Here is a 288,358-nt window from a genome sequence, read left to right as displayed (position 1 = left end):
TGGTGAGTGTTTAAATTGTGGCACATTCAGATAATGGAATATTATTCAATGCTAAAAAGGCATGAGCTACCAAGTTCTGAAAAGATATGGAGGGATCTTAAGTACATAATTCTAGGTGATAAAAGCCAACCTGAAAAGACTGTATCCTTTCAACTATATGACATTTCTGGAAAAGGCAAAACTATGAAGACAATAAAAAGAGTAACGTTTGTCCCGGTTTAGAGAGAAGGGGGAGATGAAGAGGCAGGGTACAGAGGGCACTTAGGGCAGAAAAGCTATTCTGTATAATATCATGGTGGAAACATGTCAGTATATATTCGTCAAAACCCATTGAATGTACAACACCAAGAGTGAACTCTGATGTAAATGGTGGACTTTGGGTGATAACAGTGTGGCAATGCAGTTCATTGATGGTAACAAAAGTGCCACTCTGGAGAGGGAAGTTGATGGTGGAGAAAGTCGTTTGTGACGGCAGAAGGTATATGGAGATTTTCTGTTCAGTTTTGTGGTAAACTGAAAACTGTTAAAAAAATAACGTTTATTAATTTAAAAATGGTTACAATGGTAAATTTGATGTTATATATATTTACAACAACAAAAAAGGTACATTAAACTGGACATTTTAGTTGTCAAATATTTTTATAAATTTGTTGGTAAATTATACCAACTTTTTTATAAATTTGTTGGTGTTAAAATAAATATCTTGGTAAATTAGAGACCCATGGGGACATGTCCTTGTTGCAAATGATGCCTTGGGATGATGACTACACTATACCCACACATATATCCACAGTGGAGTTGTGTACAGCAGTGAAAACTGAAATCAATTGAACAGCCCAATAATAAATTTAAACACTTGTGTCCAACTTTGACATCAAATTGGCCAATGAACACTATGAAACTTGAATTGTAAAAATGTAAGATTATATATTATTTTGGTGACATTTGCATCATTTATCTCATTTTCTTTAGTCTCAATCACTCCTTTGTATTACAGCCCTTCCCCTGTCCTCTGTCCCCAGCCCACCAACATTAGATTTTCAAAGTGGCCTGCCACATAAAGGTTTAAACAATGCCTTTAGGAGCACACTGATATCTCCTTTACATAAAATCAAGATGGTTTTACTTTTGTAAAAAGCAATTGATAGACTACGTTTTACAAATTCATCCTCCTACACCTTTGCTTAAAAAGATTTACTAAGTCTCGGGGTGCCTGGGTGGCTCAGTCAGTTGAGTGTCCGACTTTGGCCCAGGTCAGGATCTCGCAGTTGAATTCGAACCCCTTGTTGGGCTCTGTGCTGGCAGCTCAGAGCCTGGAGCTTGTTTCAGATTCTGTGTCTCCTCCTCTGTCTGCCCTTCCCCCACTCATGCATTGTCTTTCTCTGTCTCAAAAATAAATATTAAAAACAAACAAAAAAAAGATTTAATGAGTCCCTACTAGCTCTTCAATAAATTCTCAATAATCTAGTTCAATTCAAGCATTTATTTTTTTTCCCTTACAGACACCTAACACAAACTCTACTTGAGCAGATAATTGTCTTCATCAAAAATTCATCCATTCTAACACTTGGCTTATACTCAGGCTATATTACCCCTCTCTAGAAAACTCTTCCTTGTTCTTTACTTATCCAGATAAAATACAATCTCATTTAACAGGGTTGATAGCTATAGACTTGGGAGAATAACCTGGTGCTGTATTAACCACCTCACTACCAACGATAAGAGCTAGATGGATTGTAAGAGGTAACAATTGGAAGGCAAAGGAGCACAAATGGGCAGGATTTCAGGAGCAATAATCCAGAGAGAAAGGAAGCAAAGAAGATCTAGATGATCTCTTGGTACTCTGTCTGCCTGCCAAAACAAAGCAAAAAAAAAAAAAAAAGAAGAAAGAAAATCTAAAAAAATACAAAAGAAAATGAAAATGCTAACCCTCTTTAGATTCAGATAATAACACCTCAAGCTTCCATCATTTTTCATCCTCAGCCTCTGGTGTGAAACAACATTATGAGACAGGTAAAACAAACAAACAAACAAATAAACAAAAACACCAGGTGACCAAAAGCCAAGGGAAAAGTAAAAGACAGTATAAATAAACCACAGAGTGATACTGATGTTATTGGTTATTGTCCCTAATGAACATTTTACACCTAAACTGCACGTCAGCATCTGCTTCTGGAAACCCAATCTGTGTCAGTAGTGATAGAGCATGTGGGGTTCTTTTAGACGCAAGTAATAGAAAACCCAACTAAACATATCTTTAAAGTTTATTGTCTCATAAAACGAAAAGTTCCGAAGCAGGGCAGTTACAGAGTTGACTAACAAATGGCTCAGTGATATCCTCAAACTTCTATCTTTCCATGCCTTCTTCCTGAAGGCTCAGATCTTTTTTGTTCTCAGGTTTGTCCCCTCATGTTCAAAAGATGGATTTTATGAATCCAGATGGTACATTCTCACAACCGAGTCCGAAGACAGAGTGGTAGGTTCCTTTTGCAAGATGCTCTTTGTTTTGTTTCAATCGTAAAAGAAAGTCTTCCTCCAGGCCACCTATGGTCTAGATTAAGTGTCATTCTCACAGCTTATAAGTAGGCTGGAATAGCAATTTCTGGAATGTTCTGCTCCTATAGAAGAAGGCAACCTGCCAACAAGGATAAATTTGGGGGGAAAAAGTGGTTTAGAGTGTGTAACCATCAGTGTCTACCACAAAAGTGCCTGAATCCGATTCCATTAGTGTGGTATGGAAGAACTATCTCATTTCATCATTTCCTCTATGTCAAATTGCATTAGATTCTCAGTCCCCATACTTCTGCTCACGGGAGGAAATTCCATCATCATCTACCACCTGGGTTCCCTATGATGCAAAGGTTTGGTGATGTTATTTGCTGCCAAAGCATCAAGGAAAACCCTCAGCCATCATCCAACGTTGATTTCCATGGAAGCACCCGTTATTGCAATGCACCACAGAACTCTCGGGTCTGACGTTGGCACTGTTTCTGTGCCCCTCATTGCATAGCCATGTGAACTAATGGCAAGTTCAGGAATCTTGGTGTCATAGGTAGTTCCTCTCTTGACACACCATTCTTCCAAATGGTCCTCTTCAAAGCCTTGCCATTGTCCTGCTCTAGTGGTTGCAAGTGATGTGCTGGCCCCTGATCAATGCAAGGCCTGCCAGTCTCTAATCTCCTGCCATGTAAGGGAACCTCCCCCTCAAGTCACTCTCCCATCACCTCTGTCTTGTCTCTCCTCTTTTCTTTAAACAACTTGCATAATCTTTTTATTGAGTTTCAGCTTGGACTGTATACCCTGCAAGAATCCTTGAGACAAGGAGATATTTAGGGCCTGATTACTGCTCAAAGTTAGGAGAGAAGGACATGTAGAGATAAAAACACAAAAGAACAAAAACGTATCCCAATTCCCACCTTAGGGTTGCCAGAAGTAGCAAATTAAAATACAAGGAGTCGAGCTCAATTTGAATATCAGATACACAATGAACACTTTTTTGTTGTTGTTTGTTTTTTGTTTTAGTATAAATCTGCCCCATAAGTTTGGGACAAAACTAAATGTGCATCACACGTTTTATCTGGCAACTTTACACCTCCCCTTCCCCATAAAAAAGGTTATAACAGGTATAATTGTAAGTATTGCCTTGAGGTCTGAAAGAGAGGTTGCTTTTGAAAATATAGATCTCAAGACTTCCAATTAGAATATAGCTGCAGCTGTGTGAAAAGATGTAAACTCCAAGGGATAGGGTGTACAAAAAGGAAGAAAGATTCTGTATTGTCCTTGGTGTGTGGAGTAGAGCCAGACACAGAGATCTCAATAAATTTTGCTGCTGAAGTGATGGTCTCTTTTCTCCCCTGTTTTCATTATCTTTTTAGTAGATTATATCACACAAACATAAAATACCTTTTACAACTTCTTAAGAGTAGAAGAGCGATTTGTGTTTATATTATGCCTTTATGGTTATTGAAATTGCCCATGTATGTGACTTGGACATTTAAATTGGTAAACAATTCTCCTAAAGATAAATAATTAGAAAAAGGTTTTGAGAATCTAGTGTCTGTTTCCCTATACTCTGAAAGAATGCATGATATCAACAAAGCCTTAAACCTCAAACAATTTAGGGGCGCCTGGGTGGCACAGTTTGTTAAGGGTCCAACTCTTGATTTCAGCTCAGGTCATGATCTCAGGAGTTCGTGAGATGGAGCACTGCGTCAGGCTCTGTGCTGACACTTGGGAGCCTACTTGGGATTCTCTCTCTCCCTCTCTCTCTCTGCCCCTTCCCCCCAACCCCACTCACGCTCTTACTTGTGCATGCGCATGTTCACTTTCTCTCTCTCAAAATAAACATTAAATAAACCCCAAACCTCAAACAACTTAAAAATCTACACAATAGAGAAGCTGTTCAATGTTTTTCTTTTTTTATGTTTACTTATATAAGGGGGGGAAGGGCAGAGAGAGAGGGAAACACAGAATCCGAAGCAGGGTCTGAGATGTCAACACAGACCTCTATGTGGGGCTCGAACCAATGAACTGTGAGATCATGACCTGAGCCAAAGTCGGACGCTCAACCGACTGAGCCACCCAGGCGCCCCTGTTCAATGTTTTTTAACAGGCAACTTACATTTCTCATCCTCCACACGGGGTTCTTGGACAGATTCAGAGCTGTTGTCTGAAAATCAACATTAAATACTCCAACACCAGATTTTAGAAAGCCCAATTCTGATTGTACTGATCTGATAGTCTCTGCAATATAATCCATATAACTGACTTTCCCTCATGAAATAATCAAGAACACAGAGGACACCTACTATGTGGAGACTAAGGGAGGTCACTTTCAAGCACAGTTATGATAGGATCCACAGCTGTGGAGATTGAGCCCAGGTGGCCAGGAGATAGTATTGCTAGTGACAGGCCTCACAATCGCTGCCTTCAGCTGCCAAGAAAATGACAGCGTTCCCTGTAGCATTCACAAAATCTCCCCTCCCCCAACCGTGCTTAACCTCCTCCCCACACACAGGCTTTCATATTCAAATACAGGGCTTACAGGATTCAGTTATTTGGAATCACCTTAATGTGGCGGCATTTCCAGAAAATAAGAATACCTTATGTATAAATTGCCAGCAGAAATGATTTTGAAATGAAGCAAGAGGAAGTTTCCTTGGATCAGAAAGATGGTGCAGTAACTTCAGCGGTGATTATTATTCCATCTGTTGATGTGATTATGGAAATTCTGGCGGAGCCTGTGAAGTCTTGTGCACTCTGCTGTCCCTGCACTCTCTGAAGGATGGAGGGCTGCCAGCTATGCAAAGTGCTGGAAAGGGATGAAAGCAAACCACTGACCTTGAAGTGCTACTCAGGAGTGCTTAACCCTTTTGATATAGGTAGAGCGACTTTGTTTATGCATATTTACACAGCCTCGCAAAGCTCTTCAGATGTTCTTAACCAAGATTTTTTTTCTAAGCTGACCTCTGGTCTCCACTGCATGCCACCCAAAGAAGCTGATGAAGCTCTGAGGGGCTAAAATAAAAGGCAGCAGTAAGTTGGTTTGAAAAACAGGGCTATCACATGCACTTGGCAATGTGAACAGCTGAGGACAATGTGAGTTGACCAATGCTCATGTTACGTAGACAAAATCAAAAAACTAATTCTTGCCAAGAAAAACAACACTATAAAGGAATTGTCAGTCTTAAGCTCTTATGTATATTCTGTTGTTGGAAGTAACGATGGTCAAGGGATATAAGAAATGCTACTACTTAAAAAATTATTTTGTTTTGAGGCATTGATTCATTTTTAACAGAAAAGGCTAAGACTGAGGTTATCATTTTCTGACATCAAATTTGTCAAGAAGAGTAAAATAATGCAATGTCATGTGGTTTCTTCCAAATCTTGGGAAATTTTGGTACTGCAGGCATTCAGTCTCTATTTCTAAGATGTTCTTACCCAAATGGTTGAGCTCCCTGAAGGTATGTTTTTCCACCATCTGCATGTTTTTGTAAGGTAACTAATACTTTCTCTCTAAAAATAATACATTGGCAATTTCATATGCCTCATCAGAGCCCTGGCAGTATGCACTGTAATTTCTGTGATTCAGCTTCTCCTGTGAACCATAAGACCTGACTTGACGTTGTCAGAGAGGAAAGTGAGTCCTCTGTGCATCAACGTCTGTTGCAATACTTTTAAATATAAACTGACTCATTTCAGACTCTGAGAGACAACCTTTAGTAGATCCATTCATGCTATTGTCCATTGAAGCTATTTATTACTTGGGAATTTTCTCGTCCGCTACTAATTCAACCCCAGATCCCTAGGAGAGTAAGACTGAGGACAAACCATGGCAGTTGAAAACAAATTGTGGACACCAGGGTGCATTGTTAGAGATCCGAGGGGATCTGTTTAAGATAACACAAAACCATAATTGAAAGTTTTCAGTGTAGTATACTTGCTAGTTCCAAATGACATTAAGGCAAGTTCTATTTGATCTCTTTTAACCAAGCTATTACTTTGGTCATGTACTATGAGAACTCTAATCCTAATCTGCATTTCAGAAGTTAGAATGACTTCATTAATCCAGGTGCTAAATTAAGTCAGAGCAGGTTTAAAAAGAATTAGTCTAGAGGCAATAGACCTGCTATTTTAAACCAAAAGCAGGATAATGAATAAAATTCATAGCATTGCCACTAATATTTTTTAATGCCAGATGTGTTTTCCTATTAACTGGAATATTATCAGGATTTGGAAATGGGGGCAGTGTTGTTGAATCTTTAATGAATTTAGGAAGATGCTGTTGGCTAATTTTTAGGAAAGAAGTCTATAAAATTGCTTTCTCCTCCCTTCCTAAGTATGTGCTTTCACATAATGGAGAATGATACCTGTTGGGCCTGGGAGCCAGATGCAAGGAATCGGCTGACTGTTCATGGAACCACGAGCCAATGCAGTGGGGTGTTTAACCTCTCTGGATGGCCACAGGTTTTTCAGAATTCTTCCCCCTCTCCTTAGTTTTGTGTCTTGGAGCTCCTCAGACCTGTTTTCTATATAACCATAGTGAACTAGAACAGGGCCAGTCTTCTAAGAAGTACATTTGGAAGGGGCAGCCAGGTGGCTCAGTAGGTTAAGCAACCGTCGACTCAGGTCATGATCTAATGGTTTGTGAGCCTGAGCCCCGTGTCAGGCTCTGCACTGACAGTATGGAACTTGGATTCTCTCTCTCTGTCTCTCCCTCTCTGCTCCACTCAGCTCCTCCCCCACTCATACCCTCTCTCTCTCTCTCAAAAATAAATAAACATTAAAAAAAAGAAGTATGATTGACCTTATTTGAAGCACTCTTAATATCATTTTAACAAATATTTTTTTGAGGACTTACCCATGTTCTGCCACTATAATAGTTATTTGGAAACAGCTATAAAAAATAACAAACAAATAAACATTCCTGGTGGAAGAGAAAAGATAATAAATAAATAAATAAAACTTGTAGTTTGTAAGAAATAATCACTGCTGTAGGAAAAAATGGGCAGGATCAAGGAAGCTTGTGAGTGAAGGAAACAGTTGAACTTTTAAATAAGGTGTTTGTGAAAGGCTTTCTTGATTAAAGTAAATATTTTTTTATTTTTCTATTTTAGAGAGACAGCATGTATGCATAAGCTGGGGAGGGGCAGAGGGAGAGAGAGACAATTTAAGCAGCCTCTGAGCTCTGTGTGAAGCCAGATGAGGGGCACACTGTGAGCCAAGTCAAGGGTCCGATGCTTATCCAACTAAGCCACCTACGTGACCCTAAAGTAGGTATTTTTGGCCAGAGACCCGTAATAAAATGAGGGGGAGAACTTTGTGGATATCTGAGGGAAGAGCACTTCAGGCAGAAAAAAAAAAAAAAAAAGCAAATGCACATGTCCTGAGGCAGGCTTGGGTTACAACACGGTGGCTCCTGCTGTGGGAAACAAGTGAGCCAGAGGGAATGGGCGTGGTGACCAGAGAAGACCCCTGGGGGGAGAGAAGGTCTGATCAAGAGGGCCTTCTAGGATACTGTGCACGATTGGGATTTTACTCTGAGATGGGTAGTCACTGATATGGTCTGGCTAAAAATTTTAACAATATCACTTAGCTGCTACATCAAAAATAGATTAGAGGGACAATGGTGGGAACAAGAAGATCAATTAAAAATCTATGGTGATGGGGCGCCTGGGTGGCTTAGTCGGTTAAGCGTCCGACTTTTGCTTGGGTCATGATCTCGCGGTTCGTGGGTTCGAGCCCCGCGTCGGGCTCTGTGCTGACTGCCAGCTCAGAGCCTGGAGTCTGTTTCAGTCTGTGACTCCCTCTCTCTCTGACCCTCCCCTGCTCACGCTGTCTCTCTCTCTCTCCTAGAAATAAATAAAAATATTTAAAAAAAAAAATCTATGGTGATAAGAAAACTGGCAAGGCGATGACTGTCACTTGCACTGCCGTGATGTCAGTGCTGCTGGAATCTGCAGCCTGATTAGATATAGGATATGAGAGAAAGGGAAGTGTCAAAGATAACTTCAACTTCTGGTGCAAACAATGAGATAAATAGGAGTTTCGTTTATTGAGATGGGGAAGAAGGCTCTTGGACTCCTTGGAGTTTGTTCCTTGTCCTTGTCCCTAGATCTGCTGAAGTTCCTCCAGAGAGATGATCCCTTTCATTTCCTCCCCCCATTTCCCAACCATTGGGAGGTTTGAAAAACTTAAACTCTCTGGTAGTCACCTTGTACCTCAGAACATGGACAACCCAGTAAGTTTGGTATTTTATCAACATGATTATTTTCCAACATCTTATAAACAGAATAAAAGTACGTGTGCGTGTGTGTGTGTGTGTGTGTGTGTGTGTGTTGTAGTGGCTGCTTAAACATCTTAATGTCTTAAAATGTCTTAAAAGGACGATTCACCCGTCAGAATTTTACTTTGCCCCAAGCCGAAGGCATTTTGAGTGCTTGACTCACTTATGTGGATGACTTTTAACTACACTATTGTTTCCATCTTGAACGCTTGTTTATTTTCGGCCTCATGACAGATGAGCTCACCCAGATCTTAAAATGCAGAATTTAAGGTTGTGTCAGACTATAATTTTATGCTAACTTTGTTTATTCCCCTCTTCAATTACTAAAGTTACCACCCTAGACTCTGGAAAATAACCGGAGACGATGTTTGTTTGGTGGCAAATTAGAAGCTGACGTCCCAGCTCTCCCTGAGTGTGACTATGTGTATGCAATTTAATTATATTGAAACTGAGCATTATGGTGTCTAAACTAACTTTGCTTTATTCTCTGAGATTTACTTCATGTTTGGGAAAAGCAGGGGAAAGTGGTGAATCTCTTGTAAAGTGGAAAATTTGAAACCCGAGCTAGAGAGACAGAATGCACATCCATAATATTTACATAAAGCATAATCATTTCTTGTCTCCTAACTGGAGAGCTGAGAACAGAAGTGAGGGCTCGGGCTACTGCCCTTAATTGAGTTACAGGAGTGGATGTTCGAAGGCCTCTATCTGGGCAATGCAGTAAACCGTGATTATGACTGTGTCTGGGAAAACATTTTAAATGTAGAATATGGTAGCAGAGGACCAAGAACATCTACTTTATGGACTCTGCGGGTTTTATTTTCAGCATTGTAAATCTATAGTCCCTCGTAAACAGAACAAAGTGGTCAATTTTCATGGGGGCTGTGCCGGCACAGTGGTACCGAGGGTTTACTTTGGGAACAAAGTCATTAAAAATAACTATGTACAAAGAACGCAGTCATAAATAATGTGCCACAAAGAATCCGAAGGAATCCAAAGGCAGTAAATGATCTACGTCAGTGGATCAAAGAATCTGCTACGGTCTGTCTGGCTCTGCCTATGGTGAAGCCCCAAGTTGCTCCTCTGAACCCTCTTCTTTCTCTCCTTTCTTCCTTCTGTTCTCCGTTACTTCCCTCCCACTCCATGTTCCTCTTCCTCAGAACTGGCAGCTTGTCAGTCATTCAGGCAATCAGCTCAGACAGAGACAGAGAAAGGAAAACATACACAATTCCTGAGACCCCTTTGCCATTTTCCACCTGGGTCTCAAATTGTGAGGTAGCCTTTCTGTGATTTCTTTTCCTCCATCAATACTATTTTAAAATGTACTCTCTATCAAGATGAAAAAACAAATATTCAAGAAAAGAGGGAAACTGACATTGCTTGGAGTCAGAAATCCAAAGGCCATTTAAGACCTCTAGGATCTGGCTTATTTTTCAACTTATCTTCCTCTTTCGCAAATTTCATCTCTTCTAATTACTTGTGGCTTCCTCTTCGACCTCTCTCTTCCCTTCGTAGCAGCCTCCCAATGTTGCAGGAAATTATGCTGTCTCATTCATGTGTCATTCTCGGATACGTGGTGACCTCTTTTTACCACGTCCGTAAGCCCCTGCCTCTTCACACTTCCCAGAAGTGATTTACTCTGGATTCTCTGTGGCTCATGGTTTTCTCCCCCGTGAAGACTCACCTGCCTCCCTGTCCTTCCCAAACACGATTGATCTCTCCCTTCCTTGGGCCTCAACTACATGTTATCATGGCAAAGATGACATTTAACTGATCTTTAAAACCCACAGTTTTTCCCTTACTAAATAGGGTCCAAGAGAAAAGTTACCTTCTTCACTTTGTCTTCTAGTTCTTGTCACATGTTAGAGTCTTAAATAATCCCTGAATCAGCATGTATCTCCTCCACGAGGCACAGCCAGTTGCTTTCACAGAAATTGTTATGGAATCTTTACAACAATTCTATCATTATATATGTAATGTTTCTTTGTTTGCCTCTTCTGTTTATAATTTTTTTTCTAAATAAGAAATCAGAAGCACAGACAATGTAGCAGGTGAGAAGTCATGGGTCTCATTATTGATAGTGACAGGAGACAACTGTTATGTTCTCTCCCTTTCAATGGTTCTCTGATTTGATCTGAATCACTAGCATGTCTTGCTAAAACAGGTTGCTGGGCCATATCCTTAGAGCTTCTGATCCATCAGGTCTGGAGCAGGACCAGATAATTAGTATTCCCAACACGTTACCATGTGATGCTGATAGGCTGCTGGTCCTGGGACCATACTTGAAGGACCACTGCCTTGCATCCCCTGTACAGTATAATCTGTGAGCAACTGCACTCTGACTGGGACAGTGCATTGTGGAAACTTTGCAAGGAGTCCAAGAGTTTATTTGTGTATCAAGCATGTGAGCGAATTGAATAGTCCTAACATCCCATCCATTTATTTCCCTACCTACCTCCCTATCTACCTACCTACCTAACTAAATTTTCAAATGCAGATAGATTCTGTTCTGGTTACTAATCTGCAAACTCACTGAAGATGCCACTGATTTTGTGGGAGATTGTTCTCATGATGCGTTCTCTCCTTCTGCGGATATTGGAAGCACAATTGCTGTATGTGAAGAGAAGCATATTTAACATTATAGAGATTGTCATAAGGTTACAATAGGTTGGTAAATTATAGCTCAATTTCATGATGGATGACTATGCAGCCAATAAAAAAGTTGTGGGATTATATGTATTTATGGCCATGAAGAGATGGTAAATATCAGCTGTTGAGTGAACATAGTAAGTTACTAATGATATATATATTTTCACTGTATATTTTCATTGAATCTGGTTCAAAAAAATGCAATGAAACAGGAATAGCTCTTATGTTTGGCTCAAGCTTAGTAGATGATTCCTTCTTCTTTTCTCTTCCTTCCCCCATCCTTTCTTCTTTCTCTCTTCTTTATGTCTATACCTTCTTAATGTTCTAAATATCTATTATAAATTTAATAAATTTCTAAAACATTATCATTTATAAATAAATAAATTTTCTACAATAAATTTTGCTCACATAATAAATACAAACCCCAAAAGATCAGGAATACCCTTCCATAGTATAGTCTGCATGTAGACTGTGACTTCGTTTTAGCCTGGAACTCTCTAGAAAGACTCTGGCTTTGGGAACTCATATCCAGTACAGCTCTTCCCACCCACCTCTGTTCTTGTCTTCTTGAGGTCATCAGTTCTTGATAGCCCAAGTTCAGAAAGGCACACTTTTGTCCTGTAGGACACCACTTCTCTAGGTGGGGCAAGTCAAAAAGCACTGCTCCTCATTTTGTCCCAAAGAGAAACTCAGTCAACTCATTTCTTTTCAGAACAGAGAACAGGTTTGCTTCAAGAGCAAGAGGGTTTGTCAGTAGTCTCTGTACTATCGTTGGCATAATTAGATCCTCTTACATTAAGCAAGATAACAGAAGAGGGAGATTTTTAAAAAAATTTTTGTTAAATGTTTATTTATTCTTGAGAGACAGAGCACAAGAGGGGGAGGGCAGAGAAAAAGGGAGACATGAAATCCAAAGCAGGCTCCAGGCTCTGAGCTGTTAGTACAGAGCCTGATGTAGGACTCAAACTCACAAGCTGTGAGACCATGACCTGAGCAGAAATCAGAAGCTTAACTGACTGAACCACATGGGAGCCCTGGGAAATATTTTTTTAATGTTTATTATTTTTTTTTGAGAGAGAGAGAGAGAGAGAGAGAGAGAGAGAGCACAAGTAGGGGAGGGGCAGAGAATGGGGGTTAGAGGAGGGTGATTCAGAGGATCCAAAGCATGTTCTGTGTTGACAGCAGAGAGCCCAATGTGGGGCTCAAACTCTTGAACCAAGAGATTATGACCTAAGCGAAAGTCAAAAGTTCAGCTGACTCACCCACCCAGGGCCCCTAAAAGGGGCAAGTATTTCTGTTCTTGTGATTCATACACTAAGCAGAATTGCTAACACTCATGGAGGACTTGCTAGGCCCCAGGCACTGTAAAAAGATGATGTCATTAATGACATCACAATTCACCAGCTTCTCAAAAATGGCAGTGATATTCCCACTACACTACCTTTTAAATGCTCTTTCCTCTGCCTGGAATCTTCTCTCCCTCAATATTTGCAAGACTTGCTTTCTAGCTTCATTTGATTCAGATCTTCACTCAAATAAAACATTTCTGGAGCAGCATTCTCTGTCACCATACCTAGAAAAGCACCCTATTGTCTCTATCACCTTAGCTCACATTCATTTTCAATAGGTAGTGCCCCCAAAATAAGTACATGAATCTTATCTTCACCACAACTCTGTAAGGTGTGTACTGACATGATCCCTATTTTCAAGATTTAGAGAGAATTAAGTAAATTGCCCATTTGAGCCAAGTTGTCTGACATCTGAGTATGTTCTTAATCACCACCTATTGGAATGTTCTTTTATCAACTGGATGAAGTCTATTGTCTCCGTGTTAAAAACAGGCACTTGAAGGAGCAGAGATGGATAGATAGTAAAATATTGCTGATAATGAAATGCCCAGACACATGACAAATTACTAGGGGTCTGAGTATGAAAAATGATGTGTACTTTCAAGCTATCAGCAAGCAATTGAAAATACCTTCTTTTATGAGAGGGTCAAGATACTTTTGTTTTAAGATCTGTACTTACTGGCAAAAGTGATTGCAGTATGCGCAGAGAGAAATATTTCATTCTCCTCTATCTCTGACAGAAAGTGGAAAGAGGAAACACTGAAAACAGGAAAATATGTGTGATATCTATAGAACAGCAGATACGTAACTCACTGAGCAGCTGAAGAATTAAATCAGAGGTATGTTTTGGCACCCTTTGCAGGCTCTACTCGCTTCCGTTAGATTCCTTTTCTTTTTTGTCATGCATGTCTTGGATCTGATGCCTCTTTTCTGTCCCAGTGTCTGAGACTTACAGAACGTCACTGGCAAGGATCTTCCTAGTAATGACAGGACTCTCAAAGGAACCAAAGAATGGAGAATCCAGCATGGAACTAAGTCAGCTGCCCTAGAGTAGCCCTACACCTCGTCTGAACCAGTAATATTAGGGATATATTGGCCAACATGATATTTATAACATTTCTCTATTGTAAAACCTATGCTTTTTGGTAATCCATCAATAAAGCTGAGGCCTAAAATTCCTGTCCCCTTTCTTTCAGGGACCGTCTGGTCCACTCTGTCTCATTGCCAGAGCCAGATACCCACCCCAAGGAATTATCCTTTTGTAGTGTGTACTCATAACATCTGATTTCTATTCTTTTAGAGATTGTTTCTTAAAATAACCATAAAACATTTTCAAAAATTTTAGGAAGTTTTATAAGACAGGATAGCAAATAGGTAAAGTTCTTTTAAAACTTTGCATTTCGAAGTCTGTAGAGTAAATATCACTGGGTTCTGGGTGGGTGAGATAATTTGGAGGGGCTTCAGGTTTCCCACCAATTATATTGCCACTTGATACACTGGCCCAACACTGTTCTTAAGCTCCAACAGAAACAAAACCTATATTGTCTTCAAGAATTTAGGGCCACCCACTTTGCATATCCAAGTGCAAATTCAAATAGGACCTGAAGAAGGTTAAATCACATGCTGATGTCTGACCACAATCTAGACATGAACATCGAAGGAAGATTTATTTGCTTCTCCTGGCCAACTGCCTTTTTAGGTTTCTTTTTTTTCTGCACAGAGAGAAAATGAAATATATATATATATATATATCATAGATATAGAAGACAAACAAAGGAGAGCCAAATACCATACTAAGGATTATAGAAGAATAAATTGAAATAAAGAAAGATGACACAAATATATAAAGATATAATTTATTAAGACTTTCCTGAAATAAAAGACTATTTCAACCTATATGTTCAAGAAGGATGACAAATGCAAGAATCCAAGGGAATTGTTCCCATCTGTTCCCAAGGAATCTAACATTGAGCAAGATTTAGCCGATCAAGAAATGACTGAAGAAACCACAACAAAGAAATTTGTGTGGTCACTGGATCTATTTACCCATCGACTAAAGACAGAAACAAATGCTAAGATTATGAAATCAGATCAAAATGTAAATAATATAATCTGTGGTAATTCGAAAAGCAGCCAAAGTTAGAAAAGTAAATATTCTGATCTCTTCTGTAAGAAATCAAAGAGCAAAGATAGCTCTTTTTAACAACACAAAGGTTAATATAAACAGCAGAGAGAAACCCCCCATCCTATGTACCACCATTGGATTCCCAGAGTCTATAAAGTACATTCAAAGCTATGAAAGGAAAAAAAAACATCTAAAACAGTATAACAGAAAAAACTCAGTCATATTAATAATGTTAATCAGACTAAACTCACATAGCAGTACTTGAATGACAAAGCAAAATCGTATGCTAAAACAGAAGAGAGAAGTCATGCCTGGCCAATATTAACAAAAGGAAAGCAGAGTCGCCCGCCCAACATGAGACAAAATGTCACTACAAAAGTAAAAAAGAAAGATGTCTAAAAACTTCCTTCTTTTCCAGCTCTCATAGGCATTATACTCAGATCTTTTCAATAGAGAATTATAACAAATTATATACTAACAGAATAGATTAAATTATTCTAGTCAGTTAAAAAAGAATGGATGAGCTTAACATCAACATGCATATACACAGATTTGTTTATTTTTGCAAAATAGATTTCTATAATGCTACCCAAGAAACAATAACATTGAGGAAGAGAATTGCATAACAGGAGAAGGCTGTTGGAGTTGGGAGAATGCTTCATCACACATCTTTTACTAGGGATAGGAAATATAAATACACTTGAATACAATTAAAGTGGTTCACGGTGGTGGAACCATTTTGTCAAGGGGGGCCTTCACTAGATAAGACTAAAAGAAGTCATATCCTCATTCAAACCTCAAGAAACCACTGTAGGCTGGGCTTAACTGGCAGGACCAGCCCTGGCAAAAAAAGTGAGGGAGAGGAGGTGAGTGAGTGAGCCAAATCTCTGAGCACTACCCAGACTCCAGTAGGTGCAGACAACCTCAGTGATGGCCATGCTCAAAGCATCCAAATCATCAGGGCCAGATGGTTCCAGCAGAACCCCAGGTAATCAGCAATGTACCCAGAGGTGACACTACTAGTGTAGGTAGAGGTGAATTTGTCGTGAAGCTAATAGAACATCCCTCTCAGGGACTCTCCCTCGTCCAGGCTCCTGGAATTGTGGAGGAGTTGTTTGGAGTTTAGAATGTTCTATGAGAGGAGGGTAAGCCAGACGGCAGTGAAGGACGATTTCTATGAAGTATTTCTAGCAAATTGCCTAACATGAATCTTAAAAGAAAGGGGCCTGAATCTCCAAGGATTCTGCAACATGATATGACGTGTTTCTCCATTCTAAGCAAATACTCTCTTTCACACCTAATTATGTACCTGAAGCTTATGATTATGAATTTTTAAAAGTCTGAAATTATTCAAGATTTAGCTTTCACAAGAGCCTATTATGGCTCTTGCATATAGGTCTGCACTTCATGAGGCCACCGACCTAGCTTGGGGATCTTCTTAACCACGCATGACCAAAGCAGCCCTAGGAGCACAGAGCATGCCCAGGTGCAGTGAGGGGCATAGTGAGTCCAACTACTGTGGGCTCAGTGATTTCGTGCCCCTGGAACAGCAGCAGGCTTGTCTGTACACTGATGGTTTTGGGAGCAGCCATCACCTGGCCCCAGGGAAGGCTCCCGAGGGCTCTGAAATGAATTGGAATTGGAATTTATGATCTATCAGCAAGCAGCTAGGGCAGTAGGGACCCCTGAGGATTTTTGACATATCAGACTGGGCTTCCTCTGAGTTGACCAGTTGGGAGATTGAGTCTAGACACTCTGAAATATCAATTAAAGAATGACACCGAAATGTGGACTGGTGGGGGCTGCCCATGCTATTTACACTGAATTCTGCAATTCCATTAAGCATGGTGAATCAAATCAAGGTGCCCCTTTGATACCTTATAGCTTACCAAACATATGGAAGCAAAAAGGGGTTTAACTCGATTCCAAACATCCCAGAAACCACTTTTTCATACTAATTTCCTCACTTTTTTTTTTCGTACTCATTCATTTTCTTGAAATTCCTTCTATTTTTCCAACCAGGACCAACAGTCACTCTTCTATAATGATTATTCCAGTCCTCATCTACCCTTTACTCCAAGGATACAAAGAAGTGAACCACCATACTCTCATTTCACAGCTGCTATACAATAGCAGAAGGGTCCCGAACATGTAATTAATTCAGGCAAAGGAAAATTGAGTGAAGAAAGAAAATGAGGCACAATTCAAGTTCACTCACTGTTTCATGACAGTGTGCTCAAGTAAGACTATAATCATGGCAATGCTCCAATTATTGATTAGTTAATTATAAAGAAGATACATACCACTTCTACATGCAGTTAACCTTCAAAGAGGCTATATTTTAAAATAAGAAAACTTCAGCAAGATAAATATTTAGTAGGTTATTTTCATCAACTTATGGGAGGAGGGTAAGAGAAATAGAAAAAGTAATGCCAGTTCTAGTAGTTTTGAAACCCAGCTGTTGAAGACTTTGTGAAAAGGATTGTTTTCGCCAGTCTTTTTTTCTTTTTCACCCTCTGGCTCTCACCTCACAGCTGGAGAACTGACAATTCCATCAGATGTCGAGTTCCTGAGGAGGCAGCCAATCCCGCTCTGGCCACTCTGGAAGGGTCGATCTCATGTTACACCACATACAGCAAAAACCTCCGGGTCCTATCACTTCTTCCCCCTGTGTTAGGGAAACCAGTGCCAGAAGTGGATTCCTCAGTTTCCTGCCCTGCACAGGCCCCTGACAGACCCAGGAAGAGCCCAACAGTGTCTAACTAACTGGCTTTGTGTTATTGCCAAACTTGGATATTTCCTCACATTTCTCAAATAAATTCCTAAACAATCCTACACATTTATACAGTATTACTATTCGGAAGTTATAAATCTGAAAGAAACTTTTCTCAACTATCAATAATTAGAAATTGATGAATTTTAGTCATGGAAGATGCCCCACTAATTGATCTTCTTGTTTTTTTCTATACAAATGTCATTACAAAACCTTTGCCGTAGAAAGAGATAATCAAAATGTATGCAGACAAAAAAAGTAGGAAAATATTGTAGCAATGTGTTCACTTGTTAACTTTTAAGAATTATGCTAAGTTTCTAGATTTTGTGATGTCTATGGTATTGGACCTCTTTTAAAGTGTACAATTTATTATGATTTTTTTTCTCAGTCTAAATATTTACTTCTGAAAGCAACGTTGTAGTGGTATTTTTTTTCCTTAAAGAAACCTCCCCCAATTGCATATGCCTTAGATATCATATAACCTGAATCCATTTGATCAGGAGGGCTTTCAGTTGTATAAAATGGCGATTGGGAATGAGGGTTTTCTAATCAGACAGCCTTGACTCAAACTGTGCCCTTGAGGCTTTCTAACTACATGACTTTGGCATTGTTCCTCTAATTTTCCAAATCTCATTATCTGTTAAATTGGAAGAACATTAGTATCCACCTCATAGAATCAATAGGAGAATATAATACATGAGAGTGTGCATATGAAAGAAGTTGACGCAGTTCAACACACCCCTATGGATGTCTGAATAACTCAAATAAATTTCTTAAACTTAAATTTTTTTTTAATGTTTTATTTCTGAGAAAGATAGAGAGACAGCGTGAGCAGGGGAGGGTCAGAGAGAGAGGGAGACACAGAATCTGAAGCAGGCTTCAGGCTCTGAGCTGGCAGTCAGCACAGAGCCCAACACAGCGCTCGAACCCACAAACCAGGAGATCATGACCTGAGCCAAAGTCGGACGCTTAACCGACTGAGCCACCCAGGCGCCCCATAAATTTCTTAAACTTATAAAGCCCAAACAAAACTCTTGTTTTCCTTCAAAATAATGTCTTTCCTTGCCTTCCTCCCTAGTATTAACATTCATCCAGTTTTTTCAGACAAAATACCAAGGAGCTTCATACCATATATCTCATTCCATGTAAAGCCACCTCTGTTGACTTTACCTTCAGAAAATGAAGCCTCAAATGACAGTTTCTCACCTCTACTGCCCTAGTCAAAACCTTCTACTGCCCTAGTCCAAGCTATTTGTGTCTCTCTCTAACTAGTCCAATAGCTTGCAGCCTGCTTCCTGGTTTGATGCCCCACCCACCTAAGTCTATTCTCTTAGCCCCCATTGCTACTCCTGAGACATTTATTGGCTACCCTCTTCCTTTAGGAAGCTTTACTTGACTATCTATACTACGCTTAATCTCACTCCTACTAACCTGCTGTAAGTCCTTCACCTATAGATGTCTCAGTCACTTTCACCCTCTTTGGAGATACTGAATACGACTCAGAGTACACATCTTCAACTTGACTCCTGAAGACCCAGCTAGAACTTAGTTCTCTATTCCTTGGTCTTCTCCACTCATAACCTATACCTTACAAACCTCAAACAAAACCATTCTACTTCATGCTGACATTTTACTTTGGTCTCAGAATGAATCCGATCACCTAGAAACTAAAATATTTCCTAAATAATAAATTCTGAGATCCCCTTCAAGGACAAAATCAATTATATTTTCAGTCTCTCCCTCCTCCCACTATTCCTTCTCTTGAGCTCCATTGAGTCTTCTAATCTCTAGACTAGACCCCAGTCTCCCCATCCCCTCTGCACTTACTTTTCTTCCTATCCAGTCTATAGCCTGTGACACATCACAGCAATTTCTATTAAATGGGAGATCAATTATTTTAGACGGTGGTAATGTTAGGTCAACAAAACCATCTGCTTCCTTGTCCTTGATAGCTTAGCACTGTTGGAGGAAATCATAAATCATACTGATTGTGGCCACTACAAATACAGAGTTTCCTCAACTGAGAAATCCTTCTGGCAGCCTCTTACTGGCTACTTCTAGAATTCCCCACAATAATTATTACAAATTTTCATCATTTCTTCCAAACCACCATTACTCTTGCTTTCTTTAACTATCCAATAGTTAACTTTGTCTCCTTCACAAAGAAGGATTAAAGAATGGATATCTTTCATCCATCCCACAAACGGTTATTAAGAAACTACTGTTTTCTGGACACTATTGTTGACACTTAGCATATATCACCAGACAAGTCAGGCAGGACCTTATTCTCATCTTTAACTCTCCCCTACCTATCCAAAAGAAATCAGAAAAGACCCAACAAATATTTTGAAGTGCCTACTTCGTGCCAGGAATTTTTCTTGTTGAGAGAACTACAACAATGAAGACAGTAAATAAAATAGTCTTCCCTCATGGAGTTTTTATTTTAGTGAGGGGAGGACAGGGAAGGACCAATAAAAAAATACATAAATTTAAAAGTACCTATCTACATGTACATATAAGTTTATATATGTGTATATACACACACACCCACATGTGTATCTATATGGTCAGATGAGCAAGATAAAGGAGAAAGGAAGTGGTGGTAAGATATAGGATATAAAGTCAATAATATTACTCACTGACTTAAATAACTTTCGGAAATCACAAATAGCTTATAAAGAAGGGAAATGGGACAAGAAAACATCAGATTCTGTACCCATAAAGAGAGTTGACTTAACATAACAAGCAGCTGAAAATAGGAATGTCTACTGATTCATCTCTCTTCTCTTCTCTGCCCATTCTATGAGGCCAAGGTCGAATAACAACAGTAATGTTCAAAGGTTCTAGAACATAATTTGTTGTTAACAAATATTCCAAAAGTTTCAGGTTTACATAAACTCTATGATCCCTAAAGTTAGCATTGGTCTCACACACATTTCTAAAGCCTCCTCCACCTGGCCATCTGCACCTCCTTCTCCAGTTTTCTATGTTACCAAGCAAGAGAACACAGCCATCTGCCTTCAGCAAGTACACCCAGTTGCCTTACAGACAGATTTCTATGAATTTCAAACAAACAAACAAACAAAAAAAGAAGTGGAAAGCAATGGACTTAATATGTTTTTCCCAACACCCACCCATCAGTTTCTTTGTTAACTGTTCTGAGCATATGTTTATTAGGTACTGTGTTTTACTGCACTATTATTCCAACTAAAAAAGTGGATTTTTTCCTGTGATTGTATGTTTCTAAATTTAAAAAGCTGTTGTTTCTAGCAGAGATTTCTGTACATAATGGAAATATATAGTAGAATTATGTTGGTGCCTGGCTTCCTGAAAGCCTCTTAGTGCCTCAGTTTCCCTTTGAGGGATTACTCCCTCCCAACCCTGACCGTATGGTTTACGGTGGAGCTGACTCCAATCTCAGCTACCATAAACATGTGATGCAGAACTGGACAAATAGAAGCCATAGTAATTGTTTTGGGAAAATTGTGTGATACACCGACTCCAAAAGGGTTTGTGTGACTTTGAGTTTGCTGCTGGGAGAGATTGAACCGCTACTTCCAATCAGGTGATGATGAGGACTAAGTGCAGCTAGAACAATCCTACACTGCCAGTCTAATGTAAAACTCTACAACTGCTTTAGGGAATTTTTTGGTCTTTTAAAGAGTAAAACAGAACCGTGCAATCCAGACATTCTACTCCTAATAATTTATCCCAAATAAATGAAAACATATATCCTGACAAAGATGTGTACACTTTTTAAAAACTCACCAGAGCCCCCAAAATGGAAATAATCTAAATGAACATCAACAGGTGAACAGATAACCAAAATGAATATGACATATACATTCAGTGGGAAACTACTCAGCAAGAAAAAGAATAAACTACTGATAAATGTTAACACTGTGGATGAATCTCAAAGTCATTATGGTTTAGTGACAAAAAAAATGACAACAACAACAAACTAGACACAGAAGAGTATGTAGCATATGATTCCATTTATTTTAGAAAATAAAAACTAATCTTTAGTGACAAAAATCCTATCAGTGGTTGATACAGGGGTGCAGTGGGAAATAGCCACTTTAAGGGGCAAGAAGAATCTTGAGGGTTATAAAACTGCTTGTTCATTGACAGAGGTGGTGATTCACGGGGTATACAGCTGGTACTGTTCATCAGATTATATATTTTGGATAAATCCAAGTAAAATGCACCTTGATAAAGGTAACTTTAAGAGTAAAAACTGAACGGATAATAAAACCAATTTGAAATCGGTCTGCTTTTTATTACCGATACGCGCTAACAATTCTAAATGATCTTTTGCCGATCTACACGGTAAGCAATTTCTCCAGTTACGTTGCTTTCTATGTGAGAGTTAATTCTGAAAACTGCCAGTGCTGAGTTTGGATGATCCATTGTTTGTGGTACTACAGATTCTTACATTTAAGCGCTGCACTGAAATGAGGGCGATCCCAGTGATTATAGAGTGAAGGAACCAGAACTTTAATTACTTCGGTTCGTCATTCTATTTGCAAATTATTATCTGAAACTTACAGAGTTACTCTTTAGAAGCACTTACATATGTGTCAGTCTTCTATTTTTTTAATGCAATAATGTAATTTGAGACTATTAATTGCTGTTTTCTTTTTATATTATAGCATTGAATTGTTTCGTTTACATGTTTTCATATACAAAGTTCAATGAAAGAAAATTTTTATGTCTATGCTTCTTTTTTGGAATCATTACGAGTTATTTCATTTTGTGAATATTACTGAAAATAACTTTCTTTATAGCAGAGGGGTGTTTAAAAATGGTCCACTCCAGGTGCCCCATATATAGGGCCCATAAATAGGCCAGTGAATAGAATGATTATGTAAGTCTGGAAAGGTCAGCCGTAAATCAAAATATCGTTTTAAATAAAGATTCCAAATGTGGACAGAGAGTTTACTATAAAAGTAAAAGCCAGCCTTGGTACTAGATGTATTATTTCTACTTGTGCACAATTCATTCGTCTACCAAAAACATAAACTAGACTGGAATTTGTTGCTAGTTTCTAATTCATAGTGCCATAAAATTTCCATGGTTTCTATTGTTTAGCTTCTTTTTCATAAAATAAATAAATTGCAATTGACACTACCTGTCATCTTTTCTAGATTTAAAATTCTGATACACAAGTAGATACCATTATTTCCTTTTTAGCACTGACAAATTTGTAGTAAAAAAAAAAAAAGTAAAATGATCTAGGAAACAAAACTAAGAAAGGCAAATTCAGGTCTTATACCTCAAGCTCTACTGAATCACTACACAATTATTTAAATTTTTAAATATAATTTATTGTCAAGTTGGCTAACATACGGTGTATACAATATGCTCTTGGTTTTGAGGGTAGATTCCCATGATTCATCGCTTACATACAAAACCTAGTGCTCTTCCCAACAAGTGCCTTCCTGAATACCCATCACCCACTTTCCCTTCTACCCTCAGTTTGTTCTGTATAGTTAAGTAGCTCTTGTGGTTTAAATGTTTATTTTATTTTTGAGAGACAGAGAGAGCATGTGAGAGGGGAGGGGGCAGAAAGAGAGGGGGACAAAGGATCCTAAGTGGGCTCAAAGTCACAAACGTGAAATCATGACCTGAGCCGAAGTCAGAAGTTCAACCGACTGAGCCACCCAGGTACCTCAGAATCCCTACACAATTATTTAACCCATAGAATTATCTGATCCATTAAACATTTCCTACAAACTTAAAATGAAACAAATCTTGAGTTTTTGAAAACCTTTTTCCTGCAATCCAATAATAATAGATAGCATTTAATACGTACTTAACACATCTATCAGTATGCTAATTACTTTGCAAATATCACCTCACCTGTTTTAATAGAAGTCCAAAATATTAATGTCTTCATTTTTAAAGATGAGAAAAGTGAGGCATATTATTGGAAATAACAAATTCATCGTCACAATGCTAATGAGTAGAAGCAGAAAACTAAGTCTCCTGTCTATCTTACTTTCAAGTCCATGTTAACATCAATGCCGATAATTCTAGCAATAAATATTAAAGTATGTAGGTAATTTCCACTTCAATGTGACTTGTGTTTATAAACCCAAAAACTTCTCGGTAAGAGATTCAAAAGTTCAGAAATGGAAGTTATAACATGAAAAGAGGGTTTGGTGCTTGCTATGATTCCAGTCAAAATTTCCATCCTTCAACAAATATGCCTCTGAACTCAGAAGCAAGAATATTTATAATTTCTGTTACCGTTCTTTTTATCTCTGTCCAGGTAATCAGTATGTGACAGTAACTTACCTTGAAGAGTGTCATTATTTTCTAGGGTAAAGAACAGATCTGTCATGACCATCAATTCAGAATACCATCACTATGATAAAAAGAAACTAAACTATTCATCTACTCAGACCATTTTTTTAAAGAAAGAAAAAGACATTGAAGATAAGTTTTCTTGTTAATGCTAGCAGAGGCTGTGTGCTTCCAACTTGAATAATGTTCCTGAGTTATTTTGCAGGTAGATAAGGAGAAGGATGTGGAAGGCAGAAGACGAAGCTTCTGTGTTGAATTAATGTGGTTATGTAAAATCTATCTGTCACATTTAGGTAGTATTTTTTATGCATAAAATCCTTGAACTCAAAGTAATTTCACAGAAAAGAGATACGTGGATGGAATATTCACTTCAATGAGTTAAGCACATCTGAAGACCCTGTCTTCATGCAAGAGTGAATGAATACTCAACATCCATTGTTTTGAGGTACGCGATTAAAATTCCCTATGTTCTTCTTCTGTTCAATCAATTATGTATTATTTATTATAAAGATAAATATTTGTTTATTTAATATATATCCCCATATATCTGCCTTGTCTATTTTAGGTGTACACAAGTGCACCAACTTTTGTCCATCCACTGTTATCATGGTATAATTAATTACCTTTGTCCCTCCCATGTCCAAGAGCTCCCCAAAATAGGTGCTGTGCCCTATTCATTTTTCCATCTTCATCTTCTTAGCACAGCACCTTAGCAAATGTTGGGTGACTGAGGGCTTCTTTTGCTTCAGGTAGCGATCACTACTATATGCTAAGAGGCATTCAGACACTTCTTTAAAAAGAGCAAGGAAAAGAAAGACAAAAACAATAAGTTTAAAAGTCAGGTATTTAAGAATAGAGAAATAAAGAATGATCTAATCATCAGTAAATAAATACAAGTTTTAAAATCAAAAGATCAGATCTTTAAATGGCTTCACTACCATTTAAGGTATATATGTGTCCACCTCGTTTTCTTAAGGTCCTCACTACTCTACTCCCAAAATACACATGCTACATACAAAATATGATATTAGACTTTAAAACAATATGGATTCCCAAATCTATCCACGCACTTTAGTCAACAAATATTTATTGAATTTAATACGTTAACACTTTGTTAGCTGCTGGGGACATTACGGTGGCTCGGACGGAGAACATGTCTGCCCCGCAGAGGTCTAGCTTCCGGGAGAAGAGGGGCACCTGGGAAAGCTACTTACTGGTGACTACAAGGTGCCAGGAGGGCTACGGCGGGCAGGCCGAGGGACCAGGGGCATCACAGGGACGGCGCCACGCCGCCTTCTCGGAGGTCTGGCAGTCCCTGTTTACTGCAGCACCTCGATCCTCTCCAACTGCTATCCCATGGCCAGTAACTTCCACTTTCGTTCAAAGTCACCCATTTTGGCTCCAAATATTTTTCTGAAAGGGAAGGCACTGTTTTCACTCCTCGAATTTTTTTCAGGTTTAGCCAGCAACGGAAAGACTAGCCCATTTTGAACGTCAGATGGTCTAAACACTAAAATATTCTTTACATAAAGCATTTTAAAGCTAACCCTGAAACACTTTTAGTCCTAGTGAACTAAGGAAACCAGAAACAATACAGAAAAAAAAGTCCGCCAACATTCATACACAAAATCGGAGAGATTTTCAATTAGAATTGTTTGCAACATACACCTGGCCACCTTCTCTCTTAAATCTGATGATCTTTTCTTAAAACAGGCAGCAACAGGGAGCTCACCCTCGGAAAGGCTATCATTTCATTTTTGGATACCTCTAATCATTTCAAACATTTCATTTTACCACAGCAGGACATTGGGGGGTTCGGTGGGGGGGGGGGAAGCATGTTTAACTTCCTCTGAAACTACTAGGAAAACAAATCTCATTTATCCTTTACATGATAAACCTTACCTTACTTAAAGGCAGCTGTTCTTGCCCTGTAGAACTTTCTTTCCTTTGGATGAAACTTTCCAGTTCCTTTAACTACACCCCTTGTTACACGGTGCCCATGGTTTATTTAACACATACTTACTGAGCACCAATTTTGTTCTAGACCCACAACTAGGCACTGGAAATACAGAAAGGGGTAAAATACTCATTGATCTTTCCAATCTCTGTATGGATCTCTTTTGGGTGGACTTTAATCTGTTATTCCAGCAATGTCTTACTTAAAATATACTTTATGCAGTCATGTCCATAAATAGAAATGATGCTGAGATGGCATTATCTTCATAAAAAGTCATTTAATACTGTTGTCCATGCTTGGATTTATAATAATTCAACTCTTCCAGGACTTTTACATGAAGAAATGTTAAGCCACATATTCATTGTTAATACTTAATTTTTTTAAGTCTAAAGTTTTCTATTTTCTTTGTTAAACTTCGTGCTGTTTATTTGACCTATCAAAATTAAGTTGCATTTTATTCAGAAATACAATGTATTAGCTCCTCTCTGTAATCGTCTGCATTTAAAAAAATTTTTTTTGATTATTTATTTTTGAGAGAGAGGAGGGGAAGGTCAGAGAGAGAGGGGACAGAGGATCCCCAGAGGGCTCCACACCGACAGTGAGCCAGACATGGGGCTGGAACTCATGAGCCTTGAGATCATGACCTGAGCTGAAGTCGGACATCATGAAGCACACAGTCGCCCCTGCTTTTAAAATTTTTCTAAGTATGCTTCTGTCTTCATTTATGATGTAGACTTTGTAGAATGCCAATGGATATCCTAGGACTATATCTGCAGTTTAGTTTTGCACCCTAGATTGTAACTCATATGAACTATTACTCTCCACAAAGGAAGAGTCACATAATACAAAGTAGAAAATACCTGTTTGTATTAGATTCCCATTCTAGCATCTATGCTAAGTATGTTTTATGACCTTGGGCAATTTAATGACTTTCTTTTAGCCTCAATTTCCTTTCTGGTAAAAATCATGATACCTTTTGAATTCCTAGGAATACATGAGATGTGTGTATAAAAGTTCACTGGTGATCAAAGCTTCTTGAACTCAGGTCCTTATTTAATGTATTCATTGCTACACACTCAGAACCCACATGAATATGTACAGTTAACTGACAAAAAAGTAATTGCTGAATTAATGCATGGCATGTAGTAGATATCAATACATGTAGGCTTAACTTCTCTTTCCTTGCCTACCTTGAGCCTGATTTTTTTCTTGGCAATGTTTTACCCTGGACACTTTGAAGATCATTGTCTTTAATATAGAAAGTAGAAATAAAATAAACATTGACTTGTTCTCCTTTCTCCCTTTAAACATCACAGCATCAGAGCCAAGACTAATCCTTCCTTATAGTCTTTTTTTTTTTACCATTCAAAGCAGAAAAATAGACATTTTTTGTTTTCCACAGTATATTTCCCAAACCGTAGCTTATTCTGTGTGTTATTTTTGTAATGAATTTTCTGGTTAAAATACTTCTTTATATTCTTCCTTTGAAATGTGCTTCCCCTCCCCTCATTTGTGCATTCCTAATAACTCCCTCTAGAGCTATACTGATTTCTTTAGAAGTTACCTTCTTTTTCTTTTTTAGGGGATTATTTATGAGAGAATTATCAGAATTTATTTTCTTTGAGATTCCTGTCCTTTTTGAATTACTCTCTTCTTTTAAGTTGCTGAACAGAGACTTAGGTTCTCTTGAAAATATTTTGAAGCTGCTTTCCTAAAGGCCAGTGTGCACATCAGACCATACCTTGTATAGAATCTTCCTTTGATTTTTGCCAGTGTTTATACACCAAAAATCACCTCTTCATCTTTTACTTGCAATGATTTTCAAAGTAGCAATCTCTATAGTTGCTTCTATCACCTTCTAGAAAATGAATCTATTAGTGAGAAAAGTCAATAACGTATCAGGTTTTTTACTTTAAGTGGACTGAGGCTTCCAAAAGACATCTTTTGAAATAAGAGCTTCAATACACTTCCCTGTATCTTTTATATATTAGCTATATGCTTCTATCCCTGTTTTTTGGTGGCATTATCCAACTCAGTCAAATGGTCTAATATGTTAACTCCTACAACAGCAGTTGCTAGTGCTTTTCTCTTCTGTCTTTTGTTTTCACGCAAATTACTTCCAAATGCATACTACCACAATAACATCATCATTCCCCCTACAGAGGAATGCTATCATAACTTGGAAGAGACTTAGTTTTCAGCTCTGAGATTCTTATCCAAAAAAGTCAGCAGGAAGATACTGGGTCAGGCTGAAGTGACACTGACATAATATGATCCATCCAAAGTTTAGGGCTGGCCCTTGGGTGGGGATGGGATGAGCAGAGATTCACTTAATCATTTTCCTTTAGTAAGCCAAGTTTGAGTTCATCTGGTAGGGAAAAATACGGCAGCATTAGTTCAAACTGTAGGATGAAACTGGAAATCAGACAGACAGGCAGAAACTTCAGGCATAAGCAAAGACGGGAGAAGCAGGAACGAGTGTACCTTCTTATCCACAAAAGGTGCCACCTCTTCTAATCAGTTCAGTTCCATAGATAAAGATTTCTTCTCTGTTTTCATAGGGTAGCCAAGTGCTCCATCCGCCAGATCCTATTGGTACTTGTGAGACAATATATACCTCCTGCTGTAACTTGACAGTTACCATGTTAAATAGCTGTATCCTGATGAACAGGCAGCTCAAGAAACAAATGCTTCTCATGGTTCTTCTCTGTTATTTTATCCTGAAAATTAGTGGACATTCTTTCTTATATTGTTCTTCCCTACATTTTCATAACATATCTCACTATATTGTTTTATTAATGTATTACCTTTCTCTAACTTAAATTCAGCTTAAAACAATAATCAGCTCAGCAAGTTGTTAAGAATAAGTATACCTCATCTATTGAATGACATACAGAGTAGACTACTTGGAATAACAACCTCAGAAATCTCAGGGACTAAATACAATAAAATTTGTTCTCTTTTTTGTAGGCTAAATGTCGGTAGATAGAGGCCTCTGTTCCCCATGATCATTTAGGGACCTAGCTTACTTGGATTAATGGGCCTTACCAGTCCTTACAATCTTTAACTGGATCCTTAGCATCAGGTTGGTAGAATAGAGTATTCCACTTTTAATCACATTAACCTAGACATGTATGACTTTATTCATATTCTATTGGAGACAATTCATCACATGGTCTCCCATGAAAGGAGTTTATAATGTAATTTTAGAGGTGTGTCAAGAAAAATGAAAACTTGGGCATTAATAAAAAAGTAGGCAATATCTCCCACAGCAGAATTCCATCTTTCTATTACCATGAAGTACTATTTAGTGGTCAAATAGTTCTTTCCTTTCTAGTTATTTTTTTTCTTTGTTACTGTCCACATACTCCATTATGTGTTTTTCTTCCTTTCTCTTTCAAATATAAGGAATAAAATAAAATCTTTGTTCAGATATATTTTATTTCCCTACCCCAAACTTTGAAATTATTAAATATATTCCCGCTTTCTTGAAAGCTCTCATTTATATGCAACTTTGTGCATTAAGTAAAGCAAGGTGTGATTAATAGGTTTGAATGGTTTCATGTTTCTCTCCATCTTCTCCTTAAGATAGAAAAATAAAAACCATGTTAGATGGTTATGAAAATCATATTAGGTGGCTGCCTTTAAATGTTTGAGTAAAGGAATCACTACTTACCACTATAAATCTTTTCAATATCAAGATTAGTGCTGATAGCTCAAAGCTTGGAGCCTGCTTCAGATTCTGTGTCTCCGTCTCTCTCTGCCCCTCCCCAACTCATGCCCCCCTACCCCTGATCTTCCTCTCAAAAGTAAATAAATATTTAAAAAATTAGAAAAACAAATATGCCTTGGATGTAAATTCTAACTTATTTAAACTTAATTGTAATTGAAGCATTAAGACATGTTTTGCTTTCATCTACATTTTTATATCTAAAGGGAAAAGGCTAAAAACCTGTGGTCATCATCTCATAGTCAAATTTCAAAGTATTTTTAAAGGGCCTGACTTTATTTCTAATTAACTATTCTTTAGCATTTATATCACATGTCAAGTTTTGAAATCTTGGTTATATTATGAAATATGTATACAATAAATCATTTTAGTTATCTGAATACTAATTTTAAATAAGACAACTTTTTAACTTTTAAACACTATTGCTTTAATATATAGTACTATTAATATATAGTACTATTTATTTTATACTGACATTCATTTGTACAGTTTTTTGGAGTAAGTCTTCTGTGGGTGTTACTTAGATTTTTCCATAGTAAACTTCCTGTAGTCCAAAATGGTAGAATTTAAATAACTTACACGTGGAGACACAGGCACTAAATTTTTATAATCTTCCTTAACATTTCATTATTTCTACTCACCATTAATAAAGAAAGAAAACAAGCTGGTGAAATTTACACAATGATCTCCACCAGGAATTAAAGTTGACAGAAGAGAGAAGAAATGTGCAGCAAATGCCAAAATATTCTTGGGATCACACCTTCCCACACTGCCTAGTATGGTTGACCCAGGCCCAGAAGAATGAACTCTTTCTGATCAAAGGAAAAGGAGATGAGATTTACATCTGGGTAGATAGTGGTTAAATTTTCAGTCTTCTGGAAAATTAAAGCCTGACCCAAACATACACTTCTGTGTTGTTTCCTTTGAGACAGCCAAGACTATGAGATAATAATTCCAAGCATCTTGAATACCAAGAGATGCCAAGACTGATGCATTGTTTCCTCTTTCATGAGCGGGGCACAGGACGCTCAGCTCGTAAACACATTTAGGGAGCTTTATAAGACACAAAATCACTTACACAGCACTATGAGTCTCCATTTTTAATTCCCTTTCAAATTAATTTTATGACTTCTCAGGGAGTCTGTGCAATTCCCTACCCAGATCATGAAATTTTGATTAAACACTTAATGAGATTCTTTGCATAGATCTGTCTTATTTCCCAAGCTCCTTTATTCCACCATGTCTATTCAACTCAGTGGCCCATTTCTAAAATAAACTGTTAAGAGAAACTCATTATCCTTTTACAGTTTTACATCATACAGTCTTTTCAGTCTTGGCTTCCACAGGCACAGGTTTTTTAAAAATCTGTACCCATTGCTGAAAGCCTACTACGTGCCATCAATGTGCCAAGGGATAAATAATACAGGGATGAACAAAAATGGAGGTTTCTTCTCTCAAATAATTTGCAGTATATTTAGAAACTTCAAAAAAGGTATTTACAATATGAAGGTGAAACGAACACAAATCACCATGAAATACCTGGTGAACTAATACTTTTTGGCACATAATTTTTTTCAGCATGGTCTGTTTATAAATTCACTCAAAGAAATGTATTCTAGATTTATCAAGTCAGTGCAAAAAAAAAAAAAAAACAAACTCAATACATGGTCTAAGCCTTTTGAGCCTTCTACCAATAAATAAATATACAGGATAGCATATGAATCCATATATATAAAGTAACGTTTGTTTTATGTTGTTATTATGGTGATTATTAATGTGTCTGATATTCAATATTTCAAGCATATATCAAAGACTGTTACGTTAAAATAAGGTAAAATAATGTCAGAAAAAGAAATTAAAGCATCTATGATGTAAAAAGAATAGTGAAGGGGGGGCAACAAACTGCATGGGGCTAAGGGATTAGGCAAGGCTTCACGCGGGAGTCACATGTGTATGGAGATTCAAAGAACAGATATATACATAGATACATAGCTGGCTCACTAGCTAAGTAATTATATAGATAGATGATTAGGTGATTGATAGAAAATGGATGGCTAGTTAGAGAGGTAGAGAGAGAGAGAGAGAGAGAGAGAGAGATGTTTATTCCCAGGAAGAAATCTGAGAAAGAATACCCTAATCAGTAAGAGTAAATGAGTGAAAGTGTCATAGAAGCCATGGTAAATTTTGGGAAGGTGAAAATAATCAGTTTCTGCCAAACTTAGACAGCCATTATCATGAAAACAAGGAAGAGTGGAGAATGTGAACTTCTTTTTGTGAAAGCTGCAAATGACTTATAGATTTGGTTGAACTGGTTATCACTGTGATTTTTGAAGGAGAATGTGGCTGAAGTAGGTCAGTTACTCCTTTGCAAAGTACTTTACCACAAAGAAGGTGAGATCTAATGTTTTGAAAAAACAGGAATGGGTTCAAGAACTATTTTAAGTAGAAGAGAAAAAACTGGTGACTAATTAGATAGAAGGAATAAATAAGAAACAAAGAAGACTTTGGTGGGTGAAGGTGGTTGATTTATTGAATCAAAATAAGAAAAGAAAACCCATAGATTTTATGGACTAAATGAGAGAAAAAATAGAATTATTTATTTGTGAGGTCTATAACACATTTAAACAGGAATATCCAAAAAGATATTATAAATATGAATTTGAGCTCAAAAGATAGGTTGAGTTTAGGTGTAATGGTTATTTTGCTGTGATAACAGAGTTGCAGTTCAAATCAAATAGAAGCTAATAATAAATCATAAAGCATTTTTCACTAACCTCTGCTATGTTTACTGTTTTAGACCAAAGTTACTTTTGCTCACTCAAATTGTTTTAGTCATCTCATTCAAATAGNTATGTGAGGGCCCTTTTCTCCCTAGCTGCTTTCAAAATTCTCTCTTTGTCCTTGTATTTTGCCATCAAATAGCACAGTATTAGAAGCTAGAGTACCATCATTTGAATGTCAGACCTTTACATTTTCTCCATTTCTGTTTTCCCATTGATAAAATATTTATAGAAGTATTTGTTTTACTGGGCTATTGATATTTTCAAAAAAGTATAAAGTGGGGGAAAAAATACCTAACTAAAAATATGTTTGCAAGAGGTTCATTTTAAATTTAACATCCAGACATATGAAAATAAAAAGATGAAAAAGGATTACATTGTACAAATAGTAAACAAGCAAAAGCTGAAATGGCTATATTAATATTGGACAAATTAATTCAAGAGCATCATAAGTAAAGTTATGACGTAATGATAAAATGATCAATTCTTCAGTAACACGTTATAATCTTATGTACAGACAAAGGCTGACATAACAGAAAAGTATAGGTTAGTCCATAGTCATAAATAGACATGTTAATGCTCATTGTTATCAATTAATAAGAAAGTAAAAAATCTCAAATGATACAGAAGAGTTTATAACATTACCAACTATTTTGAACTTACTAACATTTGTAGAAAATTTCACTCAGAAACTGCAAAACACACATTATTTTCAGGTGGACATAGAATGCTCACTAAATTAAATCATATGCTGGGGCATAAAACAAATGTCAGTACATTTCAAAATAATGAAATCATTCAGAATATGCTCTCTAAACAATGCAAAATTAAACTAATATCCAGGAAAATATTACTAAAATTCAATAATAAGAGATATCTAATCTCAGCCTAGGTATTTTGAATTTAAACAACATACTTTTAAATAACCCAGTATCAAAGAAGATTTACAAAGGTTCTGAAAATATTAAACATTTCAGAATAATTAAATATAAAATACACTATACCAAAATATCTAAATATCAAAATACCTTAGAAACAAGAAAAGTTTAAAATCAGTATTATAAGTGTTCGCCGTAAGAAGTGACAAAATGAAGAGTAAATCAAACTAAAACAAAGGAGAAGAAGGAATAACAACAGAAATAATTAATAAAATGTAAAGAAGACAAACAATAGAGAAGATTAACAAAGAAGATAATTGTTTCTTTGAGAAAATCAATACACTTAAAAAGGACAGTTGAATGATTGGCTGAGAAGAGTGAAAAAAAGAAAACACAAAGAACTAATAGAAATAATGAAAAAGAAGTAAACTCTATAGGTCCTTCAGACATTAAATAGATAATAAAGAAATATTATGCAAATCTTAGGACAACAAATTTGACAACCTAGGAAAAATGAACAATTTTTTTAAAAACACAGGTTTTCCAGACAGAATTTAAAAAATAGAAAATGTGAATAGCTTTATGTATCTATTAAAGAGATTAAGCTTATTCTCAAGAATCTACTCATAAATAAAATTTCAGATTGAGATGATTTCACTGATGTTTCCTGCCAAATATTTAATAAAGAAATAGTACCAATCTTATAAAGACTATTTAAAAATATATAGAAGGAAAGACTATATCCAAACTTATTTTATGTGTTTCATACAAACACTTAGCTCTTTACCAAAACTTGACCAAGGCACCAGAAAATCTAGAATCCATTATCCCTCATGAACATAGTGACCAGAAATTTTTAATAGTAGCAAAAATAATTCAGTAATATATAAAGAGAATAATCCATAATGAATTAGTGAGTTAGTAGGATTCATGCCAGGGATGCAAACATGGTTTAACAGTAAAAAAAAAAAAAAAAAAAAAAAAAAAAGGTCAATATAATTCACCGTATTAATGAGAATAATGAAGAAAAATATATCTCCATAAATGCAGCAAAAACATTGGACTAAATTTAAAACATATTTATCAAACCTGGAATCAAAGGGAATTTCCACAATATAATATAGAATATCTACAAAAGATACCTCTGCACATCATATTTAGTGGTTAATTAATGAAAATTTCCCCCCTAAGATCTAGAAAAAAGGATGCTTTCCTTATCCATATTGGATTGGCAATTCTAACCAATGCAATAAGATAAAGAAACAATACCCACAAATTTTAAAAGGAAGAATTAAATCTCTCTTTATTCACAGGTGCCATAGTTACTTACATTGAAAATCTTGAGAAATCTAAAAATACAGGCTCATAGAACTCAAAAATAACTTCAACAAGGTTGTAGGATACAAAGTCAATATAGAAAAATCAACTGTATTTTTCTATGCTGGAGACAATAAATTGGAAAGGGAAATTTAAAAATCCCTTTAAAGTAGCATAAAAATAGGAAATACTTAGGATTGCACTTAACAAAAATTGTTAAACCACTGCACACTGAAAACTATATAGCATTCATGAGAAAAATTGAAGATCTGAAAAAAATGGAGAGATGAACCATGGTCATGGATTGGAAAACTAATTTTAAGATCAGTTGTCTCCATTGTTTTTAAGATGAAAACATCAGTCAGTATTCCAATAAGCTCTTTAAAAGTGTCTGCTCACCAAACCAATCATTAAGAAAAGGAAAAGATAAGACATAGAGTGAGAAAAAGAATATTTTTAGTACATATATCTGAGAAGATCTTCTGTCCTGAATATAAAGGTTGCTTACAAACTGATTTGTAAAAAGAAAATAAATAAAAATAAGAATAAAATAAAAAGCAATCCAGTGTAAAAATGAACAAAGAACTGTTAGAGGTGTCTATTGCTGAACCATGAGCCATGCCAAACTTAATAACTTAAGACAAAGACTATCATTTATTGGCTCACAAGTTTTCCATTTGAGCAAGGCTCAGTGAAATAGCATATATCTGCTTTATGTAGCAATAGCTCAGATGGCATGAAGACTGAGGGTAACTCCCTGCCTGGAGGTTGGAATCATCTAAGGCTTTGCTCATTGAAAAGTATGGAATTTGTTTCTAAATGGAGATTAGGTACCTAATCAGGGGCTTTGTCCATAACACATTGCACATGTCCTGTTCATGTGTCTGCTTGGCTTCCTCAGACCAGGGTGGTTGGGCTCCAAAAATACATATCCCAAGAGAAAGTGGAAGCTGTAGGTTATTAAGGTCTAGGCTCAGAAATTGGCACTGTTGAGCAAATGACATCTGTTCTCTATTATCAGGAGTAGAAATCTGAACACTTTTGCCCACTGCATCTTGGTATCAGAGTTGCCAAGAGAAACACAACACAATCGAGCACTCAAATAGAGAAGAGACAGAGCTTGCTTTAGTAGTGGTAGTAGTCTGTACCCATACCCAGTGGTCCCTCCTGCAGCCAACGCAGGGCAATAGCCTGCCCACACCCCTTTTGTGCTGCATCAGAAGGACCCTGTCTCCTCCCCCTTAGGGGACGGATAGAGCAGGGAGATTAACCAGGTGCTGTATGATACAATCAAGCAGAACAAAAGAGTACACACTGAGTCTGAAACAGGGAAACATCTTCCCACACAAAGTGACAAGTCCAGCACGGGCTGTTTGGACTCTTCATCTCTTTTTAAAGCCCCTTTTTATAAAGCTGCCATATTAGATTGATCTAACAGTCATTGAGCCTAGCCTCGGTGGAAGGAGCTATAGAAACTGTCACTAAATGAAAGAAGTATCAAAGAATTTGGAGACCACCTTTTAAAACTACCACAGCCCACCCTCTGCCCACAAATTACATACTTATATTCCTTTCACAATCAAAATACGTTCACCACCTTCAAAAAAAACCTTCAAATAGATCATCCATTGCCTCATCAGGTTCAATTACAAGTCCAGGACCTTGTCATCTAAATGAGATACTGGTGAATACAAGGCAAATATGTTTTAATTTCTTACATATGATTTTTTTCTATACGAAGACCTGTGAACAAAAGATACAAATGATCTGCCTTCCTCATATCCCACATGCATTGGTGAAAGAGCCAAAAAATAATGAGATAAATGCCATGGACACATCCAAAGGGAAGAAAACTGTGAGGCGCACAGCAGTCGCTGGTCAATAGCAATTTGGAAATCTAGCCAATTGTACGTTGCCACTTTCTTGATTAGGGCCAAGTACTCCACCCTGAAAATGTTTTTGTTTTGGCTTTTGGTTTTCCTATTTAAAAGATTCTATGACGCATCACTTTCAATCTTCCTGAGATTTTAACAATGGATCTTAAAGCACTACCCAGGGTTGGAACTTCGCTCTGAAATGCTTTCTTACTGTCATGATGTTTTGCCATCTGGAGGGGCTGGGAATGAAGAGCAGTTTTATTCGGAAATCCAGAAGTTCTGGGTCCTTTATATTTAATAATTTATTCTTTAATTTATTTCTCTCCTCTTACATTTTATCATAGACAACAAGAATACATAAGATGAATCTTTCAATATTCTGCCTACACATCTCTAACTGTATGAGGGGTCAGTGCACTGTGCCCTATGAGATGGCATCTATTCTCGTAGATAAAGTTTTATTGTAACATAGTCATGCATACTTATGGGTGTATTTTCTATAGTCCTTTTCACACAACAATGGCAGTGTTCAGTAGTTGTGATAGAGATCATGTAGCTTGAAAGACTAAAATACTTAAGATCTGGATCTTTAGGGAAAAGTCTGCTGGCCCCTGATAAACTGATCATGGAGTTCATTTGGTAAATGTGGCAAATTTCCTATTTTCCATGTCACTTTAGATGCCAGCATTACCTCATATCTCGCCAGCACATTACAAGGGTACTCTTTCTTTTAGGTTCCAATAATGTTTTCTTCATATTACTTTACAACATCACCAATAGCATCCTATAGTCTCTTAAGCTTCTGCTTTAGGTCCTTTGCTTTTCTTACACCATTCAACCACAAAGCCAATGTCAAATGCTTTAGTTTTTGTTGTGTTAGCAACTAAAATCTATCTTAATGCCATATACCAAGCCATCCTACAGCTAAGAGGCTCAGTACAACAACCATTTATATCACTCATGAATCTAATAATCTGAATAAAGCAGACCATTTGTGTCTCTTCCACTTAGTACTGGCTAAGGCAGTTCAAATGGGGCTAGAGGATCCCCTTCCAAGATGGTGCACACACATGATGCAAGCTGATGTTGGCTATCCGTTCCTATTCACATGGGTTTATCCACAAAGTGACTTGGGTTTTCAAACTACATGATGGCTGGCTTCCAAGAAGGCATATCCCTGGAGATATAAAAACCTTTCACAATCTAGCCTCTGAAGTCATATAGCAACACTTCTGCCATACTTTAGCAGCCAACGTAGTCACTGAGCTTCACCCATTTTTAAGATGAAGTGACATATATCTCACTACCTGATGGCAGGAATATCATGAGTGGATTATATGATAAACATGTGTTAGGGGAGATATTGTTGTGGCTATTTTTGTTATTATCATTTTGGGCGGGAAAAAACATCTGTCACAGGCTTCAATGGATCCTTCACAAAAGAGGATAGATGAGGGATAAACACACATACACACACACACACACATGTTCAGAATCAGTTGTCTACAGGGAAGTGCCTATTAAAACCACAGTGAGACACCATTTCACAGCCACAACCACTTCACATGGCTAAATTTAAAAGACCGATAACACCACTCAATGCTGGCAAGGATGTGAAGTGAATTTCACATATTGCTGGGCTGTCCCCTGGTGAAGACATAATGTGCTGTAACAACTCTGGACAAGTGGCAGTCTCTTAGAAAATTAATAAGAATGTCATACCTAGATATTTACTCAAGAGAAATAAAACATTGCTCACAAATGCCTGGTATAATTATTTTTATAGATGTTTTATTCAGAATACAAAAAAAAAAAAAACTAGAAACAAATGCCCATCAGTAGGAGACTGGATAAACAAATGTGGTATATTCATGCAAAGAATTGTACTTACTAGTGGAATCTGACAAACTATATGTGCAAAACTGTAAGGGAACTCTCCAAAGTATTCTGTTAAGGGAAAGGATCCAGACACACCCCAAGTACATAAGGTTTTTATGTGTGTGTTAGTAGTTGCCTATGTGGATGAGAATTATTTAGGTGTAATGAGCATGTTGTATATCCTGACCAGAAGGGTAATTGCCTGGGTTATACACGTGTCAAAAGTTATCATGGATTTTATTGCATATAAATCTTACCTCATTAAAATAGCTTTAAAAGTCATTGAGTTTACATGTGATTTGTGCATTTTTAAATATTTATGTTATGTTACAGTAAAAACACTGTAAAATTTTTTAGATAGAGCTACAAGAATTTTTTAAACTAATTATGGGCAAGATATCTGTCCTGCTTATGATCTTTGATCACCTGTGCCTTCTCTTTTTTTTTTTTTAATGTTTTATTTATTTCTAGGAGAGAGAGAGAGACAGCGGGAACAGGGGAGGGTCAGAGAGAGAGGGAGTCACAGACTGAAACAGGCTCCAGGCTTCGAGCTGGCAGTCAGCACAGAGCCCGATGCGGGGCTCGAACCCACGAACCGCGAGATCATGACCTAAGCGAAAGTCGGACGCTTAACCGACTAAGCCACCCAGGCGCCCCCTGTGCCTTCTCTTTAAGAGTTATCGGGATACCCTTGAGTTATTCTTGGCAGTTTTATATCATTTTAACTTACTTTTGAATTCCTGGTTTCTGTGTTGTACTGAATTCTAAACTTTCATTTTTCATCATCAACTATATCCCTAGACACTGACATCCCAGTAACATTTTTCAAATGCCCAGGAATTCTGTCAAACTGCAGCTTCTGACTCAGGAGGTCTGGAGTAGGATCTGAGAGTCTGTGCTTCTAAAGCTCCCGGGTGATGTTGTGGCGGCTAGTCCAAGAACTGCCTTTGGAGTTCCAAAGCTCTGGCACACACTGGTGTGGCTTTCTTCTCTGACTCTCACTGCCCTGTGCTGTTTCAGGCACAAATCGTCCTCAGTTTCTGGTACCTTGAATACAAACTATAACACCACCCATCCATCAGACCACTTCCTATGTCTGCCCAGCCCCAGGTCCAACATAAGGGCATTATTTCACAATTATCCACATGGAAAGGATCTCATTCATTTAGGGAACAAGCTTTTCCACTTCTGTTAATTTTCCAAATAATGGAGATTTACTCTAATCTATATTTAATATTATTTTTGTGCACCTAACTCTTTGTAAGACTCATTACACTTCCCTGAAGTCTTAAACAGAGAATACTAAAAATGATGGAATCTTTCATTATTAACTCAGGGATATTATTAGTCAGTGATGCAGTGATATCCTCTGGAACCATTGAGATCTGCTTATCCCTACCTAAGGAGGTACCAGATTGCAAATCTTTCTGCACTCTTATGTGCTTTTGGAAATAGCTCTTGTTTTCCTAATTCCCTGACAGACTCTCAGCCGTTTGTTCTTATTATCAGACTTCAGCTTGCCTGGCTCGAGCAGGCATCCTTCCTTCTTCTAATTGCTGTTTTGATTCATAAAAATTTAAAATGAATAACCAGGAAATGATATGATTCATTGGTTTAAAATAAAAGTAAAAAGACTCTGAATGTGAACATAAACTTCTTCCTGTAGGAAAATGCAGGAGCTTTAGTGTCTGACTTTTAGCAGTTTGATATCTTAGAAGCTAATTCTGTGTGTGTGTGTGTGTGTGTGTGTGTGTGTGTGTGTGTGTGTGTCAGGGGAGTTATTATAGGCTGTGTTCTATAACAATGCTTGTTCGTGTTTGGCTTACAGACAACATACAATAGAATCAGCTGGGGTGCTTACTAAACGTTAAGATTCAAGGTCACAGCCTTAGAGTCCCTTACACATTACATCCTGAGTTGGATTCAGGGGTGTGCATTTAGCAAACACCTCAGGGGCTTCCTATGCCCAGCAAATTTGAATCACCACCTCTTTCTGAGGAAGTGCCATTAATCAGTTGAAGATCATGGTAGCTTCTTTTAATTCCCATTACAATGTCTCTTTGTCTCCTGTCTTCTCCATTCCAGTTAGGTCTCACTCTGCATACTGCACGAGAACACTTGTTTGTCACCATTAGGAAGCTTCTTATCACTTCATGACTCCATCTTTTCCATTTCTTAGGAGTGGAAAATTAGATGGGAATGTGCTAACTTACATATCAGAACTCCAAGCCTGGTCTGTGACCCTTCAAACTGAAACACTTACAGGATAGAGCATCTGAGCTGCAAATTCACAAATCTGCCAACAAATACAAGTTTTTCCTAGATGAAAAAAAAAAACAAAAACAGATGGACAACCTAAGGTTTGAACTTCAGCACCTTGCAGACATAGAATTTGTTTTCTTTATTCAAAAATTTTATCGCATGTCTATTAATAACTCCCATCTGAATTTTAACAAACCCCTTAAAAGTGATTCATCTTTAATTCCCACCTATCTAAAGATTCATGAAACATCAAGTGTCTACAATTTTGTATAAAGGGGGAAACAAGCGAGAAAAGACATTTCTGAAACAAATTCTGGTGGAGGAAAGGCTCCCTCCCTACTAGTCCCTATTCCTATACCAAGCAATTTACTCGTATAGAAAAAAACCACACATCGGTGTTCACCACACTCGTCTTCGTGTCTTTTATGCCTAGATATCTTAGTACACTTTACTAAGTGCCTGATTCTCCCACTCTCTACAACAATTCATTAAACAAATATTTATTAAGCATCTATGAGCCAAACAAGACGTTAGCTGTTAGGAAGACAGTAGTGAAAAAGCAGATGAAAAGCTCTGCTCTTGAGACTTTTACATTGTAGTGAGAAAGACAGACAATATGCAGGACAAAAAAAAATTTAAGTGTATAAGGTGATGGGTGACTGTAAGTAGTAAGAAGAAAAATAGCAAACAAAGGATGGAGATCAGAAATGTTAGCAAGGCAGTTGAGATCTTAGTGTAATCAGGAGGTTTTCTATGTAATTTTGAGCAAACCCTAAAAGATACTAGCCACTTGGTTGTCTAGACAAAGAGAATCCCAAGTAGCAGGAGTAGGTGGAAAGGTCATGAGCACTGGGATCATGATGTGGTTTCATGGAAGGCTGGAGCTGAGTGAACAAGGGAAGAAGAGGAAGAGCTCAGAGAAGAAACAGGTAGGGATACAGTTGAATGATGTTGCACCTTATATGTCTTAATAAAAGTTATGTGACTCTTTCCCTGAGTCAGATGCATAGTTATCGGTGGGTCTGAGCCGAGTGTATGATCTTACTTGAGTTTAAATGTTTATTTATTTATTTTGAGAGAGGAGAAGGGGAGGGGCAGAGGGAATCCCAACAAGGCGCCATGCTCAGCGTGGAGCCCAACCTCACGAACCATGAGGTCATGACTTGAGCCGAAATCAATGAGTTTGCTGCTTAACCGACCCAGCCACCCTGACGAGTTTAACAGGATCGCTCTGTGGCTGTGTTGATACTAGACTGGAGAGAGATGAGGGTAGAGGCAGTATGAGTGAGTTAGAGGTTATTGCAATTGTCTAGGCTACAGATGAAATGATGTCTAATTTTCCATACTCTTGTGAAAATTCCCAACATACCCTTTTCTACTCACTTTTAAGTGTGGCACAGTCCACTGGGAAATTTGGAGCAATCTGATGGGAATTCCTTCACCTTCCCACCACAAACATCTGCATATCTGCATTGTGCAGGACCTCTCTTCCTTTCTTCTAATCACAGTGGAGGAAATAATCTTCTTCCAATGAAAGATAAGTAGTAAAATACACTGAGTGAGAATATTAGCTCTGGAAACAGATGCTGATATACAATTCTGTCTCCTCCACGTAAATTCTGTGTAACTTGGGAAAATTCTTTCTTCCTCTGAACTATGAAGACAATGGTGAGAATTACTTCAACTGGTTAACAGATGTTGTAAGGAATAATAATAATAATAATAATAATAATATATTCCATCATTGAGAACGGAGTCTGACACATAATTAGAGCTCAACATAACTTAGTTTCACCTTCCATGCATGCTATGGGGCTCATTATGCCTCCTTACTTGAAAACTACATCCCAGTGGTGATTCTCCCTTTCTCCTTCAATATTTTCTTCCTGACAAGATCCTTCTCTCCGGTAATAAATGTGTTCCGGTCTTTCCCCTCTAAAACACAAACAACACAAAATAAGAAACTCTCCTAGACCCTTTACCTTTATTAGCTCATGTTTACTATAAACTAGAGAGCCTGGCACAAAAATTAAAGTACTAATGCTGTATTTGAAAGAAAAAGAAAAGTGAGACTTATTATCACATAAAGCAAGATAAAATGAGATGCAAATAGCTAGGCCTTCAGTATAAGCTCTAAAGTGTAGAGCAGGTTGTTCAGCAGATATGATTATGACTGCCTGACACTTGCAGTATCTCTAGATGGGAGACAAGAAGAAAATGTGCTCTTGGTAGTCCTCAGGAGAAAGAAGGGTGAGGAATTGATTTGCCTAAGTCCCTTCTAGCTCTTATTTTCGACTGAGAAATGTTGTCTTCAAGGAGTTAACTTCTCTGTTCTTTTGAGTATTGGGGTCTAGCATTCTTCGATGCCAGATTCCATGCCAGAATCTGTTAGTGTGGTTACACTTCATCCAAGTGCACAAGAAATAAGAGAAGCCAGAAAATCCAATGGTGCAACTGGTCAACCTAGGCTCCTAGAACAAGTGACTGGTCAAACCCAGATGAGGAATCTGTGTTGGTCAAACAGAGTTGGTTGGCCTCCACCGAGGCCAAGGATCTGAAAGGCAGGCAGTGCCAAGGAATATGTCTCACACAGTATTTATGACTGATACAGCCTTATAGCTTTGCAAATTTATTCCTACCTCTTCAACCCTTTACTAACTTTTGAAATGGTTGTCTGTACACTGTCTCTTCCTCATATCCTATTAACTCTGAAACGTGGTTCACACTAACCCTAACCTTATATTCAATTGGCTGCCAGTATAGCCATCAGTGATCTCCACGCCCTAAATCCAAACAACTTTTATCAATTCTCAACTTACTTGCCTCTTCAGAGTAATGGTGACTTAGTGTTTGTGTCCTTTTCACATTTTTTCTTGTGGTTGATTTCTAATTTCATAACATTGGGGTCAGAAAAGATGTATGGTATCACTTCAATCTTTATGAATTTATCGAGACTTGTTTTGTGGCCTAACGTACCTGGTGTATTAAAGGTCCCAACTATTATTGTATTACTATCAATTACTTCCTTTATGTTTATTAGCTGCTTTTTTTAAATTTGAGTGCTCTCATATTGGCTGCATAATATTAACATCCCTTGATGGATTATCCCTTTTATTATGCCCCACTTATTATTATGTATGGTTCCTCTTTGCATCTTGTTACTGTCTTGGTTTTAAAGTCTATTTTGTTCCACAAAGCTAGTTCCTTAGTTTTCTTTTCACTTTTATTTCACTTTTATTTATGATAAATGCTTTTCTATCCCTTCCCTATCAATCTACATGTCTCTTTAGGTTTGAAATGAATCTCTTGTAGGCAGCATATAAATGGGTATTGCTTTTTAATCCATTCTATCATCTTATTTTTTGATTGGAGCATTTAGTCCATTAACATTCAAAGTAATTATTGAGAGATATGTATTTATTACCATTTTGTTACTTGCTTTGTGACAGGTTTTGTAGTCCTCTGTTCCTTTCTTCTCTTGCTCTCTTCTCTCATGGTTGCTGTCTTTCTTTAGTGATATGCTTGGAATTTCTTCTTCTTCTTCTTCTTCTTCTTTTTTTTTTTTTGCATATCTACTACCAGTTTCTGATTTTGTGGTTATCATTAGGTTTATATATAATATCTTACACATATAGCAGTCTATATTAAGTTGATGGTCACTTAAGTTTTAGCCCATTCTAAAAGCAATAAATTTTAGGTATACAGTGTTATACGGTACAACCTTTTATTTTGTGAATTTCTTGACTTATTTTCATAGATCCACTTAGTTTTATTGCTTTTGTGATACTTACTTTTCTTACTCTGGCTTATGGTATTTCCTTTCCACTCAGAGGCCCCTTTACACTTCTTGTAGGTCTGGTCTAATAGTCATAAATTCCTTTAACTTTTGTTTGTCTGGGTAACTCTTTATCTCTCCTTCTTCTGAATGACAGCCTTGTTGGATAGTTTTCTTGATTGTAAGTTTGTTTGTTTGTTTGTTTTCTCTTTCATCCCTTTGAATATATCATGCCACTCCCTTTTGGCTTGCAAAGTTTCTGCTGAGAAATCAGATGACAGACTATGGGATTTCCCTTGTATATCACTGTTTTCTTTTCTCTTCATGTGTTTAAAATTCTTTATTTATCACTGCCTTTTCCAGTTTAGTTACTATCTGTCTTGGCATGGGCCTCCTTGAGTTAATTTTGTTGGGGGAATCTCTGTGCCTTCCGGATCTGTATATCTATTTCCTTTCCTAGATTAGGGAACTTTTCAGCTATCATTTCTTCAAATAAATTTATGTCCCCTTTCCTCTCTCTTCTCTGCCTGGGGTGCCTATAAGGCAAATGTTATTAAGTTTGATCGTGTTGTTGAGTTCCCCCAATCTATTTTCATTTTTTGTTATTCTTTTTCTCTCTCATGTTCAGCTTGATTGTTTGCCATTACTCTGTCCTTCCTGGTGATTGATCTGTTCTCCTGCTTCCTCTAGTCTACCATCTATTCCCTCTAGATTATTTTAAATTTCAGTTCTCTCCATCCCTGATTGGTTCTTTCTTGTGTTTCTATTTCTTTATTGAGGGTCTCATTGGTATCCTCCACTCTTCTCCAGTCCAGCAAGTATCTTTATGACCATTAGTTTAAGTTCTCTATCAGGCATATTATTAATCTCCATTTCATTATGTTCTCTTGCTGAGATTTTTGCCCTGTTCCTTTCATCTGGGATGTGTTCCTCTGTCTTTTCACTTTGTCTAACTCTCTGTGTCTGTTTCTATGTGTGGAAAAGTCAGCTACGTCTCCTGCTCTTGAAAGCAGTGACTTTATGAAGAAGATGTCCTATAGTGCCCTGAAGAGCAGTGTCCCCTGTTTCCCACACCTGGCGTTCAGGGGTGTCTCCTACGCGTATTGTGTGTATCCTATTGTTGCATTCATCTTCAGTCCAGTCATCTGCAATGCCTCCTTTTGCCTGTTGTGGGCAGGGTTTGGTCCTTGTGTTGTTAGTGGGTCAGTCTGGGACTGCCTTAGGCTTGAGTTGAATCAGATCAGCATTTGCTAGAGCTGCAGTAGCACCAAATTGCAGGGTGTTTTCCCTGTGATATCTTCTAAGAAGCTTTCCTTGCTAGGCAGGGCCTGCAGTCACATCAGATATCTGCTGTGGCTACAGTTAAACTGATGCGTGTAGTTATCTTCCCCTCTCCCCTCACTTTGGAGTGGTGCTGGCAACCTGGGAGGGCCACTTTGCACACTGCCACATGTGTCATGTGGCTTTAGATGGACTCCTGCTGAAGATGTGCTGGAGGGGCAGGTCTGCAGGAGAGCACAGGGGTGGAGCATGCACCCCCACCCACCCTGCGTGAGGGGACCTGCTGCTGCCTGGGAAAACTCCTGCCAAGGCCAGGATGGAGAAGACTGGTCTGCAGAAAACATGAGGGCAGTGGCACTGTTAGCAAGCTAGGTGGAGAGTATTTGTGCTGCACTGATTCCCACTGCACTGGTTCCTATAGGTGTTCCTGGATCTAGGCTGGAGGGCAGGGGAAAGAAATAGCACCCACTAGCTCTTTTGTTCCTAGAGAAGTCTCCTAAAGACTCCTGCTCCTCCCACACATGTTCTGAGATTAATAAATATATCTCCTTCCCATATACCCCAGGCATTTTTCAAACTGCTTTTTCCATGCTGTATGTCACCAGGGCTGTTTGTTGTGCTGTCTCTTTAAGAGCATGGACTCCTTTTTTTTTTTTTTTTTTTTTTAATATTTTTATTTATTTCTAGGAGAGAGAGAGACAGCGTGAGCAGGGGAGGGTCAGAGAGAGAGGGAGTCACAGACTGAAACAGGCTCCAGGCTCTGAGCTGGCAGTCAGCACAGAGCCCGACGCGGGGCTCGAACCCACGAACCGCGAGATCATGACCTAAGCGAAAGTCGGAGGCTTAGCCGACTAAGCCACCCAGGCGCCCCAAGCATGAACTCCTTTTCTTCTCACTCTCCAGCTCTCCCGGATCCATGCCCACTGGTTTTTAAAATTCCAAGCCCCGCTGAGTAAGAACTGAGTAAGAACTTGCAAAATTAGGCCCTTCTGGTGTTCAAAGCCAAATGTTATGGGGATTCATCTTCCCAGTGTGGTCCTTCATGCCTGGGGTGCCTGGTGTGGGGGCTGTTGCTCTCCCATTTCTGTACCTGCAGTGTCTCTCCCTCCTATGGACAGCCCTGAGGGTCTGTTTAGCTCCCGACAGTATCTCTATTCTTCCTACCCTCCTGACGAAGCCTCTTCTCTATATTTAGCTGTGGGAAGTTTGCTCTGCCAGTTTTCTAGTCACTTTCTGGGTTATTTATACTAATGTGGGTGTCACCTGGGTGTATCATGGGATGAGGTGAGTCTAGTCATCTTTATCACCTCATCTAAACCCAATTGTCTTCTCAAAGTCCCATCTCCAAATACCATCACACTGGAGCTCAGGGCTTCAACATATGAATTTTGAGGGGATGTAGTTCAGCTTACAATATTTATTTAATTAAAATATAGAAACATAATTACAAATATTTGATTATTAAAATAATTATTTAATTATTGTTCTGATGAGAAGTGTATAAGAGAAATGTAAATTATGCAATGAAAATACACAATAAGAGAACTTAGTTCTAGACTTCCAGGGAAAATGACAGAGCTGGCAGTCAGCACAGAGCCCGAAGCGGGGCTCAAACCCACGAACTGCGAGATCATGACCTAAGCGAAAGTCGGACGCTTAACCGACTAAGCCACCCAGGTGCCCAGGTATTTAAGAGATATTTGCTGAACAAATGATGATTTAATCTTCATAAGCTGTTGCATTTTATTTTTTTTAATCCCAAATTTTCTGAGAGTTTCAAAATTGTCCACAAGTTTGAACCTCATCTAAATTTTAAGCCCTGGGTTAATTTTGTGATGCTGAAAAACTTAATCCATTGCTGTTATAGTGCTGCCATCTCTTGTTGGAGCTCTGGACAAGATACAAGAGTGTGACCAGAAAAGCACTGGACCAAGAGCAAGGAGGCTAGTTCAAATCCTGACACTAACCTACTTAGCTTCTGAGAATTGATATGAGTGTTAAACTAAGTAAAGACTTCTCAAGTTTCATTTAGCAAAAACTCACCCAGCTGAGTGATTTTCCTTTATTTCAAAGATTGTGTACAAAGAAAAATTCAGTTATTATTTTCGTAGATTTAGTTATATGATCTATTCATCTGATCAAAGGGTATCTCCCTTGCAGGTTTCCCAGAGAGAATAGAACCTTTCTTCCGCATGGTTTTGAGGTGTATTCCTAGTTAGCATCTACAACATAATCAAGAACAGAAATATATGAGGAGTTTAAAGATTGCTCTCAGAAACACTGGGCAGATAAACATCATTTAAAGACATAAAGGATTGAGAAGTGTAAACTTTCCAAGTATATTTGGAGTCAATAGAGGGGAGGTATCATCTAGCCTTTTGTGGAGACAGGAAAACAAAGTTACTGTAGATTTTCTCACTGAGGCCTAATGATCTATGCAAATTATAGTATTGAATGTAGAGAATGTCTCTGTTCTGTTCCCTAAGGTATGAAAAGTTTAGACAACGTGTGTGTCTGTGCGTGCGTGGGTGTGTGTGTTGGGGGGGGGTGTGTTTGTGTTAGGGGGTATGGGAAGAGAGATGACAAAGAAACAAAATGAGAAAATGAGAGAATGAGAGACTGAAAGACAGAGACTTGATACATTTCCATGTTTCTGTATATAGTGTTAGGGACTTTTTTTTTGAGAACCACATTATTTTAGCTGAATTTTAAGCATTTTCATATCTTCCATTTAGCTTTCCCAGGAAGGACAAGGAAAAGATTTTATGGGGCCTGAAGTTTATAAGGTGTGATGGTTATTTTTAAGGAAGAGATATAAGATCTGATGGAAGTTATTCATTTGAAATAAGAGAAAAAAAGCACAGCAAATTACACGTTTCAAAAGTCAACAAATCTCACAAATGTTACAAAACAACCCAATGTATAATACTTATTTTCTACATGTCTGGTTTTGTAATATCTGATCACTTTTTCATATGACAAAACTTTTTAAGACCATTTCTTATAGGGAGAAGAGAAAGATAATCAGTCTTTCTCTAACTGGGTTGAACAAAACTTGTTTTAGATTGCTTATAGTTAAGGTGCCTAAACATGTGACTCCACATATACGTATACTTGCTTTTTGTAATACTAATCTCATATATACTAGGCAACTTGATAAATTCTATTTCTTGTGATTCCTATCAAAAATTACCTTGCATTTACACTTGAATATATGGAATCTATTAAATGTTTTCCTTATAGAACAGAACAAAGACAACCACCTGCTGAACATATGACTTGACATATCTGATGATTAGGAGAATTATCCACAAACTGGCATTCAACTCTATACATTTCAAACATTGTTTTACTTCCACAATCCACAAAGTTTTAGTACCAAGAGCCATAAACACATTGAAATTATAATCAGACAACAGGCCTTGACCATTCATATACAACACAAGGCCAATGCATGCAGTGACCAGTAAAGACATTCCTAAAAGACAGCACGGTCCACTGAAATAGATAGCCATAACTTCATGGTACACAGAAATGACTGTCAACCATAACAATTATATACCACCAAATCTTAACTAAATTCCCACCCAAACTCTTCTTAGTTATATCTCCATAATATCCATTCCAATGCTACCCAGCAGGGGAGAAAGGAAGACAATGGAGAGAGAGACAACAGTCTAAACTGAGTTCCGTTAAAACATCTTTCTTTTGCGAATTTTACAGCAGAAACATAGACAATATGAAAGCATTCTTAGGTCATACCCAGATGACCTTGAAATTAGCATATGTGAGTGTAAATTTCATTAGCTTTGTGGTACATCTACTTCTGCCTCAGGTCTGTGTCTGATGGAAGTCACATCCATCATTGTATGTTTTTTTCTTGCAGAATGAAGACTGGGGAGGAGAAGTAGGGGGAGAGAAAGTTTGGCTTCCTGCAGGGTAGACACTCTGCATGGCCTCTTAAGGGGTCATTAGCCCTGAGCCTCATACTTTGTCTTCAAAATCTTTTGTCTCCTGAAACATCGAGGGGAAAATGAATTGATGTTTGCTCTGCAAGTGTTTCTATTTTTCATTATTTTCATCAGGAAGAAAATCTACAAAAGGGACAAGCTCTACTATTTCTTTTTGGAGGTTAAGTTTGTTTTCTGTGCACAAAAATGATAGCTGCCAAAAGAAGTACGTGTATAAAAAATAAAAAAACACAAAGTTTCAATAGGCTAGGAGTTCTTCTCAAATCTCCAATGATCTCTTCCTAATGTTAGTGTTTCTGTTCCATGTATATCCTTGCTCCCCAAAGTCTCAGATTATTGTAATAATCAAGCAAAAAACTTCATTCTGTAAAACAACTACTCATCTCAGCCTCAGCTCTACCCATAAATAAATTTCCCAAAGCATATTTTTTACTATACTGTAAATCTGAGCTAAGCAAAATGTCTGAGTCTGTAGTTGATGGGGCTTTGTTTTCTCTGTCACATAAAATCACTAAGGAAATGGAAGCATTTCCTTTTGCTTCACTCCTCAACAACATTCCTACATTTACTAGCAAGCTAGAGTCCTGGGTATTGGTAGACTCTCTTATTTGGGAGCTGGTCTAGAATGTCTGATATGGAAACACTTAGTAAACTCTGGGGAAAACAAATAAACAAAAATGAACACACACACAAAAATACAGCTGTGTTTCCGAAACATTAGCATGCATATGAATTACCTATATGATACTCTCAATGATACAATTTTTAGAATCTTAACTTTAGAGACTTTGACACTCTTGTCTGGAAAAAATCTATGCTCTTTAATTTTCAGTAAGTACTCCTGGTGATTTTTATGCTTATAGTCCACTGCCACAATTAGAGAAGACTTGTGCTATAGAATTTCCAAGCTCAGGTTGACAAACCAACACTCTTGATGGCTAGTACTTTGGTCAACATTAAATTGGGTTAAAGCCAGTAGTCAATTTTAATGTATAAGCACTGAATATTTTCTCTTTCTTCTCTTTCCACATCCAAAACTTCTTTCTTGGTTTTGTTTATTTCTGTTACACTTTTGGTCTTATAATCCATTTGAATATTTTAAAATACTGAATTATGATATTTTTCAGAAATTAACATTGGGATCAGAAATTAACATTGGGAATTGGGATAAGCAATTGGTGAGGATAAATCTTTCTATTTTCAATGATTGTGAGATATACTTCTATATATTTTCATGAGACAGCAAGCCCTCTGGACATCTGTGAGACATAGTAACCACTACAATCAATTGTGCCTAGCCTACTGTGGAATTTGGCATAAGTTATTTTTAAAAGTTAGATTTGTTTTGGAATTCAGAGCATCTCCATTCAAGACCAGTATCACTTATAAAATTTCTAGGATCTTCTCATTCTTGAAGTATAGAAGAAGGCTACAAAGAAAAATTTCTGGATGAAGCACTTTATTGTAATGCAAGAAATGGTTATCCATTACATAGGGCCATGGATATTGTGAGAATGTTGTGTTTATTATTCTCCACATCGTTCAATGAGCTTCCACCAAAATATTTTAGATGTTAGTAAGAGTATACAATAAAAACCATGTTCCTTTAGAAATGAATTATTTTAAAATCAGAGTTTTAATGGAATGGTACTTAAGGAAATAAGATAACTACCATCAGAGTTTATAAAAATAAGAAACCAATTTTAAAGAAAATGTGAACTTTTTCATTTAATTTTATTAAATTAAATTTCAGTTAAATTCAAGGCCTAGTAAGCCTCCCTTGATGCTTAAAATAGTTATTTGAGGAAAATGAAAAAAAAAAAGCAATATGTTCTATACAATACAGTGGATAATAAAATTCAGGAATTCTTGGGGTGCCCAGAGTGGCTGAGTCAGTTGGGTATCAACTTCAGCTCAGGTCATGATCTCGTGGTGTGTGGGTGTGAGCTCTGAGTTGGGCTCACTGCTTTCAGTGAGGAGCCCATTTTGGATCTTCTGGGCCCCTCTCTTTCTACTCCTTCCCGGTTGATGCTTACTTTCTCAAAAATAAATTTAAAAAAAAAGGAGAAAAAAAGAAATTCAGAAATTCTCTTTTGTGACGGAAGAAGCAATAACAATAAAAATAGAGATATCATCCAGGAACACTCAGGCAGGGCTTTCATAGAGGCATGACTTGGTTGGGTCACAGTGGATCAGCATCTGGTTTTTAGTTTCGTAGACCCAGAAACTGAAATTTATCAGATCTGGAGAATTGAATTAAACTGGTCATATCCAACAGACACTGGCTGTTAGTAACATAAAGGCTAATTTATTAATTTAAAAAGAACATAATTACTGCTGAGTATCTGAGAAACTTGCCTTATTGGTCAGTATGTTTTGTTTTTTTCTAAGAGGAGGCTTCTACTTGGCCTGCAAACTTACAATTAGAAGATTGTTAGGACACCATTAAATAAAATGCTGTATAATCAAACAGATTAGACGGAATGACATTCTAATGAAATAATATCTTGGTCACCATGTCTCAAATTTGAGTGTTCACAGAAACACCTCAGTCAAATAGAAAGAAACAAAAAATCCAAAGCCAGTTAGAGTATAACCATTACTTCAAAATTTGGAGGTATTATATTCTTGCTCTATAAATCAGGATGTAAAATAATGAGATTCAAAAGGAGATTCATGAATTATTATTCAAGGCAGTTTGGAATGTCAGGGATTTAAGGGCACAAAATCACAAAAATTAATTTTGTCTTCCCATAGACTGGATTCATTGCCACTTGAAAAGATCAAGCCAGGTTTAGTTAGCTGTGAGTTTGACAATATAAATGGAATTTATATTTTAATTTAAAGCAGTAAACATTATGTAAAAGTGAGCTTCTGAAATATTGTTGCTGCTTTTTAAAACTTCATTATGCTGATGTTGAGAAGGTTTGATAGGAGTCAATTAGAACCACTTACACAATCTTAAAGTGAGACTTTGGAATGAATGCTGAGCATGAGGACCAGGATATTCACCCGATTCCTTTTAAATAGCAGCAAGCACACATTAAAAAAATTTTTTAATAATGATCTACATTAGTAATTATTAACAGGGAGAATCACCTAACATCAGAATCACCAGTATATATATATGTTTTCTCATATGCATACCTGGCCCCTACCCTGGAATTCCTAAATAAAAATTTTATGTTTAAGGCTTAAACATATATGTTTTTGAAAAGCTCCATCAAGTCGATTTGATATTAAAGTTCATGGATAAACACAGGCAAAACTGCCAGTGGTATAGGGTCAAGCCAGTCCAAGATAGCAGAATTGAAAACCTCCTAAGACAGGAAATTTCAATTCTATGGTTGGAAATGTGCTCAAGTGCAACACTCAGCTGCTTGTGAAAGCCATTACTATGTCATTTCCTCTGACCAAATTCTGGATTTAGAAGGATGGGTTGAATTGGATCCCAGCTTTGTTGTTAATCCAAGACATTTTTATGATTAGTTGTACAGGATGAGAAAATACTAAGTCAATGCTAGTTTAATGAAGTTGAAAACATTTTTAAACAATTCTATTTGGTGATGAAATGGAAATGATTTATTTTGAGGAGCTCGGTGCAAAGACCATTTGCATTTTGCTAAAATTGTTTGCATTCTGGCAAGGCAAGGCATTTAATAATGGCCATGTTCTTAATTATTAGCACCCTGTTCCTAAAACTCTTTGTACTAGTTTATGAAACATATTCTTACTTTTCAGAAAATTGAAAAGACAGTATCTTATTTTTATATAGAAACTAATGAGTATTAGAATAGTTTTATTCAAATCATCTTTAATTTTTGAAACAAAACTATCAGCTTGGTAGTTTCAGAAATGAAAAGCGTCCTTGTCATTTTAGAGATGAATAAACTAAGATTCAAAGAAAAGTTATTTCTATTCTAGTGCCATATAACAGAACTGAAATGGGAAGAGTATCGACTGTTTCAGGTTATTTACATGTATGAAATAATGTACTATTTCAACAGCCCCAAGGGAAAATTATTTTTTTCTCCATTAAGGATTAGAGTGACTTACTAAGTTACTCCTAGTCACATAGAGAAAATGCTTGAACCGAGGCTATTTGCCCCCAAAGCCAATGTACTTATGATACACTAACTTCTCTCAGTAAAATGAGGAAACCTACATAATTTCTAAAAAACTATCTAGACTTCCTTTCTCACCACCCACCTCATGGATTAATCAATGAGCCTTCAACTGGATCAGTAAAACTTTCATTACATTTTATTGCTGCAGGAAAAATGGCACAGGGAAAATGTGGGGGTAAAAACTAGGATCCAGTATAAGATCTTCCTAAAAGGTTAAGATCAGAGCTCATGGATCAACATAGTTGACATAAAATTTTAATTGTTTTTTAATATAGTTTATTGTCAAGTTGGTTTCCATATAACACCCAGTGGTCATCCCAATAAGTGCCCTCCTCCATGCCCATCACCCATTTTGTGTCAAGCACTCTACTAAACTATGGGGCTAGATGACCAAGACAAATGCTCTGCCATTGAGAAATTTCCTGTCTAGTGTGGGAGGCATATGATGCCCGAAAAGTAAGACAGAAAAGAAGAAAAATAAGATACTGTCATTTCAAGAGAATGTAAAAAATAAGATCCTTTACTGGTCAGGATAGACTTTGGTAATGAAATAAACTTGAAATAATCTCAGTAGCTTAATACAATAAATGTTTATGTGTTGCTGACACAGATTCAGAGCAGATCTACAGTTTAGAGGTGGAGAGCTCTACTCCATACAATCACTCGGGGACCCAGACTGCATCATCAGGAATAGATGGTCTCCAAAGTTGCCACAGAGGGGGAATAGAAGGCATAGAAGATTCCTACTTTCTCTTCTATGCCTTGTCCTGGGGGTGACATGTGTTTTCCTGCTTATAGCCTGTGGCCAGAACCAGTCACATAAACCTACCTAATATAAGGAAGTTGGTCATTCGGTAAGCAGTAAAAGTCTTGGCAACAGATCTCAGCCAGTTTTGACCAGAGTCAGGGTGGAGGATGTAGGACATCGCCATCTGGGAAATGTCTCCACAGGTTGGCAGAATGTTGACTTGAGATACAGCATCCAGGGGAAAAACAAATTAAAACACCTCTAGGTAGAGTCTCTTCTGAAGAGCATATACTAGGTCAAAAACCAGACTCCTGAAAGGAAATGACCAAAGATTGGGAATGAAATATAAGGAGCTAGCAACAGATTCTTAAATACCTGAAGTATAGCCCAGAAGCCATTAGTAAGGTAACTCTTTAACTGAGAAGTGGTTTATTAAGAGGAATGAGCCAGTACAGACACTCTATTTCTAAGTTTATAGGCTTCTATGAATACTCAAAAGCTGTGTCTACAGTTGGCTTTCTTTATTTGGAAAAAGAGGGAAAAACTCCCACAGTTTTTAGAGAATTAACTAGCCTCCATTTGTCTGGAAGTTTGGAAAGGAGAAGTAAATAAATCACTTCATCATGCTTTTAAGTTGGTTCAGATCTGGTCCTGTGAAAGATCCCTTTGACTATTACTAAATAGCCACAGACGTGAGCAATGCAAAAAAGGATTTGGAAAATTAAGAAAAGAATTAGAATGGGTGAGAAAAAAAGGAATAAAATTTAAATAGGTAAATTAGTAAAGCTGAATGGCTCATATGTAAAGTGAAAAGTGAAGACACTTAGATACCATTCACTTACATGTCACACTTTTCATGAACATATCTGTGAAAAATAGTTGGCATATACTACACACTCAATATTTTTTTATAAATGTCTTTTGACACAAGAAAAGAATATTTCCCTCAGATACTATTTCTGGCACGCTAAAAATGAGACATCTGAGAAGAAATCTTGGACATGGGCTGTATGGCAACAGCTGAGCTAAATGGAAAGCTAAGTAAACTATTAAAGAAATTTCTACCTGCCTGTTTATCTCTTATTCTTCTACATGTTCCAGAACTTTATGGAAGTCATCATACCTATGTTGTGGGAGATATAATTAAATGAATTATATTCCATTTTATTCTCAAAAAGCTCTTGGAAAAATCTTATTTCCTTATTAATATGAGCTATATAATTAATGGAAAAATACTCCTCAACTCAGTTTTGTACATGGAAAAATCAATTTATGGTAATGATTTCTAGAGCTTCTTAAGGCAGATAAGGACGAAGAAAAGGTAATTAAACTTTTAACAGGAAGTGTGGTCCAACAGAAGAATGGGCTGTGTCACAGGGTAATGAGTTCTGAATATTTTGACATCTGACATGCAGGCTCATTCAACATTTGTCAAGAGGATTTCTCACAAATGATACTGTTAGGTAAGAATTTGTGCTAAAGTGACTTTTTGTATATCCCATCTCTGAGCTGCCGTGCTTTTATGATCCCATCCTATTTATGTCTTTCTGTATCAAGAGCCTTAAGAGATTGATCCCTACCAAGTTAGGGAGTTGGTTTGAGGTGAGAGGACTGTTTTTATACCTTGAGGAATAAAACTGTGATAAACCATTGGGGGATGTGAAAGATAAACTGGAAGCTTCAAGAATCAGCGTGCCATGTTTTCTATCACTTGAGCAATATGAAATTGCACTGGTTTTGGTCCACTCGAAGTTGATTAAAAGAAATTCAGTAGCTGAGGAAGATATTTCACTGGCATAAATTTGGCCAGATGGTGAGGCCCACCCACTCTTCATGTTCATTGTCCATTTTGGCTCTGTAGGAAGGGGACTTTATATCTCCAGTATCATGGGCCCTAAATATCTGTTTGTCCTCAGCTCTGACCCTAATATGTTCAAAAGATTCCTTGATTCCCACTTCAGATAGTCAAATAATAAAAATAAGCTTTTAGCTTCTATTTCCATTGAAGAAAGTACTTGATATTTAAAACACTTTAAAGTGTAGCATGGTATAAATCCCTGGAAATATTAGTTAGAAATCTATTTAGCCTATTCTCAACAATATTTTGGGATTTGCATCATCAGAATATTTCTTAGGAAATTGGTTAATCACTCTAGAATGAGATGGTTTACATAAAATCCTAACAACCTGAAAATATATCACTGAACGAAGACAGTTTCTTGTAGCCTAAAGATTCTGAAATTTAAGGTTAGTTTAACTGTTTGCTTGTTTGTTTTTGAAAACTTTCTGAACTCTCACCTAATTCTCTAAACAACATTCACAGTTGCCCTAGTGATGGCCCCCAGTTTTTCAGGGTAAAACCAAAGCATATAAGGCCAAAGAACTCAGTCAAATCACATATTGCTAAGAAAAGGAGTCAGAATTTGAACCCAGAACACATGCTCCTTGCCAGTTCATGAGATCACTTTTTGACAGTCCTTTCATTTTAGGTAATTTTATTCACTGACAAGCTGGAAGAGAAGAAGAAAGCAAGTATAAAACGGAAGTTTAATTTAGGTGCTTAATAATGGTGCCAGTTGAATAAGTTTTCTCAGCACCACATGAGTTAACATAAACTCATCAATGTTGGAGTCTTCATTATACAATTTCTTCAGTGTCAAAGATGTCAATGACCAGCCTTGATATATGCTTGTAAAGAATTCTGAGATGATTCTTGCATAACCTCGTAGGAGCTTATCTTTCAGATTAGACAAGAAAAGAAATGCAGAAGATGAATTGCATAAAAATACAAACAAAAACATCTTTTCATCTCTCAGGGTAGGGTGGTTTAATTCTTTTCACATACTGTGTTTCATTAAAGTGCTCTTAAATCACATACTTCGTAAATTCGAACATCCCCGTAGGTTAGAATACAAAATGTTTATGAAAATATTCCCTCTAAATTAAATTAAAAATTAAATTAAATTAAACAAAACATATCAGGTAAAACAAAAGCTTTGTTTATTTGTTTAAAGATAAAAATAATATACATTGACTCTGGAAAATCTTTTAAAAACACAAGCAAATATAAGATAAAAATGATCTGTAATTCACTATGAAGAGGTAAGCACTGCTAACACCTGTTTCTCTCTCTATAGATAGATAGATAGATAGATAGATAGATAGATAGATAGATAGACAGATAGATGATAGATAGATAATGTACATGCAACAAGATATTGTGAACATATGTTCATGTTTAAAAAAATTCCCTAATACTATTTTGTGGAAGAAAAATATTGATAGCATCTTATTCCCCAATAATGAATGTATTGACAAATATTTGTAATAACATGAACCTTAATGAGCATCTTCATTTTTAGAATAAATTCTTAAATATATAATGATTAGTTCAAACAGTATGTTTATTTCAGAGTTTTTACGTATATTTCCAAGTCACACTCCAGAAAGTTCATACCACAAGAATAAGACAGTAACTTTCTTTGATCATTCATCAAAACTGGGTATTGCTGAAAAATACACCCAATTATATTTGAAAGGCAAAAAAAAAAATGTTATCTCAACTCTTTAATATCCATTTATTTGATTTCTAGTTACCTTAATATGTTTTTTCCATTTCATTGGCGTTTTATTTCTTCTTTTGTGATGTTCTTTTGTCTGTTTTTCAGTTGTAGAGTCATTGGTTTATTGCTGAGATCTTTACATATTAAGGATATCAGATTTTTCTTTTGTATTATTTTTTACAAGGTTTTATTTATTTTTCCATCTTAGAGTGTCTTGAGCCAAAAATATTTTAATTTTTATTTTAAAATATGTATTAAGAAAACAAATCAAGTCTTCCTTTCATGTGCTCTGTATTTTGTGCTGTGCATAAAATGTCCTCTCCAACCCAGCTACATGCAGATAATTCCCTATGAATTTTCTGATTATTTTTTCACATTTCATTTTTTAACATATAAAAAATTTATTTTGGCATTCGAAGTAAAATAGAGACCTAACTTTAATTTCTTAAATGATTAACAACTTCCCCAAAACCACTTATTAAGTAATGCATCCTACTAATCACATGTACTATATGTTAAATTTGCCTATATTTAGTCTCTTTTAGACTTTCACATATCTGCAAATATATCAAAGTACATTTATTTCTATATATACTTCTTATTTTATACCACTGTTCTTTCTGCTCTTCTGGCAATCACCACCATTTGAGTGAATTATTTTGCTTTAAAATACCTTCTGATCTGTTAAAACAAAACTGACTCATTATATTACTCTTATTTTTCCTTTTGCTTTAGCCATTTAAAATGCATTTTTCTTTTTTTCTTTTTTCTTTTGTTTTTTTTTTAAGTTTTTATTCAAATTCCAGTTAGTTACATACAGTGTTAACAAATGTATAATTTAGTGATTCAACACTTACTGAAGACACTTGGGGCTCATAACAAGCATACTCCTTAATCCCCATCACCTTAACCCATCCCACCCCCACTTCCTCTCTGGTAACCATTAGTTTGTTCTCTATAGTTAAGAGTTTGTTTTCTGTTTGCTTCTCTATTTTATCCCCTATGATTATTTATTTTGTTTTTTAAATTCCACATATGAGTGAAATCATATGGTATTTGTCGTTGTCTGACTGACTTATCTCACTTAACATAATACTCTCTAGATCTATCCATATCATTGCAAAATGGCAAGATTTTATTCTTTTGATGACTGAATAATATTCCATTGCATATATACCACACCTTCTTTTTTTTTAGTATTTATTTGTTTATTTTGTGAGAGAGAGAAAGAGAGAGAGAGTGCAAACAGGGCAGGGACAGAGAGAGGTGAAGAGGCCAAATCCCAAGCAGTTTCCACGCTGTCAGCACAGAGTGCACAGCAGGGCTTGATCTCACAAGCCATGAGATCATGACCTGAGCTGAAATCAAGAGTCAGACGTGAATCTGACTGAGCCACCCAGGTGCCCCATATACCACACTTTCTTTATCCATTCATCAGTTGATGGACATTGGGCTCTTTCTATAATTTAGCTATGTAGATAATGCTGCTATAAAAATCAGGGTGCATGTATCCCCTTCAAATTCATAGTTTTGTACCCTGTGAGTAAATACCTTGGTGCAATTGCTGGATGGTAGGGTAGTTCTATTTTTAACTTTTCGAGGAAGCTCCATACTATTAAAAATGAGTTTTATTAGTTTATGTTTTAGTTTTAGTTGTTTTTTTTTTTTAATCTACAGGGCCTGTCTTTTCAATAGACATAATATCCTATTATCAAATACTCTTAAAATAGGTATCTAGTCTTTTTCATGGAAATGCCTAGCAATTAAGGCTGAGAAATCAAAGTGTTCTTGAACCCCTGTAGCAATGACTATGGTCAACATCAGTAGTGACCCTGTGTGCTGAAAACTCCACAGTCAGAGCAGAGCAAGGAACAGGAAGTGAGGCAATGTAAGTGCTCGCCTGTGAATTCATGGCCACACCTCAATTTATTTCTGGTAAGTGCATGTGACAACTATTCACATACATTACTATCTTTATACTCTCCAGGATATGCCAAATAAAGTAACAAGTCCAAAGACGGTCTGTTTTAGAAAATTAATTAGAAGAGAGGATAAAACTCAGTCTTGCTTATGCACAAAATATAAACTTGGAGGCTCTTCTGAGACTTGGTATAATTTAAGAAGAAACAAGCTAGAGTTTGGGATATTTTGATCAGTTGACTTATCCTAACCACTTTTGTAATGAGTCTTCCTCAGTGAGGTGCAGCAGTGAAATGCGTGTCTTCCTTATAACCGTGTAAAAAGGTAGTTTTACAATAGTTTTCGTGGTGAAACAGATGGCTCTATACTGATTACTGACACTCTTTTGTCCGTGAAGCTTCATACCTAGAGGTTTTTACAAGAATCATTGGCTGAGATTAGATGTGTAGACAGTGGCTAAGGACAAGTGTAGAGTTATTGGGCACACATTATAGCCAGGGCTGTGGCTATGCTATCACTATGTCTTAATCAAATGCTACTAACATCCAAAAGACCTTCAAATATACAGAGAGTCTTTCCTGTCAGCTTTCTGGTCTGAGGAGTCTGTCTCTCCTGACCTCACTGACTTCTTGGGAGACCATTCTACCCCAGCACCATTTCTATCATATTTCTTGGAAAAGAATGCCCATGGGGGATGTTAGAGGTTTCCCCCACTCTCTGAAAATGGAGAATTCCTATGAAATCTTTCCCAAGTGGAAATGTCATAAAGAAGCAATTATTAATTTATATGGAGAATTTTTGAGCATTCTCAACACTCCTCCCCCCCCCACCCCCATAACCTTTCTTAGGCTTTTCTCATACCTTAGGACACATTATGCTAATGGACGCACAAGCTAAATGGAGATAAAGCACAGATGCTCACAGGACATAGTTCAATGCTGCGGTGGCTTGATGCTGAGATGCTGAGTGTCGTTCCAGGGAAGGAGCTTGGCGGGGCCACACCTGCTGCTCGGGGTTGCGTGCTGACTCTAGAACAGCTCACTGCAACACGGACACTGAACACTGCTTGCCAAAGGCAGGGATGCCTGTATAACTATTTTTTCCTTACTCTGCATCAAATTCCACAAATAAAAAACAGGAAAGAGCAGTGAACAGTCCCCTGCCATTGTTTAATTCTATTAGAAATGTCCTGAGAAGCCTCCCTGGATGTCCCTAAGAAGTCTTTCTGCTAACTCAAGAGCAGAGCGTGACCTATTTAATAAATTTTCACACTTATCTCCAGAAGGTGATCTTTGCTAATCTGGCTTTCAAGTTGGAAGGAAAGAAGAAAAGTTGATTCCTTATGGATTTTGATCTAAACTTGAACCCTCAGGCGGTTAAAGTCTCTTCATCCAAAGTGAATCTCTGTTTAATAAGGCCCCTCTTATAACCACTCCAAAACACACTTTCAAAACAAAAGTTAGAACGCCGTATGGTCCATTCTCAAGAAAGATCTGTTTCTGTTCAGAACCCGCCCTGACCTTTTTGTTGAAGAAGAACAAAATAATGTAGTAACAAAAACACAAGTGGCTGCCAAAGGAAGAGGAAAAAAAGTTCCTGTAAGGGACTGAAACAATAAATCTCCTCTCTGCTGAACTCCCAGAGGGAGTGTGTGTATTTCCTCCCGTTCTTTATCAGAGCCCCCGAAATAAGTAGGAATGGGCAGTAGCTGTTCACATTCAGCACACCTTTTCCATTTGCTAACAGGGCCCTGCCAGGCTGGGAGCCAGTTGTCTCTGCCTGACTCTGGAGAGAAGAGCTGCTGAGACGATCCCTGGGCACCATGAGACTCCTGCAAGTGATCATCCTTTGTCTTCCTCTGTCCACTCTTTGTAGCAGTGAAGATGACACAGGTATTCTTTTCTCTTATTCCTCTGATGGTGTGGATCAGAAATCACTAGGAGGGGACTTTTAGCCTCAGTTTACCTTCAGGCACCTTCCCCTGAAATGTGGATGCAGCATTTCATTTGCTGTGTCCAGTGCGTGGATGTTGACCAGGAGTGCATGGAGAAGGCTCCACGGAGAGAATGTTTGTTTTCACTGAAAGGAAATGCTTGCTGGTGCAGCAGCCTTGCAGTGTGTTGGATGGTATCATAAAGGTATGGGGAATACACAATAGCATTTTTTGAAAATAAAAATCAGGGAATAAAATGCTGGTTAAAAAGGTACTAGTTCTCACAAATGTGCTCCTTTCAGGTGTAAGTCTAGAAATAACAATTGTCAAGTATGGGTGAAAGGCTGTAATCAGAAATGCTGCATCACAGAAGCTGGCCTATATTTGTTCCATTGTCTTTTTGGCTCTGATAAACTGAGAGGTTGGATAAAGCTGCCTAGGAAAATGAATATTAGTATCTTGAGAGAGTAGGAAGTAAAGAGGAGAGTCATTTGATTAAAGTTAATAACATTTATTTGCTCCGGAAATATACACACACAACACTTTGCACATCATTTCAAAAATCCTACCCCTTGACTGCAGTTTCAGAAACTCAAACAAAGGATATATATGAACCAATATAAATCCTGACTATATCAATGACCAGTTGCAAGAGATTATTACATTTATCTTGTAATCCTTTCTGAGGGATTCACTGTAAGCAATTAAATTTAATAAATATTTACTAGGATCTTATCATGTACTCATCAGTGCAAGAAATACATAAATGATTAAGACATTGTCCTTACCAACAGTGGTAAATGTAGTGTTGGGAAAAACAAATCTGTAATTCCAATACACGACAGATTTAATAAGCATGAAAACCAAAGCACAAACTATCAGTTTGGGAAATACTGATTCTGAGGAGCCTTAGAAAAATATCAGTTCTAATTTTGTTCGTATGTGCTCTTTTCAAAAGTTTGTTACCTAAAAAAATTCTAATATAGAGTATTAATATAGGAAAATTATGTATGCTCTTTCAGTAATGTTTATAATTAATTTCTTAAAATATATATATATAAATTAGGACCCATTCCCAAGCAGTTCAAAATCACATATGATTGCTTACCATGCGTCTTGATATTTTCAGAGTTAAGTTGAAGCAGGTATCAAGGCCAGAAAAATCTACCTTAGAAGAGTTACCAAGAAACTGAGTTTTTAAAATAAAGAGTATTGATGAGAGGCCACAGAAATAAGTATATGAGCTTTTAAGTAACTCTTCAGTACACATGGGAAAGATTGGTAGGAATCCTGATGCCATGAAAAACGGGCTTACAAACACATGTCAGGTCAATATAAATTTGAGAGTCTGGCTTAGGCTGCTTACCACCCCGAGTCTGTAAATATCGAGTACACTACTTTCCTGGAATTGTTAACCTCTGAATGGATTATATGTCTTTCTGAAAGCAAAATGGAATTGTATCAATAGAATCAGCCTGCAAAAACGTAGCCATAACAAAGATGGAAAGGTAAAGGACAACCCAGAGACGACCTGGAAGATATTCCTTTTATGATCATTTTGGGAAAATACAAACTTCTTTTCACTCACCACTAATGAGCTCAACCTGTGTCTTCTTTCTAACTAACTATTAATCCAAGTATGGCAACTTCTTATTTAAGCAGAGATAATGATTACATAATGACTACCTCCTTCAACCTCTGTCAACAAGCCTATTTGTTAAGGAACATGTCTGTAAAAACTACTCTGTTTGTTTTAGAAAAGGAAACTTTAGCTCAAGAGCATAAATTGACCATCCAGGTAATACCCAGGAGGAACTGAAAGAGATTTTCCATTCAGGTGTATGATTTTGTTGCACCTGGCTCTGACTGTTCTGTTTCCCTCCCTGGGTATGGCGCAGGAAATGAAGCATTTCCTAAGCTAATGTATTAAGTTCTTTCCCTAACCCCCTGCACCGGAAACACATTGATTTCAAAGCTTTGTACATTCCCCAAACTTAGAATGCTTAACATATTTCATCAGCAGGGCTGATTATTAGGGGTGAGGAGGGAGGCATCTCTTCTGCCTTAAATTCACAAGTTGTCAAGAAGATCCATGCTTTTTTGCGTAGTAATTTATTCCTAAATAATGATCTTTTAGAGAAATTGACTACTTTTCTTTTTCCGTCTGACATTTTTGTCAGTCTCAGACTTAAATAAATACAATATAGTCCTTTGTGCTTATTGTGAAAATCAAGTGAATCTTTTTACACAGCAGTGAGTGACTTTCTATTACTTGGTTGGTGGTATAATATTTTACATTCTTCAACTTGGAAAGCTGTCCTATTGAAGTACGTACAGGAAGTTCCTGAAAAGGAGCTGTCATTCTTTCCCAAGGTTTTCTAAATTGTATTTAAAACTGAACAGACCCCTCCTGTGGCTTTTATACCCCTTTGGCTTTTAAGCCTATATTGATGAGCCTTTCCCTGTCAAGACTGAGGGAAGTTAAATGAAGAGTGATTCCAAGAGAAAAGAGGCCCTGGAAACTAGTCACTCTTCAAGCACCATTTGCTGTTTGGAGTTTACATTAATTTAGGAAAGATGAAAATGTTTCAGGCATTTGCAAACATCATTTTAGGAACAAACATCATTTTATTGGTATCTGAAGAAGAATTTAATTGCTTGGAGAGATTCATTTGACACTGATTGAACATTGAGTTTCATGGAAAAAAATGGATTGAACACACTGTAAGACAGGCATAATGCTAAATGCTATAGATTTACAGAGAATAGTTAAGACTCAGCCATGGCCTTTGAAATGGGAGAGCAAACGGGTGACACGTAATAAGAAGGTTGGTTATAGTGTAGGTCTCAAGTGGTGAGTAAAGAATAATAAGGGAGCTTAGTCTGGAGTGTGGGGGCATCAGAAAAGGCTTCATATAAAAGTGGAAATTATGATGAACTTTGAAATTTGAAAAACAGAAGGTTCCAGACTGATGGAATTTCTTGAGTAGGAACATGAAGACATTAGTATATTCCAGTGTAGAAATGTAAGGAGGTCACAGATTGGACTTAGGTTACATTTTAGAAAATAGGGTTGGAAACAGAGTCTCAAGATATGTTGACTACCAGGATGAGAAATATTGACTAGTTGTAGTCAATAGTTAAACATTGAATAGTTAATTCGTTTAGAACCTCTACATGTTTGAGTGTGGGAATTATATGATTGGGGCTTTATGTTGGGAAGATTAATCTGTCAGCAGGATATAGATTAGACTGTTGCAGTCAGGAGAGACAAAAGCTAAAGAAAATAGTGCAAATGTTATTGCCATTCTGAAAATTTGTCAATAAAGTGAAAAAAAAAAACAGATCTAGGGAAGAGCTAAAAGGGATAGAAACTTTGTGATTTGACATATTCTTGACAGGCAGTGAGGGAGAAAGTGAATGAGATGTACAGAGAGGATTATCTGAAGACCAAAAGTAAGAATATGGTTTGGAAGCAGAGGGAGGGAAAGATAGGTGGAGACAATTTAAGGAGGAAAATGAAGTATTCTATTTTGGACACGGTGAGTTTGAAATCCTAGTAAGATGTTTAAACAGAGACATTCAGGCTAAATTAAAATCTGTGGGGAGTTGTAATGCCCCTGGAATTGGAAGTGGTGGTGAGTCTTTACAACTTGAATCCCAGGGCTTCTTAGTCCTGCTCCCTTTAAGATTAATAACAGAGGGGCGCCTGGGTGGCTTAGTCGGTTAGGTGTCCGACTTTCGCTTAGGTCATGATCTCGCGGTTCGTGGGTTCAAGCCCCGCGTCGGGCTCTATGCTGACTGCCAGCTCGGAGCCTGGAGCCTATTTCGGAGTCTGTGACTCTCTCTCTCTCTGACCCTCCCCTGCTCACGCTGTCTGTCTCTCTCTCTCTCTCCTAGAAATAAATAAAAATATTTAAAAAAAAAAAAGATTAATAACAGAGAAAAGCAATTTATTTCTCACCTGGATGCCCATATATCTAACTCTCTCATGGCACTTGTTTTTTAATTTTATCATAATTATTTGTAGACATATCTAATCTCCTCTTCCAGGCAATAAACACCTTGAAAGCGGGGGTTTTAATTACCATATTTATTTCGTTTGTCCAGGAACAGTTCTAAACATCTAATAAGGACGTAGTTAGCCAAACGACATGTAAGTGAATGATACAATTGCCTTTTTTTTTCATTTTTCATTTCTTCCAGTGACAATCACTCACCAGTTTACTTCCTTGTTTATATGAAAAGATTATGGACATGTATGACTCATAGTGTATACCACGGGTACAAATCGATTACTTTGATCCTCCAATGAAAGTGGGCATATCAAAGGGAAGCCAATTCCCAAAGTCTAGCTAAGAAAGAACATGACAGCTATAGATGGACCACCTAGTACCAGGTAACAGGAATTTACAACAAATGTGGAAAAAGAAACTGCCTTGACTATAACCGTTGGGAGGAAGAACATACAAAAAGAATTAGCTCTACTTTTCCTTTTGGGTATAAAATACTTTATGTCCTATCCTCTTATCGATAGAAATATTCAAGGAGAAACCTATTCTCAAACAACTTCTTAAAAATACAAAATGGGTTTTTTAAAAGAAAAAATGTTCTTAAAAAGGGAAGTTTAAGAAAGTTAATTCATGTATTATTTTAGATAGCATAGGAGTTGCTTTAGAGCAGATCATTTTACTTATTACTTCTATTTAGCTTAATCACTATCAGCAAATCTTACCTAAAATGAGTACTCTATTGTAGGCAGATGAACCAGAATGCAAACAGATCCAACGGGAAGGTATTCAGTCCCCACAACATTTGTTTTACATTCTTTTTTTGCACTACTTATTTTTTTTAAGTTTCTACCTAAAAGTAGAAGTGATCAGTCTAGAATTTCTGCTTTCAAGAGATTCATAACAGTTGTCACCAGTAAATTCTCTGGCAACTTTATCTTGCTAATTGTTATTATTCAGTTGAGGGAAAAAATGATACCCCTTTGGGGGTTTCAGAAAACTTGTATTTTACTGGATCATTGCCTGTTCTTCCTTTTTCATCGACGAAGTTCCATTTCAAGCTTCAGGTAAACATTTTAACTTGGGAATAATTCTAATTCAAGTAACTTCTACCCCTTTTTTAGTCATCACTTTCCAACTTCCTCTTTATCTTTGAGAACAATTTGAGATGCACATTTCTAAACAGTGAATGTCAAAGCAGGAATGTACTCCAAGGGACATTCAATTCCTGTTAGTAAGTGCCTCTTTTCCTGTTACTGAATTCCTGTGGATCATTATAGGATAGGATAATAATGCCTGTTGGGTGTTAGAAGAAACCCTTTTAGTTAGCAAACAAGATCCTTTTGTACTGTTGCAGACACAACATCAGCATCAACATGAAAACCATTAGTGATGTCAGTTACATCTAGAAAGGCCACTGTACGGTCCCCAAATTTGGGACAACCATAAGAAAAACTGTTTTAAAAAAGGAAAAGAAAAGAAAAATAGTTTTCTAAACTTGAATACAAGTTTTATGTCTTGTAGAAATATCAGCAGAGATCATCATAACTAGTCTCTAAATAGAAGCAGCTACTGTTTAAGCATCAGACACATGTCGTGTCTTTCCCTCTATCTTCTCTGGTTGTGTTTACTCCAGCCATCACTATGGCAACCTGCTACACACATGTGTAGCCTGACAGCACCTTGATTCGTGTGAATGTATATCTTTTGTAGTCCTATCTGCTGTTACTCTGATACTGAGACAGTGTCACCTGCAGAACTGCACATGGCATTGTTGGGTCTGAGCTGGAAGACCAGGAGCAGTAGCCCCTCTAGGAGACAACTCTTGCCAAAAGGGGAAATGGAGCCAGTGAATAAATACTTTCTTCTATTCCTGCTCCGTTTCACTGCTTTAGTCCTCTATTCCTTTGCCTTCCTTTTCCTTTACAAACTGTCTGCACACAGAAAGTTTGCACACTATGCTTCATCTTGGGCTCTGCTTTCTGGTGAAATCCAGGATTTATTATTTTTCTTGATGGGCTCATTTTGGATTGAATGATAGATTATATCGAGATGTAGGTTTGTTACAGTTTCTCTGATACTCCAATCGTTATTCACCACCTTTCTTCCTCTTCACTTACAAAAAAAGCAAGAAAAAGCCTTATCCATCTTTTGTTGACTATGTTAAGCAATATTCTAAGCAGGTCCTGTTCAAAGGCAATCATTTGCCTGTTTGTATAGAGTCAGTAATGAATTATATTATAAGGTTGGTAGCCAAAAATGTTCAAATCATTGATTTTATTCATGGTGTACTGCTCATCTAAAATACAAATTGCTTTTTAAATCTGTCTGTTCAGTCATATTCTGGCTTAAACACAAATTAGTTGTGTCAAAACCCAGACTCAGTTGGATCTGGTCCAAATTAGCCCATGTGAGTGTCATCACAACATCTACTGACATCTGCCATTTATTGAGCCAGGCATTTTACACAGATTACTTCCATCACAACATTTTAAGGCCGACTTTATTATTCCCATTTTACCGATTAGGAAACGAGGCTTGAGGGACTATAAAGTTATACCAGAGCCATGTCGCTTAAAATCAAATAAGAGGAAGTTGCTCCTCAAAATCTCCCTTATAGCTTGCTGCCTTCCAGTGTGGTGAAATGACAGTTAAACTGAATTTTTTTTTAACAAATAGTTTATTGTCAAATTAGTTTCCACATAACACCCAGTGCTCATCCCCACAAGTGCCCTCCTCCATGCCCCTCCCCCCTTCCCCCCACATCCATCAGTCCTCAGTTTTTGTCAGCATTCAAGAGTCTCTCATGGTTTGCCTCTCTCCCTTTCCCCCACCATTTCCCCCTTTCTTCTCCCCCTTGTTCCTCAGTTAAGTTCCTCCTAAACTGAATTTTTTTTAATTGAAAAGAGGAAGGATAGAGACTTTACTACTTGGGTAATTCAGAAGCCACTGCTGCGTCTCATAGCATCTTCCACTCCACACCTTAAAAACCACAAATTAAGTGCCATGGATGAGTTTCCACTTAGTGATAATGATCCTCTTACTGTGCTAGACTCAATTAATTATTAGGGGCTGCGTTGAAAACAGGTGTAGGCATTTGCCTACCTACCCATTGTCAAGTTGGTTGGGAAAAACAACCTGCTTGTCTATAATATAAATGTCAGTGCAGCTAATACGGGACTTGGAGAAGAAGAGAAGCTAAGGAAATAACTATCAGTGAATGGATCACTTAATGTCACATTTATAATCCTTCTGGAGCCAGACTGCCTGGGTTCAAATTCCAGCTCTGCCGCTTACTATCTGTGTGCACTTGGGCGAGTGACATAACCTTCAGCATTCCCAGATGTACAATGGGACCAGCGCAGTCCCTACCTAACAGAAGTATGATGGGGGTCTCGTGAAGGCATGCACACAAGAAAAACACCCACAATAATATCCTGCATGTAAGAACTCTGCAAGGTTTGCCGAGGTTAGGGGTTCGGAGTCCTCTAGTTTATTATATCCCATTCCTTAGACAAACTGCCTTATTTCCAAATTGATTCTAGTGCAAACTCAGCAAATATTAAAATAATTACAGTGTTAATTCTCGCAACGAACTGACTGAGCCACCCAGGTGCCCTCAGATATGTCTATTTTTAATGAAGATGCTAATTTTGTAGCCTGAGAATTGTCAACATCCTTACATATTACAACCTTCCTTAAGGTATTGAGCACTACTTAATCTGAGAGGTGGGATATGTTAGTGAAAGGAACCTTGATTTTAATGTGAGAACCAAGTTTGGGTCTAGCTTCTTAGTTTTCTGAAATTAACCTAGACATTCAATACTTCTTAGCCTCAGTTTCTTTATCTAAATATGAGAAAAATGATATTTGCTGACACAGTATTGGTTTTACATGAAAATCAGAAACCCCATTTGAAGTGTTCTGGAAGTCATAGCTTACTATTTAAATATTAGTTATTAACATGCAAATTAACATTTAACTCACAGAATCAGTGAGAAGACATTTCATAAACTGGAGAATTTGTCCTTGTTGGCTAGGTCTGTAACTGCCACTCCACCATTGCTTTTTTAGCTATAATACCTTTATATATTGGAGCACCTGCGTGCCTCAGTTGGTTAAGCTTCGAACTCTTGATTTTGGCTCAGGTCATGATCTCACTATTCGTGGGTTCGAGCCCAGCATCAGGCTCTGCACTGACAGCACAGAGCCTGCTTGGGATTCTCTGTCTCACACTCTCTTTGCCCCTCCCTTACCCATACACATGCACGTGCTCTCTCTCTCTCTCTCTTTCAAAATAAAGAAAAAAAAAACTTTATATATTTTTCTATGGATGCTACACACTCAAATAGCTATGTGTTGAAATACTGCCTGAGTTGTAAAAGCCACACACATGAAGCACAGAACCATTTGTATCATGCATTGAATGTTTTCTTAACTGAAATGGGAAAAGAAATTATTTCTGTGGTATGAACTGTGAAATCGTCCTCTGATTCGCAAGTGTGAGGACATAAATGTCTAGCTCTGGGACACTGTCCCTAGGGAAGAGAGGTCACCCCTGCATTCGACTCATGGCCATGGTGACAACTCCTCTCTTCAACAATGAGATATCTCTCCATTATCTCTCCCTGAGAATCCAGTTTTTAAAAATGAGACCCACCATTTTAAATGCACAAAATTAATAACAATTGCATTTTTGGGATTAAGATAATGAAATGATGTGAATCCATAAGCTTTTTCTAAAATTTATTTTTTCATTAGTTAATTTTTTATTTTATTAATTAATTTATTTTTATTTTTTTTATGAATCCATAGCTTTTTATTATTTTTCTTGTCTTTTCTTTCTTTTTCTGACCGCCTCATTTGTTGGGAACAAGTTTTGTATTAACTAAAGTTGACAACTCTATAGACTTGCAAAATAGAAGAAAGAAAAATGGAATGCTGCCAGCCATTTAAAATCCTGTTGCTAGGGTCTGTTATAACCTAACTGAATGTAAATCCCTTGATAGCAAAGGCAGTATCAAATTGATCTTTTTTTCCCCTCAGGACCTATCTTTGGACACAAAAGTGATGCTCACTAACCAGCTCTTGCTTCAATTTAGAGAACCGTATTTCTTCAAAAGTCAGCAGAGTTGAAAATATACAAGTCATTCCTGGATTTGTTTTCAGGGACTTGAGGACAATATTTATTTTTATCCTTGGCCTGGGTAGTGGAGAAGTTGCGACTATCATTCTGGGATACTCTTTTGGCCAGCTGGGCTGATTTGGTTTGCTTTACGAAACTGACCTGCAGTCTTTTTGTTGTATAAATAGCAGAAAATGCCCACCTCTGTTTTATATTGACTGTTCAAATCACATAAGAATGGTGTGATTATCAGAAAACAAGTGTTGAACCATTCCTGTGTCTCACTCAAAAGGAAAAAAAAATGGTATCCTACAATTCTCTGTATCATTCATTGCGTAATTCTGAAACACTTAGACCTTACTGGTCCTCAATTCTGCTAAACTGTAAAATTATGGAAGTTCAACTGTAAAGATGCATTGGTTACAGATTTTACCTTTCCGACTCTGAGGCCTTTATTCAGGATGTTGAGTAATTATTCTAATCTTCTCCAGAAGCAAAGGCATTAGATAATTCACTTATTCCCAGGTTTTAAAATTTTCATTGGTCAATAAATAATGAAATTCCCCGTGAACAGTTGACAGGCAATTAACAGGGTTTTATTTTGTCAAATAAAGACATAAAGAATGTACAATGTACATGCCATTTACCAGTATTTACATAAAATAAAGCCTGCTTTAGTTATATATATACATTCAGCAATATAACAACTTTTTTTGCACTGAGTTCTGACTCAGGTCACTAGCTGGCACTGTGCAGCGGTGGTGTGTACTGTTCTCGAAGCCAAGAGGCCTTTGGTCTTAGTTACCACGGGCCACAAGCTTGCTGTGTGGCTGAGGCAAGCAAATGTTTTAACCTCTCAAGTCTTTAATTTCCTGATAACAATATGAGTACAGCTCTACTAAATGACACTGAAGTTTTCTTCCAGATCTATAATGGTGTGATCTATCTGTAACAAACAATTTCTGTATATTTTGCTCAAGTTCTCTTGCTTCACTTTCATCCTGTTATTCCTAGATTTGTTCGCTTTGGATCAAGACGTTCAATTCTATTTCCTAATGTTGTTTCCTTTGGGAATTTTCAGGCAGGGCTGCAGGCAAGTATCTGCTTCACATGTAAAGGGTCAGTTCTCTGCCATGAGAAACATTTCTCAGAGCACACACCAGCGAAAGACAGTCTTTTTTTTTTTTGCCATTTTCCTTGTGTTATTATTTGTATATAATTTGAAGGCATGTGAGAGTGGGAGGGATAGAAAAAAAGAACAGAGGGCAGGGGGAGAGAGAAGGAGACAGGGAGAAAGAAAAAAAAAGATAAATTCACGGACGTGCAGAAAAAAGATTGAGAGTAAAGATGAGGTTAAAGAGTCTGAGAGGGTGCTAGAGGCTGGAAGAAAGAGAGAAAGCCTCTCTGAGAGGGTTGGGATGGGAAAATATAAGGAATAAGAAGGGGAGGGAGAAAGATATGTAACAAAACTCTAATTATTTGCGAGAAGCACTTTCCATCGGCCTTCCAGCCACTCTTATAGACCTGGTAGTCAATAGGGTTCTTTCTTATCATTATATCTCTTGCTAGTCCTTCATTCCTCCATTCATTCCATTTGCGAAATGCTACACATTTTTCAAAGCTCTTTATTGATCAATTATCTCATTTCATCCTTGCCATTGCCTGGGTGATTGTATAGGCTGGTGTTACTGGGTTCACTGTCAGAGGAGAAAAGCCCAAGCACACACACACTATAATTCAGATCAGTAGGTTTTAACATTTATTACTCATAAGAATCACTGAAGGTATCTGTGAAAAATAGATTTCCCTAAGGCTCACCCCCAACGCTTCCAGTAAAATCCAGACAACAATGCTTCAGCAATTACTACAGATAATGTTTATACACTGGCACATGGACTTACATTCTGAGAAGTCCTGGACTAGATTCCAATTTCCCGACTGGTCATCTGAACTTTTTTTACTGCCCCTTATGCCCACAAGATGACCAGAGGTGTTAACCTTTAAAGAAAAGTGCTAGGGCCTAGTGCTTTCAGACGGAGTCTTAGTTATTAAATCAGAGTGATTTTTGGTTTTGGGGATTTGTTTTTTGTTTGTGTGTGTGTGTGTATGTGTGATTTTTGTTTTGTTTTGTTTTGTTTGCTTGTACTAGTTTAGTATAATAGAAACTACATTTGGCCAAGATGAATATTAATGGAAGCATTAGAATCTCTATAGGTGCATAGGTTTAAATTCCAGCTTTTTAATCCATCCATTGTAAGGAGATTTCCTACTCCTTATGAGTTCCTATTGATTGCTTTCCATTCTACTATTAATCTCCTTCCTGTTTTCATCAACACTGCAAGACCCTGGGCCTCTCCTCTGTCTCTGCTCAAGATTAACCACCACAAATAATAGTTTGATTAGAGAAACAATTACACCATTCCCATCAAAGTTTCAGATGGTGTCCGAAACTGTTCAATAATCCAAACCCAAATATTTCTTGTTACTGGAAAAGGGGTAGAGCCTTCACAGCTTGAGACGATGCAGAGAGTTAAAAGACCAATGTTAATAGATACCTTGCAAACATGAAAAGAAATTAAGACGCTGTGACGTTATGAACCTGTGCTAGCCATGCAGGGAAACTGGTAGAATTAGGAAATGACAAGGTGAAATTTGTCAACTGGCTTATTATCTTCCATGATGTAATACACCGAGATAAGTGACAGGAAGAATTCAACACGCTCTATTCCTGGGCTTACAAACTGGCATCCACTGACATAGCCTGCATGTGTGTATTGTTTGGCCCCAAAGTGTTTTATGACTACGGGAAAATATTTAAAATTTAAAAAATTTCACAAAACGGCAACAAAGAAGGTAATTGACTGCCTTATTTTCAGGTTTTCTGGCAACTTTGGGCCTCATATTCCTTCATGGCAGCATTCATTGAAACCTATGTAATGGGGCGCCTGGGTGGCTCAGTCAACTAAGTGTCTGACATCAGTTCAGGTCATGATCTCATAGCTTGTGGGTTCAAGCTCTGCATTGGGTTGTCTGCTATCCATACAGAGCCTGCTTCAGATCCTCTGTCCCTCTCTCTCTATCTGCCTCTCCCCCTCCACATGCTCTCTCTCTCAAAAATAACCATTTAAAAGAAAACCCTGAGTAATATATGCCCCTTTGAATTGTCGAATGTTCTCTCTCCTACAATCATATGTGTACTTATACCCTTCCTGAGTCTCTCATGCATGCCCCTGTCCAACCTCTGTGGGAGCCCAGAAACTTTAATTAATTCTTTAATTCTAATAATTTATTAATAAATTCTTGTAGATTTTCTACTTATACAATCAATCATATCATGTCCAAATAATAAATTTTTACTTATTCCTTTTCAATTATTATAATATTTATTTTTCTTATCTTGTAGTACTAGGTAGCTATTTAATATAATGCTTCATAAAAATAACATTACTGGACACAATTGTTTTGTTCTTATTCTCACAGGGAAAGCTAACATTTCCCCACTATACACAATGATTGTTATAGTTCTTGAAGTTATTCTATCAGATTAATATCTTGTTTCCAAATGCTTGTTAAAACAGGTTTTTTTTTTAGCATTGTTCAGATGATCATATGTTGTTAAGCTTATTCTTTCAATCTAGTAAATTAAGCTGATTGATTTCTTAGTTAGTTGTTGTTGTTGTTCTTTTAAGCAATTTTTAAGCCCAATGTGGGGCTCTTTATCTGGGAATTGTTGAGTTCAAGCCCTGTTCAATCAGCGTAATTTACTAGATTGGAAGAATAAGGAGAACAACATATGATCATCTGAACAATGCTAAAAAAAACTCTTTTAACAATTCAATATTAATTAATAAATTTTAAAAAAGCATTAAGAATTAAGTAAAGTTTCTGGACATAGAATTTATATAAATTAATTGTATTTCTATCTATGCAAGAGCCATATGAAAATTTAACAATATACAACTTACAAAAACATCAAGAAAACAACATCAAGTACTTATAAATAATTCTAACAAAATATATGTATAATTCTTAAGAGAATAATACTAAAATTTATTGAATGAAATTAAAGAAAACCTTAAAAATTAGAAAAATATACCATGTTCATTGATTGGGCAATCCGGTATTTAAATTATGTTAATTTTCTCCAAATAGACCTATAGATTCAATATAACTCCAATTAAAATTCTAATATTTTTATTGTGGAATATAGGAAGCTGATTTTAAACTTTATATGGAAGTACATAAAGTCAAGAAAATCTTAGTAATTCTTAAAGATTTAAGAAGTAAAGAAGAAAAATGAAAAAGGAGAGCTTGTTTTACATTTATCAAGTGCCATAATAAAGTATAACAATTGAAACTGTCAAATTGGAGCAGAGTGACATGATGTGACATGTGAAGCAATAGCGACATGAGGCGACAAAGACCAGTGGACGGAATAGGGAGCTCTTAACCAAACCTACAGGTATATGGATCTTAGGTATAAAACAAAGATGGTAAAACAAAGCATTGGGAAAGGATTGGCCATTTTGATTAATGCTGCTGGGACAATCAGGTGGCCACTGGGGAAAAGTTAAAATCGATTTCCATGTAACACAAAATACAGAAACCAATTCCAGATGAATTTGATACTGATGTAAATGTAGAATTTAAAAAGTTTACAAAGAAAATACAGGAGAATATCTCTGAAACTTTATTTTAGGAAAATACACAAAAAACACTAACCATAAATTAAAGGGCATGTATTCTGTTGCATTAGACTTATTCTGCTTATCAAAAGAAGTAACAGCAAAAATGAAAAGACAAAAAAAACTCAAATTACTATAAATCAGTAAGGAAATTACTAGAAATCAGTAAGGAAAATTAAAACAACCTAATCCCAAAACAACAGAAAAAACAAAATAATTGGCAGTCTTAAATATGTTCTTCACTTTTCCAAAACAATAGAAAAGGAAAGAAAAGAAAAAGAAATACAGGCTTACTCATTGCAGCACAGTTTTTTTGTAATAAACAAAAATTCGTGACAGCGCAATGTCTATGAATTACCAAATTAATCAGTGAGTTATGGTTTATTCATTCAATAAATTATATGCAGCAATAATAATAAACATACTATAGCTATAATCAATAAAATAAAAAATCTTAAATTACTATGTTGAACAAAGGACAAAAATATCTATAATATATTGCAATTTACATGAAGTTAAGAACAGTCGAATTCAAATTCTGTTATATTCAGATGTACCCATAGACAGTAAACCTAAAAAGAAAGGCTAGAAATTAAGTCAGATTTGCTACAAGTTATCTCTAGAGCAGTGGTAGAAGGATGTAATTCATAGAATATTCCCAAGAAGCTTCTGCACTGCTGCAGTGCAGCAAATATTCTGTCTTTTAATCTGGGTCATAATTACACTAGGTTCGGATTAATGTCCATTCATGATACGTATATTTATATTTTTGCACTTTTCTGTCTATGTTACCCTTTCATAATGATCACAAAGATACAGAGCCTGAGCTTAAGAAACTTAAAATTGATGCTCGGATCCATTATAAGGCAAATAAGCTGTCTTACGGGATAGATAAAAAAAACTCCTCAAGATTTTAAGAGTGATTACTATGTAACAGAGGCTGGATGTATTTAATCAGAAAATATCAAGAAATTTAGTAAAATAATATCTATTGTCATTACTCATGCACTATTGGTGGATTCTCCATTTGTCCCTCCACCCCTGAATCCCTAGTGCAAATGTCCTAGAAATATGGAAGACACTACATAGTTTCAAGCTTTAATTTAGAAGTTATCAATTTTCTCTCAGTCTCATTCTTTCTCTCGAATTTTAGGTTGTCATTCACCCTTACTTATTTAGAGTCAGAAGCTTTCCCTGTAAGACCTGCCTCTGGTTTGTTCCCTTGTATTGAGCTAGCTTTCTGTAAGATGTCACTACCTAGAATTATTTTAGCAGTCAGAGGCATTCATCCTCTTTAATTTGATATGCACTAGTTGATTCGTGCACTCTTGTTCCACAAGGCTAAATGCTGGCATGAGGCGGCAACACACCTCCAGATCTGTGGTCTTCACCAGATCCTCCTGGAGGCTGGAACCCGTCTGTGAAGTTCAAGTCAAAGCTGGCTTGCCATGCTTCTTGCTGTTCAGGACAGGCTGTCATGGGTTGGAACAACGTTTAATCTTCCTGAGGACTTTGATTTCATTTAAATTCAACTTTCTCCGATCTTCATCTAATTCAGAGAAAGACAAGTACTGTTTTAAAACACTTGTAGCCATTCTAAGAACTGATAAAATATTTATTAAAAGTAGTTATGAGCAAAGCCACACGTTTTGTTTACCATCGAATCATTTCAAAACGGAAGCACATCTGACCTTATGGTTTAATAGGAATAGTGCCATATTTATGCATTGATTAGGAGTTTGCAAAGTACTTCTATATACATTATCTCTACAAAATCCTAAAAGGCAGGCAGGCTGGTATATGTTAACTACTTTCAATTTGTGAATAGAGCCTTAAATATTTAAGGGAATTTAACCAAATATATAAATGAGGTTAAATGTTAAAGGGTCTTTAATGTGATTATTAAATTTGCCTATTAATAAATAGAATAATAGCATTTGTACATTGAATTTAAAAGCTTAAGCAAAAGAAAGGTTTTTCATCCTATGAATTAAAAAGAAAGTTAAATATATACTTCCAGAACAGAATTAACTGCTATAAAACATTTTCTGCACACAAAAGGTATATTGGGGACATCAGAAAAAAAGTTTACATTTAGAAACTTGAAAATCTACTTATAGAACTAACATATCAAATATTAGTATCATGAATACATAAGTAAATTCTTTGTATTGGTAAGGGAAATAAATCAGTAACTTTATGCCATCACTTATTTTTGCCCTAGTACATAGTAGACATTCAGTTATTGTCTGTTAAATTAATTGTGTGGTTTAAGAACAGTATATATAGGGCCCCCTGGGCCGCTTGATCGTTTGAGCATCCAACATTTGATTTCTGCTCAGATCATGATCCCAGGGTCATGGGATCCAGCCTCAAAGTGGGTTCTGGTCTAAGGGTGGAGCCTCCTCACAACTCTCCCTCCCTTTGCCTCTCTGCCCCCCGCCCCCACGTATGCTCTCTAGCTCTAAAAATTATTTTAAAAATTATATATACAAATTATAAGGAAAGGGTAATTGTTGCAGACAGAACTAATAAATAAGGCTTTAGGCAGATGGTACAACTTTAGCTGAATTTTAATGAAAAAAAATTATCCATGTTCTTTGATATTTTTATTAAAATTTTTAAAAAGGAGAAAAAACATGAGCAAAACTACAAAGCTGAAAGTAAAAGATGCCATATTTAAGAGACAGCAAAGAAACCAGCTGATCTGTTGGGAAACAATGGGAAAATTGAGTGAATAGGTTTAAGTTATAAATAAAACTTTGAATTATTTGCCCCTAAAACACAGAAATTTATTTATTTTTTAATCTGATATTCTCTGTGTTTGAAAGAAATCCAACAAATTATAAGCATTGGGGTAGCCAATCTCCAAAATGGCCTCCAATAATCCCTGCTTCTTGGTATTCAAGCATGTGGGTGGAACATTCTCACACTCCATTAAGGCTGACTTGTGTGACTCATAGAATACAGTGAAAGAGACGTTGTGTGATTTCTAAGGCCTAGGCAGTAAAAGACATTATGGCTTCCACCTCAGTCTCTCAGACTGTTTTCTCCTGGGGAAGCTGGCCAGCCATTGCATTGTGAGAACAATCCAGCAAGCTCGCGGACAGACCCAGGGGAGTAATACTGACAGCAAGCACCAGCTTGCCGACAATATGAATGAACCACCTCATAAATGGATCTTCCAGATCCATCACACACTGGGCTGATTGGTGCCCTACCCACGATCTTTACAGACTGCTAGCTTGTAAGAGACCCAAAGCCAGAATTGCTCAAAGCTGTTCTCAAGTTACTTCCCCATGAAAACTGTGAGAGATAATAAACAATTGTTTTAAGACATGAGTTTAGAGATAATTTGTTGCACAAGAGTGTATGGCTAATAAAAGTGCTATTATTCACACGTGTAATACTTTCAAGTTTTTGATACAACTTTGATTAATAGAAAGAATACCTTGTGTCAACGGAATTGTCCTGGGTTTGGAGGTAAATTATTTTCTCTCGAGCTATAGCCACAATAAATGTTTAATTAATACCGGATGGGGGCACCTGGGTGGCTCAGTCGGTTAAGCCTCTGACTTCGGCTCAGGTCATGATCTCACGGTTCGTGGGTTTGAGCCCCGAGTCAGGCTCTGTGATGACGCTCAGAGCCTGAAGCCTGCTTCAGATTTTGTGTCTCCCTCTCTCCCTGACCCTCCCCTGCTCATGCTGTCTCTATCTCCCAAAATAAATAAAACGTTAAACAAATTTAATTAATACCAGATGAATTTATTTAATTGATCTATTATTTGCTTGTTCCATAAAGTCAAAAACATCTTTAGGATTATATGTCTTGACGATTAAATTCTTAAAGTTCAGAGCTTTAATTTACCATTGAAGAATTGGTGCAGGTAGAACTAGAGTAATTCTTCATCACCTTTTTTGTTATACTGTCGTAATAATAATAGCATTGAATTTTATAAGCAGCATAGATTAACAATTTAAAAATTATACACTGTAATTAATGGAAGTTATAATGTTATTTTCATTTCAAATATATTTTACTAATAAATTTGGTTTAGTTGTATTTTGCATTTCTTTATATGCTTACATGAGAATTACTGTTAATGAACTATATTTGTTCATTAATGTCTCTGAATATTGGTAAAATAATTCGTAATTTGTTTTATCTAGTGAAACATGAGAAATTTTAAGGTGAAATTCTTGTTCACTTTCATTCATGCATTGGGAAATTAAGTTAGAGACACAAATGATATTAGAGTTTCAGACATTGTTTTCTCAGATTAAACAGTAAATCATTCCAACTCCTTTTTCTTCTCCTGCTGGAATCTAATCTCCATCTTTATTCGCATTAATTCCTCTTCTTTGACAATTTTTCTCCTACTTGTCTAAAATGTAGAGATCAAAATTGAATTCATGTTGCAATAAGAATCTAGCCATTACTGAACAAAATAGCAATGGTTACTTCATAGTTATATGACATGATTTTATCACTAAGTTCCATTTGCAAGTATGAATTTAAGATAAAATATTGTATTAATTATTCAGTTTCTTTGACTTTACATCTTTTCCTGATATACTTATTTTTATACTATTCTACCAAATTTATTTTTATATTTTATTTCACTTTATATTTACTTTGTATTTTATTTCACTTTATATTTATTTCAATGTGAACTTTATCTAGTAAATAAACAATAATTTATCAAGATATAATCAATATAACAAGATAAATATTTTATCTTGTTAATTTCCTTATTATTACCCAAAATGTTTAAAAAAATTTTTTTTTAATGTTTTATTTATTTCTAGGAGAGAGAGACAGAGACAGCATGAGCAGGGGAGGGTCAGAGAGAGAGGGAGTCACAGATTGAAACAGGCTCCAGGCTCTGAGCTGGCAGTCAGCACAGAGCCCGACGCGGGGCTCGAACCCACGAACCGCGAGATCATGACCTAAGCGAAAGTCGGAAGCTTAACCGACTAAGCCACCCAGGCGCCCCGTATTACCCAAAATGTTTAAAAAAACAGTTAAATTTGCTATCTCTTAAAAAATTGATTTGGATTATTTTTTTAATGTAACAATCAGATTCATTTGAAATGCTGTACTAAACGTTTTCATAAATTGATTCTACTGTTGACTGCTTTATAGTTTGTCTAGTTCATTGATGATAATGTCATATGAGACAAAAATCAAAAGCGTTACTCAGGCCCAACTTGATTGTTATAGGCCTATATGTGGACCAATGGTATTTAAGACATTAATCACCTACTCAGCCTTTACTTTCTACCTATATTATCAGTCCCCTAAAGCAATGCTGAGCTTTAAGCTCATTTGACTTTGGTTCTTAAAAGAGGATAATAACTCGGGTACCTGGGTGGCTCAATCAGTTAAGCATCTGACTTCAGCTCAGATCAGATCTTGGGGCTCATGAGTCTGAACCCTATGTGGGACTCTGTGCTGACAGCCCAGAACCTGGAGCCTCTTTCGGATTCTGTGTCTCCTTCTCTTTCTGCCTGGCCCCTGCTCACACTTAGCCTCTCTCTCTATAAAAAACAAAAACAAACAAGCAAACAAAAAACATTTAAAAAAAGAAGATGATACCAATGTATGAGAGTATTAGGAGAAAATGGAAGGGTAGAAAATAGTCAGGTCTGACTTTCTGCTATATGGAAAGCCATAATTTAGTGCATTACAAACTACTTTATGACAAATTGGGTGGCCTTTTGAAACTAAAGCAATATTTCTAGGACATGTAATGAGTACAACTGGTGGTACTTGAGATAATTTGGGGGATGAATGTCATGGAATTAAATAACCTTGACTCAAATCTCTACTATGCTTCTGATTATCTCAGCATATGTTTCATGTTCTTATGTCTTTATTATGGCCTAACATTCACTAATTTCACATTCCTTTTTTTTTCTTTTTTTAATGTTTGTTTATTTTTAAGAGAGAGAGACAGAATACGAGCTGGGGAGGGACAGAGAGAGGGAGACACAGAATCCAAAGCAAGCTCCAAGCTCTTAGTTCTCAGCACAGAGCCTGATGTGGGGCTCGAACTCACAAACTGTGAGATTGTGACCTGAGCTGAAGTCCATCACTAATTTCACTTTTCAACATGGAGCACACAGGATCAAATGTGGAACCGCAGTTAATGGTATCTATATGGAACATGACTTTTAATAAGTCATCCCCAGGGGATACCTGGGTGGCTCAGTAGGTTGAATGCTGGTTGGGATCTCAAGGTTCCAGGGTTCAAGCCTTGCGTTGGGCTCTGTGCTAGCAGCTGAGAGCATGAAGCCTGTTTCAGATTCTGTGTCTCCCTCTCTCTCTGCCCCTCTTCCTCTCTCTTTCTCTCAAAAGTAAACAAACATTACAAAAATTTAAAAAAATTTTAAAAGCCCAATGCCTGATGTTTCTGTAAATCCTTTGTCATGGATGGAGGATTAAGTCCTCATTCTCACCTTTCTTTCCTCCTTCCTGAATCCATCAGATCATGTACTCCTTTTGGTTTCTTGTGACATTTTCTTTAACTTCACTTTGGCCACAATCAAAGCACAACTCCCCTTTCCTTCATGCATTCCTTTGAAATATCCATTTAACTAAAATCTTGGTGGATTTTTGCATACTTTGTGTGTAGCAGCTGATATTACTGAAAAGGGAGGCTTTACATAAAAACGATACAAGAAGTGAGTTTTATTTATTTTATTTTTTTTTTAATTTGAGAGAGAAGGCACATTTGGGAGAGGGGCAGAAAGAGAGACGGAGAGAATCTTAAGCAAGCTCCGGGTTCCACTCAGCATGGAGCCTGCACTAGACTGGATTTCATGACTGATATTATAACCTTAGCCAAAGTCAAGAGTCCAACACTTAATCGACTGAACTACCCAGGCACCACAAGAGTGAATTTTAGATGTCCCTGGTCTGAAAAGTCCTTTGGATGCTTTACCTTCTTTCTTTGCCTTTTCTCTCTCCTCTTTCCCCCATCTTTCTCTCATTCTTATAGGTAAAACGTTGAGTCCATTTTTTTTTTTTTTTGGACAAAGCAATTCAGCTCTCTCTAGACCTTTCTCTTACATCTCTTATAGTTCTGAACATCCTTTTTATTTTCCAAAATTACTTCTTGTGAGGTCATACCTGACAATGTGTTTTTAGATAAGAATAAATTTGCCAGTTTACTTTTTGTCCTGGCAATTGGGAAGGGATCTTGGAGTGGTTCATTCTTCTGGTTAAAACTGGACACTATCATGCAGTTGGGCACTACTTTTAAATAATGAAGCAAATTTGAGTTGATTGAGAGGCGAAAGTATACAATTTACTTCTTGTTCTCCTTCACTTTATGCATGGATTTTATTTTTCTCCTGCTGCGAGTAGAGCAGACACTTCCCAACCAGGCTTTGAAAGCATATTCTAGAAACATGTCTGTTGCCTACTATTAAATACAAAAATCTGTTGCAATGTTCAGTATAGGCTCCTTCTTTTTCCAAAGGCTGCATCTGTCCCACAACATGCAGAGTTATTTTTAAATGTGTTAGATTTAATTAACCCACCACAAGTGACTCCTTTGATGACGTCCTAATGGAATGTTCAAAATCTTTTTAATTTGGAAAATATACCATATAAAAGCTAGACTCTGAAATAGGAAAGTAGACACTATGACTACTTTCCTGTTCTTGTATAAATACATGACGGGCCCCTACTGTGGTTCAAGGCAGTCTTTCCATCGCCAATGTGGAAAAACTCTGGGGAAAGAGATTCAGAGGAAGAAAAGACACTCTATTGTTTTAATACTCAGAACTGCCATATACTAGATCCAAAGGGGCTTGAAATCCCTTGCCCTGTCAGTATTTGCTTGTTTTTTTCTAATTAAAAATTATGGGTCTCAGGTGTATGAAAATTGTCCCTAATTTTGTGTTGCAATGGATAAGATGAGATTTCAAATTCTGGTTGTTTTGTGATGCTATATGATGCCTTCAGCCAAATTAACTAAATTATACTGTTTTTGGTGTGCTTAGATCCACAAGGAAGTGGTCCTCAAAGTTTTCTGAAGAGAAACCCCATTTACATGGAAACACTGTGAACTCCTCTTCCAATGGGATAATATTTGCACCCGCTAACTGAGGAAACAGAAGGCTACTAAATATTAAGCAATTCTTTAGAAGTGGCATTTTATTAATCACAATAGAAACTATATCTATTTTACAATATCAGCATATGTGTGTGGATCATTTTTTTAAGACACATACAATATTTAGTGTGAATACAGATTTAAAAATGTTTTATTTTATTTTAATTCCAGTATAGTTAACATACAGCATTACATTAGTTTCAGGTGTACAATCCAGTGATGCAACACTTCATATGTCACCTGGTCCTCAAGTGTGAATATAGACAGTGACCCCGGAAAACACCACAGATTCCAATAGCGACATGTCCACACCATAGCAACAGCCATGGGCCTAAGGACTACAACAAAAAAATCCCTCTTTCGTCTACTATATGAAACCGACTTCCACATTTCCTTTTTTCCATCCTTCAATCTATCTGTTCTGCTACTATAACAGTTCCTTGAAATAAATGATATAAGAATATTAGAAAAAGAGAATAATGAAAAAAAATAATTTATAAACTCTGGCAAAGCAGTTGTCACAGTTAGGACATAACTGGGAAAATTAGGTTATGATTTAAGGAGGAGCTTAAGTTTTTTCAGAAAGGCTTTCCTAGCTCGAACCTACTGACTGTATTGGACATGGCCCCGTAAGTAGTTACTCAAGTACTTAGAGGCAGTATAAGTCAGAAACATAAATTTCTCTGACCTAATGGTAGAACTTGAAAATGTACCCCATTTCATTGACTTTTTAATCAGGATCAATTCATGTGTAACCCAGCCTTTGAATTCATCTCTTACCTTTTTATATATATGCATTGTTTGCTCTGTACAGAAACTGTATAGGGTGGGTTTCCAAAATACTGAAAACTGAGGCTAAAGAGGTTAAACAATTTGCAGATAGTCACATAGCTGCTCAATGGTGGGGCCTGGATTGGGTAACATGGCCCCAGAATCGTATTCCTGACACTAAACTCCCCCGTGCTTTATAACCTTGCTAAGAGATGATCTTCCTTTATTTAGTGTCTTTTCTTGCATTCACAGGGGATACTGGATATATATGTTACAAAATAACCTGATGCAAGTACAATTAAGAGGGCAAGAAGTTTTTGATGTGACAAAGGCAATGAATGATTTGCTATCAAAGTGAGACCAGACAATAATGTATTTACCATAACACCGTTGCTTTACCCCAAAACAAGAAAAGAAAAAGTCCTTTTTACACCATTGCTCTAAATGTAAGACAAGTAACAAAAGGAAGAACACTTAAAAAGTCATATCGTCAAAAGCTCTTCATAAATTTTGAGTCGTTTGATATTACAATAGAAGTTGACTTTCTTTTTTAATTTATTAGTAAAATTGTTTCACATGAATGTTCTACTCATCGACAAGATAAAACTTTGAGCTAAGAGATTTTCTTTTGATTTGATTTATTTAATAACCTCTGATAGACGAGATCGATGATTGGTCAGCTAAAAACAGATGAAGTACTACTGATGATCACTGGTTTTTTACTTTTAATATTTTACATACCTTAATTAGTTACGTTTATTTTCATAACAATTATCAATCATATAAAAGAAAAAATTGTACTCGAAAGTCATTAAAGTACTAAAGTATTGATATAGCAATACTGCAATCACAAAGGTGATGATCTTGTTGTTCTAAAACTATACCCAATATTGAGGAAAAAAAGCACAAAAGAGGGATTAGAACATCTGGGTTTAAACAAGCTCTAGGACTTTCTAACTCTGCATCCTGAAAAGTCACAGTCAGTTACCAGGACTTCCTTCTCCTCTTCTATATAATGTAGATAACAGTTATGTCTGTTCAACTGTTTCACAAAGTTGTTGTTGAAATCAATAAACGTAATTGAAAGTAATTATTGTTAGATGAGCTTGTGTCCCTGGAATATCTATCACTTAAAAGTTTTTTTGTCCCTTCAAATAACTCTTTTCAGGGCAAGAAAAGATTATCTTTGACCTTTTAGAAAATAGAAAATAACTCTTTTGTTCTTTTATTTTACGCCTGTATAACTAGAAGTACCGTCTCTCCCCTAATAATAAATTAAAGAGCATTTTAGATCAGCTAGAGAGTGTTTCTTTACATTTAGAAAAGACAAAAATAAAGGTAGATGAATCGATAAATAAGATATCTCAAATTTAGCCAAATATTATTTTTTACCTTCAAATGCAATACTGTAGACTATTTTTGGAAATGCATTTGTCACTAAATAAATAGAGACATGAGCACACACCCCCACATACATTACTGAGAGAGAATTGACTGCCTTATTTGATATGGGCTCTATTAATTCATGTAGGAATTAATCCACCTATAAAAATATTTCATCTTCTTACACTCGCTCTTTTATGTTGAAAAGAAAATTCTGAAACCAAGTATTCCCAATGTCTGTTTCAAAGTTTGTCTTTCACATTTTTCTTGAATTCTGGGTAGACCAACACCCTAAAGAGAAATACATTCAGTTTAGGTAACATTACCAGACTGCAAATGAATGTAGTCATTTTTGCCCCTTGCAATACAAAATTCCCGTCTGGGCTCAAATTTCTCCAAGACAGAAATAATAACTCCATGAAGCCATTGTATATACCTGCTAAAGTACAAGCCTTCATTTGGCATGTGAAAATGCAATTTGTACTTTATTATTTGCATAATGGATATTTACATTGCAATTTAATCTTAGAGGTAGTACAATTTTATTGTTGAAGAGAAGTTGTTCAATGGACACTTTTTATAGAGAGGAAACTGAGGCCTGGCTCATACCACATTGCACAGTTAGCTGCTGTCTGAATTGCAAGTCTGGGTCTTGCTTCCATCTCTCATCATGTCATTTCATGTGTGTAAGTCATGGTTCTAAACGAATGTGATCAGCTGGTAGAAAGGGTTTAGTGAGACCTTCCCTGTTTCTGAAAAAACACTCATAAGAGCATATAGTTAAGACCCAAGATCTCAAGTGGCTACATCCTAAGTTCAGAGAAAAGCTAGAGGTGCCATTAGAGAGAGAATAGGACTCCACTATCTTCTAGTATCACTGCCCCTACATGGAGCCCAGAGAAAGGAAAGGGTAGTGCTGTTCCTCCCAGGACTGAGAGAGCCCCCAAATTCATCTCCTTCCAGAAGTCATGAGATGAGTCGAAGAGACTTGCTTCTGAAGTTTGCTGGTGCCTATAAGAATGTGTGAAGCGTAGGGCAGCTGGGTGGCTCAGCTGGTTAAGCATCCAACTTTGGCTCAGGTCATGATCTCCTGGTTTGTGAGTTCAAGTCCCACGTCAGCTCTGTGCTGACAGCTCAGAGCCTGGAGCCTGTTTCAGATTCTGTGTCTCCCTCTTTCTCTGCCTCTCTCTCTCTCTCCCTCTCAATCTCTCTCTCAAAAATAAAATGAGAAATGAAATGAAAAAAAAAACAAAAAGAATGTGTGAAGCCTAAGCATCTTGTTTCCTTGGAAGATGTTTTTTTGAGCTGCCAAAACCACAGTTCCTCTCTGGCCTCGGAGTACAGCCTGGTGGGAGGGACTGTGGGATAACTGTCTAAGAGCCCAAGAGTACAGCCAGGTTGTTCCTTTTCCCTCCTACTCCCACCCCTATAAATATTAAATAAAACCTTTACCTCTTTATGCCTCAAGAAATCGAGACTCTTAAAACGAGTTTTAAGACAGAAGACAAGAAGTCCCCTGATAATAGAGTTCACAGTCTCAAATATCTCTTTATTGTGGAATAGGATTTTAATTTTTTTTTAAATCACAGTTATTTTTGTGGAGGGAAATAACTGTACCGTCCCATCATTTCAAACCTGACATCTGGGTGAGCGGAGGACATTTGCCCGTACACTTCCATCCACTTGCCAGCCAAACACCTTGAATTCTCAGGTCCATTTTGCAGATATTGCTGTTTTCTGTTTAAGAAACTCACCAGTGTAATGCTGCCTTCCTGTTCTCCCCAGAGGGGCCAGGTGGCTGAGACACCTGTCCGTGCTTGGAGCCGGCCACGCTTGGCGCTCTCTCCCCACCTCACAGATGGTTGGTAACCTGAGGAGATTTCCTCTTTCGAGCACAGCTTTCTCCCACTTATCTGATTGTTTTTTCCTCTCTGTGAGAGATGAGATTTTGTTTCTTCTTACTTACCTTCCCAATTCATTCTGCTTAGGAAATTTAAGCATTTTCAAAACTTGTGTGCTTGCTACAGTATTTTGTTAGTCTTAATTGAAAATGCCGTGTAAATTTAAAATCCTTTTTTTAAGAGTTGCCACTAGCTCTGATGTTTTCATTGAAAATGGGATTTTCCTACTTTCCTCTCCCAATAGATTCTTCTAAATGTCTAATATCATCACCTTCCAGACCTTATGTTACATGATCTCTGTTTTACTTGGCACCGTTCACTCTTTTCTTCTATTTGCGTATCCTTGCCTCCTTTTCTCCCATGAAATTATTCTTTTCTTTCTTTAATGTGTTCAATTATCTGATTCTTTTTGAAATCTCTCCCTCCAAGAAGATGATTCTGATTGTCCCTGACACAAAGAGAAATATCACCTTACTTTGATTTCACTCAACATTGGATAGAAAGAGCTATGCATCTTGTTAATTACATAGCACGTTACATCTTATACAACACCTTAGCATAATCTGATAGCTGTTTCACACATGTACAGCTTGAGTATTCAAATATGCTCTAAGGTCTTGTAGGAAAAACATGTTTTTCTATTTTTGCTTAGCTCTTCATGAAATAGATGCTTAATAAATGTTTATTGCTGTTAACAATCCATTGGCTAGTGAGCTACTTATGCATTTAAAATAGGATATTATGACACTTTGGATAAGTGCGAACAGAAGAAATCAAAAGACACATCATCACATAAAAATTGTTATTTTATTTTAATTGATAATGATTTAACTGTATTTAATTTGGTTGGCAATGAACCAAAATGAATTTTGCTCTGTCAGAAGACAAGGATCACTGCTAGTGTAAGAATGTGTTGATAAGACACTGATGATCGAAAGGAATTAGTGTCTTGCCTTTCATGAAGGTGGCCGGTTTTTGTCGTTCTTGTTGTTGTTGTTTTAGGTTTTTTAAATGTTTATTTATTTTAAGAAAGAGAGAGAGTGTCTGCCAGGAGAGGGCAGAAAGAGAGGGAGAGAGAGAAAGAGTCCCATTCAGGCTCTGCCCTCCCAGTACAGAGCCTGATGTAGGACTAGAACTCACAAACTGTGAGATCATGACCTGATCCAAAATCCAGAGTCAGACGCTTAACTGAGCAACCCAGGTGCCCTATTTCATGAAGGTGCTGTTTTGATGGGAATATAGAGAGTGGTACTCTATTTTATTTATTTATGTGTTTACTTATTTCATTATATTCATATATACATATATTTTGCTTTCATATATCAATTCATAGTGTATTATGTTATATATTTATATACTTTTGATATACTTTAATATCTATATTTTTTGATGGGTGAGGGAAAATTGAAATTTTTGACTTAAACTTCACTAATGATTATTTACTAACAAAAAAGATAATAGGGTATCAATTGAACAAGATTGTAATATTAGCAATTACTGGCAAATTACTATGAAAAAGGCCCTCCCACCATTTACAACACCCCAATTTATGCATTGCCATCACGTGCAAACTTAAGAAGGGAATCTTCATTATAAGCTACGATGCACAGGAGATGATAACTAAACACAAGTGATAACCAAACAATTGACAGTTACTTTATTTCAATACAAAATCTATATAAAGTTTTTTAAAAGCTTGAGGAAGTAAGGATGTATAAGAAGGGGCATTGTATAAAAACTACATGAGTTAGTGGGAAAAATAAATTATATGCTATTGAAACATAAAACTATCTACTTTACTTTCCGTTCCATACATGAGCTCATCTAGGTTATGAAATTCTTACCTAATAATGGTACTTTGTGTATTAGACCATTAAGTAGTTAGCATTTTATATATACTATAATTATATATTTCTAAAAAAATCACTCTGTTGTTTAAAACTTAAAACTTTCTTCTGAAATTTTGTTTATAGATAAAACTCACAAAGGAAATCTTTTCTCCTTAGTTGAAAGGAAAACTTTGGCATTGTCTCCGTCACAAGTGCATTCCATTTAGTAGAATGGGGGGAGGATTTTTCTCTATTACATAATGTAGGATGCTCAGTTGGGAATTAAGGGAACTTTTTTAGTAATTAGTGCTATGACCTTTTGAAACTACCTTAAACTCATACATTTTCTAAGCTGTAAAATGTAGGGGTTCTGTTATAATAGGGTATCTTTAGAAGTTCTTTTGAGGACTCAAGTCCTAAATTCTAAGCTACTGTCCTTCAGTGTTTATATTGATCCAGAGGAAGTAAGATCTACCTTCTCTAGCAGTGATTTTCCAGTGGACTTTACTTGTCGACTTGGTAGGGGAAAAGATAATTAGAGACATAGCTGCTCATTATGAGGATGGATGAAATTCTAACTTTTATGTTCTTTTTTAAATGTTTTTATTTATTTTGAAAGAAAGACAGAGCAAGCAAGCAGGGGAGGGGCAGAGAGAGAGAATCCCAAGCAGGCTCCGCACTGTCAGTGCAGAGACTGACATGGGGCTCAATTCCATGAACCATGAGATCATGACCTGAGCTGAAATCAAGAGTCAGTAGCTTAACTGACTGAGCACCCAGGTGCCCCTAAAATTCTAACTTTTAGAGACTACTTGTGAGTTACTTAGAAATGTAATTATAAAACACATCTATGAAGATTGGAGTAGATGACTGGATCATTTGAAAATAGGAGAAAATATGATACCTGGTTTTCAGCTGTGAGCTGAACTTTCCAAGTTCTCATGATTTCTGTAATTAAAATGGGGTTTTTTAAAATCCCAATCCTGCTTCACTCTTTAATAGTGTAGGAAACTAATGTCACTGTATCTCATGTACTCTCTCAGTCTAGGGTAGAATCAGGACAAAATACCATCTGTTTCTCTTATAACATCCAAAGAGCAGCACTATCTGGTTCGGCATAAGCAAAGATGTAAAGCACAGGTCTTCTTGTTAAATTTGTCTTTAATTACTTTGGAGCTAAAGAAAAGTGAAATGCTACCTCATCATGTCTTGTGAAGAGGAAATACACAGAATAAACCATTCTCCTCAATAGTTTATTATGAGACCAGATCAACCTAGAGAAATTTCTAGAAAATGCTGTAAAAGCGTAACTGGTAGTTACTCGTATCCTGGACAATAAAACCTTCAGTGGTGGCAGTTAGAATAATTCTTTCCCACCATATCATAAAAGAACGCTTCTATTTGCAGAATTTTCCAACTGAGTAAATCTGTTTTTATTTTTCACATATAAATAGCTTTAGTAGACCGGAAATTTCTTTCAGAGCTTTAAATGTAAACATTTTATGGATGTTTATGGATGGACACATTTTGTATGTGTATGTATGTAATGTATATGGCAAAATGATATTATTTTTTTAAAGAATGAAACAGTGAGGTATTTTGTCTGTTTCCTCATCTTAGGTAAATAAGGGCAAAATATCTGTGCATCTAAGTCACTTCTACCCTTTTAACATCACACCCTGTGAAAGGCAGAGCAGAAGTATGTGGCTTTGCATGTAACTGTCCCATGGCAAGATCTGTGGTAGTTCAGAGTATCTTCTCTGGATTTCAGGGGGCCTGGATTAAAATTCCAACTGTGTTACTTCCCACTGTATAGTGTGGGCAAGTTGCTCATCTTTTTTGAGCCTCGTTCTCCTCATCTGTAAAATGGTGATCAGACAAGTATGGGCATCATAGTAACTTCTGAGGATTAAAGGAAGTAATCCACAGAAAGTGCTCTCATGGAGCCTGGCACGTAAAGACACTCAGTACTTTCGTGGACTGTTTGTCAGTCTTTACCAAAGGAGGGCATTCTCTTTGTTGGACAAGCTGAAGAACTAATAATGAAGACGTGAATGAGTGCTACTGGATTAAGAGTTTACTCAGGGAAATCAGTAGCCAAATGTGTTAAAGTCTGATAGGCAGGAAATGCCTTGCAGTACATCCCAATCTTGCCACCCAGTGATTAATATTTTGCCTCCTTATAGTTTGGCTCAAGTCATTTTATGGATATGGACTCACAGATCTCAAGATCTGTGACCTCAAGAGGTCAAGGACATTGGTAAACACAAAAATGGGGACTTGCTGCTCAGTTCAGCTAGTGCTGTCTCATTCTCTGCCCCACCCACTTCCCAATTGTTTTTCCTACAGTAGAATTTCTATTTGCTCACTTTCCTTGGCTCCTTAATGACCTGTTATTAAAGACCTACGTCCCTGGCTTGGTGTTCAAGGTCCTTTATTATTTATTGTCCAGTATTGTACAAGATGAGGCCAACTATGCTCTTTCATAGCATACAGCAATCCAACCAGACACAACTGTTTGCAACGTTCTCAATCACCTCTTCTCCTCCGGACCTCGTCCATCTGCATTCCTCTAGCTATGTGATCGTGCTGCTCACTCTCCAAGCCCTAGCTCCTAGTCAACTCACTCATAACAGAGTCCTTGCTCATGTCAGTAGTTTATCTTATAAACTCTTGCCCAATTTCTTGCCCAGCAGCTTTCAGATTTTTAGATGGAATCACAGTAGGAAACACATTGTGTACTGACACATGTTTTATTCAAATACACACACACATGTGTACAAACTTCATGAAACAATACTTACTTTCATTATTTGCAATATCACTCTAATGTTTTTTTTCTCTTTCTTTTGGCAAAAACTCTGGCTGCAATCTACTAAATAGATTTGAATTACTCTTTAATTGTATCATAACCTGCAGTTTGAAAAACACTGGTCTACACAACCCATACAGAATATCCTTGATTACTTATTGTGTGGAGGCATTATGTTCCTTACCAGACTGAGAGCTATTCATGGGTGGTACCATGTGGTACAACATAGAGTCTTTTATTAGATCTAATCATGTTTTTCATATTAGTTATGGAGTAACTGTTTATAGAAGCAAAAAAAGGGAAGAAGGAAAAGAGGGAGGGAGGAAAGAAATAAAAAAAAAGTCTTGAGGAATCTTTATTAGACTCAGAAATTGAGATTGCCACTATTTAGCAATTCAACAGATAGGGATCATTTAAGTTATTTACAGGTGAATTTTTCAGTCAAAGTGGAATGTGTTTCTTTAAATAACTTTCTTCAACATCAGTTTAAACTTAGAATTTAGTGACACATCATAGATTCTGGGATGAGAAGAAAAATAGTGAGAACAAAATGACTATATATATATATAGAGAGAGAGAGAGAGAAAAGATAACCTCACTCATGCTATGTTCCTTCTCTCTAGTGGGGGGAGGGGGTGAGATCGAGGGTGTCAAGTGTACCCAGAGGTGAAAAAAGCTTTTGACTTGATTTCTGTAAAGCCTGTGAAAAGGCAGTTCTATTATTCCTGAATGCCCTGAAACATCTATATGAGCTGCATACATCAAGCAATTTCTGTGGCCTGCCTATAAACAAGTTCAGTGCCAAGTGCTAACAACTCCCAGCACCTCAAGTGTATAGAATGAAACAGGAAGTACATTCTGTCTCATGACACCTGAAATATTACTTCTCACAGCTGTGCAAGATTACTGGTTTTCCCAGATTCAAAGAGGAAAATGTTGGAAGAAATTTAAATTTGAGAAGTCAGCATATTTACTGTAATGACATACCCAGTTTGATTGGCATTGAAACTTAAGTCTCTGTCACTCGAAGTCCATCCTCTTAACTAACATGCTATACTATATATACTCGATATAGATGCAGTAACATCACAAAAACAATGACTTCCATGGACATAAATGCTGTGTCCAAGTCCTTCATACATATTTGTTTGCTATTTTCTGATCTTCAGCATGACAGTGAGTGTATAGACAAGAACAATAAAAGCAGGATTAAAAGGATTCTATAAATGCTAATAAACTCAATAATATTATGTAAAACAAATATTTTCATAAATCACTGAGAATTAAGTCCTACATACTTCACTCTGAAAAAATGTCAATGGAAATTTTAAGAATTACCATTAAATATTGACTTCTATTGCCAAAAAGGAATTATTAAAAAAAAAAATATAATATGCATAACAATGCATACGATTCATTTTTGTGCCTTTGTTACAATTTAGAGAACGAAATCATTTGAAAATGAAGATTTATAGTGGCTCCATTGACAAAAATTGAGGCATGTTGTAATGTTGAATTTCTTTATTTTTTTTTTAAGTTTATTTATTTATTTTGAGAGAGTGAGACAGAGACAGTATGAGAAAGAAAGAGGCAGAGAGAGAGGAAGAAGAGGGAGAATCCCAAACAGGCTGTGCACTGTCGGTGCTGAGTCTGACGAGCGACTCGATCTCACGAACCATGAGATCATGACCTGAGCTGAAATCAAGAGTCAGATGTTTAATTGACTAAGTCACGCGGGCACCCTATAATGTTGAATTTCCTTAAAATTTATGGTTTTTCTTTTTAAAAATTTAAAAGAAAATATATTGTCTTCCTTTGGAATATATATAGAAGAAGAGGGGGGTGGGAATGTTTTATAATCAGAAAGAGATGTACCAATACTGACATTTTACTACTTAATAATTTCAGTGTGCTATGTAAATATTTAGCAAAACATCCACTGCCCAGAGAATGTCCATTTAATTAACTTCATCTGACAATGTTAGAAATTGGCTTAAAAGTGTTGTCAAATTTAGTGGCGCTTGGGTGGCTCAGTCAGTTAAGCATCCAACTTTAGCTCAGGTCATGGTCTTATGGTTCATGGGTCCGAGCCCTGTGGCGAGCTCTGTGCTGACAGCTTAGAGCCTGAAGTCTGCTTCAAATTCTATCTCTTCTTCTCTCTCTGCCCCTCTAAAGCTCATGCTCTGTCTCTCACTCTCTCTCAAAAATAAACATTAAAAATAATAAAAAATTTAAAAATTGTCAAATTTCAAATTTAGACATTTATTCTTTACTAGTTTTGTCAGGTATCATTTTGTTTCAGAACTATAGACTGCTCCTGCCAGCTCTCTTGAAAATTCACATCTTTGGGGAGAAGCAGGTGGTGTTAGTGAACGAATATTGAACTGAAGGCTGAATTCATTACAATTAGAAGATTAATTTCAAATCCATGCCCTGCTTACCGGGTTAGCAGCCATATACATACAGTTTACTTTGCTTAAATACGCTAGTATTATTTTGCAAAATAAATGTAAACTTTAATGCAGCTACTTTAACATAAGTTACTTTTTTCAGATGGTTACGGTACCACCACTAAGTTATCACCATCAATTCCTGCAACAGAAGTATCTGCATCAACATCAAGCATAATGTCAAATTCTGTTTCGAAATCAACAGTTGGAATGTCTCCTAAAGGTAGGATTAACAATTAGTGAAATTTATCCCAATAAAATTAGTAGCGTCCATATAATCTAATCACAGAAAAATAATTTGAAGTGCTGTATATATTATTATGAAGGTCTGTGTAACTTCACTGTTTTGAAACTTATGTGTTATTTTGGGTTGAATACAGAGCCCTGAGATGACAGTGAGCTTCTTTGATTGTATCCCTTTGGATCATTTCCTGTTTGAGAATAATCCTATTGTGAATGTTGCATACACAAAGTTTATTTTTAGAGAACAAAAAATTACCATTTCTTTAATCATAAAAATGTGTTTCTAAACATTCCAGTTGTTCTTAAGCCTCACAGTTAACAAGGTGAAGCTGTATTAGTAACAGACTGATTTGTTAGTTATATTGGGCTGATAATAGATTTAATTTATAAGGTTCCATAACAATGCCATCACTATTTTCTTTTAAGTTTATTTATTTATTTTGGGAGGGAGGGTGGGAGGAAGAGAGAGAGAATTCCAAGCAGGCTCTGCACTGCCAGCATGGAGTCCAACCTGGAGCTCAAGCCCATGAAACATGAGATCATGACCTGAGCTGAAATCAAGAGTCTACTGCTTAACTGACTCAGCCACCCAGGTGCTCCATGTCATCATTATTGTTAATGAACTGAATGACACCTGGATCATGTTTTATGGTTAGAGGTATTCTCACCATCCATGAGAAGTAAAAATGAACCATTGGGGTCATTTAATTAAAAACCTGAGAGGTTATCAATCCAGTGCATTCTTCAGTGTCCATCCAGGAGCACACATCAGATGAGGCATGTCATTCAGGTTAAAAACCAATGGAGAGAGAAAAATAAAATGCGTTTATCGTTGATGGGCAGAAACCCGGTTAGAATGCTAAGGTCAGAGGAAGATCTGAAAATCATACCCTGTAATAAGGAGATGAATTAAATTCTTTCTCACCTCTCTTTCTCACCTCTCTACTTACTCTTCATTTTTCATTCGAAGGCCAAATTCAGTTGCATGTAGAGGACATGAGGGCTAGTTCACTGGGCTTACACGGGGCGGTGATCCTCAAAGAAAAAGAGTATGATGAATATAGTCTATTATTTCTGAAATGTGCAATTCTAGGATGAAACCAAACCAGTTCTCTTGGAACTTCTCTACCAAACCTGGAGAAGGCATTACACAAAGAGGATTGCCCAGTGGATTTTATTCCCAGAATGTGGTACTTTTATTGCCAACCAAAGGATACTCCAAATGACACAGTCAAAAAAAGCCAGTGTTCATGAATCCTCCAGCCAACTCCTGCACACTAGATTTTTTATTTTATTTTTAAAAATTGTTTCAGCCCTATGTTCTCAGTGCTTAAGCAGAGGCATTCTAGAACTTTGACAAAGTGTAAGTATTTGCTGCTTCTCTCTCTCTCCCTCTTTCTATCACTCTCTCTGTGAGTTGCCACCTGAGTTCTTGGCATAAAATTACACTCATATGATAAAAACATGTTATTTTTGTGATCAATAACTACCTTCAAAAGTACCAATAAAGAGAAGGTAGGTGCTGACATTGCATGCAGACTCAAAGGGTTGAAGTTTTACAAGTTTTACACTAACTCCTTGGAACTCATGCTTTCCCAATGAGGCAATTCCTAGCCCTGACCTCAGTGACCTGTGGTGACTAACAATGTCCAAATAACACAGACTCCAACCACTATGTTGAATAGCCATGAAAGGGCAGAGGAGGAAGGGTCGGTCAAGGCATTCAGGCAGAATTGTCATTTGTGATACCAGGAATGCATCTTTCCTTACAGGCTTGGAAGGGAAACTCTATACCTACTCATATACTTAGGAGACTATCCTGGCAACTTTTTCACTGGAGGTTCCTGTAGGCAACCCTGAAGCCCCTTATCTGAAACAAGTCACTTGATAAAACACTTGAAATCATATGCACAAATGCACACATACACACACACACATTTTCTTCTTAATTTCTTTTTTGGACATTTTGCTTTATATTACTCAGTTAACAAAAACTAAACTCTAATCTGTGTTCTTCAAAAGTTCTCCCACATGAAGTTTATTTATTTATTTATTTAATGTGTTTTATTTCTTTCTGAGATAGAGACAGCATGGACGGGGAGGGTCAGAGAAAGAGGGAGATACAGAATCTGAAGCAGGCTCCAGGCTCTGAGCTAGCTGTCAGCACAGAGCCTGACACAGGACTCAAATCCATGAACTGTGAGATCATGACCTGAGCCGAAGTCGGACGCTTAACCGACTGAGCCACTCAGGCGCCCCATGAATTTTAAATTATTCACATTCAATTGTACAAATTGTAAAAGGCCAGTAAAGCTTTTCTTATTACTTTTTATTACAACAATGTTCAGATGTACCACAAATGAAGAATACTATAATTAATACCCACATGCCCATCTCCCAGAATCAATAATTTATCAAGATTTGACCATATTTGCTTCATTTTTTTTTCTTTCTCCTCCCTCCCTCCCTCCCTTGTTCCCTTCCTTCCTTCCTTTTCCTTTCTTCTTGTTTATTTGGGTTTTTTGTTATTGTTACTGAGGGTTTTTATGGGAATCCAGATATTTTGCCATTTTCCCTCTGCACACTAAATGTGCATCTCCAAAAATATGGACAATTTATTATAAAACTATAATATCATTATCAAATCCCCCAAATTAATAATACTAATGCCCTAGTAAAATCTAATGTCCATGTATAGGGGTTATAAGGGTTAAAATCTAGTAACCATGGATATGGCAGTGGGAAAGAGAGTAAGGGAGGGAATGAAGTCCATCGTGGAATCTCTCAAGAAATCAGCTGAGAATGTGCTGGTGCAGAAGAGAGAAAGAAAGAAGGAAAGAAGGAAGGAAGGAAGGGAGGGAGGAAGGGAGGGAGGGAGGGAGGAAGGAAGGAAGGAAGGAAAGAAATAAAAGAGAGAAAGAGAGAGAGAAGGCTATGATGTCTACAGTCTACTGTCTAATCCAATCTAAGAAGCAGAACCAGCATGGTAGGAGGGACCAGTGGAGCCATCAGGCAGAGGGTGGTCCATTGTGCTCATAGGAAAATAAGGGAACATGGGACAGACTCGTTTTTGTCTGGCTTATTTGATCACCATTTGTGTATTAAATACATGAGTGAGCTGGGCTGTGTGTGTGTGTGTATATATATATATATACACACATATATATATATATATATGCTGGATATTGCCCATGTTCCTAAAGGTAATGTAGTTAATACAAAGATAATGAAGATGATGTAAAACTTGTCTCAAATTCTCATATTCTAAGCAATACATCAATATATACGGCTTCCTGACTTCAGGCTTGGGAGGAGTTTAAATTTGGAGGAGTTTTATACATTGTTTCATCCTCCACAACAAGCACTTTAAGGTTATATAATATTGCAAACCTATATCTATGATAAAGTGATTCTAGTCCACTTTCCTCATGGGTACCATGGGCATGTTAGACTCAATAAAAGTATTTACAAAAAAAAAAAAAAAATCCAACATGGAGAAGCTTCTCTTTTTTCTTTCTAAGGCTTCCCAAGTCCGATTTTCTTGCTTAAAGGTCAAAAGACACTTGATTTAGTAGTGTTTATGTCTGTCTAAAGCATGTAAATTTTCTTCCTTTGACAATGGCAGAAATACTATTAGAAAAGTGGAATGTGTACTAGTGAGATGGGAATTCTTGCAGCAACATAGCCACAGTGGCAGAGGTGACTAATAGACCTTTGCTTGGAGTAGGGCTTGATTTCAGAGGCTTCCCCAGTTAGAGGGGTGGTATCTGATCTCTTCCTAGATGTGTACCAGGTGCACTGCCCATTTTGTTCAAAGGCCAAGTGGCCAGAGTTAGAATCAACTTTTGGCAGACACTGAAAGCCATCATCACAAAATCAACTTCTAAGATACATAAATAAATCTGTAATTTCATTCTTAAAACATAATCATTATTCAACTTGATTTTTAAAGCACGTAAGAGTCAAACATTTTTTTAATTGACTGAATTAATTTGTCAGCACTGATATTTCACACTCTGATACTAAATAGATGTTCAGTTTCAACTGAGGTCAGTAGAGGTACCAGGTATTTTTGGCCATCTCTTCCATATAGGGTGCCAATTATGGTATTGTTTATGATGTGCATCCTTTCTAGAAACTGACTAACATAAAACTGGAAAGAACAGACTTTTTAAAAGACAGCTTGTAAGTTTTGTACACTTGTAAGTTTTCTTATAATATTGTGAGGAAAGTAGGGTTGGGTACCATGTTTTTCTCCATATTTTTCTTCTGTTCTCCATTGTCTTTATATTCCTTACTGAGTTTGAAGTGGAAATGACTTGCCTGGGATATCTTTGTACAATTTTTTTTTGTTGTTTTTTCCTTTTCATGGAATTTTGTAGTGGTAAAACTGACCTTTGCTTTTAGTTTATACTCACAGGATATAAAATGTTTATAAATTAGACATTTTCTTTAAATCCCGATGTTCTTTTGCAATAATAAGGATGCATTTATACTTAAGAATTTCAACATATTTGGCACATCAGAAGAATTTTATTATAAGTTATATGTAGATTGCTACCCATATTTGAAAGTGAATATTCATTCACTAACAATAAATCTAAAATAAATTGTGCTTTGTTTTGCTATAGGTAGAGTTACATTGATTAGTTACAATGAACATGGGCATGATCAAAGATCACTGTTCACATACAAGCCCAGGATCACCAGAAATGAATAGCCGTTTAGTTCTTGGGTTTCCAAAGACCAAGGCTGAAACTGAAGCCAAACAGACTTGGGCTGAGTGCTTGGGCCAAAGCTCAAGTTTGTTACACATCTTCCCTCTATCAAACATGAAGTCAGGATAGCTATAAAAGAAAAGGGGCAAGGGCTTTGGAAACTAAGAATTATAAACACTTGATACTTTTTCTATTTATATTAATGATTATTGTTATAAGTGTCCTAATTATTTCCTGTAATCATTCCCACTCTTGAATTTTCAGACAATATATGAGACATATATCAGTGGAAGGCAGGAAGCAAGGTGACTGTAAAAATTCAAGTTAGCCTCTTATTGGTACCAAGATGCCAAGACTAGTAGTGATGAGGTGAAAACAAAGGTGCCACATCTTGCTGGAAGGGACACTGCATTTATATCATTATATCTTTACTTTTTTTTAAATGTTTTTTTATTTATTTCTAGGAGAGAGAGAGAGAGAGAGACAGCGTGAGCAGGGGAGGGTCAGAGAGAGAGGGAGTCACAGACTCTGAAACAGGCTCCAGGCTCTGAGCTGGCAGTCAGCACAGAGCCCGACGTGGGGCTCGAACCCACGAACCGTGAGATCATGACCTAAGTGAAAGTCGGACGCTTAACCGACTAAGCCACCCAGGCGCCCCTACATCTTTACTTTAAGATGGCATCATATGAGTGGGCAATGCAAAATCTTAAACCTAGCTTTTAGGAATAATGTTTCCTTTGTTGGTTTCTTCTTTTAAAATATAACCACATATTGGGTGTCAAAGACTTTGAGAAAGTTTTAAGTGCTTCAACGTTTTCCATGTTACAATTCACAGAATCTACCTATTATAGCCACTTTTCATTTCTGTAATAACCTATGTCCTCTAATAAATGGTGAGGACAGAATTGCAGAAGACAAGACTTTCACCACCTTCTTGGAGGTGAGTGTCCACAGCAATCGTCCAAAGGATTCCTTAGTATTTTCTGATATACAGCTCCAGCCAATTTATCCTTGAAAACTCTCTTCTAGATGGGTTTTAAAGCATTAAACTGTGCAGAGCCAAATTTTTCTTCCCCTCCAAAACAGCGTACATTCATATAAGAACCAGAATTTTATATATGTCACATAGTAAAAATGGAACATTATGTCCTAATCACAAAAGGATATCCTAAAGTGTTTTAAGAAGGGAATGTTGAAAATTATGGGTGTCAAACTGGTAAGTCATATTCACTACTTAAGTAAGATCTTTGTCTTTTTGCTGGTCCCCATGTCCTGTATGAGTCCCACCTTATCTGAAACATTTACTATCTGCCTACCGTATGCCAGGAATTAACTACTCAGATTAAAGAGATGATTAAGAGTTGGATAGTGCCTTCAAAAATCTAGAAATGGGCCTTTGACTGAGAACTCAATGAATATTTCATAAGTGAACAAATTAATTAATTACAAGAGTTTGTAAGCTTCTTTACGATTTATGTAATTTGGAAGTTCCAATGCCATAACTAAATCAACAAAATGAAATGTAATTCTGGGGGGGTGGGGGGATGTGAAGGTCCTATCAGGTTATTTTTCTCTTTAGGAAAAATAAAATAATTTTAAATCATTTTTTACTATATATATGTGTGTGTGTATATATATATAGCAAAATATAGATTATATATAGTAAAAATATATATTTTATATACAGTAATATATATTTATATATTATACATAGTAAAATATATTTATATATAATGTATAAAAAAATATATATGTATATATATATTGCATATTTAAAGGTACCCAAGTAACTATCTGCAGTGAAAATTTGCTTTGGGAGCCCATCATAGAAAAAGTGTGTGTGTGTGTCTGTGTGTGTCTGTGTGTGTCTCTGTGTGTGTCTCTGTGTGTGCGCGCACGTGCATGTGTGCTTTCATTGAGTCACCGAAGCTTTCAGTACTTATATTCCTTACTTCAGACAAAAGGAGATAGAAAGTGGAAAAATGAAAGATAGGCAAAGACTGACCCAGTACCTCTGGAGAGGGATTGTAGTTCACCTCCAGGTTTGACTTTTATTTATTCCTTGACAGGTGAGATGAAATTGTGATTAATAATAATGTCATCTGTCTTATCAAACTAGGAACAACAAATAAGGAATCCTTAAATACACCTTTGCTGCCCACAGTTCTATCACCAACTACAATAATTAAAGCTGAAGGTGAGTAATGATCATTTGCAATCACTTTTCTTCCACGTGTATAATTCACATACCATAATAGTCACTCTTTTGAAGAGTGTACAATTCAGTGGTTTTTAGTATACTTAGAAGATTCTGCTATCACCACTCTCTAATTCTGGAACATTTCATCACCCCATAAGGAAACCCTATATCTATTACCAATCTCTTCTCACTTCCCTCTACTCCCACTCTACTCCCAATAACCACTAAACTACTTTCTGTCTCTGCGTATTTTAGAAATTTCATATAAATGGAATAATATTGTATAAGATCTTTTATGTCTGACTTTTACTTAGCGTAACATTCTCAGGTTCATCCATGGTATAGCATTTATCTGTATGCAGTTCACTCTTTTGTGAGTGAATAATATTTCATGGCATGGATATACCACATTTTATTTAATTATTAGTTAATGGACATCTCAGTTGCTTCTACTTTTTGGCTATTATAAATAATGCTGCTATGAACATTCCTATACAAGTTTTTTGTGGCCATATCTTTTCATTTCTCTTGGGGTATGTGTCTTAAAGTGGAATTGCTGAGTCACATGGTAACTCTGTATATTAACTTTATGAGAAACTGATTTCCCAAGCAGCTTCTCTGTATGACAATACCACCAGAAATGTATGAGGGTGCTGATTCTCCATTTTCTAGTCAATACTTGTTATTGTCGGTCTTTTTCATCAGAGCCATTCCAGTGTGTGTAAAGTGGTATCTCACTGTGGTTTTGATTTACATTTCGCTAATGACTAGCGATGTTAAGCACTGTTGTACGTACTTGCTGACATTTGTATATCTTCTTTGCAAAAATGTCTACTTAATCATTTCTCATTTTTTAAAATTTGGGTTATATTTTTATTGTTGAGTTGTAAGCCATTTTAAATATATTTTGGAGACTAGAGCCTTCTTGGATAGATCATTTGTAAATACCTTCTTCTACTTGTAGGTTGTCTTTTCATTTTCTTGATGATCTCTTTTGAAGCACTATAATCTTGAATTTTGATGAAGGAAAATTTACCTGTACTTTTTTCTGTCATGTAGGGAAGGTAGAATTTTACCTCTACCCATTTTAGGTTTTCAGCTGAGACTCTTTAACAAGAAGACAGATTAACGTGATAAAAAAAAAAACAAACAAGATAAACAATAAACGTGGACAGCACACATCACATGAGAAACCTAAAACAAAGAGTATCTCAAAGCAGTGGCTTAGAATTTTTGGCTCATATAGCATCTTTAACAAAGAACAATAAGTTTGTAGCTAAATGATTGGACCAAAGAAAGTAATTTAGGTTTCCAAGGGTGGAAATCTAAGGAAAAGTAAATGTATATAGAAGGAAGTTAATGGAGTTTCTTTTTGAGGCTTTTTTTTTTTTTTTTTGAGAGAGAGAAAAAAAGTGTGTGCCATGCAAGTGTGCTCAAGTTGGGGAGGGGGAGAGAAGGAAAGGGAAAGAGCAGGCATCATGCCCAGTACAAAGCACAATGCAGGACTCTATCATATCTCGACCCCAAGATCATGACTGAGCCAAAATCACATCTGACACTTAACCGACTGAGCCACCTAGGCACCCCAGTAAGGTTTGTTTGCAGATTCCCAGTGCCTTCTCTGGGCTGATAAAATTCTGTCTCCAGTAAAAGGAAAGTTTATATCCTGCCCTTAAGCAGAAAAGCTTTTTTCTGCATTGGCTGACTGTGGTTTAAAATATTTTTTATGCCAAAGAGGCATATTTTTTTTCTTAAATAAATTATTGTCAAGTTGGTTTCCAAATAACACCTAGTGCTCATCCCAACAAATGCCCTTCTCCATGTCCATCACCCCTTCTTCTCTCCCCCACCCCCATCAGCCCTCAGTTTGTTCTCAGCTTTCAAGAGTCTCTCATGATTTGCCTCCCTCCCTCTCCCTAACTATTTTTCCCCTTCTCCTCCCCTGTGGTCCCTCATCAAGTTCCTCCTAATCCACCTTTATGTGAAAACATATGGTATCTGTCCTTCTCTGCCTGACTTATTTCACTCAGCAAAGCACCCTCTAGTTCCATCCATGTGGCTACACATGGCCAGATTTCATTCTTTCTCATTGCCATGTAGTATTCCATTGTATAAATAAACCACATCTTCTTGATCCATTCCTCAGTTGATGAACCTTTAGGCTCTTTCCATGTTTTGGCTATTGTTGAGAGTGCTGCTACGAACATTGGGGTACATGTGCCCCTATAAAGAGGCATATTTTAAGATGACATATTCTGGTTTTCTTCCACCAGTCAGGTCAAATATGAGAAACCATTGCTCAAGTCAAGGTCACAAAGATTTATACGAATAGTCTCTTCTAAGAATTTTGTAGTTTTAGCTTTTCCATTTAAGTCTTTAATTTTGTATATGGGTGAGGTAAAGGTCCAGCTTCATTCTTTTGCATACAATTAACCAGTTGTCCTAACACCTTTTGTTGAAAAGATTTTCTTTCTCTTTTTAAATTGTCTTGGCACTCTCAATGAAAATCATTTGGCCATAAATGTATGAGGTTTCTTTCTGGACTCAAACTTGTAGCTGTTTCTATGCCAGAAACATACACTCTTGATTACCATTTGCATTAAGTTTTGAAATCAGGAAATGTGAGTCCTCCAAAATTTTCTTCTTTTTCAAGATTATTTTTACTATTCTGGTACACTTGAGTTTTCATGTGAAATTTAGGATTAAGTAGGCAATTTCTGCAAAAAGTCAGTTGGGATTGTGATGGGGTGGTATCAAATCTGCAGATCATGTTGAGAAGTGTTGCCATCTTAGCAATCTTAAATCTTACCACCTGCAAATATAAGACAACTTTCTATTTATTTTAGGTTGTCTTTAATTTCTTTTTATAATGTTTGTAGTTTTCAGCATAGAAGACTTGCATTTCTTGCGTCAAATTGATTCCTAACATTTTATTAACTTTCATGCTATTATAAATGGAATAATTTTCTTAATTTTGTTTTTGGATTGTTCATTGCTACTTTATGGAAATACAATTTATTTTCACATGCTGATATTGTATCTTGCCATCTTATAAAATCCATTTATTGATTCTAAATTGCATGTGTGTATATTCCTCTGGATTTTCTATATACGAGATTGATCTACAAATAGAGTAATTTTACTTCTCCTTTTTCAACCTAGATGCTTTTTATTTTTTTAATTTTTCAGATGCTTTTTATTTTATTTTCTTACCAATTTTCCCTGGCTGGAACCTCCAATACAACACTGAATACAAGTGGTGAGAGGAAACATCCCTGTTTTGTTCCTAATTATAGGGGAATGCTTTCACCATTAAGTATGATGTTACGTTTTTCATATATGCCCCTTATCAGGTTGAGAAAGCCCACTTCTATTAGTAGTTTGTTGAATGTTTTTATTGTACAAATGTGTTAAGATTTTGCCATATGTGTTTTCTCAGCATATTGAGATTGTCATGTAATTTTTATCTCTTATTTTACTAATATGCCACATGACATTGATTTCTACATGTTGAACCAACCTTTCATTTCCTAGAGAAACCCCACTTCATCATGGCATAAAATGCTTTCTATATGTTGCTAGATTTGATTTGTATTATTTTGTTAAGAATTGTTTTGTCTAGGGGTGCCTGGGTAGCTCATCAGTTAAGCGTATGACTCTTGATTTCAGCTCAGATGGTGATCCTAATGTTTATGGTTCGAGCAATGTCAGCATGGAGCCTGGTTGGGATCCTCTCTCTCTCTCTCTCTCTCTCTGTCCCTCCCTCGTCCATAGTCTTACTCTGTCTCAAAAATAAATAAATAAACTTTAAAAAACAAGAAGTTTTGTGTCTATATTCATAAGAGATAAAAGTTTGTGATGTCTTTGCCTAATTTTGGCATCAAGTTGAATTAGGAAGTGCTCCTCCCTCTACTAACTTTGGAAAAGTTTATGAAGAATTTATAGTAATTATTGTTTAAACATTTGGTAGAATTTACCAGTGAGGCCATCTAGTCCTGGATTTTTCTTTGTGAACGTTTTTTGATTACTTATTTGCTCTCTTTGCTCATTACAGGTCTATTCAGATTTTCTATTTCTTCTTGACTCGGTTTTGGTCATAGCTGGTGATTTCTTGGGAATTTTCTCATTTCATTTAGGTTATATAATTTGTTAGCATACAACTGCTTATTGCATTGCCTTGTAACCCTTCTTATTTCTGTAAGGATAATAGCAATGTGCTCACTTTTATTCATGATTTAGTCATTTGAGTCCTCTGTCTTTTCTCTTTGTCAGTATGAGTCTTTGCCAATTCTGTCAATCTTCTCAAAGAATCAACCTTTTATTTTATTAATTTCTCCATTGCTTTCCTATTACATGTTTTAGTTCTCTTCTCTCTAATCCTTATTATTTCTTTCCGTCTATTGGCTTTGGGGTTAGTTCAATCTTCTTTTATTGAATTTTTAAGTTGGTAGGCTAGAATATTAATATGAGATCTTTCTTCCTTTTAAAATAAATGTTTACATCCACATGTTTCCCTCAGTGCTACTTTTACTATGTCCCACACATTTTGGTAGGTTGCATTTCCATGCTTCTTCACCTCAAAATATTTTCTAATATCTTTTGTTATTTATTCCTTGGCCCATTAGTTATTTAGTTTATTCTTAAATGTCTACATGCTTATAAACTTTTTTCTATTACATTTAAAAGAAATTTTTCTTCTTCAGGGTATTTTTTTTTTTTTTTTTTTGAGAGAGAGAGAGTGCGTGCATGTGGGAGTGGGGAAGGGGCAAAGGATAAAAAAGAGAATCTTAAGCAGGCTCCCTGCCCAGTAAGGAGCCTGGTCCAGGGCTCAATTTCATGACCTTGAGATCATGACCTGAGTCAAAACTAAGAGTCAGACCAACTGAGCCACCTGGGCATCCCAAATTCTTTTCTTTTCTTTATTTTAAGTTTATTTAATTTTTTAGTAATCTCTATACCCAACATAGGGCTCAAATTCATGACCCTGAGAGCAAGAGTTGCATCCTCTACTAACTGAGCCAGGCAAGGGCCCCCCTCTTCAGTGTATATGCTACGTATCAGAAATTATCTCCCATAAGAATCTAATTTCAAAATTTAATTTAATGTAATTTTAAAAATAAAGCATATGGAAACTATTCTAAACTATATTATAGATATCATTGTCTCTATTAAGCAGAGTATAATAAGCATAACTTGAAAATGCTTTGCAATTTATTTTTAAGGTACTATTTTTATAGTAGGTAGTGCATTTGGTTCTTGTTTTAAGAAAGGTATTATCATTTTTTAGAGTTTATTTTTAAATTATTATTTAACTTTTATTATTTGAAGATGGAAAAACTGGGTCTCAGAGATGTTAAGTGACTTAACAGAAGCACAAAATTATCGTGACAATTTGCAATTTGAAACCTGATCCTTTAGCTTCACATTTTTCTTTCCACTTAACTCATAATTCATAACCAACTACTTCTTAATGAATTGGTATTACCTTAATCTCAGTTATGACACTTGGCTTTTAAACAGTAAGTGCCTCAGGTATTAGTAAGGCTTATGTATTTTTTTGTTGTTTTCTTTTTTCTCTGCACAAAGTAGTCACCAAATTCTGTAACTTTAAACTTTTCTTTTAAGTTTTTGGTAAGTGTTCTTGTTCTTTCCCTGCTTTCAAACTATTCTTTTGATGATATTGCCAGCTTGCTATGGATGTTTACGTCTTTTAAGTGGCAAACACACATATACACATGCGCACACACACCTATATAAACACACACAGTAAAATTGTCAGACTTGTGTTTTAAAAGAGTAACTATGTCCAAATGCAAGACCACGTTCTTACATGTAGTGTAGGTTCATTAACACCTGAATTTCAAGATAACAGTGGACCTTGTTATTCCTGCTTACTCCGAAATTCTTCATCTTACATATAGTGTGGATAGGTAAGGTTACCATTTTATGACCCTCATTATTAAGTAAGACAATTGTTACCTAAAGCTTTTTTTTTAAAATAGTTTATTGTCAAGTTGGTTTCCATATAACACCCAGTGCTCATCCCCACAAGTGCCCTCCTCCATGCCCATCACCCCCTTCCCCTCCCCCCCACCCCCAACAGTCCTCAGTTTGTTCTCAGCATTCAAGAGTCTCTCATGGTTTGCCTCCCTACCTCTTCCCCCCTTTTTCCCCCTTCTTCTCCCCCACAGTTCTCCGTTAAGTTCCACCTAAAGTTTTTTAATTGCCAGAGATATTTCCATATAAAATTTTATGAGGAAGTCCAAAATGCCACTATACTGAATGTAGTTGAAGTAGTTTGAAGCAATGGGGCAGTGGTGTGTGTATGTGGACATGATTTCCTCTCTTACTGCTAATGGTAGTCTGAAAACCTTCCACACTGAGCTCTTAGGGCTTCAGTAATACAGTTAAAAATTATTGAAATAAGGTCTTATTATGCTATTTAAATGCCATTCACAGTAAAATTTTTTTAAAAAAGTAATACGCATTCTACAACCAGAAAACAAAAGAAAAAAGCAGCTCTTTTTCACCCACCTTTTCACACGGAATAACCCCACTGATAATTGCTGTGAGCTATTATCTACAAAAGGGTAGCTCAAATGTCCCCAAAGCTTTTAAGATCCCCATAAACAATTGCCAATTATTCACTGATGTGTAAGATCAATAGATCTGAGAAAATGAAGGAGACACCCCTACCAATATTTGGTCTGGCTCCAAGAAGCACTGTCAAAATAGATTTTTTTTTAAGTGGAAAGTCAATATCCCTACTGAGGGATATTACTAGATCCCTCTGAGGTCACCAAACCATTGCAAACCACATGATTTCTGGGGTATGTAAGCAAAAAGCCACCATAAATATAAGTAAAACTTTGTACCCGGCCTGGGATCAACTTCAAATTCCCGTATGAACTTCACTTGATAAGCTGAGTTAAATGGATATATCTGAAGACATCTAAACACTCTCTTGGCCAAGTGTCAGAGAGCTCTCAGTAGTATGCCCTGACTCACTTTCCCTGGGGTTATACCCAGGTCCCAGATGGTCTAGCAAGAGGACAAGTATTGATAAATGCACAATTTCAAGGGGCCCTTCATACATACCCCAACCCACAGAAAAGGAAATACAAAATTCACATAAAAAATAAAATTCCCTCCTCTTATCGTCTCTCACTTAAAGCTCTAGTCCTACTTTACCTACATATTCCTCTGCCATCACCATTTTGTTCTCTTCAGCATCTTTGGAACTCCCTGATAGCCTGGTTCCATGATCTGAGTGAAGGACTAAAGTAGATACAGTCCTGAGTTCTTGAATTGCTCAAGTGTTTGGCCTACACCCCTTCACAATTTTTCTCTTGGGATTGGCATCTAAATGTATTTACGTTCTGAGGTATTACTTTTAAATCCAAAGAAAGGATCAGAAAATCTGAGCAAAGTCTTTTGTTTTATTGTTTTTTAATGTTATTTATTTTTGAGAGAAAGAGAGTGCCAAGAGTGCGAGCAGGAGAGGCAGAGAGGGAGGGAGACACAGAATCCAAAGTAGACTCCCTGTTCTGAGCTGTCAGCACAGAGCCCCATGTGGGGCTTGAACCCAAGAACCGTGAGGTCATGACCTGAGCCAGAGTCGGGTGCTTGACCAACTGAACCACCTAGGCACCCCAAATCTGAGCAAAATCTTAAGAAACATTTTCTCCAGTCTTTGACACTGCTTTGATGCATCTCCATAGAACCAATGGTATAAATATTTAGGCCTCTCACAGTCTTTCCATGAGCGACTCTTTAATGTTACTCCCAGAAGTCATTAAATGAATCAAGACATTACTTTAATTGTTTATCCTAGACTACCCATGTTGTCATGAATACAGAATGTCTATGGAGTGCTAGTCCATAAAACGATCCCTGGAAATGGAGATCCTTGGGCAATATCTTTAGAAAAGACCACCCTCCTAGGGTTTCATAATGCACGGTAACATTTCCTTTAATCTGAGTAATCCTATCAAAAAGACATCCAGTTGGTTTTTTTACAATCTAGGCAGCTCCAGTTGATTTGACTACAAATGGTTTTTCTTCAACATAATACCAAATTAACTTACCATGGCACTAGTATACTTAGCATATGTTTTAATAAATGCTAACTTTGTCAAAAAGCCACTTATATTCTATTTCTGAAGACAAAGTGACCACACAAGAAGCTTTTGCTATGCACATTAGAAAAAACACTACCATAATTCAGATTATAGAATTCCAAAGGAATAAAGCTGCTTCCTCCTGTGCCTCACACAAGTTAACTCCATAAACCCTCTTTTTTGAGTCGATCTGTTGTAAACACACCTTAAATTTCTAATATAATTAATATTTGTATTTATTGCTTTCTTCCTAAAATTCAATCTCACAAAATATACAAAATGAATTTCACATTAATATTCCAAGGTAATTATAAAATAGCCCCTATCCCTCACATTCATTCTGCTCATTTCTACCTACTGGTTTTCACTTAATGGTATGGTTGCAGTGAAGGTGTCTTCTCTGCTCTTAAACTATGGTATTGATGCAACTTTCTCAAGTGTCTACTGTGTCAGACTCTTCTTATTCAAAGTCCAATATGGTTTTAAAATTCTTATAGTTTGTCTTTTATTCGTCCTATCTATACCAAAGCTTTAAGACTTAAAAGGACTTGAATTTCAAAACAAGTCCTAAGAGTAAATACTATTTTGATATCATGATTTAAATTAGTATTAATCAAGCAAAATAATGTTTGTCAAACCTAATACATATAATATCACCTACACTTATAGTACAGTTTATACCTGTAGACCAAAGCAAATACATGGTGTTTTTTGGGAGAAATGGCCAGACAGAAAAACTGAAGGACAGAAAACCCTATAGGTTAAAGGAACAGCTTTAAGGTTAGTTTCATTTTTCTGAGATGTCAATCACTTTCTGGCAGGAGTCCAGAATCTACTCTGTGAGAATTCCAAGTATAATTGGGAAAAATTTCCAAACAAGATGTTACTATGAGACCGTGATTCTCATATCTTTATTAATGTAGGTCACAATTTTCTTCTCTCTTGAGACTAGGATTTGAAACATCTCAATATACTAGGAAACTTAAAATTTATGACTGTGGCAGCATTTGCATCTGCACCTTTCCTTCTATTTGTTTTAGGTCCACCATGTGTGTTTAAAAATATTTTGGTTACCTTTAAAGCATTCAAGATTCCTTCCATGGGCTGCATGACACTGTGTAATTGACAATAATAGGCAATTCTCAAAGCAATATCTTTGGCATTCTATCCCCAGATATTCCATTATTCTACTCTTTTCTTTGTATTTTTTCTAATCTGCCAGCTTCCCTTCCTGTCTTAAATATATATTCTCTTTACCATGTCCAAGACTCTTGAGTCTGTCTTATGCTAGAGAATTCTTTAAGCCATCAAGATAGCTCTTTCATGGTTTTCTATTTTAACTCAGCAGAAGAATTCTTCACCAAATATTTCTAAAGAGGAAATCCTGTTACAGTGTTTTTCAAGAATATGTTCTTGGAGTTCTAGCGAGGAGAAAAATCTTTACCCCCACATGTCCCTTCATCCTCAACTGTGGATTTCCTGTATTCAGGGTGATCTTTTGTACTTCGATGCTATAACAAACATCAATTTCTGCTATAATAAGATATGTCTTTACTTTCTCAAGTATTTCTCTGTCAGTTTAATACTTTAAGAAGTTTTGCCCATTTCAAATACTTCTTTCTCATATGCAATGTTAACGCTATGGCCTATATTTGAATTTATATTATATTTTGGTATGCCAATACCAATTCCTGAAGGCTCTTTGTGTGAAAACATATTCACCCAATGTCTATAAGGTCTTCTTGCAAATATCAATTTCTCCAGCATGAATCTCTCAACTGCATTAAGAATTTGCATTACACTATAGATGCTTGCTGTCATAGAATGAAAGCTGATTGGCAATTGAAAACAACAGTTCAGCCTACTTTGTGAAAGAAATCTATTAAACTGATTTTCTCCTACCTCCAGCTAACATCATATCTAGTTAACTCTAAGCATGCATTAATCATGGGGGCACCTGGGTGGCTTAGTCGGTTGGGCGTCCGACTTTCGCTTAGGTCATGATCTCGCAGTTCGTGGGTTCGAGCCCCGCGTCGGGCTCTGTGCTGACTGCCAGCTCAGAGCCTGGAGCCTGTTTCAGTCTGTGACTCCCTCTCTCTCTGACCCTCCCCTGCTCATGCTGTCTCCCTCTCTCTCCTAGAAATAAATGAAACATTTGAAAAAAAATTGCTTTTATAAAAAAAAAAAGAAAGAAGCATGCATTAATCATCATATCTGTCCTTTCTTCCCTAACCCAATGTTCTCCACATTAGACTTTGAAAAGACTGAAGGGAATTAATCATTTTGTTTTTATAATATTTGTGTAAATATAAATTGTTTCAAGTAATCATAGTCCAATGTTATTTTTGTAAGTTCAGGTTATCTTTCCTTTGTTGTTAATTCTCCTTCCCCCTTCTGCCAGTGAAAATGGAAAGTTTATTCTATTTACTACCTGTTATTCCTTTCCTGCTGTCTGTTCTACTCACCTAAAAGTTCTTTCCCAGGCAGCATGGGAACTACCATCTTCAACTATTACCATTTTCTTACCACCTCCTTTCTAGGGTAGCTGAGTAATTAACTTTTGCATCAGAAAGGCTTGGACTCAGATCCTGTCTCTCTTCTGTTACAAGTTATTCGAAAATGAGGAAGTTAAGTTTTCTAGGTCTCACATATAAGAAAAATTATGGTAATTATTACTTAACTAATAGGATTGCTTCTGCTCAAATGAGATATCCTACAGCAGACATAGAGAAGAGTCTAATATTTCTCCATTTTCTTGATGTAATTAACTGATCACCAAAAGGTAAACACTAAAATGTTGAATTTCTAAATCTTGATCAGAAGACTTTCAGTAACTGATGTTCAAGTTGTAACTGGATGTTAATGTTAATACTAATGAGACTGTCTATTTATTGGTTATACCTCTGATGGCTGCTTATTCTTTAACATCAGTAGGAAACACAACCAAGGGTATTGTGAAGAATGAGTTCATCACTGCAAATGCAACAGTGACACACCCTCCACTTTCAAATGTTTTAACAACACAAAGTTCCCAACACAAAGGTAAGTGTAAAGATTTATGCTGAGATATTAAATTTGTATGTTGGATAGTATTAAATTCAGAACATTTTCCAGCCCACAGCTACCGAAGAACCATGCCCCACCTGTCTTATCTGGTCTCTACCAAATTGGACAACCATTTGGCAACTTGGCTTTGTACCATGATACTTTATCCCTCCATAGCTACAAATGGGTCAGTGCCAGGAAAGATCAATTCAAGGCCAAACAGTAATCTATGATATCCCCTGAAACAAAACACAAAGGGTGAGCTTGGCAACAAATTAGAAAACTTTGATGAAATGGGAACATTCTTAGAAAGAAACAAATTGCTAAAATTGACTCAAGAAGATAGCTAGTCTGAAAAGATATAAAAACAATTAAAGATATTGCATTAGAAATTTTAAATGGTCCCATGAAGAAAGCTTCAAGCAGGATGGCTTCCATTATGAATGCTATATATTTTCAAAATAAATTATACCAATTCTTCTCAAATCCTTTCAGGAAGAGGAGGAAGGAACACCACAGAAGTAATTACTTGAGGCCAGATTTATCCTGTTACCAAAGCTAAAAAAAGAATGAAAAATCAAATAAAGAAAACAAATATCCTTAATGAGCATTGATGCAACTATTCTTAATAAAATATTAACAAAACAACTTTTATAATGTATAGAAAAGGATAGAAAACATAAATAAGTGAGATTTATCCAGGACTGTATGAGTGCATTAATACATGAGAATCAAGTAGAGCAATGTACTCTATTAGTAGAGTCAGTAGATGCAGAAAAATCATTTGACAAAATTTAACCCCCTTTTAATTAGAAATTTCAGTAAACTAGAAATAAAGTGTAACTTCCCCAAACTGAAAAGGATAACTGAAAACATCATGCTTAATAGTTAAATATTTCATGGTTTCTTCTTAAGATCTTGAACACAGCAAAGATGTCCATTCTCAACACTTCTTTTCAAAATTATAACCAAAGGTCCTAGATAGTACAATAAAGTGATGGAAGGTAGATAGATAGATAGATAGATAGATAGATAGATAGATAGATAGATAGATAGATAGATAGATCCATTCATATAGATTAGAAAGGAAGAAAGAAAACACTTTTTCTTAGCAGACTACATCATAATTTATGTAGAAAATCAAAAACATTACAATCAAACTACTAAAACTAATAGACTATTTGCTATCACAAGATATGATATATAAAAATAAATCATATTTCTGTATGTTAACAATGGCAATTCAGAAATAAAATTAAGGAAATAGCGACATTAACAAAAGCATCAGAAATAAAATATTTATGAAATATTTAACAGTAAAAGTGCAAGATTTGCACAATGAACTATTGTTCAGTGAGATATTAAATATCTAAGTAAATAGAGAGACATCACATATTCATGGTGGAAAGACTCAATATTTTAAAATGGCATTCCCCAATTGATAAACATTTGATTAACTTATTCAATTCAGTTCCTATCAGAATCACAGAATCACAGCAAATCATTCGAAATTGGTAAGCTGATCCTAAATAATATATGGAAATGAAAAATACCTAGAATAGCTAACACTATTTTGTCAAGGAAGAGCAAAGTTGGAGGACTTACATAAGCTAACTTCAAAACTTACTCTAAAGCTAAAGTAATTGAGACAGGTATTTTTGAGATAATATTAATAGGAACCATATTCATAATAGTCACACTGGAAACAATCCAGATACCCATTAACTGATGAGATGGAATATTCCATTGGCTTTTCCACTTGAAATGGATTTGGAATGCTCTAAAACAGGATATCCATAGAATGGACTACTCTTCAACAATGTAAAGGAACAAATTAATGATACATGTTGTAATACTACGAACCCCAAAACCATTATGCTCAGTGAAAAAAAGCCTTTTACAGAGCACCACATATTTTATAATTCCATTAATATGAAATATCCAGAATGGACATTCTTATAGGGACAGAAACCACATAAGAAGTTGCCTAAAGCTGGAGAAGTTGCCTAAAACTGGGGATTGACTGCAGAAAGTAGTAAGGGAGTTTTTTACGTTGAAAATCTTTTAAATCTGGATTACTGTAATGGTTGTACAACTCTATAAATTTACTGAAAATTATTGACTTATATACTTAAAATGAGTTAACTTGGTGGTGAATTTCTTTATAAAACTTATTTAAAAATAAAAGGAGGGGCATCTGAGTGGCTCGGTTGGTTAAGCACCTAACTCCTGATATAGGCTCAGGTCATGATCTCCCGGTTCATGAGTTCAAGCCTCCCGTCGGCCTCTGCTTCAACAGCATCAAGCCTGCTTAGGATTTTCTCTCTCTCCCTCTCTCTCTGCCCTTCCCCTGCTTGCTTTCTCTCTTTTTCTCTCTCTCAAAATAAATAAACATTAAAAAATATAATCAAATAATAAAGTCAAATAAAACAAAAGGGAAGAAAATGTTGAGCTAGCCCAATCAAATTTCCTTTCTGTGTAACCTTAAACAAATGAAAATCCCAAACAAATGAAAAAGTGATTAGCTGTGAAAACTGAAGCAGGAAGCTTTCCACAGAGTGAATGTGAGATAGCCATGACGACTCCTGTGCATACCTATGGCATAAGCAAACAGATGTTAAAAGTAATAAAAATTGATAGAGAAGAATGGAGAGAAGGAATGTGGGAGATCAACAGACCCCATGAGCAAGAATAAGTTGATCGTGAGAGACAGAGAGCGGCCAGACCTAGAGCTCCCTTGAGCTTAGACAACTTTCTAGCTCCAACCATATATATGGTCACTACAGGCACTTCCCAAATCCTGGCCTTCATGATGTGAAGTAATCTGTATTTTTAGTCAAAATATCCTGACTGGAAAAGCTAGTAATCTGCCATAACAGCCTTATCACATACCATCCATTATAAACAATAGAGAAATTCTTGGCATCTCCATAGTCCTTAATAAGAAGCAGCTATAGATGATTTACAGTCTCCAAGTCTCTTCTTGGGAGATCTCTAGGGTAGAAGGAGATGGCAAGTGGATGTGCAAGTCCCACTCTTCTCTAGAAACACATCGTGAACATCCATTTGCCCATTATATTATAATTCTCTTTAGCATAAAATAAAGAAGGTTACATAGAAAGAGCCTCATTTCATGCCATAACTGTGAACTAACGGGTTTGTTTAATGAGACAATTACCACATAGAGGAATTTGAAGTGAGGGGCCATTGCTCTTTCATATGTAGAACATTTCCTTAAGGGAGTGTTTTAGCTTCTGATAAGTAGAATCTATTTTGTAGGCACGATATGTCTGTATGGTACCTTCAGCAGACCAAAACCCCATGTATTTCATAATATGATTGTCCTGAATACAAACAAGAATAAAAGTAAATATGCATCTGCAAAATGTCTGGCAGTTGAAGATTAAACTCAAATAATATGTATTCTGCACTAACACTCATTCAGTGACTGATTAGGAAAATGTCATTCAGGGACCATGGTTTATTAAAATTAGCACTTATACAGAAATGTGCGGTCAGCCTCATGAGTCCATTAAGACTCCTAATTTTATTTTGATTTATGCAGTAAAATGCTCTATGCATCTCTGTTCTGGGGACTATTGTATTCATTTAGCTTCTAAACACAGTTTGAAGTGGCTTTCTTCCAAGTAGCTTAAATAAATACACCCACAAAGCCATTTCTTGAAAAATAAGGCACCCTGGAGAGCAAGATAATGAAATAAGGGTATTTACCGCTACTCTTTGCATTTGCCATTCAATTAACCAGTTCTATAGTAAGTTCTTTAGATATTATTTTATAAAACTCATTTTGGGGTAACCATGTCTCCTCAGATATCCCTTCTTCCTTAAGGTGCTCCTTGTTTAGTATGGAATCCATTTGCTTTTATGAGTTTGCACACATTTCCATTTGTGCCTGATGAAACCAAGAGCTAGCCCAGATTCCTGGCTAGCATAGCAATGTTCCCTTTCTACCCATCACACACATAAATGTTCAAAATTAGTGAACCCAAGAGTGAGAGGCAGAAGGAGAACCAAGCAGTCTACTGGTAAGGGAAGGTTGAACAGCTGAAGCTTTATCTTCCCCTTAAACATAAGAAAATGGATTCTTTGATAGTGACTGTCAGATAAAAGCATTGTGGGTACATCATCTTAAGTGCAGATTTGGTTTCGAGTAGAGAAGAGTTAGTGAAGTTTATTGCTCTACTCCCTAAACAGGATGTAGATCAAAAAGAAGCAAGTCTTCAAAGCATTTATCTCTAATCATTTCCCATTCTCTTAAATTTCTGTGTATTTCTCCTATTTTACCCTTCAGTCATGTAGGTATCTGTAACCAGATTTAAAAGCAAGCACAGTACACACTGTAAGAGATTGGCAGGCAAAGGAAAACTATTGCTCTTTCTCTTGCTGGTGAATTCTCACTTGGCTGAGGAAAGAATGTGGAATAAGATTATAGGTAGAAGGCAAACTGAGATGGGCAATATGCCAATACTTAAACCTCTATGAAGGCAAGGATGTGGTCAAAATACCTCTCAGGGTTTTGCCAGGCCAGATTTTCTGCTACTACAGTGTACAATATTGCAGACTTAAAATCTGAAGGGAGAATCTGACTTTTGCCAAGTAGAAATGAATAACATCTATAAGTCATCATTAAGCTATTAAGTAAGAGTAATAACATTTACATATAGTAAATATATATTTTTTCTTGCATAATTTATTACAGTTTAATATGGAGTCTATGCACAAAAAGCAAAGGAAATTATATGATAACCAAATAGACATGTTAGATATACCGGTGGCTAAACATGAGAATGATCTATGCCTAAGCCATGCTTTTTCAGGCACCACACCTGTCTTAAAATAAAAATTAGGCTCCTTAATCATGCCAAGAGGCAGATAGCTTATTGTTTATGAAGATGATTCTAAAGTGAGATTGCTTAGGCTCAAATAATGGCACAATCATTTATTTGTACTATGGCTTTTGATAAGCCACTTCACTTCTCTGTGCTTCAGTTTCCTCATCTGTAGAAGAGCTACAAGATCATAACCTTATAGGATCCTTGTGAAGATTAAAAGAGATAAAATATACAAAGTTTAAAACAGTGTCTGACAAATAAACATTATAAATTTTAGCTATTGTTTTAGTAATAATAATCCTTACAAAGGCCAGGCAAAGGTGGTATTTATGACATCAGATTCACAAATAAGGAAACAGGTTCAGAAAGACTAAATGATCTGATTATGGTTAAATTAAAAGGATGAAATTCAAACACTGTTTTTCTTGCTTCAAAACTCATACACTCTTCACTATCCCATATTTGTTCTCATCATGACTATTTTACATAACGTGTATAAAGGTAGTAGAAAACAATCAACTTTTTTTAAAATTTATTTATTTATTTATAGAGAGAACGCACACACACACGGGTGCACACGCTAGTGCAGGAGGCGCAGAGAGAGAGGGAGAGAGAGAATCTCAAGCAGCCTCCATGCTGTCGGCACAGAGGTCGACACAGGGCTCAATCTCATGAACCATGAGATCATAACCTGAGCTGAAATCAAGAGTCGGACGCTTAACCGACTGAGCCACCTAGGCTTTCCACAGTTTGCTTTTAATTGTGTGAATCATATGCTTGACAAGTAAGTGTTCAACAATTACAACACAAATTGGCTCATTGGCTGGTCCAGAACATAAGCCTATGATTCTAAGGAAAGTAAGTCTCTGGCTCTGACCCACCCATCAGGCCAGATTTATTCTTGACTGTGGTTTTTTAATCCTGTGCTCCTCATTTGCATCCTATTCTTCTTTCCTGCTTCTTTCATCCAATTGCTTATTCCAATTCTACAGATCCAACAAGGGCCTCTACAAGATTTTAGACTGTGTTTCCCAAAATTTAATGAGTGTTACAAGATAGGAAAAACATCTGCACTATTATTTATTTAGTCCTTTCTTTATTTTTTAATTTTTTAATTTTTTTATAGTTTATTGTCAAGTTGGTTTCTATATAACACCCAGTCTTCATCCCANTTTTGAGGAACCTCCATACTATTTTCCAGAGGGGCTGCACGAGCTTACATTCCCACCAGCAGTATAGGAGGGTGCCCGTTTCTCCACATCCTCGCCAGCATCTCGAGTCTCCTGATTTGTTCATTTTAGCCACTCTGACCGGCGTGAGGTTCTATCTCCATGTGGTTTTGATTTGTATTTCCTAATGAGGAGGGATGGTGAGCATCGTTTCATGTGTCTGTTGGCCATCTGGATGTCCTCTTTGGAGAAGTGTCTGTTCATATCTTCTGCCCATTTCTTCACTGGGTTGTTTGTTTTTCGGGTGTGGAGTTTGGTGAGTTCCTTATAGATTTTGGATACTAGCCCTTTATCTGATATGTCATTTGCAACTATCTTTTCCCATTCCATCAGTTGCCTATTAGTTTTATTGATTGTTTCCTTTGCCGTGCAGAAGCTTTTTATCTTGATGAGGTCCCAGTAGTTCATTTTTGCTCTTGATTCCCTTGCCTCTGGGGATGTGTCAAGTAAGAAATTACTGCAGTTGAGGTCAAGGAGTTTTTTTCCTGCTTTCTCTTCTAGGATTATGATGGTTTCCTGTCTCACATTCAGGTCCTTTTGACCTGAAACTCATTTTGAGTTTAATTTTGTGTATGGTGTGAGAAAGTGATCTAGTTTTATTCTTCTGCATGTTGCTGTCCAGTTCTCCCAGCACCATCTGTTAAAGAGACTGTCTTTTTTCCATTGGATACTCTTTCCTGCTTTGTCAAAGATTAGTTGGCCATACCTTTGTGGGTCCAATTCTGAGTTCTCTACTCTATTCCATTGGTATATGTGTCTGTTTTTGTGCTGATACCATACTGTCTTGATGATTACAGCTTTATAGTGGAGGCTAAAGTCTGGGATGGTGATGCCTCCCATTTTGATTTTCTTCTTTCAATATTATTTTGGCTAATTCAGGGTCTTTTGTGGTTCCATACGAATTTTAGGATAGTTTGTTCTAGTTTTGAGAAGAATGCTGGTGCAATTTTGATTGGGACTGCATTGAATGTGTAGATTGCTTTGGGTAGTAATGACATTTTAACAATATTTATTCTTCCGACCTATGAGCATGGGATGTTTTTCCATTTCTTTGTGTCTTCTTCAATTTCCTTTGTAAGTTTTCTATAGTTTTCATCATACAGATCTCCTATATCTTTGGTTAGGTTTATTCCTAGGCATTTTACGGGTTTTTGTGTAATTGTGAATGGGATCAGTTTCTTGATTTCTCTTTCTGTTGCTTCATTATTGGTGTATAAAAATGCAACCGATTCCTGTATGTTGATTTTGTATCCTGCAACATTGCTGAATTCATGGATCAGTTCTAGTAGGCTTTTCTTTAAACTGATGCACTTTTTATTCTTAAATTCCCTTGAAAAGAAAACCATCATAAATGAAAATCCTGTTTCATTAGGCATCAACAGTAGCTATAAAATCACTATTTAAAAAATGCAAATGGGTGCTGGGTGGTTCAGTCAGTTAGTTAAGCATCTGACTTTGGCTCAGGTAATGCTCTCACGGTTCATGAGTTCACGCCCTGGCTCAGGCTCTATGCGGACAACTCAGAGCCTGAAGCCTGCTTCAGATTCTGTGTGCCCCTCCCCCTCCACCCCTCCCCTGCTGACATTCTGTCCCTCTCTCTTAAAAACAAATAAACGCTGGGGCACCTGGATGGGTTAGTTGGTTGAGCGTTTGACTTTGGCTCAGGTCACAGTCTCATGGTGTGTGGGTTCGAGCCCCGCATCGGGCTCTATGCTGACACCTCAGAACCTGGAGCCTGCTTCGGATTCTGTGTTTCCCTCTCTCTCTACCCCTCCCCTGCTCATGCTCTGTCTCTCAAAAATAAATAAATGTAAAAAAATTTTTAAATAAATAAATAAACATTAAAAGAAAATTTTTAAAAAGCAAGATGTAAATTTAAAACCTCTAGTTGCATACTAAAGGCTCTTTGTTAGAGGCTTAGTCATTCTCGTTTAAAAAATAAATCAAGATAAGCACATGTTAGCTTTAATGACACATTTTCATTAAATTGTAATTTTGAAAGCTCCTCATTGAAATACCAAATAAACTGAAAGAAAGCTGAAAAGTAAATAACATTCTCATTGAAAGTTTCAATCTTATTTAATGTCACTTTCCAGTACAGCCTTATGGAATCCCATACAATGCTATGCATCTCATCCTTTGGAAAACATTAGTTTATCAGATTGCCCAGCCTCATTATTTCCTTTGTGAATTGCACCATTTACCTATGCCACTTATCTGGGAACTTAATCATAACATTTCTTACATAGTATTTAATTAGTTTGTATCATTTCACTGGGCAGATACGAGAGGAATTCTTAGGTTAACAAGTCGGAGTCACACACAAGTCATGGTTTAGCCAAATCAGAAATACAAGTTGACCCTTGACCAACATGGGGGTTGGAAGGGCTGACTCTCTGAGCAGTAGAAAACCCATGTATAACTTTCGACTCCCCAAAAACTTAATTACTAATAGTCTACTGTTGACCTTACAAGTAACACAAATAGTCAACACATGTATGTAATATGTATCATATACTGTATTCTTATCATAAAGTAAGGTAAAGAAGAGAAGATGTTATTAAGAAAATCATAAGAAAGGGCTCTGAATGGCTCAGTCAGTTAAGGGTCCAACTTTGGCTCAGGTCATGATCTCACAGTTCATGGGTTTGAACCCTGCCTCAGGCTCTGTGCTGACAGCTCAGAGACTGGAGCTGCTTCAGATCCTGTGTCTCCCTCTCTCTCTGCCCCTCCCCTGCTCAAGCTCTGTCTTTCTCTTTCTCAAAAATAAATAAATCTTTTAAAAAGTCGGTAGGAAAAGAAAATAATTTATTGCCCTGCACTGTAACAAAAATTCGTGTATAAATGGACCTACACATTTCAAACCTGTGTTGATCTGGGGTCATCTCTAATGTCACATACAATGACTCAGCCAATGCTGTGTATAAGAAAATGATGAGGAAAACTTGAATTGGGCATAGTAAACTATTTTTAAGCAAATCGGTAAAGAATTATATATGGAATATATATGGGAATGTCTATATATATCCTTTCTCCTTTCCTGTTGATGATATTTACTATGTATAACTATACACAGTTACATATGCATATATAGCTAGGAACACAATCTCCTTTATAATAAGATGATCTTTAGCAAAGTTATTTGCTGTATTGCTGTTTAAGCTTTCTGTTTTAAAAGATAATTGAGTAAAGTTTAGTTTTAGATTAATGTGGATTAAAGCTTAAAAATTGAGAGGTTCATTTGCATTTCATAAGACTTCCATTTCATATTATAGAATAAAACTCAACAAACAGATTTTAAGTTCCCAACCACTCTGGCTGAGGTTTTGGTCTTTACTAAATATTTAAATTTGAGAGTAGCTTAATAGAATGCACTACACTCATTTGCTATTTGACTTTTTTCACTTCACTATAGACCAAAGTTTAGACTTTTCTAAAAACATGTATTATGAAACTTACAAGTAAAATTCAGGAACAATTATAAATGTCTTCACATTTCATTAGTTCACACTTTAACCATGTGTTCATCTTTATTAAACTTTTATCCCCACAGAACTGAGTCCAAATTTGAAGTGCCAATGAAAACACTTCATTACCTTCAAAATAATATTTCTTTGATTTCATACAAAAAAGGCATATATTCTAGTTTTGATTAGATATTTAAGCTCTACTGAATTGTCCTCAAAATAACAGCGTATTATGCATTCATACATAAAAGTCTGGACCTCTTAGTACACGCAATATAAAGATTTTGAGTTAGTATATGCTATTAATTTGATTCATCTAAACCTTAAGACATAATTAATTTGCTTTAAATGACATGTCCTTATAAAATTATTATGCATTTCTGAAGGCTGATTAAAAAAAAACTTAAATACAGAATAGTCAGGTTTTGTCTGATCCAAGTTTAAAGTTTTCTCATTCTTAATGAAGCCTATCAGCAAGAAAGGTTATGACCTGATATTAATACTAAGAGGAACAAACGGTTTTAATTGTCTTTGTATCCTAATCCTCTAGCAGCTGATAAATATTTTAACTGCATCTTCCAAATACAGCATTATGCCATGTTCAAAGATATTTTAACTAGTTATCAAAAACAGACATTAATTACATAAGCTCTCTATTCAGAGTGGGTTCGTGGATAGAAAAACTGCCTAGTTTAGTAGAAGAGGATGGACATTAGAGTGAACACACCTGATTTATAATCATTGTCCCCGTTTTGAGAAAGTAGTTTCACTTTTCTCAACTAATATTTGTAGATCTGAAGAATGGTAATGATGTCTCCCGTGCAGACATCAGTAAAAGTATATGGAACTAACCATAAGAGTTTGCTTCATGGTAGCTATGATTATCCAATCATAGCTATTTTAAATAAAACAATTTAAAATAAATTTTAAATAAAATTATTTATTTTAAATAATTTTAAATAAAACATTCAATTCAATAAAACAATAAACATTCAATAAAAACATTCAATAAAACAAGCAATTTTAAATAAAACATTCTTTTTCCTTAAACATTGAATTCAGGTAAGTAGAATTTGTCTTCTTTGTTTTTACTGCTATTTCCTATTCTCACTCCTTCATTCCACGTTTTTACTTGAGACCTGGTGGTAGGTACTAGAATCACGGCTCTGAATAACACCAGCAATCTCTGTCCTCATGCAGGTACATTCAACTGTGAGCACATTTTAAAAATGTCCCTATAGTAATAAAAGGACTGTTGAGCAAATGAAGCCGAGTGGCAGACTAGTTTGAAGGGAAATAAGACCACTTTAGGGGAGGTGGTGGGAGAAGTCTTCTCTAAGTGGTGAGGTCTGAGCAGAGTCAAGAAAGATAGAAAGAAGCCAGAGGGTAACTTGAGAGAACACCCAGGCACAGGGAGAGCGAGCAGAGACGGCCGGGGCAGGAAGAGCGCCATGATGTTATCTACCAATCAGAGTGAAACAGGGGGCCATGTCTAGTAAAGGCTACATCCATAGTAAGAGGAATAGGGAGCCATTAGCGTAGTGAATTTAAATAGATTTTTCCAGGTGGCTATTGAAGGTACTAGGGAGAGAAATTGGTGAACAGTAAGTAGCCAATTAAGTAGTGAAGATATTTGTAATATGTTTTGAAGCTAGAGCCCATAGGGCTGAGAAAAAGAGGAGAATCAAGAAAGGCTACTACTCTCTGGCTTGTGCAGCTGGAGGACAATGATACCATACACTGAACCAAGAAAGTGGGGAAAGAGGCAGGTATAAGGATACCAGTCAAGAGTTCTCTTTTAAGCATGTTAAATTCGAGTCGCTGATAGCCAGTCAAGTTAGTATACAAAGGGGGCAAATGGATATTTTAAACTATCACTATTGGGCTTCTAGTTATTTTAAAATCATTTTCTCTGTTTTTCACATGACAGATTTTGTTCATGGTACATACAGTCAAAGTTGTTGAAGTGATCTTTGATTGTAATTTTCTCAAGTAATTTTATTGTGGAAAGCTCATCTGAACTATATTTACCTTGAAGGAATTCCCTAAGTTTGAGAGGTTTCTGTCTGAACCATCCTGAATCTTTCTCAGGTCTGGAAATGCATCATATCTTAGTGGGAATATGACACATGACAGTGTCACTCATCAAGCCCCACCCAAAGGATTTGCAGTTGTCTGCAGTTGTCTTGGCTTATTGAGGGTGTGGAGTTGTACCAGATGCCCTAAAACAGGTTTCATCAAACTGGGGCCCATAGACCAAGTCTAGCATCCCATCTATTTTTGTAAGTAATGTTTTACTGGAACACAGCCCTACCTACCGTTTAGGTGTTACGTATGGCTGCATTCACACTACAATGACAAGTTGCATAGTTGCTACAAAGACTTATGACCCACAAAGCCTAAAATATTTACTATGAGGCCCTTTAAGACAAAAAATAGCTGACCTTTGCTCTAAAGACTTTCTGTTTGTGCCTCCTGATTTTATGATTTGAAGAAAAGTGGATCAGAAATGAAATAGGATCTATATCCATTTATGACCTGTAGCAATTGGGAGAGTAGATCTGACAGTCAACATTTCCTTTTAGTCATTTTCTTTTCTTTTCTTTCCTCTAAAGCTGAGAATCAGAGTTCAATCAAAACAACAGAAACACCAGGTAAGTTAAGTTTCTTCTCCCTGAGACCATTTATGAGAAAGATCCCCAAAATGAGATTAAAGGAGATCAGCCAGTGTGGGGGCAGGGGAAATAGTGAAAGGGAAAACATCACATGACAACTGACATGTTTAGGAGAACTTGTATTAAAAAGGAGATAAGTAAAATGCAGATCAGAACATAAGATGTGCCTGACTGTTCCATGGCCAGAGTGAGTGGAACCAGTCTTGGTAAATGCATGAAGCCTGTGGAAGAGTCCTGTGCCCAGAACCCACTGTTCCTGGTCTGTTTCTGTGGTTGGCATGCCCTCCCCCAGAAGTATAGCATGTCTGTGTCTGTCTTCTCTTTCTTCCCAACACAGCCTGATCCTGGCAGCCAGAGAGTTGGTGTTATAAACCACAGCTAACAGCCTAAAATATTATCAGTCCAAGCAGTGCTCATGTTTTGTTATCCTAAGTTTTAAGCTGAATACATTTAGGATGATGGCGCAGCAGAAATGGAAAAAGATTGTTGGGAAGGGGCAGATGGTACCATTGAACCCTTCTGTTGTTTTGAAATGGTAATTATTCGGGAGACTTTTATCTTCCTACATCCTTCCTCATACTTTTATAAATGCTAAATCTCTTAGGCTCTCACTCTTGGTCACCTTTGGTGTATATAAAAATATGTGAAATAAACTTAGAAGATCATGTAACTTTTTTAAAAAGTCAGAAAAATAAAGCCGTGGAAATTATGAGCAACTCCATTTTCACAGCAAAAGTACTAAATAATTATCATAGTCTACCTTCTGTATTGTGTCTTCAAGGAACTCAAACCTGAAAGGATTATGCTGTTAACATTTAATTATTTATCTTCTACACAATATATTTCATGATTTAAGAAGTTATGTTTATATTAATTCTCTTTATTTTGCCATGTCACTATATTTTTTTAATATTTATTTCCGTTTACATAGTCTAAAATGCACTAAAAAAAACAGTAGGAAAAACAAAGCAAAACAAAACATAAAAATGGTGCATCAATTGGCTGATAATTTGTACTGTTCTGGAAAAGTCCTTCCCTTCTGTTTCAGGGACTAGTTAATCAGGAGAAGTTACAGATGGAAAGAATTGAAAAGCTGCCAAAATCATTAGTTCCTTTTAAGGAGAAATTGAAGCATCCTTTTAGAGATGAATTTACAAAATGCCAGCTTTAACTATAGTTGCTTTTTAACTGTAATAGGAAGCCCATTTACACTAGTTATATTTTGAGTTACAGAAACTAGTTCTAAAACAAATAATACACACATCATTGATTTGAACAATGGACTAAAAAGAAATGAAACTGATTTCATAAACTATAAGAAAAGTCAGTCTTTAACTTCAAAGATACATGTTATGGGCAGAAACTAAGTCCAGACTCACTCAAAAAAAAAGTCTAGTAACAAGGTATTAATTACATATCTGTTGACAACAGCAATCATTTGTGTGTTCAGTCACTTGTTATCAAGGTTGTTCAAATACTAAATTATGAAACAGTTTGATCAAGAATATAATGAATGATAGGCGTCTTACTTGAAATAGTATTTCTTTTTTAGGTAGAAGTTGAGGTAGAATACTAGCCCACAGAATTATTAGTGCTGTTTCCTTTATATAAATATGAGATAATATGGATCATATATAGTTCTCACATTGGGCATTTTCTTACAAATTATACATCCAGCTTTCATTTTCTTAGAAAAAAATAGTTTTAACGCTGACTTCAAAAACTATTATTAAGGGTATATCAATTGATGATTATTTTACAAAAAGACTTTCTTGGGAATTCAAAATAAGTAAGACAATGTACATAAAGCATCAATTCTAAGAAATTGTACATAGATATGATGTCTAACATTATATAATAAAGAAAAATAGTCATAGTTATAGGGAAATGATTGATCAAGTTCTGAAGACATGTCCATTCATTCCATTTAAAAGAGGAAAGGTAGTATGAGGTGGATTGTTGTGTTCAACAATGCTAAGCATGAAGAATTCATGCTTTATGTCTAAAGTATATAGAAAGGTCAAATGTCAACTGCCCACTGTAATATATAATGGTAAGACCACAAATTTAGTATAATACTCTACTAAATACACAGAACCATATATTCAACCAGCCACCACTAACCAGAGCATTTAATAAATAGTCCTTCTGTCCTATTACATGTAACACTAGCTAAGAGTTGTGAGTAATACATGGAGCTTGCCTTTAAGGGTTACCAAGAAAGACTAGTCAGCATGGTAAATAACTGTAATAACTCTAATAGCCATATAGGTCCACAATGATATGTCATAGACAAACTTCAAACTTCTTAACCATATGTTAAGATTGAGGAGGGAGAAAAAATTTTCCCCTTTAGCTGTGGTTGTGTTATATATCAGATTTAGGAAAACAGTTTAAGAAAAATGAGAAAAAGGTTCACGAAAGAAATGACCGCCTAGCTTCCAGATTATTCTGCCTACTCATTTTTCTAGCTCTGAGTTCAGAGCTAATGAGGAGATGCAAAGAAAAAGTGATGCAGAGCTATCTATTTCCTAGAGATAGATACAGGAATTATGTGGCCATCACAACAATTTTAATCAGTGATGGAATTCACTTTTCTTTAGCCTTATCATTTTTCCACAGACAAGCAGAACTGATAATGTGTCCTTGAAAATGAAACTCTTGATTTCTTTGATAAGAAAAATGGACCAACATACCTTGGGGCATGGGGAAAGAAATAAACCTGTTGCCCTCAATTTTCTGGAAAATACAACTATACTACTCAGGGTTCTCCAGAGAAACCATATATATCTATGTATAAAGATTTATTATATGGAATTGGCTCATGCATTTTGAAAGCTGAGAAGTCCCAAGATCTGCAGTCAGCAAACTGAAAGCATAGAGACCCAAGAGAGAGGACTGTGTAGTTTCAGTCCAAGGCCTGAGAAACAAGAGAGCCAATGGTTAAATTCCAGATGGAAAGCCAGCCGTCTCAAGACCCAAAAAGAGCCAATATTTTAGCTTTGAGTCCAAATGCAGGAAAAGACCAATGTCCCAGCTCAAAGCAGTGAGGCAGGAAGAATTTGTTCTTTACTCTTTCCTTTTTTTAAAAAAAATACTTTTATTTATTTTTTGTGAGAGAGAGTACAAGTAGAGGAAAGGAAAAGAGAGGAGGACAGAGGATTCAAAGTAGGCTCTAAGTTGACAGCTGAGAGCAGCAAGCCCTGCATGGGGCTCAAACTCCTGAACCACAAGATGATGATCTGAGCTGAAGTAGGACGCTCAACCGACTGAGCCACCCGGGTAGCCCACTCCTTATTTCTCACTGAGAGTGAACTTATTTATTCTATTCAAGTCTTCAACTAATTGGATGAGAGCCAATCCATACTGGAGAGCAATCTGCTTTATTTAGTCTACTAATTCACATGTTAATATCTTCAAAAATACACTCACAGACATTTCCAGACTAGTGTTTGTCCAAATATCGGGAAACTCCATGGCCAAGTCAGCTTGGCACATAAAAGTCATCACTGCAACAACATTTCCATAATAGACAGCACAACTTGGAAAGATCTCATTGTACTCATCTTCTTTGCTTTCTTTAACTGTGTTTCACGACCTCAATTGCATGGTAGGCATTAATTTTGATGGAAAATTAGAAGTCAGAACAGACTTTGCAAGTCCCACCAAACCTGACCACTGGCCCTTGGCAACGAGGATGTCCCATCCTGGCATATTCAATGTGCTCAGCACCCTATGTAATGGCTTGAGAATTGGTTACTGACCTCTAGAAATTCATATACTGTAAGCATTGACCATTCTATACAGAAGGTCACTTATCTGAGTATTACAACTCTGAAAGACAGAATCCTGACACTATTGTTCAGAACAGAATCCACTTGAGCTAGAGAAATATCTATAGCAAACCTAGATGTTTATTGTTGTTCTTTTTGACTTGGAAATTTTATAATGTTTAAAAGATTGGTTGAGAATAAAAGAACTCACTAATGGGGCATGTCAATATTTATGTGGTAGGGTCTGCCATAAACTTTCACTTAGGAAATTGTATATATCTGGGAATAGCTAAGTGGTTTCTACTCTAGTTCAGAAATCTGCTGAGTCTCCAAGAAGGGCCTGTGCCTCTCTGGTCTACACAGTAGGTCAATCAGAACTCAGTCTCAACTGATTAGCTACCCAGCGTTCACTTTAAAAACCAATGCATTTCAATGTTATTACTAATGGTGTGTGCCTTATAAACTCTACAACATGATTTATTTAATATATTAGGAATAATTCTCTCTCCTTATATGTATCTGCATGATCTGGTTTGGCCTATTGAAGGAAGGAAGTGTTTAGTTTGTCTTGATGAGAAGAAATTTGTCTTGCTCGGAGTCTAAATTGAAATAGACTCTATTTTATGTAACAAAAATAGGAGACGTGAACTTGTAACTCATTCCTGCGGAAATGCAGTCGCAGGCAGCATAGTCGTATTTGACAGCACAGACTCTGCATTCAAATCCCGACTCTGCCACCTACTCGCTCTGTGATCTTGGGCAAATCACTTAATCTCTCTGGGCTTCAGCTTCCACTTTGTAAAATTCAAATATTTACAACACAATAATTGAATGAGCTAATATTTGTAAAACACTTAGAATAATTCCTGACATATAGTATCCCAAAAGAATTTGAAAATAAAAATCCCATTTAATACTTTAATGTCTATATTTTGAAATGTTTACCCTTACTTTCTCAGAAAGCATAACACTGACATAGTTACATATTGTAGGGTTTCTCAGTGTTAAGTCATATTATCCAAATTGTGAATTTAAAGTAATACGATGTATCTGTGCTGGGGGAAGGGTAAGAGCATTCTAAACCTTTCAGAGTACTGAGAAAAAATGTCACTGACCTCATCGATAATGGTGCCATTAACAAGTAAGATGAACTAACCTCCCTTAAAATCTCTTGGTCATATGGTATAATGAGAAGGGAAAAAAAAGTTTTGAGTCCTACTTGGCTTATTATGTCTTAGTTCTACTTACTGTCAAGTGTGTTACCTTGTGTCTTAGAGCTTCAGAATCTCTCATGTAGAAAGCACAAGATTAAAAATGTTTCAGAATAAGGTTAATTAGCACAGTGCCTCATTCATTCTTTGTATGTTATATACAATTTTCTGGAAATTAATAACCCTTCCTATTCAAATCACAACAAAATTCAACCTTTCTTCAACATGCAATTCTACAAAGTTACCTGAGGTAAATAAATCTCCATTCACAGTTATTATTGGGTTAGAAGATTCTGTTACCTCAGGTTAGTCACACTGATGGCCCAAAGCAAAATGAAAGAAATTTGAGATACACCTTTTTATTGCATTGCTTTAAGAGTACACCAAGGTCAGGGCACTTGGGTGGCTCAGTAGGTTGAGCATCTTCAGACTTCGGCTGAGGTTATGATCTCATGGTTCATAAGTTCAAGCCCTGCATTGGGCTCACTGTTGTCAGTGCAGAGCCCATCTTGGATCCTCTGTTTCCCTCTCTCTCTGCCCTACCCTTGCTCATGCTTTCTTTCTCTCAAAAAACAAGCAAGCAAGCAAGCAAACAAACAAACAAACAGGGGTGCTTGGGTGGCTCAGTTGGTTAAGTGTCTGACCTCAGCTCAGGTCATAATCTCACAGTCTGTAAGTTCAAGTCCCGCATCAGGCTCTGTACTGACAGCTCAGAGCCTGGAGCCTGCTTTGGATTCTGTCTCTTCCTCTCTCTCTGCCCCTCCCCTACTCACACTCTGTCTCTGTCTCTCTCTTTCTCAAAAAATAAATAAATAAATAAAAAATTAAAAAATTAAAAACAAACATTAAAAAAAAGAGTACACTAAGGTTAGAAAGGTAAGATGTGATGAGAGCAGAAAACTTCCCCTTTGATATTTTACTCATTAAGTAGACAGATCATGCCATTAAAGGCAAAAATTCATTCTAGCTATGACAAAATCTGGCTTGAAAGGAACTTTGACAAGAATCCAAAATCTTAAAGCTAGAAGAGATTTCAGGGATCATGTTGGCATATTCCCTCCCAAAACAGAATGGTTCCAGCCACACTCACAGCGTTTAGTGTCTGCACTGCTGATATGACAATTACTTATAGAATAACTACTTTTTCTCTGATAATGAAAGCCTAGAGTAGACTGTGTTTCCTTTTCCTGAGTACCAGGATTCTCGGGGTGAATTCTTATAGGAGCACCAGAATCTGTTGTTTGTTAACTCTTAAAAGGAGCCTGTTTGTTTCATCCTTTTGCATTGCTTCTGATTTCTTATTTCTATTGTATTCATCTTGTGGTGTATATTATTGCTTAAGCTCCTCAGATCCTATTTGTTAAGAGTTAGCTCAGAAGTAAAACTCAGTAAGCACTAACAGAACCTCTCTGATTTTGATCCCTGATATATTGTTTTGTCTTATTCTTTATTTCTTGTTTCACATCCATCAACTTTCGGCTGTGCTTGTCACCTCCTCTATTAAAATGTAATTCTTAATGCAATAACTCCCTCTTGGACTCCATAGTATTTCCTTCACTATCTCCTGTTAGACCCAAAGAACAAATGAAAATATTAATAAAAATTTTTTAAATATGTATAAGTCCAAATATTAAGATACAAAAGGTAGTTGATTAATTCATTTCATCTTTAACAGTAGTCCTTTCTGCCCCCTAAAAAATGTGTTTATCCAGAAAACAAAGACTTATGGACTGTGCTTCCAGACATTGTTCTAACATTTGAGAAACACCAGTGAGCAAAATATTATCCTTACCTTTACAGGTCTTAGAAGGTGGTAAGTGTTGGGACGCCTGGGTGTCTCAGTCAGTTGACTGTCTGACTTCAGCTCAGGTCACGATCTCACAGTTTGTGAGTTGGAGCCCCACATTGGGATCTGTGCTGACAGCTCAGAGCCTGGAGCCTGCTTCAGATTTTGTGTCTCCTTCTCTCTCTGCCCCTCCCCTACTTGTGCTCTGTCTCTCTCTGTCTCTCAAAAATAAATTAATGTAAAAATTTTCTTTTTAAAAAAGAAGGTGTTAAGTGTTATAAGAAAGAGAAAAGGCATAGCAGTATAGGAAGGAGGGATCGCAAGCATGGGAGAGGTGAAGAAAGGCAGGGACCAGTTTGCAGGACTGAAAAAAGTGGTCAAGGGAAGCTTTCCTGAAAAGATTTGAGTAAATGCAAGGAAGTAAGAAAACCAGTATGTAGTGGAAGAGGATCCGGCAGCACTAGAACCTGAGGAGAGGCCCAGTGTGGTTAAGAACCTGTGCTGAGTGTGGGGGCAGGGGATTTGCCAGGAAGATTGCCTAGGATTTGGAGGATTATTGCAAGGACTCTGGCTTTTTCCCTAAGAGGAATGGGGAAACATTGGGAGTTTTGAGCAAAGTAGTGACATGATCTGACTCATATTTTATAAATATAAATCTGAGAGCTAAGAAAAGACTGTCAGATGAAGCAAAAATACTTTGGCAGTTTTCCAGGAGAGAGATGATGTTAGCTTGGACCAGCATAGTCACAGAGTAGGTGGCATGAAGTCTCCAAATTCTGCATCTATTTTGGAGGTGAATCCAATCAATATATTCCTAGTGATCCTGGATGTGGGATAGGTTGTAAAAGATGAGGCAAAAATAGTTGTGAGACCTTGGCCTAAGCCACTGGAAGGAATGATTGCCAGATGGGAAGGCTAAAGATAAAGCAGAAGTTCAAGTTTGGACATGTGGAATTTCAGATGTTTATTATTTTCTGAGTGAACATGTGGCTTTATGAGTCTGGAGTTTAAGAATGAGGTCTGGAAATATAAATTAGCTGATCATTGGCACTGTTATTATATTTAAGCCTTGAAATTGAATGAGATCATCAAAGAAATTAGCATAGTTAGAGATGAAGACTAAGGACTAAGCATTGGGACCCTCCAAGCTTGTGAGTCAGAGAAAGAAGGAACCAGCCAAAGAGACCAAGAAGACCAGCTCATAAGTGTGCTCTACCAGAAGTCACATGAAGCAAAGGTGTTAAGGAGGAATGATTCATTGTGTCAAGTGCTGAAAAGTTATTTTTTAAAATGAGACATGAATCCACCACATTGCAATGAAGCAAGTGTCCCAATTATTTATAAATAATGGGAAACAATCCTTCAATTCAATTGAGTTTAACCCCTTGGGTACTTCTTTAAGTGTAAAAAAGAGTGTTTAGAAAGAAGTGATAGAAGTGTTTAGAAAGTTTTAAAATGTTTTGAAAGTTTAGAAAGTGTTTAGAAACGGGAGCCCGGGTGGCTCAGTCGGTTAAGCATCTGACTCTTGGTTTCAGGTTAGGTCATGATCTTAAAGCTTCATGGGTTCAAGCTCCACATCCGGCTCTGTGCTGGTGGTGCAGAGCCTGCTTGGGATTCTCTCTTTCTCTCTCTCTCTCTCTCTCCCTCTCTCTACCCCTCTCCCACTTGCCCTGTCTCTGTCTCTCTCAAAATAAATACTTTTTAAAACTTTTTTAAAAAAGAGTTTACAAAGTATAGAAAGTGTTTAGAAAGCGTTCAGAAAGAAGTAAAAAGAAGTGTTTAGAAAGAAGTGTAAAAAAGAAAGTGTTTAGAAGGAAGTGTAGGCAATATACAAGAAATAAAAATACAATATATAGCTGTATTTTCTTTCTCATATAGAATGGTTTATCCTCTACTGCCATTCATGCTTTTCTCCCATTAATATCTACGTATCATATATATCCTCCTCTGAAAATGCCGTCAGGGACTCCTCCTGTCCTAATCTCTCCTCAGAGGAGTTTATGACTCCCAGGAACAGGCCGGCTAAGATCAGCCATTGCCTGGGAGCAGCCTGGGAGAGGCATGGCATCAACAAGAACACGGCGATGAATTTCAGAAAGCAGGTGGGGAACCCTGGCCAATTATACTTCCTGTAGTTAGAGTTTTCTGAGGCTCATTCTCACAGCCACTGTGGGTCCCCTGAGATCTCAATAAGGTATTCTGTCTTTAAAACCCTCAATGATTTATCAGGTAGTTGCTTTACAGCAAGGGCCGAATATATGCTGCTGTCAGATGCCGGTGGGGGCAATTTGATTACACATTATTACAACAGACTTGGTTCTGAGGGTCTCTACCCCAAACAGCCTGCTTCAAGTATTGGCCTGAAGCTTGTGAACTGGATTTAAATTATGACAGAACATATCTGCAATTAAATAATCATACAGTCACTAAAAGTCAGGGTTCAACAGTGAATCTATGCCATCTAAGTTCATTATATACTCCAGTTACTCCAGTTCCTGGCTAGAGAAAAGAAGTATCTAAAAACGTAGAGGTAGCAAAGGTGTTAAGGAGGAATGATAGAGGTAGCCATAAAGCCTATTGCATATATTTTTACACTAAGAATTTTTGGGCAAATTAGAAAAGTTGACTTCGGTTGAAAGGTACAACCCTTTAGAGGCCTAATCACAATATTTAAAAAATATTATTATAAAATAACATAACCATACAGCATAATCTTATATTATGATACAATAATAATAGTATATATAATATAAATATATTAGTATCAAGTATTCTTCTAAGCAATTCAAATTTAATTTTACTCATTTAACTTTAATGACACTACGATATAGAACTATTATAATCACCATTTGTACATGTGGAAACTCAAGCACAAAGAGGCTAAGTGACCTGAGGCACCTGTGTGGTCGGTCAGTTGAGTGTCTAATTCTTGATTTCAGTTCAGGTCATGATCCTGGGGTCATGGGATCAAGCCCCCACCTCAGGCTTCATGCTGAAAGCATGGACCCTACTTGAGATTCTCTCCCTCTTTCTTTCTGCCCCTCCCCAGCTTGCATTCTCGCTCTCTCTCTAAAAATAAATAAATAAACTTTACAAAGAAAAAAAGAGGTTCAGTGACTTGCCCAACATTCCTCAGGAAACCAGTTCTATAGCCAGATTTGAACCCATGTACTCTGGCTTCAGATCCATGCTTTTAAATACTCCACTATACTTCTCCTGTACCTCCTCTGCCCACACTGCATTAATAGTAATGCAGGATAATAGAGTCTCAAAAAAATCCTCAGAGATTATCAGCTCTGAACACACCATGGATCCTTCTATCTTAGTCACAGAAAGAATTCCATTAGGCCCACAGTTTTTGAATTAAGCCAAGAATAATAATCTCATCAATATGAACATTCTAATAGACAGGCTTTCTCAAACTGTGAGGTAATTACTGTAAGCAGGGCATGACCAATCATTGGAAAAATTAAATAAAAGACAAGAGAAAACAAAATACCAGAAGGCATTGCACCATTATTAGAGGTAAAGTGTGCATGCGTGCATGTGTGTGTGTAGATGTGCTGAAATTAGAAATGATTTATTAACTGGAGTTTGCAGTTAAAAGAAAAACAAAAATTTTAAGTCTTTGTCCAAATAGCTAATAAATTCTTCTCTCAAGAAGAGTTAATTGTATCGCCACCCTGTGGATCATTAGCACTACTGGTTGGCACTGGACTATCAACATGTTTTAAGTAGGAAAGTTTGTAGTTTTACCTAAACCACACAGGTTATATTCAGAATTGTAGCCATTTAGCTTGTCTGTGCGAAGGTAGTAAGATAGGGGCGCCTGGGTGTCCTTATCTGTTGAGCGTCTGACTCTTGATTTTGGCTCAGGTCATGATCTCACGGTTCACGAGATCGAGACCCATGTTGGACTCTGTGCAGGCAGTGCAAAACCTGCTTGGGATTCTCTCTCTCTCCCTCTCCCTCTGCTTCTCCCCGCTTGTGCTCTCACTCTCTCTCTCCCAAAATAAATTAAACATTTTTTTTTAAAAAAAGAGAGAAGGTAGTAAGATAGGATACGGAGTCTTGAAAATTAACCCTTGGGATATCACAGGTGGATTAATGCCATTGGTAACTTAATCAGCCATCTTGTTCTCTACCAACACAATCCAAAGAGCAACATTCTCACTAAAACACTTAACACTGGAAAAAACAACTAAAAGTACCAAGGTTTCAGCTAGTTCCCAGTCTTTTCATTTAATATTTCTTTTTCTGCCTGTTTTAGTGCACTAGCCTGACATTTTTCTTTGTTCTTACGGGCATATATCTAGCTCCCTCCCACAGATCCCTTGCATGGCAAGAACGGTACAGACTCTAAACATCATTCTTCCCCCACAGATGTCAAAAATGCATGAGCATGCAGCGCACGCTGGGCTGTGGGTGGCAAAGAGGGAAAGATCCAAAGCAGTCATAGGCGATATCAATTTCTTTGATGCAATTATACACGGCCTCAGTACTCGTAAGGGGGCCATAATTATAAGCGATGCCTCTTGGTGCAGCCAAGCAGTCAGCCATATTTCACTGCACACTCACTATAGTTAGAGCTCTAGGTAGAGGATAGTGGGGGTTATGGCCTTCACACGGCGGCAACTTAAAATTTAGCGGTGAGACAAGCCGAACAGGTGTGATAAAAAGAAATCCCTTTAAACAATAGTCTTTGAAAAATAATTCTTTTTCAAAATCATTCTAAACACAAACTGTGTTTTATCCCAGATTCTCAAGAATAGATGCTTCAGGCTTACAAAGCACTTATTTATATTTCCTGGCAACTTATTGAGATCAGTGGATTTTGAATAATGCAACTTTATTTATAGTTTTTTTGTCAGTCCTTCTGATTGAAGATTGCAGATGTTGAGTTGAGCAAACAAATTAATGAGAATAATAATAACTTAAAATTAACATTATCTTTGTAAGAAAAGAGCACAGGCAGTGGTGGAAATGCAATCAAGTAGCAGTTATTCTAGAGAAGGCACATAAATGTAAACAACTACTGAGCTTTAAAGGTGAAAATGAAGGAATTTTCCTTGATATTTTCCCCAGTCAGTACTTCCAACAAAAGCCTCAGATGCAATCTTTTCTTCAACCACCAAGAAACACAATAAAATCTGAAGTCCTATGCATTTATGTCTATTTTAAGTACAGTGGGAAAAACAAACAAACAAACAACATCCCCCAAAGTTGTAATGCCTGAAATGTGAATGCTGTTCTTGAATAGATTTGCCTCCTACAAGAATTTCATGCACAGGTGATAAAGGCTGCAGCTTAGGATAAGAGACTTGTTCAAGCTTTCTTGGCCAGTTCTTAAAGATGTGCTGCTGACGCCTAGGTTTTGTGATTCCAGATTTAATCATCTCTACAGGAAGAACTGATGAACTTATGATTAAGTGTACAATTGTATGTATCCTATTATTCAACAATAAACAGTTTTCACAGGTCTTCAGAAATGCAAACTGTTTAAATCTACAAAGAAATTCAGGAAGAATTAATACCCTTGTCTGACTGGGTGTGTGATTTCCCTACAGTGAACGCTCTACATCCAGGGATATCACCTTCTCCTGCCAGTACGTCACCTTCAATGCCAGTAACAGTTCCAGGGAACACCTCCCAGTTTCAAGGTATGACTTCTGTGTACACGAGGGGAAACATGCTTACTTGATCCCTTCTGACCGAGAAAGCCCTACAATCTTTTTTTAAAAGCTTTATTGAGGTCTAATCAAAATACAAATCAAAACTGGAGGGACACAAGGAAACTTTGAAAGTGATAATGTGTTAACTTTGAATGTGATTTATCTATTACCTTGATTGCAGTGATAGTTTCACAGTTACATACATTTGTCCAAACTCATCAAGTTGTATACATGAACTCCCTACCAAACTTGGTGTACAAAACAGAGACCTTTCAGAATGAGATGAGTTTTTTTTTTTTTCCACCTGAAGTATCATACTTATAGATCACAGAGGCCTGCTTAAATGGGAGGAAAGGAATGGGGGAAGGATGGGAAAGATTGGCATACATTAACCAAAGGTGATTTATTTTTTTCTTTCTTAAAATAATAGGTACTGAGGATGCAAAAAATGCAAGCTCTTCTTCAGCCAAACCCTCTTATTCCAGTGAGTAATGAACATATCTTCACTCATGGCGATAAATACACAGAACGTTTGAATGTGACGAATAAAGGAGAGGAATCAATTATAGACAACCTTTTATCAACTTCACTGAACCTGCAATCCCATCATAATCCTATCTAACTGCTGTTTGAGAATTTCCTACTATTGAGTCAGGGGTGGGGGGGTTCTTTTGTTGGTTTTCCATTTTTTTAATGTATTTATTTTTGAAAGAGTGAGACACCATGAGCAGGGGAAGAGCAGAGAGCAAGGGGGACACAGAATCCAAAGCAACCACCAGGCTCTGAGCTGTCAGCACAAAGCCTGACATGGGGCTCGAACCCACGAACCGTTAGATCACGACCTGAGCCGAAGTCGGACATTCAACCCGCTGAGCCACCACCAAGGCGCCCCTTGAGTCAGGTTTTAATGAGCACACGGTGGGATTTTTTCCCTTACTTTATGAATTCCCTTACACTGTGAATTGATGAGACTAGTCTCAGATAGGCCAAAAGTGCACAAGCGGAGAGGTCTATAAAAATGAATTGTTTACCTTCAGAGAACTCTACCTTAATGTTAAAAATGGGCTTTAAAGAAATGCCCCATTTTAGCAAAAACATAGATGTCATATAAAATATGTGTATTCTAGGACTGAATAGAAAAATTCCATTAATTTCTCTAGAGATTAAGAATAAGGTGAATGTATATAAAGCTGGATGAGAAAAGATTATCTAATTTTAGGTAAAGCCATTCTATTCAGTAAGTCGGCATTCCATTTACTGGTGTGTAATTCATGGTGTCTTCATTTGGGGAGGCACTAATGATCTCGCTCAAGGTCTAATGTGAAACAAACATTTAACCATAAAATTGGAAGTGTATGCCATCCTACAAATGAATTGAATAAGTACTAAGAGTACATATGCAAGCAGCTAAGAATAGCTAATTAAATAAGAACTATAACCTCTACATCTCTGGTTGTACCCTTATGATAGCTGTCTTGGGAAATGGCTGTCAGAAAATAAGGCAGGTGCTAAAAACAAAGCAAAACAGCAAGACTCCCCTCTTAAAAACTCACCCTAATTAACTGTCCCAACACCTCTCCCTTAAATGGAGAGCCACACCCACATACATCTTTCTTGAACCATGTGTTCACTTTTAGAAATCGATTCTGATATCCACTTATGTCCACTTATGCTGTTTTATGCCATTTCTAGTTTTAAGATATTATTATGGAAAGATATTTGCAAGTATTTTAGGATGCCAACATTATGACTAGAGCAATTCCAGTATGGCAGATATAGATAGATAAAAGATAGATAGATAGATAGATAGATAGATAGATAGATAGATAGATAGATAGACGATAGATAGATAGATAGATTCCAGTAACCTTATTATGAAGGAGTAAAGAATAGACTGTGTGAATGTGAGTCAGACTACAGTCTAGAGGACATCTTCCCAGTCTTCCATTCCCTCACTTCTCCAGTCTCTAAGGTGAGGAACCAGCTCCCTTAGGTTTGGAATTTTATTTCAAAAGACTGCAAGACTGACATCAAGTGGATGTGTCAGAAATGACAACCAGAGCAAAACCTTTGAATCAGATTTATCTTCTTTGCCTAAAATATAATATGTCTCGTAGAGTGATGTTGAAAGAAGGAAGGACGCCATGCATGCTTTTACTTGGTACACTACTTACTGTTAAATTCAGCAGCCACACTAATTGATAATGTCTTCAATACACTTTAGGTATTATTTTGCCAGTGGTTATTGCTTTGATTGTGGTGACACTTTCAGCATTTATTCTTGTGGGTTTGTATCGAATGTGCCGGAAGACCGACCCAGGTAGGTGACAGGGTTTTGTCTCATTTTGTTTCCTGAAAGGTGAATATATATTCAGTCTAAACTTGAATTTAAACCCTTGAGGGGAGAGGAGGATTACAGAAAGAACGAAAGTGCCATGTTGCTTGATCACAGAAATAGACGGGAAGGGGTAGAGAAACCCATTGAATGCTGATGGATGTAAGGACTGAGCATTTACTAGTGGTATATGTAATCAGACATGAACAGATTCTTTTTAATGAAATAAACTCAGTTTTGTGAATGTCAGGGGATTATGGTAGTAAAGAAGGCATAAATTTATCTGTAGTGAAGATTTTTTCCACTTCCATGTGACAAAAAATAAAGGTAATATTGCTAAGGATTTTTAAACAATTTTTTAACATTTATTAATTTTTGAGAGACAGAACATGAGCAGGGGAGGGGCAGAGAGAAAGAGGGAGACACAGAATCCAAAGCAGGCTCCAGGCTCTGAGCTGTCAGCCAGAGCCCAACATGGGGCTTGAACCCACGAACCATGAGATCATGACCTGAGCTAAAGTCGAACACTTAACTGACTGAGCACCCCTGTATTGCTAAGGATTCAATTGATGGGCCCATAGTCTCCAGAGGAGCATTCTGTGACTTATTCACTTCTGGGGGACACAGCTTCCTTTCAATAAAGGTGTGTTCCATGACTATGTGTCCTGCTAATTGATTCATCTTCTCAAGACTGAACACGATGGCAACTTTTAGTAGGATTTTAGTGTGGCAATTCTTTATTACCCTCCTAATCTCTCCAATAGAGTTTAAGGACTTTCCTCTTTTCTTTAAAATGCTACTGCTATTCTTAACTGTAGAGAACAAACTGAGGGTTGCTGGAGGGGGAGGTGATTGGGTGAGTAGTGGAATGGAATAGGTGGGTGATGGGTACTAAGGAGGGCACCTGTTGTCATGAACACTGGATGTTGTATGTAAGTGATGAACCAGTAAATTCTACTCCTGAAATGAGATTAAATAAATATGTAAGCAAATAGCACTGTTCTCTTTTACACCCTTACCCTTTGTTTTTATTTTTCCTTTTTGCTGCTTCATCTTCTTCTCCCTCCTCTTAAATATTTATGGTTTCCATAATTGCATCAGATTTTTATTCTTTTTAAAATAATTTGTTATTTTAAAATAGACTGAGATTTACAAAGAAGTCACGAAGGTAGTTCAAGAGTTCCCCTACACCACACCCGTTTCCTGTATTATTACTATCTAACAGTAGTATGCTATGTTTGCCACAATTAATCAACCACTATCAATACATTGTGATGAACTAAATCCTTACTTTATTCAGTCTTCTGAATCTTTCCTCAGTCTTTTTCCTGTCCCAGACACTTGAGCTCTCTCAAACCACTTTCAGTTCCCGTGGCTCAGCACCCTCCCCCCAGCCCCTCACCCCCCATTGTCTCAAACACAGACCTGTCTTTTCATTCCAGACCTGAGGCCTGGCTGTGTAGTATAGAGCCTTCATCCATATACTCCCTCTCCCAGAATGCCTTGCTCACCACTTACCTTTTGTAACATACCTGATCTGCAATTTATCCATGAAAATCTAGCTCAAACAGCAATTGAGTGTATCTTTCTATAACACACCATCTCTTTAAGGACACTAGAGTGTTCCTACTTCGACTTGCACAGAATTTTGTAATAATATTCATCCATTATCGTACAGTCACTTGTCTATGTGCCTTCTTCCACTGCAGGTTGGGTCTTAGTTTGTTGGGTTTGTCATAACAAAAACACCACAGATAGTGTGCTGGCTTAAGCAACAAACATTTCTCCTCTCAGTACTGGAGGCTGAGAAGTCCAATCAAGGCATCCTCAGATTTGATGTCTCATGAGGGCACTCTCCCTGGTTTATAAACAGCCACCCTCTCACCGCGTCTTCACATGGCAGAGAGGACAGGAGAGCTCTCTGGGATCTTTTATAAAGGATCTGCTTCATGAGGACTCCACCCTCCTGACCTAATGACCTTCTGAAGGCTCTACCTCCTAATACCATCCCACTGGGTATTAAGACGTAACAGATGAGTTTCAGGAGGACACAAACATTCAGTCCATAACATCAGGCAAGCCCCCAAGTCACAAAGCACGTGTTGTTCACATCACACTGTGTATGATACATAGCAGAGCCTTGCTTGTTGCTGTTGACTTAAATTTTTAATTTTCAGTAAAATAGGACCTTCCCTTACCTCACTTCAATTCTAAATATTTTACTAACAGAATACTACCGAAGTCTCATATACTCTAAAGTAAACAACGATTGTTTTTATAAGATACGCAAGCCACACTATTCTCTGTTCACCCCATGAACACTACTGGATGCGGTTCCTGAGCCCAATCCCTGACCATGCACCTCACGGAGAGTTCAGGGCACAAGTGTGACAGTACAAGGCAAAGTTACACAAAAAGCCAGTAGTGTTCATTTTAGCTCTTATTGGAAGATAAGAAAAAAAAAAACAAATAAATGCCTTTCCCTTTGGGAGTTAGTGAATAAACTTCTTAATAATCTCTGAAATATGTTTCCTTAGTCAGTTTCCAGAAGGGAAATAGCAATTTTGTAAATCAGTTTAATTCCTCCACGTATCTAAACCACCAATCCTATTTTATGTGGGAAATCGACCCTCCAAGTTGAAGCTTGTGGGTGTTGAGTAGGACAGGTAAAAAAAAATTAATGTGCTAAATCCATTTGTAAAAATACCCTGTACTGAAAGACTGCTTTGCATAAGAAGATTTGCAACTAAGGTATTTGAAAAGTTGACATTTTCTATTAACGAAATGAATTGGACGAATTGGATCATTCAGGGGAAAAAAATGTATAAAATACCTATAGCTATGGAGAGTTATTCTGAAGGCACATAATACTTTATAACCAAATTCGGTAATTGTGCAATTAGCAAAATCTATCTGGTTATTGTTAACTTTCCTTTCTGAACAGATTTTTACAGCACTGTTATTAAATTAGTACCATTAAACACCCACAGTTCATCTCTCTTCAAGTATGTGGGTTAGACTTCAAGTTCAGAAAATTTGTAAATACTCTCTGCTTTCTGGAAGACAACATGATTCAGAGATGTTGGTATGGAATTAAGTGTATCTAGATAATGTTGACAGTAGTCCAAGCTTTAACCTAAGTAAGAACAGCATATCTGCAGAAGGTGGTCTGTTGGTATGCATCTATCTGATAATTAATCTGTATTACAGTATTCTAAGAGGGAGAAAAACAGACATGAAAGAAAATTTCAACTCACTTTGAAACAGGGCTATGAGCATCATGAGTGATATCATACATAACACTTAAAATAGGAATTTAAAAATGCTGTTAAAATCCAACTGATGTTGGGAAGACAAAGTTAGATTGAATTGGTGAACAGCATATGGTGCCATGAATTATATACTAGGGATTAAGAGTCATGTTGCTGTGTCTTAGCCAAGGTGACAGAAATAGAAGTAGCCAAAATATTAGTGGAAATCAAACTCTTTACAAAACAATGATGGTCATTGCCAGGAGAATTATAGTTAAAAGGCACATCCCAATGTCAAGGGCTACATTAGACGTGAAAGGAAATCCGAGAGATGAAAGCTGAGTAGCAATGAAATAAAACCACAGCACAGTTGGGAACAAAACAAGGGGGGGCCCTAGGCAATTACATTAAATAGTTTGCCTGATATGCCACAGATTAATGCAAGGTTTGACCACCAACATATCCTCCTTAAAGGCCAAGGTTTTGTGCGGAATGAATCATTCTGAATTCTCACTCTACCCCCAAAAATGTCTTCTACCAGACTGTAGATGAGCGGCCAGGCAAAGCAAACAGATTAGTTACAGTTAGTAGCCTCAGTGACATTCTGCAGGGCCCTTTTGAAAGGCTGAATCAGTGGGCTCCAGATGCAATTAGAGGCAATGTCTACACCGTTGTTTGCCACAAATACAGTGACTTGTGTCACCAGAAAGAGCAATGTATAAAGGAGAGCCAACAATCCAATTCTCTGGTATAAAAAGGTAATTTGATACTTTGAAGAAAATTCTTTTTCAGAGATACTAAAATAAACTGAGACATTTTCTGGTGTCTGTGGGATGTGTGATAATGGATAGTAGTTTCACATAGCAATATGAAACTATAAGATTAAAATTAGTCCAGAACTAAATTCAGGGGAGTTGTCCCACTTAGGGCTATCCCATGAATGCGTCAGCCATACCTGAGGAATAGTAGTAACCATATCTGAGAAAAAGTCCAGTGGGGGCAGCAATGGAGATTTTTAAAAAGTTACAAAGTAGCTTTATAAACATCTCTGCACAGAAAGTAGTTGGGGTCTGGGAGTGGATGTTTTTTGCCGGGGGGAGTGAGGGGCAGGTTGTAGCCAGCTTCTCACAGCTGTAATAACAATTCTGTTCTCCTTTAGGCACACCAGAAAATGGAAACGACCAGTAAGTAGCCACATCATTTTTTCCAGAAGCTCTCATCCTACCATATCTGTATCTATCTATCTACCTGTCTATCTATATGTAACATTAATCTTCTACTTATACTTTTATTGATTTATTTTTTAAAACAAATTGTACAAAAAGCACTAGAAATAGGGTTTGGCTATTTGTTAGAACTCTCTATCCAACAAAGAAATTCCAACAACTGAAAGGCAGGAAGATTTGTTCTGAAGCTTGGATAAAGTAGTAAAATGGGAAATTCAAAGATGGAATGCGAAGGGAAAAGAATGAATATAAATAACTATAAAGAAAAATCTCATAGAGATTTTTAAGATAGAGTTTTAAGTATGCTTTCCCAGTGGGGTGCCTGGGTAGCTCAGTCGGTTGAGTGTCCAACTTCGGCTCAGGTCATGATCTCACGGTTCATGGGTTCGAGCCCCAAGTCAGGCTCTGTGCTGACAGCTAGCTCAGAGCCTGGGGCCTGTTTCAGATTCTGTGTCTCCCTCTCTCTCTGCCCCTCCCCTGCTCATGCTGTCTCTCTCTCTCTCTCTTAAAAAAAAAAAAAAAAAGATCACTTTCCCAGTGAAATTTTCAGTATGTTCATCACAGTTAAGGAATAATCATGCCTGTGCTTTGAGACAGCTCTGAGTGACTTTATCTTAGCAGTCAATGGTTATTGTACTTTGACTTTATTAAAATAAACAAACAAAAAACCAGAGGTTACCAATCTAGGCAACTGTTACAGTCAAGGTTCTGCAAAGAGACAAACTATTTTAATGTCTCTTTAATAGTTAAGATTCTCATCGTTGACGTGAATTTGTAGGTTGCCTTTATGGAGTTGTGAACTTTAAAAATAATATTCCTAGATCACCTACCTTTCTTGATTAGAAATAGAATCTCTTGAGATGTCCAAGGAAAGTAATCTGGGCTTAAAACTGTTTCAATTCTGAGAAAGGATTAAGTGGGGAGTCTTGGTTAGAATAGACAGCTCAGATGTTGTAGTGTAGGAGACAGGGCTTCATGAAAAGGGATATCCCCAGAACTCAACATTAGCCCAAAAGCTAATTTGCAAGCATTCCTCTGCCTTCCCTTCAGGCACCAGAGACCATTGTGATATGGACCTTGTGACAAGTGTTTCATGTGACCTATTTCTGGGTTTATCAGATTATCAGTGCTTAACAGTGGGACAGAGATTTATTGGCTTGATTTTAAAGCAGAAAGTGTTATAAAAGTACATGTCTGTCTGTATGTAAAAAGACACAGTTTTTGCCATAGAAATACATAAAAATATATATGTGCTTTTATGCTTCTTCATTCTGTTTATATCATGTATACTTTCTTTCACAGACATACAGTGTTAATTATTACAATATTCACTTATGTTTTCTGTTCCAAATAGACCTCAGTCTGATAAAGAGAGTGTGAAGCTTCTCACTGTTAAGACAATTTCTCACGAGTCTGGTAAGTATCTAGATTGTTGATTAGCTGAAAATGGTTATTTCAAAAAGTTTTAAATGTTCATTTTGGAGAGACAGAGAGAGACAAAGCATGAGTGGGGGAGGGGCAGAGAGAGGGAGGCGCAAAATCAAAGCAAGCTTCAGGCTCTGAGCTTTCAGCACAGAATGGAGGCGGGGTTTGAACTCATGAACCATGAGATAGTGATCTGAACAGAAGTCAGATGCTTAACCAACTGAGCCACTCAGGTGCCCCTGAATATGGTTAGTTCAAAATCTAACTTGGATTTCGTTCATGTGAAAGACAACCAAAAAGCATAATATATTTAGAAATAATTAGTAACTACCCCAAAATACAAAATTCTCCTATAGAGGAAAGAGGAGTCCTGGAAATATTATTTTTGGTAAGATTATTGGACCATTGTACTTTTAGAGGTTGCTTTTTATAATGTGTATATGTGTTCTAAAGAAGGGGTGGGAACTCAAGGCATTTTCTATTCTGTAGCAGTAGCAGAAAAACATTAAATGTACCACACGGTCTTTTATTACTGCTATTGTTTTATTTTTGCTAAGGGCTACCTATAGTCAACTAGAACTAGAGCTCATCAGTTAAAATGTAAATCCTATTTTGTATTACTTCATATAATTTTAATTGAGTTTCCCAATGAGGAGAAACCATAATCTCCTGTTGGTAATATTTAAATTTTTTCCCAATATCCTAGGTTTTTATTTTTTTTTATTTTNTGAGCTGGCAGTCAGCACAGAGCCCGACGCGGGGCTCGAACCCACGAACCGCGAGATCATGACCTAAGCGAAAGTCGGACGCTTAACCGACTAAGCCACCCAGGCGCCCCAACCCAATATCCTAGGTTTTTAAATCAGATTTGAAATGTATAAATTTTTCAAAAAAGAGATTGTGATTTATATTACTTATATTTGCATCAAGAATGATGAAAAATGAGATGTCATATAGCTTTTAAAAATGAAGAATTAAAGATTTTTTCTTGTTTTGGGTAGACCAAAATTTTAAAACATCAGTATTACAAAACAGCCATATGAATAATGGGGCACCTGGGTGGCTCAGTTGGTTGAGCATCCAACTCTTGATTTTGGCGCAGGTCATGATCCAGGACTGTGGGATCAAGCCCTGCATCAGGCTTCTTGTGGAGTTCGGGATTCTTTCTTCCTCTGTCCCTCATATTCTCTCTCTTTCTCTCTCTCTCTCCCTAAAAGTAAAAAAATCAATAAAATAAAAAATAATTATGTACTCAACAAAACAATCCTTGTAGATCTAATTTAAATATCAAGTTAAATGAATACACTTAAAATATGCAGCCACCCCATTTTACCTGTATAAAATGATTATTTTGTATAGTATATAACATGTACTATATATATAGTATATAACATGAGAGCTATGGAATGACAAGCTGCATTATACTTATGCAGCAGAAAACAATTTTGTCAAACAAAAAGCAACCAATATTGTCCTGATTTCAAGAGTGAGGTATCAAAGCCTGAATGTGGTCCCAGCGTCAGGTAGGAATTTCTAACTAGAACAAAGTACACCACACACACAGAAGACTTGAAAACTGAGGAAGGGCACCCAGTATCTGCAGAGACATGCCCAGACCCCTCATGTGAGTCATATGCTCTTATGAGAGGCCTTCTTCATTCTTGCATCTATTCTACTCTTCGATGTATGGATTTCCTTTATTCCCACACTGTTCTCTTAGAGGTAACTCCTGAATGGACACAGAAGTAAAATTTATTCATAGAATAATTGGAAACCACATACAGGTTTCCCCTGGTTATTCACCAACCTTGACTAAGTTGCTAAGCCTATTCTACCAGGTCAGGGAAAAGCAGCCTACATGCGAACTAGTCTTATTAAATAAGGATCCTTAGTGTGATCACACCATTTGCCAAGCAAAGTTCTCAGAACCTGCCTGTGTGTAGACAAGCATCAGGATAATTTTATGCACTCTCCTTACTCCCTTGAGGATTTAACAAAATACTCTGTGGCCTTGGGGCTCTCTGAGCTGTGGATTAGCAGGCTACCCAGGATTTGGAAGAAGCCTCCTTGTAGGAGCCCCTGGCTATCCTTGCAAGGAGAGGGCTGAGATCAGGACCACCTGCTATGCTGTCCCCCATTTCTATCAGGGAAATGACAACTGACACCAGAATTGAGACTTGAGGATGAGAAAATTCCAGAGAAGCTTGTGTTTCTTGGTTGCAAATTTACTATGTGATTCTTCTTTAAGGTCCAAGGAAACTTCGACTTAAACTGATATCTCCCATTCACGTTGTCACCAGAGTAATTATTGAAATAGACTGTGGTGGGGTAGTTAGGAAGACCCTTAATTCTCCAAGATTCCTTTTCATCATAAGTAAATTTTTGGGTCGCAGGTCTGAGGAGGAAGTATTACTGTGGAAATAATAAAATCTATTCTCTGGTCATTTTATTTCCGCCAATTTTCATTTAAGAATCATACCTCTTTTAATGAAATAACCTTTCAATGGCCAACCCATCTGATTTTCACGGGAAATATTTGGTGATAGGGCAAAATTAAAATTGCTCATTCAGAGTCAGTATTTTTTAAATTTTTAAAAAATGTTTTATTTAGTTTTGAGAAAGAGAGAGAGACAGCATAAACAGGGAAGGGTCAGAGAGAGAAGGAGACACAGAATCTGAAACAGGCTCCAGGCTCTGAGCTAGCTGTCAGCACAGAGCCCGATGCGGGGCTCGAACCCATGAACCGTGAGATCATGACCTGAGCTGAAGTCAGACACTTAACGGACTGAGCCACCAAGGTGCCCCCAGAGTCAGTTTCAGTGGCCTGGAATTAATAATCTAGAACACAATGATCTACAAATGCTGTTTGTACCAACACAGTTTTTATTAAGGTCTAGCCCCTGACACACTCATCAACAAATCTCTGTTCACTTCTTTTAAATTGATTCAAATATGCGTTTTTAATAACACTATGCTCACCATACTCAACAGAAGTTACATTGTTACAATTATTCTTACGTAAATATGTTTTGCCCAACAGTAATATTTTTCCTAAAATGTAACTAGAATAAAATTTAAAATGGTTAGCTTTGGTACAAATACATGCATTCGGCTACATTTTCCACTACCTCCTATATAAAAGTTTTGAGAAATCTGAAAAATACAGAAAAGAATTTGAAAGAACGAATATCTGACTACCCACCATTCAGAATTGATGACTGTTCCATTTTATGTTATTTGCTCTGTGGCCTAAGAAATATAGTGTTAATGTGCCTAAGCGGTAACAAAATGAAATTTGAGCTTCAGTGGCCATATGAACTCATTGGATTGGTCAGTACTTTAATTTACAAGCACTGGTATTACATCTCAGAATAAATTGTGCCATTTCAGAGGTCAATAAATCATGTTTCCAAGGAAACAGAGCTCTGTAGCAACCTACCTTCAGGGGAAATGCCAGTGAATACTAAAGTGTCTGGGCTCCCAGAAGCCCCCAGGAGCCATCGCTGTTGTTCTGATCATTTTCTCCTAATAAGACAGTTCCTTGCTCCAAAGCGTCCTCTGATTAGGCCACATTGTTTATTCATCCACACCTCTTGCTTTCTTCAAATATGTCCTCTCTCAAGTAGGGTCCTCTGCTGACAATGCAACCTTTAAATGTTTAAAATTTGACTATTTAAATTAGGAGCGTTCTTCAATGTAAAAGAAAAAGTCTGCTAGAGTTCAACAAGAATCTGCTTTCAGAAACAAAGGAGGACCAAATAGGGCAGATCAGGGAATCCTTTATGAGAAAATGTAAGATCCCACTCAGTTTTAGTCAGAAATCTTGCCAAGTCAAACATCACCATGACTGACCTCAAAATATACCTATGTGCCGTAATGCATCTTAAATATGATTGCTACTTATATCACATCTCAGAAAGTTCATATACATTGTCTTCTTTTCAATATTAAAGACTATAGGAATTATGAAGAAAACTGCTTAAATTAAAGAATATATGACTTCCCAGAAGAAAGAAAGCGTAGTATCTTTGAATTTCATTTTAAAGCACTCCTTGAGGGGATACAGGAGTGCTGATGCCTAGGGGCACATGTACCCCGATGTTCATCTCAGCATTCTCAACAGTAGCCAAAACATGGAAAGAGCCTAAGTATCCATCAACTGACAATGGATAAAGAAGATGTGGTTTATCTACACAATGGAATACTCCATGGCAATGAGAAAGAATGAAATCTGGCCAGGTGTAGCAACATGGATGGACCTTGAGGGTGTTATGCTGAGCGAAATAAGTCAGGCAGAGAAGGACAGATACCATATGTTTGCACATATAGGTGGATTAGGGGGAACTTAATGGAGGACCATGAGAGAAGAGAAGGAGGAAAATAGTTGGGGAGAGGGAGAGAGGCAAACCATGAGAGACTCTTGAATGCTGAGAACAAACTGAGGGCTGATGGGGGTGGGGGAGAGGAGAAGAGGGGTGATGGACATAGGGGAGGGCACTTGTGGGGATGAGCACTGGGTGTTATTTGGAAACCAACTTGACAATAAACTATTTAAGAAAAAAAATAAAGCACTCCTTGAGGGACACTTGGGTGGCTCAGTTGGTTAAATGTCTGACTCTTGGTTTTGGCTCAGGTCATGATCTCACAGTTCATGAAATTGAGCCCTGCCTCAGGCTCTGTACTGATAGTGTGGAGTCTGCTTGGGATTCTCACTCTCCCTGCCCTGCTCTCTCTCTCTCTCAAAATAAATAAAGAAATGTAAAAAAATAAAGTGCTACTTGATATTGAACCATTTGGAAGAAGAAAAAGCAAATCTGAACTCATTATAGTATTCCTCTGCTTAGAAAACTGCTAGGCTTGTATTGTCTAAGATGAAGTTCACTTTGGCATGTCTACAAGGCCTCTCATGATGCACAAGACTTCTCTTGCTCAGTTTGTGAACCACTTACTAACTCATATTCTCCAAGTACCATTCATCTCCTGTCCCCTGTCTCCCTTGCTGAACTCAAGTGCTTTCAAAGGAGGAGATGGTGTCTTGGTCCCTTTTATCACCCCTTCTGTCCCCCACCCCCTGCCACTTCACCATTACGGTAATTACACATTATTAGTATATTATTAGTACCCTAATACTAATTAGTATATTATGGTAATTACTTAAATGGTTAAATGTGCAGTCTTTTTTTTCTTGCTTATTTATTTTTACAAATAAAAGAGGGAATGAATGAATGATTAAAAGTGTAAAGATGAGCAAAAAGATTCATAGGTTTAGAAAGGCATACATCGATTCAGCTTCTGTCTTCTCAGCCCTTCAATATCTGCCCATTCCCTGCATTTCCACCAAGGCTTCCTTGACTGTCCTAGATGTACATTGTCTTTTCCTCTTCTGAACTTATTTTTTCATCTGGAAAATTAATATACATCACTGCCTTGAAATAGCTCTTCATGGCTTAAACTTCCATTTTATTTATTTTATTAAATTTTTTAATGTTTATTTATACGTGATAATGAGGCGGGGATCATGACTGGGGAAAGGGGCAGAGAGATATGGAGACAGAATCTGAGGTAGGCTCCAGGCTCTGAGCTGTCAGCACTGAGCCTAACCCAGGGCTCAAACTCAAAAACTGTGAGCTCATGACCTGAGCCCAAGTCAGACATTTAACTGACTGAGCCACCCAGGAGCCCCTTAAACTTCCATTTTAATATTTGACCACAGGATGCATAATGGAGAATAGAGAAAACTAGAGAATCGAAAAGATTTAAAAAAGAATTTAAAAGTTCTCATGAAGCACAATACGATATAATCACCAATGGCATTGGTGTATCTTTTTCCAGCTGTTTCTTTTCTAGGTGTGTGTTTCATTTGCTTTTACCATAGACATTATTATAACCTATTGGATTCATATTGCAACTGAATCTTTCTCATATTTTCTATTCCCAGTTAGACAGAACTCGGAGGGAGATATTAGGAATTAGAACAATTTTCATATGCTTTGCTTGACAGGACTCTGATGAACAGTAGGGATTCAATAAATGTTTATTTTGTTCACTTCCCATTCCTGGACTTCATAGCCACGAATTCCAGGAGGTGCTGTGCTTTTTGCAAAATAACGATAGTGAGCAAAGAGTTGTTATAGAAAGCAGCTAGGAGGGCAATCGCTCTGTACCTGACATTTCTCAGAGCACCACACCTAAGGGGTCCTTGAAAGGGAGCCCCGGGTTGTTCTCCTCATTGGGTCTCTGGCACTATTTATTATCACCGTGATAGTGCTGGTGACAGGGGACAACAACGGAGTTCCCAGAAGACAGGTTTCTAAAAGACAGATAAAAGCTGGAGCAAAACAATGGCAAGTATTCTCAAAGCTGGAAACTTTGATCCATACTCCTTTTATGTGTGACTGCTGTTGATACTTGAATCTACCTGAAAGACGTAGGTAGTGTGAAGTGTGTTCATCATGAATTCACGGGCACATAAACACACTTAGGATCCTCTGCTTCTTTCATCCTAGGTCAATGTTTATCTTTATACTGGGTGATGGAATAACACTATTATTTTGACTAATGCCCCCTCTACTACTCTGTATATCAGCAAAGGCTTTATGTCGGTTTGTAAATTCTTTTTCACAAATCTCTTGCCCAATTCTTTAAACCGAGGACCCTAGACTGTCTTTCTGATAAAATGGCACTTTAAATATATAATACAGTTTTGCTTAGGCTCAAGGAACAAGCAAAAGTCTATAACTCATTCCCCAGGGTGCCTCTCTTATTATCACTTCCTAAGTCACACCCTCCGCACCTAGGCCATTAGCTGGGCATTGCCCCTTTAGGGTGAAACCAGATAATGGTGGAAAAAGGCTCATAAATCTTGATGAACAATTTCCAGGATACCAAGAGGCAGACTGTGGCTCTAATGACATTCTTGCAGGGAAATTGGACTTTCCTTGAAAAACAAAAAACAAGCCAAAAAACCTTATTTTCATCCTTATCCACTCTCTGAGCTTAGAGATCAAAATATGTCTTCTGTTTGTAGGTGAGCACTCTGCACAAGGAAAAATCAAGAACTGACAGCTTAACGAATCCTCTCCACACCTGGGCAATAAATATGTAAGTTTTTAAAATTTCATTCACTGAGATGCTCATTAATATCTGCTTTGTTAGAGTGCCATGGCTTAGATTATTTCAAAAGACTTCTACAAGCTGAAAAGTTAGTGGTTTGTGTCAGGGAAACCATCATGGTCTATTTGTCGAAAAACAAGGTCGAAGATTTGCCAGAGGACTGCATATATTGGGGGCTGTAAGAAGATTCTTCCAGTTGCCTTGCTGACTACAGAAATGACACAATTCACCCTGCCTATTGGCAATGTTTTCATGTAAATTCAGTTTTCCTTTACCTCGTTCAGTAAATGCAGACTAACAGTGGCAGTTAGATAAGGTTCTATTGCTAACAGAGACTCAAAGGACCCAGCATGACAAAGCTTACACATTTTTAGTTTATTGCAAGAAAAAGATATGATGCAGCAGCTGCGCTAATGTAAGGCTATGCATCCCGGCCAAAGACTGGCTCAGCGCACGGGGTTCAGAGAAGGCAGGAAAGAGGTCCATTTGTCCTCCATCTATAAAGACTGCACCGGGATATCCTTTCCCTGTGGGTGCAGGAACCATGGACGAGTACACAAAGCACCTCAAACAAGGTGATCCAAAAAGGTAGTCTCAGCTGGGGCTTCTGGTACCCAGCTGGTCACAAAGACATAATGCTGCTAAATAACTAGCCGAGGGACGGAGCCCGCCAGTGTCTCTATGAGAACAGATGCAAATGAGCAATCTCATTGCAGCAATTGTGAATCAATAAATAGTTGAAACCTCTCAAAACTATGCTTACAAGCAACGCCGTTATCCTGCATGTTCTGTGCTTTGACCGGGGGTCCGCGCAGTGCGCACCCATTTCCTATTTCAGTAAAACAGCTCAGGCCGGTTTCTCGCCTGCTAGAATTAACCCTCTCGGTTTAGCATAAGATCCTCTTTTGCTTTCCTAGAATTAAGGAGATTTTCTTCTGATTTTAGTTTTGTTTTCACAAGATGCATTGACTAAGTACCCTCACAATTAGTGTCCGATGCTTTTTAGAACCTGCAGAAGAATTCACCCTTTGGCAACTCATAGTAAGAAAAGCAAAAGAACAACTACATATATGCTCAGAATTGACCTGACCACAATGGTAGGCACTCAGGGAGGAATATTACTTTTGTGTCCACTACCTATGTCCACTACCCAGCTACTAGTACAGTACTGTTATGGACACTTAGAGAGCGCTTGTAGAATAGATGATGCTCGCCATGTTTCTCCAGCCAGTAGCAGGAGATGAAGACAGAGGACTGCCATCCAGATGTGAACACCAGTAACAGATGCTATCCGTTTCTAGCCACCAAGGGTGGATTAGAAAGAGAGGAATCTGAGAGTCTGCCTATCCTTTTGCGATGGACATGTTTAGATGCAACGTTGGATAAGCTGAGAAATTTAAGAAGTTTGTGGAGACAGGTGTCCAAACCTAACTGGTGTGTGGAAAGCTTCCTCGCATGCCTGCCAGGGTTTCTTTCAACCTTGTGGCTAGTCAAAAGATGCTTTCTAAATTATCAAAATGCTCAACTCTTAGTGACTAACTGTCCAATTTGGAAGAAGACAAAGTCTTCTTTTCAGTTGGAAAGATAAGGTACACGGAAGTAAGGGATAGTGGTGATCCAAACAAGCTTAACAAAATAAACTTTTGTCCAGTTCCAATTCCTTTCCATTCTTTATACTTTAAAAAATATTCTTAGCCTTTAATTTCATGTCTTTCAATTTTCAGAAATAAGTAGCTTTTGTCACTTTCCTCTGTAATTTTGGAATTACATAACCATGTTCTGAAGAGTAAAGATCAGAACAGGAAGAGACAAGTTTGACATGTCAATTCTACTATTTGTCTTACTTTTTTTCAGTATATTTCTCTTGGCAATCATTGTGCTTTGAATGTAGTAATCACTGAGTAATGACTTTCTAGGTTATTAATTAGAAATCAGATATCAACTCAAGAGATTCAGAATAAATAAGAATGTAGTCATTAAACCCAGAAGCTTTGGGTAAAGAAGTTGAGAACTTTGGAACTGTGGGTAGCAGCAAACACTAATATAGAAAAGTTCATAGTGTTAAAATTTTTCATCTCAAATCAATTTCTAGGTACATTTAATGCTTGCTGCCTCATATATCAATTCTCTATTTTGTGCAGAGCATTATCTTTAATGTGATTTGACAGGGCAGAGAAGAATTCCAAAATATTTATAATCTAAGATCCTTACCCTCTGCAAAGCTTTTCCTAGTGGGAACATGAAATCACATACAAGAAATAAGGTAATAATTAGAGAAAAAAAATTAAAAGCTATGTGAGTATGATTGATACTGATTCATCAATTCAAACAGATTCCAAAATCTCTGAGACTTTCATATCAACAAGAGGAAAATTGGTAAGGGTTTCAATAAAATATTATCCTTTCACTCCAGATGGATTGCTCCATTTAGGGATCATAACTTTTTAAGAATAAGAAAAGGATCATTGTAGCTTAACCTTTCCCTGTATAATTCACTTCAGTCCCATCTGTTAGCTGGTACCACCTTCAAAATAGCTATTAATGCATAAATAATTTCTGTTAAGTTTTGAAGGCCACCAGAGTCAAAGATTAGAAATATATTAGGAATATGCATTTCTAAATATATTTGTGCTCATTTACAATGCAAATGTGCTCTGTTATTTTCTTCTGAGATTAATTTTCTTATGATAGGGAGTGGTAAGGATGACATAGCTAAAGGAATCAATTTACTGTCACGAAGAACTTCTGCTAAGGCCAGAATCTCTATGTAAAAAATGTAGAGCAGGCAAAGTACATTCCTTTATATTGATGCCAACAAATGGTCTGAACTAATTTGTCAGTAATGAGCATGAAGGTAGAGACACTAGCTAATAATGTCTATCTGGGGGAAGATGTATAAAAACCTAAATGCAAAAAGAGAGAGAGAGAGAGGAAAAAAAATTATATAAGTTTTATTAAGTAACTGATTAAAAATTTTTAAGACATAAAACAGTATAGGTAAACTCAAAGGAAAAGATAGATAGGAATTCTACCACATTATGACTTAAAACTTCCAAACACAAAAAAATTATCATAAAGAAAATTATGAAATAAAGAACAAATTGAGAAAATGTTTGTCATAAATATGAGACCAAAGAATTAACATCTTAAATATACCAAAGACATTTATACACATTAGGAAATAGAAAAATGAACAAAGGCTAGGAACAGGCAATTCATAGAGGAAGAAATAGAAATGGTAATATAAAATTACAGAAGGGTTACTATAAAATTTTTAAAAATGTGAAATTATAACCCTCAATTTAATTAAACCTTTTTCCTAATTTTTAAAAATCATACTAGTGAAGCAAATAATATCATATGCTGCATTTGGAAGTATAAATTCCATTAATCTTTCTGAAGAACAGTTAGGTAGTATTTTCACTAAAGGACTTAAAGGCTTTACATTTGTCACCCAGTAACTTCACTTTTAGGAAATTTTCATAAGGACGTTATTTGAAATGTGATTAAAGGGGCGCCTGGGTGGCTCAGTCGGTAGCGTCTGACTTCAGCTCAGGTCATGATCTCACAGCTTGTGGGTTCGAGCCCTGCATCAGGCTCTGTGCTGACAGCTCAGAGCCCAGAGCCTGCTTCATATTCTGCATCTCCCTCTCTCTCTGCCCCTCCCCTGCTCACGCTGTCTCTCAGAAATAAAAAAAACATTAAAAAGTTTTTTGAAATGTGATTAAAGATTAATATACAAAGAATAGTAGCAAACATGTAGAAACAGTTTATTTTTTTATTATTTTTTTTTGTATGTAGAAACAGTTTAAATGACTAATGATACGGAAATTTCAAGTAAATTATGCTTCATCCAATCAATAAGATTATATAACTGAGCAAAAGTAATTCTCAAGATGATTTTTTAATTACATGCAAACATGTCCAAGAAATAGGTGAGTGGAAGAGGGGCAATTTTAAAACTCAACAGAAAGCATTTGATTGTTCCAGGACCTATTCTGTGCTAGAGGAAGGCAGGGAGCTCCTGCGACCTGCTTGCTCCCTCACCAGCAGGCTCCCCCTCCATTCTGTTCCAAGCCTCCTGACAGTCTAAGAAGTGGCAGGAGTTTCAGATCAATACCCAGTGGTCTGAAAAGACCAGTAGCTTGTATGAAAGTCTCATCTCACAGACCTTTTGAATATCAGAATGTTACCTATTTTCATTTTTCTCCCAGATATAATTCACTCTTTCTGTCATTTCTCAATGGTACCATGATCATCTAAAAGCATGTCTGTGAACTTCCAGAAGAGCTTAACATGTTTTTCAATTACTTTTCTTACATTTTAAGATGAAATAGCAGGAACTAAAAAGAAAATGTCATGAAAGAGATTTATTTTCCTGATCCTAGGTATGGTGAACAAACTTCTCAATAATGCTTTGCACTGGGCACCACATCTATAAAACCAGGACAGAAAGATCTTTTCTTTTAAGACTATTTTGCTTGTTTGTTTATAAAGTGTCACCAGTGTTGTGAAACAATCAATTATGATACTTTGTTACAAAAGTGAACATTTTATTCTTTATAAGAATCATTATTTTTTTCTGGAATCAGATTTTTTAAATAGTTTATTGTCAAGTTAGTGTCCATATAACACCCAGTGCTCATCCCCACAAATGCCCTCCTCCATGCCCACCTCCTCCCTTCCCCTCTCNCCCCCCCCCCCCCCCATTTTCCCCCTTCTTCTCCCCCACGGTCCATAAATTTATAAAATTTTAGGGTTGTGAGACATTCAGTGGCCTTAAAGTCCTGCATCATCGTTATTGAAGATAACACACTAAATTTAGAGAAATTATAATGTTGGAAAGGAAGCAAATACTGATATTGGTACAGACATTCAAATTGAAACTGCCAACTAATGAAAAAAATAATTAATGAAACAAAATCCATGTATCGAGAAAGATTTTCAATGTGGCATATACTCTGACCAAAACTCCAGTTTGTTCCCATATTGCTTGCTGATTCTTGAAAAAAAATATACAGTATTAATCATGAGCATTATCTTACTCACATAAATCCAGGTGTTTACTTAGATGATCTGTCCTGCAAACTCTTGACTTCACCTGGGGATTCACCAGCAGAGGAGTAGGGGTCAGGTGAACAAAAATGATAGAGACCCTGCTCTTTGCCCAGTTCAAGGACAAGTGTAAAAAGGCTCATGACATGCTGCTATCCTCAAGGGGCTTATAGAAGTGAAGAGAAATACATGTGAGGAAGATAATTTTACCTTCATACAGTAAATAATAAGATAGTGGTATGTAAAGTTAGACATGGTACCTTGAAATTGAAGGGCAAATTGCTGAGAAAAGATGGTATTTGAGCTGAGACTTACAGGATAAGAAACTGCACGTATTTGAAAGAAATTCTAAATAATTGGTTGGCCTAGTGCTGTGCATGTCTGCTGCCTGGTCAGTGAACCACTGATACTGTTCTGTGGTGGGATTAAGTGTAGAACCTGAGTATAAGCACATAAAAGTTGTTATAGCAATCTGATATTGCTGCAACATTCTGTTCATGCTATTGCATTTTTTTTATTATCAGTTTGCAGCTGATTAGAAATTTTTGAACACACGGTCCGGTTCTTCACCAGGTAGCTTGAGAATCACTGGCCCAAAAGATATAGGTCAATGTCACAAAGGCTGGGAAATGAGGCTGAAGATGGCACCAGATCATGAGAGGTCTTGTTTTCCATGGGAAATCATCAAGGACTTCAGAAAATGAAAATGAAATACTTTTTCTAAGCAGAATAAAATCAGATTCTTTCTTCCTTCATGAGTGCCACCAAGACCTGTACTCATTTTGGGAGAGCCCTCCATATACACAACCTTGGGTGGAACATACCCAGTGAATTAGTTCCAAATTTGGGAGAGGATTCTGTTCCACAGTCATGCCTAGAGTCATTGTGCTTCTTCTAGAGCTATGCTAGCATACACTGGACCATCTGTCAGTTGCAGATACTCTGGGAGGGCATCAGAAATGCCCTGCTCTACAGTCTTCTCTGTAGTGTAAGGCGTGGGTCCTGTGGCCACTACCTGCTCGCCAAGCCACTCTCCACTATGGCCGCCAGTATCTAACTTTCCCCCATGCGAGGCAGCAGTATAACTAACTAACCCTACCAAAGTCCCTGTTTCCACCAACCACGCCATGAAAGAGGAGGGGGCAGGTCTCTATCCCTGGTACCACTGCACACCCCACCTAGACTCTTGGGAACCACTAGTACTGCCATCAACAGCAACACAACATGTAAGCCCTTCCAGGTCAGACCTCTTCCCCTTGTCCTCACTTAGGCATAGAAGCCTCCCTCCCCTGCTTCTCTGGGGGCCAACACAGAAAGGTGTCTCTGCATTGCGAAGTAGAAACCCCATAGTGAGAAAACAAAGCTGTGGCTCTGCTTCTCTCCTTCTTGTAGAGGAGAATTGGAGAGTTGTCTGTTCACACTTCACCCTGATAAGCACACAGCAGCAAAGTCTGAAAGTTGCCAATAAATGTCTCACTCACATTGTCACCTCCAGGAGCAGACCTTGAGCTGTGTCCCATTAATGATAGGGTAGAGTTAAGCACTTTAACCAGAAGATGATGATATATATGATGATATTTACGCTTGAGACACACCACTGCATGTTAATAAAGATTAATTCAAGAGGAGTAAGACTGGAAGCAGAGAAGTTAGAAGCCTATTGCAATCTTCCCTAAGAAAGGCACGGGGGCTTTGCCAGTTCTGCAGATAGAGTAGGGATGGAGCTGAAGAGGCAGAACAGAAGAGAGAAATGTCTGGAAGGTGAACTTTTCCAGAGGTGGTGATTGATGGAATGTGGGCAGTGAGGAATGAGGAAGATTACAAGTATAGACATGCCCACATTTCCAGCATGAGTGCCTGGGTGGATCATGGAGGTTAGAGCAGAGATAGGAATTATGCGGTGAGAGGGAGCAGGTTTGGCAGGCAAGACAGTAGTGCCCCCTCATCCATGGGGGTCATGTTCCAAGACTCCCGTGGATGCCTGGAACCATGGACAGACTAAACCCTGTACATGCTATGTTTCTTTCCTGTACATACATACCTATGATTAGTTTAATTTATAAATAAGGCCCAGTAAAAGATTAACAACAATAACTAATACCAAAATAAAACAGTTCTAGAAAGAAACTGCAGTAAAAGTTATGTGAATGTGGTCTCTCTCTCTCATCTCTCTCCCTCTCTCAAAATGTCTTACTGTACTTTAGTCTCCCTTTTTATGATGACGTGAGATGATAAAATGCCTACTTGATGAGATGAAGTGAGGTGAATGACATAGGTGTTGTGATGTACCCTTGGGCTACTATTGACCTTCTGATCGATAGGTCAGAAAGAGGACCATCTGCATCTGGACCGACGCCGAATACAAGTAGCTGAAACCAGGAGATGGGAAACCACGGATGGGGTGGGGGTCGGGCTACTGCATAGTGTTTTCCTTCAGACACGATGAGTTTGAAGTGCTTGTGAGTCAAGTGATTCCACGGGGTGGAAAAAATTCAGCCTGTCACCAACATTTCTTAATAAGAAATGGCCACTGCAGAGCCTCTACATCTTCACTTTCTTGCGGTCTGAACTTTTTTCCCCCCGCACAGGCTTCATCTTCAGCTTCAGTGCTCCAGGGGTAGCAATGGAGAGAACTTCGTGGACTCGTACCTGACGCCCAGTCCTGCTCTCCGGTCTGCCAGTCACCTGTCCCAATAAAGTGATGTCCAGGTGGCATACAATAACTTCATAGAATCCAAAAGAAGCCCGGGCCTCTCCTGTGATTTGAGACATAAAAAAAGCATATTACTACATTTTATAGGAACGTTCTTGGGAGTTTTAGGAAGGACCTTTGGGAGCAGTTAACCTGACAGCCCAGGTAGATGGGTTCCCTGATGACATGCCCTTGCCTTGAGTTTAAAGTTTCCAGAGCCGACAGTTCCTATCCATGGAGACCTTCCTATTTTCTTGGTGTTCTTATATTACCTAATGTTTGTATTTATTGTTTTGTACTATGTTAATGCAGGGACAATTTGCAAGTGTATTATTAAATATTAGGTAGAACATGCCATGCCACTTTGTACATAAAGATATTTTATTCATATTTTCATGTGTTACTTTTAATAAATAATTACTATATTCAACACACTAAAAATATCATAATATGACTGTGAAAATGGCAATGGTATTGTCTTCCCATAATTATGAATATTTGGGTGCCGATTATTTGAACATGAGAACTCACTAATGATAGACATTTGCAATAAGTGAGAAAGGAACAAAGGATTCACATATCAGACTCCATTAAAGGGAAGTCAGTTTACCATCTCTTTGGTCTTTCTATTGGTAATTCACACTATGTGACAAGGATGTAAGGGCATTTATGACACGCTGTACTGCATTCAGTAAGATGATAACGAGATTGCGAGTTTTCATACTCCGCTCAGTTGATGGAGTTTGTGCATTTAAAAAATTTTTTTAGAAATGTAATAATTTGTTCTAGCAATCATTGTCAAGTCTTCAGTATGTAGAAACCAATGCTTCATAAATACATAATTATGATATTATTTTTCAGTGTATCACTTTCCTAAAAAAGAAAAATCCGACGCTTATAGCTGCCGCTCCATCAGGAGCCAATTCTTCTGTCGAAAGCTGACTGATCAACCTTGACCACTTCTTGGACACAAGGGATCGAAACGTCATATTGGTTGACGTTCTGTGGAAAGCCCTGGAACTAATACACTGCCAGTGGCAGGCAGCTCCTTAACTTTTATGATTGCCTAAGCCACTTTCCATGCTAAATTACCTTAGTGATGTGAGGGCAGTGTTGCAGAGCCAGAATGGTGCATTTAAAACTGCTTTTTAAAATTTCTTTTTTTGCAATGTATTTCAAAACTTCCAGCTTTAAGAGTTATACAAATAATCATCTTGGTTTTAGCTTCCCGATGGCTGGATTGTGTCTAATCAAGGAGACCAAGCGAGCATATCTATATTACTGACTGGTGTCTTTTTATGCTTCTTTGAGAAGAGACATGGAGAGTAAGGGAAGCAGGGAAAAAGCAAAGCAAGAAGGTAGAGGAAAAGGCAAGGATCTCTGACACACTTCCCTTGAGGGATCCCTTGCCTACGATCAACTCTAGCCTACAAGCCCTTAAATGGGAACAGCAATGTCTAGAGCAGTGTCTCCAGAAGAAAAATATCTGAACACCCCCAGAACGCTGTAGTGGGTCCCTCAACAGAAGCCTTATTACACAAAATGTACTGCAAAGAAACAAACTTTTCTGCGATTTAAACGACTACAAGGGTTATGTTATTCTGGCTTCTAGAAACACCATTTTCTTCACTTTTCGTACGTACTGTTGAAAGAGAACTTACAAGGATCAGAAGAGGGAAAGCTTTTTTTTTTTTTTTTTTTTACAAATAGTTTATTGTCAAATTAGTTTCCACATAACACTCAGTGCTCATCCCCAAAGTGCCCTCCTCCATGCCCCTCCCCCCTGCCCCCCACATCCATCAGTCCTCAGTTTTTGTCAGCATTCAAGAGTCTCTCATGGTTTGCCTCTCTCTCTTTCCCCCACCATTTCCGCCCTTCTTCTCCCCCTTGTTCCTCCGTCAAGTTCCTCCTAATCTTCCTATACGTGCAAACATATGATATTTGTTGAGGGAAAGCTTTTTAATGATCATAAAAGAATGAAATTCACTCTAGTTCAATAATTTCATATGAAGAATATGCTTTATACTAACAAATGCAGCATTAAATTTTTAAAACAGTCTAAACAAAAAGAGGATTGAAGACCTTGCAGAGATATCGGTGGCATTTTTATAGCATCAATCTCTTTCGCAGGTAATGTCTACATTTTTATAAATCAGCTTAAACTTCTATTCAAGTAGGGTGTTTTGCTTTCAAGCCACAATGATCATTAATCAGATGGTTTTTAATTATCTGATTTAGATGATCTACTTTTTATGCCTGACTTATTGTAAGCTTTTTATTCTGATATATAGTTCAAATGTCACTGCAACAAAGGAAAGGCCTTGTTTATATCCAAGCTAAACCTTTCTATGTATTTGTACTGCATGACAGTACAATCTAACTAGATAAGTCTATCGATAGTCAAAACATAAACAAGAGCTAATTAACTGGCACTGTTGTCATCTGAGAATAAGCAGATGTTGTTGGCCGACACAGTGGCTGTGATCAGCCAGCAGAGAAAGACTTCTAAATTCCCCTTGCTGAGCTGAAATATTCCATTACACATCTGACAAATCTGTGTCTTATTTCTTGTCTACCTGCCATTGTGAGGATCAACTCAGGACACGGACAAACCTTCCACAATGAACATGCTGCTTTCCCTGATTTTTCTCTGTTGAGCCCTACTTGTGATTATTCAAGACTTTACGGGGTTCCAAAAAGAAACCTAGATAGTGTCCTTTAAAAGCTATGTTTTGGGTAACACTAGTCTCGAAACTATGAAACTGTTAATAACTACTTATGTTAAAGATATACATCCCTTGTGGTTACTTAAATAATACTTACCTTGAACTAAGAATTTATGATGAATGATCCACGGATCTTTCCTTAAAACTTTCCCCACAAATACAAGCTAGATTTCTCATGTTTCGTTAAATGAGTATACTCTGTCCTTGCTTCCAGGGGTTTTGTCTTATGGGTGGACCTGAATATATTTTCCTGTTCTGGATACTTTTTAAAAGCAAAACAGTTTTGACAAATAATGGAAACACATCTACCATGTCCATCAGTGTTACATTCCTGAACTTGAAGTCAGAATTCTACCGAAGTGATCATGGACAATACCATTAGTTAGCTAACCCCATATCCAAGACTCGCACATGTCAAGCATTATGCTAAATGCTTCATATTCATCATCTCAGTTAATCCTCACAATAATAGTAAGAAATAATATCTAACATTTTATTATTTTTTTCTTATTATTGTTATTGTCATAAGCACAAACATAAGCGTATCTATTTGAAAGATACAGAAGCCAAGACGGAAAGTTAAATAATGTACCCAAAGTTGTACAACTAGTTAACAGCAAAACTTTGGATTCCAACCTAAATCCCAAATCCCTGATCCCCATCACTAATCACTTAATCTTTCTAATCTCAGCTTACTTGTCTGTAAAAAGAGGTGAAGACATTATACTCTTGCCATAGTTAAAAACAAGGATCAGATTTATCTTCCGCCTATAAACAATTACAAAACTAAACATCTGTTTCAGACAATGGACAAAAGGCAGAACTGGACCATGATCCATAAGAACAGAGAAACAAAATTGTGAGCCCTATGAAGTCATGACTTTGACACATTTCAGGCCAGCTGCCAGAGGAGGACTCCTAAGGAGAACCTGAGAGTCACACTGAGTTGACGAGACATAGATTGGAGCAAGAAGACTAAGGTGCCCAGAATTTGTGGAGGAGAGTACCAGACAGGAGGAAGCTACATGAAGGCCTCCAAAAATCTGCATCTGGTGACATTGTATCTGTTGACAGTGGGATATTAAGTTGTCACTTAGGGTGAAATTCCATGAAACCAGGCTAGAAAAAAGAGTAATCATACAGGGTAGAAAAGGTATGCCAAAAATTCCTAGGTATCATACAGGCTAGAAAGACATTCAAGGTCTGACCAACGATACTGGAAAACCTCATGGATCACCTTGACTAATGAACCCATAAGAGTCATACTTTAGTAGAGTTGTGCTGAAACACCCATAGAGGTTTTTTTTTTTTTTTTACACCTTTACACCATAGGTAACGGTGACTCTAGATAAACCCTAGAACAGCCTAAAAGCAATCCCAAAAGGATGAAAAAACAACAGCATATGTAAAAGCCTCCCAGGACAAAGTCTGACAATCTTTTATAAAGGGAACAAAATACAGCAAAACAACAAATCAACAACATAAAGTTCCAAATGTTCATATCATCCAGTCTAAAATGATAGAGATGCTCCCAAAGAAGTAAGTTGTGATCCATAACCTTGAGAAAAATGAGTTAATAAAAGTGATGTGTTGCAAGGGTGCCATATTAATTCAATGGAAAAAGGACAGTCTTCTAAACAACTGGCTCTGGAATAATAGTTTGCTCATGCACATAAAAAACTGAAGTCAACGCTCACCTCATGCCACACACAAAACAACTTGAAATGTGTCACAAACTTAAACATTACATCCAGGTCTGTAACATTTGCTTTCTATAGAGTCAGTAAAGATTCCCTAAATAGGACATAAAAGGCCAAAACTAAAAATAATATGATAAGTTGAATTTTATCAAAACTAAAAATTCTGCTCTTTGAATGAGCATTAATAAACTGGAAAGGCCAACTGAAGAATAGAGGAAAATATGGGAATTACACATGTCTGACAAATGGCTTATATCTAGAGCGTGTAAGGAACTCAAAAAATTTAAAAACTAGAAGTCAACCACAAAAAAAAAAACAACAGGAAAAATATTTGAAAAGACAATTCACAAAAGAAGATATATGATTTTCCAAATACGCATGTGAAAAGATACTCAATATGATTTAGTCATCAACAAAATATAATTTTAAGTCTACAATGAGATACCACTACACACTCACAGGAAAGGCTAAAATGATAAAGGCCACTAATACCTGGTGTTGGAGGCGATATAGAGGAACTAGAACTCTCACACACTGCTAGTGGGAATGTAAAATAATACAACCATTTGGAAAACAACTTAGCAGATTCTTCTTGAAAATAATGGTTTTAAAAGTTAAATGCCTACTTCTCATATGACACAGCATTCCACTTTTAGGTATTTACCCAAGAGAAATGAAAACACATGTCCTGGCTATACAAAGACCTATAACTAAAGGTTCATATTAGCTCTTTTCATAAGAGCCAAAAGCTATAAACAATAAACAAGTGGTGGTAAAATCATACAATGGATTACCATGCAGCAATCAAATGGAACAAACTACTCACACATCCCCCAAAATGGATGAATCTCAAAAACATCATGCATTATGCTGGAAAAAAAGAAGCCAGGGATAGTGGTGTGCATACTTTACGACTCCATTTATATGAAACCCTAGAAAAGAAATCAGACCAATGGCTGCCTTGAGCCAGGGATGAAGGGGAAATGCCAGGAAATAAGCACAAGATGATTTTTTTTTGAGATGATAGAAACTTCTGAAGTTTGATTGTGGTGTGGGTTAGATGGTGTACAGATTTGCCCAAATGCCAGCTGTACATTTAAAATGGGTGTGATTTTAGGTATAAAATATGCTTGAATAAAATTGACTTTAAAAATATTTCACAAACTTTTTAATATTTTTTTTCTTTCTTAAACTTTTACTTCGAGACATGATGGGAAAATGCTACAAGTATACATGGAAAAATAAGACGTGATCACAGTTAAAACTGGAGACAATCTAACCAGAAACCTTTAATGCCTGTCAGCTAGTGTGGAAGCTAAAGTTCTGAGTGGGACATGCTTCAGGGCTGAACGGAATGATAATTAGTTTTCCTCTCTTTCTTCCTCACCCTCTCCTTCAACAGAATCCACACCAACCTCCTCATAATCCTTCTCCAGGGTAGCTATATCCTCAGAGACCTAAAAAACTCTCCTTCCTTCATGCTTTCACCCACTTACCAGTGAATAAAGCATATATACCTCAGGTGAAACCTGTGGTCCAGGTGAGCCCAAGACTCAGCAATGGCCGTGGTGTCACTCGGCATGCACACAGCTCATTGTACTTCGGCCAAGTCTCCACCAGGTACCACAGTGGGAGACCGGTATTTAATACCAACTTTGAAGCCAGTGGGGCTCTAGCCCAATAAAAGGATGCTTGGTCTTGTTGGCGGCGATGGCAGCATTGACATCTTTAGGAACCACATTGTCACAGTACAACAGGCAACGAGCCATATATTTTCTGTGGTGAGGGTCACATTTCACCATCCAGTTTTCTGGCTCAATGCACATCCTGGTGGTGTCTGCTATGGAGAACTGTTCATGGTAGGCTTTCTTAGTAGAGAGATGACAAGGGCGTATATGGCCAGAGGGAAAGGGATGTGGGGATAGGATACCAGGTGGGTCTGGAATTCTATCAGTTCAACATTGAGGGCTCCATCAAATCTGCAGAAAGCAGTCATGGAAGACACAATCTGGCTAATGAAGCAATTAAGATTAGTGTAGTTTGGGTACTCAATATCAAGATTTCTCTGGCAAATGTCACAGATGTCCTCTTGTCTATCATAAAGACACAATCAGAGTGCTCCAGGGTGATACGAGTGGTGAGGAAGAGCTACAGGGCTCAACTACAGCTGTGGGAACCTGGCGGGTTGGGTAAATGGAGGACTCTCACTTGGACTTCTTGCCATAATCAATAGAGAGTTACTCCATCAGCAGGAGCCGAACCCAGAAACAGTTCCCCATCTCAAGCCGTGGAGTACCAAGATGCCCTGAACACCTGTGTGCTTGTTGGCCACCTTCTGAATTCAGTCCAAGATGAGGTCAGTGATCTTCTTGCCAGTGGTGTAGTGCCCTTGGGCATAGTTATTGGCAGAATTTTCCTTGCCTGTGACGAGCTGCTCAGGGTGGAAGAGCTGGCAGTAGGCACCAGTGCAAACTTCGTCAATGACCGTGGGTTCCAGGTCTACAAACACTGCCTCGGGGACACTCTTGCCAGCAGCCATCTCACTGAAGAAGATGTTGAAGGAGTCATCTCCCCACTAAGGTCTTGTCTGTCGGCATCTTGCCATTGCGCAGGCAACAGAACTCCCAGTAGCCATTGCTGATCTGGATACCAGCCGGGCCAACGTAGGTAGTGATGCAGCTGTGCATCACTAGTAGGCACAGGCAACAACAGGCGCAGACACCGCGTCCCAGTTGTCATCCCTGACAAGCTGAGTTGAGGTAAGTAATGCACTGACTCTATAAAGTTTTTCTAAAAGGCAGGGTTATATTACTAACTTCCTGTTATGACTGAATTGTGCTCCCTCAAATTTGTATATTGACGTTCTAACCCCCAGTCCCTCAGAATGTGATGTGTTTGGGGATAGGGTCTTTAAAGAGATCATGAAAGTGACGAGGACACTAAGATGGACCCTAATCCAATGTGACTGGAATCCTTACAAGAAGAGGAAATTAGGGCACGGACACACACAAGCCTGCATGCACACACACACATACAAGGAAGACCGTGCGAAGACACAGGGAGAAGACAATCATTTACAAGCCAAGCCAAGAAGTGTCCAAATGAAGCCAGCTATGCTGACACCTTACTTTTGGATTTCGTGCCTCCAGAATTGTGAGGAAATAAATTTCTCTCATTTGAGCCGCTCACCCTGTGGTACTTGTTATGGTAGCCCTAGTAAACTAATACAGGCCTACAGGGTTACTGAGATAATTAAATGAGATTTTGATGCCTGAAAACATAAGATATAATAACTTTTTCCATCCTTAATTTTCCTAGTGATGACCAGGGTTAGAACTACTCATATTTATATTCGAAATTAATTGGCAAGACTGAGATCCCTTTCCAACACTTGGAAGAATTTCTAAACCCTTCTGTTCTACAACTNTGTGTGATGTATGGGCGCGAGTGCAAGTACGGAGCTCCTTACTTCTCCGCCATCTTGCCCCCAATCCGAGTCTAGTATTACCTTTTAATATACATGAGCTTTTAGTGAGTTAATATTTATCTGATAAGCTGTTAAAATATTGGAGTGTTTCAGTATCTTCAACAAATAGCTGCCATCCTAACTACTGCCCCCCCCCCAAGTCCTCCTCAAAGGAGCCCTTCGGGTCCCTCCGCTAGGACCTAGATCTTTCTAGGATCCAGTACCTGAAGGGATAATGTCTGACAAAAGTGAGGCCATCTGTTCTTATAAGTCAATGTCCCATGCCACACTTACGATTAGATATTTTGACTAGCATTGGTTTTGGGGATGTGTTTTGATAACAGAGGAAAGGCAGTAAGGATAAGTTATTTGAGAAACTTTTTTAAAAATGCAGATTTGTTAGATTTGGGGGACATCTTTATTTTGTTGGCCAAACGTAAGCCTGGACCACTTCAATTTAAGCACACTTAAACAAGATAATGTTTGCAATGTTTTAAGGTACAAAACCTTACTTGTACACTCAAATTTAGCATCAGGTCTTCCTTAACCTCTTCTAGTATCAGGTGTTTGTGATGTCCGTGCACTTCTTTCCTCACAAATATAAACCAAGCCTGTGTGTGCTGGCAATATCCTAGCAGAGTGAGGGCTATCTTCTGCTGGTATTGCAGTACAGTATAATAATGCTGCATTTAAATGATAAGTGTAAGACACTGCAGGATTTAGAGCATTTTGCTTGGAACTAAAACTGAAGCAAATGAAAGCATTTAAAATAAAAACTGTCAGCTATGACATCGCTGCTCCCATTGCAATGCCATTTAGTTATCTCAAAGAGCTTAGATGAGTTGATAGATTAAAGGCGACACAGAAGAGGTTTTCTCTGGCTCCACAGTGAAGCCCAGTTACTTGCAGAGTGCGGAACCACTGTTTGTCGTGTGCGTGCTACAAAAGGCAGTTTTCAGTTGATGCCTCTGTTACCTAAGAATTATGGATCAGTAAAGTATTGGATGAAACTGTGGCATCCTAGAAAAATATGCTCCATCTAGGCTCCATCCTGTTATTAGGATACGACCCACTCCCTAGCATTGACATGAATTTTTATTTCAAAAGAAGAAGAGTTCGATAGCTGTGCCTCCCACTCTGTGGAGGTTCAGAGTGTGAAATATGGAACTGAAGTCAAACTGTCTGGATAAGAAGTGTGGGAAGATTTCAAAGGTTGAAGCGTTAAGAAATGTGTGTGGGAAGGGAACAGAAATTGAAATCGGCTATTAATACCACATGCTAATAGTTATTACCATTATTATCATCAATAAAGTTTTATTACCACCTACTAGCCCAAAGTATTATTTTAGGCACAAGAGTGATGAAAAGACATCATAAGTGATAATTTTGTCTATAAATTGATTGTCTAGCAGAAGAAAAGACAGATAACTTAAAGGGGAGGGCTTTTTTTTTTTTGACCTACTGCTAATATGAGCAGGTGGAATGAAGTGATGAAATGGGCACTAAATAGTATGTGACACTTCTTGTTCTCCAAGTGGTCTACAATTGTGACTACACACAGGGGTGGAATGAACAATGAGTTCTGAGTTAGACATGAGCATAAGTCTGTCTAGCCACCATGAGTTAGCCTCTCAATTCTAAAATGGCGATATTAAGATTAGTAAAGTAATGCATGCACATTATTTAACACAATGCCTACCGTTAGAACCAAGGCATGAAAAACAATAACTTCAAAACATCATCAACAACAAAATTAAATGTAGCAGAAAGCTACTACAGACAAGCAATTAGGTACACAAGGTTGGAGCATAAATAGAAGCCATATCCTAGAGAAGTTTCGCCTCTTTTTTTCTATAGGTTTTGAGGAAACGCTAAATGTATTTCAGCCAAGTAGTGTGTTATGGGGCCAGAAACAGTTAAGAGAAAATGCAGCTAAGTATTTTTTTTATTTTGCTTTTTGACTTTTTTCTTTTAATTCAAGAAGGAAGGGAAAACACACAGTTAAGAATGTTTCCAAAAGAACGTATGTGATCTTGATATTTAGAACAGCAGCCTTCAAGTGAAACAATTTAATGACACAGAATTATATTTCCCCTAATTTCTTGGTCTATTTTAGGATACTGTGGGCCAAAGATCAAGAAAGATTCCCTTCCTTGCTGAGCCCAATTAATTAATAAGGAATTTTACTAAAGCAATAAAAGGTTCATACCCTTAATATACAAGCATTAGTCTAGGGATTTCCAGAAAATCCATTTATTTTTCTACTCATCTTAATGTTAATTAATAATCAACTCTCACCCACACTGGATTCTCAAACTCCGCTACCTGGGTCTCTCCGTAATTGTTTCAAAGGCCTGAGATTTTTGGTAACTCATCCCACTCTGCCCCCCTCTTAAAAGGGTTGGATTGTAGGGGTGCCTGGGTGACTCCGTTGATTAAGTGTCTGACTTCAGCTCAGGTCATGATCTCATGGATCATGGGTTTGAGCCCTGCATCAGGCTTTGTGCTAACAGCTTGGAGACTGGAACCTGCTTCAGGTTCTGTGTCTCCTTCTCTCTCTGCCCCTCCCCATCTCAAGCTCTGTCTCTCTCTGTTTCAAAAATAAATAAACATTTAAAATAAAGGTTGGATTTTAGAAAACTATTTAATCCAGGGTCATGGTCTACAGATCACCGCACCTGTCTTCTGAGGTAATCTTCCCACTTCTTTTATCCCAAGGTGATGGACAACAATAACCAATTACAATCTGTACTTTCCTATCATGGACATCGGGAGGCAGGTTTCCACTATTCTCTAGAAGACATTGCAAAGCTTCATGTAGGCAAGAATTCCCATGAAATTTCAAGCTCCAATGACTTAAGCACATCTTGGCTTTAATGATCACTTATTACAGGCACTATCTGTTGGAACAGAATAGCCTATGGCTTTTTCTCTCCAAGCATGGCTTTTAGGTCCACAAGGAGGAAGCCTCAGCAGGATTGTCCAAAGACCCTTCGATGGAAAGTAAACCTCACTTTTGCATCATGCTGTGAACACACTTTATCTAATCATAATAATGTGTTGTGTTCATAGGGTATCAATTTTGGAAATACTCAGTAGACAAAATTTAAGGTTGAACCAAGACTTTGAAGATACAAAATAACTAACTAATAAATAACTAACTAAAAGAAGTTATGAGACGAAGGAAGGGGGTGAGATGAGAAATGCCATAGGGACACTAATGCCTGTATTTTACACAGGGAGAAACCCAGAGACGCTGTCGAAGTTAATGGAAAAAAAAAAAGAATGATAGGATTCATTATATCATTTAAGGTTAAAAAGAGAAGCAAGGAAAGCATTAAATGGTGATACAGGTTATTTAACTTGGGAGACAGTGTTAGTGAGCTAAATTCTTTTTTATTCACAGCACGGGGTCAATTAGCCACTATCTACAGAAAAAGATGCAAGTTTATTATTTGCAATTGTAGTGATGAGCCCCAGAAGAACTGAAGACAGAAATAGTTAAAGTCATTTTCTCTGGCTGGAATCCAGGGCAGAGAATAAATATAAATCTCAGTTTAGGCTCTGCAAGATCTCTACCAAATAAGTACTATATACATTTTTTCTCCTTCAAAAAACATATTAAAATAAATACACATATATTGGGGTGCCTGGGTGGCTCTGTCGGTTAAGCATCTGCCTTTGGTTCAGGTCATGATCTCATGGTTCATGAGTTCAAGCCCCTACTCGGGCTCTGTGATGACAGCCCAGAGCCTGGAGCCTGCTTCACTTCTGTGCCTCCCTCTCTCTTTCTGCCTCTCCCTTGCTCCTTCTCTCTCTCTCTCTCTCTTTCTCTCTCTCTCAAAAATAAAACATCAAACATTTTTTAAATAAATATACATATAATTTTACTGTCCATATATTAAAAGATAATAAAATTGCACTTAATACATGTAATAACACCTTACAAAAGATTTTAAAGTGAACACTCTAACCATTATGATTCCATTTGCCTCAATAACCTTGTGGATAGGTTGGGCTGCTATTATTAATTTTCCCCTTCTTATATGGAAACACATTGTTGGCTCCCAGCAAGATGATTTATTACTGGAGAACATGTAGTTTGTAAGTGGCCAAGAAAGTCTTGGCTTTAATCCAGGTCTTCTGACTTTAGTTCACAGCCATTTCCATCAGAGAAGCTAACATTTTGTGCTTTCCCAAGACTTGAAAATTTAGATGGCTTACCAACATTGCCTGGAATTACCAAAAATTATCGTTATGTTAAGAAGTCAGTCCGTCACCAAAAACTTAAGAACAACTTATTTTTTCAATACTTTAGCCTCATAAGAAAAAAATAAGTTTAAGAATTTAATAGGTACATATTTGGAGACACATTATCAGAATGTTTTCAGCTAATAGAATTATTAAAGCTCACATATTTACTGACATCTATGAAAATTACATCACTAGATCTACAATCCTATGACAACTTTTCTAAAGTCTCAGCAATGCTATTCAATAGAAATACATGGGCCACTTATGTAATTTAGATTTTTTTGCCAGTCACATCAAAGACTAGTAGAAAACAGATAAAGGTCATATTTCAACATATACATGAAAAAATAAAAATCGTTTTTTAAAAATACAAAAGAATATATTTCTGTTTTCAAATGAACTCCCTTTTTATTTATTTATTTTGAGAGAGATAGTGTATGTGAGCGAGAGAGTAGGGGAGGGGCAAAGACAGAGAAAGAGAGAGAGAATTCCAAACAAGCTCCTTGCTGTCAGTACAGAGCTGAAAGCGAGTCTCAGAGTCACAAGCTGTGAGATCATGAGTAGAGCCAAAATTAAGAGTCAGACGCTTAACCAGCTGAGCTACCCAGGAGCCCCATAAAATGTAACCTTTGCGATTAGGCCTTTTACACTTGCATTTTACACTTACAGCCTATCTCAGTGCAGATTCACCACATTTCAAATGTTTGACAGCCTCTGTGTTTAACGGATACAGACTAGGTCCAAATAGTGTAGGGATCCCAACCCTGGGATTCAGTAACCCAAATACCCAAAACTGAAAAAGGAAATAGGAAGATAGAGAAATGCTGTAAATATCAATAGTTCAGAATCAGTACTTAGTAATGAAATCAAATGTTTGTCAAACTATCCAATTCATTCTTCAGAATGAAATGTTGTCTGGGTCATCTTTGTGAAGAAAAACTACTTTAAATTATAAATCAGTTGCCCTACTAGATATTTTCATTCTAGTTTCCTTCTTGCAAAAGATTTCAACTAGGTTTTTAAATTTAATATCCTACCCATAAACCCAGAAGATATTTCTGCTTGGTAGCAAAAGGGAGATAATTATTAAGAATATAGTTAAGGATGAGGTAGGACCGTTCTCAAATTTACCAACCACTGATCATGTTGTAAATCTGTAAAGAAGAGCCACCTGTGAATCTGATGTGTTCGTGACTCTTGATCGTATGCTATTCATGCTTCCTTGAGGCTATTTTCTAATCGAATTGCTCACATAACAGAAATGAGCTGATGATGACAAAAACAAATCAATTGGTGATGATGAGAAAATCAAGGTTAGGTTTTAAAGTCCCCAATCTACAACATGTATTCAAATAGTTACCTTGTGACTGGAAGCATCTTCTAGAGCAGTCATTCTTTGCTAAAGTTTTACTTTCATAACAAGGAGGTGAATTAAAGATAGCTACACATATTAGCTAAACATTATCCATAACAAAATATATATATATATACGTACAACGCTCCATACCAACTACATTAAAATCAAAATCGTTATGTTTGTAAGTACAATTAAATTGGAAAATATTGAGGCATCTCATTGGATCAATTTATACAATGCTTTGCCAAATGTTCACATACAAATTTATTTTAATAGGCTCACTAGAATATCCTTCTATTAAAGCACCATTACTATTATGAAATTATCATCACATAATCTCGCAAATTTTAAAATAAAAATTGCTCTTCTAAATCAAATGCCACAAAATTCTCTGGTTAGAGGGAGCCAGAATGGCTCAGTCAGCTAAGCGTCTGGCTTCGGCTCAGGTCATGATCTCATGATTTGTGAGTTCGAGCCCTGCATGGAGCTCTCTGCTCTCAGCACAGAGCCCCACTTGAGACCCTCTCTCTGTTCTGCATCTCTCTGTCTCAAAAGTAATTAAACATTTAAAAAAAAATTTCTCTGGTTACAACACATTACCAGAGACAGACAACCTGCAGGAATTCTTTTGCAGATACGAATACCTGGCCAGGCTCTTATCCATTCATTCATTCATTTATTCCCTCACTCATTTATGTATTATATATTTAGTTATTTGTATCTGCATTGAATCTGTGACTCTTTTGTCAGGGTATATGCACAATTAGGTACCCAAAAAGTCATTTCAAATTCTATTTTTTATATCTCTTGTATATACTTGTATTTCTCAACACTTGTGGGAGATTTTCTGACCACAGCAACATATTCTCAAAACTCTTTCTATTGTGGGGCGCCTGGGTGGCTTAGTCGGTTAAGCGTCCAACTTACTCTTAGGTCATGATCTTGCGGTTCGTGGGTTCGAGCCCCGCGTCGGGCTCTGTGCTGACTGCCAGCTCAGAGCCTGGAGCCTGTTTCAGAGTCTGTCACTCCCTCTCTCTCTGACCCTCCCCCGCTCACGCTGTCTCTCTCTCTCTCTCTCCTAGAAATAAATAAAACATTAAAAAAAAAAACTCTCTCTATTGCATCCATTTTGTTCATAAAATACACTGACCTTTGTCAAATCTTCTCTAAATTTTCTCTGCATAATTCTTCCACAAGCCCTGTCTGAAGACTTCTCTTCCCTCTCTCCTTCTTCTTATCTTAATTCCTTATTACAAAATCCAAAAAAAGAACCCTCCTAGGAAAGGCAGAAACCTCCAAAGAAGCTGAGCAAAGGGAAATAAATGAAATGACAAAAACTCTAACCCATTTTTTTAATGGGAAAGATAGAGACATTCATAATTCAATTATTTTTTGTCCCATTACACATCCATTCAATAAACATTTAACAACTAGAAATAAGCGCCAAGAAGCAAAAATGAGGGAAAAAAATCCATGCTATTAAGGGGCTCCAGCCTGGTGTTGTATGTATGTGTATGGAGGGTAAAGGGGATTTCTACTAAAATAGTTTCTTTTAAATTTTATTAGTTTCTGGACAAAGGCAATTACTGTAAAGTAAGAAGGATGGGGAAATTGACAGCATTCTGTAACATAAGAAATGAAAGGTGAGTAAAGGAGATACAACTTAAATGATTCCCAGATGGATGGCTCCCTTGTATGACAGGTTGAATAGTAGTATCCATTGAAGAAACATAGGTATGAGAGTGAATCTGGTAAGTTTGATTTTAAAGAAGTAGAGCTGGCAATATCTATTTGTACATATGTATATCCCTCCACATGAAGATGAATCTGGGGGGCATCTGGGTGGCTCAGTCAGTTAAGCGTCTGACTTCAGCTCAGGTCATGATCTCATGGTTCATGGGTTCAAACACCATGTTGAGCTCTGTGCCCGCTCAGAACCTGGAGCCTGCTTCGGATTCTGTGTCTCCCTCTCTCCCTGTCCTCCCCTGCTTAGTCTCTCTCTCTCTCTCTCTCTCTCTCTCTTTTTCTCCCTCTCCTTCTCTCTCTCTCTCTCAAAAATAAATAAACACTTAAAAATTAAAAAAAAAAAAGGGGGGGGCGCCTGGGTGGCTTAGTCGGTTAAGCGTCCGACTTTCGCTTAGGTCATGATCTCACGGTTCGTGGGTTCGAGCCCCGCGTCGGGCTCTGTGCTGACTGCCAGCTCAGAGCCTGGAGCCTGTTCCAGTCTGTGTCTCCCTCTCTCTCTGATCCTCCCCTGCTCACACTGTCTCTCTCTCTCTCCTAGAAATAAATAAAAAATATTTTTAAAAAATTAAAAAAAAGAAGCTTGAATCTCAGGAGAGATATCTCAGCTGGAAATCTGGATTGAGACATCATCAGGGCATGCATGGTGGTTGAAGATAGTGAATACACTGTCGCAGTAAGAGTTCACACAGTGACAATTAAACAGAGAAAAACACCAATATTTAAAAGATAAACAGAAAGGAAATCAAAATTGAATGGCAACAGGTGACATGTCAAAGAGGGAGAAATGTCACAGAGGCACTTGGAGGTGAGCATCGCTAGAATGCTCAACTCCAGAGTCACGCATGAGAGTTTCATTTCAACCAATAAATGATATTTATTTGACCGTAGCTCTGCTTTAGGCTCTCATCAGAGAAACAGCAAAAGCCAGTTCTAAGCATTTGTGAATGGATCATTTTAAGCACCTGATACATTGGAGAAATAACATAATGGGCATTTTATCGAGGCATTTCCCTAGAAATTCCCTTAATGCCTGCATTAAGGAAGTTAATCCTGCATTGCTACCTTAGGAAGTAATATTCCTGAAGCCAGCTCATTTTCCTGCAGAAATTACTTCTTTGAGCGATTCCTTATTTTTATTTCCTCAGCCATTATTGATAATAGATACACAAAACTTCATTTTGAGCAATATAAATGTGTTTGCAAAATTCTAATTGAAAACACTGTGAGATGTGTACCCCATTGCCCTTTAATAAAGACCCACACAATGGATGCCTTTTTGATTTTGAGCCATTGAAGTTACTGCTGATGAGCTGTTCTATATTATAGAGCAGCATGAACCTTCCATTTTGCCAGAGTTACCAAAAAACTCAGAATTAAATCAGTACATTAGTTCATTAATTTAATGCCTGGTAGCAAAAAGATTTACCTCGTTATTTTTGCTTCTGTTTAAATTACATTTAAATGTTTAAAGTGAACTTAAATACGGTACTTCTTAAATAAAAAAGCAGTTCACCCCTCACTGACCTATTTTCTCTCACGTCTCTCACCCAACAGAGCTAAGGCACCTTTCCACAGTGGCCCCTACTGGTGGTTATAGTGAAGTGCACGTCTTTCTAGAAAGAAGTTCAGGTATGAAATTACTTTAAGGAAAAATTCTGAGCATTATCATTCCCTTGGTCCTTTTCACTGTTCAGGGACAAATAACTACTAACGGGGATAATGATGAATCCTCAGAATCCTCGAGAGAACTATCTCAGCACTTTAAATAGTCCCTGTGGGCCGGAAAGTAATTTATATAAGTAAAAGATGTGGCAAAATAGTGCAATTTTCTATATCTCCACCAACAAGACAGTTGAACACCTATATAAATAAAATCTCAAGAACACTATATTTCTTGATTTAAATATAAGTTGTTTTAAAATTATCTGTGTATATGTAAGGGAGAGTGGGGAGAATCACCATTTAAATTATTGTAGAAGTCATGGCAATGAATGCCACTTCTAAATGAAAGTATGAAGAAATAAAGGTTTAAAAGACCTAGATATGCCAAATGGCACTGTAATGGATAGAATACATAAAGCCAACGTTGGTAGGAGTGGAATTTGATTTTGAATAAAGAGGGAACGTTTTGGTACAGTCAACAATGGGGTCCATATAAGTTTCTAGAGATAAGGCCTGCATCTTGAGTAAGAGTGAATGCCCATTCTTTATGATTTTAACATCATAATCCTCACATCCTTCTTGCCTGGACTTACTCTTCTTCTATACCCCTTACTTAATAGTTTTCCAATGTTACATATTTACTATTTAAGCTTATAAATTCCCTGAGTACATCACGCTTCTGATATCAACTCAAAGCCTTTGAAAATCTGTGGTGATGTTTCCCCAGCAATTTCCCTGGTAGTTCATTTTGTTCTATTCTTTAAGCATTCTTAGTTTATGCTTTATCTGTACTGTTCCTCTTTTGGACTTGAGCCAGTGTTTTAAGCCATGACTCCAAGAGATACCAAACAAATGCTGGTTGAGTGAAGCAGCAACATGGCTCAAATTCTAGGTCAAGTGAGCTTATAATCACACACACACACACAGACTCACACACACAACTACATCTCCTTCTATAGGTGCATAATAATTCTCTCAGCACTTTCTTTTCTAACAAATACAACGCTGTATTAAACCACTGTCTCAAATGAAGCTTTACCCATTTATATAATTCTTATCGACATGTACTTCTCTCAGCCTCACACTCACATGTCTTACCCAGTCATTACCACTCTGACTTATTGTCCACCACCCTTCTGAATCTAGTACCATCCATACATTCTAGAAAAAATTATCCTCAGTGATTTGTGGGTAGCTGCATTTTCAAAACCCTTCCAGTTATTCTTCACCTTCTTTTTCCAATCACATTTAAGTATATGTAACTCCTGGACTGTTCTAAACTCTGGATATTACTACTTTCCCCAGAAACACTCCTCCTCTTAGATCTTCATCCTTCGTAACTCTTACCCTTTGTGAGTTTTCTAAAGACTCCATAACATAAGTCAAATGTCACTCTTATTCCTCATTGCATATTTCACATTATCTATTATATCTCACAATACATTGTGATTTACTCTTAATCTAAGAACTGATTTGCATATGTAACCTGAGTTCTTTATATTTACTTAGCCACCTCCAAATCCCTAGCTGAAAAGAATTCTATCATGGTGTAGTGCTAACCTAAATAGGCACTCAATACATGTTTGTGGGGAAAAAAAAGATTGATCTTAATACAATTTCTCACATATCAAAATTCCAAATCAAGTTATTAGCTTCTCTTATATAGCCGTCTTACTAGGTAGGAAGAAAATAAAATTGGCACTAGAATTTAATGGAACCAATCTTAATAGTGAAGCTTAGTTTAAAATTTTCTTCTAGCTAATTGTCCTAATAACCCAGTAATATAACAATGGTGATATTCATTCATTTATGAAATAAATTATTTGTTCAGCACTTAGGGTATTCCAGACACTGGGAATATGTCAGAAACAAAACAACAAACCCAGCTACCACTTAGAAGTCAGAGAAAAGGATGAAAACTCATATAAGTACCCAAACTAGAATTAAAATGATAAAATGGGACTGGGAAATACAACTATTATCCCACCATATTTTGCTTCTGAAAAGAAAGCAAATCTATTGTTCTGAAAAAGTTAGATAATGGAAAGAAAATATCTTTTTTAATGTAACTTATTGTCAAGTTAGCTAACATACAGTGTAGACAGTGCGCTCTTGGCTTTGGGAGTAGATACCTGTGATTCATCACTTACATACAACACCCAGTGCTCATCCCTATAAGTGCTCTCCTCAATGCCCATCACCCATTTTCCTTGCCCCCTCTCTACCTCCATCAACCCTAAGTTTGTTCTCTGTATTTAAGAGTCTTCTATAGTTTGCTTCCTTCTCTGTTTGTAACTATTTTTTTCTTTCCCTTCCTCCATGATCTTTTGTTAAGTTTCTCAACTTCCACATATGGGTGAAAACATATGATATCTGTCTCAAGATACAAAGCTTCTGCACAGTAAAGGAAACAATCAACAAAACAAAAAGGCAACCAATGGAATGGGAGAAGATGTTTGCAAATGACAAATCAGATAAAGAGTTAGTATTCAAAATCTATAATGAACTTACCAAACTCAACCTCAAAAACAAATAATCCAGTGAAGAAATGGGCATGAGACATGAACAGACACTTTTCCAAAGAAGACATCCAAATGGCTAAGAGACACATGAAAGGATGCTCAACGTCGCTCATCATCAAGGAAATAGAAATCAAAACCACATTAAGATACCACTTCACACCCATCAGAGTGGCTAAAATTCACAACTCAGGGTGCAACAGATGTTGGCGAGGATGTGGAGAAAGGGGAGCTTTCTTCCGCTGTTGGTGGGAATGAAAACTGGTGCAGCCACTTTGGAAAATGGTGTGGAGATTCCTCAAAAAATTAAAAATAGAATTACCCTACAATCCAGCAACAGCACTACTAGGAATTTATCAAAAAGATACAGGAGTTCTGGTTCATAGGGGCACATGTACCTCCAATGTTTATAGCAGCACTATCAGCAGTAGCCAAATTATGGGAAGAGCTCAAATTTCCATCAACTGGTGAATGGATAAAGAAGATGTGGTGTGTACACACACACACACACACACATGCACATACACACAATGGAATACAACTTGGCAATGAAAAATAATGAAATCTTGCCATTTGCAACAGTGTGGATGGAACTGGAGGGTATTAGGCTAAGGAAACTATCTCTTTGTTTTCTCACTGTTTGTTCAACTCATAAGAAGGATATGAGCCAACTAAAACATTAAACATGAATCTTCCTGCTGTGTGGATTCTATTCTTTTGAGGCAAACAAGATGATATTTTCTTGTTTCTCCTCCCCTCGGGACATCATATATCCATAGAGAATGCAACCCTCAGAAAATAACTGGTCAGAGCGAGTAGGAACAGGTCTTAAGCACAAGCATGAAAAGAGCTGGAGAGGTAGAATATTCTGAGTACTACTCTTTTTCATCTAGTGCATTGTCTCAATTTACTACACAAAGAGGTTACGTTCTGAGGTGCTAGGGATTAGAGCTTAAACATACGAGTTTTAAGGGGACACAATACAATCTAAAGTGTTATAGATGAACATAGCATGAGTTTAGGCTTCCCACATGTTTGGCTATGACCTTTCACTGGAGCATCTACTCAATTTACTCTGCTGTGTATCTGTCTCCCTGTGACTATGAAAAAGTCGCTTCTTATCTCTGGATATCAAATTTCCTTTTTTATAAAATAAAGGGATTTGACCAGAGGAAATTTTTGGTGTCCTAAAGCCATCATGGAATGAAGACCCTGAGTCATTATGTATACATTCAGTCAGTTGTTATAGTGAGAGGGTAAGATTCTGAGGAAAAAACTGTGAAAGCTCAGTAGAAGGAGATAGCCAAGTTTCTTCCACAAAAGTGAAAGCTCCATCCCTCTTCTCCCCCCACCCTAGAAATGCAGGAAGCAGGAGAAGGAGAAAAAAGAGGGTGCATCATGCAACACTACTACCTTGACCTCTAAAGCTCTCAGGAAGTCCTGTCTGTAATAAATCAGATGTGGACCTCTCATTTTTCACACACATACTGAGCACCAAATGTTATTGTTATTTACCTCTCTACATATATACATCTTTAGACCATCTTTAGACTATCTTACGTGCATTTCTAAGGTTTATAGTATTTATTTGCCAAGTGCCATGTTTGTTGTTTTCCTTTTTTTCACTTTGAACATCTCTGGAAATGGGATGCATCCTAAAATCACTTTGGCCAGCTGCAGTCACAGTGAAGTTTTCACTGCCTGGCCATGTGTACATAAATACTTGAGGGATGTTGTGAAATTTGTAAGAAATTCGCAAAGACAGTAGTGAGTCATTGTTTTAAGATATGCTATCACCAATGTTCTTGATGGCAAACAGGATAATATTTTGTGGGAGGAAGAAAAAAGAATACCTAAGCTAAGTGTTAAAAAATAAATCTCACAACGATGTGAGTGTACTTAATGCCACTGAACTGTCCACTCAATAGTAGTTAAAACACTAAGTTTTATGTCATGTATACTGTTCTTCCTTTTTAATATCTATTTCTTTATTTTGAGAGAGAGAGCATGTGCATGAGCAGGGCTTGCATTAATTAATTAATTAATTAGTTTGCTTATTTCTTTATTTTGAGTGAGTGAGACAGAGAGAGAGAGAGAGAGAGAGAATCTTAAGCAGGCTCTGCACTATCAGCACAAAGCCCAAAGTGGGGCTTGATCTCACGAACCGTGAGATCATGACCTGAGCTGATATCAAGCATCAGGTGCTTAATTGAGTAAACCATACGGGCACCCCTATACTTTTCCACAATAAAAAAATACAATAAAATAAATCAGGGCCACCTGGGTGGCTCAGTCGGGTGAACATCCAACTCCTGATTTCAGCTCAGGTCATGATCCTGGGGCCGTGGGATCGAGGCCCATGTTGGGCTCCATGCTGAGAGTAAAGCCTGCTTGGGGTTCTCTCTTTCTCTCTGTCTGCTCCTGTCCCCAACTTGTGCTCTCTCGCATTCTCTCTCAAATAAAATAAAATAATTTTTTAAATTATTTAAATAATTAAATCAGAAGACTCAGATTCTGAATATGAAGGCATTTACAAAATGCACTAACCGATCTATTTCACTTTTTTCTTTTCATATGTGTACAAATGTAAATGATTAAAAAATCTATATCTAAATTAGACTAAATAACATCCTCTAGTAAATATAGAATAAAAATGCTTAATGATTAAAAAAGTATTATGTCATAGTTAATTGGAAGTTGCTTTTTTTTTCCTCTAGGTGTGTATGAAATAGTGATGTGTCTTAAAATCAATGCATCTTAAATTCAAATTAGGTGTTATTTAATGAAGTTCTACTATGTGTCAGGCACTATGGTAAGAATTGAAAGGATAGAGTGAAAATGGGTCCTGCTCTTCTGATTTTACATAATCTTAATACATATAGTTACTAAAAATGTAGTAAAAAAAATAATTAAATGAGAGATGGTGCTACCAGAAGGGAAAATATATGCTCTTGGGGCATATCTCAGAGTCATCTAATGTCATCTGGTCAGTCATGGAAACCCTTTTTGAAGAAATGATACTTCAGCCAAGACAGATGGATGAAATAGGGCACTTGAGTGGCTCAGTCAGTAGGGCGTCCGACTTTGGCTCAGGTCATGGTCTCGTGGCTCATGAGTTCAAGCCCCCCATTGGGCTCTGTGCTGACAGCTCAGAGCCTGGAGCCTGCTTTGGATTCTGTGTCTCCCTCTCTCTGTCCCTCCCCTCTCACACTCTCTGTCTCTGTCTCTCTCTCAAAAATAAATAAACATTAAGAAAAATAAAAAAATAAAAAAGAAGAATGAGAGACAGACAACCAGGAATGAGGAAAGAATGACCCCCCACTGTGGTTTGTGCAAGGCCTGAAAGTATGGATGTGTAGGGCTAACTGGTAGACCTAAGAAAGGTCCAGCATGAGGAAAGGAGAAAAAAAGGGGAGGAGATAGAGAGAAAGCTGGAGAGATGGGCAGGGGGGATCATGGTGCAAGCCCCTTGTCTTCCCAGGTTACAAAGGTTGTGGGTTGACACTCACAGTGGTGGCTTCAGGGGAGCTGAGTGCAGCACTAGCTGCTTTGCTGGCCTTTGCTCGGAGGTTGTAGGAATTTCCTCTGGGTCTTTTTTAGCAAACCACCTGTGACGTTTCACAAGTCCCCCTCAAATACAAAGGTGCTTTGTGTTGCAATAACTCTGTCTTAATTTAGCAACTTACAAAGCCTGCTGTCCAACTGATGCATTAAAATTCCAACACTTAAGGGAGGTCCTGATATGTTTACACATTGGTCTATTTTGAGGCTACTGTCTTTTCAGTCAACCTATTATTCTTAAGTGTCTAATACCCAAATAAGGTGCATTGCTATGAAAAACATTGTCCTTAAAATACAGTTGAAATTATCTTTTCAACCAAAAGCAATGCCCTTAAAATATGGTTGAAATTATCTTTTATTAATCTTTGAATAATATGTGTGTTCTCTGAAGAAATTTTAAATATCATACACATTTTTTCCATATTAACTATTTACACTGACTATAGTTCAATATTGGTCTGATTGATGTTCTTACATAGATTTTGCCTCCACACAAGATAATACAACAGCGGTAAAAACAACCATAATAACATGGATGGTTAATTTCATGTAACAGCTTGACTGGGCCATGGAGTACCTACATATTTGGTTACACATTGTCATAGTCCATTCGGACTGATATAACAAAAATACCATAAACTGAGGGGCTAATAAACAACAAAAATTTATTTCTTACAGTTCTGGAGGCTGGAAGTCCAAGATCAAGGCACCAGCAGATTCAATGTCTGTTACAGATCTGCTTCCTCTATGGCCATCTTTTTGCTGTAAACTCATATGGTAGAAGGGGCAAGGGATCTCTCTCTCTGGGGTCTCTTTTACAAGGGGACTAATTCCATCCATAAGGACTCCACTCTTGTGATCTAATCTCCTCCCAAAGCCCCCCCTCCCCACTTCCCAAACCATCATGTTGGGTGTTAGGAATTTAACTAAGGAATTTTGGAGGGATATGAACATTCAATCCTTTACAAACATTACTTCTGCATGTGTCTGTTGAGTGTGTTTCTGGATGAAATTCACATTTGAATGGATAGGCTGAGAGAAGCAGACCACCCTCCTTAAAGTGGGTGGTGCTTATTGAAGCCTAAATAGAATAAAAGGATAAGAAGGAATGTTTTCTTTCCTTTTAAGTTTTTTTTTTTTTGAGAGAGTGCAAGTAGGGGAGGAGCAGAATGAGAGAGAGAGAGAGAGAAGAGAGAAAGAGAGAGGAGAGAGAGAGAGAATCCCAAGCAGTCACTGTGCTGTCAGCACAGAGCCTGACATGAAGCTTGATCCCAAGAAGTGCAAGATCATGACCTGAGCCAAAATCAAGATGCAGACACTTAACCAAATAAGCTACCCAAGCACCCCAGTAATGTTTTCTGCTTAACTGTCTTTGAGCTGGGACATACACCTTCTGCCTTTGGACTCAGACTCAGATTGTAATTCACACTCTCAGCTCTCTTGGTTTGCCAGCTGATTGACTGCAGATGTTGGACTTACTTCTCAGTCTCTATAGTTGCATAAGGCAACTCCTTATAGTAAATGCATACATGTATATATACATGCATATATCTTGTTTGTTCTGTTTTCCAGGGAACCTGGACTACTTCAAAAGCTACCAGGGGGTGCCTGGGTGGCTCAGTTGGTTAAGTGTCAGATTTAGGCTCACGTCATGATCTCGCGGTTCCTGAGTTTGAGCCCCACATTGGGCTTTGTGCTGACAGCTCAGAGCCTGCAGCCTGCTTAGATTCTGTGTCTCCCTCCCTCTCTCTCTCTCTCTCTGCCCCTCCCTCACTCATGCTCTGTCTCTCTCTCTCTCTCTCTCTTTCCCAAAAATAAATAAATGTTAAAAACAAAAAAAAGGAGCTACCAGAATAGAGCCCTTAATAAGTCCCAGGTACTATATACGGTCTTTAAATCAAGTCCAATTAACTTTGTAAGCAGCTACGACATAAGTACTATTGTTATTTCCATTTTGCAGTTACATCGAAAATGAGGCTCAGGGAGATCAAGCACTGTTCCTAAAGTCACCTAATACGTTCAACTTCCTGAAAGCAATGTGGTAGTATTACAAGCACTGATGTAGTATATATGCCAAACATGATTCTACATATTATCCAAACAATGCTCATTTAATCATCCCAGCAACCCTGTGAGACAGACACACAGAAGCTGAGCAATTTATCATGCAAGGCATAAGACTGAGATTCCAACCCAGATCATCTGGCTCCAGAATTCAGAGCCTATCCACTTGTCTGTCATTGGAAGCCAAACTAGCCAACAATTTCCATTCTTTGAATTATCAACTTTATGCCTTTTGTTAAATCATTTCATCAGAATTAAACTCTGAGAACAAATGTTCTAATCTGTAAAATGGCAGCTAGAGTGGATACTGTGAAAATTCAATGGGATGATACACATTTCATTATGACTGTAGTAGTCATTGAGGTCATACTCAGTCCATCACTGTATAACTATTATTGTAGTTGCTAATGATTTTTATTTATTATATGCTATGTTACCACTAATATGATGATTAAGCCTCATAACTCCGGGTGCTTCATTAAAAGGATCACACACTGTTGGGGCACCTGGCTGGCTCAGCTGGTGGAGCATGCAACTCTGGATCTCGGGGTCATGAGTTCAAGCTCCACGTTGGGTGTAGAGATTACTTAAATACATGGAACTGTTTAAAACAAAAAAAAGGTATTGCACACTGTCATCATTTTAAGAGGCTCTGTAAATGAAGCTTTAACACCTATTGCTATTTTGCAGCCTTGGCTCTGCCTCAGTCCTCAACAAGAACAAAGAAGGAGGAAAGGACAAAAGATCAGGGTGAGATGCCAAGAAACAGAGGAATGGCTTGGAAATCCATTCTGGGTCATGAATCTCTCTCAGAAGATAGAGCCAAGGTTTATGTTGCCACCACCCCACATCCAAGAATGGAGGCCATTTTCTTACATTCCTTCTTGGAGTTTGGAACAAGTCCCAAAGGAAATCCAAACAGGCCCAGTGCCCTTTTCTAAATCCTTTCTTTGAGAATGGTCCAATCAAAGTAGACCATCTAGGCAGGGAGAGAAATGAAGCAACAGTAAGTATGTTAACATTAATCACAATATACCCATGTTCCCCACCAATTAAGCATAATCAGTGAGACGAAATCTTCCCATCCCACCTGGAGCTGCAGAGTACTTGGCTGGTTTCTTTTTCAGTTTATTTATTTTGAGAGAGACAGAGTTGGTGCAAGTGGGGGAGGGACAGATATAGGGAGAGAGAGAACCCCAATCCCAAGAGAGAGAATCTGTCAGCGCAGAGCCCAATACAGGGCTTGGACTCACGAACTGTGAGATCATGACCTAAACTGAAATCAAGGGTCAGGGGCTTAACCTACTGAGCCACCCAGGCACCCCACTTCTTGGCTGTTTGATTGACTGACTTCCTACCTGAGTTTGTTCTCAGCCCCTGGGAGTTTCATCAGCTCTGCTTCCTTTCCCTCAACTCCTACACCTCTGGGAAAACTTTGGGATATTTTTCTAGCTAAAGTCAGAACCTCAGTTGGCTTCGTGCAACTTTTTTTTTTCTCATCAGCTCCCACTCCAAAATGCTTTAATCCAAAAAACTGTGAGTTGCCATGGTGACTCCTATTGTAGTTGCTAGAAGCTTTTATAAGATGTAGTCATCTTCTTGTTATGTTTCAGGTTTTAAAATTTCCAGTGACAATAACAACCACAAAAACAAAGCTTCATTCGCTAGAATGGGAAGTGGAGTACTTAGCAATTTGTAAGCAAAATGAAAAAGAGCTGGGGAGTGGGCACCACGGGGCCCTCACAAGATCCCCAAGGAGGGGAGCCTTGAAAGCTGATTGCGGAGTGAGGTGTTTCTAAGGAAGTAGATGCCAGAACACAGATCCTCCTGTTCTTTTTAGCTTTCTTAAGGTTTTTTTTTTTTTTCTTAAGGTTTCTCAAGGTCTTCTCAATTTTCAGAGGTCTTAATAAATGACTGAATCAGTGAGCCAAAGGAAATCTCCAATGAGTACTTGAAAGACCAGGGGTCAGCAAACTATGACCACAGGCCAAATATGCCCTGCCACCTGTTTTTTTAAGTAAACACAGGAACATAGGCATGTCCATGCCTTTACGTATTGTCTCCAGCGGCTGTGACACCACAGTAGCAGAGCTAAGTACTTGTGCAGAGACCCTCTCACCCGTAAGCATAAAGCATTTACTATATTGCCCTTTACAACATAGTTGGCTGATCCCTGCTCAAGGTCTGGGAAGTGGTAAAAGAGTTAAGGGAGAGAGGGGGTGGCCAAGCACAGTTTGGAATTCCATTTGGATATCTGCCTCGGTTTTCCCTAATGCCTTATTTATATTCAGAGTTAGAGCTCTAAACCGTGGGAGTCTACTCCTTATGTTTGCTCAGGCCCTTGGAGGAGCAGATGCCAACACAGTATTAGACAGCAAGAGATTAACCCTGTGAGGGGCAGACGGGGCCAAGCTGGAGGAGGCAGGGGAAGGCTTCCGAGGGGCCTGCAGGTATGATTCCTGCAGAAGGAGAGAGAAAGGAAGGAGGGTTGGTAGGGAGAGTCCCATGCTGCAACACAACTCTCAAGGTATCAGCCAGGCCTACAGTCTGCAGGCCAAAGTCATCTACGAGGGGAGTCCTGCCTTTGAAGACATGGGCTTCCCTTAGCACCAGAAGGAGGGGTTCAGAAGGGAGCAGCGAGACCTCCATCACGTATGCTTCCCACAGCAGGTCCAAGTGGTATGTTTGCGTGGCCCTCACCCCCTCTCGACCCCACTACTTCAAACTTAACAGACTTCCAATGTGCTCATGACTGTTGAGAGGCTGATGTGCATGCCAAGCACTATGCTAAGTACTCTGTTGGGGAGGAAGAAGGCAAAGGATAAAAAAGTCACTAAGAAGTTCAAAGTGGGATGAGGATAACTTTGGCAACGATCTCTGACTTTTTTTCCCTGTGATTGTTTGTTAGGCTCTCAGAGCACATGTAAACCTGGAAGACTCTCTTCCTGACTGTTCTGAGCCTTTGATTAAGTGGCCCACGGAAGAAAGCCTCTACCTTATGTTGGTTCTCAAGTTCCTGCATCATGCACTTCCCCGCTCCTGGCAATCTAGATAGATTGCACGCTGGTTGAGAACAGATATTCTACACGTGAAGTGAAGTGGGACAGATATCAAACTGCTTTCAAGTTTCCAAGTATTGGTCCTGCTTTACCTTGGGAACACGCAGGGATGAAAAAGGGGTTTCAAAAAGATGAATTCATAGATTATTTCACAAAGTGCAAAAGTTTGCATCCTTTATTTCTTTTCTTTCTCCGTTGAACCTCCTTTTCTTAAAATCTGACTGAGGAGTCGTTAGGACCACTAACTGAATAAATCATCTAGCCCAGTATGACTCCAAGAGGCCTGAAATCTTGTTAAATATGTGAATGAGTCGAGGTTGTTATCGGTGATGTACGTATTCTGTCTGTTCAGAAGGACGACCTGGAATCTCCACAACCTGTTGGCGATTGTCTTAAAAAGCAGATTTCTTCTAGAATGCACTTTCATCCCAGAATTAAAAGATACCTTTCTTCCATAGAGGAAAATCAGGAGGCCCGCCTTCTCCCACGGTTTTCTTACTGACACCTTAACGATCAAACCAACAGACCTAGATATTTATTCATCTGGAATCTGTCACCTTTCTCATGGCTGCCTTCCTCACTGCCACTTAACAAAGCGCCGCCGCCTTGTCCTTCCCCCCTTCAATTCTGATTGGTATTAGAATAAAAATTTTTAAAAGGACTAATTGCTTTCTGCTGCTCTCCAAAAGTTAAAATCTGGTAGCTTTCAGGGTCTCCTACCATGATTTTCTTTCTTTGGTAATGATTTTCTTAATAATAGCTTGCTGGTAGAAATTCTTGCTAAATTCTACAGAAAGAAAGACACCCAAATGCCCAAACTTTCATTTATCATCCATTATACAAAAAGCAGTAAGAACTATATTAATAAGCATCGTAGTTGCAGATATATTTTTAAGGTCAATCATTCATACCTTATGTAAGACCCAGAACTTACTGATGATAGTAATTTTGTAAAAATGCATTCTGAAGTTGAGCCTCCCACGATCTCACCACCCACAGCATCCATTCCAGGAAGAGCAAGGGTGTGGAATTCAAATTTACTGGAGATTAATCAAACATGAATAATTCTAAAAGATCATAATTAAAATTAAAAAATGATACAGCTGTCAATATATAAAGAGCTCTATCCTTACTTAGCAGATCTGTTCTTTCTTCAGTCCTACCTATTACAGAACAAAATATAAATCTGTGTACATATATGGGGGGTGGGGAGAGAGAGATGTATTTATAGATGTTACTATCAATAACAAAGTTATTGATTAAAAAGAAATCAACAGATATGTCCCCTGTGCTGAATCTTACCTCATTTGAGGTCAGTGGTTTCCAAATGTTTTAGTGCCACATGCCTTTAATTACTTTTCTTCTCTATGTCCCATGTTTTGAAACAGTCTGTGAAATGACTAGACTTAATTAAATAGCAATTCACTTCTTTCCATTCTTATTCATCAAGGAACATGCAAATGTTCGTCAGAGCTTCCACATAGCTTGCAACAGTTATCTCATCACCACGATGGGATGTAATTGTAGCTTGAAGACGAGAGACCAGGTTTCAGCCAGCAGCTAGAACAGCTTTATTGTCGGTAGACACAAAGGTTCCATAAGGTTACTTTAAAAAAACAATGAACATCACCTGCAGGGCTCCATTACTAACTTCACAGATCCCCATAGGGCGAGGGACACTGTCAAGAAATGTTCTAAGACAGCAGAGCTGTTTCTCAACCTTTTTCCCACTCCAGCATAGAGGAGATATAACAACCCACTCTTAGAAGTAACTATTGATTCCAGTGGCAGATTCTAACCGTGCTGCCCCACAGGCAAGAATGTGCTAGAATTTCTTGGGGAGAAAAATGGAGCCTGTTGAAAGGAGAGAATGTGTGAGTTGAGAAAAGTCGTAGGTGACTTTGATTCAACCTTCATTTCATCTTCTTAGTTGAAGATGACTGCTGGAAGTTACATAATTCCTGAATAGAAAGGGAGTTTTTTCAGTTATGAAAATTAAACCCTTTTTCTATGAACTTGAGATGTAGCTGGATTAGTAGGGAAATTCTTATGATCTGAAATATTTTCATCAGTTTCTCTAAATTTTGGAATAGGCGAGTAATACCTTTATTCACTTCTGAAGTCCAATCACTCCGAGAAGAAGTACAATGCTATTCCAGAATTCCTCAAGACTGAGTCTGGGGGATAGAATATCTATCACACAACAGACACTCAAATATTACCCCACACTCTGAAAAAATGCAGGAAGGGGGGGCTTTCCGGGACTGTGGCCAAATTTTGCCGCAAATTCCTCCGCGTGCTCCTTTCATTCCAGCTCCTGGGTGGCCTTTTGCTTTGGAGGAAGCTACTTTGAATCTCAGATGCTAAGATAAAGCATCAAGAGGGTACACACTGGATGTGGGAGGTGAGGCTTAATGTCCCCTTCCCTATGATGATGAAAAATTCCTCCCACACTCCCAAACTGAACATTCCAAATGAAACAATAAACCTAAAATCCACCGATCTGTTTTGGAAATGGTACTCTTTGATGGGCATGAAGTTGATTTTTGTTGAACTTTGATAACCTGCCAGCGTCTTCATCATATTTTCCAGGGAACTTATTATTAGCCATACTCAGGCACATGGACACCTTGACTACATTAGAGTAAGCCCCAGAGCTTTATCTTTCAAAAGATTTTGAGCTAGAGCTTTGGCTAATTTTATTTTCCAGTGGAAGTCCAACATTGCCAAGGATTCAAAATTGGAAGCATTCCCCAAACCAAGCCTATTTATTTGCAATACATTATCTTCCTCCTTCGAGTACTGCCAAACACAAGAATTGTGCAATTTTTAAGCTCATAGCTTATGGAGTTAGCTTCAGGTAGTCGATAATTTGTACTTATGGAGATAAAAAAGATACAGCACAGAAGAAGCTAAAGACATAAATGAAAGTAGTGTAAACAACTGATTTCCAAATTGAACAAGTAGGCAAATCGTACCTAAATAACAAAAGGGCTATAGCCTATATCCACTGGACTTTTTTTTTTCCATTGGAATTTCCTACATAGACAACATAATTATACAGAAATTTACTAGAGTAATAGACTCACTGAACAAAATATGTAGAACATTGAAGCTTCGTTACCGTGAGACTCTTCCACACATGAGGAAACTATGGCACTGGATGGTTAAATGCATATTTCAGGTCACACAATGGCAGAATCAGGCCTTTGGGGTTTAATTTATTTCCATTACAATATCTAATTCCATCTGAAGATCCAAAAATGCATCTGATTCTGGAATTAGGAGTAGTAATTCTGGGCTGTGGAGGACACTGAAGAACACAGCAACTAATGATATAAGAAAGACAGAGCATTTATTGTACGTGCTGTGGCTGGGCTGTTACCTGGCATGTCAGACTCCTTAGTGCTATGGAAAACTTGAACTAGGGCTCACTATGACAAAATATCAATTATTAGTTGTCAGTAGAAGACTGACTGCCTGTGATGTGTTATGGAATAAAAATCACATCGGCTAGTCTGAGTCTGCTGTCCCTCCACTTTGGAAAGACACAACCGAGAAGAGTTTTCTTCAAAATCAGACATTTTCAGTGCAATGTAAAGTTCTCTATTTGGTTACACTTTAGAGCTATGCTAAAATCTTTTTTTAAATTGTTATATTTTATTTAAATCCAAGTTAGGTAACATATAGAGTGATAATGGTTTCAGGAGTGGAATTGAGTGATTCATCACTTACATATAACACCCAGTGCTCATATCAACAAGTGCCCTCCTTACTGCCCAGCACCCATTTAGCCCATCCCCCCACCTATCACCCCTTAAGCAACCCTCAGTTTGTTCTCTGTATTTAAGAGTCTCTTATGGTTTGCTTCCCTCTCTCTTTTTATCTTATGTTTCCTTCCCTTTCCCTATGGTCTGTTGTGTTTCTTAAATTCCATATATGAGTGAAATCATATGATATTTGTCTTTCTCTGACTTATTTTGCTTAACATAATACACTCTAGTTCCATCCATGTTGTTGCAAATGGCAAGGTATCATTCTTTTTGATTGCTGAGGAATATTCCACTGTGTGTGTGTGTGTGTGTGTGTGTGTGTGTGTGTGTGTGAGATATACTAAGATCTTATAAAATTTGTTTCACTTATTGATATGTGATATAAAAAATTTCACTCAAATGTCAGTGCAATTGTATCTGAGCTTCCAAAAGTCCTCTAATGAATGATGCCTCATTTCAGTTATAGGAAGAATAAACATCTAGCACTCTTAAAAGAGACTAGTACTTACTGCATTTTATTGAAATTGAGTGTAATTAGAATATATTCTCTAAGAGTTCCCTGAAGTCTCTAACAATATCTTATTCACAGAAACTAAAATTGAACCTCAACAACATCAGATCCCTATAATATTTAGTATAACAATTTTTATTCAATTGAACTGAATATAGTCATTTTTTCCCCCTAAATACAGAGGATTGGATATACATTAGATGTTTGCCTTTCCACGCAGGAATTATCAGAAAAGCCAATCAAAAGGGGATCTGTTGCAATTTTCCGAGGACAGCGATGGCTCAAGTGGAAGAGAGTTAACTAACTGCCCCCTATGTTACCAGAGCACAGAGGTGACCTTGTGAAGTGGCTTCACAGTCACAGACTACATTTCCCAGCCTCTGCTGTAGGTATATGGGAACATATGATTAATCCTCATGGATTACCACATGGGTGAGAAATAAGTTCCCCGTGACAAGCTACACCGCAAAATAGCCCTGTGCCTACCAATTCTTTTGATGAAACTCTACACGCAAACATTGTTTTCTCCTAGATCCACTGAACTGGTGAGGTTAACAACCTGTCACTCAGGAGTTGCAATACTGCTTTTGAAGTCCAGTATTTATGCAACAGGATTTGCTACTTTCCACTGAATCCATTATCAAAGGGACTCTGTTGACCTTTCTTGCTGGTGGCGGATCTTTGAAGCGCTTATTCAAATCTTTATAAAAAACATCATCATTTTTCTCTCCAGTCAACCAAAGGTAGATATCCTTTTACTTTCCCCACCCCCTCCCCTTGCATTCTCCCTCTGCCACCTGCTTCTACGTGGATTCTCTGAATACTTAAAGAGGTTTTTTCCAAACAAAAAGCCTGTTTTTACTGCATTTTTTATAATAATAAAAAATTAGGTCCTTTTCCATGCCTGATAAATTATTGACAATTGAAGAAATAGGTATCAGCTTGGATTTTCCTTATGATGAAATAGGTATCAGCTTGGATTTTCCTTATGATGATGTTGCATTCTCCAGCGCACTGAACACCTAGGGAACTCCGAGCTGTCAGTGACGCCACCTATCGGAAAACCTTACTGTGGAGCTGCTCCTTTAATGAGACAGTAAATAGGCTCCCTTTGGAAACTGGAGTAACTCTTTGATGTTATAAAGATGTACAAATCAAATTTCCTTTGTACATATGCAGCACAAGTTCAGATTTATGCCTTTAATAAAGCACAGCAGTGAGCTTGTTGCATATCTGAGAACTGACAACGTGCGGTAGAATTTTCCCTGTGGGTGCCATTTGCCTGCAGGCCATAAGAATAGAAGGCTACATGGTCCCAGTAGAGTAAAAACATTTTCCAAAATCCTGCTGGGTAAGTCAACAGTGAAATGGACTTCTGATGAAGAACTGGATAGTTAAACACTCTGGAATCACTGAGTGATCATTTCTATCTGCAAACATTTGTTGTTGGCTAAGTGCTATCATAGTTCAAGAAATGGTAATATCTTTACTTCTTGAATGGAATTTGGCTCCACTTATATTCTTGAATTCTGTCTGGCAAAGAGTTCCCACCTAGCCCTTCTAGTCAATGAACCGTGTCCAGGACCTACAACTTTACTACTGCTCATGGGATCTAAGGCCCAAAACTTCTCAAGGTAGATTATAAACTCCTCTGTGGTTTAGGTAAGCATGTTTTTCTAGATCTTTCTCTCATACTGCCATGCTTCCCCATCACCCCTCCACTTTAGCACACATACACATGCCCACACCTCTACTCCCAACCCAGTGAGCTAGCTGTTGGTACTTACCACGTATATTTTTCCATACACCTGCTTTAGTTCTCAGCTTGAATATCATTTTTCCCAGAAAGTCTTCTCTCATAGATCTAATTCCCTGAGAAGAAGAATGATACAGAGATCACCATACCAGGGGATTTTTAGAGAACCCTTAGGATCAATATCTGCATGAATAAAAAGAAGAAAATAATATTGGACAGAAGAAGTATAGCCATGAAATTTCAACAGAGACCTGAGCAGACTCTAGGGGGAATTTTGAAGCTGATCTGTAAGTGTTGTTCCAAATTGGGGAGTGTCAGGAATTTATTTATTTATCTTTATTATTGTTTTAATATATTCTTAAGGTAGTTAACATACAGTGTAGTCTTGGCTTCAGGAGTGGAATCCAGTGATTCATCGCTTACATGTAACACCCGGTGCTCATCTGCAAAAGTGCCCTCCTTGATGCCCATCACCCACTTCCCCTACCTTCTGACTCCCTCTTCCCCATCAACCTTCAGTTTGTCCTCTGTATATTTAAGAGTCTCTTATGGTTTGTCTCCCTCTCTGTTTTTATCTTATGTTTCCTTCCCTTCCCCTATGATCATCTGTTACGTTTCTCAAATTCCCCATATCAGTAAAATCATGTGATATCAATCTTTCCCTGACTAACTTATTTTGCTTAGCATAACACCCTCCAGCTCCATCCACGTTGTTGCAAATGGCAAGAGTTCATTCTTTTCCATCACCGAGTAGCATTCCATTGTTTACGTATACCACCTCTTAATCCATTCATCAGTTGATGGACATTTGGACTCTTTCCATAACGTGACTACCGTTGATAATGCTGCTATAAACATGGAGGGTCAGGGATTTCTATCCCATGACAGTCAGGCAGTAGGTGTAGAGAGCCCAAAGAAGGAAGCATAACCCTGAGTGAGGCACACTCACCAGTCAAGGTAGTACAGGAAGGGGGCCTCCAGCTTCAGGCCTTCTGCCAGAAAGACTCTCAGCAAATAAGAGATCAATGATTTCTTGCAGGGTGATCAGGAACTACATCATAGCATCTACCACAGCCCATCTCTTGCTTCACTCCAATCCACTTCTTTGTAAAATCTGAAAATACTTCCTATTGAAATTCCCAGGTTGCAATGAAATCACTATGTAGAGAGAAACGGGTGGCCTTCAATAAAGGAGCTAGGAGTCCCTCACAAGAAGTTAGAGGAAAATCATTTCAATGAAAGCCGATATTAATAAAATAGAAAACAAATACATAATACACAGGGTCACAAGGTCAAAAGTAACTGATACAACTATTAATATTAACAGGCTGACGGAAAAAGAGAGAGAGATACAGTTCAGTCCTGAAAATGCATAACATCATTACAGATTCTATGAACAAAAGTTTTTAATTTGTTTGAAATAAGTTCTTAAAACATTTTAATGTTAATTTATCAGGTCGGTAGTATAAAACTTTCTACCACAAAAACTCGAGGTCTACATTGCTCCACTGCTGAGTTGAGTTCTACTAAACATTTAAGGAAGGAGAATTCTAACTGTACACAACCTCCTCCAAAGAATTGAAAAGTGTTTTAATTCTCAACTGATTCAACTAATGTTAAGAATTAGTATTGCCCGGGTGGCAAATCCCAACAATCTCAGTAAAAGGGAAGAATAGTAGAGGCCAATCTTATAAATACAGATAGAAAACGTTCTAGAGTATTAGCAAGTTGGAAACAGCAATGTATGAAAACAATACTAGATCATGACAAGATTGGGTTCATATGCAAATTAAAAATTTGGTTTGACATTTAAAGGGTTGGGGTTTTCTTTAATGTTTATTTATATTTGAGAAACAGAGAGAGACAGAGCATGAGTGAGTGGCAGGCAGAGAGAGAAGGAGACAGAATCTGAAGCAGGCTCCAGGCTCTGAGCTGGGAGCACAGAGCCCAATACAGGGCTAAACTCACGACCAAGAGATCATGACCTGAGCCACCCAGGTGCTCCTTCACATTCAAAAATCAATCAGTTTAAGTCAAATTACCACAGACATATAATGCATAACTTTTAAACTAACTAAAGCAAATAAGAAAATTTTAAAAATCTTGATAAATCCAAAAAGACAGAAACTGATGGAGGGAGGGTAAAGCACGGAAGAAAAAGAATACGAAATAAGATTTGGGAAATCATTCCAAATATACAAGCAGCCGTTACACATACAAATGCACTAATTTGCCAGGTAAAACAATTTGTCAGATTAGAAAAAAATCAAGACCTAGAAGTACTAGCACATTATTTAAATTTATGGAAGTAGTAGCAGTAGGAAGGGGTGGGGGGAGTTGTCTCCGTGGAGCTGCATTAGGGACAAAGTAGCCGTGGACCAAGGAACTTTTTTCCCATTTAAAATTTAAAAAATAAAAATAAATAAATAAATAAAATTTTTAAAAAGGGGAGCCTGGGTGGCTCAGTTGGTTAAGCATTTGACTTCGACTCAGGTCATGATCTCAAAGGTTCACGAGTTCAAGCCCTGCGTCGAGCAGTCAGCACGAGCCTGGAGCCTGCTTTGGATTCTGTGTGTGTGTCTCTCTCTGCCCCTCCCCCACAGGTACTCTGTCTTTCTCTCTCTCAAAAATAAATAAAACATTAAAAAAATTAAAAAATTTTTAAAAATAAAATGTTTAACTAAATATTTAGAAATATCTACATGTCACTACTAATGTTTATCAATACCTAGGTCTCCTCCTCTTCCAACTATTCCAGCTATTTTCTCATTTTAGAAGTTTACTTAAAAGCTTTTTGTTTATCTGATTTTTTAATGAGTTTGAGTTTTGGTTCTTCTGTATTGCCTTAGAACTATGGAAACAAATTCTGTGCCAAGAAGTTTTAGAAAAAGTAAAGTCAGATTCTCGTTCCCAGAAATTTCTGAAATCAAATTGCTTATAACAGACTGTTGTTTAAAAAACGCAGCTTTCCTTATTTGCTGACCAGGATCATCGCACGGCAAAGATACCCAAAGAACTCTGGTGATTTCAGAGACTCAAGCAAAAAGAAATCAAAGATCTCATTTTAACTTCAGTGGTAATTACGGATGCTCATAATTATGTGAGCACCTGTAAATCGATTGCTGTATCTAAGTGTACTGTAAGAAACTTTCCAAGAAATAATATATGGAGCGAGAGTGTGAGCAGAGCAGGGACTATGTATAAAATACATAAACTTTACCAGTAATTTTTCCCAAATTGTCGGGAAGTGGTGTAATGTGTCAGAGGGGCCAAGTGATTTGAGGAAGAAATTTTTTTCTCTTTAAAAAAATAAAAGGTGCAATGTTTCTATCGATAGAAAAGACATTATAGATGAAATAAGAAAGACATTTTAAACAGTAATAAATAGCAAACACATATAACAAATAAATAAACACATATAAAATCTAAGTGATTTTATATAAGTTCATTAAATCTTCACAATCTGTGATAGAGTTGCTACAATTATACTCACTTCAGAAATGAGGAAAGTGAGAGGAGAGGTTAATAACTTCGCAAATTCACCAGGTGGTAAGAAGTGGAGCCAGGTGTGAACACAGGCATATGGCTGCAACATTTGTGCTCTGAACCACTGTGATATGAAGGTATCCCAGAAACATTATGGAGAGCTGGGAAAGTAGAGGGGAAAGTCACCCATAGCCTCTTTATTCTTATGTAACCAATCCATAACGTATAGACTCTTACCACCTTTCACTATTCACGATTTTGTATCGCGATTACTATAGTTCATAATCCATACTTGGGTTTTATCAGTAACCAGATTATAACTATTTTTCCATGTTTTTGCATAATCAATATATTTCAGTTTACGTCTTCATATTATTCAGACCTGTAGATGCAGTAATTCATTTAACTACTCCATTAGTGGACATTATTAAGCTGCTCCAATATTTTTCTATTGTATATTTATATGAACTTACCCTCAGCATCTTCATGAATACAGTTTTTACCACATTTCTAATTATTTCCTTGGGAAATATGTCCAGAAGTGGAATTATTGAGTAATCAAAAGTGAGTTTTATAATCCACTTTTTTCTTTCAAACACCTATAATACTTTTATTTTTCCCAAGCTTTTTGTGTTACTAGCCTGTTAGTCCTTAAAATCAGTCATATACTAAATCCCTCCTGTGCAAAAGCTGGCTGTCAATTACCTATCAGCTCTACATCGGGTAACAGATTAGAAACTCCAATTTGTAACCTTATTAAAAATCACTAATCTTTTTTTTTTTTAATCTGGCAATAATGTTATCGAGTTTCTTTATTTGACACCCAGGATTTTATACAGGATACAATTTCTGTCAGCATAACAGAGTCCTTTTGTTTTGTCAAAGGAAGATTGAAATTGGTGATTTTCATTGTTGAGGTGATTCTCTGGAAAGGTTTCCTAGCCCCAGCAGAATCAAGCAAAGCCGCCATGAAACTGTACCCATTTTAACTGTGCTCATTCTACCCTAAAAGCTGACAAGTAAATCTCCAGAGAGCTAAGCATTTGAACTACCTTTGATTTTAGTATACAGAATTACTGAATCAACACAAACTCACATAGTAACCTGGGCCTGGTAGTTTGTAAAATTACAGAGAAGACAATTTTGGAACTGAAGAAGAACTTAAAAACATTCACCTGTCCAACTCCTTATTTTATAAAGAACATGAGGCCAAGAAAGTTGAACATGTCTTTTTTAGACATGCACAGAGAACTTAATGGCAAAGTCAGACTGGAACTGAGCGTCCTCACACCTATTTCCTCTGTCTCTACTTTTGAGATTTGAGAATTGGTACCAAAGAACTCCAGGAAGACCTAATTCTGGAAATAAAAAGGACTTTCAGTCATAGGAATCAAGCTCCACCTTATACAGACTATATGATATTAAAATTTTCAGTAAAGGAGAAAAGGTAGTTTAATAAACTTGTTGATGGGGGTGCCTGGGTGGCTCAGTCAATTAAGCGTCTGACCTCCTTTCGGGTCATGATCTTACAGTTAGTGGGTTCGAGCCCCGCTTTGGGCTCTGTGCCGACGACAGCTTGGAGCCTGGAGACTGCTTCAGATTCTATGTCTCCATCTCTCTCTGCCCTTCCCCTGCTCATGCTCTGTCTCTCAAAAATAAGTAAACATTATAAAACAAACAAACAAAACTTGTTGATGTGTCTTGGTCACCACAAGGCCAAGATAAGATGGCTATGATATTAATTAATTTAGGTCACAGCATTTATGACCGGGATATTGCAGTAAACAGTGAGTGATAATTGGTCTTTCTCAAATATGTAAAATAGAGACTATGATGAAGCCATTTTAAAGTAATTATTATATTCCCAAAGGAATGATTCATTAATATAGGTATAGGCTGAGTCTAAATTTTTAATTACTAAAAGTTGGGCAGAGCCAGTGAAGAGCTGGAAGAAGTTTAGAGTGGCTTCGCCTTCCCTGTGATACAGTGCTACTGAGAGTGGTCTATAAACCGATAGCATCAGCTTCCCTGGGAGCTTGTTAGAAAAGAAATCAGTGAACCCCCTCCCCTCCGCCACTGCCTATCAAATAGAGCCCAAGAATGTGTTTTAACAAGCTCTCCAGGTATTCCTATGTATGTTAACGTTAAAGCAGCATTGTTCCAATAGCAACATTCTCAACCTTTTTGCACATTGAGATTGCATGGGGAACTTTTAAAAATACTTAAGCCTGAGTCTCATCCCAGATTCAGATTTAATTGGTCTGGGGTATAGCCTGGGTATTATCATGGTTGAGAGACAATACTCCCAATAATTCATTTGGAGCACTTGGGTTGGTTCCTTTTTATAAAATTATTGAAAATAAACCTCGGCCTAGACAGCTTCCCTAAGGTTTAGAACAGGCAAATCTAGGGACACCTGGGTGGCTTAGTTGGTTAAGCATCCGACTCTCGATTTCAGCTTGGGTCCTGATCTCACGGTTTATGGATTTGAGTCCTGAGCATTGACAGCGCAGAGTCTGCTTGAGATTCTCTCCTTCCCTCTCTCTCTACCCCTACCCCACTTGCTGTTTATCTCTTTTTCAAAATAAATAAAAATAAACTTTGAAAAAAGAACAAGTGAATCCAAAGTGAGTAAATAGAACTATTAGAATATAGACATAAATAACATAACTTTCATTTTTATTTATTTTAAATTTCAATGTTTTAACATTTATTTTTGCCTATATTTATTCTCTCTCTTGCATTAATATAGTAACACGTGAGTAAAATGTATAAATATTACAACAAATACAGAAGATGCATTTCTTTAATTATCAGAGTTCATTAATATTGAATGATGGCTTTTAAAATGCCGTGTGCATGAAAATCACCTAGGAAACTTGCTCAACTACAGATTCCTGGGGCCTACCTGCCAGAGATAAATTCAATTAGCCTGAGTTTGTGCCCCAGAATCTACACTACAAGACACAGCCCAGATGATTCTTATATAAATGCTCCATAGACCACTGTTTAAGAAACACTCATTTAGAACCACATCCTATTTTAGTTACAGGGAAGGCAGAACACCATTCAGGACCTCCAAGCGTGCTAGTGCCTCAGGACGATAATCATGTTCAAAGGCACAAACCTCAGCTCTGAAGAACAGCTGCACACTCCCAAGGGATTAGCTTCCTGGGGCTAAACCTGGTTACAAAGACAGCTGTGTAATCAGGAACGTCAATGAGTGAGAAATATAACTTTTAGTCAGACTATAGTGGATCTTACTGGTTGCCAGTACACCTGTAGAAAACAAATGGAATGCAAAATTATAACAGATTTGCTTCTTTAGCTTAGAATCAGAGCAAGGAGAAATAATTCTAAGGTAAAATTTTAACAGTTGCTTCCCTCAGAATATGACAGAAGGTATACTGCCAAGAGGAAACGAAGAATCAGACCAAATGTAAATATAAATGAAATAAACACACCAATTTAATGTTTATTTGCTTATTTTGAGATAGAGAAAGCACATACACACATGCGAGGGAGGCAGAGGGGCAGAGAGAGAGGGAGAGAGAGTCCCAAAATATGTCAAGAAAGAAAACAATTAATTAATATCTCTCATGAATACAGATACATAAATCCTTAAAATTTTCACAACTCAAATTCAGCACAAGGCTTGACATGGGGCTCGATCTCACAAGCTGCAAGGTCATAACCTGAACTGAAATCAAGATTTGGACACTAAACCTACTGAACCACTCAAGCACCCAAACACACCAATTTAAAGATAAAGATTATCAAATTGTACTAAACAAAACCAACTATAGGTTTCCTAGAAGAAATCCACTTACAAATAGATTAAAAGTAAAAAGATGTAATAAGATGTACATGTTAACCCTAATCAAAAGAAAGGTGGAGTGGCTATATTAATAATACCTGATTATATATTTTGGACGTTAACCCCTTATCCAATAAATGATTTGCAAATATTTTCTCCTGTTTTATAAGTTGTCTTTTCTTTAATCATTCCTTTCCCTATGCAAGATTTGTAGTTTGATATAGTCCCATATGTTGGCATTATTTTAAAATTGATAACATTGGTAAACCCCTAGCCAGACTTACCAAGAAAGAGAGAAATGTGACAAAAATTTAAATATCTAGAATTGAAGAGGAGACATCAGTACAGAAATTAGAGAAATTAAAAAGATGATACAGGAATATTACAAGCAACTATACACCAATAACTTTGACAACTTAAGTGAAATAAACAAATACCTCGAAAATTACCAACTGCCAAGTCTTACTTGAAAAGAAATAAAAAATAATTTTATACTTAACAAATCTTCCCACAAAGAAAACTTTGGACTTAGGTGGCTTCACTGGTGAACACTACCAACATTGAAGGGGAAAAAAAATCCCAATTCTACAGAAACTCTCCAGAAAATAGAGAAGAAAACACTTCACGAAACATTTCATAAGGCTTTCATTGTCCTATAACCAAAATAGACAAAGATGTGACAAGAAAGAAAAATATTAACATCTCTCATGAATACAGATATATAAATTCTCAAAATTCTAGCAAATCAAATTCCTGCATAATACATGCTGACAAAGAATGATTTCAGGAATACAGGATTGTTTAAATATACCTATTAAAAAATCAAATATTCATCATATAGTTAGACTAAAAAGAAAAACGCATATGAACAACCTAATAGATGCAAAACAGCCACATTTCAAAATTCAATACCCATTCATAGTAAAAACTCCAAACAAACTAGGAATAGAGGAAATTCTCCTCAACTTGATAAAAGGAATTTATGTAAAACCTATAGGTAATGCCATACTTAATGGTAAAAAAAAAAAAAAAAATTAATGCTACCCTCTCTAAGATTGAGAACAAGGCAAGAATGTCTACCATATCATTTCTATTAAACATTGTGTTAGATGTCCTGACAAGACAATTACATCAAGAAAAAGAAATAAAAGGTATACAGATTGGAAAGGAAGATAACATGATTGTCCATGAGTAAAATCTAAGTAATTTATGAAAACATTTCAAAGTTTAATATATGAGTTAGCAAGATCACAAAATACAGTGTTAACACACAAAAATTTATTATAGTTCTACTTCTTAGCAATGAACAACTAGAAATTAAAAATTTTAATCTATCATTTGTAATAATATCAACAATTTGAAATATTAGGGATATAGCCAGCAACATATGTATAAGACCTGTATTCTGAAAAATGCTGAGAGAAATTTAAAAACACTAAGGCATTTGTGGGGATGAGCACTGGGTGTTATATGGACACCTGCTTGACAATAAACTATTAAAAAAAATTAAAACACTAAAATAAATGGGAGAAATAAGCCAGGCTCATGAATCAGAAATTTGTATTTTTAAGATGTCAATTCTCTTCCAAATCCACCCGTAGCTTCCCTGCAGTCTTTAGCTAAATCCCAACAAACTTTAGCCAATATTATCAAACTGATTCTGAAATTTATATGTAAATTCAAAGGCCCAAAAATATTTAAGACAGTATCATAAAGAAGAATAAGGTTGAAGGACTTAAACCACTCAATTACAAAACTTAATATAAATCCAAAGTTAATCATGAGAGTTTGGTATTGACATAGAAAAAAATGAACAATTTTAACATAATAGAGAATCAAGAGGCAAACACACACAAGTATATAGTAAACTGATTTCCAAGGTAGAGGTTAAGGTAATTTGGTAGGGAATAATTCTATTTCAACAAATGATGTTGTGCCCCTGGACTGCTGTGTGCAATAAAATGAACCTGTATCTTTATCTCACACCATATACACATAACTCAAAATAGATTATAGATGTAAACATAGTAGATAAAATTTTAAAACTTCTAAAATAGAATACAGGAAAAAAAATCTGTGCGACCTTGAAGAGGGAACAGTTTTATTTGGTAAAATGTAAAAAGTACAAAATATTTTTAAATATTAAATAAAATATATTTACTCTCCAAGAAACACCTTCAAGAATATGAAAAGACAAACCACAGGGTAGGAGAAAACATTTACAAAACCTATATCTGGTAAAGTGCTTGTACTCTAAATATATGTAGAATAGATATAAGTGTAGAATTAAAGGTGATAATAGAAAGATACACAACTCAATTTTTAAAAAATCAAAAATTGTAAACAGAAACTCCATCCAATAAGCAAATTATAAGATGCTTAGTCCCACTAGTCTTAGGGAAATGCAAATGAAAACCACAATTACATATCACTAGACACCCAAAATAATACCTAAAATTCTGAAGATGGACAATACCAAGTATGGGCAATGGTGAGCAGCAACTGACTTTCATATACAACTAGTCAGAAGAGGAAATGGTATAACGACTTTGGGAAACAGCCCAACAGTTTTATATTAAATTAAATACATACTTACTATATGACTCAGAAATCTCACTCCTGGTTATATACCCTACCCTACCCCCACCCCCTCAAAAAGAAACCCATACATCTATACCAAGACTTGTGATGAATCTTCATACCAGTTTTATTCATAATAACCAAACACAGGAAACAACCCAAATTTGTCAGATGGTGATGGAAAAAGCAAATTGCGCTATATATCTATACAATCAATTACTACTCAGAACTAGAAAGAAAAGAATTACTTATATAGGCAGCAGCATGCTGAAAAGCCCTTAGCATACTAAATAAAAGAAGGGAGACCTAAAAGTCCATTTGATTCAATTCATATAAAATTCAATTAAATGATTAAACTATAGTGACAGGAAGTATATGATTGGTTGCCAGGGCCTGGGACCAGGGAAGAGCTGGACTAAGAGGCACAGACGAATTTATTGAGGTGATGGAAGTGTTTTATACCTTGATCTGGTGGTGGTTCCACATTAGCATACATTCATCAAAACTCATCAAATAATACACATAAAGTGGGTGAATTCCATCACAGGCAGATTATACTTCAGTGCAGTTTAAGAGAAAAAAATCTTTAAATAATAATAGGCATGAGACCCTAGCCATTTCATATGCTCCTTTCTTCTGGCCACAGAGATAGTTTTGTGAATTTTACATTTGATCTGAGACCGTCAAATGAATATCTGCTTCTGCCTTTTTGCAGCTCTCTTTCTCATACTTACTTAAAGAGTCAGGTGTAAGTAAAAGACGATAATGTGCATGTTCGTGATAATGGTATGTTCTTGCCATCTTGCCATCATGATGGGGAGCTAGCCCGAAAAGGAAGCCATATTCTGTGCTTTCACACTTAATCCTTGTAATCAGACACAGGTATCATGACTCCACTTTGTAAATAAGAAAACTGAAGGTTGGAGTGGTTCATTTTCCCAAAGTCCCATGACTAGCAAATGGTAAAGCAGTGGGCTGGATTTATAGGATGCCAAATCCCATGCTCATAACTATTTTTCAAGAGAAAAAAGAACACAACAAAAACCTATAGCTTTAGATTTTTCCATATATTATTGTACAACATGACACTGTGGCATTCAAGGACAATATCTCAACATATCTAATCTGAGAAAAAATTTTGAAAGCACATGACACTCTAAAATCATAGTATATGTTTATACAAATTGCTAACGTCACTGCTCATATGTATATATTTACTAGGCCTTTAAAAATTATTTAAATTGCATCAAGAAGTATAGAAATTGAGAAAATAATTTCAAATAGGAGTCAAAACAAATCAGGAAAACAGATTTTTTTTGTTTTAAACAAGAATCTCATATACACAAGCAAGCTCACACACGCATAGTCGTGTGAGATGCCCTCTATGGATTGTGACATGAAAAAGTTGGAGAAACAAGAGCCTCATTAGGTATGTTCAGGAAGAAAAGGGCCACAGTATGTTATATTAAACTGGGGCACCTGACTGGGTTAGTTTACTGCTATATTTTGAGGAGCATAATAATTTGAATGCCATTGTTATGCAAAGGAAAATGCTATAAGTTTAGCTGTACTGTGACCATTATGCAAATGTGATCCTTCCGTGTCTAGCCTAGGCTGGTTTGCAAAATTAGATATGCCGAGCCATGTTTCAGAAGCTCAGTAAATCAGTCTACAATAAACACAACCACAGAATAACTGAGAGAGGATAGTTAGCGAAAAATCTAATGACTGCACGAGAGAAAGCAAAGTATCCAATGTGGAAATACATTTTCGTTTAGTGGCGAAATTGAAAATAATTACAAGCAAAAAATACTGCTAACTTAACAGAGTACAATATAAGGGTTTATATATGGCCGCATCTGACCTAAAGAAACCAACCTATTACATTTCCAAGGCAAAGAGTGTTTGTTCTTTCATGTTGAGGACGTTAGGGCTTTCTATTAGAAATGCCTTATTTCAGGGGCACCTAAGTGGCTCAGTCAGTTAAGCGACTGACTTTTGTTCAGGTCATGATCTCATGGTTTGTAGTTTGAGCCCCGTGTCCGGCTCTGTGCTGACAGCTCGGAGCCTGGAGCCTGCTTCGGATTGTGTTTCCTTCTCCTTTTTTTCCCCCTTCCCGGCTGGCACTCTTTCTTTCTTCCAAAAATGAATAAGCATTAAAAAATTTTTTTAAGAAATTCCTTATATCAGATTGTAAAAGAAGATGCACCTACCAAAGTGATTTTGATGTATTTAATTCATTTAGGGGAAGAAAACTATGTTTTATGCAAAGTCAAATTGTAAGAACAGCTACCATTTGCTGATCACTTGGAATGTTGAAGACATTATTCTAAATGCTGTATTAACCCATGTAATCCTCACAACAATCTTTATAAGGTAAATAGTGTTACCACCCCCATTTTACAGATGAGGAAACTGAAGCCAGGAGAGGTGAACTTGTCTAGGTTCCCATAGCACTGAGAGTCTAGGGGCAAGGGTTGAGCCCAGGCAGCCTGGTTACAGGGACCTCACACTTCACAGTTACACTGTGCCAGCCAGTGCTGACTCTACACCTTTTGGCTATTACGAATAATGCTGCTATGAACAGAACTGTAAAAATATCTTTAAGATCCTGCTTTCATTTCTTTTGGATATATACCCATAAGTGGAATTAATGGGTCATATGGCAGTTCTATTTTTAATTTTTTGAAAAGCCCTCATACACTCTTCCAGAACAGCAACACTATTTTACATCCAATAGTGCACAGAGCTCCAATTTCTCCACATCCTCACCATCACTTGTTATTTTCTTTGTCTCTTTTTTAATATCAATCATCTTAATGGGTGTGAAATAAGGTATGTGTTTTAAGTTCCTGGAAGGTAAATAGAGTCTATATTTTGAGTTAATAACATACACTGTAGAGAACTCTATCTTGCTTTGAAAGTTTGCCATGACCGTGTCCTCTACTAAGAGGAAATAGGCATAAGACACCATAAGATGGCCTCTCGGGCATGTGATCTCATGCTTTATAAAAATGACCCTGCTCTTCTGGCCAACAGCTAATTAGGTCAAAGGATGGTACCCGAGCCACAGGTTGACCAGGTGTTGTGATACAGAAGTTTTCATCAAGGGCATCAAACCATACCTCCTGGCTCAGTTTCTGTCCTATAGTCTGTCTCTGTCATTGTCACCCTTTACAGGGTCACCAACTCACCAACAGGGTCCATTAGTCCTTACTAGAAGGAGAAGTAGAAGCAGTTGAAACACAGATGAAGTGTCTGAATCACAGTAGTGATGGAACATTTGCAGGCACCAGCTCTTGAAACTTGATGAACAACCAGGTAGGTGTTCAGAGCCACTCTGCCTTCACCAATGATGTTCTAGCAATTGTACACACTCTTCTACACATGCTCCCCACAAACACTGATCTTTGGTACCTTGAGCATGCCTCTGTCCTTTGCAACCTGAAAATGTATAGTATGGAGGTTTTATATAAATACACTTACTAATTAAAACCATTTTTTGGTTGTATAAGTCATTATAAAATAAGTCATTGATTTTTTAAAAGTAACTTTTAAAAAGGTAAATTAAATGAAGTACTTCTGCTTTGCACCCTGTGTTTCTCTTTGCTGAGGTTTTTTTTAAGTTGCTTAATTTATTTTGAAGGGGGAGGGGCAGAGAGAGGGAGAGAGAGAATCCCAAGCAAGTTCTGTGCTGTCAGCACAGAGCCTGATGCGAGGCTTGATCCCATGAACCATGAGATCACGACCTGAGCCAAAATCAAGAATCTGACGCTGAACTGACTGAGCTACCCAGGCCCTCCTGTTCGCTGTTGTGTTGATGCACATCGCAAGATACCTCTTTTACGTAAGTAGGAAAATTAGAAAGAAGTTATAAATACAAGATAACTGAGAAGAAAATGAGAATCGGATATTTAGCTCTGAATTAGAATTAGCAGAAAGCAAACAGAAAATTTCCAAAATGAATATATCCACAGACACCAGTTACCATATGTTGTCTCCGATTTTAAAATGTCAAGAAAAGTATTTTCTTATATTGAATTCTAATCCCAGCTTTTGAAATATTGTTTCCATAAGTCAAATTCTAAACTGAGGAAGAATCCAAAGGCATCCATAACAATGAGGAAGATGTAATTTGCTGCATTCATTTTTTAAATAATGTGCATACAAGTTAAAAAGAGACACTTGCCCTTAATTCACACATGCCCTGCCAGTGCACTTGCTGTAGCACTTCCCGCCAGCCTGCCCCCCGAGTTACCTCATTCCATTAAAAGAGAAGAACAAATATGCCATTTAAGTGCACCTCTCTCATCTGCTAATGTAGAAACAATAACAAGTTCTATACCAGCAGCTTTAAATGGTGGCAAAATGAGGGGAGATCCAAAGGTCAAGCTACATTGACAGTTAAACACACAATGAAATATTGAGCTACTGAAATGTGTAAGAACAAGCCCATGGTGTAGACCAGCAATTTCGAACTGCATCTAGATTTCTCAGTCTCAGCAGAGATAAGCTATGCCCCCCACCCGTGCATCTGTGAGCCAGGCTGACACACAAAGCATACATCACCTTTTGATCCCAGTGGGGGTTAAACCAGACCACAGAAAACCCACAGGCCCCTTTCCCAACTAGCTTAAAAAAGTAAAAGCTGGTGGACCTTAACATGCTCCATTTGTTTCAATAATTTAAAGTGGGGAGGCGGGTAGGAGTAAATACTAACATACCTGTCAACTAACTAGAGGTATGATGTCATCGTGGTTTTAATGGATCTTTTCTAACTAAGGATTTGGTAGTAATGCCAGTAGCCATCGGTTGGTACCACAACCATTGTGCCAGCCACTTTGTCCACGTTACCTGATTTAATACCTACAGCAATCCTAGCAGGTAGGAGCTGTGTGCTGCATTTTATGCATGAAGTTCCAATATTTGGCCAAAAGCACAAAGCTAGTAAGTGACAGAAAAGACACTTAAAACCTACCTTGCCAGGTACAAAACCTATATTTTTCCATTATATCACACTAATTTTCATAGTAGGTACTAAGTACACAATAATAAATAAAGAATTTAACAAATATCTATTGAATAAAACATGCCAAAATCTCCAGTCACAAAATGTTATCTGTTCTGTGAAAGATGCAATGTGTATTTTTACAGTACTTTGGTTCCTGGCTCGATGTGTGCAAACAAGAATTTAAAAGGCAAATGAATTCTATCTACCACTTCTTAGCATATATTATTCTGTTTTCAGCACAGAGCGGTTTCTTTATCTCTGTCTTACTTTCTCTCCGGTAAACTGTGAATTCCCTTGTCTAGACCCCAGGCACTTGTTTCATAGACAGTTGTAACACCAATCTACCAATGTCATAGCCAAAGCTGTCTTTGAGGCCTGCCACTCTCACGTTGTGCTTGGATAAGGAATCCCAAAGGTTTTCCATGGCTCTACCAATCATGCAACTGGGGGCCTGTTCCCTTCAGGAGCTCACTCCACCCAGCCTATCCATTCCCTCTGCTGCTATAATCCAGCCATATTATGCATTTCATATCACAGGTGGAATGCACCCTACATCCCAGACAAGTGTGTTTCTTTGCATCCATCGTCACCCTCAAAGATTCGTGCAAACTGCTCCAAGTCATATGTGTAGCAAGGTTACCAAAAAGAAAGACACACAAAGTTGGCAAAGGGCTTTTGTGCCTTTTAGGAAATCTTTTGAACAGTTCTACTTCACTCTTCACCCAAGAGAATCCTTCTTCACAGTACTATTGAGTTTGGTGATCTGATTGAGGCTGAGAGGCCATTCCAAATGGATTTGCCAAATCAGCTTTCCTTCTGAGGCAGACATGTGACACAATTCTAGCGAGAGGAGCATTCCATTTAAAAAGAGAAGCTGGCCTTTGGTTTGCCCTATACCGTCTATTATCAATATTCTCCCTTGATTTCAAATCTATATTTCAAAGAGAACCAGCTCTGGTGGAGGGCTGGGAGATAGCCCTCCTCTGAGCCAGGCAATCTTCTTTTCTGTTCACAGCCACTCCTCTGCCAGACTGCAGTGGGTTTGTTAATTTACTCTACGAGAGTGCCAACATGCCAGCCAGGAAAGCCACCTCGACTACACCCAACAGTTCACCATTGGAATCACATCACAACATGTGTTCGGATGCTTGCAGTATCGCCCATCCTCTTTTTCCTAGGACTGTAATCTGCAAAGCCATCATAAGCCAGAACAGCCAGTGTCCATATTTGTCACTTTGTGGAAAGGACTTGCCTAAAAAAGGAATGCAACACAAAGTAAAGCCAAGAGGAGAGAACCCTGCCAACATCATGTGAGCTCTTGGAATCAACCATGCCTGATGACAAAATTATCCCTTGGACTTTCTAGTGATGCTAATAAATCCCTATGCTTTTTCAGCTTAAGCAAGGTTAGCTGGAATATTTCTGTTACTTGAGAATGCATGAGCTCTAAATAATGAACAGAGTGCAGTTAAGAGGAAAGAAGACTGCCTGAGGTGTATTTCCCAATTGGAAACAGATGGCACTCTCAAATTGGAAAATTTTAGAGGATTTTTTTTAAAATTAAGGTCCTACTTACAAAGGTGTAGGTAGGGTGGATCCGAACCAGGGCATTGTGCAGTAACTCAGAGCTGGTTAGAACAGGGCTCTCATTACCCATAGGCCTAAAAGACAAGGGAAAAGACCAGTCATCAAGACATAAAAGAGTCATGTAGAAAAAAGTTAAATTACCTTGAAATAACCAGTGATGTTGAGTCAAATTTAAACTCATCTGAAATGAACTCACAAGAAAAGAGCCATGGGAATAAACACTCGCTCTAGGCCTGATCGCCTGCCTGGGATCCCTACTGGCCATAATCAGCTGAAAGCCAGAGAAGTCTGGGATAGAGCCCACACAAACCATTCTTTCAGGGAGCAGAGATCAGAACTTAGAAGGTTGAAAGTTCATCTGTAATTTCAAATGAAATATATTCAACAAAGCCTACACGTTTTGCCCCTCACCACTCATTCTTTTCCTTCATCCAGTTGAAAGATACATGTTCTCATCTTGGGAAACCTATGAAATCCCATCAGCTTTTATATTATCATGGAGTAATAATGACTCCATCCTATATGCCTTTCACACACACCACTGAGTGTGATTGTTGTGTGGTGGCTGTCCCTCTTCATCCAGTGCCAGCAAAGCATGGAGATCTATCCATAAATCAGGCCCACGCTTTGTCTCCACGATTAAGTTGTCATTTTGAACTCTCCATGCGGTCATTAACTGTGGATGAAGAAAAGATGACTAAGCAATAGAAGCAAATACGATATGAATCTGCTCAGTAGATTGATGAATATGCTTAGGACTGGATGTGTGTATCCTATTTCAATTTTATTGTTTATGTTCAACTTTACATTCGGTTGGTCAAATAGTACTTCATATATAATGGGAAGTTCAGATTGCATCGTCATTTTATATCCCATGGTCAAATGGTTAGTGTCTATCAGAACCTGCTAGCAAGCCAGGAGTTATTTTTCAAATGGAAAATAGTTGTCAGTTAGGAAGTGCATGGCCTCATTCCAGATACTTGTGCTGTGATTTTTGTACTGAATTTTCCAGGGGCTCAAAGAGCGTCTCTCTCTGCCACAAATACTTCCTTTATTTATAGTGTCCCATATTATGAGGCCCAGATAGCCGAACAACCTGCATTGCAACTTAGGCTTGCTACAGAGCCCTTTCTTCCTAGCGGTCCCACTCAAAAATTGTAACCTTATGAATTGCCAGTAAATGGGTGAGAGGACCATCCCCAAATATATGCATTGCCTGCAAAATCCTAACTTGTTTTAAATGCGCACCATTTTCTAAGTGGTGAGCATCATGTAAGCTGTAGCAGCATGTTCCTCTCTTCAGAAAAGAGATCACATTATGGTTACCAGACAACTCATATTTTAGACCCTGAAACTTAACAGATTTTTACCTCCAGAATGTATACATCTTATTAAGTTATCTTGAGTGCTTGATACTTCTACTTGCCAGACCCAGCTAACAATGTCATCATTATGAACAAGAGAGACGTTCAGTGAAATAACAAGATGATGAAGGCCCATCTAGATTATAACATAGCTTAAGAGAGTGGCATAGCCCTTGGGCAAAACACTGAAAGTATACTGTAGTCTCTGACATGTAAATACAAACTACTTCTGATTTCCCTCACTGATTAAAATAGAATCATAGCACACCTGCATATATAATCACCACATGATTAAGTTTGCTATAGGCTACTATTATTCTCCATAATACATCTGGATTTTGTATCAGTCAAATAGGCTAGTGTAATTATTTTACGTCTCAAAATTTTTATTGTGATACTAATCTCTACAATATCTCCAGGAGTTGAATATCACTTTTGGGCTTATGGGAAGGGGGGGAGGGGCAGGGGATGGAGACAGTTTCAGGGATTTCTATTCCATCTTTTCTACCATAACATCCCTCTACCTCATAGGTCAAAATGTCAATATGGGGATTTTGCCTCTTCCTAAAAATATTAATTCCCCCAAACTTTCTGAATAAGAAAATAATTGTAGTATTTATCCCCAGTCCTTCTGCCTCTTAGAACACAGAGCTATTTGGGGTCTTGAGAGAGTAGCTTAAGCTCATGGACGATATCTAATAATCTCCAGAAAATCTGGTCATTTACCTTTTTCTCAGTGCACAGTCACCATAATAAATGGCTTCAAATCTCCCAGGGAAGTGTTGGGAAAAGATTTACAGGACTGATAATTCCATATTATAATGTCTTTTTACAAAGAGACCTGGATTTCTCCTTAGTTAAGAGGCTTTCGATATTTGAACCAATTTAGATTTAGAAATTGTATAGAAGGCATGAAATCCACTTCAAAGATTTGAGTTAGGTTTCTGTACTGGAGGCCAAAACTTTTTCCTCTTCCATATGTCAAACAGTCCATTAGTAGGCTTCCATTTATTTTATTACTAGGTACTCCCTTATCAATTAAACATTGCCACAGATTCCTCAAATCCAAATTCCATGAATACCATTCAAGTCCAATGGCTCATTATAGCAGTAGCACCCGCCCCTTCTCCTACCACTAACTGCTAGTAATGTCCTCTATAAATCTGAGATTCCTACTAGTCACATTAAGGTCAGTGTACCTAATTACATTGCATCATCTCCTTCATTACATCTGGTCCAAGAGGAGCCATGACAGATCTTTCCATACCGCTATCTCTCACACCAATGCATTTCTTAACGCTTTGGTGAATGATGAGTCTTCTGGGTCCTCCCAAAGGGGAAGACCAGGCAGTGGCTAAGCAGTTTTATTTATAATATATTTATTCCAATATTTCCATCTTCCCAAGCCTTTAGACTCTGTCCTCTGCAATACGCCAAGTGAGTTCCATGTATGAGTCTAGACTTCAATTTAAAAACCTAGTAGACTATTAGTGCCATTTCCAGGTCCTGGAGATAATGTTTAAATCTAACTCCCAGGTAAGTGGACCCATGTAAATGACTTTGACCTGATCCGCCATATAGTTTTTTCCCTTACTATGGAACCTTTGGAATTCATTCCCACACAACTGCATCTGCTGTTACAGATTAGTCAATTCTTCTGTCCTTTTCAATATACACCTTCTTCCTGGAGGCAGGTCTCGAGCTTCCCAAACTGTGCTATGTTGTAAAATAACCTTCATTTTAGGTCTAAAAGGAATGACAAGGAGTGAGGTTGGGTAGTGAGAAAAATTAACATTAGGTTATGAGGCAACCACCTTAGGTTCAAAAATGACAAAGTTTTTTATGCAGAGGAGGATTACTTAGAGGAAGGGAATGAGGCAAAAACAGCTTCCCTAGGCAAGAAAATTTCAGGGGAATCTTGAGGGTCAAAATTCTCAGCCCAGTATGTGCTCAAATCTCCCAATCCCCTGCTTCAGGGTACATGTCCTTTCTTTCAGCTGCCTTAGAAGAGAAACCTGGCAGGCTTCAGTACTGAACTCTGCAATCCCTCACCCCTTACAACCACATCCTGGCCTTGTGCCTTCGCTGAATATATCCTGCAAAAGTAGGAGAGAAGGAATTCCTTCAAACCTTTTATAGAGGCCATCTGGTTCTCCACGTGTGTTATATAAGTTTACATCTCTTATTTTTCCCCCTAAATAAGCTATTGAGGAACAGAAGAAACCAGCTCACTCACAATCTTTATAGTCCCTATTGTTGCCACAGTGATCTCCCACTGCCGTGCCCCCCATCTGCATATCATTTATATTGCCATCGATGACAATCTGGGTAATGGTAATGCCTCTTCCTTACATGGAGTGCCTATGTACCACCTTCTCCTGGCAAGATGACTCTCCCTGTGCTCTCTTAATTTAGGAGAATCTCATTGTCAGAATCCCATTTTGCAGGCCTATTACCTTACAGTACCAATACATGCTAAATATAATACTAATTATTGTGTCACTCAGGGTCATAGCAGGATGGCATGTTCAAATTAGGACAATTCAAGGCTTATTACAGAGAGGAGACCTATTACTTACTACTTATTATTCAAGGCTTATTACAAAGATCTTATTGTTAAGATGAGACATGGAGAATCACAAGTAACAGTGCATTATTCCGAGTTTTGTTACCGTCCATAGTCCAAAGATGTCAATAAAGGAAGGAAGTAGTAATCAGAATCTGAATATTGACAGACAAGGGTAAAAGGTCACCTCAAGAGGATCTGGTGAAAGAACATTGCAGGGAAAAGAAACCAAAAGTGCAGAGGACTCAAGACCATAGCACACCTGGCATTATGGAGGAAGAATAAGCAGGCTAGTATCTGGAACAGAATAGAAGAAAGGCTGTTAGGAAGTGAGGACAGAGAAGTGATGGAGGCTGTAGGTACTCCAGAATTTGGAGGTCATTTTAAGGGCTTTTGTTTTACTCTCCATATGTTCAGAAAATTCCAGAAGGTTTGAGCAGAAGAGTGCCACAATCTGATTCACATTTTAGAAGGGTCATAGAGGAAACTTTAGGGTATAAATAGACATGGAGACCAGTTAGAATATTATTATAATAATTGAGATAAAGGTGATGGTAACTGGGACAGTGGCCCAAAGTGGCACAAAGTGGTCACACAGAGTTGTCAGATTCCAGATACATTTTGAAAAGGAAATCCAACAGGAATGGCTGAGGAGCTGAATATGGGCTGTGAGATAGAAAGGAATAAAGAATCACCTCAAGTGTTTGGACTGAGTAACTTAAGAATGAAGTTGCCATTCAGAGTTGGAGAAGCCTTTGGAAATAACAGGTTTGGTGGCGGTTAGCAAGAATTCTGTTGTGGACATGTTAGGCTTGAGAAGATACCAAGTGGAGGTGTGAAGCAGGCAACTGGCTATATAAACAGGAGTTCAAAGGAAAGGTCTAAGTCAGAGATATAAATATGGGAGTGTCAGCACATCAATGGTATTTAAAGCCATGATGAGATACCAGATGAGATCACCTAGGGAGTGAAAATCAATAGAGAAGAGCACCATAAATTTGAAATATGAATCAGTCTCTGAGCAAATTTTACCCATTATGATTATTCTGAGGATCTTTAAAATTGTGGAAGGTTGGAGACTGCTCTGTTTCTCAGCAAAATTATACAAAACCCTTATTTAAGGGTGTTAAGCCTCATGGCCAAGTTGATAAAAAAATGCATGGACAGGAGAGAAATACAATCTCTTTGGACTTACATTTCTTTATTCCCTTAGTTTTCACACATGTAAAATATGTCAGAAACACCTTAGTAAAGGCCTCATCAAGTCACAGCCAGTGCTTAACCGTAGGCCTTGCATAGGAAAATCTTTTGTCTGAGTTAAACCCAAAGTAATGTCTCAATATTTTCTGTAGCCATGCCTTGGAGGCCAGAGGAGGAGAATTCATCTGCATCCATCAGAGACAGCAGCTATGCTCATAATATGTCCCCTACTAAAATCACCAAGACCCAAAAGCAGCCAGTGCATAAGAATTTATGTACAACACCCCAAATCGATGCCTTCAACGGTTTCCCCCCGAGGGGATCTGAACCATTAATCCATCCAACATTCCGATACGTATATGAAAAAGTTGCCCCTGCACAAATTGTTCCAGTATATATTTTGATAGCTGGTAATCACAGTGCTCCTTGCCACTGCTGTCCTGGTGCTTGCCCTAGTTTGCATTTAGGAGATAACAAGGGATGGATATTAAATGACTTGTCAAGAGTCAGAGAGCAAGCCAGAAATTGACTGTCCTGATTCTGCTCCTAGATTTACCGCCTTGCCTTTTCACGTCAACAAGGGATAACTTCAAAACCACACAGTCACCACCAAATGTCAGTTTTACACACACTAATAAAACTGGGAGCACTTTTAAGCCGGTTTTATTTTGAACCCTTGTTCCCAGTGGCCCTTTCGCCTTAATTTTTTTTTTTTTATAGTTTATTGTCAAATTAGTTTCCACATAACACTCAGTGCTCATCCCCACAAGTGCCCTCCTCCATGCCCATCCCCCCTCCCCCCACATCCATCAGTCCTCAGTTTTTGTCAGCATTCAAGAGTCTCTCATGGTTTGCTTCTCTCCCTTTCCCCCACCATTTCCGCCCTTCTTCTCCCCCTTGTTCCTCCGTCAAGTTCCTCCTAATCCTCCTATACGTGCAAACATATGATATTTGTCCTTCTCTGCCTGACTTATTTCGCTCAGCATAACACCCTCAAGGTCCATCCATGTTGCTACACATGGCCAGATTTCATTGTTTCTCATTGCCATGTAGTATTCCATGGTATAGATAAACCACATCTTCTTGATCCATTCATCTGTTGATGGACACTTAGGCTCGCCTTAAATTTTTGAGTATGACTTTCCCAATTTTGAAAGATGATGGAGAAAGAGCACAGAAATAAAGCCCAGCTGAAACTAAAACTTTTTAAAGTGTATGGAGCAATATACAGCTACAAAATCATTTACTGGAGGGTTGTCAGGGCATACCATATATTATTTTGTGACCATTTAGAAATGATATAGAAATAATCATTTTTCTTTGGCCAGTCTAATGGGTTGTAGCTCATAAGAGTACATACTGCACTCCACGAGGCAACCGAGGACTTGTGGGGCCCCTTGTGAATGCAACACCTTAGCGAAACAATGCTTCCTCGGTAGTATAACAAGGCTGTTAACACCGGCTCTGTCAGCCCTACGAGCATCTGTGAAGATCGGGCCTGATACTGGAGGCTGAAATGTAAGCACAAAAGCAATAATCATACAAATAAAAGTATAGTAGATGATATAGGATGCTTGGTGTGAGTTATTGCTGAAAGTGCATGTCCTTCAATCGTCCCAGCAGCCTCATGGTGCGTGGAAGTATTATTTTACTTGCATTGATCTATTTCATATCTAACATGTTAGGGTACTGGGAATGAATTACTTTTGATGCTGTTCTTACTTGGCTGTCAAAACTGCATCATGACCACCTTTCTCAATCATCCAGACACTGTTCAGTGATAAGCCAGTTCTAAAGAAGCCAAGGAATCCATCAGCAGCCTCTAACCCACAAGCTGGCTGTGACTGCAACAGAGGTAGACTCAGAACTGCACGCAGGAATTGAGGCTTACTGGTCACCGTGTGGTTAAGCTAGAACCAGCTGGTATGGTGAGTTCGTTAGAAAATCAGTTTCAAAGCTGTGTTTATATAGCAATCACACCACATTTGTGTCCAATGGAGAATACATATACATATTTGCAACGTACACTTAATGAAAACAATGTGCACACAATGGAGAATGTATACAGAATGCAAATTAAATGCAGCCAAATTTTCTTAAAAGCTTTTATCCAAGCTCTACCAAAGGAGAGAGAAATGGCAATTGTCCATATCAAAGTCTCTATTTGGGAGGTAAAGGTTGATAGTGATTTTAGAGAGATAATGCAACTTGATCCACCCTCCTAGCATGACTTTGAGGTTGGACTGTATTCAGGCAGGTGGTGTGCAGGGTAAGCCTCCGCCTTTCCTTCTCCTCTCTTAGCTTCCCCTTTTCTAATCTTGTTTTGTTTTTTGTTTTGTTTTTTCTCTTCTTCCCTCTTTCCTCCCTCTTACTTTTATTTGCCTTTTCTTTTCTTTCTCTTCTTTCCTCTTCAACTAGTTCTCCTTTCTTTTCTCTTGCACTGCTAGCCTCTCTACATACTCTTCATTTCCCCTTCCTATCTCCCTTCCTCTTTTTCTCTCTATTTCTCCCCCTCCTCCCACCCTTTCCTCACCTCAATCATGTTGTTTGGGCTTCTGTCTCAACTTACTAGACCAACTTCATTTCCTACTGATCTGGGAGTCTTTCTTCCCACTCTACTGAGATTTTGCAAGAGTCTTCCCTGCTCCTACAGCTTGACTGAGTTCCTATTAGGAGAACATTGTTTAAGTGGGGCCACAATACAATCCTGCTGCTCAGAGTCCTTTGCATTGCCCCACACAACAGATAGAACTCCTTGATCTCAACATTGACAGGAACCATCTCTGACCTCCCCATATCTCTGTGACCTAGAGCACTGGGCAGCCCCAAGGCCCCTGAGAGCCCCAACATCTGTAGACAGGTCAACTTCTCCCCGTCTATCTGACCTGATTCTGCCATTCCCACCCTCCGCCCTCTTGAGGTCTATGTCACTGAGGTCCCTACATGTTCTGAATTTAGGCATTCGCAAGTTAAAACACTCATGCTTGAGAAGCATATAATCCTATTTAGAAGACAGCATAGGTATGTAGAAACTGACAACACAAAGGAAAGATAAGAATCAGTTTGGGATTCTAGAAACTAAGAGGAGTACAAAGAAGAGGGGATTAATTGAAGCTTCAGTGGTTAAAGAAACTTCACAAAGGAGATAGAGCCTGAAGTAAAATTTGGATTTGTAGGGTTTAATTAAACAGAGAAGTTGGTGGAGAGCATTCCAGAAAGATATAAAAGGGGGTACAAAGATGAAAACACATATGGCATTTGGAAGGAACCGTTTATCTTAAAATATACATGTCCCTGATATCAGGATCTTCTGGGTACTAAATGATGGGCCCATGAAGATGGGGAAGTCATCCAGAAATAAGTGGATATAGGCCACAGAGACAAGTCAAAAGGAAGTCTCTCATAGTAACCCCAAGTCCCATATTCAAAGGTCCTTTCATACCATAACATTCATGAGGAAATGGTGAAGCCAGATCTTCTCTAATGTAGCCCCATTCTGAGTCCATGGTAAGGACTCATAGCCAATGAGCAAGAGTCATGATTCCAGAAAACATTTTCCAGGCTGATAAAGACCCCAGCTAGTGACTAGGAATCCAGAGAACATTCAGTCATCTGGGGAACATTTATTGAAAATCTAACAATACCTTAGAGTATTACTAGGCATGCAAAGATGAAGGCATTGGTCCTTATCTTGAGGAATTTCATAGGCCAGTAGGGTAGGAATGGAATGGGGGCAGAAACTGGATCTTATTAGAAATATATAAAGGGCCTGGGTGGCTCCGGAGGTTAAGCCTCCCACTTTGGCTCAGGTGACGATCTCACAGTTTGTGAATTCGAGCCCCACATCGGGCTCTGTGCTGACAGCTCAGAGTCTGGAACCTGTTTCAGATTCTGTGTCTCCTCTCTCTCTGCCCCCTCCCCACTTGTGCTCTGTCTTTTTCTCTCAAAAACAAACAAACATTAAAAAAATTTTTTTAAAGAAATACATATACAAACAGGGAGTTACAGTGGAAGTGAAGTGGTAGCTGTGGTGCTCCCGGGTCCCTCGCTGCTTTGGTTTCCCTTCCAGACTTCCTAGCAGCAGCCTAGTGAATAAGCAAGATGTTGTACCCAATAATATATTCATGTAACTGAAGATGAGGATGATGAGCCCACTGAAATACCATTGGAAGATGATGGGACAGCGCTGCTTTCCATACTTACAGCCCAGTTTCCAGGGGCATGGGGGCTGTGCTCCAGGAATCCAGTGTCTCCGTGGGTGAGAGGTGTCCAGCTGGTAGATGGAATTCTGCCTGCCCCCGATGTTAGCTGGGGAAATCTGGTACATGCCATCAACTATCCCAAAGATAACAAAAGAAAAATGGATGAGACAGATGCTTCATCAGCAGGGAAATTGAAAAGTGCTATCCAGAAAATGTCTGATTTAATAATATCGGGCCTCCCATGAAAAACCACTGAACAGGATCTAAAAGAATATTTTAGTACCTTCGGAGAAGTTCTTATGGTTCAGGTCAAGAAAGCTGTTAAAACTAGTCATTCAAAGGGGTTTGGCTTTGTTTGTTGTACGGAATATGAAACCTGAGTGAAAGTAACATCAGAGATACATGATGGATAGATGATGGTGTCACTGTAAACTTCCTAATTCTAAGGAAAGCCCACAGAAGGCTTTGAGAAGCAGAAAGGTATTCCATGGATGTTATTCAGAGGACATGATTGCTGATGAGCTGTGGCAGTTCTTTAGCCATTTTTTTTTAATGTTTTATTTATTTCTAGGCGAGAAAGAGAGACAGTGTGAGCAGGGGAGGGTCAGAGAGAGAGGGAGTCACAGACTGAAACAGGCTCCAGGCTCTGAGCTGGCAGTCAGCACAGAGCCCGACGCGGGGCTCGAACCCACGAACCGCGAGATCATGACCTAAGCGAAAGTCGGACGCTTAACCGACTAAGCCACCCAGGCGCCCCAGTTCTTTAGCCATTTGGGGGAGATGGTTGATGTCTTTATTCCCAAACCACTCAGGGTGTTTGGCTTTGTCACATTTGCAGATGATCAGGTTGCCCAATCTCTTTGTGGAGAGGACTTGATCATTAAAGGAGTCGGTGTACACATAGGCAATGCTGAACTTAAGCACAAGAGCTATGGACAGTTAGAAGTGGAAGATTTGGTGTGGGGCGTCTGGGTGGCTCAGTTGGTTAAGCGTCTGACTTTGGCTCAGGTCATGATCTCGTGGTTCGTGAGTTTGAGCCCCATGACAGGTTCTGTGCTGATGGCTCGCAGCCTGGAGCCTGCGTCAGATTCTATGTCTCCCTCTCTCTCTGCTCCACCCGTACTTACACTCTGTCTCTCTCTCTCAAAAATAAAACAAACATTTTTAAAAAAGGAAAATGTGGTGATAATCCAGGGGCTTTGGGAATCAGGGTGGATTTAGTGACAGGAGAGGGGGTGGAGCTGGTTTGGGAAACAATCAAGGTAGTTAACATGGGTGGAGGGATGAACTGTGATGCTTTCAGCATTAATCCAGCCATGACTCTGCAGCCCCGACAGCACTGCAGAACAACTGGGGTGGGATGGGCATGTTCGTCCCAAGTTCAGGTCCATCAGGTGATAACCAAATCCAGGATAATATGCAGAGGGAGCCAAATCAGGCCTCTGGTTCTAAAAATAACTCTCACAGCAATTCTCATTCAGGTGCAGCAATTGATTGGAGATCTGCATTACATGCAAAGTCAGGCAGTGATTTCAACAGAGGCTTTGGCTAAGTGTGGATTCTAAATCTTCTGGCTGGGGAATGTAAACAGTGGGGTTGGTATAGGCTGGCGAGAATTCAAATTTTTCTAAACACATAATAAGTATAATATAAAATACGTATGTACTAAGACTTCTCAAAGTTGGTTTGTCCCATGTGGAGTATATTCAGCAGTATTTCTGACTGTTTTCTTTAGAAAGAGAAGAAAAGCTAAAGGAACTTTATAAGTTTTGTTAATAATAAGTTTCAAAACTTATAGTCTTATAAGTTTGATTAGTTTGTGAGTGTCACCTTCAGCTCAGGTCATGATGTCCTGGTTCATGAGTTCGAGCCCCACGTAAGACTCTGTGTTGACATATTAGAGCTTGGAGCCTGCTTCAGATTCTGTGTCTCCCTCTCCCTCTGCTCCTCAGTCCTTCTCTCTCTCTCTCTCTCTCAAAACTAAATAAAATATTAAGAAAAAAATTGTATTATTTTTTTAAAAAAAGGTTTCTCCTATAATATTTTATCCCTGAATTCTTTGCATGTTCAAAATGGAAACCATTGACTAGAACTATATAATTTTGTCCTTGTTTTAATTTGAACCCCACCTTATAGACTTTTTCCTTAAGAAAATCTTTTCTGGAGATCATGCTGTCCCAGTGTTTAGTTCTTTTGTTTTTTAAACACTTGTCTCTCTTCATATGCAAAAGTACAATATGAAGCCTTCATTTAATCTTTGCAGTTCGTCGCATTTCAAATGTTTATGAAAGAAGCACTTCGTTGAAAATAGTGCTGTAAATATTCTGCCATAGGGATCTTTCTGTCTACTTGCTTTCTGAATCAAGAATTTGTCTCCGCCCTGCACAGGCTGTGTCTTTGACAGTGGGTGTCCCATTTATATCCGCTACTCTTTATTTCACACAGTCATATCAACGTTATGAACACAAGGCTGTGATATGGAACCAGAAGGCTGTAGGAAGTTTTGAAATTTTGTGTGGGATTGATAGTGGTGTCAAGGCTTAAAAGGCTAGTACGAGCAAGAAAATGAGAGAGCCCGTGGAGGGGCTTGGTGGTACATAACGGATATTTTTCAACTTGATGAGATGTATCTCTCAATCCTGTGGCTTGGGTGAGAGAGTGTGCAGATGGCAATGATAGCAAATAATGTACGAATGTTTTTTGCATTCAAAGGACCTCCATATCTGTTGGAAGACTTTATGTGAGTTTTGATTTTAGATAACCCATGCTAGTTGAATGTGTTAAGTGAAACGATACTTCTATCTCCCCTACCCCTTTAACTGCTGTGAATGCCGAATTGTATGGGTTCTTTTCTGTTACTGATCTGTAAGTGTGGTCATGTAAACTGAAGCTGGTGGGCTGTGAACATGAACTGAGCTTGTGGTGTTTTGCAGGAGTCCTTGTTAGCAGAGTTCACCAGTGAGCTTAGGGGTGTCACAAAGAAGGGTTGAAGTTCTAACATCTGTTAGCTACCCATATGAATGCTGTTAGATGCAGTTCTGTGTTCTGTACTTGGATGCTTTTTATAAGAGTTTTCAATGTTGGGGGTGCCCGGGTGGCTCAACCAGTTAAGCATCTGACTCTTGATTTGAATTCAGGTCATGATCTTGTGGTTCGTGAGTTCGAGCCCCACATCAGGCTCTGCGCTGACAGTGTAAAGTCTGCTTAGGATTCTCTCTCTCTCTCCGTCTCTCTCTGCTCCTATCCTGCTCTTATTTGTTCTCTCTCTCAAAATTAATTAGTTAATTAATTCGTTAAAAGAGCTGTTAATGTTGGAAATTATTAAATAAAGCTGATTTAAATAATTAAAAAAAACAAGAAATTACAATTCAATTTACCTTGGAAGAATAAAAGAAGAAAATTTACCTAACCCATGGACTGAGGAAGTGAAGAATTGGCATCTGACTTGGGGTCTTCAAAGATGCGGAAGTTTGATTCACTAAGACATTCAAGGCAAAAGTGGAAAATCAGCAAAGTTCTAAAGACAAGAAAAATGTACAAACAAGAAGCTGTATGTTGCTAAGATGCATTTTGAGGCAGAAAATTGAGAAAGATCATCAGGGCAAATCAGAAACAGAAGAAGCAAAATCCAGAGACCAGGAAGAAGAGATAGGCGAGAAATGGATGGGTTCTAAGTTGGTTCGAGTGCAACAGGAAAATGCAGGGCAGATTCTCAAAGGGCATGAAGAGACAGATATTTGTGAATACTGGACACCCAGGGGTTCACATCAGGTACTTAAGGCTTAGAGAAACAGAATAATTCTTTTTCCAGAAGAACAATGTTCCTTATATACATGCCAAACTTCATATTTATAGATGGAGAGCCAGAGGAGTGCTGGACCTGCAGCTTTTTAGTACTACCTGCCAATCTGCTGAACTAGGGCCTGCATATGTTTTATACATTTATTTATATGAAAATAGTCAATACCCAAAAAATAAGATTGGAGGTATATAGGGGGGTGCCCTGATTTTGAAAAATCGTTTTGCCCAGAATTAGAAGCTTATATTGTTTTCTATAGACAAATGGAAGTCCATTTGCCACTGACATTTCAAGAAAATCCTGGACAAGGAGCCTCAGAATGAAGCTTCTTCTAACAATCCTAGTCCAAGAAATGTAGTTTAGACACATATTATTTCCTTCAGCCAAATGTACATAAAGCTGAATTTCTAACTAAAAATTAAATGGAGAGATAGTATGTTTTATTAGCATTTTCACTATATAATTTCTTTACCTTGCAAGTCAATCACCACCATCACCTGCTTGATTTGCAAGCAATAGAACCATGTCATTTTTCAGCAATAGAACCATGAAGTAAGGTGCCCTGTGCTCAGGTACCTTCTCCATTTGGTAGGCAAGAAAACTACTTCTACTTAAAGTTCAGAGTTATTTTAAATTAAAAGTAATAAAAATCCAGAGTGCCTTGAATTCCTCAGTAGAAATATGCTACATGGGTATGAAGTCCATTAATTGTATGTGTCTCCTTTTTCCGTCGCCTAACAGCTGGCACAGAAATGGAAAAGGATTGAACTTAGATCCAAATTAGGGTCGCTATGGACAGTAGGTTGGTCATCTGAGTGGAGATTTCCAAAATTCTTGTTTAAAGGGTAAGCATGCAGAACTACCACTGCTAATGCAGATGGAAACACAACAACAAAAAGCAGCAATCGTGCACGTCTTGTTGGATTCCTGCAGGAACGCTGACTGCGAATCAGGTGATGCTACAAAGCCTTATAAGCATATGGTGAAGTGAGGCGTCCTCAGTGTTGGAACTTGGACAGTAATCAGTTACTCACTCACAGGAGTGTTACAACACATGCAAATATAACATAAGGACTTTTATTATTTACTTTCTTATGTACATAATTATGTGTTTGGAAGCTTAATCTCTACCTTTAAGCAAGAATGCAAGCTACATGAAAGCAAGAATCAAATTCAGTATTATCACTGTAACATTCTACTTTCCAGTATAATAGTTGGTACCTAGTATGCTTTCAATGAGTGTTGTTTGAGTGATGTCTGGGCATCCCATAATATCCTCACATCCTCATTCAAGAATGAATAAACAAGGGGTGTCTGGTGACTCAGTGGGTTAAGCAGCCGACTTTTGATTTCAGCTCAGGTCATGATCTCACGGTTGGTGGGACTGAGCCCTGCATGGTTGGTGGGAGTGAGCCCTGCATTGGGCTCTGCACGGATAGAGTGGAGCCTACTTGGGATCCTCTCTCTCCCTCTCTCTCTGCACCTCTCCCACGTATGTGCCCATGCTCTCTCTCTCTCAAAACAAGTAAATATTTTTTTAAAAAAGAATGAATAAGCAAAATCATTGATTTGAAATATATGTGTTAAATCCTATTATTAGATCTTATCCTGCCTTGGCCTTGGTAATGCCTGGAACATAACAGGCACCAGAGCAGGTTTCATAGTTTGTCTTGAACTCCATGAGATCCTTCCTTCAGTCATGACGCCACTCTTCAGAGGCATCATGTAACCTAGGATATAAGAATAGGTCACATTTTCATCGCTGTGGCAGGAAGGGAGCTAGGGGTTTTGGCACCTGGATGTCAAGTGAGTTGATTGAAAATATGTCCAGAACCCCATGGAGAGTAGGATAATTTTCTGAAAGAACAGATGCGAAGCAAACAAAAATAACATATGGCTATCGCATTGCTTTATAATCCCCTTTTTATGTTAATGAAGTTAATACTATTTAAAGTTTGTTCACATTCATTTTTTTATGATTATTTGGTTCAACTTCATCTTTCAGGTTAATGAGAAATCTGGCTAAATGTATAAGATCTCAGGTAGCTAGAAAAAAAGCATGGTTAGTCATCTTAGTTATAGGACCTAAAGCAATAGTTGTGCTCTCTGAAGCAAGTGTTATGATATAAATAGTAATGTGGAACAGTGGAAAGAACATGGGTATTGAAATTAGGCTTTGCCTCTTATTAACTAATGACCTTGAGCAACTTATTTAACGTCTCTGAGCTTGTTTCCATTCTGTAAATTACAGTAATATCCATATCATAGAATTTTATCAGGTTGTGAAGGCATAGGAGGCAAGGCACCAGAATTGTCCAAGTCTGTGTCATATTTCCATCATTGTGGCAAAAAGGGAGCTGGCAATATATACATCACACACACACACACACACACACACACACACACCCATATGAGAGAGAGAGAAAAAAAATTGACTCACACATTTATGGAGGCTGAGAAGTCCTTTGATCTGCATTCTGCAAGCTGAAAGTCCAGGAAAGTCAGTGGTATAGTTCTAATTCAAGTCCAAAGGCCTGAGAAGAGGAGAGCCAATGATGTAAGTTCCAGTCAGAGGACAGGAGAAGATGAATACCCATGCTCAAGCAGTCAGGCAGAGAGTAAATTCTCCCTTCCCCACCTTTTTGTTCTATTCAGGCCTTCAATGGATGATGGCCAGCCACATTATGAAGAGACCAATCTGCTTTCTCAGTCTACAGATTCAAATGCTAATCCCAAATGAACACAATAAACAACAGATGTTGGCCAGGATGTGGAGAAAAGGGTGGTACACCGTTGGTGGTAATGGAAACTGGTATAGCCATAGTATAGAGGTTCCTCAAAGAGTTAAAAACAGAACCACCCTATGACCCAGAAATTGCACCACTAGGTATTTACACAAAGGATACAAAAATACTGATTTAAAGGGTCAGATGCACCCCAATGTTTATAGCAGCGTTATAAATAATAACCAAATTATGGAAAGGGCACAAATGTCCATCGACTGATGAATGGATAATGAAGAACTGGTATGTATATATATATATTATACATATATATTATATATTATATATATTATATATATGTATAATATATAAAAATATATATGTATATATAATATATATATACATATATAATATATATATACACATATATATATACACATACACACACACAATGGAATATTAATCAGCCCTCAAAAAGAATGAAATCTTGCCATTTGCAACAATGTGGATGGAACTAGAGTGTATGATGCTAAATGAAACAAGTCAGTGAGAGAAAGACAAATTTCCATATGGTATCACTAATCTGTGTAATTCAAAAAACAAAACAGATGAACGTAGGGGAAGGAAAGAAGGAGACAGAGGGAGGCAAACCATAAGAGACATTCTTACCTATAGGGAACAAACTAAGGGTTGCTGGAAGGGAGGGGGTGGGGGGATGGGCTAAATGGATGATGGGTAATAAGGAGGGCACTTGTGATGAGCACTTGGTGCTGTATGTGACGAATCACTAAATTCTACTTCCTGAAACTGATATTACACTGTATGTTAGCTAACTAGAATTTAAATAAAAACTTGGAAAAAAAACAAAAACAAACGCTACAATCTCACCCAGAAACACTCTCACAGACATGCACAAAAATAATGTTTAACTAAATATCTGGGCACCCACTGCCCAATCATATTGACACATAAAATTAACCATCAGATCCACCCACTAATGGCTTCTCCATCCATGTTGAAAAGTTCAACTGGAAAGGCTCATAAGAAAAAGTAGGTAGAGCCACCCTTGGCATATATGACTTCCCAAGCAGTTTTGAAAAGCAGTCAAATGGAATTCATAATGAGGTTAAGATAAGCCATGTCTAGAAAATGTAACCTTAAAATTGAGACATGGCTCGAGAACCAGGGGCATTTCAGAAGCTTCTGGGTAAAGGTAACAGAATAATAGAACCAATGTCATATTATAAAAATTGTTCATCCTGAATGTTACCGTCCCAGAGATGCTTCTCAGAGCATCTCTTTTAAAAGAGGCCTCCTAGGGGCGCCTGGGTGGCTTAGTCGCTTAAGCGTCCGACTTTCGCTTAAGGTCATGATCTCGTGGTTCGTGGGTTCGAGCCCCGCGTCGGGCTCTGTGCTGACCCCCAGCTCAGAGCCTGGAACCTGTTTCAGAGTCTGTGACTCCCTCTCTCTCTGACCCTCCCCTGCTCACGCTGTCTCTCTCTCTCTCTCTCTCTTAGAAATAAATAAAACATTAAAATAAATAAATAAATAAAAATAAAAGAGGCCTCCTAGTTTGTTTTTCATTTTATCACCAGGACCTACAACAGCACTGGGCCTGTAATGGACCCTCAGTAAATATATGTTGAATGAAAGGAAGAAAGAAAAGCATGGATGAGGGAGGGAGAGAGAGAGAAATGTTCATGATTTAAACCAGAAAACCAACAGAGAAGCAAAATGAGTTATAAAACGAAGAATTCAACTGAAGCATTGTTTAGCTAAAAACAGACAAACAAATCTAATAAACCATTGACTCACTTTGCTGACAGTTAATTTTTAAGGCTAGGGATATGGTTATAGGTATGAAGGATGTCATTAGGAGGTATCATTTAAATTTATTTTTTTGTTTGTTTTCTGATTTATATTTTTATTTATTTAATTTTTTTACAAATAGTTTATTGTCAAGTTGGTTTCCATATAACACCCAAGTGCTCATCCCACAAGTGCCCTCCTCCGTGCCCATCACCACCCCTCACCCCCACACCCATCAGTCCTCAGTTTGTTCTNAGGTAGCCTGAGGCTAAGGAACTGAAATCTCTCTCATCTCTTAATAGAAAATCATCCCTAAACCATTTGTTTGGTGCCTCCTGTGGCCTAGATGGTGTTTGGCTCTAATCTTGGAAAGTAATTATTACTGCCCTCACCCTATAGGAGAAAAGCTAAGGCTCAAAGAGGTAAAATGACTTATCCTGATAGGGAAAAATCTGTTATAAGACGACTGACAAGACTGATAAGGAAATACCTGTCCCTGATCAAAGGCTCCCCCTTCCAGGCTCTTCTTCCCACCCAGCTTGTCGCATGCATTAATGAGGAATGCGAAGTAACAGGCTATAAATTATTCCCTCTTCTGATGGTCTGAGCTCAGACCTCTGGAGAATGATCTCCTCTGAGCCCACTGATGTAAAATAAACCTCCTCCCTCCCAAGATCTCCGAGTGCCGCTTGGTTCTTCCACAGGGTGATCCAGACCAGATTCCACAGCAATCCAATGTCTCTGAGCTAAGGGGTGGCATGAGGTTAAAGTCCAAGGCCACCTAATTTAAAGCCTAGACATCTTCCTTTATGAAATACAGGGGATATGCTGCCTCTGGGGGATAGAAGAGTGTTCTCTCGAACCCATAACGACCTTTCTAAACATTAAAAGACTCTATCAAGACCTTATACACAGTATTGTTGAGAAATTGCTTTCAAAATGAAGTGCTTTTATTTTAACCCTGTTTTCCAATAGACTTCTATTATAACACTGAACACACATTTCCATAGAAAAGCGAGGCTTAGGGCATAATAAAAACATTCTTACTCAAACAGAACTCTTTAAAAAATCATGTTCCAGATAAAGTTAATGTATAATGATAAAATATTCATGTAAACCGAGTCACCCAATTCAAACAAAGCACAGAAATCACATTTATGTCTGGCAGTGGTTCCGTGGGCTAAAAAAGAAAACAAAGGCCAGAAGCTCACTGCATTGTTATTCTTCTATGAAATTCCCTTTCTAATAATGTCACATAGAGCTCTCAGTGGCTAATAGAGCTCTGTTTTAAAGCACCTATAGAAGCTGCTGGCTTCTAGAAATGTGGGGAATTGGGCTGCAAGGGGGAATGAGACAGAAAAAATTCAGAGGCTGAATTTCAAAGTAAGTTGAAAGAGGATTAATGAGGAAATTGATTTCTAGAAATACACAGCCAAGAGCATCTGAAATGTGAGTCCTAGCAGCCCTCAGGCAGCATGCCAAGCTTGCTCTTTATTTTATAAATTCAAAGAATTGTTGCATTTCAATGCCCAGAGGCAAGTGGAATCTTCCACTCCTTATTTCTGATGCAGAATAGAAGCCTGGAAAGGCCTAGTAACTCCTGCAGTATAGCACAGCTAATTTGGAGAGCTTTTTGAGCCATTCTGTTCAGGTAAATAGCTCTTGATAAGATTTACTTTTTCAAACCAGAAACTGTATCTCAACTAGCCTTAACACAGTAGGCGACATTAACACATTAGACTAAATTTTTAATGGTTACCTTTAAAAAAGTTTTTTTTAATATTTTATTTTATTTTGAGAAAGAGAACATAAGTAGTGGAGGGGCAGAGAGAGAGAGGGAGACACAAAACTTGAAGCAGACTCCAGGCTCTGAGCTCTCAGCACAGAGCCTGATGCAGGACTCGAACCGACGAACTCAGAGATCATGACCTGGGCCAAAATCGGATGCTTAACCAACTGAGCCACCCAGGTGCCCCTTGACAGTTACCTTTTTCTTTTTCTTTTCTTTTCTTTTTTTTTTTTTTACATTTATTTATTTTTGAGAGACAGAGTAAGACAGAGCATGAGCAGAGGGAGGGGCAGAGAGAGAAGGAGACACAGAATCTGAAGCAGGCTCCAGGCTCTGAGCAAGCATTCAGCACAGAGCCTGACACGGGGCTCGGAGCCATGAACTTTGAGATCATGACCTGAGCCTAAGTCGGACACTTAACCGACTGAGCCACCCAGGCGCCCCATTAAGATGGTTACCTTTTTATCAAATTGTTAAAACAAAATGTTACCTAAAATTTTTTTTTTTTATTTTGAACTATTTGGAACAAAGATGTTTGGTAAATCTATAGAGAATGTAAAGAATGTAAAGTAAAGCAGTCAAGCTTGTATTAGTAAGATCCAACAGCGGGATTTAGAGCAACCAACAGTATATCCCGATAGGATGGATGAGACCGTGTAGGAGAAGTCAGAACAGCTACGATATTATTAGCAAAATCCTTCTTTAAGGAAGCGCGCCAATTGGCACAGCATATCCAGGGACCAATGTGGGGTGGAAAACAAGCAAAGATCAAAGCGCCATGGAAAATAGGAGCGAATGAGGAGGGAGAGATGAATCCATGCAAGAGAACACATTTCCGTGCTTTGGCAGCTTCGCAGGACCAACCGAAGATGGTTCTGTCAATGGTCGTGGCCGGCAAGGCTTTCAGAAATAAAACACTCGGCAACTCTGCCAAGCTACATTTTTTTTTAAATTCAAAAACCACTCTGACAATCCTCTTGGGGAGGTGAGTCTCCAAGAGTTAAGAAAGCACAGAGCTGAGGTTTCTGCTTCATATCTCCTTCCCTTTGCGGTGTTTCCTACACAGACCAGACACACAGAGCCGAGAGATCATCACGTAAACCACTATGCTCTGCACTATGTTCCTTAAGTTTTGCAAGTTTTTTTGCATGCCGCTGGCAGCATTTTTTGTTATTATTTTAATTGTTGGCGATTTCACATTGGACTTTTACATAGGCCATTTTCCGTTTGTGTTGCCAGCAATAGAACTTGGTCAACTGCCACTCTGAACTAGTTCCACGCTATCTCTCCCCACGACTGTAATGTGACCCAGTTCTGGTGAGAGAAAACAGCTCCTGATCCTTAAGCATAGCGGCTTGAGCGAAGTTCTTCACCAGACATGGGAAATGTCTGACCCTCCCGGAACCTCACGATGTGTAGGTCAAGTGCCAGGTCCTTACAGTGGGTAGCAGAGTGTTGGATGTTGGGAAAGTTCTGGAAGGTCAAATTAAAAGAAGGAGAGAACTGCATGTGCTGATGAGTGCCCCAGATTGGGACTCCACACACTGATGTGGCTTCCTGTGCCCCTGGGGGTAATTAGCAAGACTGGAGGGATGTGGGGCCAACACAATGGGACAGCACTCAGGACCCTGCAACACCACTTACGTTGCCTGGGGGAATGTAATGGAGTGACGCTCAATGAGCCTGTACTGTAGCATCTAAGCATAGGATTGAACATTAACCTTTTCAAGCCTGCTGTTTCATAGGAAGGGATCTGTGAAAAAGTCCTTTGTAAACTATAATATGCCTAATGGAGAGGAGTTATTAATGCCTTCACGCAAAACCCTTTCCTTTATGAGAATGCACACACATACACATGCACACACACACACACACACACACACACTCAAGATGCAGAGAGAACAATTTCAGTTCATTTATTATTTCAATGTATTTTTACATCTTTGGCTCAAAGAGCTTAAAAGTACTCTCATACAAGTGTGATAGATTCTATCCGGCTGATATTATGTGAAATGAATTTGTGTTTGATAAAGTTCATTGAGGCATAACCTCACCGGGGTTACTGGGGAAGCCTGCCCGGACCTCCCACCTTATTCTGCAGACTGGAAACTGAAGGAAAGTGAAGGAGCAATTTTAAGGGTCCAAGTCACCTGCTGAATGCTGAATGCTGCAATGCCTTTCAAAAAGGGAAAATTTACCTAAAAGGGCAAACATTGTATGATTCCACATTTATGAAGCATGTTCAATAGGGACAGAAAGTGAAACAGTGGTGACCAGGGGCAGGTCAGGGAGGATGGGCAGTTATAACTTAAATAGGTTTAGAGTTTCAGTTTGGGATGATGAAAAGTTCTCAAGATGGATGGTGGTGATGGTGGCACACAATGTGAATGTACTAATGCCACTAAACTGTACACTTAAAAATGGTTAAGAGAGGGACCCCTGGGGGGCTCAGTCAGCTGAGTATCAAACTTTGGCTCAGGTCGTGATGTCGTAGTTCGTAAGTTTGAGCCCTGCGTTGGGCTCTGTGCTGACAGCTCGTAGCCTGGAGCCTGCTTCAGATTCTGTGTCTCCCTCTCTTTCTGCCCCTCCTTCACTCATGCTCCGTCTCTCTCACTCAAAAACTGAATAGACAGTCAGAGAAATTAAAAATGGTTAAGAAAGTAAATTTTACAGTACACATATTTTACCACAATAAATGAAAAAGAAAAATTTATTTAAAACATTTGGGCTACTTCATATTGAATAATTGATTTGATTGAGGTTTTTGAGGAATTGTTAGTAATACACAGAACTCAAAGATGTAGATCGTGTTTTAGCACATGTCACTAAGAAAAGAAAAACAGTTATTGGTGAAGACTTTTGTATTCCATGGTCACTTCTATATTGGCATGAAGCCAAAGCAAAGTTTAAAAAGAAAGAGATTCACACTAATCAACAGTCCAGATTTTACTAAATGGCTACATTGCTACATCTAAGTATTCCCTGTTCCCTGAAAAAGAGTGGAGACAATTTTATCAGCTAGAAGTGATCTCCATTAATACTGTAAAACATATAGAAAAACAAAATCATGAGTAGGACTAATCAAGCAATATGGTACCCAGAGCATAAAAGATACTTACATTACTCTGCTTGTAGTCAAGATAAATGTATGCACAAGGAACAGCAGGGCTTAATCCATTGTGAAAACATTTGGTATTTGCAGTACAGAAGAAAGCAAAGGGAATTTTTAGTTAGATATAAGGACAGTAAATATAAAGCAAATTTCAAAACCATATGAAGAAAATTATTAACTTAGTATCATCATCACTAGAACTTGAAAAGGAGTCACTAGGTGATAGAGGGGTGTTTGGGTGCCTCAGTCGGTTAAGTGTTCAACTCTTGATCTCAGTTCAGGTCTTGAGTTCAGGGCCACGAGTTCAATCCTCACATTGGGCTCCACACTAGATATGAAGCCTACTTTAAAAAAAATAGATGATGGGGCACCTGGTGATTCAGTCAGTTAAACATCCAACTTCAGCTCAGGTCATGATCTCACGGTTCCTTGAGTTCAAGCCCGACATCAGGGTCTCTGCTGGCAGCACAAAGCCCACTTCAGATCCTCTATCTCCCTCTCTCTGCCCTCTCTGCCCTTTACTTGCTGATGTAGGTGCACACACGCACATGTGTGTGCACTCTCTCTCTCTCTCAAAATAACCATCAAAACTTTTAAAAAGTAGATGATAGAGAAAACAAGACATTCTTTCTATTATTCGAAGAGCTATGGCATTTGAACTAAGTTAGTACAGTCTATTTCAAAACAGGATATTGGTGAAACCATAGATATGATGTTCTAATTGGAAGGGGGTAAAGGACAAAACTAATTCAGATCAAGTCAATTCCTTGAAAAGGAGTCACTCATTATGTTTATAAAAGAAGCCCATTCCCAATCGAAGAGTCATTCCAGTAGATTTTGTGCAATAGTGGAAATCTCCAATGCCCTCACTAAATACGTGGAAGGGTCAGATTGTTTCCTTTAGTAAAACAGAGACTGGCCTAATTTTGATATAAGTGTTTTGTTTATTTCAATCACTGCCTTGAAAGCTTTCTTTTTAATAAACAATACCTGGTCCAAATCTCTCCATTTTTTTTATCTGCAAAACATTGTAAATTGTTTTACCTGAGTGCCCAAGATCCCTTGCTGAACTCTGAATGTGGGAACACAGAAGAAAGAAATTGTATCTTTGAGCCCTTGGGGGTCTGACAGCACCCTGGGCCACCAAGAATAACTAAGATACACCATACTCACAGGATGTGAATGCTTCAGGGCCAGTATCCTGGGGAGCAGGTAGATTTCCTCCAATTCCTCACACAGAGAAGTCTCTGCCATCTGAATTTTGTTTCCCTTGTCTTCTTTTTCTTTTGTTCTACCAACATGGTAGCTTGGTCTCAGAGAAGCAAGATTTCATTTCTTTCCTAATTTTCCTCCCACCCCTCCCACCATTTACACCTTTTTCTGCTTCGTTATTGAGGTAGCTATGCCAGTTCTAGTTCTTTGGTTGTTTTCTTGTTTGTTATCTTACTCTGGGAATTGGATTTATCGATCCAGTGATGACCCAAAAGCTAGACCAAAAAAGAAAAAAAGAACAAAAAAACCCCCCACATAGGTCTATTGGTTTTCTCTTTTTTTTCTAATATAAATAGAGATTACTCTTTCTTCCTTTAAGAATTTAAAATCTGGGGCATCTGGGTGGCTCAGTCGGTTAAGCGTCCAACTTTGGCTCAGGTCATGATCTCACGGTTTGTGGGTTCGAGCCCCGTGTCGGGCTACGTGCTGACATCTAGCTCAGGGCCTGGAGCTTGCTTCAGATTCTGTGTCTCCCTCTCTCTCTCTCACCCTCCCCTGCTCATGCTGTCTCTCTCTCTCTCAGAAATAAATAAAACATTAAAAAAAAAGAATTTAAAATTCAAAACTCAATCTATCTTATCTACTGTCCTACCAGAATGGCATTAAGTCCAAAATACTTTCTATACACTAAATAACTTCTGTTTTCACAATTGTTGATTTTCTTCACTTGGTCAAAATTAGACGCACATTGTTATGTCCTAACTGAGGTGCGAACCCTCATGCTCGCAGGCACACACACAGTCCATGGGCACACACTATGCAGCCATCTTGGTTTGAGTCCTTAACATGCTCTCAGGAAATTCTAATATGACTTTCTCATAAATATAACTCTAGTAACTGATGCCTAACAAAAGACAATGTGTTGATGTAAATACACATCTACAAAGTGTTATGAACTCACTTATGGGGCATTCTCAATCATAAACAACCATATTCTCTTTAGCAATTGTTGCTGAAATGCACAATGGTAGCAGACAAAACACACAAAGCCTAAAGGAATGAGAACATTTGGCTCATGTAATGAGTAAACAGATTTTTCAAATATATTATTACTCAAGGAAATAACCTGGAATGTGAGAAATGAATGGAAAGAAGCATGGTTATTAATGCATTTTCTTTTTCAAAATCCTGAAACCCAGCCATATGTTTCACGTTATGAATATGCAGATGGTCTCAATGCAGTTATTTTTCTCTAATTAAAACCATCAGGGTAAAATAATGCAGTAGTTTAGGAAGCTGAGTCAGCTGGGTCTCTTTCTTCCCTCCTTCAGAAGTGCACCAAAGCCTCTAGATATCCCTATAATTTGGGGATCCTTGCTGGTAAATAAAAAAGAGAGACAAGCAAAGCAGCAGGAAGAAGAGCTTTAGTCTTGCATGCTCTGCAGTAAATTGTGCACTTGGTGAAAAAACTGCATCTCACAAATGGGTATCTCTTGGATATTTTTGTGTAGAACCCACCTTTGGCATTCCGTAAGCAATAACTCCTCTGAATTCAGTACGCTTGCCATGTCTGCCCTTGGTCCAACACAGTGTTGTTGAAATCAAGTGTATCAAGTTAACCTGTCAGCTTACCTACATGTCCCCTCAATGACAGCTCAAGCTGAGCATGTCAGCTGGGCCTGGCTGAATTGCTCAAGGCCAAGGTTTGACATTCTATTATAAGATACCTTGTACTCCTCTTTGATCGGGATGCACGATGGATGGCATGTATATGAACTATCACTGCACTTGTTTTTTATCTGCAAACAACTCTACCAAAATGATTCTCTCCCAGGCTTTTTCTCTCTCCCCTATACAGTTTTCGTAACTGTGGCTCTGTAGCTACTACCATAGTCCTATCTGATTTTTAAAGGTATTGTTAACAAGGCAGCCCTAGGGGTGGAGAAATGAGCCTTATGAAGGTAAACTTAAGTTTAAATTCATATAGGTACCTTGCCTGACATCATTATTCCAATGAAACTTTTTTTCTTTTCACACATACATACGTTGGGAAACGTGGTACTCAATCCTCATCAAAAGAATAATTAAAAAAAAAAAAAGTGTAGATTTATATGCAATGTCCAGAATAAGAAAATACATAAACAGAAGGTAGATGAGTGGTACTAAGGCCTGCAGTGAGAGGTGGTGAAAAGACTGGGGGGTGATATCAGAAGGGAAGAGGCCTTTTGAGGTGATGGAAATGTTCTCAAATTATGGGGATGGTTGTACAACTCTCTGAACATAATGTCAAGCAATGAATTGTATATACTTAAAAAAAAAGGCATAGGAAAAGGAATGTGTGAGAAGGAGGCCACCCTTACAAAGCGCCATCACAGAACCAGAATTTTCATGAACTCTCCAAACCTATATAGCTGAGCTGCTCATTTACAGCCTGAGCAGTCAGAGAACGATGGGAGCCTCAGAACAGCTCAATGGGAGCAAGATGAAAGCACACGCCCTCACTCGCTTGGAGGGTGGCCTTCTCTATAGGAACTCTGAATCCTTAAATGCAAATGATTTCCTTTAAAATGAAATAATAACCCTTAATTTAACTGAGTCATGTGAAAAAAACAAGCAGCACCACCGCAAGGCCATACTAGATGTAAACTTCATGTTTATCAAATTTCACCCAGGCACTGGAACAACCAGCTCTGAACTTGAGAAAAGACAAAGGGAGGAGCCTCAAGTCTGATGCTTTTCTAAACCATTTCTTCCCGGAAGCACTCAGAGGGAAGGTCAATATTCTGCACAGTGGAGTATAACCTACCTTTTTCTAACACATGTGCGTCTATCTGAAGACTTTACCAGCCTGGGCCAGAATTCTGTGTTGCACAATTGATCATAAAGTTTTGGGAGGAAAATGGAGCTACACATATTTTAAGGTCTATGTGCAAAGGACATATTGGCTGAGTCTTCCAAAGGTTCACTGAGACATCAGAAGACGTGCCTAAACAGGTCCACGCGGGACAAATGCAAAGGCAGCTGTGAGGACAGAGATTTGAGACATTTGGTACATCTCTCCTAGTGTCTTACTAAGCTCTCCCTTCACACTCATCTTTCTGTACTTTGGTTGTGACTCTGGGGCTAAGACTCTGCAAGGTGAAGCTCAGTTACACACCTGTTAAATTCTGCCATTAGGGGGCAAGGGGAAGATGGGAAGGCTGGAACAGGGAGAGGGCATTGGCTCCTCTTGTCTGCTCCCTGGATCCCTTTTGTTTTCTGCCCCTCTTGGGCTTCAGCTTTATTAGCATCCTTGAGCAATACTTCTTCAGCCCAGCAGTGGCAATCCCTTCCAGTAGTAGAAATCCAAAGTTTTAACACTCAGGGAAGTAGCCTCCTGGTTCCGCTTCAGGAATTCTAGAACGAGTCTTGGCATGGCCCTTCCAAGACGCCAGCACCACCTGACCAATAGCCATTCTCAGTGTCCCAGGCTCAGAGGGTTCCTTCTCTGAACTCAAATATACCAGTATAGAGGTACCATCCACACCTCCGAGGCCCCCTTCTCTAAGACTTTCTGTTTCATAATCTCAACCTCTTCCCTTTGTTTACCTACCCCTAAAAGTGGCAGCTGCTTCCTCCAGGTCGGTCCAACTGCATAATTTTAGGATTCAGTGAAAAATGAAAATGTGGACTACGTATCCAAGAATTACTAAGAATTTTAAGATGGCAACAACAGAACATGAAATCAGTCATGGGTCTTTCTACATTTGAGGATGCAAACACAGGAGTCACACACACGTGAAGATAGCCCTACTGATAAGAGACTACCTCTGGGACCTAATAATGCTCATTTTTGGCATTTTCAGTTCATTAATTCCAAGTTAACAATTATTCACATTAAATTCTCTGTTAAAATAATTAGCGTAGTTTCAGTCCTGGGACTGGATCCTTACTAAGACCTGATTTTTTCTGTGCTTCCTGGTGAAGGAGTGATGAAAGGCTATCTCCAGAGTGACAGTGGGCCTTAATCTCTGCACCATCTCCTAACAGAAAAGAGAACTTGGAATTCAAGTTCTACTTCTCATCTTGGGGTTCTTAGGATCAATGTCCAGGAGTCCATGGTTTAAACCATCCTGACACATTTCATTCATGTCTGTTTCCTACCAATATGGCCATCAACATTCTAAATATTCATGGTCCCTTAGACATAGCAGTACATGATCCTGAGTTAATACAGACACAAGTAAACTAACTATACATAGTATTTACTCCCTCAATAATTACTTAAATTAAAAAAAAAATCTAACAGGTGGAAACTACTTAGAAAGAAGTTTAGATTCCTCAAAGTCTTTGGCAAGTTGAAAACCAAATCATGCAGTAGTAAGCATAGCTTTCAATAATCATTTCCCAAACTGATAAAACATTGCGTCTGTCTCTTTTATCTCTTTTAGGGGCAAAGAGAAATTCCTCTGGGCAGCAGAGACTAACAGAAAGGCTATCAACGATTAACTTGAGCTCTGTCAAGGAGGGAAGCTCTTTAGTCAAGCATTCTCAACTGAAGACTCTGCAGAATGGAGCACCGTCAAGTCCCAGTTATTAAAAATAAATCTTAATTTACTCAGTTGTAACAGGAGTGAAAAGCATCAAATACTCATGTCACTGTATGATTGAATGTACATGTACTACACTATTCCAAAGCTCTATCAGTAAGTCCAAGTAGCTGATACCGCTGTATAGCTACCAACTATTAAACACTTATTATGTGTAGTCCTGGATTAGCATTTTAGCACTGATTTTCTTACTTATCCTCATAACAGTTCCAAAACTGGTATAATTATGCCCCCATTACTTGGTTAATTACTTGGTTAATCATCAGATTGGTTAAGAAAAATTCATGTGGTCATGATTAGTAGTAACTCCAGGTAATACATCACAAAATTTTTCTTAATTTCTTTTATTTTTTTTTTTAGTTTACTTATTTATTTTGAGAGAGTGTGTGTGTGCATAAGAGAAGGACCGAGGGAAAAGGAAAGAAAGAAAATCCCAAGCAGGCTCCGTGCTGTCAGTGTGGAGTCCCATATGGGGCTTGAACCCATGAACCATGAGATCATGACCTGAGCCGAAATCAAGAGTTCGATGATCCACTGACTGAGCCACCTAGGAGGCCTTTTATCAATTTTTTTTAGAAACAAGACCAAATTTCCCCAGGTGTTTTTATACTATGTCAAATTATTCAAATTATTATCATATTATTCTCTGAGAGTAGTTTGTCTTTTGTGATGAATTAACTTAGTAGATCACTAAGATACATTTCTCAAGGTGGTATCAGTCCAAGATAAGTAGATAAGCAGAGACCACCTAGTGCATTATGCTCTCAGGTAAGCCTCTAATTCTCCAATAGCTTCTCAAGCCACACACACAAAAGGGAGCACTAGAGATCTCCAAGAATGAATTGTAAACCTTTAGAGTAAGGTCTACCTCTAAATGACATAAATGTCAGATAAGATCTAGAAAACTCAGTCCATTATATATAGATATAGATGATATAGATAGATATAGATATAGATATAGATATAGATGATATAGATATAGATATAGATATAGGCATAGGTATAGGTATAGGTATAGGTATAGGTATAGATAGATATAGATATAGATATAGGTATAGGTATAGGTATAGGTATAGGTACAGGTATAGGTACAGGTATAGGTATAGGTATAGATAGATATAGACATAGACATAGATATTGATATGGAAATGGATGTGGATATGGATATAGGTATAAATATAGATATAGATAATTTCCATTATACAGATATATATATATAATTTTCTTTTACCCTTGTCTTGCCTATTCAGTTTCTATAGTCACAATATTGAATCGAAGAATTCACGATATTGTTTCTGTAATTAATAATATTAAAAATAATGGTAAACATATGGTTTGGAATTTGCATGTCTGAATAAACATAGGAAACATTACTGGAAAGTTTGGTGGGTGCTGAATTATCTGGCTAAAGGAGGTGGTAGGTAGTCCATACAGAAAGGCATAGAGCAGATTTACCTCTACAGATTCCTAAATCTGCACATCTATTTAAAACCAAAAATGGAAAAAACTATTTGTCAAGCACAGTGAGCACAATTTGGAGCCTTTCTTTACCAAACAGGTACACTTTAGAAATGTAAAGAGGGTAAGGATAAAACCTGCAGAGTCTCAAAACTCAGGGAAAATGCCTGTGAAGGTTACTCTTATTATGCAGACTGATGGCAAGCAATGGAATCATTAAAACTATCTCAATGCACGCAGGAGGCCTTTTTTCCCAGAGAGCTGTAAATAATATCAATCAAATGAACTGGGATATTGGGCTGAGTCAGCAAACGCTTCTCTCCCATGGCTCACCCATTAATTGCATCTATTTGCACTTCTTTAATATCAGCAAACTTCTCAGTCTAGAATGGCTTTTTGAGATATAGAGCTCTGCTCATACTTTAATAATACACTACAGTTGCTTATGGTAAAGCACATACTATATTATCTGAAAATTTATTTAATGCAGTGACTCCATTTCTAATCATTCCTTCATATATTTTACTTTTTGTTATGAGCAAGACCATTAACATTTTCATAAAAGCCTTGGGGTAAGAACTTTCTCATGCCACTAACCACTCCTACTCTACAGAAGCGTGTATACAGTGTTCTTTAAGGTGTATATGCTTGTGTTTACTCATTCTTATCCCAACCATATGACTAATGCTCAAAAATGCATCAAAGAGCACGTAGCGGATAGGGAGAGAAATAAGTGGAGGAAAATGAAAAGAAAGTTCTAAAACAGGAACAACTAGTATTTATATAAAACCGGTACTTAACGTTCAGTCTTTACAGCACCTCTAGGAGGAAAGTACTATTATTATCCACATTTTGCAGTCAAGGAAACAGAATTAAAACAGCTTGCCCTCAACTCACATGACTGAGAAGTCAGAATTGTGACTCAAACCCAGGTAGCCTAACTCCAAAGTTCATGCTCTTAATTATAATGTTACATGGTCTTTTGTTATAAGTAAAACAGTTTTGAAAGATTATTCTAACAGGAACAACAACTTGAGTGACTATTTTTCTACTACAGTCTATAATCAAGTGGGAACCAAACTGACAGGCTTTTCAAACCTGCTCCCAACTATCTTACAGAGACAGAAAGATTGATAGATAAATAGATGGAATATATAATGTATATATTTATATATATAAAATAAATTAACTTTCTATGTCTTCAGAACTTCTAGAAAAACAAAGCCAGAAAAATAGTATGAGAATTTTTTTAAATAAAAAGAATGTCTTTTTCTAATCATGCAATTATATATCAACTGAGATGTACCATTAGGAATAACAAATAAGAGTTTAAAAAGAATAAAAAGAATAAAAAACTGGGAAGAACATAGAACTGCAGAAGCAGGCTGAACAACTCAAGTCCTAAATACTCAAAATCGAGGTGACACTTTCTGTAGTGTTCCATTCCTTGAAGATTGAATAGCCCTACATTTAGCTGTAAATATAAAATTCCAGAGCCTCATTTTCTTTTTTTAAATTTTTTTAAAGTTTATTTATTTTGAGAAAGAGTGGGGGGGAAGGGCAGAGAGAGGGAGACAGAGAGTCCCAGGCAGGCTCCAAGCTGTCAGCACAGAGCTCACACAGAGCTCAATGCAGGGCTCAGACTCATGAATCATGAGATCGTGACCTGAGCAGAGATCAAGAGTTGGCTGCTTAACCAACTGAGCCACCCACGTACCCCTCACAGCCTCATTTTTTAACAGCTTATAACTGTTTTTCTCATAACTGGGGTTATCTCTACTGACCATCTCAGACCTTCACTGTCACAAGTAATCAAAACTTGGAAGTAAGAGTATTTCAATATATTCTACGCAATCCTATTGGATTAACTGTTTGGGGGCTTTGTGTATGGGCAGGGATTTAACTGAAGCTAAAAATATGAATATGTTTCCAGATCGCTCTTAGAAATTCTCAACTGAGAGGGAAGTACCAGCCAAGTACAGTACAACTGTACCAGCCAAGATGTGGGGGGTCCAGAGAGAGGAGAGAGGTCAGCATAGGACCCTGCGAAGCTGGTGGGTCAGGTGGGTGGACTGTGGAGTTGTCAATAAGCTGAAGAGACAAGCCACAAGCAGACTGGAGGAACTCATGTCCTTAGCCAAGAAAGCTGGACTTTTCCCAACAATCAGATAGAAAAGGCCAACTTATAAAAGCATGCGGTTAACTTCTAACCATCCAACTCCGTTTTGAAAAGTGAGAAAGATCTAAACAAAAACAATAGCAATAACTAACTAGACAGTCTTTTATTTACTGATTCCACAGAATTTTTGAGTGTGAAAAATTGATTCCTAATGCATGATACAATGGATCTAGAGTCAGTAGAACCAAGTTCTAGCTGAAATTACTTACATTATTTATGAAGTGACCTTCGACAATCACCCTGGGGCCCCTCCGGGCCACAGTTACCTTAGCAAAAAAGCCAGTTAGCTACATTTGCAAAATGATCCTGCCCAATCTCTCCAGTTCTATGAAAGTGACTCAGAGGAGGTTACGAATGTCAGAGCCCTCACCCCACCTTCTTATACATGAACCTTTACTTGAAGAAAGTGTTCTAAGGTTTAAAACCCATTTGAGAAACACATGACAGTATCATGCTTTGATATTGCTTTATTTGATTTAAGGGTGCATTTCTTTTTGATATTTAAACATGCCCCTTATATATGTCCACATACTTTCACGAATTCATTTGATAAGGTCTGACATGAGCTCCAGTTTTGTTTCTTTGTCAAATGGGCTTTATGATACATTTTCTCTTATTTGTTCACGGACATATAAGGAGACCGATAAACACTATAAATACAGGGCATGGTCAAAGGTATAAAGAATCAGAAACCAAGTAGAACTCTATGGCAGATGAGCTTCTGGCTTAGCTATTGTCTCAGCAGTTCTCAATTCCCTGGAAAATATCCATGGGGTGCCAAATTTGCCAAATCCTCTGTCTTGCTCCATTAATCCTCAGTGCCCCAGGGAGCAGGGTTCACAGTGAGTTGCCTCGTCAGTAAAATGGCCAGCCTACAGGGAATGAGCCGTAAACATTAACTAACAAGGATGAATAACCCTGCTTGACTTCCTGAGCAATTTAGTGACTTGGGCAAGGTCTAAAGGGGGAATAGCCGGGTTCTGTAACTACACAGAATAGATTGATTTGAGTCCAGGAGTAGAGGTGGAGATAGCCGCTCCCAGCAGCTAAGACAGTCCGCCTGGGCCATTTTTCCTTAGAAGTGCTGGTTGTCCCATACCCTTGCACATCCCTTCTCACCAGTGCAAAATCTTCCTAGGCCAGGTCCAACTTGCTCAGGACTCTTGTCTGCTAGCTTTCAGACAGGAAATATGGCCAGCTTGTCTGTGTTCATGTTTTAAGGTGTTACGTGAAACTTGCACTGTATCCAGGAAGGCATTAACCTGGATAAGTAAGACAGCATCATGTGGGAGACTCTGCTAACTGGTTCCGCTCATCCTGCAGATACCAGAAACTTAATTGTGATAGCCAGCAGGGCACTAATAAAACCTGGGTGTGCTCTTTATCTCAGACTCAATAACAAACTCAGAATGGATTAGTGTACAAAGATAGAGCCAAAACTAGAATTAGATATTTATTTTATTATGCAGTTAATTTATGCAGTCAAAAAATTATAAAGGATGTACAGTGGGAATTCTAATATGAATTTCGAGTTCCTCATCACCACGAGATGATGAAAATCCTTTGTTAGATAGGGCTGAGAGAATGCTTTCTGTTCTAATTTAGTGTGAATTCGGCTTCACCTCATATTGTCACATCCTGCTAATCTCTCCAACATCACCTATTTCTGTTCTCCATCTCTCTGCGATGAAATGGGGCTTATCTTAATATTTCTATTACTAGGCACAGTCTCTGTATTTGCTCCACGTTCCAATTTTAAGCAATGTCTTCAGCAGGCTCATTGTTAAGAAGCTTTGTTGACCTCCAATAGACAATCCTCGTTACCTACTTTCCCAGGAACTGTGTTAAGCTTGCCTATAGCGCATGCACACACATCTGCAATGTGTATCTCTCAACTGACCACAGCCTGTTCCTCTGTGTTTTGCTTAATTACCATTACGACCAGTCTGAGGTGATGGTGCAGATTATAGCCTACGTGTTTTGATAAGAATTGAAGTTTTCAATGTCAAGGCATACCTCTGAAAAAGCGGATTCTCCTCTGAAGCAGAAATGTTAAAACCACAAAAGTTCTATTATGATATGATCAAATCTGGTTGTCTAGAAGCTTCTGTTTAACATGGACAACTCCTGGGCTCCTGAGTCCCTATGCAGTTGCTTCCTGAATACTCCAGGTGGATATCTAAAAGAAACCTAAAATCACATTTTGAACAAAAACTCTTGAATTCTAGCTCACTTCTCAAAACTAGTCGCTCTCCTGGTCCTTCCCCAACTCAGCGAAATGGCATAAAGATTCAAAGTAGTAAGCAAAGTAAAAAAAAAAAAAAAAAAAAGTAGGAGTCATCCTGCTTTCCTTCCTTTCCTGTTTTTCGCAGCCCAAACCACCAACAGGAGTGACAGGCTCGACCTCCAACGCATTTCCCACCCTACCCCCTTCTCTCCACCTGCGCAGCCACCATTCCATTCAGCAGCCATCACCTCTGGCCAGCACTGCGCTGTGGCCTCCTGACTGCTCTCCACACTCCCATGTCTACACCAACTGCAGACCACCCTTATCAAAAGAGAGAAACACAGCTGAGGCTGGAACCCATATCTACTGTAAGGTAACTTCTAATTAGGTTGGCCAGTCAAATGTCGTTATCGTTTTAACTCACAGGAATGTGTGCCTGAGGTTTAATCAAAGAAAGTTATGATAGTCGTAATAGTAGTAGTAATAGTAGTAGTAGTAGTAGTAGTAGTAGTAAACATGTACTGCTCTCTGACCATGTGCCAGGCACTATTCTAAGCTTTATGCATGTACTAACTCACTTACTCTTCACAATAAATCTATAAAATAGGTATTTTATTATGCTCTTACTATATGCTGAGCATCTATTATGCGGTTGGCTTGTGTTCTGTATTGTGTGGGATACAAATAAAAGGTACTGTATATTTCCTGACCTCAAAAGTAAGTTGTTTTTTTTATGGAAAGGTATTTAGAAATAAAACAAATAAGATCATTTAAAAAAAACCCACAGCAATGGGTATAAACCATAGATCGGATCACTTACCTCCCACACCCAAGTGGAACACTCTTCCCACTGCACTTCAAATAAATTCAAGCTTTTACCATGACATACAGCACGGCCTTGCCCCTCTGTCTTTCCCCTGCACAACTCTTTGCCAAGCTCCAATCACAAGGAGCAAGCTCTTCCCTATTCCCTTCCCATAGAACTTTTAAAAAATATTTCATTTTATTTTTTTAATATTTATTTATTCTGAGAGACAGAGAGAGTGGGAGTGGGGGGGCGGCAGAGAGAGAGAGAAAGGGAGAGAGAGAATCCCCAGCAGTCTCTGCGTTATCAGCACAGAGCCCAACACGGGGCTTGAGCTCACAAAACGTGAGATCATGACCTGAGCCAAGATCAAAAGTTGGATGCTTGCGGCGCCTGGGTGGCTCAGTCGGTTAAGCCTCTGACTTCGGCTCAGGTCATGATCTCACACATCATGGGTTCAAGCCCCGCGTTGGACTCTGTGCTGACAGCCGGCTCAGAGCCTGGAGCCTGCTTCTGATTCTGTATCTCCCTCTCTCTCTGACCCTCCCCTGCTCATGCTGTCTCTCTCTCTCTCTCTCTTACTCTCTCAGAAACAAAATGTTAAAAAAAATTTTTTAAAAAGTTGGATGTTTAACCAGCTGAGCCACCCAGGCGCCCCACCATGGAACTTTTGATAAGCAGCACCTTCTCACTCCTCAAGTCTCGCTTCAACGGTCACCTCCTGCCCTGCTGTGTTATCTATAGTAGCCACACTCCTTTAACCTGGTCACACTTCGTCACATTGCCCTAGATATTTGCTTCATCGCTTTTATCATTGTCTGATTTATCATATTTGTTTATTGGCTATAGCCTGTCATCCACTTCTAGAAGAAGAGCTCTGAAGAAACAGAAATGTGTCTGCTTCATACATCATTCGATCTCCCAGCACATGGCAGTAGAAGTTATAGAGCAGATCCGCCATAAATATTTGATGACAGTGGGTGGCTACTGGGATACTGGCTCTGCCACTTACTGTGTCATCTTTTTAAAGTTACTCTACGTTTGCCTCAGTTCCCTCACCTATAAAATGACGACAACAGTAGTATCTGTCTCCTTTGGTTGCTGTGAGGACTAATTAAAATAAAATGTATAAAGCACTTAGGAGAGCACTAATCAAGTGTTTATTATTATTATTGGAAAGATGACTGACCTGCATCCTATAAGCTCTATTACCAAGGAATAAATTACCCGAAAACATATGACATTTGAAAGGAATCTTGTGAAGGCCATGCTTCAACCAGCAATAAAATTCTAAAAAGGGCATTTCTCAATTCACAGCAAAGGGTGGGAGACATTGATGTAATTAGGGTTTCACAAGTCTCCTCGAACTTTCGGTCAGAATTTACTGCTTTCTCTAAACATAGATCTGGAACTAACTCTCAAGACAAAGCACAGTACTTGCTACCAAAACAAACAAGCAAAAAAAAAAAAAAAATGGAATGCAAGTCTGGAGGATGCACTTATTAACTATGCAAGCTGGTCATTTAATCGCTCAGCCCCCATTCTTTCATCTGTCAAATAGTAATAGAAGAATATCTAAAAAGGTACAGCATAGGGAATATAGTCAATTACAGTGTAATGGTGTCACGTGGTGACAGATGGTAGCTACACTTGTGGTGCGTAGAGTATAACGTCTGGAGAAACTGAATCGCCATGTCGTACACCTGATACTAATATAACATGGTGCGTCAACTCTACTTAAATAACTTTTTTAAACAATCCCTGATTCATAAAGCTAGATAAGATTCAGAACAACCTATATAAAAACACATTGCTTCTGTAAAGACTAGCAGGGAGCTGAGGGTGGCAGTGATGTCTCTTCGTTTCCACTAAATTAATTGAGTGCCTCCTAGGTTAAGTGCTAGGAAAGGATGAGATGCCAAAGACACCTGGAACCACTCACTGAGAAAAAAACAGAGCCCTGCTGTCACGGAGGTCAGAGCATGGGGGCAAGATGGCCCTGCAAACAAAGCTAGCAGTGTGATGACTGTGGCGAGGGAAGCGAGCAAGAGCTGCGGAGGTTGCTGGGGCGGGGAAATTATTAACTCCATCTGGAGTGGGTGGGAGGCATACTTGGGGAAAGCTTCCTCATCTCCTCATCTGCTCTGACCCAAAGACTGGTCTTGTGGTCAGGAGCATTTCCAGGAGATCAGGAGAGCTCTGAAACTAATCTAGAGTTTTGGCTCTGTTTGAGGAACACCTAAGCTGGCCGTGACACACTCAAACCTCAAAGAAACTCAAACCCCATGTGTTATATTCCAACTTGTAAGCTGACACGAGGGCTGCCTGTGCTTCTCGGAAGTTCTCTAAGTTGGAGATCTAGAGCCAGAATAAACCATTTGGCTTTCTTGGAATGTCCATTACGCCTGCAATCACCTATCTTTCTGCAGAAATTCTATGCTTTATTCAAGGCCCAACCCAAATCTTCTCATCCACAAGAATTCTAGTGCTCTCTTTGTGTTGATCTTCTTGCGCTGGTGCATTTTTTAAGCCCCCAAATCCATCAGATCTTTCTTGTACTAGTTATTTATGTTGCCGCATGTTTCTTACATTTGACAGTAGAAGCTACTATAATAGAAATGTGTTCTTTTTGTGTTGTTTTCATTCTGCTTTGTTCTAATGTTTTGCACAGAGTAGATGCTCAACCCCCAATCCCAAACTCATATGCTGAAGACAAGGCCCTTAAAATGGACTGAATGCAGTATCTGAAATGAAATGGGTCTAGTGTTCCGGAGAAAGGGAGGCAACAGACGAAACACAGGTGCATCTGTCTGTAAATAACTTGAGGAAGGATTCCCGACCAACTTTTTCACCATGATCTGCCTAAAATTCTTCCTGCCGAGCATTCACTTGACTAGAGACCCACTCTACTTAGAAAAAAAAAAAAAAAAGAGCAAATATCACTTGGTAAGATATCAATTATTCACAGAAGTTATGAAGTTATTTTCAAAGACAAGTCAGACGCTAAGGATAACACATGCTACGTAGGGAATCAGTGAAGCATTTGCCTTTTTTCCCTTATTAACTGGATAATCTTGGAAATAACCTTCCTCAGTCTTGGACCCTCAGAAACTTTACTAAAAAATAGGGATAATGAAGATTTTTTTTCAGAGGACTGAGAAGGTTTACATGCAAGTGCCTGGGATACTAGAAACACAAATTTGGGCCTCTGTTGCCCTCTCTGCAACATCTAGCTGGTTTGCCGTTCATTAATTCATTGGCTAATAAATATTTAACACATACTTGCTAGATGCCAAGTGCTGTGGGCACAGCAGTGAATAAGAAAGAATGGTTCCTATCTTCATAGTAGGTGAGATAAGTATTTAGCAAATACTAGCTAGCATAGTTAAATAATCACTGCTATGAAAGAAGTACTATAGGGCACAAGAAGAGTAAATAGCAGGAAGGCCCACTCTAGCCCTTGGGGACTGGTTTAGGAAGGACTTCAAGGCTGGGAAAACATGTGTGTGGAAAGAAATTTTAGAGCATGAGGCTCTTTGGTTGTCCAGCCAAAGAATTACTTAAGATCAATAAAGTGTAAGGGTGGGGCAAGTATGTTTAGAGGCATGCACAGGAGAACAGACAAGGAACGTCTCCAAATTACAAGTGGAAGATGAAATATGGTTGCCAGGGACTTTTCCAAGGGCAGTCTCCTATGAACTCTGAGAGAGCAACAGGAAGCTACAAAGGTGCAATCATATTTTTGAAATGTTAGTCAATACTATTTTCTCCTAAAAATTTCCTCATTGTACCTTCTCTGCTTCTTACCTCCCTCACCCTCACCTCAATCCCTACAAATGCTGCACTTCTTGCCCTAGGGGAAGGATATATCATAACAAAAGAGCAAAGAAGAAGAATTCCCTTCCTAGATATTGTTTCCAAAGACAAAGTCTTTAGCTGCAGAAAGAACTAGTGATGTAGAGAAATGTCTGAAAACAAGGCAAGTGAGGAATGCTGGGTTGCCCAACCCAGGGAGATTGAGGATGGTAGAGCTCTTCACACTACCTCACCTCTACCTGAAATGTAGAAAATGTTCCTCTGGTTGGGGGCAGAGAAAGAGAGTTGGTGGCAAAACAATAAAAATATAAACATCGGTGAGTCTAGAAGGGGCACTTTGCCCTGTCCCTGAAATGTGGCCAAACCGAAAGAGGTATGAAAACTCCAGAAACAGAAGAACCAATGCTCACCTTGTAGAGCCTCAAGGAAGTGGAAAGACCCTGGGGAGGTGTTGGCTTAATAGCTGGTCCAGACCCATGGTGAGCCTCACATGCCCTGTGTCAAGTGGCCTAATGATTCTCATGTCCCAGCCTTTATGGTGAAGCAGTAAACAGAGCTGCTGGAGCCAATGGGGTTGGGACAGAAGCATCAAGGTGGCAAGTCACTTAGGCACATGGTCAAGTCCTGACAGGATAATGGATACTCCAAAATTTCCCATTTGAAAGATTTGAACAGATGGCCTTGAACAACACTGAAGACACTGAATAGACTCAGCTCAAGTTACTCTGCCTTCATGGAATGGGATCCAGAAATAAAAACTGGTTGGTATAGAAATGTACAGGGGTGTCTAGGTGGCTCTGTCAATTAAGCATCTGACTCTGGATTTCAGCTCAGGTCACGATCTCACCGTTGGTGAGACTGAGCCCCACATCAAGTTTGCGCTGACAGCATGGAGCCTACTTAGAATTCTCTTTCTCCCTCTCTCTCTGCCCCTCCCATGCTCGCTCTTGCTCTCTCTCTCTCTCTCAAAATAAATTAATTAACTTAAAAAATAAATGTACAAAATTATATGTAGGTACACCTTAGTTTGTAAACTGACATCCATACCTACGATACCTGGTCCACTACCAGTTCTTAGATGCCAGAACTGCTCTTCCATCATCTGACTACTCCTATACTCCTTTAGTCCAAATTTAAATACCTTCACTTGTGTTAAGCCCCAGTCTCACTGCAATGATTTTTTCTTAAGGGAAATCAAATCATTGTAAACTGCTCTTATTATTGTGAACCTGTGTGTCCTGCTGTGAAGTGGCCTCCATTTGACAGGCTGCAAAGAAGATTAAAAAGACAGCAATTATGATCATCCTCAGATGCAGGAACAGAGGTCAGGCCCCAGTGACTGGAAATCTGTATGTCCTGGTGCTGGCAGAGCTCTTAGCAGTTGGGCCCGGAGCCCCTCTTTGAAGTGAGTCCAAATGGGACTTTGAATTTCAAACACTAGCCACTCCGTAACTCCTCAACTATAGGACTGAGAAACATACTTTTGTTTGATGGTGTTTCATCTAAGGTGGTTTTTAGCTTTTAAGTAAAAGAGATTACTCAAACTTCAAAGCTAGCTGTTCCTTGGCAAAGGGTAACACAAATTCTTGGGGGAAGAAAGGATGAAAATTCAGTCTTTCTCGTTCCTTTCGGGGGTTCCCCTTTTAGGTCACTTTCACCAATTAGCTCCTAAAGATTCTTACTGAAAGCAATTTATAGATAAAAATCCAAACCAAATGAGCCCCAGCTGTGGGACAAAGGCTTCTGTGGCAAAGCAAGGAACAGATTAGAGGCTGGCTCAGTAAAATACACCAAGTGTGGGAATTTAGCTAAGGAGCCTCAAGGAGATTTGGGTTCCAGGGAATAAGTTCTGAGTCACTCCAGCTATTTTGCATCACTGTTCTTTTATTTAGTTATGTATTTATTTACATATTTAAGTATTTATGTATGTATTTGTTTATCTATTTATTTAAAATACTGCATGGACCCTATCTTCATCTCTCTGTATGCTACGTTGAGTCGCCTTGGCCTTGAAGACTGAGCATGGGTTTAAGAATTACAGCTCGCTCTAAGGTCCGTTTCTACCAACCTCCCACCATCTGGAAGAAAACACTTTTATTTTGTCCTTATAAAAAGGAGATAGAGAATGTCACAGGCAGAAGTTGGAGGAAACTTCAAGCGAATAAAATATTAAACTTCATAATAAATGAAAAGCACTTTTAGAGTGTGTCCCAGGCAAGGTTATTCATTGTTTTAGAAAAAGAGTTTTTTTAATAGACCGAATGTTGTACTCTGCATGTGTTTAAAAATGACTGGTTACCCTCATGATGACCAGCATTTTGGTTAGCAGAGAATCATGTTTTTCATGCGAGTTTACCAGTAATTCGTATTCATAAAAATGATAGTGTGCTAGGGTACCTGTGAGTGGACCAGAAAAATTTTTCTAAATAGCAAAGGACCACAAGGTACTCGAAGTAACCTACACAACATGAGGAGAAGAGAAAATTGGAAAACAAAACAAACCCAAAGCTTACATATTGTCTATATGAATTTGCTGGGGTTGCCAGAACTCATTACCCCGGACTGAGTGGCTTAAACAACAGATGTGTATTCCTCACAACTGTGGAGACGGAAGTCCGCAAGCAAGGTGTCAGCCTTGGTTTCTCTTGAGGTCTCTCTTTTTCACTTACAGAAGTCCCTCTTGTCCCTGTGTCCTCACTCAGTCTTTCTTCTTTGAGCACATCTCTGGTGTCTCTTTTTGCATCCAAAATCTTCTTCCTGTTAAGGCACTGCTCAGATTGGATTAGGACCCAGTCTAATGACCCAGTGTTAACTCAATCACTTCTTTAAAGGCCCTATGCCCAAATATGGTCACGTTCTGAGGTACTAGAAGGTTTTGGAGAGGGGACACAATTCAGCTCATAATACTCCAACTAATATTTAACATTGCTGAATATTACAGTGGGATTCTGCATGTTTGAGTCTTGAAAGAAAGTGGGCCACTTAGGAAACAATATTCAAATAATGAATAGTTGTAATTTTTATTAATGTTATTAAATCAAGATATTTTCCCTCTATACTGCAGAATATGCTCTTGTTCACCTCCCCAAGCCCCTCTCCACACAAAACAATGTTTTAAAAACTTAAAAACAAATTGTGATAAAAATCTGTAGCTCTCGACCAATAGGCTCTATCTTCCTTTGAGGAACTATCTTTAGTGTTAGTTTTCTTAAAAGGATGCTAATCCTAACAGATCAGTGCCCTGCCTTTATGACCATATTTAACTTTATTTCTTTATTTCCTTAGACCTCTCTCCAAATTCAGCCATACTGATGGGTAGAGCCTCAACATATGAATTTGGGGAGGATGTAAACATTCAGTCTGTTAAAGAAGCCTTCTATGCAGAAGAGGTTTTTTTTTTCCCACCTCAGAGGTCAAAGAAAAACAGAAAGATGGCTTAAACACATTAAACACAGTACCTTGGCAAGGTTGGGAGTCTCTACATAACCTAGCCTACAACCCAGCCTACAGTGCCTAGTACATGGGACAAGCCCTCAGCAAAACTTACTGAACACAAGGACAAACGAATTATTCTATTACTTTTAGGTTGGGGTCCCAAGTCTAAAATAGATGCTTCAAAGATAGTTTTGCGGGTAATATGATCCCTCAGGGAAGGATATTCAAACAGCTTCTCTTTGAAATAGACAACTTGAAAGTTCATAAAGGTCATCTATGATTATGTAAGTGTGCTAAATACATGGGAAAATGTACTATGTATACTAGGCATTAATACAGAATCAACAATGTGAGTGGAGGAGGAGGAATAAGGAAAATAAATAAAATTAAATTTTAAAAGTAGGAGAGAAGAGAGCCAAGCAAAATTGGAACAGAAAGATGGCACTCAAATTTGTACGATAATATTTCATATATATACTTATATAAAATAATATATTACAATGTTTTGTGTTTTTAAATGACAAGGACCATCCATATAGAAGGAGTATATGAATGGTTCCTTACAAAACTAAGTCACAAAATAAACACAGATTAAGATGTCACTATGACAAAAATTAAACCTTCAAATCACAAGTAGTAAGCCTGACCTCAAGAGAGAATTAATAAAAGATGGTTTGTGAGTTCATATATGGGGCTCATGAAAAGCCCACACAGGTTTATCTAATAAAACTATGCCAAAATGGCCTCATTTTCTCCTTTGGTCAAAATGCTAGACTGGAAAATCAGCAGAATCCAGCAGGCATAGGATATTCGGATTTCAGCAAAGCATCTGAAAAATTATTCAGTAACCATTTTGTGGGCAAGATTAAGAAATATCCATCTTAAACCTATATATCCTGAGCATTAAACAAATACTGCCATTATGGAAATAAAGGTTTATAATGGTTTGCACAGATTTTGCCATGGACCCTGTCCAGAACATTTTATCAATACTTTTACAATCCTTTTTTTTTTTTTAATGGTCATATTTCCAAAAAAATGAAAGGTGGCGAGGACATCCTAAAATTCTGAATTGAGATCTTGGCAGGTCAGAATAATGGATCTAAACTGAAAAAGCGAAATTTCATAGAAAAATATATAGAAGTCATACACATAAGTTAAAAGCAAATGTTGTGTGTGTGGTTTATGTGAAAAAAAAATCAATAAAAGCAACTTGTGGTTTGGCTGACAGCAGGCTCAATCTGAGCCATGTGTCACTTAACCCCGGGAAGTTAATGATCTCTTTGGCTACACTGCTGAACATGTCGGTTCAGAGAAAGGGAGACGATAGTCCCCTACATTAATGGGATGCTGGTTTGAGTGTATCTGCAATACTGTGTTTAATTTTGAGTGCCATGTTTTTTTCAAGGGATTCCAACAAACTAAAATATATGCAAAGGAGAAAATCAAGGTAGTAGAGATTCTGGAAGCCACATCATCTGCATATTTGCGAACAAACTAGGTTTTCAGTGCTTTGTGGTAAGTGACATCTGTTAAACCTACCTCCACAGCCTAAAACAAACTCTGCCATTTTGGGCTGATCTGTGGTCCCTCAGCGTGGACCATTTGCTCCACTCTGGCTCCTCCACTTTTTGATTTTTCCAGCCTCCAACCTCATGATAACCTTCTCCCTGGCAAAGGAAATTATTTATGCATTCATTCATTTAACACAATGAGCATCTACTATATACCAGGCAATCTTTCTAAACATTTTAAGCATCAGTGAACAAAACAGACAAAAATCTGTGCCTTTGTGAGGCTACCCTTCTAGAAAGTGACAGACAATAAACATTAGCTATTATAAATGAGTAAACTATATGGTATGTTGAAAGTTGAGAGGGGCGCCTGGGTGGCTCAGTCAGTTAAGCATCCGACTTCGGCAAAGGTCATGGACTTGCGGTTCATGAGTTCGAGCCCAGCCCCACGTCAGCTCTGTGGTGACAGCTCAGAGCCCAGAGCCAGCTTCAGATTCTGTGTCTCCCTCTCTCTCTGTTCTTCCTATGCTCGTGCTCTCTTTCTCTCTCTCAAAACTAAATAAAAAATAACAAAAGAAGAAGAAAGTTGATAACTACTATGAGGAATAAAAAGGAATGAATAGAATAGAGTGAAGGGATTTCAGTGTTGGGGAAAAGAAGGAGGCTGTTGCATTTTAAGTGGTACTGTCAGAACAGTACTCATTGAGAAGATAACATTTGAATAAATCGTAAAGGAGTGAAGGAGTTAGCCAAATGGCTGCATAGAAAAAGGTATTTCCATGCAAAAGTCCTAAGGACTGTATGTCTAGAAGGGAATAAGAGAAGAAAGGATTGGGGTGCCTAAATGGCTCAGTAGGTTAAGTATATGTCTTCAGCTCAGGTCATGATCTCATGGCTTGTGGGTTCGAGCCCCACATCGGGCTCTGTGCTGACAGCTCAGAGCCTGGAGCCTGCTTCAGATTCTGTGTCTCCCTCTCTCTCTGCCCCTCCCCCACACCCCACCATCACTTTGTCTCTCTTAAAAATAAATAAATAAACATTTTTTTAAAAAAATACGGGAACTGAAAATTGACCTTTGGTTTTAGCACCACGGAGGTCATGAGTGACCTTGGCAAGAGCAATTTCAGTAGCGTGGTCAGGGACAAAGTCAAATTGGAGCGGGTTGCAAATGGAATAGGAAGAAAGGAATTTTCCATTTTTGCTACAAGGGGACAGTTGCTAAAAGAAGAAGTGGAGTCAAGGAAAGATTTTTCTAAAATGAGGGCAATTACAGAATGTGTGATTGCTGCTAGAAACCAGTAGAGAATAAAAACTTGATCTGAGATAGACAAAACTGCTGCAGTTTTGTCCTTTGATAGTTGATGGGATCTAGGGAGAAAGTGAAGGGACTGGTTATAATTGAGGGCACCAAAATTTATCTATGGAAGCACTTGGGAGGGCAGATTATGATGGTGCAGATGCTGCTTGAGGTCAGATGGGGTAGTGCGCATCTGGAAAAAGTTCTCTACTGATTATTTCAATTTCCCTTAGACTGCTGTGTTTTACTCCTAGACCAGCTTAAATGTTGTTAGCATCACTGGAAAACACCTCACTTAGCCAGCTAGCCTGAGAACCTGATACCCCATATGGGCTCTTTGGTGCAACATCCTTGCCTTGTCCATCCCAGCCACCACAAGAGGAACCCAGAACATGTACAGCTGAGAAAAAAGAAAATACATAAGAATGACTAGTTGTGTTTTAGTATTTGAGGCAGCATTGGCACTCCGTGCAATTTTAACACAACAGAGTAAACATGGAAAGCTGAAGCTGTGAAGTTAAAAAGTACATGGCCCAAATACTAATGCTTCTCTCTTTCTTGGAGACCTTGGGTGAGTAAGTTAGGCTGTTTTTTTTTTTAAATTTTTTTAATGTTTATTTATTTTTGAGAGAGAGAGAGAGAGAGAGGCCAACTGCAAGCGGGGAGGGACAGAGAGAGAGGGAGAGACTGAATCCAAAGCAGGTTCCAGGCCCTGAGCTGTTAGCACAGAGCCCGATGCAGGCTCAAACTCCCGAACTGTGATGATCATGAGCCGAAGTCAGACACTTAATCGACTGAGCCACCCAGGTGCCCCTAAGTTAGCCTGTTTAGTCCCATTTCTTCATCTGTAGATAATAGAAGTATACACTTCCCTCTATTCCTTCTGGCCTACAAAACTGTGGAGATTTGAGCCTCTCTTCTAGCCCATCAGATGCCCAAAGATCCTTTAGAGCCTGAGTATTGCAGCGATGCATACTCATGGGGAACTTCATGAGATCTCAAAGCACAAGTAAGGAGCATATCTCCTCTCATAGTGAGGCAGCCACATGTAGAGAGTCACCCAGGACTCCTGCATCCAGCCTCTGCTCTTGGTATTTGCTGGATGCTCTCACCATGATGCTTTTCCCACTCCCCGGCTTCAGCTATTCTCCAACCCAAGACCAATTCTTGAATGATTTCAGGAGGGGCATATCCCTCTACTGCCTGAGACACAGCCCTCTCATTTTTCTCTTCCTCATCTCCCCACCCTCATTCACCCTACTTCCATTGTGAGCATAATAGTAGCACATCACCCACCACCACTCGCAGAGCGATGCGCCATATCCCTCCCATGCTGCCAAGGTAGAGAAGCAGTGACGATCACTGAGAAAGTCACAAGATGAGAGACTCCTCCCTCTTCATCAGGGCCTCCTCTGATGCTCCTTCTTGTCTGTATTAATTGAGTCTTGTGAATTATTCAGTTTCTTCAGGTTTCTGCATTACGAATTATAACAAAAGAGTTTGAATCTAGAAAACTGCTTCAAGTGAAATCATCTGATTACCCCTAATCATTAATTAAAATGCAACAATACAAAAAGCAGGCTATGGCTTTATCTCTGCTCAACCCACATCCAAATGGCATTCAGTTGTTACTGTGCACACATACAGAGTGGAGAGGCAAAGGTGCTGATCAGTAAAGTATAATTAAAAGGAGGTCTAAAGACGTCTCAAAAATATCTCCTCCACCTTCCTGAACAGTATCCTATTGATGGCAGTTGTTGGAGTTAATGCTTTATAACTCAGGAACGCCTGCATTAACAGGAAGATGTACAACCCAGGGAAAAAGCCCATGAAGATGGCCACTCCCCATAATATATTCCAGTGAGTAGCTGATCAGATGAGTAACCTGCTATTAATCCCAGGGAGCTGCTGTGCACGTGACAATGTGTACCACACTTCCAAAGAGATGGAAAGGAAAGGTCATGAAGCAAAACACGGTTGCTGCAGACAGTACCAAGGATGCTGGAATTCTGATGAAGGAAATGAGGTAGAATCTTGTCTAGGGACATGAGAGTCCATGACTTAATTCCACATCTCCAACTTACTGGGCAATCAGAGGCGATGTTTTACCCATGGTGACAAAATTGCTTGGGCACAGAAACTAAAAGATTAAGTGGCCTTCTCTGGTGGAAACTGCAAGATCTCCAAAGGACTGCGTTTATTTAGTAATATGCTAAATACCCTGAAAGAAGACGGTGTCCTAAACTCTCCAAATCTGAGAAAGGCCCTCAGCTCTTTAGTCACAGTAAATATAAACTGACGGATGGGTTTGGCTGAGAAATGAAAGGAAATTATTATCCCGGATGAAACCACTCAAGCTAGTGTTGCTTTCGGAAGAGTGGCAGGTTCTGTTTTCACAGAGATGAGTGGTATTTAACACCGGGGTGTTCAATGTTGTCTTCCCCTAGGCCGATCTCCCTCTGACTTCTGTCGGGCGCTGTCTGTGATTCCTGCACCCAAGAGCAGGTTGACAGTGGACCATTAGCTTAGTGTTTCTGTGCCGTGATGCCCCAGGATCCTAACGTATTGAAGTGTGAAGCCAGAGGAAAAGAAATCGGTGGTCTCTGACTTCCGCTGAGGGAATATGGCATATCACCGGCCTATTTTATCCATCGAGTTGCCTTGCCAAAACTTCAAAACCAATGTGTATCTTGCGTGTGAACCTGGAAGGAGGTGGAGAACAGCATGGACAAAAGTTCAGACCTTCAGTTAAGTGAACATCTGCTAGTTAGGTTTCCCTGAGGTGCAGAAACCCAGAAGCAAAGTAAAGGATTGTGACCTAATCAAGGACAGTTTTCCTTAAAAATATAACCAACAAATAAAGAATGTAGTAAAATCATTTCTGATAGGCCTAGCACAGACAGTGTTAATGAAGTTCAGCATGATAAATTTTAAGTATAAATTAAGAATTTTTTCAAGTAAGTGCTGCCGTGATTTGGCTTTTATTTTGACACTAAGGAAAACTTCAAACTTAAACTTTCGACGGTTTACAAATTCCTGACCTTGTAAACATGTACTACTTTTTTTTTTAACCAAAGCTGAACTGCTTCAGGATAATAGTAAAGACATTTAAGCACCTATTTGCAGTTAACCAAGAAGTCGGCATTAATTTGCCTCCTTACACTCTTAATTACCTCTGCAAGATCCAAACATAGCTCTTCACCAGCCGATATAGGAGTATTATCCACTTAAGTGCCGAATATTCTTCCCATCAGTTTCGTTCTATGCCCAAATGACAACTTCCTTTTCTTTGAGTGTCTCTTTCAGTTCCGGCCACTATCCCTAATAATTTTGCCCAAATTGCACGCTTATGAAGATGATGCCCAAATATGCAAATCACACCAGGATTCCCACTGTCCACCCCTTAGTAGCCAATTGCTTCTGAACATTTCCGACTGGACAGCCCATCTTTAGCCCAAGCTCAATAAACTCCCAAAGGAAATCATCATAACTGTTCCAAAATATGTTCTTGTATGACCCCACTTTCCAAGATGGTCGCTCTCAAAATCTTGATATCACCTTTGAATCATCTTCTTCTTGTCCATACCAAGTGAATTTTCAGGGCCAGTCATTGTTTTCTCTTTTCAAGTCACTCATGCATAAGCATCCAACGTTTCACTTAAACAGACCCTGCCATGTTCGGGCTCTTGCTTCTCTCACTGGGACTACTGTTTCATAGCTTAACTGATTTCTGGACTCCTGTGTCTGTTTTGTTCTGAATAATCATTCCCTCTGCTCTCTCAGAATTAATTTTCTTTCTCACCCCTACTAAAATTCCCACACATAAAGTTAAAATCCACTCTTTGCCATCTGGCGTGCACTGGCTCCAGTCTTTTCTTCCAGGGTTTCCTTTTACTACAATCCTGTCTCGTTCTCATCTGTTGAAGTCGTAACCACATCCGTATTAGGCAGCATGGACTAAGTTATGCTGCAGAAAAAAACAAATTCAAAACCTAATTGGCTTTCCAAAGCAGTTTGTTTATTGCTCGTGGCACCAGTTCTTTGGAGTGGTCTTCATATTTATCCATGTTGTCTTCATCTGAGTACTCAAGAGAAGGAGTCCCTGCCTGGAACTTGAGTCTTGTGGCAGCAGGGAAAGAAATCTACAGAATGGCTCTGTAAGCTTCTATGCTTATCTCATTGGTCAATAAGGAAAATGGCTGTGCCTGGTACTAACAGGGTAGAACGTATAATTCTCCCATATGGATGATCCCAATAGGGGGCATCAGCAAGTATTTTGAACAAATAATATAATCTACCACACCATCCTCAAAACTACAGCATAAATCCCACCATGTTTCAGTGCCTCGCTTCTTCGAGGCACCCACAGTATCACAACCTCACCACTACTGACCCATTAGGGCAGGTCATTCTTTGTTGCAGGGTTTGTCTGTGTATTGTAGGATGTGGAACAGCATCCCCGGCCTGAAGTCACTAGCCACCACACACACTCACCCACCCTGCCAATTCAAAATGGCTTCACACACACTGGGGCGCCTGGGTGGCTTAGTCGGTTAAGCGTCCGACTTTCGCTTAGGTCATGATCTCGTGGTTCGTGGGTTCGAGCCCCGCGTCGGGCTCTGTGCTGACTGCCAGCTCAGAGCCTGGATCCAGTTTCAGAGTCTGTATCTCCCTCTGTCTCTGACCCTCCCCTGCTCATGCTGTCTCTCTCTCTCTCCTAGAAATAAATAAAAAATATCAAAAACAAAAACAAAAACAAAATGGCTTCACACCTTGGGAAATGTTCCCTAGAGGGGCAAAATCACTCCAGGTCATCAAGCACCGCTCTAGCCTACAAGCCCTTAAAGAACGACTAAGATGATGTCTTAGTCATGACTCATGTCACAAATCATCTGCATTTACTAATAGTTATAAAATANGGGAGGGAAAAGGAACAAACAGGCTGTGCGGTCTATTTTCTAATTAGCACGATTCCCTGTGCAGGAAGACTAAATGCGAAAGGCCTGTGGCTCTGTGTATTCGATTTTTTTCTTTTCTTTTTTCTTTTCTTTTCTTTTCTTTTCTTTTCTTTTCTTTTCTTTTCTCTTTTCTTTCCTTTCCTTTTCTTTCTNGGGTAAGAAATGCAGGCCATGGCAATACAGGGAGGGAAAAGGAACAAACAGGCTGTGCGGTCTATTTTCTAATTAGCACGATTCCCTGTGCAGGAAGACTAAATGCGAAAGGCCTGTGGCTCTGTGTATTCGATTTTTTTTTTCTTTTCTTTTCTTTTCTTTTCTTTTCTTTTCTTTTCTTTTCTTTTCTTTTCTTTTCTTTTCTATTCTTTTCTCTTTTCTTTCCTTTCCTTTTCTTTTCTTTCTTTTCCTTTCCTCTCTTTTTTTTTCTTTCCTTTCCTTTCCTTTTCTTTTTTCTTTTAACAACTCCGTGAGACTTTCAAGCTGGTAGAAAGCTTTAGACCCTAAGGCCCTGGAGACCTAAACGCCGGAATCCTCAACGTTAGCAGCCAACACTCCAGCAGCAGCCGCAGTGAAGGGTTCGTGTTCCGCTAGGGCTGAAATTTCAATCCAAAGACCTTTGTGATCCAACTGTTCCTTCAGCGAAGCTGGGGTCAGCCAGCTCAAAAGCTGAAGCTTGCTTGAGCCCGCACATCCACGCTCAGAAGCCCGCTGAGGTCCCAGCCAGCCGAGGTCCCCGACCCGTTGCCACAGGGCGCTGCACCCCAGACCTGCAAGCGGATCACTGCAACTGCCTACCGCCTTGTGCTCCCGGGGGGTACAGCCTGCCATCTGGCCCCAAGGCTGAGCCCTCTTTCCGAGCCGGGTTGTAGTAACCAAATGACTTTGCGGCAACAACCGGCTTGAGTCAAAAATGTATTTTCTTCACTTGCAACACTCCTAACCCTGCTGGTTTAATGAGCCCCAAAGGGCAACCTCTACATAGCTTACTGAATTCTAATTAGATAATTAAACTGGATAGGAAAAAAAAAATCTTTATTTCTGTAGCTATTACGTCATCTGCAACTAAAATTGCACAAGCAAAGCATTCCCACTTTTCAAAATAAATAGTTTAGTTCCAAACTCAGAAATTCCTGCTTGCTTCTGGTCGAGGTTCTGGGAGTGTCATATGATATTTTTTAAGGACTGGGAGAGAATAAACACAGAGATCCTCATTCACACATGCAGTTGGCCGGTAAATATTTATTCAGCACGCAGTTTGGGCAGCCGCTGTTCTGGACACCCAACAGTAAAAAGGCTCTGGGGTCTACTTGGAGTTGTCATTTAAGTGTTTGAGACGAACAAATGATAATGACAATACATATATGTCTATGATTTAGACTAGGAAATAGAAGCCCATTAGCCTTTATTTTTCCTGTCTATGTCCCCTAACCTCACCATTCCATCATGGGTATCAAGCCAGACACATCCACTTCCTTGTATACTTTTTATTTGATGCACTGAATGACTCTTAGTGAATAGATTTGCAAGGTAGAAAAAAAATTATTTTTCAGGAAGCAGCTTTGACATACAAAGCAAAAGCAAAGGCCTATGGACATGGCTGTTTCTTCAGTGGTAATGCACTTGAATAAAGAAAAACTATTTTAACTGAAAGTAAAAATCATAGGAACCCATTTCTTTGCTCTTCTGGGAGATTTTTAGGGACAGTGGGATGATTTTCAAAAAAAGACAAAGAGACTTAAAACACTTTCAAGGGAAGAAAGCTGGTTTACTTGTTTTTCTCCTTTCTTCCATGCACCCTAAAAAATACATAACTTTCTTATTCAGTTTTTCCATTTCTTCCATATAGAGACTTAAAAGATGGCTCCAATTAACCTATGTGTTTTTATTTTGCCCTTATTTTTTTTCTTAGTTGCCAAATCTGTATCATTCATTCTCTTTGGAAAGAAGACTGACAATGTATTAGATGAGAAGCTAAGTCAGGGTTAGATACTAACTTTTTTTCCCTTCCTTCTTCATTCCTAATTGATTTTTTCAGGTCATCAGTGGATGTTATTGACATTCCCAAAGCAAAATTCTGGCAAGTCAGCGCTAACCAAAAGTATCACAGAACAGTCTGACACTGCTATACACAGTGGTAAAAAGCAGTTTAACAAAAGTGAAATCTGGAAATTTCCCAGATAATCATTTCCCCTGAACAAATTCTATGAATTATTAGAAATCAATTTTTGCTTTTCACCTGGATGTGTGTTAGTAGAACAGCTATAGGGCTAGAAATAAAATCTTGGTGATCCAACAGCTCCTCCAGTTTAGCTTTCTCTAAAGGGGAAGCATTTTTAATCAAGGTTGACTGGGACAATAACATTGTAACATTGACTATTTTGATGTCTTTCATTGCAGCAGGCTAGAAAGAGAACTGAGATTCTAGGATGAACATGATAAATGCTCCTCCTTCCGTCATTCTGCCTTATATCCTTTTCCTTAAGTATCGTTAGCAATTTTAGAGGAACACATAAACATGCACATTTCTCAGAGATAAGCTTAAGTCAAATGTCAAGAATAGAACATTATCTTATTACGGTGAGTGAATTTACCAGTCTCTTTTGAACTGTAGTCAGTCTAAATGGAGCAAATTTTGCTTTAGAATATAAGCAGTCGGTATACTTATGGTTTAACTTTACTGACATCAGAACTTACTCTAGTGATGATGAGAATCCAAACCTGGCAGCTCTACATGAAAGACCCTGTATCCAATTTTTGAAGCCTGAGGGGCAGAGAGAACTCAACACAGGCCTGAGGCGGGCAAGGGCTGAAATCTGAGCCCTGAGTCACAGATCTGCAGCTGACTGGAGTCAGTGTAAGTGATATAGAAAGCCAGGTGCAGTCCCCAGGAAAGGGGGCTGAGAGATCCAAGAAAAGGAAAGCAGATTGCTAGTTAGGGCTAGAATTTAGGGCCAGAAGGGAAATGCAATGAGAATGAGAAACCCAGGCAAAGGCAAGCCGGAGGAGGGTTGTTAGCATTGAATAAAAGGAGCTACAACGAGAGGCAAACATCACTCGGGCAGCGGGAGCTGCATTTAAACCAGACACCAGAAATGTAGGTTTCACAGTGTTTCCAGGCCCCACCACCGGTGAGAACACAGCCACCGAGGTCCTGCCTGCCCAGCTCCTCAATGGTTCAAAGAGCAGGCGGGGGCTCTGTCTGTGGCCACAGATCTTCAGTGCATGTCTACAACTTTTCATCCAAAACCTTTGAGCTAGATGCATTTGGGAGTTCAGAATTTTCAGACATGAAAAGACATGCAACGACTTGTATAAATTTCCAAAGGCATCATCCTGAGTGAATAATGCCAATCACAGGTTACGTCACGATTCCATTTGTCTAGCAGTTTGGGACTGGCAAAGTTACACAGACAGAGACAGCAGATCAGTGGTGGCCACAGTGGTTAGGCAGATAGGTAGTGCAGGAGGGGGCTGTGGCTGTAACAAGGTAGCACCCAGAGATCCTTGGGATGAACTCCTTCGCATCTGACTGTGGTGGTGGTCACACAAATCTACATGTAACAAGATTGCAAGGAACTAAATACACACACACACACACACACAGGCAAAACCGTGAGTGCATGTAAAACTGGTGAAAACCAGATAAGATCAATGGCTTGTATCCATGTCAGTTTCCTCATTGTGGTGCTGTACTACAGATACGCCAAATGTTACCATGGGGGAAATTAGGTGAAGAGTATACTGCGTCTATGATGTCTTACAACTGCATGTGATTTGACAAGTCTCAATAAAATTTTTTTTTTAAGTCTCAATAAAATTTTTAAAGGAAACATTTTCACAGGCAACAAGTGCATATTCGGTCTATTATGTAGCCTGACAAGCAGTGTCAAACATACGAATACTTCTTTAGCAACGTGTGTGATCCTTCACGCCGAGTAAAATGCAGATTATAAAATGAACTTTCATCATCTTGGGTCAGGTTTTTTGGCCATGTGGGTTCAGGTTTATAGTCAGGCATTGCTGCCAAATCAGCCATGCAAACACTGAGGTTTTTCAGAGCTTTTTGGATGTGGAGCTACAGATAAAACATAAATCCAAGTCCCATTCTGGCCACATAGAAGAAGGCGCAGATGGATACTGCTGACTGATCTGTTCGATAGCTCCTGTTCCTCTTCCTCATTTCATATTCTGCGGAGAAAAATTAAGGGATTGCAATTGTTTAATATAATGCTTCCATCACAGAAGGACTGAGGAAAAGCTATTTTTGTGCATCCTTTTGAGAAGTTAGCCAGCAATGCCCAGCACAGAATATAACAGACGGAGGCTAGGGGTAGAAACGCAAGAGCAGCACGGGACGACAGGATGCTCCTCGAGCCTCTCCCAGCGCTTCTCCATAGCACCATTTGCTGTTTGAGAGTACATTTTCAGGATATCAGAAATTCCTAAATTCAAAAATAGAATTAACCAGTTGAAGTTATCTACCATTTTGTAGTATACACTTCTGTTTCTTCTCACTGGAGCAGAAAATAGAAATTTGACCCTTTTTGAAATACTCAACCATAAGGCAGCTCCTCCATGGGCATACAGCTTTTCAGAATTTAACAAAGATAGACATTCAACATTTGCAAGAGATCTCCTTTCAATTAACTTTGAATTCAAACAACATGGTAGAATCCTAATGCATTCACCTTCACCAGAGTCTTTAAGTCTTGCTATTCTTCACGTTGCAGTCAGTTATTCTATTGAAATATAAAGGTAACTATGGCACTATTTTTTGGTCCCCTTCGTACATATAGAATAGTATCCAAGCTCTCTTGGGTGAAGGAAGCCCTCAGGGACTTGGCCACAGTTGATTACAGTTGAAAGTCACATATCTCTCCATTTTGCCCATTCCAGGCCATGCCTCTGCCACATTCATTACTTTTTGTTTTCTGGAATAAACCATGTATTCTCACCTTCATGTTTTAACACGCCTTCCTCCCTTAGTATGGAACTCCATTTACTCCATTCTTTATCTGGCCAAATCTGAATGTCTTGTAGTTTTCTAAAATTGCCATTTTATCTGGAAGTCTCTGAGATCTCTCCTTGCCTCTATCCAAACTCATCTGGATGGAAAGCCCAGGTGTACTGCTCTATCAAAACATTTATTGGGGCGCCTGGGTGGCTCAGTTGGTTAAGCATCCATCTCTAGGTTTTGGCTCAGGTCATGATCTCATCATTTGTGAGATGGAGCCCCGCATCAGGCTCTGCACTGACAGTGTGAAGCCTGGTTGGGATTCTCTCTCCTTCTCTCTCTCTGGCCCTCCCCCATTCACATGCTCCCTCTCTCTCTCTCTCTCTCTCAAAATAAACAAACTTTTAAAATTTTATCATGCTACATTGTACTGTATATACCCTAATGTGGGGAACTGAATATTTCTACTTCCCCAGAGCTTAGCACCGTGCCTGACAGGGAATAACCATTCAATAAACAGACAATAATTTGTGCTTGAAGAATGAATAAATGTATAAATGAATGTACACATACATACCCCTAAAAATATCAAATAAAATGTCAGATGGCTTGTTAGCTTTGAGACTAGCAAGTTTCTTAAGCTTTCTGTAATTTGGTTTCCTCAACTCTAGTGCAGGAATAACATGGTTCTTGCTTCATCAGTCAGATTATATCTACTAGTGCCTGTAAAACAATTGTAACTTAGCTAAATACATAGGAAGCACTCAGCAAACATTAAAGCTATAAAGTACAGGTGTCCTTTAAACATACTTTTCATTGCCTAAGCTATGGAGAGTATGGAATGTTCTTAAACAAAGACATATTAAAATTTATAAATACTAAATTCAAATTTCTTACAAATTATCAAATGTCAAAGTAAATTGTTTTAATGTGGAACATCATTTTTCTCCTTATAGCACAAAAGCTACTAATACATATAGTGTTTATTGGCCTCTAGGTAAATAGAATATTTAATTAAACATTGAGAGATGGACTCTGACAATTTTATGATTGCTAATTCTTTCTATTTTTCTAATGTTTTATTTATTTATTTTTGAGAGAGAGAGAGAGAGAGAGCATGAGCAGGGGAGGGGCAGAGAGAGAAAAGGAGACAAAGATACCAAGTAGGGTCCACACTGTCCGAGCAGAGCCCGATGTGGGGATCAAACCCACAAACTGTGAGATCATGACTTGAGCCAAAATCAAGAGTTGGATGCTTAACTGACTCAGCCAGACAGACAACCTGCCAATTCTTTTTTTTATTATTATTATTTTAATTTTTTTATTTATTTTTGAGAGAGAGAGAGGCAAAGCACGAGCAGGGGAGGGGCAGGGAGGAGACACGGAATCCGAAGCAGGCTCCAGGTTCTGAGCTGGCTGTCAGCACAGAGCCCGACGCAGGGCTTGAACCCACAAACCGTGAGATCATGACCTGAGCTAAATTTGGACACTTAACCGACTGAGCCACCCAGGAACACCTTCCCCACTAGTTCTTTTTAATATAACTTGTATTTGAAGAAAGTATGTGTTATTATTAATTCATTCAGACATCAACTATTCATGCAGCCAAGTACTACATGTCAGGTAATGGGCTAGACACAGGAAACACTAGTGAGTGAAATAGTCACATTCCTTGCCCTCATGAAACTTACGGTCTTAGAGGAACATGAATGTAAGAGTCCTTCCTGGATGAAGAGGAAGTATCACATGAACATGCATATTATTATAATAAAAGAATCCAGGAGAAACCAGAGCTGAATAACTCACCTACTGCTAGGAGTTGCATTCAGCTTCAAATAATAGAAACCAGACTATCGGAGCTTAAACATATTAGGGTTTTATATAAAATGATGTCCAAAAGTAGGTAGTCCAGAGCTTGAAGGGTAGCTCTACTTGGTTCAGCAGGGACCCAGACTCCATCTATCTTTCTCCTCTACCTTCATATCTTCTAACCTCAAAGTCATAAAATGATTCCTGAAATTCCAGCCGTCACACCCACTTTCCTGCGAGAAGAAAAAAAGTGCCAAATGTGCAAAAATCACTACCTAATGACCAATAAGTGGCTGTTAAGAAAGAATAGGAAACGGATGTTGGATAAATAGCTAACAGTCTCTACCGCAGCTCAAGAATTAAGGGCCAGACTATTTACTGGGGCTCAAGAGAGGTCACGGATCTGTCAGTACTAATTAGATGGGGGCAAAGTATGTTTCTCAAAAGAGAAAGCAGAAGCAAGCAAGGGAGTGAGAGGGAGGGAAGGAGGGAGGAAGAAATGAAGAAAGGGAGGCAGGGAGGGAGGAGGGAAGGAACAATGGATATGGGAAGGCTTAAGTCAGGAAATTTTGGAGGTTTTAGTGAGGAAAGAGCTTTTGATTCCTGTCCAATGACAAAACAAACTTCTCTATTAAGACTTGCTTCTGACACGAAGAAGTCAAAATGGTGGCCAAAAGTCATATAAGTGAGAGATAAGCTTTGAGAAGGGGGAGGAATAAAATAAGCAAGATGCTTATAAAATTGTATCAGTCTTTCGTGTACAGAGAAGGATGAGCCAGGTTGCTGACTCTGTCTACTCCCACGCCCTTGGCCAGCCTGCTAATTATATAACACACGCTCAATAAGTATGTGTTGAACAGATTAGTCACGGTGCACTTTCCCACCAAGACTGGCCATGCCCTCAGATTCCCTCTCACACATGTCTCCAGGCAGCCACTACCAATGGATAAGAGATGCGGTGAGAGGGGAAACAAATCTTCCATCTTCACATTGAGTGAGCCTATGCTCAGCAACTTGTCTTTTCCTAGAGAGCTTCAATATTCACTTCAGTTCTTCCATATTACCGAGAAAATACTTTTCAGGGGGAAAATATCAACAGGGCTAAGAGTAAATAAAGGAAGGAAATGTTTTTCTCTTGGCACAGAATGTGAAGACGGATGGTGGTAGTTAGTGCCTCAGAACCAAGTATGGTAGAGGAAACACATTCCTCCTGTGAGAAAACCCCAAATGAAATTAAAATTTCAATGAAAACATCTGCCTTCCCCACATGTACTTTCCTCTTTGCAGTGTGTATGTGTGTGTGTGACTGTGTGTGTTTTGCATGTTTTAAGCAAGAGCAAGATTTCTATACAATCAGAAAACCCCATTTGTCATTTATTCTAGACAAATGGACTATTGAAGATAATTCTCAGAGGAAAAAAAGGAGGTCCCCTACAACATCAAAAATACTAAGGACAACATCCATTTAATTAACATTTAGTTAACAGTGACTACTATATGCACAGTACTTATGCAGGGTTGCCATGGTAAGCAAAGCTGACATTGCTTTTGTCTAACAGGAAGTAAGGAAGATAGACATTAATCAAATTACCCCATGTTTATGATGATCTAATTCCAAACTGAATTAAGTACTCTGAAGGAAAGGGACACAGTTCTGTAAGATCCTGGAGAAACTGCAATAATAAAATTTCATTTTATGTTCATTTAAAGGTGTATGTGTACCAGAGTAAGGAGGCACGGTGGTAGTAACAATGAGGGTGTAGCACATACAAAGGCCCTGAGGCAGGAAGCAACATAGCCAGGTCCCATAAACTGTAAGGTCTGTGTGGAGGACAGGATGGCAAGTGGTTCAAAATGTGGCTGAGAAACAATGGGCACCAGCAAGTGCTTGAAGGCCATAAAGGATTTAAATTTTCATCTTAACTGCCACAGGAATCCATTAGAAGGTTTTAGGAAGTAAGTGACACAATCAAGCTTGAGTGGCAGGGTACCTACATGGCCTGGTTCTAAGAGAGCATTGCAGCATTGGTGTGTTAGATGGGGTTGCTAAACACATTATATAAATAAACAAAGCAAATGAAGGAGTGAGGAGTTTTGTCAGATAAATTATTCTGGCAGCAGCATGAATGATAGGTACTAAGGGCAAAACCAGGCACTAGGGAAATGAAAGTGAGCAATGAACACAGAAGCATAAAGAATGGGGTGAATGTAAGATACATTTAGATAGTGAAATATAAAGGATGGTGAAGGGGAGGATCTAGGCTGACTCCAATTTCCAGTCTGTATAAGGAGGTAGAGGGGAGATATAAGTGAGATCATTTGGTATTTGAGATCATAAGGTACTTATCTCAAGTTCNATCTAGGCTGACTCCAATTTCCAGTCTGTATAAGGAGGTAGAGGGGGCTGCTGCTTGCTGTGGTCAGGAACCCAGGGGGAAGACCAGGTTATAAAAAGACCGTGAGTCATCGGATGGGAAATGTTCACCTTAAAGTGTTCAAGAAACATACAAACGTATGTATCCAGAAAGGAATTGGCATGAATCTGTGCTTTGGAAGAAATCTCACAGCTTTGGGAATGATTAATATAAATAACAGTTAAAATGTTTAAACATGAATGGATCACAAGGGGAGAGTATTTACCACGAACTACCAAAGAGCCCTAGGCATCACCACCTACAGGAGAAGCTTGAGGTAAGAGAAGACCAAAGAAAAATTGTGTCAAGGAAACCATATGATTAGACCATTCTCAAAAACCATGAAGGGTCATAGAAGCATATAAGGAAAGGGTGGAAGTATCCCATTGGGTTTAGCCACTGGGCACCTTGGCCAAAACAGTGTAAACAGAATGGTGAGACCCAGAGTGCAGTGGGAAAGGACGGTACAAGTAAAGTGACTGCGGGCAGTCCTTCAAACAACTGTGGCTATAAGAACGTCGTGAGAAAGGGTGAAAGCAAGAGAGGGATGTAATGTCAAGAATGTAAGAGTCTTCACAATGAGATATCACCTCACACCTATGGGGATGGCTGTTGACAGAAAAGTGACAGGAGCTGGCAAGGATGTGGAGAAGAAACCTTTGTGCACAGCTGGTAGAAATGGAAAACGGTACAGCTACTATGGAAAACAATATGGAGATTCCTGAAAAAATTAAAACTAAAGCTACAGTATGATCCAGCAATTCCACTTCTGGAATGGAATTCCACTTTCTACATCAAGAAAACCAAAACACTAATGTGAAAAGATATATGCACTCCCATGTTCATTGCTATATTATTTACAGTAGCCAAGATACGGAAACAATCTGAATGTCCATTGATGGATGAGTGGATAAAGAAGATGTGGTAAACACACACACACACACACACACACACACACCCCAGAAGATCATTCAGCCATCAAAAAGAATAAAATTTTGCCACTTGTGACAATGTGGATAGACTTTGAGGGCATTATGCTAAGTGAAATAAGTCAGATAGAAAAAGACAAATACCAAATGATCTCACTTATATTATGTGCGACCCAAAAAACAACAAGCAACCAAGTTAACTGAGCTAATGGTTATTGAGAACAGTTGGTGGTTAGCTGAGGTAGCAGGTGGAGGCTGCATGAAATGGGTAAAAGGAGTTAAAAGGTACACATTTTCACTTGCAAAATGAATAAGTCATAGGGACATAATGTATAGAGTGCTGATTACAGTGAATTTTACTGTACTGAAGATTTGAAAGTAGCTAGGAGTTTACATATTGAAAGTTCTCATCACAAGAAAAAAATTATAACTGTATGATAACAGGTGTTAGCTGGATTTATTGTAGTGGTCATTTTGCAATATATACAAATATCAAATCATGTTGTAAACCTAAAACTAATATAATGCTGTATGTGACTATACCACAACAAAAAAAGGAATGCAGGAGGCTTGAGCACATTTATAGGCTGCAAGAAAAAGTAGAGACAGTATCATCAGATAGCTAGATAGCCAGTGCATTGCATGGTATCTGTATCCAGATACCATTTCTAACTCCACCTGAATATCCGTGCCTTCTTGAACAAATCCGTGATCTTCACTAAGCCTCAATTCCCTCATATATAAAATGGCAATAATAACGGAAGCTACCTTGTATAGCTGTTATCAGGTTTAGATAAGATTAACAGTGCAATGCCTGCCATGTAAGCACAACACTCAACCAATGATCTCTGTGATTACCACGATGTATGAAATTAAAGGACAAAGTAAAAAAGCATGCGAGTTTTGGCAGCAGTAATGTCAAAAGACATAAAGATAAGACCATGGCAACAGAAACAATATATATATTAGAAGAGGTAAATAATTTGTCCCAAATCACACAATGAGAAAAAAAATGTAATTGGATGAATAATTTCATCTTACCAAAATTAGCAGACAATCTGCAAAATCAGACACTAGCATCATCATTCCCATGGGATTTTGATAACTGTACCACCAGGAACAACATCAGGCCCAGAGCAAGCAAACACTGTTAACTGCTAGTGGCTCAATTGTTGTTAGTAGTAATTTGAATCAGAGAACTGGTGTTTCAATATCAACTCTGATGTAAACTTTGCTGCTATGTTTAAGGCAATGCAGTCACATCTGTGCCCATATCTTCAAATACCACCTTCATGCTAGCTAAATTCCAAATCCATGTGAGAACTCCAACTTCTCTCTTACTTTATATGCTCACATCGTAACATTCTGATACCTTACTAACATCTTAAGCCCAAATAATTTAAAATCAAAACCACATTTTTAAAATTCAGTTCTTTTCCTCATAAATGCAGGTATCCTTCTGGTTAGTGATCATGGGGACATTCTTAGTAGTTGGAGAAGGATGGGGGGGAGTGAAAAGTAGAGAATCAGAAAAAAATATTGAGAGAAGAAAGGAGGAACAGGTAGACAAATGTGATATAGGGAAAAGAGAAATGATAAATTCCTTGACAATGTCTAAAATCTTCAAATCAAATCAGTGTTCTAACTCAGTAAAATTTAATGCCTTTCGCTATTTTTAATGGGAATAGTCAAACTTTCTCAGTTGACTGACTGATTCACTTATTCATCCATTCAGCAAATATTTTTGACCACCACTTAAGAGAATAGTCCTGGAGATATCACCAGAAAGCAAGGCACTATCAGCTTCTTTAAGAAAAAGAAAGGTTTTCCAAAAAAATCACCAAACTACGGAGTAACATTCCCAGATTTCCTGATGGTTCAAAAGGTAAGTAGAGATACTATTCAGCAACTTACATTTTCAGTTTCTCCTTGAAGAGCTCTGAATGGATGGGCAGCCAATAAATGTTTATTGAATACAGCAATGACTGTAGTATGGTGGCTCAGTCCTTCTGCAAACTCTACTTTGTCCACTTCTTTTTATTCACGACGTAGATTGCATTTACATCCTGTCCTTCTGAGAGTACTTTTGAATTCCACTAAATAAATTGCATCTACTAGGAAAATAAACTCAGAGTAAGACCTTCATTTTCCCTTCCCTCTCCTCACTCTAACATCAATGGAACCTGTTTGAAGTTTGAGGTTATCACAACAGCTTACAGCTTACATTGTTTTATTACCTAATTAGAGGCATTTCACACTTTTCTCGAGTTGGTAAAAATGTAATCTAAAGTGTAAGACAATAACCTTCCTTTAAAATAAATCCTAAAACAGCAGTAAAATCAGGTTGTGTTTCATACCATAGTTTATTTATTGGATTTTGAAAGAATCTGACCACCAACAGTTCAAGGAGCTGAGCTATCTTACTATGCTAGGTGCAGGGTAGCCTAATGTATTAGATTTTGTAAGAGTGAAAATTTATGAGTCAAGATCCCTACTTTCAAATCCCCGCTCCACCTCTCTCTTGCCACGTGACCTTGACAATACGTAACTTTCTTTGCTTTGGCTTTATCATCTTTAAAATGAGAATAAAATATTTATCTTGTAGGAGTACTTAAGGTGGTCTGCACATCACAAGTTCTCATTAATTATTAGTTATATGGACAGAATTCCTCTTCTGACAAAGCTCACAGTCTACTGGATTAACAAGTGTGCCGTGGGTGCTCCCAAGCAGCACTGTAAGTGAATGTGTGCTCTACTCTGGGAGCAAACAAGAGGGAATGAGCAATTCTACACAGAGCACTCAAAACCAGTTTCAGAGAAGAGGTGATGTTTGATTCTTCTTCCAGGCTGTGTCCATTATTCAGATGGAATGATTCAGACACATAATTTCATGCAAATAATACTTATTAATGTTCATATAATGTCTTATAATATTTAGTCACTGTTTGATTGTAAACGTATGAACAATTTCACCAAAATGGCTAACACTTCTGGTTGAAGGACAGAAATCTGATGTGCCTTGGATAGTTTCTCGTCCCTCTATTGGGTCTTACTCCTCCCTGCCCCCTCTTTCCCTCTTTTCTCTGTTCTTCTCTCCCTTTTCTCCCTCCTACCCTTTTCCTCCTCCACATGACACTTACCAGCCCAGAACCTTCAACGTGGCTCTAGGATTGTATTCAAGATGTTCCCCACAAGACAAGTACAATCAGCTGTTGCAGTAGACAGCTGTTGTTGCTTGTCTGGCTTCTGAGTTTCTTTCTGGGAAGACAGCAGATAGAATGGGAATAAAATGAAATAATTTCAATGGGCCAAGTTTTATGAAATTCTTTCCTACCACTGTGCCAGTCAAATCTGGCCCTTGCATCACTTGAGAATTGTAGGGTGTGGTAGGCTAAAAATATGTCCCCCAAAAGATATTCGTGCTTAATCCTCAAATTTCTGACACCTGAGCATATTACCTTACATGATGTTATGTAGTTTTAAGGGGGTGGTGTCCTTGCAGGTGTGATTAAATCAGGGATTTGAAATGGAGAGAGTATCCTGGATTATTTGGGGGGACCCTAAATGTAATCACACATATCCTTATACAAAGGGAGCTAAAGTGAGATGTTGCACCCACACATAGGAGGCAGCAGTGTGACCACAGAGTCGGAGATTAGTGATAGAGTCACAAGCTAAGGAAAGACATCAACCACCACAAGCCACCCTGAGCCTCCACAGGAAGTATGGCCCGACTGACGCCTTCATTTCAGCTCAGTGAAACTGATTTCAACTTGTGGCGTTCAAAGTCGTGAGAGAATAAAGTTCTGCTGTTCAAGACCACCCACCAGGCTTTTAGTAATTTGTTAGAGCAGCCACAGGAAGCTAATACATTGGGTTTGCAAGTGGCCCTTACCCCGTCTAATAACATGTTTTTAAACCTCCAGGCTTTCGCCTTTGGAGGCTGCCAATATTCATAAAAAATGGGTATTTAGCAAAAATATTGTTGCTTCATTTTAATCCTGAATCTCTTTTCATACCTGCCTTATATTGTGCAGATACTCCTACTTCTAACATTCCTTTTCCTATTTGCCGCACCCCATCTGTACAGCTGTATAATCCCTGCTAGGCACGATTGGATTTCCCCTTGCCTATTTTGGCTTTGGCCTTAGAATGTTCTAGTTAGCCCAGCCTATCATGCCCAACCTATGTGGAGTGCACACAACCTTAGGAGCAGGACCCGACTTCTTTTGGATACTTTTGGATGGTCTCCTATCACCTGGTTCTTTTGATCCAGCTTAAAATCAAAACATGTTCAGATGTCAGCATCTCTATATCTTAACTTCTGAATCATTTTCAATTCTTCTGAAAATTTTCTTGGGCTTAAGTATCTCCAAACAGAATCAGCTCATCCATTTCCAAATTAATTAAGGCCTATGGCTGATCAAAGTTTATATGGCATCATGCTTTCCTAACCTCTCAACTTGAAACAAAGTGAATGAAAAACTGAAGCCTTTGTGTAATCTAGTAAAACACCTATAGTAAGCCATCCAGAATAATAATCAGCGAACCCAGCTGTAAGAATTGTATGGAATTGGGGCGCCTGAGTGGCTCAGGCCATTAAGCATCTGACTTCAGCTCAGGTCATGATCTCACAGTTCGTGGGTTTGAGCTGTGGGTTGAGCTCTGTGCTGACAGCTCAGACCCTGGATCTCTTTGGATTCTATGTCTCCCTCTCTCTCTGCCCCTCCCCCACTCATGCTCTGTCTTGCTCTCTCAAAAATAAATAAACATTAAAAATTTTTTTTAAAGTTGTATGGAATTACCTGGTGCTTTAAGGACTAGGTGGGCTCAGAGTAGCCACTTTGTAACTTGTTGAATGATGGAACAGACCAATGAATAACTAAATTTTAACAAATGATTTATTTCACTGGATTAAGTATTTAAAATCCAGATTGGGTTTTTATTAAAATTTACCTTGAAAAATGACCCCTGTGATTTCTGCAAGGGACCACTTGAGTCCTTCAAAGATCAATATAAGAATGAAAGTAGACCTTTTAGTTCTCACTAAAATTCTAAAGGCAGGTTTTAACAGCAGAAGGGAAAAATACTTTGTGCAAGAAAAGGTGAGACGGCTCTGAAAGGTTCAAATCATCTAATCCCATCCCTGTCTCCTCTTTACCTCACCACGCATATGTACAGTGTAGCCAACAGGTGTCGTTTGCCTTTGATAGTCTGAGTCCTAATAATGAACATGACGTACTGAAAAAATAACCACCCAGTTCTGTCTATATTCAGTGGATTGAAGGTAACTATTCTGCTGGTTTGGAATTTGCAGAACAACCAGTTGTTTGATTATACTTCTCATTAGCGGAAAGTGAATCTAGAGTTGTAGAAACACGTCTTGAAGCCACATCCAGTAAGGTAATTACCTAAGGCAAGATGGCTATCCAGAGGCGAAAACAATAATAAACCAGGGTTAGGATTTGGATTAAACTTCTTAATTAATTTCTTATTGAAATTTGATAACTCCATACAGATGAGAAAACACCTCAGAAAAAAATGTTCTAATATTAAAATTATTTTGGAAAACAAAGGCGAGGAATTGAATAGGCAAGAGGAAAACTCCTTGCTTAGTGGACAGTAACTCCATGTTTCACTGTAAATCAAGATGGAAAAGCATGGTATGGCACCCACAGCAACAAATGCTAGCTAACTGCCATTTCCCCCAACAGTAAGGTCCACTCAGTAAATACCAACTTTCCAAAGTTAAGTACTTTTATTTCTTTATGTTTATTTTTGAGACAGAGAGAGAGAAAGAGAGAAAGAAAGAGAGAGAGAGAGAGAGAGAGAGTACAAGACAGGGAAAGGGAGAGATGGGACAGAAAATCCAAAGCAAGTATGTACTGACAGCTAAGAGCTCAGTGCAGGGCTCAAACTCATGAACTGTGACATCATGACCTGAGCCAAAGTCTGACACTTAACCAACTGAGCCACCCAGACACCCCAAAAGTTTAGTTCTTTTAAAAGAGCATTTGTTTTTCTACAAAAAGCACACTAATTACAAAGGACCCAAAGTATAGTGGCTCAGTGCTGCCTTCCATGTAGAGGCCCTTATATGTATTCAGCACCAGAATTATGAAGCTCTAGGGCCAGGATAATAGGCTTGCAGCCTCCAAATGTAGAGTCTGTAGTCTCCACGGTCTCAATTTCTAAGAAGAAATAGTCACCTGCTTTTTCTCTCCCTTGCATTATAAGTGCAAATTCTGGGCTTCCTTAAAGTAATTTATCAAAGCTGATATTGGAGTCGGGAAGATGGAAAGCCAAGCAACGGACATACTGTCAACTGGCTTCTAACACAGCAAGACTTCAGAGCAAAGAGGAGGCCCTCTGTCTGGTGTTTTCCTTCACATTCTAAAATCTGAGTATCTGAGGATCATATGTGCAAATTTTGCCTTTGACTATTTTCTACCGAAGTCCCTAATTTCTCTCTTAAGTCACAGAGTTTCTGTGGCATTCATTTAGCAGAAGTAATATTAACAACATCCCAAACGCCTGAGAAGGTCTTCAGTGATCATGCTAATTGGACTCCCTCCCATTAGAAAGGAATTACTAGTCTCAGGTCATCTAGTGAGTTTGGTGGTGGCATATTCAGAGCTGGGATTCACTTACATGATTCTGACCGTCCCTCCCAGGTCTTTCGAAAAGCGTCATTTGTCCTTTGCCCACATGCCAGAAGCACCAGAACCATGGAAGAAATTAACACTCCATCCCTGAAATCCATCCAGCCCAGGTCAGCTGGCACTCTCTCCCTCAGCCTCTTTGGCATGGCATTTCTCCTTCCCCCACCTCCCCTGTTTCCTAAAAACTCTCTCTCAGCAGGTCCTTTGCATCTCTCCCTGAATGTAACTTCTCAATTTTTCCCTCTCTGGTCCATCACATACTGTGCCTCAGTGTGCCCAAGCCACTCCCCCCAGAGCCTCAACAGGCTCTGAATCCAAAGAAAGAGCTTCTCCAACACAGGAGCCTTCCACGGTGACCTCCATCTTGTCTTATTTTCTCTTGGCTTTTTGTGAATACAGCCAAGTATGAGGCCTTAGTTTTACTACACAGCTTCAACAAAAATACTGGGCATGCTTGAAATGTTGATACCGGAAATTTCAAAATACTCGCCACTGTGTTCAATACCCTAGACTTCACAGATACTTTGCCTGTGAAAGCGGAATGTTCTTCCCTTCTGGCTTCTTGTGTTTGAATTAAATGAGGTCATGATATAAGTCAGAGAGGGCTTTTAGAAACCACCACTGCTGCATCAATGACACCAATACTGAAGCGAGCAGGGGAAATTACACAAAATCCAATAAAATATAACACAGAAGGACTGTCTTGTCTCTAAAGAAGAATTCCTCAAGGGAAAAATAACACACACACAATCACACAAACAACCCAGGTTTAATTAAAGTTCATTCTTTGTCAGCATTGCGTCTGTAAAGTTTTCACTTCAAATATAGCAGAATGACCCACAATGTCTTTTCTAATTTTCATGTAATTTTCTCTCAGCTATTCTGTCGATAAGCAAACTGGGTCTTCAATCTGTTTACCCTCCCACAGTCTGACCAACTGAAGGCTAAAAAAAAACCCACAACATGTTTTTACCACTTCCACTCCTACCATTTTACTGCTTTGTGCAATGAACCTCATACTGGTTCTTGTCTTGATAAATGTCCCTCTACATCCTACACATCAACCTTTAAAACAATTTAGTCATTCTGTTCTTTAGGTGTCCTAAATTATCCACACTCTGTTCATATCTAAGTGATTCCCAAGCACATCTCTGCTCTCTTATCTCCCCTTCTCCAAACTGACAACTCAAGGTATTTCTTTTACAAATATACACAAAAGATTTTACCATATGTGACCGGCCACTCTGACTGGCCCAGAAGGAACAACCATGTTGATCTATAGATCTAGAATAGAAAATCATAACATGTGTGTTAGATAGCTTTATTTAATGACTAAAGTAAATATTACTAATAACAGAATACTTTAAATGGCTCCAGGAATGTTTTAACTATAAAGGCTATCATAAATTACGAGATGCTTTTTGTTTTAGTCAATTAAAACACCATCTATTATAGAGGATTTCTCAAACAAAATATTAAAAATTTTGCAAAACAGTGTGGTAAATAACGGTTACCATTTATTTCCCTCTGCTATATAAAAAAACCAACCAATGTAAATGTCGGCTTTCTCTTAGACATTCATCTTGTAAAAAAAAGTGTTATTGGCTGCATTTTATAAGATTTAGGTAGGTTAAGAGGTGGCCAAAGGCCACAAAGCTGGTAAATGACAGAGTGGAGATGAGAATCACACACTCTCAGATGCTAAAACTCAGACTCTTTTAACTAACCTCACTAATTCCCACAGGTGCCTAGCATCTTTGAATGAAAGAGAAGGAAGTTTGGGCAAAGCAATGGCATTAGAATATCTACTTCTTCTTAATAAACAGCATGTAATCCTATGTCAAAACCCTGCAAACTTAAATCTCACACATTTTACAAATTCAAACATGATCTACCCCGTGTGTTCGATCCTGCTTTCTTAATTCCAAGATGACTAAAGATTTAGTGTCTATTTCTGCCAAACCCAAAAATATATTGTTGTATGGCTTGAAAAAGTCATCAGACTTCAACTACTGTAACTATAAATGACTGATACAGATCTCAAGCCATTTAGTCTGGTGGAAGAAATCAACATGTCTTAGGTAAGGCCCAAGATGTTTCTATTCTACAGAGCCCATTTTCTTAACTGTAGGTAGGTACTTTTGGCTGAGAAAGATGTACATAGTTATCAAGTTGATAGAACAAATACTTGTTCATAAAACACTATAGGGGCATTTTGGGGAGTGTGCTGGATGGATAGAAGGAAAAGTCAGGCCTTGAAAATGCGAAGCTAACCAATGTCAGAGAGTTGAGACTATGTTAAATACCAATTTCCCTGAGGTAGACTGAAGAAAGTCTTGTCTGAAAGACAGTTTCTAACCTAATAGACCATGAAGAAGAGCTGAATTCTTTCTCTTGGGAGCTCTATGCTTTTCATTGACTTATGGGGCACACTGAGCAGTTAGAACACTGAATTTAAAAGACTAATTTCATCTTCAGCCTCAGAGAGATAACTATGGTCACATTTTTTTTTCTCCTCAAATTCTGACTCTCCATTTAGCAGCATCAGTGTCACCACAGTCTTATAATAAGGCCTCACCCAGACAAAATAAAAACATGTTTATGCAGCCACTTTCTCTGGATCTTAAAAAACAAAAGGTGGCTTGATACAAAAGGGATGCTGAACATCTTTAATAAGAATTGGAATTTCTCTCATGAAATTACTTACCATTTTCTTAATTGGCTGTATTTACCCTTGTAGGTCAAGCCCTGTGTTTGAATGCTTCCTGTGACTCTTCAGAGGGACACTCTAGTAATGAGCCTTATGTGCGTTGCTTTATATTTGGTGAGAGACTTGTTCTTGCTCTAATTATATTGTAAAGGCGACAGCTTCATTAACCAAAGTGGCAGAAATAACAAAAGCATCTAATACTTATTCCACCTGGACATTCCACAAAGCTGAATGACTGTTTCCTATGCAAAAATGCCTCTCTGGTGCATTTATTAAAATGAGCTTTCAACAGAACCATTGTCTGAAGAGAGAAAGTAGCTTCAGCTTTGCTAAAGCCTGATTTCCTCTAAGCGCCAAATAGCCTCATAAGTATTTCAGTACAGAGAGAGCGGGGGAAGAGAATTTTGAAATCAGGAAGTATGGCAGTGTCTATGGATTTAGTAATAGCCACAAATGATTCACATCAATTCAGACTTAGAGAGCACTCACTGTATACTAGGCTATTGTCAATGCTATGAAGATAGAGTCCATGAGGCTCCTGGGTGCAATAAACACATGAGTAACACTTTAAGGATATGTTGGTAATAAAAAAAATAAACTAGGGATGGTTATAGCTTACATATCACCTGGCTTTAACTCCTCATTTGACTGACAAAGAAACTATAATCCAAGCTCACACCTTTAATGAGAAGTACAGGTAAAAATCTTCTGCTCATAGCAAGGCAAAGTCAGGCAGGTAGAGATGGACATTCACTGGGTGATTTCCTCTGCTAGCTTATTCTTGAGGAAGCACCCACTGGTCCCTACATGGGCATAAATAGAAGAGGAGAGCTAAATAGCTAGCCATGAGTTTGAGTTCTTAACATCGGAATCCATTTTGAGCCTTTTTTCAGCTCCATCATTGGAAAAATCTAGCCATAAGGCATAGTTCTTTCTTTTCTTTCTCTTTCTCTTTCTCTTTATTTTTTCTTTCTTTCCTCCCTTCTCTCCTTCCTTCTTTCTTCCCTCCCTTCTTTCTGATAATAATATTTGCCAGTATTTATTGATTTCTAGACACTTGCATGAATGCATTTCTGAACACTTCATGGATATTGAATATTTAAACCTCCCAGAAATTCTATGAATACCTTTTTTCTTTCTTTCAACTTTATTGATGTCTAATTAACAAATAAAAATGTATATAACATGATGCATTGTTAAACGATTCCCTCCTCACCACATCCATCACTTCCCATCTTTACTTTTTTTTCTTCCTTCGTGTGTGCGTGTGTGTGAATACTTAGTTTCTAGTCTCAGCAAATTTCAACTATACAAAACAGTAATATCAACTATAATCACCAAGTTGTACATTAGATCCTCAGATCTGATGAACCTTATAACTGAAAGTTTGTATCTCTTCATCGACCTCTCTCCATTTTCCCCACCCACCCCAATATCTGGCAATCACCCTTATTCTGTTTCTATAAGTTCAACTTTTTAAACATTTTAGATTCCACATAGATGATACCATGCAGTGTTTGTCCTTCTCTGGTGTATTTCACTTAACCTAATACCCTCCAGTTTCATCCATGTTGCTGCAAATGACAGGATTTCCTTCTTTTTTAGGGCTGAGTTATAGTCCATTGTAGACATATAGCCCATTTTCTGTATACATTCATCCGTCAACTGATATTTAGGTTGTTTCCAAAACTTCATTATTGTAATTAATGCTGCAGTAAACATGGGACTACATATATCTTTCAAAATACTGATTTTATTTTGTTTGGATTCACACTCAGAAGTAAGACTCCCGTATCATATGCAGTTCTATTTTTAACTGCTTGAGGGAACCCCATATAGTTTTCTGTCATGGTGCACCAGTTTACGTTCCCAATAACAGTATACAGGGTTCCCTTTTCTCCACATCCTCACCAGTATTTGTTAGGCTTTGGCTTTTTGATAATAGACATCCTAACAGATGTGAGGTGGGCATCTTACCGTGATTTGTTTAATGTTTATTTATTCTGAGACAGAGTGCACATGAATGGGGAAGAGGCAGAGAGAGAGGGAGAGAGAGAATCCCAAGCAGGCTTGGCACTGTCAGCATAGAGCCCAGTGCAGGGCTCAAACCCACCAACCATGAGATCATGACCTGAGCCGAAATCAAGACTCTGACACTTAACTGACGGAGCCATCCAGGCNGGCACTGTCAGCATAGAGCCCAGTGCAGGGCTCAAACCCACCAACCATGAGATCATGACCTGAGCTGAAATCAAGACTCTGACACTTAACTGACGGAGCCACCCAGGTGCCCCTCATTGTGGTTTTGATTTGCATTTACCTGATGATTAGCAATGGTAAGCGCCTTTCCATGTATCTCTTGGCTATTTGTATGTCTTCTATGGAAAAACGTTTATTCAGGTCCTTTGCCCATTTGTTAATTGGGTTACATGTGAAGGATTTTACTATTGACTCGTATAAGATTTTATGTACTTTGGATATTAACCCCATACCAGATATGTGGTTTGCAAATATTGTCTCCCATTCCATAGATAGGCTTTTCTTTTTGTTAATGGTTTTCACTGCTGTGCAGAAGCTTTTAAATTTGATGTAGCCCCACTGGTTTATTTTTGCACTTGTTGCCTTTCTTAAGGTGCCAAATCTAAAAAATCACTGCCAAGACCAATGTCAAGCAACTTACCTTCCATGATTTCTTCTAGGACATTTACCTTTTCAGATCTTATGTTCATGTCTTTAATACATTTTAATGAGATATTTGTGTATGGTGTAAGGCAGGGGATAGTTTTATTCTTTTTCATGTGAATAACCAATTTTTGCCACACCATTAACTGAAGACTATCCTTCCCCTATTGTATAGTCTCCACTCCTTTGTCATAAATTAATTAACCATATACGCAGGGGTTTATTTCTGTGCTCCCTATTCTGTTCCACTGATCTATGTGTCTGTTTTTATGACAGTGCTGTTTTGATTGCTACAGTTTTGTAATATAGTTTGAAATCAGGAGTATTATGCATTCAGCTTTGTCCTTCTTTCTAATTATTTTGGCAATTTGGGGTCTTTTATGGTTGTATATGAACTTCAGATTGTTTTTTCTATTTCGGTAAAAATGCCATTTTGAGTTTTAAAAGGGGTTGCACTGAATCTGTAGATAGCTGTGGGTAGTATGAACATTTTAACAATGTTAATTCTTCCAGTCCATGAACACAGAATATCTTCCCATTTATTTTTGGCTTCTTCAATTTATTTCAACAATATTTTATAGTTTTCCATGTACAGATCTTCCACCTTCTTGACTGAAGTTTTTCCTATGTATTTTAATCTTTTCGATGCCATCAAAAATGGGATTGTTTTCTTAATTTCTTTCTGATAGTTCTTTATTAGAATATAGAAATGAAACTGATTTTTATGGTTTTCCTTGTTTGCTGTTGTCCTGTAGGACTTGTGAACACAAGCTCCATTGGCTTTCAGAGCTAGGGGGCCTGATATGGGGGCCTGTCCCTTAGGCAGCAGCCTTAAACGCTGGGGCACTAAATATGTGGTCCAAGCCCTTTACAGCTCAAGGAGAAGACGGGAGTTGGGGGTTCCCTCTCGGCTATATGGTGCTGTGCTGGGGGTGAGGATTATGGCATGTCTCAGCCTTTCCTGCTTATTTCAGTGTGGGTATTTCCTCAGTTGCCTGATGTGTAGGAGTGTCTCAGCTGTGGTTTCTAGATTTCTCTCAGAAGAAATTGCTTCATGTGTAGCTGTGTATTTGGTGCATCAGTGGGAGGAGGAAAATTCAGAAACCTCCTATGTTGTCATCTTGACACTATGAATATCTAAGGTAGATACTATTATTATCCCCATTTTATAGAGGAGAAAACTGAAGCTCAGAAAAAGTACATAAATTGCCTATAGCCACTCGTACAGGACATAAGCCAGAATTTGAATCCAAGCGTTCTAATCCAGAATCCACCATGATAACCCCTATACCAGTGATTCTCAACTTGGAGTGATTTTATCCCCAAGAGATGGTTGGCAATGTGGGAAGAGAACTTTCATTGTCACAGCTAGAGGGAGAGAACTCTATAGTAGAAGTCAGTAGAAGCCAGGGATCTTGCTAAACATCCTATCATGCATAAAGCATTCCTTCACAACAAAGAATTATTCAGCCCAAACTGTCAATAGAGTGGAGGTTTTGAGAAACTTTGCTCCCTATTAGACTGCCTCAGGAATCAGTTGTACCCTGGTTATGAAAAACATGATCAGAACACTAGTAGCACCACATCACCTAGGATGCTGTTAGAAAAGCCCACCCCAGATCTACTAATTTGAATCTGCATTTTTTACAAATTTCTTAATGCTTATTTATTTTTGAGAGAGAGAGAGACAGAGACAGAGCACAAGTAGGGGAGACGCAGAGAGAGAGGGGGACACAGAATGAATCTGAAAACCATGAGATCATTACCTTCGCTGAAGTCCTGAAGTCGGAGGCTTCACCAACTGAGCCACCCAGGGGCCCCAAATCTGCAATTTAATAAGATTCTCAGGAGACTCATCTGCACATTGAAGTCTAAGATACGTGAACTATACTTGTAGCTCTACCATGCTGCAATTAGTCTTAAGTAAAACAAATCCCGTATACCTGTCTATTCTCCATGCACAGGCACAGAGAAGCAATGTGCAAAAGGTCGTGGTGGGCACGTGGGGAGGAACGTGGACAGATCCAGCAACGATGTAATAAGAGGAACTGGAATTTTCTTCAGCAGGTAGCTCTTAATAGCTGACTTCCCCATAGTGATGAGAGCTTGCAAACACTTGTGCCAGCATGCCAAAAAAGACGAGTGGCCCAAAAGAAAGAAATGCATAACTTCGGGACTACGCTTCTCCTCGGCGTGTGCAAACATTACAGAATGGATCTACGTAAAAACAAAAACATCCCATTAAATTCATCGACAGCTAACTTGTTTAAAACTGTTGGAAAAAAATTGAAGGAAAATAGACCGAATTTGTTTTTCTTTTTAATTGCTAAGTTTGGTGTCAGGCAAATTTAGTTTCAAAACCAGTCGAACCCTACTGCCACTTCTGGGCGCCCAAAATGCATCAACTTGTCCTACAACCACCACAGATCCTATTCAACTGGCATTTGACGGTACGCAGAGATCTTGTCTGACTACAGCACTGTAAGTGCAGATCCAGGCACTCTCAGATGCAGATTCCCATTCTGTGATGCATGTGAACCCGTTCCCTAGGACCCACGGTCCCATTAGTTATCATAGGGATTTATTTAATATTGACTTTTTATTTCTATATTATCCACATTCTTGCTTTAAACAACTTCAAATCCTCATGGAATTGTTAATGAATAAATACATGACAAGAGAAGCATAGCAACAGAAATGATAAGTTGGATTTGGAGGACAACAAAGAAAAAGGATATTAATTTGAACTCTGGGTTTCTCTTAAAACCCTGACCTAAGGAATTTAAAATTAAATGATAAATACAATTTTATTACTAATGCTTACAAACTCCTCCCCAAAGGTGTGATCATCTGAAATAGAAATACACTCCTATTTTAAGACTCATAAATAACCCATATCTGGAGGCAAAAGATGGAAAACGATCTATGTTTTCTATACATACAATGTTAAATTAACACTTCTGATTTTAAATATCTCATAAAAATAGTTTTTAAAAAAATGCATACACTTCATTTTATTATGCTTACAGGACCCTGTATATTATAGGCATCAAAAAAAATGTGTATACACACACACACACACATTTATGTTCAACTGTATTGCAGAATATATGCGTCTACAGCAAAAAGTCAAAGAAACTCTCTTTTACTCTGCAAATATGCATCTAAACTTTGGTTTTGATTGAAACCATTTGTTCCATGATTGTGCGTCATCCAGGATCTACCTGAGTTTATCCCACAATTCACAATCTTAGTCTATCCAACATATTTGGCTAAAGAAAATGTCTGTTGCACCTTTCCGCCTGCAAGTGATAAGTACCTGCTTCTGCCTCGCACTACTGGAAGCTTTGCTTGAGGAAGAAAGCCCTTGCAGCTCTCCTCTTATCTAACTCATCCTGGGACAACCCCCTAGGAAGGGCCTGGATGGCTTGATTGGCCTATGGAAAACTAAAATCCTATGCTCTGTTAACTGAGTGTTGCTTCAACCTTATTGTTGGAAGTGAGCCTCACCTGACATTTGATATTAATCATCGACACTAGAGAAACAGCTCAGGGAGCAGAATTGTCATCTGTGGCCAATCAAGTCTCACCGGACACAACCCCCTGCTCGGTGTTACTTTAACTTGCTGTGCTGAGATGTCACACCTGTCAGCCAGCTCGCACATCTTTCCAAGGACTTGGTAAGTCTAGTTTTCTCCCTGTCCATAAATGCAACATATGTTAGCAACATTCACTGACAGATTTCAGCAGGATTTTTCCCCTCGTTGAGCTGTTAGTTCAGTTGTCAAATACAAGAATTCCTCTTTAGTCTTTAAAGAATTCAGAACCACAATCAGAGCTAGGGGGAAATAGCAAATGAGACTGACAGCATGCCCATCAAGATTTTCCAGCAACTGCTGAGCTGTTTTTATACACTGCCTGCCCTCCTTCCGTCTTTTCAGTGAGTAGAATACTGAAGAAATATACCTGGGCTTTATAGAAATAGACACCGATACAGATGAAGTAGTAGTCAAATGAAAGTTAATTTTAAGTTGTCTAGTTAATTGGGGCTAGTCATTTTTTTTATGGTTCATACATAGGTTCTTCAGGAACCCCCACATTATGACTGGGCTCTGCCCAAGAGGCCAGAAAGGTTGGGTGGTGAGCAGAGGCTACATAAAGCAGATGGACCAGATGGAGCTGGAGGCATCCCCAAGAGGCCTTCTTCAAATTACTAAAGACGCCTAGGAAAATGCAAGCAATAGTAAATGAAACTATGCTGATGAGGGTGGGGCATAAAAGAGGAAAGTTGGAGAGGTTGGTATTCTAGAAAACGAGGAGAATGAAGTGAGAGAAATTGGGGGC

The 288,358-nt window shown here is 38.1% G+C and overlaps 1 protein-coding gene, 1 long non-coding RNA gene and 2 pseudogenes across 6 annotated transcripts; 3 read left to right on the top strand and 1 right to left on the bottom strand.

The window, feature by feature from the left end:
- Window positions 1-8,595: 8,595 nt before the first annotated feature.
- LOC144224624 (uncharacterized) lies at window positions 8,596-13,902 on the top strand. Its single transcript, XR_013333096.1, has 3 exons — window positions 8,596-8,740; window positions 13,524-13,622; window positions 13,723-13,902. It is a non-coding gene; the product is annotated as an uncharacterized LOC144224624 (long non-coding RNA).
- A 47,814-nt stretch (window positions 13,903-61,716) lies between these two features.
- EMCN (endomucin) lies at window positions 61,717-166,749 on the top strand. Of its 5 annotated transcripts, none has more exons than XM_077755732.1 (12): window positions 61,718-61,946; window positions 95,183-95,302; window positions 102,160-102,237; window positions 113,292-113,402; window positions 125,570-125,608; window positions 137,967-138,059; window positions 138,502-138,555; window positions 140,296-140,391; window positions 144,817-144,841; window positions 146,238-146,299; window positions 153,336-153,409; window positions 164,698-166,749. In XM_077755732.1, the coding sequence occupies exons 1-11, from the start codon at window positions 61,877-61,879 to the stop codon at window positions 153,368-153,370; spliced, it is 783 nt and encodes a 260-aa protein (XP_077611858.1). In that variant the 5' UTR covers window positions 61,718-61,876; the 3' UTR covers window positions 153,371-153,409; window positions 164,698-166,749. The 5 variants fall into 5 exon arrangements, with proteins under 5 accessions (XP_077611862.1, XP_077611858.1, XP_077611859.1 ...); XM_077755733.1 differs by lacking the exon at window positions 164,698-166,749 and adding an exon at window positions 161,065-162,021 and having other exon boundaries at window positions 113,295-113,402; XM_077755731.1 differs by lacking the exon at window positions 164,698-166,749 and adding an exon at window positions 161,065-162,021 and having other exon boundaries at window positions 61,719-61,946.
- Window positions 166,750-166,955: 206 nt separating this feature from the next.
- LOC144224643 (tubulin alpha-1B chain-like) lies at window positions 166,956-168,281 on the bottom strand (annotated as a pseudogene).
- Window positions 168,282-216,376: 48,095 nt separating this feature from the next.
- LOC144224642 (TAR DNA-binding protein 43-like) lies at window positions 216,377-222,722 on the top strand (annotated as a pseudogene).
- The last annotated feature ends 65,636 nt before the right edge of the window (window positions 222,723-288,358 follow it).

Source organism: Crocuta crocuta, unplaced genomic scaffold (genome assembly GCF_008692635.1).
Source record: "Crocuta crocuta isolate KB4526 unplaced genomic scaffold, BGI_CrCroc_1.0 scaffold92, whole genome shotgun sequence".
Classification (NCBI taxonomy): Eukaryota; Metazoa; Chordata; class Mammalia; order Carnivora; family Hyaenidae; genus Crocuta; species Crocuta crocuta.
Note: the sequence above shows the minus strand (reverse complement) of the source record. Positions and strands in the feature narration are given on the sequence as shown.

Bases quoted from the DNA above. Each gene is read 5' to 3' on its own strand.
- EMCN (XM_077755732.1), top strand. From the start codon at position 61,877: ATGAGACTCCTGCAAGTGATCATCCTTTGTCTTCCTCTGTCCACTCTT. The intron at 61,947-95,182 runs GTATTCTTTTCT...TACTTTTTTCAG, and splicing joins TAGCAGTGAAGATGACACAG to ATGGTTACGGTACCACCACT. The intron at 146,300-153,335 runs GTAAGTATCTAG...TTCTGTTTGTAG, and splicing joins GACAATTTCTCACGAGTCTG to GTGAGCACTCTGCACAAGGA.